This window comes from Pomacea canaliculata, linkage group LG11, assembly GCF_003073045.1.
Source record: "Pomacea canaliculata isolate SZHN2017 linkage group LG11, ASM307304v1, whole genome shotgun sequence".
Classification (NCBI taxonomy): domain Eukaryota; kingdom Metazoa; phylum Mollusca; class Gastropoda; order Architaenioglossa; family Ampullariidae; genus Pomacea; species Pomacea canaliculata.
Window position 1 is genome coordinate 1,458,395 of NC_037600.1, and position 277,675 is coordinate 1,736,069.

Here is a 277,675-nt window from a genome sequence, read left to right on the forward strand (position 1 = left end):
TGTTAGCAATACTTTTGTTTTTCACTTAAAATCCACTATTTACTATTTTTCTACTTCAACTTACTTCACGTGTCGTGGTAATTCGTCCTGCCAGGGAGAACTACTGTGGAGGATGTAATGCCGAGTCCATGATGCCAGCTGTAAACGCATCCTTGACTGTTAATGATTAATAGTATAATATAATAATATGTTAATGATGTCTGATGATCTTGTGATGTTTTGAAAGTCCGATAAATAAAACCATGTCTCGCTTGTTTGAAGGCGTCTGTTGAAGCTTAAGTTGAAAGTAATTCGTTTTAATTGACACATTAAAAATACTACATACCACAAAGAGATCAAAGCCTTTCATTTGTGTGTGAGTAATACTCTGTGCTGCTCATCCGTGAACCTTCAAAGGTTTATAAATCTCTTTGAAATCCATTGTTTAATCTTCGTGATTGACGAGAATACGAACTTTCAAACTTGTTGACCTTGCAGCCCTGAGACTAAACAAACAAAGAAAGTAAACCAACAACAGCTGTAGTCTGTGACTACCGGTCAGAAAAATATTGATGCACGGCAACTATGGGGCAGCAAGAGGGATTTAAAAACAATATTTCACATCATCTTTCTCCATCTAGACAACGCATTCTACAGTTATACAACTCTTTTCATAGCCAAACAATTCATTTCATCACGGACGTATTCGTGATTTCGTAACTACAGAATACATTCTATAGCTAAACAATTTATTGTGTTTCAAGAATTGTTGTGAAGGGTGATGTAACTATTCTCTAAATTCTCTGCATACTGGATGTATTACACGCGTTTTTATTTTATTTATTTTTTTATCATTCTGCACAGCCCCTCTGTAGGCGATTGCAGGAAGGAAAGCTGCAGAGTTGTGTAAAATGACAGGTTGATCTCAATATCACCTCAATATTGTGGCACTGGTACAACAACACCAGCTCACCGGACTACAACAAAATGCGCATGCGCGATTGCAGTGCCAGAGGTTGTCGCGTAACGCGATCGGGCGTTGTGGGACTCGCTCTCTCACAGACACACTCGCAATCACACAGACAAACCTCCGCGCGCCCGACGCGAGCAGCGAAGCCAGTCACTCCTCAGTGAAGACAAAACGCGCACACAAAGTGACAACACAAAACTAAAGTTTATGGGCGGTCGTATGGTGCAGTCGTTCTCAAAGTATTTCGGACCGCGGACCACTGTACTTAAGTAAAAAATATGGCGGACCACCAAGGCCTAAAATTCAGTCTGTACTATGAATTTCACATTTAAATTGCTGCCCTTGTTTCATTACAATTCAAAACTAAATGTACCTCTGTGACAGTAGTATAGTCATAAGTTGACATAAAACTACCTACCTCGTTATTTGTAATTAAAATGTTAATGCGAGGAATGCATCACTTTAAACATCACTTTGCTGACTTATGACGACTGTCAGCCGCGGACCACCTGACCTATGCCCACGGACCAACAGTGGACCGCGGACCACACTTTGAGAACCACTGGTATAGTGCGACCGCCAGCTCAAAGAAAAAAACAAACAAAAAACTAAAATTAAAAAAATATGGAAGAACGGAAAGAAAAAGAAACCAAAACCCCTTTCATACAGGTGGCCAGACAAAACAAATAGGGGGGAGCCCCACCATAACACGCACGCACAAAAAAAAAAAATTCAGACACACACACACCCAACAACTGTCACCACAGTTCAAAAGGTTATTCCGCCTCCCAGGCCACTGCCTGAGTCACCCGCCGTTGACAGCGACGGACTAATCACAGTGTCACACCCTCTGCTATTGTCAGGAACACAGTTCGTCCTCGCGACTCGGGTGTCGGTGCGTGGCCAACGGTCTGGTCACATGCAGGTGGTCAACGGCACTCCGTCCTCAGTTTGCTGACTGTTGATCCTTTGTGCGGTAACTTTTCACACCGATTGATCGAGTGTGTGATTGAGCCTGCAGAAAGTGATGTACATCAGCAACACACTCTACGGCCATGCATACAGAATCACAAGCGTCTCTTGTTCCGTTCCAACAACAGCGTCGTCAGCCCCGACAGACGCCAAACCTTATCTGCACAAAGAGAATTCCCTGACATTGTCTTAGACGCTGAGCGCATATCATAGCTACACAAACAAAAATCCCCCAAAATACACATTGAGCACATAAGTCTTCCCCCCCCCCCCCCACGCACACACACACACACGTCTATACACAAATCTCTCAGCCTCAGTCGCTCACGCACTTTGCGCACCGGCTGGCCAGCCACCCATGTCTTTAAAAATACCGTAAACTGATTCTCATCCACGCCTTTGCTTTTGGCGGTGTCTTGTTCATCCCTATTTCTTTTTCGTCGCTCTGCGGGCTCCGGTGTTTGACCCGTGACGACAATGACCTGCCGGCCGACATCTCATTGCACGCGCCGCTGGTACATCGCCGGTGGTCGTCTGCTCGACCATCTTAAGGTGTCAGCTTCTTTGGTTAAAGTTGTCCGAGTTCTCCTACTTCCCAGTGGCAACCCACGCCAACAGGTGACTACACCCCAAACCTAGTGATAATGGAATGGACAACCAATGAGTACATAACGGCTTTCACCTGCCGACTTTGTTGTGTAAAGTGAAGCTGTTTGTAGTCGCTCACTTTCCTTTGAAGGCAGCCGCTAACCCAGGGGTGGGCAATTAATTTTCCCAAGGGGCCGCATGACAAATTGGGATGGTTTTAGAGGGCCGGACTAATATAGTTAACTCAGTTTTACCCAATACTGTATATATAGTATATGTACTGGGGGACGGGCCAGCGGGCGGGCCGGTCAGAGACAGGAGGCGGGCAGGCCTTTCCGCCTTTGCCCAGGTCTGCTCTAACCACTCCATCACACATGTCAGTCTGTTATTATTTTTTATCTTTTTACTTTGTCTGTGTTGGAATGCTACAGACTGCCGATTTCTAACTCTGTTATACTTGATATAATACATTTTTAGCAAATTAACCTAGGCTGATTTAAAAAAAAAATGAAAACAAGTGCATTTTATATTTTGGCAGACGATGCCGATCCAAAGGCATCCACAGGCCGAACTGAAGCCCATCCCTGGTATAGAGTTGTAGACTAATGTAGTTTGCTTGGTGATGGAGAGACGGGAAGAGAAAGTTTCACTGTGTCGTGAACTAACTACGAAACAATTAAGTTCCTTTGACATCTCACTTCGGGCTTAGATGTTGTAGTGCCAGTGGCGGGCCCCATCCTCTCCATTCACACTGTGACCACACATCAGTAACATATCCACCTCTTTACTGTCGATTTCAACATGCTTGCAGGTCCCCCAAGTGGCACATTAATTCACAGACCTCAATGCACGAACGTTCTTTTAAACGGTTCATGCGCGATAAAACATTGTGTCCAGCGGCCCTCAGACACCTGGCCCGCTACCCCGATGACCCCGCCTACCTTAGGTCTGGAAATTGTATACTGCAGATGTAATGCGGGTGTTCCTTCTTCAAACCTTTCTGTAAGAGAAAAGAAAAAGAAGAAGGAAAACAATCCACTGACCAAGGCCGGGCTCCTTCACAACCTCTGGCCCGGGTACATCAGATACCCTGTCATCTCATCAAGCCTACGTCAGCACGTTTCCCCTCACCTCTCGGCATTTCGTCCTCCCGCGTGTTTTCCGCTGCCCGGCATTTTATTCACTTCCAGTAAACCTTTTCTGTGAGTACGGATCAATGACTGAACTAATGTCGGGGCCGATACGAACATCGCCAGTGAAAAGACAGTTAAAGGTGGGAAACATTGAAAGGACTTTTAATTGTGAAGTGCAACTTTGACAGAGAAAATTCACGAGATCCTTATGAAAATATTTATGACACTATCTTGCAATGACCGAAACTTTACAAGGACATTCACGGTCTATGAAGTACGGTTTGTGGGCAACAGCCCCGCAAGATGACGAAGGTGCCGGACCATTATTAGCACGATAATTTATACAGCGCCTCCCCTCACGTCCGCAAAGTTGGCTGAGCGGGAGATAAGGTAGGAATATTTTAATTTAAATGTTAAACACCGGTTTTCTATTTAAAATGGAATACTGTAGTGGCGTGGACGATCTGCCGTTGAAAGCATCACTACTCGACAAAGTCAGAGGAAAGGTTCCCCCCCCCAACCACCACCACCACCTCCTTTTTCGGCGTTCTTTGTCGGTGACGACACCATCATCCGCACGCATCCCGCTTTCGTTCCCAAAACATCTCGTTACCTTACCTCCTCTCACCCTTTACTCTCTCTCCAATCACATCTCTCTTTGTTTTTGTTTTAAACATCTAACTGACACGCATTCTGGAAACGTCCATCATTCACACCCTTTCGCTCTCGCAGGTGTTCAGTCCTGTAGTACGTGGTGTAGGTCTCTGACACATTCATGGCTGTTAGTATGTTAGTATGTCTGTACTTCTCTACTGACATGCTTGGTCTGTGTACCAATGTGCTTTATGCATTTTTGTAGTTGAATATCTTTTTGTTTGTAAATATCGCACTGAGCTTACTGTAACTTTGGGAAAATGTGCTTTGAAAATTATTTGTTGTTATTGTTATTGTTATTATTATTATTTACAGACCTTCAAACGCAGGGACTATAAACACTAAATTATAATAAAGAAAGATTTCACAAGCTGACCAACATGGTGTGACGAGTTGTCAGATTGCTACTGTCACAAACGGTGGGAAAGGTTACGAACAATTAAAACACTAAATTCGTGGTTATTTCGCGAAATTGATTCAGCCTATCTAACTGGATATAAATCAGTGCTTCCGGTATCATATCAATAGGGATATTGATACACGTACTCCATTACGATGATGGTCGGCCCCAGGCCCCGCGTGGTCCTAACGCCGCGTCTGGTAACACGTGACCCAAACCTGTACTCGTGCTCATGGTCCTCTCACTGTTTATCAACATTGCATTTTTTACAGTTAGCTCATCGTCACCTGTTGACCCCTGCGCCTCCGCACTTTGAGAAGCTGCTTCTCTATAAAGCTGGAGATCGTGACACCGGATTGTGTGAAAACTGAACTCGTGGGAAAACTGCACACGAGTTCAGGGGAGACTTTCTCATCAAGTGGTTTATTTAGCAGGAAAGTGCTTCGGCCTGATATCGATTTCTCACTATGAGGAAACTGGAACTTATTTGTCCAATGACGAGACCTGAACCCTCAACCTCTCACTGCAGTCGTGACACGCGAGTGTTCTGTACCCGCCTCTGATCGGGTACTCCACTCATGTCCGCTTAGTACACGCAACCGCTCAGAATGCCTCTCCTACATAAATACTCCACACGAGTTCAGGACAGACTATGTTTCGTCATCACGGCTGCTATGACGACGCCCAAGATAAAAAGGTCAACCACTCAAGGCAGAGTCGTTTAGTTATAAGACAAGAACTCTCTCTAAAGAAGGTTAGCTTTCTCGCACCATCAATAAATACTTATAATCGGGTGACAAAAATAATTTCAAACAAACAATTTAACAAAATTTCTTTTGCATGCAAAGTTACATGATTTCATTAAGCAAACTTCTGAGTCATTGCAATGTTATTTGTTAAATGACATTATTAATTAAAAGCTGATTGAACTAAGTTGCTTCCCCTGCATATTGCTTCCCCTCCTCCCGACTTCAAATTGCGCCGCAGTGTTTTTACCCAACTGAGCAGGAAACGTCTCTTCAGCATTTTTTTTTTAAAGACCGCGTACATGCCTAAATTACTGAACTTGATTAATTACTTTCAAACTCAGCTGACAGTTCACTGATAGGATATATATGTCGATCAAAATTTTCTATGGCAAACTGGCATAGTTATTTAAAAATAAAAGAAAAAAGAAAAAAAAAAAAAAGAAATGCACAGCTGTGTCGACTGTAATCAAGACTGTTATTTGCTTACTGTTCACCTCAGCTAGTAAGAGCAGCTGCCACAGTCAGGCAGTCAAACGATGATGCTAGGATGTACCGACCATGGTCAGCTATTAGTGAAGGAGGCCATGTGTAGTGTACTCACCAACCCTACTCACTAATTTTCCCCACTAAGTTCAGTTACTAAATCAACACCACTCGCTTATTGTAACCAAGGTGACCATGATGACAGTGCTATTGCTGATTCGAACAAGAGTTGTGGACTTGTGACGGGATGGCCGAAATCTTTAGATATATACAGGCGTCTTCTTTTCAGTTTTTATTACATTTTTTGTGTGGCACTCTACTTGACTCTAGTAATCTTTATTTTTGGTTTTGATTAAAAAACAAATACCGCGAATACAACTCACGCTTTATTCTTGGTTTTGAAAAAAAAAATACCACGAAAATGTCTGCGTATCCATTCAGCAACACTAGAAGATCCAGCGTCTGCATATCTCTTTAAAAGTTCGAGTCTTGATAAGAGATCCTCTTTTGCTACACCCTCATATATTTCAACCGCTCAGAATGCCTCTCCCAGAGGGTAACTCCACACGAGTTTACAAGAGACTATATGTCATCATCACGATTACATCATGGGTCAGTGGATTAACTGATGGGCACATAGCAATAGATAGAACAAGGCCTTACTCTGAAAAAAGGTGAGCTTATTTTGGTCCCACCTTAGCCGTGACACTCACATGTCATCATTACTTACTCAACTTAAGGTTGTTCTTTTATTTCTCTGTCAATCACATTGGAATATTCAAATAACGATTTGTCAGGTCTGATGTTAAGATTTTTGTCTTGATGATAGACGTTTGTTAACACTCGTCATAACTGTGTCATGTGATGGGGACTCTTTGCACGGTGGTGACAGGATGGCCGAAATCTTAGTGTCTCCACGTGTGATCCCTTTACTTCCGGACATGTCAAAATCACTGGACACGTATGACATATCAAATCTGTATTGTCATGTTGTGATGTCGTTAACATGCTGATTAGAATTCAGCGACTTCAAGAACAATGCTTGTTGTTCAATTACCGCTTTAAGACATGTTTTCTGACACAACTAGAATAGTTCAGGACCTGCAGAAGTTTAAGGGTTAACCCCCCGAAAATCGCAGTCTAAGTATGATGTGACATTTTTATTAAATAATTTTTTAATAATTACTAATAGATATTTCAAACACAGACCAAATAACATTTGCACGCTGTGTGAGATAAAACAAATACCTTGTATATTTTAAATGGCTTTACTTCGGCGTGCTTTAACTTAATTCTCACTCCATTAGTGTGTTGATTTAAATAACAAAAGTCTGTCAAATAAAACAGCTACAGCTGTTTAAATACTAATAAAAAATATAAAATGCTGAAATAGTACACCTCTGGTTTTCAACAGTTGAATACAAAATGCAGTTCATGAAATATTTTGAACCATTTATATTAGATGGTTGCAGCCTATGATGTGACTTTGTAACCAGCAGGATTCCAGGGGTTAACGCGTGAGCTGTCCATCCTCAAGATCCTGTCGTAAGGGTAGGGTAGGCTTGGTGCCGATACTTCATCCAGTTCTGACATCTGGAAAGAAGATGTGAAGTTACGGTCGCTAATACCACTCTTATATGATCTTGCTAAAAATTTAATTCTCTTTATAATAGAAATGAGATTGAACGACAGAATGGAAAAAGAAAGGTTATGGTAGGAAATCTAGAGACAAAATAGTTGACAACTATTTTTTAAAATGTTCCAATTTTATTTACTAGTGATTTCCTATAGCTCAGCTCTCAAATTTTTGACTAATATTAAAATAGCCACCTAAGTAAAAGTCGTTAAAGCAGTCAGTATGACTCTATGTAAAGCAAAAGTATTTTCTTTGTTTGAGAGCTAGTGATTAAAAAAAGATACCTATATTGCTGTTATATGGTCTGAACTGAGAAAAACTGTCTCTGCCTACATGTTCTTTTTAAAACGTTTCATTTCATCAGATATACACTATGCCAAACTTAAAAGTTACATTCTTACATAAAATACAAGTATTAGAAACTCTGTGCAACAAAGACGCAAGCAAAGCATCAGACCTCTTCACGACTCAGCTCCCAGCCAGCAGAAGCACCCATGTTGTCGTCTACCTGTGACACTTTGGTGGCGCCGATGATCACTGACGACACCACTGGCTTCTGCAGCAGCCACCGCAGCGCCACCTGGGCCACAGATTTGCCTGCAGAAAAATTTGTTTTTTTAAAGAGATTGTAAAGGCAAAATAAACCTGCTTAGAATCTCGTAAAGAGTAGTATGAGTTTGAATTTCGTTTATTTTCGTGTCTGTTAATGTGGAAAAAGTTGAATGTTTATAGGATGTTGTGTTTAATAATAGAAATTACACGGGACTCTTTCATCTCTTTCGTCGTCCGACGACAACTCGATTTTAGTGTGAGCTCATAAATGATATTGTTGGACATTGTTCATAGCCATCTTGATTGTTATTGCTTATATATATACATTACTAATCCAACCTAACGACACACCACCGATCACTTGAGTTCAAATCCTAACAATGACCGACACTTCTCCCTCGCCGACGTCACACACAAGTTCGTCTGCTAACCGTCCCGGGAAGAGCAGTGTCCCGGATGTCGGTAGACAGCATGTAATATATTTTTCAAAGGGAACACGTGGAGTACCTTTGGCAGTGGCGATTTTCTCTAAGACCTCCAGAATTTGCCAGTTTTTCTCCTCACTCGTCAGTGTCGAGTACCGGGTGGGCATCTGACCTCTGCCAGGCTGTCCTTGACCTGCTGGTTTTTGCTCGTGCTCAAGCATTCTTTTCAATCGGCCTTCTTCAGGAACTTGACCTTTTTTCATCTTTCCCGCCAAAAATCCTCTATTGCACAAAATAATTCAAGCTTTATGTAACCTGATTTTACACATGAGAAGTTTACGTTTACACATGTAAAACTTTTGCGTGTTTGGAAAGTCTGTTTGATATCAATATACTTATTTTTATTGTATTAAAAAATTGAGAGCAGGAGATAAAATGCTCCGGTCGAAAGCAAGTAGGGAGAATTAGGATTTTCATCAATTTTCGTTCAATGGAAATCAGATTAACCTGAATGTCTGGACACAGTTGAGAAAAGATAACAAAACCAATGAAAGCAAACAAAGCTATAAGAGAAGGAAAAAAAATGAAGAAAGCTTGAAACGACATAAAATAACGTCTTTCATCGGTGACGATTGTGACGATGCAGATAACATGAAAATGAAAAGAGACAGATAAAATATTTGGCAGAGCTCTGCCTGTACTCACCCTTTAAGCGGACTGAATGGCAACACACCAATGCCGTTCACCTTACACACCTGGAATGGTTCCAGCTCTGAGAATCTGCTGACCAGGTTGTATTGTTGCTGAGCATAACAAAACAGCTTCTTAATATCGAACCAATAGTTTTTAAAATAAATAATTGTAGACAGGATGCATAAAATAATATAATGCTTTTATCGTTATTAAACTTTCCTCTCTAATTACCTTTCGGTGCCCATTTCTTACCTGTAAGGATATGAAGGGGTTAAGTCCCAGCTTCTGGGATAGATCCGTTAATTTTTGTAACTGCCACCCAGAATAGTTGCTGACCCCAAGGTAGCGCACCTTGCCACACCTGACCAGGTCGTTGAGGGTTAGAAGTGTCTCCTCCAGGGGCACCGCGCCATCCCACGAGTGCAGCTGAGGTGTACATGAAATTGATAAGGATTTTGCTAATCTCCTCAGAACTATCATAGTGTCACTACGAATGCTTGTGCTAGGCTATTTACTCATTTCACTAACATTAGGATACTTCACATCATTGTTTATGACGACCTTTGCAAGAAGTAGTATCTGAAGGTCTTAAATTGTATTAATGTACACAAACAACCGGTAATACTATATAACATTTATTTAACTTTCTAATCAGTCTTCAAACAAAAGAGTTGATCGGTCCAACGGAAACACTGCCGGCTACCTGGTACAGGTCGACGTAATCAGTCTGAAGTCTCTTCAAACTGTCGTCGATGCTTTTCGAGATGTGTTTTCTGCTGACGCCGACGCCGTTGGGGTTGTCGGGCTCCATAGCTCCTCGCACCTTGGTGGCGATGACGAAACGGTCTCGCTCTTGGCTAATACCAATAATAATAATAATAATTTGTTGCAAAATTAATGAATGAATAACATAATATTAGTTATATAGCCACCCTATTATATCATAATAATATTTTTAGATTTTTAAGGCCGGAATTTACTTCTTTTTTGGTGCTTGCAGGTTTCAGCACGTGACCATTAAGTGAACTTTGAAATAAGTGGTTTTCTTCATCATGAATCATAAGAAATCAGAGTATGAGTCGCAGTGTGTGTGCGGATAGAGGTTATATGTGTATGTGCATGCATGTACACTTGCATGTTTATATGTGTGTATGCATGTTGCAACTTATCACGATGAGTTTGTAGATTGCATCTCACTGAGTAATAGAACAAAACATGTTTTTGACATCGCAGACCTGACTAAAGCCCAAAATCTGCCATGACTTTGCTTTTTTTTTTTAAAAAAAAACAAAACACTGCTCTCCCGCTATCTGAGAAGATGGCGATACTTACGAGCTCAGCCAGGTGCCGATAACTTGCTCAGATCCTCCTCTTGAGTACACGTTCGCCGTGTCGATAAAGTTGCCTCCCAATTCCACAAAACGCTTAATAACCTCATGAGACGCAGCTTCATCTAATTGTCCAGGTCTCTCAGCCTGAAATTTTATTCATCCAGTTATCTCCCTCCAACAGAGCCTTATATCTTTACATAAATTTTTTAAATAAAAAAAAATACCTAAGGTTTACAACAACCAAAAGATGTTTACACGAATTTTATATTATGATACCAGTGCATGTAGACACATACGTCAGCTACTTGTCTAGTGTTTACCAATATATGTTGTTTCACACGTCAAAATCCATATTTACACGTGGCCAATAATATTGACAGTAACATCGATGTACACTGTATTACATAATGAACATACCCCGCCGAAGGTCATGGCGCCCAGGCAGATGTTGGACACCCGCAGACCTGATTTGCCCAGAAAGTTGTATTGGTACTTAGTATCTTCCAGAATATTCGCCATTCTTGGAAGTTACTGTTCCTTCTGTGACGATTCTCAACCAAACTACACGAGGAGTTGAATCTGTGTGAAGAAAATGTTGCAGAAGCTGTTTATCTACAGGCCAGGTCGGCCAATATCGCATTATCATCGTGCAAAAGTAATTTCCTTGGGTTCGTGTCAGGTCGAACCTGCTTCTCGCAGTCAGGTCAAGTGCTTCAAGAAGATACTAGGAGATGAAAAGGTGACGATGTAGTCCATTTGTGTAAACTCTTAACTCGCACGGTCAGATACACCCACGGTTACTCCAGGACGGGTCAGACTTGTACGATATACGTTATCTCATAAAGAGATTAAGTAGTATTTTTTTGTCTTAAAAACAATTCTTGCAGTCTAAATCTGTGGGAGTTTGTTTTTTGTTTTTTTTTTCCAGATATGAATACGTGGTTAAAGTGTCTTAGCAGCTCTGCGATACATCTCAATTCATGAGTTCTTTCAAAGTCAACATTGAATAGCCATTAATTTTCGTACAACTGTAAATAACTCAGACAGGAGATAATGAATGCACATTCACTATCTTCCTTATTATTTTTTGTGGATGTACAGAAATGGTATATGAACATTATCGTTTTCAGCTTCAACATCATGTACTACCCACATAGACAACTGAAGTTACATTATGATTAAATTTGGAGGCATCGCAATGACATAAAAGACAATTCTTTGTTTTTAGTTGAAATATTTTCATTCCTTTAAATGTTTACCTTGGCTAGACATACATACATACCAACATTTGAAAAAAATCTGCCTGACTGAGAAAGACAGATAATTTCCCATCAGAATAACACATGGCACGCTGGTGTGATTTCAGAAATTATATTTATTATCCAACTATCTTCTGAACAATACAGGGAAAACGGAATCACATGCTCTTTCATTTAAGTCTGACGACCAAAATGTAAGAAAAAAATGCTTAAACTATTCAAGCTGCTAAAACGTGAAAAGGTCGTCTCAAGCTTTGCCTTTAGTTCTGCATGCATTTTCCCTCCATTTATTTTCCACTGCGAATACATAAGCAGGTGAATTCGCCGAGTGCCCGCACGAAATCATGGACACTCACGATGGCAAATCTCTCGCAAGTCAGAAAACTCCAGAGGTTGATAGAAGATACCCAGTGCCCCCTGTAGGGTCACACGTAGCCGGGTGGGTTCCAGGAGTTAGCCCGAGAAGCGTTGAGTCGCCTAATCATCTCATACGGGTAAGGCACTTCTGGCTTAGACACATCGTCCAGCTCCGACATCTGTTAAATTGGTGTCCCAAACAAGAAGTGGACTTAAATCACGACAGTAATGCAAGCTTATAGCAGTATAAATCCTTGTTTATATTATGCTATATTGTATACTTTTCTTATCGTGTAACTATCAACTAGGTCATCTGCTCACTCGTATTTTGTTTAACAAGAACGGAGTGACCGATCAGACTTGCGGCTGATGCTGCTTCAGATGAATATGATGATGATGATGTCTTCTATTTCCTCCATTTTAGTCAACTTGTATTTTGCTTCTTTCTCTGATTAACCTCATATGACCTATGCTACATGGATCTACTTTTATCAAAGTATTTTTTATGAACTGTCTGCTTAAATACTATATAAAGTATTTTGACTATTCTCTAGTTGTTTTCTTTAGAAATGACATGTTTCTTAAAGTTACAGCCAGATCACATTGGTGCGTATGGCAGGAGAGAATACCTCTTCATCCGTTAGCTTCCAGCCGTTAGCGGCGGCCATGTTGTCATCCAGCTGCTCCATCTTCGTGACGCCGATGATGACGGAGCTGACCACTGGCTTCTGCAGAAGCCAGCGCAGCGCCACCTGGGCCACAGACTTTCCTGAAAGTGTAAAGACAAGCTCTGTTTTGAGGATATGTTAAACTGAACACACTAAGTGGAAGTGGAGGAAGAAAAGATGCCAGAAGGATCATGGCTTCTAGAGTAGCATCCCCTGTCAAGCTGCTGGCACTACTCTCCTAACCATAGAAAGAGATATAATAATAGCTAGGGCCTTGGTGGTTTCAATGGACAGAGATCTTTTTAAAACTTGTCAACCAGACCACAATCATATTTACCTGTCTGAATTTTTTCTACGTCTTCTATGACAGGATTGATTGGGATTGACAATAATTTTACTGAATATTCTGGTAAATTCTGTTTCTAAACAACCTCTATGACACTTCGCTATATCAATACACTATATGTCATTGTGTTGAATTTATCTAAATATACAGTGAAAGCATAGGAAGATTGAAGTCCATTAAATAATATGGAAACCTTTGGACCCTGCCAATCTCTCCGAGGGTTGCTAGGACTCTCCAGTTCTGTTCGCTTGTCGAGGTTCAACCAGTTTGGCGAAGACTGTATGTTTATGGGATTGTCGGCAGTGCGCCCCAGTCGCCCCTCCACTGGCTTCTCGTAAAGCTTTACTTTACCGCTCAGAAACCCACTGAAAGTCACATCACACGCTATTGGTCGCTCAGAAACACATGAAAGTAACGCCATAAGCTATTGGTCAGCTCAGAAACCCACTGAAAGCACAGTATGCTTCCCTGCCATCGGGAGCCCTATCTTGTCACAAACACCCGTAAATTATGCTAATTCACAGAGCACCACACGCTATACTCCTGGACATTACTTCGAGACTACTAAGCACAACTATTTTACATTGTTTGTTTTTATCTGAAACATTTTTAAATTAAACATATTTTAATCATTGTCAGTCTACATTTTCGTACTCTATCTGACTCTTACAAATCTAAAATTAGCCTTTAACTTAAGCAGAAAAAAGGCAAATCTGAAGTGCAGAAAGAAACATGCATATTAAGTATGCTGATGATTTGGCTACCTTTGTACAAGGATGTTACTACATGTTATACCTGTATTACAAAGAAGATTTATGAGAGACTTTTAAACTCACCCTTTTAGAGGGCTCCATGGCAACACCCCAAGACCGTTCAGCTTGCACACCTGGAATGGCTCTATCTCCGAGAAGCGGCTGACCAGGTTGTATTGTTGCTGTAGGATAATAGAATATCATTACATAGTATAAGGGGATAATGTATCAACTGCCAGAATTACAGACTATAACCACGAACTGTTACCTAAAGAGTGAAATTAATTGTTGTTAAATTCTAGTTGTGTGCAATAATATTTCACTTCCAATAATGCTTTCTGTACATGATTAGAGTGGCGTAGACTACCCGAAAATGATTTCAGAAAAAAAGGGTCAAAGGCAATATTTGAGGACTGGAGCCCTCGGGTGTAAGACCTACCTGAAGAGCGATGAAGGAGTTGAGGCCCATGTACTTGGAGACTTCTACTACTTTCTGTAACTGCCAGCCTCCAAAGTTGCTGGCGCCCAGGTAGCGCACCTTCCCGCACCTGACCAGGTCGTTTAGGGTCAGCAAAGTTTCTTCCAACGGCACCGCATCATCCCAGTTGTGAAGCTGTTGTCAACAAAACCCATAATTGAGTTCTACATCATCAGGTCTAGCGCCATACTCAATGGTGTCAACCACGTGTCACAACATTCGGCGTACCTGGTAAAGGTCGACATAGTCTGTCTGCAGTCGTCGCAGGCTTTTGTCGATGCTGCTGGTGATGTGGCGACGGCTGCTGCCCACCAAGTTTGGGTTTTTGTCGTCCATCACCGCCCGCACCTTTGTCGCCACCACAAAATTCTCTCGTTCTTGCCTATTACACAAAAAGACTTATCGTGTTAGTTATTGGGCTAGTTACCTGGCTGGTCACCTGAATAATTACTTTATTTTCCAGGTGATTATCTGAGTAGCTCGTTAACACGCTGATTATATGTTAAGGAGGATTTGTTTGGGGGGGGGGGTGGGGTGTCTGTTTTATGAAGAGATGGATGTTAACCCTGTTTTATTGCGCGATTACATGTACTCCAAGATATAATTAAATAAGATTTTACTTTGCTAGCCAGGAGCCGACAACCGTCTCGGAAGCACCTTTGCCGTAGACATCCGCAGTGTCGATGAAGTTACCTCCCCACTGCACGTATCGGTCAATGATGGCGTAGGAGGCTTCCTCGGTTAAGTTCCCTTGACTGGCTGGCTGATAGGAACAAAGCGACGATGTGATGTAGAACCCTTTAATCAAAGAACCTCTCTTCAAAAATACAAAAATACGACCTGCCACTAACAACACTATCTCTGAAATAATTTTCTATTAGGTTTTATTTCTGAAAAAAAAATACATGTTTATTTATTCACTGACGTTTTTAGATTTTTATGTCTGAGAAAACAATTATGCACGTGGACCGTTATAGTCTATAGAGTAGCGATTGTTTTGATGACATTGTTTAATGGCAAAAAAGAAAGAGAAGTAACCCTGAAAACCTTTTTCACACAGAAACTGAAAAGTCTAGCCTGATGCCAGTTGTAACTGAACTGAATTTTTATGACGAGACCACCAGCATATGAGCACAAGTTCTTTAAATTAATTTTTTTTTAAAACCCAACAAAGTAAGCCGTGGTAAATGTAAACATTTTATTGGTAGCCCATCTGAACCACCTTATGTGATCTCTCCTTTCGCAGCTATGGATACTATGCAAACCTTGCTTCAGAACTTTGTTATTTTATTTTGTAGATGCTGTGCTCAGAGAAATCAAGCAGCAGACGTAGAGAGAGAGAGAGAGGATGCTGCACAGTTCCATCACATTAGGGATGAGATTTTTAAATGTAAATGCCAAGCACATATATTTTAATACATCTATTTGACACCTATATCAAACATTGAAACGTTCTTAGAAAGTCTTGAAGTAATGAAAAGACAAAGTGATCGACAATTAAAGCAGGACTTACAGTTTGTCCAAAAGTCATGGCCCCCAGACATATGTTCGAAACCTTCAGTCCCGACCTGCCGAGATAGTTGTAGTGGCATTTCTCTTGGTCGGGGATGATGTTCGCCATGGTCTTATTTCATGAGCTGAATGCTGACAGAGTACAACGGATAAAAAAGTAGATATCAAGACTGCCCCCTGCACTTTTGTAGAGAAGGGCAATGAGAGTTATCTACCGTTCCTCTCCTTTTTCATCATCTGAGCTTTCTGTATGCAAGTGCACGCCCTCGAACTCCTCAACTCGCGATAAGACGCATTATCTCGCGTCGTTACTGGTTAGGACATCTCTCGGACGCACTTGTAAAAGTTCACAAACGCCACGATCTAACTCAGGTCATGGACCTATATTGGTGACCACATTGTGCGATTGTCTGCCCGTAATCAGAACTGAATTTGTTATGCAAATAAGAAGAAATAAGCGTTACAACTTGACAAATAAATTAAACTATTACATCCATTCAATCGAGAATAAATAATAACAATAATTAGATAAGAAAGTTAAATATTCACGACCATGAGTCACAAGAGTGAGTACAAAAGTATAGGTCATCAAATCGCTCTCCCTAGTAGTGTCACCGCTATACACAGCCCTGATGAGAGAACAGGTTCGTGACAGGGAATTAAATAAACTGATCTAAAACTTGACAAGAAAAATAGTTATAATATTTAACTTCAACTGAATCTACTTTGGTATTTATTTGTTAAAGGCTTTAATGGATTTAGCAAGAAAACCATTGTGTCGGAGCCTGAGTAACGAGAAACGGAGCTTAACGTTAATTATGTAGATGTATAAAAGACTAATAAAAGTTATGATCTCAGAAGACCCGCGCATCAGTCACGTGACCTGTTCCAGAGGATTGTAATATGTCAACAACGAGGAGCAAGCTGTTTCAGCGAGTAAACACAAACAAGGATGCGGGTTCAGATGCTATTTGTGGCAGAACATAATGCTCCAATGGAAGCTTCAGTTCAGCATCTTAACGACTACAGTGGCCTTATCATCTTGGTCATGAAAATACTAGCCTTGTATGCAGGAAGCCCTGACTGGACTATCGCCATGACAGCGCACAAAAGTTGTGATGCAGGGGACTCCATTGTAGCGCCGTATCATTTATTAGGGTCAGGGGATGCAACAGCAGTCCTTAATTACAGTTCATGGAGGTCAGAGAAGATGGTTATATCTGACATGATACACTGGCGACATTGTTGAAAGTTTCAAGAGCTGAAAGTATTTTGACCTGCATCCGAGTGTGACAACGAGGCGATCTCAGCATCATGAAGAGAGCTGGAGTGAGAGGAAGTGAGATGCTGGCTGAGGCTGAAGTCAATCGCGGGCTCACATCACGTGACTCAGGGATGGACTCAGTATTTGAAGATAAACAATCTTTTATTTTGTTGACTGTTGTGCTGTTTTCTCCGGCAGAATCATGTCATTTCTCGTCACCTTCAACATTCTGTTGCCTGTCACTATTCTCTAATACTTCACACACTGAGGTAAGTGTCAGCGAAAACCAGATTTACACTGTATGATCAATTTCATTTTACAGGAAAGAACTTCATTATTTCCTAAAAGTTAATGATGTAGTCTCCGAATATTTGATGGATTATTGCTTGCACATATTTCAAAGTTCTATTTGCAATTTTTAACATAATCAGGCAAACATTTGATTGCATTTGACAAAGTTTTAAAGACGGCCTTATCAAGAATTAAAGTCGATCATATCAAGATTTCAAAGTGGGTAGTCTAAGTTTTAAATGAAGATCATTAACGGCCACGTGACGTTTTAAAGACGGTTACATAACAAACTCTGACAAGCAAAGGACCATAACCCGTAGTATCTTTCCGTAATATCCATAATATCTTGATAATATCGTTGTTAAGAAATCTCCTGGGAGCATGCGAATGCAGGTGGTACACTGTGTCTAGTGTGCGGTGGGCACACGACGAAAATTAAGCCATCTTCTTCCGTTTTTCTCTAATACTTTAATACAATAATAGAAGTTTTAATGCACACGATTTTGACACGTATAAAAAGAATGAAGTAATAAAAAATGAAATAATAACACAATAATGATCATGCTTTCATCAGAACAGGTGACATTAATTTAAATGATTGTTTTCCATTGTCACGGGACAATAAATACTCTCTTTTTATATGACCTTTGGATTGTGCGTCGAGCTACTGTCTCTGGATGAGTGTGAGATCACCTGTAGATGTGGTGGAATGGCTCAATTATTAAAATAAGAAAGCAACGCCTTTATGGTTACATAAGGTCAGTATAGTTCATGACCACAATACTGACATGACACAACGACGTTGGCAGCAGTCTGACACCTAACATGACTTTGGCTATAAAAATAAATGTGAGATACAATGAGGCTTTGTGAGGTTTACGAAGATATGGAAGTGCTTGAAGACGTGGCACTAGCCTGGGGTCGGGGAAGTAAATAGCCCAGTGGTTAGAGCACTGACGTCACAACCCCAAGGGTCACGTGTGGAAGGCGGAGCTACGCCCTCTCTTTCCGTCACCTTTGACCTTTCTCGCATGTAGGAAGTTCTGCTAGTCTGTAACTTTGTGACTAGCATTCTGTGATCAGTCTCAGATAAACTTAACCCTTTTTGGTCGGTTTTATTTTCTCTCTCAACATCCCGGATTTTCATGCGATGGAAGAGGTAGCCTGTATCCTGTGCAATCTCTGTGTTGGTTATGCGGGTAGATGTGGGTATATTTGAGTGTAACACGTATAGAGCTAAGTGTTGTATAGTCTGATTTCATTATGTTTGGGTGTGTGCAGTACAAGAAAGTTTGTTATGTTTACTATGAGGTACAGCAAACTTGCTGCTAGTTGAACATTTCCTTCTGTGATGATCTCTTCATTTCAACATGTCTAACAAAGTTTTGGCTCAGTGTCACGCCTTGGTCTAACACCGATCTCAGACAAGCTGAAGGAAGGAGATGATGTTTATCAGTCACGAGACCACGTGACCTCTATTCCCACTATACACACTCACAGCTAGCCCTCTATGTGCTGTACAAACGTCCATTGCATAGACGATTCAGGTAGAAAGAGTCAAGAACAGTCTATCTTAATAGACAATATCTCTCATTCTCTTTCTCTATCTCACACACACACACACTGGTCAGTTTATATCAGCTAATATATTAAAAACTAGTTTTCTGTGTCCCTCACTCATTCTTTCCTTCTTCCAGCCTTTTCAGCTACACATGAATATGTAATCAAGTAAATCAAAGCACATAAACACATGAAAATAAAAGGTAAAACGACATAGCACCATAAATAGTGCTACTAAATATGTGTGGCTTGCAAATAACAGGATCCCTGGTGTGACGTCACTGAAGACAACTGTCAACAATGTCTGGTCATCAGCCCTCTGCTTCACAACAGGTAAGACACAGAAGCGTTTGGCGAACCTCACCCCAGGCGTGTTTGAAGTCTTCGTCGTCGTCATCCTCCTCCTCATCCTCCTCCTCATCATCATCATCAAAAATAAGTCTCCTCTGATGATTTGTCATGCTGGTATGCATATTTAATATCATCCCCTGTCTATTATCATCTCAGTTATGTACATCGTGTTCAGTCTCATTATACTCTCCTGTCACTGTAATAACTATCACAGAAAAAGATCCCTAAGGGAAGAGGAGGAAAAAAACATTCTAGTGGTCGTGGCCGGGTGGAAGTTTACCTCCACTCCGTGACTGACCAACAGGCTGAATTACTTACTGACGCAGGTGAGTGTAATGTTTAAAGTCACTTTCTTTTTTCTTTTGACAAATATCTCAAAGTAGGATAGAAAGCAAACAAGAGTGAAATAGATAATATTCATAATCAGTCAATCCATTAGAATGGCAAAGAGCCTACAGATGATAATAATGAATTTTTATGTTCATGATAATAATGATAATGATGAGCATGGTGATCATGAGTACAGGAATCCATGTGTAAACACGATGAATTTTAATTAATTTTTTTTAGCGAACACACGTCCTCTTGAAGAGTTGAAGAAGAAGTCATCTGCTGACATAGAGTTTGATCCCAACCCCTCACCTGTACCAGGTGTGAAGGTTCTCAACATCCGCGGTGCTACTTCTCAGATCAAAGCAGCAGTTAGTCTCATCAACCAGAAGACTGGCTCAAAGGTTTGTTAGTTAGTTTGTTTGTTTTGAAACTATATTACTATATCGTGTAACAGAAAATAACGCAGGAGAAAATCAAAATGCCTAACTGGATAAACAGAATTGTAAACGAACCCTTTTCAACACTAAATAGCCGTAATTCATTCGTTTAAACATAAATAGTCTAAAATAAACGAAATTAATTAACATTTTATGTCATATATATTTTAACTTTACCAAAATGGTTTTGCCACAGACCCATTACCAGACCAGGCCCAGACATTCTGGCTACAGTGGGTGGAGGCCGCGTTCCCTGATCTCGACTCTCGCGCCTACTTCCTGCCTCCTGTCTACGTCAACCGCGTGCCCATGACTAGACAGGCAGCTGCTGGTCAGGAGGTTCTCGTGCTAGAGACAGGTCAGCCAGGTCAGTCAGGACAAACTGGTCATACAGGTATGATTCCATCAGCTGCTGCTTCCATTCCTCAGCCACCTCGCGTTCAGGACAGTGACCTCAGAGACGATGCGGCCATGCAAAGGTTGCTCTTGTGTCTCCAGAAACTGTGTGAAGACAACAAAGAAGTCATGGTTGGACTCACTCAGCTTCAGTTCGGCGAGTACCTGGGGGAACCTTGTTACGCTGCTGCAGCTGCACAGCTCCCCCTAGCGGCCAACCTCCCTTCTGTTCTTCCACGAAACTGGAAACAGGGCGACTTTGATGTGCTTCTCATTCACCGACATTTCGGTTTGGTCATCTGTGAGGTAAAGGCCTTTGGTGACAATATAAAGGCATTAAATATGACGAAAGACGATAAAGACAAAAATATTAGAAAGAAACTGAAAGAAGCCATGGCACAGCTGGACAAGGCGGAGGCCATGCTGTCCCACCTGGTGTCGGACGTCGCTAAGAATCTGCCAATCACAAAGACGATCGCTTTTCCGAACCTCACAGCTGACGAAGTTCAACAGGCTCTCTCCTGCGACACTCAGCTAACTCAGGTTTCAGTTCTCTTCTGTCCTCTTTACACACCTGCAGATGTCCTTTATCACGCTCCGAATTTTCGCTTCTATAAAATGAAATAAGTTTACTATCATTATACGAGAATTATATGATACCTTCTACATGTGCTGTTGCTTTGATGTGCAACAAAATACTGGAAAAGTAGGTGGGGTCAAAATATTGGTTCAAGTGGAGAGAGGTGGGGAGAAAACTGGTATTTAATAAGGGGATAACTCGAGACAGGAATGGTCTGACAAACTTATTGTTAGCAGCTAGTGACGCGATCAGAGAAGGCCATCATTCTGGAATAAGACAAATCCTCGAACTCTGGCCTGCTCTCTGTTATGTCCATTACCTGCCTACCTGACCCTGTGACCTTTCTTCTGGACATGTGAACCACCGAACTTAGTACTATTTATCGCACATCACACGGTAGGAAGGTTAGTATGTCCAGTGTCACACATCGAGATAAAGGACTACTTCCACCAAAGTAAACTGTATACTTCGAAGAGATCACAATGCGTCGCATTTAGTTCAAATCCTGTACTCGTGGATTCCACCTGCCCCCTACCTGCCAACTACCTCGGCGTTAATATTTTGAGTAAATTAAATTCCCTTCCGCAACTTTTATCTCTCCATCTTTAGATTAAGGTGAGCGTGGTGGAGGTGCCAGACAATGCCCCCTTCGTGAAGTAAACTCAATACTTCAAGACGTGTCCACTTGCTTCTGGTCCTGAGCACAGCTGGTGCGTGACCATCACTATAGAATGTTATAGTCAGCACAACAATATTTAATCAAAAGCTTTTAACTCGGCGGTTTAAGTAATAGTTAAATATTCGCTTGCAATGCCTGTTATTATTGTCTTTTCGACCTTGCATAAGTTCCGCTCTATTTTAAGACATACCTTTTTATCTTACCATGTTTACAGCATTTCTATCGGTTTTGAAAATATGCCAAACTAGCAATTTGCATTCTCCTCTACTGACTTTACTTATTTCATTTTTACGTATTTCTAGTAATGCTGTCGCAATTTTCTAATTACTTTCAGTTTACTGTGCATTACGTCTGGTAGTTGGAAACATAGACATATTCTGTCCATTTCTCCAAGGAATTTTTTTCTAAAATATTTTGTTTCTATAGGACCTGTGTCAATGTCTGGGAACAACAGACCCCGCAGACATCGCTGGTCTGTGTCTGTGCTCTGATCAGTTGTCTGACCCCAAGACCCCATATAACGTCAGTAGTCACGTGTTGAGGGAACTGGGACACTGGTGGCACCGACGTGTGGCTGGGGCTGGACCTGCTAGTCATACAGTGTCCTTTGACATTTACAAAAAGTTAATAGCCAGGTACGTAGTAATGTTGGTAAGTGTTAGCATGATCTGCAGTCATAATACTTTAACTTATAAATTGTCTTGCTAAATGCTTATTTACATTCTAAGGCCATTATGTGTCGTGTACGAAATCACTAGCAACATGCTTGTCAGTTCCGTCAACTACAACCTCAAAACTCTGATTACTTCCGTCGAGACCTAATGATAAGGTATGGTTCTGTAGTTCTGGCACTGTTTGAAGTTCAAATGGGACATTATCAACGCCGGGCGACTATCCTCCCATCAGACTGCGTACAGCTCTTTCGACCTCTTCTTGTAGAACTGGTAGGTCTGCAGGTTCACTGGTTCTAGTCTAATTATTTTGAAGGATGTTAGCGTCTATCTTTAGCTGAAAGCTGTACGGTCTTTGCAATATTCAGTCCATCGGCTGAGTACAGAATCACTTTCTGTGTTCATTGCTGCCTTCCATGACTGAGGTCTTAGTAAGGGTTCTTAGTAGCTGGTAGGCCTTTCTGTTGTCAAACCGAGCACTTTCTTCCTCTGTGGCTCAGTTCATCTCCTCTGCATTCATCTCTTTCTTGTATGTCAAGCGCCTTGAGTCCGGGGATGTTTATCAAAAGTTCTATGTAAATTTTATTACATGTTTACATAAATTATATTTTTATATTATTGCATTATGTTTAGAAGCTGCTTCGGGTTTTCTCCTCCTTTCTCTCTTCAAGGCTCTCCTGTGGTCACAAAGACCTAGGTCCTAGGAGGTCATTGTATGGTTCATGGTTGTTTCTTCCTCTCTAGAACTTCCTGGGCTGTTGACAGCAGCACTAGTTTCCAAAACGGGTGTTTACATCACAGTCCATCAAGTTCAGTGCGACGAATTTACTTCAAATGGGGCCTCGAAGACTTCTGCAGCATATGGGTCTTGAAAGGTCTTCCAAATCAAAACAAACTAAGGGGTTTATATATACTGTTATATAAAACTGTTATTCTTTTATCCATTTAGTTACAATACACAACATTAATACCCCTAAAGTGCTTTAATATCATGGACAAGTTTGCTATATTTGTGGGGAAGTGCCATTTGCCAACCAGAAGAAAAGTATCACTTCTCAAGTGAAGAAGGCATTTCGTCTTTACTTCGGATGCAAGATTGGCGACCAAGACATCCTTGAGGCCCACATGCATGCTGTGCTACATGTGTAACAGCTTTCACAGTGGCTGAATGGCAAGAGACCAACAATGCCGTTTGCAGTGCCCATGGTGTGGAGAGAGCCAAGCAACGACACAAATGACTGCAACTTCTGCTTTGTACCCTCTCTTTCTGGCGGGATAAAGAAGCAAAAGAAGTCGAGAGTAGTCTATACCATCATTCCGTCTGCACTGAGACTAGCTCCACATTGTGAGGGACTTCCTATTCTAGACCTTCCAACAGAGTATTCTTTTGATTCAGCTGATGAGGATGAGGGTGAGCCGACCTGTTATTCTCCTGGTCAGTCAACATGCAGTCATTCCGATTTTCAGTGTCGTGCATCATCAATCCCCACACATGATAACACAGAAAGAACTAAATGACCTGGTTCGTCATTTGTACTTATCCAAGAACAAGGCAGAATTGCTAGGTTCGAGACTCCAACAATGGAATCTACTAGAAGAAGATATAAACGTTGCTTCATGTCAAAGCGCCCCAAAGTTGGAGCCTTTCTTCAAAAAGAAAGGTATTTTGGTATTTTGTTCCAATAGTGAGGGCCTCATGAATGCCTTAAAAATCACTCAAGACCTTCGAGAATGGAGAATATTTGTAGACTCCTCCAAACTGAGTCTTAAGGCTGGGCTTTTGCACAATGGATACCGTCTTCCATGTCTTCCAGTAGCTTCTGCTGTCTACATGAGAGAGATGTAGGATAACTTACAGCAGCTACTGAATTCTATTGAGTATAACAAGTACAGCTGACACCTCTATAGTTATTTGAAGATGTTTGTCCTTTTAACGGGACTGCAGCAGGGATAAACAAAATACACGTGTTTCTTAAGTGAGTGAATAGCCGAGCAATGGAATTGTACTAACAGCGAAAAGAATGGACTTGCAGACAAAATGTAGCAATTGGAGAGAAGAATATCCAGCACCCAGTTCTGGTCGAGGCTCACAAAATCCTGCTACCACACCTTCACATCAAAATAGATTTGATGAAGAACTTTGTGAAAACCATGGACCGGACTTCGCCATCTTTCCGATACCTGCATGAAATATTCCCTCGAATCAGTGAGGCAAATATTAAAGAGTGAGGTTTTCTGGGTCCTCGACAACTCTTCAAAGATGACCGGTTCAACAATCTGCTGCAGGGTGATGAGAAACAAGCATGGACTGCTTTTTGCTTATAGTGTCTACACACTTTCTGTCAATCTCACGTACATCTATGATTGAACATCAAAAGACGTCACAGACTTGATGTCATTTAGTGTTTGTGTCACTTTCTGTGTACTTTCTGTCAATCTCACATCTGACTGAACATCATAAGACGTGATAGTCTTGACGTCATGTTTGTGTTTGTGTCACTGAACTGACGTCTGCTTTATTTCATAGCAGAACATGGGAAAGATGTCAGCCAACAATAAAACAAGTGCATTGTGGGGTATACCTACTACTCAGTTGGATCGACTCCAGAAAGTTCAAAACACAGCCGCCAGGATTGTCACCCGCGCAAAGTCGTCCACTGAGCACATCACCCCGATCCTACAGAGCCTTCATTGGCTCCCAGTGAACAAGCGCATTGATCACAAAGTACTTTCCATTGCTCAGTCCTGCATGTCTAAAACTGCTCCTGACTATTTGCAGGAGATAGTTCCCCCGTACCAGCCGTCACGTGGCCTGCACTCAGGCTCCCAGTCACACTTCTGTCTCCCTGCAGTGACAGACACCAACAAGAAGCGCACTGGAGCCAGGGCCTTCAAACACGCGGCACCTAAGCTGTGGAATGCTCTGCCATCATCACTCTCCACCATCACCTCACCAACCACGTTTAGCAAAAGACTGAAGACTCATCTGTTTCTTTCAAACCAGTCTTATACTACCAAGAAACACTTCTGTCTATATTTTTTACTTTCCTGGTGTTTTATATATTTGTTCACTTTATTTTTTTCTTCTTTTTTTCTGCGCAATGAGCATTCTTCGGAATGGATACCTGCGCATTATAAATCGACATCATCATCATCAACAATAAAATCAGCTTTTTAAGGTTTGGCTTCCGTGTTGCTAAAAACATCACCTGTTTTTGTTTTAAGTATTTTTTGTCCTCTCCTAGTTCACTAACTGCATGCCATTAACTCGTTGAATTGTGAACATATTTTGCCTAAAAAATCCTTATTATGTGGGTTGGAGTTATTGCGGAGTATTTAAGTTTTCAATCTATTGTATGTCGTCTGTCTACTTTAAAAATAAGTTTGGTCAGGAAGCAAAAAGTAGTAAAATAAAACACACGGTATCTTTAGTCTTAACATTCTTTTTTGATTTGCAAAATAAATAAATAAATAAATAATGGAAATTTATTTATAAAAGGCAATGCAACTAGCAATTAATGTTTACAACGCACCCTCTGCTGTACTTCTTATTCATTGTTTTTGCAAACATCTCAGTTGAATACTATTATTCATTGATGTGACTGTACCAGGTTCTGCTGTCCGGCGACAACAGTGACTGTGCCATGTACATGTCCTCCACGTGTGAGTGTCAAGACCCTGGGTCAGGCCGTGTGGTGGACAGGAGAGTGCTATACTGCTGTAATCACACTCTTCCCGGAGCAAGTTCACCTGCTGAACACGGCGCCGCCTAGACTCTTTGTCTCCGGACCGCCCGGTACAGGTAAAACTGTGGTGCTGCTGATGATGGGTAGAAAATGGCTGCTTGATGGCCACGACGTCCACATTGTGAGTACCTGGTGGGGGAGTCTTGCAGCGTGCATGATGCTGTATCACCTGTTGCTGCAGACAGTAAAGACACAACAGTCAGCAGGTGTATCACCTGGTCAGCCTCACCTCCTGCAGTATCATTCTTATAATGTCGGAAACGACGTCCCTAAGGCCGTCAACGACTTGTTACAGGCGGCAAATGGAGGGTCGTTGTACGTCATCGCTGATGAAGTGAAGTGAGTAGAACAGCGTGTGATGTGACACACAGGTACATGACTCGCTTTGATTTCAATTGCCACCATGTATTAAACAAGCGATAATTCCTAATGGTTGTGACACCTGATGGAGGTGTTATGATGGCTGTTACACAGATTATGTAGCAACACGCCTCATTATTTTGACTTCATTCACACAGCGTGACAAAACACACCGCATATTACTGTAAGACATTCTTAGACATTATTAATTGATGACGTTATGTTCGATACACAAACATAAACACTTATCAGTTACAGTAGACAGTGTAACACGCACAGACTTACAACTTAGATCAATGACGTTTTGGTAACACGTGTATGTCATTCTCTGCAACATGTCTGTGACAGGGGGGACTTCTTCAAGACTTTGTGTGACAAGCTGCTGCTTGAAGTTCCTCAACTCCATCTTTGGGCGGCGAGCTGTTACCATGGACACACATCCGCCGGCTGGCAATTAGAATATTTAACCAGACCTCTCCGCTCTCCGCCGGCCGTCGTCAGGGAAGTCGAGCAGGACGAGTGGATCACTGAACACCGTGCTGTCCTAACCTACAGTGAGCGAGGTGTGCCCGACCACACAGACGGCCCGCCAGTCAGACGAGTGTATCACCGAGGCCAGGGTCACTCAGATGGCAGGCCAGATAACTGTGTGACGTGCGGTCGTGAGGTGGCCAGCTTCCTACACAGTCTCCGTGTTGGTGTTACAGGTAGGTGTGTGTAGTGTAACGTCTGTTGACATGTGAACAGTTAACGGTGCGATAAATAACAAGCAGGTGAGAAACAGTCTTGTGAAGATGACAGTGCGTTAATCACGCGTGTCTGTCAGTTTACATTACGTCATGACGTTATTGCTTATGTCCATGTGTCTGTCAGTGTGTACGCTGTATCTCTGACATGTGACTTACAAAAGAAGCTAACGTTGAATGTTAACAGAGAATGTCACAACAACAGCCACGATCGCCACTTCCACCAGTGGCGGAATAACACCACCTACCTGCCTGCAGTGGAGAGACGTGCTGGTGTTGGACTGGTTTGGCGTTAAGGACGACTCGGCTATGGTGACTGCGATTAAAGAAGCGGATATTCCAGTGCAGGTGATGAGTGGTGATGACTCTGAGGACGTGGCCACGGCTCGCAGTAATGTTGTGTGGGTGGCGGGTGGAGAGTTTGTTTATGGTCTGGAAAGAAAAGTTGTCGTCTGTCTGGAAGGTGATTATAATGTCCGACTTCACTGCATGTCCCGGTGTACGTCACAACTGATGATTGTCTCCCGTTCATGACTCACTGCTAGTCATCTGACGTCATCACTTCATGACGTAATTATATTGCCTCACAACACGAGGTCCGCGTCTCTGTTTACACAACAGCTAGTGTCAACACCAACATCATGCACACTGGATCTTGTTTAATCAACCTCAGGGTTAGGTTAGAGGCTGGATCGAGTTGATGATGTCACACTGTGTAACCGTCTGAAATAAAATGTATTCATGAGTCCTGTCAATTGTCAATGTCTGTGTGTGAGTGCGCTCGCGCATGCGGGTGTGTCGATATACATTGCATTCCTATATAATAGGTAGATTTAAATTCCATGATCGTCATGAACCCAAGTGTAGCAGAGGAATGTTCGACAAGATCTTATTCGGAAGCACCAATTTAAATTTAAAATAAAGTGAGGTCTATAAATTCAGGTCTTTACCTTGCGTCGTCTTTCACGAAGCAGAAAAAATATTTTCTGGACATTTGTAGGAATAATTCGTGCAGTCAACTGCCAGCAAGCAGTTCCGTCCCTCCGTTTCTTCTTTGCGGGCGCGATAATGGTAGTCCCTTGTGGCGATTGCGTCTGCTATCTACGCCGTAAATGTTCGGGTGATTCATTTTTTATTGACAATCTTTGCTGAAATTAAGAAATTAAAAGATTATGTTACAGACATTGGTGGCGTCGTAGACACACACAGAGGCACTCATGCGTTCTTACGGTTCTTAACGTTCTTAATGGTTCTTGCGGTTCTTACGTTCTTCTCAATTTGTAATGTTGGTTGCCTGCAGGTGATGAACAGATAGTAGTATCAACTGACAAAGTATTAGGAGGATGAAGAAAATGCAGTTCAAACACATTTCGTTGCAGTCAGCAATGCCAACGCATTTTTTAAAATATAAACAAAGAAATATAAAGCATTGAAATTTCACTGACCATTTGAAGGAGATCCAACTACCATGATAATGTATCTTTACTCCTAATGTCTGTATGAGTATGTATGCCTGCCCTTGTGAGCAAAAGAAAAATTTATGTCTTCTGTCTCCTCGACAGACAATAAAGTCTGATTTGATTTGATTTGATTTGATTACTACAAATCACAACCAATTGCCTATAGGCTGTCCATATATATAATATCTGGGCCCAAGACATAAAGATTTAGAATACAAAAAGATCAACTTTCATTCACCCAGTTAAAAATCTGTCGAGTTCCTCACAGCCGCCTTGAATATATGTTGTCTAGAAGAAAATAAAAATAAACAGCTCACAGTAGTCTGGTATTGAACGCATTCTACACAGTCGCTTCACACCACAGTTATAAGAATCAGAAAAAAAACCAAATAGTCATCCCAGGCACGGCAGATTGATTAAAAATATAGCACATCAGGTAAGTTTCAAGCAGAATCCGCACAGTCGCTTCTCATGCACTTTCACTAATTCTCATGTCTGCCGGCTAGTTTTTGCTTTTCGTATCATCCTCGATCGTTAAAGCATCTCCTTCTTCCAAAAGCAAAAAACAGTGGCCCAAGCTTGGACCAAGCTTGGCCGAATCTTGCGTGAATTTGTTGGGTCGTCATAAATGTTCCTACTTAATAATTGGAGAAAAAATACGACCATTTTACATTAGCTACTTTCATTATCATGTACGTCGTGGTAAAACGCCCGTGACACAATCAATCAATCAATCGATCTATGCATATATAAATTAATTAAACCACAATTAAAGTGAAAACATAAATTTGTCAAAATCGATGGACGTTATGTAAATTAACTTCATTAAAAATAGGCAGCCGTTTGTAATTTGTGAACAGCTCTTTGCACAGCCGACTGCTGCCTATACTTTTAATGGACTGCTGATTGCCGATCGATATCGATCACCTTTTCGATCGCGATCGGTTCAGTACGGCGATTCTTATTTTTTTTAAATTCTCCTCTTTAGTGATCCTCACATGAAACTTTGCATAGTCTCACTCATACTACCCACGATCAATGATCCTTTTGTTTTTAATGTGCATCTGTGCGCGAGTCTTTGTCGCAGCTTTCATCCATGTCACCGTGACCTCGTTGACGGGGATCTCCTAATCGCTGTTTGGGAAAACCCTTTGCTGACACAACAAAGAAAGGCAGGGTTCTCAGACAAGGAACAAACTTCTCGTGGCCAAAGTCAATCTCTTTATTTAATTTAAAGAGTTTAAAGTTCGTTTACACGTAACAAGCATATTAAATATTGTGAAGAACTTAATTTTTGGGGGAAGAAAGGAAATTGGATTCGAAACTGTGGCAATGTTTAATTTTGAGGTGGCACTCCGTATCATGTGACAACAACCCAAAATGTCGACTTCATCATTTCTAAGTAGGCTAGATGATCTCCAGCAACGGCTTATGGCCGAAAACAGATCTTTAGAAGATGATCGACGAAATAGAAATGCCGAGACAGGCTCTCCAAGTCCTAGGCGACCTCGAATGCGTAAGTATTAGAACATGTGTAAGCGAATGAAGGCTTTAGTTGCAAAATTTGTGCTTCTTCGTTCTGTTTTAAGTCTTCTTGTCAAATTTGTTTTTATTTTACAGTCTCGATATAGACATGGGAGAAATTATTAGAATATAGCAGATGAAGGGTATGGATAAGAGTTTTATTTTTTAGTTTAGTGTAGATTGAGTTAACGTCTTTTAGTACAATCCATATTTTATGGAATACGCCCATTAGTAAAGAAATATGCACATTGTTGTAAAGATTGACATTCACACATCGATTTCAACTGGTCGGAAGGTTTGTTTCACACAGATTTGTGTATTTTCAATCATCCTTTGTGAGTGCAACAATCAAAGATTTTTATACTGCTAATTATATGGCATATATACAGTATGTGATGCTGGGTGGACAATTCTTAAAATTGCGTTGTCGGAGAAACGAATTCATCATGTATACTGTACTTAAGTTTTAAAATGAAATCAAAACAACGATAATAGAGAATAAAGACCATTAGAACCCTGGAAACAGCAATGTGTTGATAACTTCTAATATCTCCATACAATTTGATTGGTAATAATTCAATACTGTAAAGTATTTAAAAAAGTGAACAGGTGAACTGCAGAATTTTAGTTATTTTTGAGACATTTCTTATGTTTTTACTGTCATTGATGTGTTGCTTATGAATTCTGATTTTTCTTTCACCATCACTCACAAGAATGTTCAAAACCCAGAAAGACAATGTATAACTTTTAAGCAGTCTGTATTTTTCAATCACTGTCATTGTATTCATAGCCTCATAAAGTAACAGTATGATAAGATGATTATGTAAATATTCTTTATAAATCAGCACTTTTTATAAGATGTTTATTCAAAGGTCAGATAGGATGTATGAACTGTGATTGACTGCTTGAAAATTCACTTCAGTGGACAAAGTATATGTAATCAAGTATGAAATGATTGTTTGACAGAAAAGAAGTTACTTTTTTACATATAACTTTTCTCTAGTCCATATTTAGTCTATGAAGTGAAGCAATTACAAGTTATCATATTTTTTGCTAGTTTATATTTTTGTTTTTTTTTTATATTGACATCACACACACATATGTATGTCTTAATCTTGCTTGGTTTATTATGATGTGATGATTGTGTAAAGACCATCTGTGTGCAAGCTTTGATATAAAAGGTTTGGTCAATGTCAGTAATATGTGTGTGTGTGGAGGGTAGTGGGGGGTGGAGATGGTTAGGGGTGTGTTGATCCATTTATTTCATTTATTTAGAAGTTGGTAATGTGAGTGGTCTTACTTTCTAAACTAATAACAGCTAGGCATTATTTTTTTTTCTTTTGACCAACATCTTTTGTATTAGTTTAATATTATATATTTAAAATTTGTTTTATATATTTATCAGTCACAAGTAGTGCCAGTGAAGGATGTTTGCCCAATACATCCACACGATCCAGTTCTGCACCTTCATCAGGAAGACGTCGACCAGGCAACATCCAGTTTGATGGATTTGCTCGTTCACAGTCCAGAACACCACATGACAGGTCTGCTGGATTTTTTTTTTCTTTTGGGTTCGACCCTAATCTTCACATAGAGTGTATGTCATCACTTACAGTTCAGAGCAAAATTCAATATAAAGTGTAGAACATCCTGAGCACAGTAACCTTGATTACTTGGGGTGTTAATAATGTAATGCTAATAAGAAGTTTAATGTCTTTAACTTCTTTCCCATTTTTTTCGCCTTTTTTCTGTATTATGTTTTAATTGTTTATTCTAAAGAATGTTAATCATTATTACTAACAATTTTTAATGAGTCTAGCAATATTGATGCAAGGTTGAGTGCAACACATTAGCAATTATAACAATTGGCTTAGTTACTTTATCTCTTGTACATATTTATTTGTATTTTTTTCAGTTGCTTATTGTTTGCTCAGCATAAGTGATGTGTAGAGACTACTGTTGGTGTGAGACAAGACTATGTGTCTGTGTTGAGGCATGTGAAAGTTTGAACAATGATCAGTCTTCTTATGTAGCACCAAATCTTGACAATTTCACTACTTTTTCAAAAATATTTTAATGTTTCTTTTTTTGCAGTGCAGAAATAGATCAGAAAATTGAGGAAATTATGAAACAGTCAGGAATATTAACACTAAATGGACAGGTAAGTTAGCAGTTCAGAACTTAAAGTCTCAAATGTCAGAGAAAAACAGTCACTAAAAAGTCATGTAACTGAGGGTCCAGAATTTCACACTCAGTGATCAGTCTTAGCTACAGGTCATTTGATATATCAGCGATTTTTTCTATGAAAGCAATTACAACATATCTTTAATAATATAAATTACTAACAATTGTAAAAAATAAATCAAATGATGGAAGCCATTTGTTTAGAACTCTTAACTCAAGAGTATCAAGCATACATAAATAAGAGTTGGCTTGGTTGTGCAAGTGTACAGATGTACATTACCGTGCTCACGTCACATTGCTCTCAGATGCTAGCATCCTCTCAGCTTCCCATCCACAGCATGCCAAATCATTGCCGACACAATCGTCATAATTTTTTTCGTATTTATACTTTAAATTTTGTTTTCAGAAAATCCGTACAGATGTTACAGATATGGAATCCTTGGGAGAATTGGGTCATGGCACGTGCGGTCAGGTTGTGCGAATGCGGCATAAACCTTCAAGCTTGCTTATGGCAGTCAAGGTAGATGTGCTGTGCTTTTGGCAAACTGGGACACACAAGGACAACAACACCTTGATCCTTTGTTGGGCCTTCTCAAGTTACATGAATTGTCACGTAAATGATCAAACAGAAGTCAAATTTAACCACAATGTGGATTAAGTTAAAATAATTTAATCTTGCTATTGAATAGAGGCGTATAGTTAATACATATTAGTGACCTGTGGGTGAAGGTTATATTTTATAGCATACATTGCAGCAAATGCGTCGATCAGGAAACCGTGAAGAAAACAAGAGAATCATCATGGATCTTGATGTTGTCATCAAAAGTCACGACTGTCCCTACATTGTGCAGTGTGTTGGTACCTTCATAACTAAGGTAGGCAAGTCAACTAGTTTCTTTTTCAAAACAAAAGTCTCGTGCTATTGAAAAATGGATGACTTAACACAGTCATGAGATCATTTAGAAATTATTGAAAGTATGTGCCACTGTGTAAAATTTATTATAATAATAAAAAAAATTATTTATAAGGTGCCTATTAAACAGGTACTACGTGCACTCATTTAGTAATATATACCATTCAGAAAGCATTCAGGCATACCTAGACAAAACTGAATGAAGACACATTACAAGTAGCATTTTTTCAACAAAAAATGTTTTTAAGTGAGATTTAAAGACTGAAAAAGGACTGTCAGAAGAATAGAGAATTCATAAGCCAAATTTCATACCAGGAAAAGGAACAGACTCCATGAGAGCAATGCTTGCTTATGAATGCACCAATTCTTTCCCAGAGGAGTAGACAGTTCTTGAGTAGAAAATTTGCAAAATGTGTGTCCAGGTGTAAGCAGTAATCACTTATTCCTTACTGAAATTGTCATGCAAGTATGTCAGAATTGAGTTAATGCAAGAGGTGATGGTCATCATGGCTGCAGTGGACTGTGACATTATTTCAGAGTGAAGTCTGGATTTGCATGGAGCTAATGTCTACATGCCTGGACAAGCTGCTGAAACGTACCTGCCAACCCATACCTGAGAAAGTACTTGGGAAGATGGCAGTGTCTGTAAGTGTCTTGTGGTCAAAGTGATAATGGGCACTTAACTTTCTTTGCTTGGCTAATAATGAGACTCATTTGATAGACATTGCATGTTTACATTCAAATGAAAACAGATTAAACTTTCTAAGTCATAAAAAGTTCCCTTTCTCATCATTTTGATATAAAATATGGGAATACCTTGTTTTGGAATGAGTTTTTTAATTGTTGGATTCTTGATGATTTTGCCAACTTTGTAGGCAAAATTATACATCAGGTATAAGTCAGATTACCTTAAAAAGATTTAACTGCATAAATGTAGTAAATCAAATATGTTAATTATAAACCATATGTGAAAAATGTTGACCTGTCGTGTGTTCAAAATTGTATTTTGTTTAATTTGTAACATAAACACAAGAATGTGTTTTTCTTTTTTGATGACCTGGTATCAATGTTCCAAAGTTTTCAGGGTCTATTTGACTATGTTCCTAATAGCTTATTCCATTCTTTAGCTGGTTAGATGTGGCATTTTCACTTTTCTTTTTAATAACATGTGAAAGATTGTAAGATTTTTAATAGAAAAATTGTATGCACTCGATTAAAAAAGGAACAAAATGTACTTAAAAGTATGTAATTATAATTTGTTTTCTCAATCGTAACATTCCTTTTTCCATTTTGTTTCATAGGAATCTTTACATCAGCTACAAATTTAACCTCTATTGCTAAAGTTAACATTAATATTTTATTGCTAAATTGTTAAAGTCTCGTTTTATGATTATACCTTTTTAGTGGGACATCACACTGTCAGAATATTTTTGTTCCAGATTGTGAAAGCTCTCCATTATCTTAAAGAAAGACATGGTGTCATTCACAGAGGTTAGTCTAGTTTGCACCTTTTTGCTTTAGCAGTTTAATGCTAGTAAGTAAGCTTTGTTCTCTTGCAGTAATTGAAGCTACAAGATGACAGGTTTGGCAAGAAAAAAACTGTAAAATGTTTGGGAGATTTAGAGCATGCATATTGTTATATTTTTAATTTAATAAAATATTTATAATAACATTTTCTGAACATACATTATTCTCATGATATTAGGCTAATCTTAAAGTAGATGTAGAGATTTGTAATAAAAGAATCAGATGAAGACAAACATTTAGAGATTAATAAAAGAGTGAGATCCAGGAATACTGTGCATACTGTAATTCGTTAAAATGTGCACACAACTCTTATTAGTCTTTATTTGAGTCTTAGATAAGCTGCTTGTGTTTTGCAGTAGACATTACATCATTTCTAATTTTATTTCGGATGTCAGATGTGAAACCCTCCAACATGCTACTTGATGCTAAAGGAACGGTCAAATTGTGTGACTTTGGCATAAGTGGTCGTTTGGTGGACTCCAAAGCCAAGACACGCAGTGCTGGATGTGCCGCTTATATGGCGGTAAAAACCTTTCTTTCTGATACTTTTAACACGTCATTTATAGACTTTCCCAATTCAGGAAAAATACATTTTTTGACATGTGTATTCTACTTTAGTGGATTTGAAACTCCACCCCCTACCTCCACTCCATAAAAATCAAACTATCTTCTCCTTGAGAATTTACACCAGTGTTTGTCTGTTCATGCATATAAGCATACACAATGTCCAGTGTTTTACAATCTTTATCTTTGTGTACACATACACTAGTGATGTTATTTTTTGTTTACCTTATTTCTGTCATTCATTACTTCTCATCTGTTGCCTTGTTTCAGTAACTATTCACTAACCCACTTCCTCTATTGCTCCCTGTCTCTCCTCTCTTGTTATAATGGCCACTGAATTCATTGGCAAATGATGTCCTTTGCCCATACTTAAACAGCCAGAAAGAATCGACCCACCTGATCCAACCAGACCTGACTATGACATACGTGCTGATGTGTGGAGCCTTGGGATCTCACTGGTAAGCCACCATATTATCAGCCTATATATATATGTTTATTTAGCAATTTGTAGTGCAGTTTACAAATTGACACACTGAAGCACATTTTATTGGAGCATGTATTTAAGTTGCGTGGGATACTAAGTCATGAGACTCGAAAAGAGCAAAGAAAGCATTCCGAGCATTAGGCATGGCCGTACTCTCAACGCCTGAGATCGAGATTTTGGCTTTCGACCCCTTACTCCGATCGTCAATATTGGCCATGTTGTTGAGTCCCTGCCAAGCTACTCGGAGGTTATCTGTAGCAAACTGAGACTCGATTTTTGACTTGTGCTTCACCTTGACCCAAAGGATAGCATCACGGACCTCTCTTTGTACCAATTTTCTGTCGTGGGCAGAACCCGTGAAGAACACATGTTTCTTTTTGTTAAGCACTGCTTTTAGGCCCTTGGTCACCAAAGGTTTGTTGTTAGGATAAACATAAACTGCTTTGATGGAACGGTGCAATCTACACTTTTTTTTTACTCCTAACTGTGTGTTAAATGTCTGTATGAGTATATATGCCTGCCCTTGTGAGCGAAGACAAATTTCTGTCCTGGGTCTCCTCGACAGATAATAAAGTCTGTTTTGATTTTGATTTGATTTGATTTGATTTTTAATGCCACATGGCATCAATTTTACAGAGCTCACATCACTTGTTGAAGATCTATCATTAAAGTTATGTTTGGTATGTCCTGCCTCTATAATTTTATTTCTTTATGTTATCCCTAAACTATTTGCAGAAATATTTTGAGTGACAGTGAAATTAGGGTTGGTGCATGTGATAACACAACTACTCTATTTGAAAGTCTTTCCTCTCTACACCTATTGTTGTTCTGTGACAGTTAATAGAAATATGCCCCAGACTGTTTGCGTTTGCAGGTTGAGCTAGCCACAGGAGAGTTTCCATACAAGAACTGCCGCACGGACTTTGAGGTGCTGACTAAGGTCTTGCAAGAAGACCCTCCCCAACTCTCACGAGAGTTTTCAGCAGACCTACGATCATTTGTGAAAGATTGGTTTGTTCTAATAAATTATTTTGTTTAATGTTAGCTTGATATTATCTTAGATTGCATGGAACAAACCCATAGTCCAGCGGTTCTCAACCTTTTACATGTGGCGACCCCCCTGACGAACACCGGTACGTCCGCGACCCCCCTTAGCCGGCTAGGTCGGTGGAAGAGCGGGGGGGGGGGGGGGGGGGGGCAGCTTTAGCTAACCTCGAACGCCGCGTCGAGGAAATCAATGCAATTCAACAACGGAAGAGCAAAGTTCGTATCTGCAAGAAGTATAACTGTTAATGAAATTTTACTAAAGCTAATAAATATTATTTTATTGGACACTCACTTTGATTAATGAGAAGGTTGAGCCTGCTTGCTGTTGCATAGAGAAGCGAACCTGTGTGCGATGTTCGTACCCACTGCTATTCGCAGCTCAGCCTGCGTCCACACGATTTCTGTATTGAGACTTCAGTGCTGCCAATGCTGAAAATCCTTGCTCACACATATACGAAGTTGAAAATGGCAGCAGAACTTTCATTGCTTTCTCAGAAAGGAGAGGATATTCACCGTTGACGCTAATCCAGAATGTTGGCACTGGTGTTGTTTGGAAGACCATTTTCAGGGATTGGTCACTCGAAAGGTCGATGAGCTGCTCTTCTTCTTGCGTGGACAACCCGCTTGTGCTAGGATCAGCCAGAAATGGATTACGAATCCAATCGTATTTAGTCACATCAATTTCAGCGAAATAATGCTGAAACCTTTCTTGCAGTCCGTTTAGATGGGCAATAATTACATTCTTCACCTGATCAAGATTCAAGTTGTCAGCCTTGCACTTACACAAGCACGGAAACATATAAAAAATATTTTCTTGGCGTATCTTTTGCGTCCACAACGAAATTTTTCGGACGAAAGCATTCATCTTGTCAGTTGTTTGTAATATGGTGGTGTAATATAGGGGAGTCAGCGATGAGAGATTGGGGGAGAAAGAGGGCAAAAGGCGAGAGGAGGGAGATTGGAGGCTTAATTGTTGAGAGGGAGATTGTGTTTTGAGTTTTGGAAGTGAGAAGTCACTGCATGCCGAGACAGTGTACTTGAATAGGAAGAAGACATTTGGAGTTTGAGCCCCCGCACCACTCGGTTACACAATGTAAACTAATTCCACTAATACCAGTATAAGAAACTTTTTAAAAAAAATGACCACCTTCGCGACCCCCTTGTAGGCACGTCGCGACCCCCCAGGGGGTCGCGACCCACAGGTTGAGAACCGCTGCCATAGTCACTTACTCATTAGTAATAGTAATAAGCACATTTATATAATGCCTTTCTCCAGCATCAGCTGGACTTGAAGCACACCTTAGGGCAGGCATAAAATGTACCTTCCATACACAATGCACAGCAGAATATAAATAGAGTTGACTAAAAGACATAAATAAACCACATGCACTAGTTATATTATTAAGTAATATTAATATTATTATTATTATTGTTGTGAACATTTACATGTCCTTGTGCTTTCACAAAGTTCAAATGATTGCTTTTAGGCTGTCCAGTCATGTATTGTTAAAGAGCCCAGGACTTAATGCAAGACATCATTACATATTTTATGCAGAGCTAGCAGATTCACTGGCACTCTAAAACTGAAGAACCGTATCAGAGGTGTCAAGCAAACCCTTAGCTAATCTATTGAGTAACGTCATTGAACATACATCAACATAACAGAAATTTAGCATCACCGCATGCTCACCCATATATCTTACAACAGCTATACCATTTTGCAACACATACAGTATGATCTTAAGATTGACTCATTCAAAACAAAATTTGTGTGAAAAATGTTGATTTAGTAACAGATGGATTAAAACTACACTTATCTATTCCCATGTGTCGCATCAAGATACCAATAATGGGTCAGATCCTTGGCCTGGGAAGCCCATAGCCATCTGAAATTATCATTAATCAGGACAGTCTAAATTTCAGTCTGAATGTTCTCCAGATATAAGGGTTCTTAAACACCCAGTATCACAGGGGTTAAAAAAGAGTGGCCACAGCACAGGCAAGCATTCTTTAAGTGGCTGTCTGCGTAGAGTAGATCACCATTACACCAAGTACTCTGTACTGCATGGACATATGAAGAGGTTTGTCTCTGGGGGCTGGACAAAAAAACAGGCAGCAGTGGAATGAGGACCCTTGATGAAGGTCCACTGTGGAAGGCCATGACTCAGATCAGGCAGTACATGATAGGGAACAACTTGGTGATTTATCATCTCTTGTATGAGAAGTGTTTGACAGCTTCTCTCCATTTGTGTGAAGAAGGGGAAGTTAAAAAGTACAGTGGAACCTCAGTTAACGAACTTAATCCGTTCTGGAAAGCTGTTCGTTATCCGAAATGTTCATTTTCCGAAACAATTTTTTCCATAAGAAATAAAGGAAATAGATTTAATTGGTTCCCAGCCCCTGTTGACTCGCTAATATTTGAAAGTTACAGGCTATAGAGGTATTTGTTTTAATGAGAACAGTTATAATGCAATATAAACGGAGTTAAATAAACATAAAAACATTAACGAAAGCATTTAAACATCAGAAAACTTGCCGTTTTGACGGCGTGGTTGGAAGCAGGTGTGGGGAGGAAGGGGTGGAATTACTGTTGGATTCCCCCTCCATGAGCACACGTGACATTATAAAATCGGGGGTGACTTCCCTTTTCTATAGCTTTGAGGTTAAAGAAAAAAACTTGTCCAGTGTCTGTTCCTTCTGTCTTTTTTGTAAAACTCTTCGGTAATACGACATCACATATCCGACAGACGCATGCCACCTTCATACTTTGAAATCATTTCTTTTTTCAATTCATTTGTTGGCCGCTTCCTTGTCATTACCTCACTACTATTAATTGCTCTTAATCTTCTTTGGAGCCATGATTGAGGATTATCTTATTAAATAAAGCACAAAAATCACTAAATAAGAAGGATGCGCATAGATAAGGAACGACTGATCGTAACTGTGTCTCGAGCGCGAATGATGGTCGGTCGGTCGGTTGCTGGTCAGTCACGCGTGGTTCACGTGGCTGTTCGTTATCCGAAATTTTGTACGCTATCCGAGACAAACTTTTAATGAAATTTTTGTTCGTTATCCGAAACATTTGCTATCCGAGGCGTTCGCTAACCGAGGTTCCACTGTAGTAGGGATGAGGTAGATTGTATTAATACCTAGATAGCCACAGCATCTTCTCCCCACATAAATCTGTAACCTTGGTCACTGCTTCAAAGAATATAGTTCCACCTATACATTGTTCCATTTTCTCTAAAATCCTTGTTAAATTATATATAAAAAACTCAGTTGTGGGAAAATGAATGCTTAAGTCACGTGACTTTTAACAGAAGTGAATGTGTAAAAATCTATAACTGAACATACAGTGTATCTAGCAGTTCCTTTTCATGCTATGATTTTCACTCACAGCAGGATATCTATTAGTGCACAATATTATAGGCATTTACATTCAACTAATTAACAAAGTTAGATATTAGCAAAATAAAAATCATTACCTTGTTTGGAAGGTTTCATCTGCAGATTCAGTGTTCACACCGACACATCCATCAGTTTAGATGTTTACTTCTTGAATGCTTGAAAACTACAAACTTTTGCACACTTAGTGAATGCATTACTTAGAGTGGCTTCATTCACCTTTTCACAGCTGATCACTTAACTCAAACACTAATGTACACCTACTTTAATCCGTTTGTTACTTCAGTCTTCTTAACATTATCAGGATGTGCATGCCTGAGAGACATGGTGAGGTATATTTAGTGACTTCATGTTGCTGCATGTGCTCTACTCCAGTGTTGACAACTGGTGCTATAAAACTGGCTATAAAATCAAAGAATGTTGTTGTTCATCCTGTTTTTGTCTGGCAGTTTGCGTAAGTTTATTATTTATCCTTTCCTATTTATTGTGTCATCACTGTGGTGTCTTGTGATTGCCACAAGCAGTTTAGGTGTAACAGGTAACAGGTTAATAAAAATATGGAGAAACATACCTGGTGCTCTGCCCTATATCACAATACTAGTCCAATTTTATTGTGTTTCAAAGGTCATCTATGTAGATTTAACAGTTGTTTGTTGACAATATACAACTAAATAATTTGTTTTCTAATCAACTATTTTTATACATTATTCTCAGATAATTTGACTGGTTTTTTTTCTCGTACAGTTTAACAAAAGATTACAAGAGGAGGCCTAAATACAAGAGACTTTTGGTAAGTGCATAAATTGGTAATCGTTTAGATTATTCACTTGTACTCAGTACTTATGACCATTTTTGTTCAGAATTAACCAAGGGATGTACAATTATGATTCTTGGACCTCCCATCGCCGGAAGACTAACTGGCAGATCTGCATTCACTTGCACTAAAATTTTCATCTCTTTTCTCAGTTTACCAAGGTAAAATGACAGATCTTATAATCTAGATCCTGAAGGAGCAGTTAACTTGAAGTGGTTCACTGTATTCAAGGCATGGCATATCAAAGGCAGAGATTGTGCCTTTTCCTTCCAATGTCTACTTTTTTGACAAACTAGGTATGCATTATAGTTTAGTGGGCAAAGAGAGTTTCTAGTCACTGGCCAAAGTGAGCATCAAATGAAGAATCTTTTGCTCCAAAGTTGAGGACAGTGATTGTGAGGCTAGGAAGCCTCCTTTTTGACACTACCATGAAGCAGTTGTTCACATGAGTACACAAACAAATAAAATGTCTACAGTCATGTGGCAGTATTTTGTTCTCACAAGTGCGCAGTCATACAACAGTATATTTAAAAAAATACTGACTCATGATGCCATGTTTTTGCAGGAGCATGGATTCATCCGGCGTTCAGAGGCAGAGCAGGTGGACATGGCAGCGTGGTTTGCAGATGTATCAAGCCTCATGGAGGTTTCACGCTTTACGTGACAACTTGTAACATGCTTGGCATGTGAGCAGTTTTTATTGCTTAGATTTTTGATTAAGGTGAATGCTTAAGTCCAGAACTCAAGTTTTCAGAAACTCCTGTCAACCTTTCAACCCATTCAGTGCAGTAATGTACTCGGGATTTGTTCTTGTTGATTACAAGGAGTGTTAAGGGACATGCAGTAGTTGTCTGGTAAGGCTAGCTTTCCAAGTATTAGTTTTTTTCTTAATATAAGTTAGCTAGTCATTTTGTGTTCATGTTGTAACACCTGGTAACATATTAGGGACATGTCTGTTTCTAGCTAGACAAAGGGGTTCATACATTTCTGAAATAAGAAAAATATGGTGACAGATCAGTTTGCAAATTCAATGACATTACTTGAGTGATCAGAATGGGAACAGCTGTTCTCTTGACAAGCTGACTGACCGGCCGCTAGAAGGAATGACGTTACAAGAGCTAAAATGACCTGATGTGGTGGACTTTAAAATTGCTGCAACTTTTCCTGTCCATCCTATGAAGCCTACCTTAAAAAGTCTAGTACCATTATTCATGATAGTCTTCATATGGGTGTGGATGCCTTTCTTTAGAGCTGATTATAGAGCTGTCACATATTATAAGTAACAAGAGTCATATTCTGTAATTTGTCTATTTGCAGTCCCAAGGCCAAGAGGTGGTAGAATGGTATGTTACATGTTTCTCTCCTTCTGCTGTATGCCTGGGACATTTGCACAAAGCAAAGAGCTCAGGGTCCAAGAATCACAACTCTCTACAAGCAGTAGACAACAGCAGAGCCCTTATCTTGGAAACTGTTTTAGAAAGGTTCACTTGCATGCAAAACTCGACATTTGTAAAATCATCCCATCTTTATTTTTATTGGGTTTTTCCACACACACACACACACACAATAAAGATGGAAGGCTAGAAATTGTTGTGGTCACAGCATATGCCAATTTTGAAGGTTTATATGTAAAATTTTGTGAACATGTGATCTTCATGGCCTTGAAACTTTTGTGGCTTACAAGTATATTAATATGCTCAGGATTCAGCCGGACCCTACCACCATAGTCTGTCATGAATTTGTAGGAGACTAATTTATTTGTAGTTTTTGAATGACATTTGGTGGGACAGTGGTTGAATTTTATGTGCCTGGAGCACACAGCATGCTTTATTTTGACAATTTTATTTATTTATTCATCTTTATTAACTGCTTTGTTTTTGATAGAAAAAATTCTTAATGATAATAAATTACAATTCTGCTGGTTCCCACTATGTTATTTTGAAGAAATAAAACCTGGCTTTGTTTTAAGAAAAAAAAAGGTTCAGTTAAGTCTATACACTAGGATTGATTCGTTTTTCAAACACTGTCATCTTTAGATATCATTGGTTGTTTTTTAATGCATGCTGATGTTTTTTGAGTTTTAGCTTTACAAAAGTGAATGCAATTGTAGTCAAGGTGGAAAAAAATTATGTGAGTTGTCTGACAGATGATACTTAATGCAGATTGCCATTTTTGGATGAAAGAGCTTGACCATTATGTACAGACAACACATGATTGCATTTTGTTTTGCTCTGCATGTTTGTGAGAGAGGAATTTACACTAAATGCTTGTGTGTGAATGCATAGTATGTACAAACTTCTGTACATCTTGTGGAAGGCATTGGGATACACTTTTTAAGTTTGGTAGATATTACAAAAAATAACATGAAACCATGTCAAAAACTGTAAAAAGAAAAATGTCATGATGCTTTACTATCTCTGTTTTATTCTCTCTCTTTGTTATTGCTGTCATTACCATTCCTTTGATTAGTTTCATTTATTCATCCCTTGACTGGTACCAGTTGATGAACATTACTGGTCATCAGATGGAACAACTAGATAGACATAGCAGTTGACAAAGCTTGCCAGTTGGGCAAGTTTTCCTGGGCAGTGGTGAGCATATCCTGCATGGAATGACCACCCCTGTACATCCACAAGCCAGTTCTCTTTTTCTTCACATTTGAGAACAAGTGACAGGAGGCTATTCTAGATCACATATAGGGAGTGCAAAACCAATGACTTTGTACAGATTAGGGTCATCAGATTCTTAGGAAAGCAGAAACCACTTCTTGCCATAGTCAAGTAGCTGAAGCTGATCAGCATGACACTATTTTACACTTTTTCCCTGATTCTCAATATCTGTATGGCTGGCAAGAAGATGGCACTAGAGGTTTGGAGCAGATACAGTTGACATGACGTGCTTTACAGCATGTAGTTGTCTAGCAAAAAAACAGCAGAAGAAATTCATTGTCAGTGGATGTGCCCATCGTTTCACTGTTGGTTGTCCACAAATACCTTCTTGTTTGTCTATAATATTCTGTAGTCATTCCTGCAAGCATGGTTTGAATTGTTAATACTGATGCTGTTCAAGTGTGTGCTTTACTGTCCAGCTTTGGGCTGTTACTGTTTCAGATATTTATACACAACATTTATGTGACTTGTAAATGGCTATCAAAGGTCTTCATGATAACAAATGTGAATGATAAAAAAAAATTGAACTTGGACAAAATGTAAGGTGTATTGGATCAAGCAAAGTAAGTTAACTTACTGACAGCAGTGCACAGAACAGACAGCTCTAGCCCAGGACAGTTGGAAGGAGTTTGATCTCTAGGGTTATTGGTTTGAGGATGATAATGACAATAACAATGATGTTGTCAAGAGGTGAGAAAGTGGCTTGTAGCATTACATCATACTGACAAGTGGGAACCTTGATGCAGAATTATTTTGGTTATATGTGAGTTTATTCTTGTTGTGGAGTGAAGCAATCACATTGTGAATAGGATTTTGTTGAAGGAAGAACCAGAAATGAGTGATCCTAAATTTGGAGATGTATGTTACAGGTATAATATTCTTCTTACATAATTTGAGAATCTTTAAAATAAAATCTTATTCTAGTGAGTGGTGTGGTGGAGCTGAAAGGCAGGGTGGGGGAATGAATATTGTGTGCATGATGTGTGAACAGGTGAATACCTAGTAAGTAGTATATGTGTTCCAATGATTAGGGTAAGAGTATTTTAGCCAGGTGGATGTTGGGGACATGGGTGCCTCTCTTCAGGCTTTTGTATAAGATTTCAAAGTAGCCATAGACTATTTTCACATAAATCTGTATTTTAAAAATCATGTCATGGGCAGGTTTAAAGCTGGACAGAATGCAAACATTTTCATTTGAAGCAACATGTACCCATTTGGAGGATGGCCTGCACATCAGGGTTGACGAAGTGTTGTTTAAAATAGTAACCTTAGGAGCAGTTCAGAACCACTCAAATCTTCTCCACTGCTTCTGAAGTCATAAAGTTTATGTCCCATTTTCAAAGACTCTTGAGACTAGCACAGACAAGAAGCATTTTTATTGAAGACTAAGCCTGAAAATATTTAATTGTATAAAGGAATTAAAGGTTAAGACGTGTTCAATACTGGAAATAACCTTAACCAACACAGGAAAAACTTGAGGCCAAAATCTCAGAAAATTTAGAGTTGGCTTTAAATAATGTCAACAAGAACACAACATATTTTAAACAAAACTTAAACTTTGATCTCAGGAGAATTTTTTTTCAGAAAATAATTATAAACTCCCAGGATCAGTTTGGCTTTTTTTTTTTTTTTAAGTTCATGTGATATTGATTCTATTTATTTGACTTGCTCTTTTTCTTCTTAAAGTGTACAAATGACTTTTTTTTTGCCTTGCATGCTACTCAGTGTTTAATGAAGCATATTTTCATGCATTGTATTGACTTTACAGTGGTGCGTGCCGGTGCTGAATGCTGTCTAATCTGTTCTGGGATAATGACTGCCTTTCCCCCTTTTTTTTAAAAAGAGGTTTATTTTCTGTTGTTAACAAGAATTCATGTGTTACTGATTTTTGGAGGCTATTTTTCAGGTCATATATTTCTCATCCTTTTCTAATACCTATTTAGCTTATATTTTACCTTTGTATGTGCTTCCTTACAACCTTCTTTAAGGTGGTTTTTGACATTTCAACACCGATCCATATGATATAACTCTTGCCATGAGTTTGCCTGTGATGGTTGCAAATTCAGACTCAAATGTTGAAAAATTGTTCTAAACCAATAAAAGTAAGACACAACATTGACAAATTTTTGGCAGGGAGGGATTGTCCCTGTGATGAATGTGCTTTCAGAACAGGTTTTTTAATTTGCAGGAGATGGTTGGGAACTAGTGGTTGAGGGTTTCAGGAGAGAGAGCAGGAAATTTGACAAGAATGTTTTTAAAAACAAAATTTCATGTTTTGTTTAGGACAACATTTAGAACCACAAAGATTTAGAAGCAGTCTCTTACCACTTTGCATTTCTCAGCATTGCTCCTACAGCCTAAAGCATCATCCTTGTGATTGCAAAATGTATGGTAAAAATATTCTCCAAGATGCAGTAATATCTTCAAAAAAAAAATCAAAGGTTTTTCTTATCATTTTTTTAAACAATAGATTTGTTGTACTATCTGCTTTGTCATGCTTCCTTAGCGAATCAGGTTTTCTGGTAAAGCTTTCACATGAAAATCTTTCCGTTGTTCTTTTGAACTGCTGGAAAGGAAGCGAAACTGCTTTGGTTAGAATTAATTATGAATATGATTAAGAGTATGTTTCAGAATTTTCTGATATTTGTCTTAGTGCACAAGGCTGTCAGCAGAAAAAGCTGGTCTGACAATGTTGTCCTGACTCATAGTATGCTTATGTACTTGTGTGTGTGTTTCTGTAGACATGTGTGTGAGAGACCAAGATGTGGGAGTGGAAGGATATGCAGGAACAAATAAAAGTCAGTATACTCGGCAGGAATGACATTATCATTAACTAAATACTGCTTGAAAGTGTCAACATTAGAGGAAAGGTAGTGCTCAGTTTTGACCACATGTGCCATTTAAGAAAATTGTAAGTCTGTTTTATAATCCCTATTTTATAAAATAGTATTCGTTGGTTGGAAGCAGATGAACTTTTAAGGTTTCATTATTAGCAGTTTAGCATGCAGTCTCCCTGCTTAATGATTTCCTAAGAGTATACATAAGAAGGAAAAGAAATCGGTGTTTATTCCTAAAAACTCTTCACATGTGCATTAGATACATTCAGCAATACAATTATTCAGCTTGTTTGGGAAATTGTTAGACGAGTTCTTGCAGTGCTTCTCTGTCACAGTTGTTTCTAATCTGGTGTGTGAAAATGAATTTAGAGAAAATCTATTAAAAGAAATGAAGAGTGAAAGCAAGATCAATTGTTTAGTGCAAATGGATTTATTTGTATAAGCTCATGAATTAAAACATTTTGGAGACAGAGAAAATCTATTCAAAGTTGAATACTGATAGCCATTTCTTCTGTAGTGTGTGTGTGCTATGTAAACTTTGGTTCAGTTTCTCTTCATGATGGTATCTTTTCCATTATTAACAACTGTACATTTGAAAATATAAATGCACATAAAAATGTAATAAAACATCAACATACGGTGTGTGTGGTTTCTTTTAATGATTATGTTTTCTTTTATGTCAAAATATTAGAAGTTTGCCAAAAGCAGTGTGCAAACTATTTCCTTCCATTTCGCATGGTAATGAATAAAGAAAATCACAATGAGCTCAAAAGGCATGGTAAAGGATGATGCAAACAACTACTATAGCTTTAATTTCTCTATCTTTCACTGGTAGCCTTATAATTGGGTGTAGGGGGGATCGAGGTTAAGATGCAGCTGATGGTGTGAAGCTACAGTGATCCACCCTTGATCCAGTGTTTCAGAGCATGTGTGAATTGTGGCTGGTCAAATGGCTAGACAGCGACTCTGCTTTATGTGTTTCTGGACCCCAGTCTGATTTAGGTCATTAATTTTTTCTGTTTTAAGATACTACTTGGGATGCTTAATTTTTTTTTTCTCCTGGCTCATGGTCAGTGTCGTAGTGTAGCACAGAAAGGACAGGGTGGGCTGGAATAGTGTAAATAGTCCTTAACAGTCCACTGTAAATGTAAGAGTGATGGAAAATAACACAGAAAGCTACAGAAAAGCGTGGGGAGCTTGAAAATGTCAGAGCTAGTACTAGTACACCAAAAATAATAACGGCATATATGTTCACATACATGCACATTCTTATATTTACATACATCCATGCACAGGGGGAGTGGGGAGGAATGAAAAGGTTTGCATTGGTTGTTTGAATTAAACATCAATTTGAAAACATGATTATGTAAAAAAACTTCCTAACCTATTAACAATTTTAAATGTATGTCACTAACTGCCAAACACAGACTCAGTCTTTGAATCGATTTCCATCTATTTGCGCCACGTGTACTCTTACAGTGTATGAACAGATGTCATTTGTACCGATGTGGTGCAAGTTTGAATGAGTCGACAAAAAGCTGCTACAGGGTCACGTGACGTCGGAAGTCTCATAATGACATGATCTACAATTTATATATTTCCTACCAGACTGATCTTGTAGCAAAGCTGCTGACCAGAATGCTGTGTGGTGACATTCATTTTAACTACAACTTTTGGTAAACAATGTATATTTATCTAACAAGAATAGTTTACACACTCCGACTTTCAGCCCTCAATGTCTGAGTCTTTGTGAGAGAAAATTGGCTGTAATTAAAGCTTGCACGATATGAGTAGTTGTAAGATAAATACTCCTTGAGAAGAACTGCAGTCTCATCTGTCCATCAATGACACTACAGTTTAATTCCTTATAAAAATTTATTGTTATTGTGTCTGAGTACATTCACTCGCCCCGGAGACAGCTAGATACGCAGCCTTGACCTAGAAGGCCTGATAAAAGGCGATGTGCAGGACATGCACCCTTCAGACTTCAGTCCAACTGCATTTGTCGTGTATCGCAGCAGAAGTTATAAAGTCAAGGCATCGGGAAAGTCACCTCTTTGTTAAGGTTGGTTTGCATGATTTATTTTCTCGGCTGCACCACATAGCCCGAATTATGACTCGTTAGTCGAGTTACAGAGTTTATTGTCGTTTTGGTACTTTTATAGTTTAGTATGAAACAATATGAATAGGTGCCTTCGATGTATTAATTTCGATTCTTTTTTAGGATATGTACCCTCGGGAATAATAAGGTCATTTGAAAGGACGCTTTGCTGATAACAGCACTCGGCTTTGTAACCTATATATATATACTGTAGACATCACTAGGGTGACGTGACCTGTACTGTGGTCTGCTGTTGTAAGTTGTATGCTTTGCTCACACCCAGGGCCGCCCAGGATGTACACGATCTCTCCGGGCCCCTTGTAATCGTAAATTATTTTCCCTGTGTATAATAGCATGCTTACAATTCAGTTGTCAACATCTACATGTCATTCAGTAAGGTAATATATAGACTACAAACATTAGGACAAGTGTACTAAGATCTACATCACTACTTGAACATACAGAGTTGTTTACACACGAGTGGTTAGTAAATGAGGAAAATTCTAAAAAAATTAGATTAAAGGATAAAAGTTGTAGTCCCCACTCCATAGAAAAAAAATCCCCAGAGTGTGGAACGTTACAGTACCTTTCTTTATAATAAAAAAAGGGGGGAGGATCCATGCAGTGCAGTGAACAAGGCCATGCCAAGGGACTGGCTATCATTTGCCTGTGTGTCACATCTCCTCATAAAATTTCTTAAATATTGTCTGGGTCTTGAAGCTGTTCAACTCTGGTACATATTTAAAGTTAGTCGGCAGGGAGTTCCAATGCTCAGCAACTCTCAGTGAGTATGTAATGTTTGGGTTGATTAGTCTTTTTATATACCTCAATGATATTACTGATGACAGATTATTAGACTGTCAGAGTTTGGGAAAAACCTGTTTAATGTTACAACAATGATGCAAGCAATGTAGTGTATCTAAATTGCCATGAAACCATGCCCTCACAGTGCAAAATCACCTGTTAGGTGGAAGCACTTTAAAAGACAAAACTATATCTGCATATAAATTTAATGCAGGTAAGGTGTATCAAAATTTTACATAAATATATCTTATAGAATTATTAGAATATGGTTGCTGTAACAGTTGTCAGGGACAACATATTGGGTTTTGTACATCTGTGCTCTGCTGTAAGCATTAATTAGCTTCCACTGATGTGGCTTGTTCTTACAATTTACCTTCATCTTGTGATTGCCTGCATTTGTATTATGAAAGACAACTTGAAAAATAAAAATATAGCCCTTCTGTCTCACAAAGCATGCACATACACACAGATATGAGAAAGGAAAGAAATACTTATTTCTGATAGCTTTCTGATCTCACTGTAAGCATCTTTTTTTAAACACAAATATTCATCATCTTTTTTATTTTGTCTTTAGTACTGAATTTGTATAAAAGCTGTACTTGGTGGTGATATTAAAACAAATCTGATAATGAAAAAAAATATTGCAGTCATAACCATTAACCAAGTTAAATGAACTCATGCTTTTTATTCTGAATCTTTTTAGTAAATAAAAACAAGTGTGACATCACCAAAATGGCAAGCATTCCTGAAACATCCAAATGTCAGTACAACTTTCTGGGCAAGTCAGGTCTTCGGGTGTCCAACATCTGCCTGGGTGCCATGACGTTTGGAGAATCCATTGTGAGTGATTATAGACTGATATTTTAAATTGTTCAACCTTTCTTCCATTTTTCTTGCTATCTGTATATTTCTCTTTCTTTTTTTATCATTAAATCAGGGATGGGAGTTCTCCGTCCGGGGGACGGATTTCCGTCCTGAGAAAAAATCTCAGGACGGAACTGGGACGGAAAGTAAAATTCAAAATTTTCACTGATTACGAAGGACCAGGGACTATGAATAAAAAAGCGAAAATTTCTCGTATCGTGAACGATACCATACGCTAGTGGTAATAGGCAGAGGCGGCGTTAGGACCACGCGGGGCCTGGAGCCGACCATCCGCGCGTAATGGAGTACGTGTATCAACATCCCTATTGATATGATGCCGGAAGCACTGATTTATATCCAGTTAGATAGGTTGGATTAATTTCGCGAAATAACGCACGAATTTAGTGTTTTAATTGTTTGTAACCTTTCCCACCGTCTGTGACAGTACCGGTTTTTTCTTAAAGCGAAATATGGTGACGACAACTTAATAAACTGCTTGTTATTATTGTCGGGTTTAACGTGAAGACATGGGTTCAATAATTTGCTTCATTAGGACTTAGAAGCGTTTTCTGATCATCAATTTTTTTGTCACAACTTGTTTAACACAGCTAGCAATAAGTCATAAAGTAAGGTGACCAGACGTTTCGGGAGCGAAAGCGGGACACGTGCCGAAGATGGTGTCGTCAACGACAAAAAAACGTCGAAAAAAGTGAGGGTTAGGGGCGTATCAGCGTACGGTATTCAGAGTTTTAAAGACAACCGGGACATTTGATGGACTTTCAGAAAGCCAGAAAGCGGGACATTGGGCGTCCCGCCCGATATTCAGGCGGGACACGAGGTCAAAAGCGGGACTGTCCCGCCAAATGCGGGACGTCTGGTCACCTTACATAAAGATGACCTCGGGTAAGGTGACCAGACGTTTCGGGAGCGAAAGCGGGACGCGTGCCGATGATGGTGTCGTCACCGACAAAGAACGCCGATAAATAGGGTGGGGGGGGGGGAATCTTTCCTCTGACTTTACCGAGTAGTGATGCTTTCAACGGCAGATCTGTCCACGCCACTACAATATTAAAATAGAAAACCGGTATTTAAAATTTAAATATAAATATTCCTGCCTTATCTCCCGCTCAGCCAACTTTGCGGACGTGCAGGTGAGGCGCTGTATAAATTATCGTGCCAATAATGGTCCGGCACCTTCGTCATCTTGCGGGGCTGTTGCTCCCAAACCGTACTTCATAGACCGTGAATCTCCTTGTAAAGTTTCAGTCATTGCAAGATTGTGTCATACATTTTTTCACAAGGATTTCGTGAATTTTCGCTGTCAAAGTTGCACTTCACAATTAAAAGTCCTTTCAGTGTTTCCACCTTTATCTGTCTTTTCACTGGCGATGTTCGTATCGTCACCGACATAAGTTTAGTCACTGATCCGTACTCAAAGAAAACGATTACTGGAAGCGAATAAAATGCCGGGCAGCGGAAACCTTTAATATTATGGATGACATTGTTGAAAAAGACAGAACCAACCTTACACCTAAAAATGTTGAAGCCATTGGGTTTATTAAGTATGATTTAAGGGCCAGAGGACTGAGAGCCATACAGATGGTCCCCAGTGACCAAATGATAAAAAATGTGATTTCTGCACATGCATCATATACAGTGCATTTGGAAAGAGAGGCTAATCATGCTAAAAAAACAAAAAAAAAACAAAAACAACAGGACACTGTTTGCCAGTATGCTGTCCAAAAAAGGAAGTTGGAGGACTGCATCAGCTTCCAGCCGACTAAGAAGCAGCAGTTACATCATCCAGCAACTGAGCCATCAACACAGACAGCTAAGAGACCAACAGAAACCACACAGCCTGCCAACATAATAACTGGACAAATTGACATTTTGACAAATACCCCGAAATGCCTGCTCCCAGAATGTCAGGGAGACCAATGCAAACATCAATCACTGGATTTTTAAAAAAAATAAGAAGTGTTAGGTTTTGGTGGGTATTGGATTTTTTACTTGTTTTTATTTGCCTTATCAAAATTAAATGTAGATAAGACAAAAGAGATAGGCATAGACTTTAGGAAAATAAAATTTTGTTTTATTGTGTACCTCTTGAGACAGTTAACTCCTTCAGGTACGTAGGCTTTGTTTTTGATTGCAGGCTAAAATGGGATGTAAACATGATCAGCATGTGTACCTTCAATAGCTGAATAGTTTTTCAGTCAGCACAGCAACATTGAACTGTTTTTATCAGTCATTCATTGAAAGTCTTTCACTTTTTTCCTTCATATGCTGGTTTTACAGTTTTCTGTCCATGATATAAACAGTTTGAACCATACTGTCCATATTTTTCTAAGATAATTGGTGTTAAGCACAGAAATTTGGATTCCTTTTTATGATCAGCAAATTGTCAGAAAAGTTTACAGCATTTTGTCCATACCAGAACATGTCCTAGCAGGAGAATTTGTTATATTGAGTTCAGGCAGGCAAACATACTATGCCTATATGCAAAAGCAATAGGGACTTGAAATGGTTTACAACCTCTGCAGTCCACATGCTCAACCATAGATTATAGATTGTCAGTTGTATGTGTGCATGGGTGTGTGATATAGGTGTACCTTAAGAATGTTTTATATATAAGAATGCACGTTCTTATAATGCACCACTCGCCTAATATTGTAACTAGCAGTTTTTTTAAACTTTTGTAACAGAACACACTTCCCAAGTTATAATTGCCCATTAGGGTTAATAAAGTTGGACATTTGTCATTGTTAACTACTAAAGACATTGTATGACATATGTGTGTTATGTATGTGAAAAACGTGAAACGCGTATGCAACCATGTGTCATATAACGTTATATGCATATGCTCTAGTACTACATGGCTCTTGAAAAATCTTCAGTCCCAGGAAAATTTCTGGCTCCCACCCATGTTAAATGTATAATTTCCTTTTCCTAGATTATTTCTCCATCAGTACCATTGTATATTCCAGTACCTTCTTGCTAGTCCAGTAGCAGTTTCTAAAACCTTTGAAATAGTGGTTGGGTTAAGAATTAGTTAAAGCTGTTGTAGCATCTATGATGGCAGTTGAATTGCTGTGAGTTGTTACAGTTTTTCTCAGAAGTGAAACTTTAAACAAGGGAAGCAAATAGCCTGGTGCTTAAAGCAAGCACATGAATGTGCCTACACCAGCAGGTTTGACACCCTGTATGATGCAGCATACTTCCCTCAGTAGACCCAGCTGTGGAGTGGGTACCTTTCAGTAGATAACTGGGGAAAGTAAGGCAGCCAGAGGAGACAGGCACCACTTTCGCTAAAGTTGACCCCTAGATAAGGTGACCAGACGTCCCGCATTTGGCGGGACAGTCCCGCTTTTGACCTCGTGTCCCGCCTGAATATCGGGCGGAACGCCCAATGTCCCGCTTTCTGGCTTTCTGGAAGTCCATCAAATGTCCCGGTTGTCTTTAAAAATCTGAATACCGTACGCTGATATGCCCCCCACACACACACACACACTTTTTTCGGCGTTTTTTGTCGGTGACGACACCATCTTCGGCACGTGTCCCGCTTTCGCTCCCGAAACGTCTGGTCACCTTACCCCTAGATGAAACAGGGTTCTAACAACTCACTTTCCTACAACTGTAAGCTATGGCTAGAGTGCTTCTGCCTTCTCTCCAGAAATTGTAACAGATAAGAACAATTTGTGGCTTTGTATTTTTATTTCTTAGTATACTGGCCATGTGATTAAAGCATTCTCAAATTCTCTTCACAGTTTGGCTTTCCAGGACAAAAGGAAGAGGAAGCATCATTTGAAATCATCAATCGTTTTGTGGACTGGGGAGGTAACTTCATTGACACTGCAAATATCTATGGTCGAGGTGCATCAGAGAGAATTGTTGGCAAATGGCTCTCAAGGTGAGGTTTTCATATTTTGTTTTTATTGGGAGTTTGTTTTATAATAGACTCTTCATCCATAAAAAACCATAATTGCATTTCATCTAATGACAAAGATTTTCATAATTCAGTGAGACTGTCATTAATAATTGATTGATTGATAACCATTATATAATTTATGTAAATATTGATGTTAAAAACCATTTTTCTTTTTATTATTTGAAATTTTATTGAACAAAACATTGTGTTTAAGTAGAAGAATAATCCTTTTTTGTCATCAGTCAAGAAAGAGAGCGCTTTGTAATAGCCACCAAGGTTCGATTTCAAATGGACTTGAACAATCCTAATGCTGTCGGTCTGAGTCGAAGGCACATTACAAGGAGTATTGATGAAAGTCTGGAGCGGCTGCAGACAAATTATGTTGACCTGTATCAGGTGAGCAATGTTTGGAATGTGAGCTGACCCATATTATACTGACTGCTCACCAAACATTTTGCTGGCTGCTGGTTTCAATTTTGTTTCCCGCTCCACTGCTATTTTTTGACATAGCAGCCATTCAGATGATAGATATAATTACTGTTTGGCTACTTGTGCATTGGTAGGTGCATAAAAATTTTAGTAGCAACAACATAACGTATCCCACATTTATTTCTGTGCTGTTGTGCTGATTGGCAGCGAGTAAACAGACTCAAGGTGCCTAATAAGGAGGTAGTAATTGGGGCTTTCCCATAAAGGGTGAATAATGAAAAAAGTGTGTGCATGAGAGTGAGCAAGCAAGCATCATATTGAGTCTAAGTAAGCTTGCAGGATGTTTGTTGTTTATGTGTTAATGCAGCAGTAGATGTTATTGCACAATAGTGTGAATGTTATTTAGGAGTTTGCTCAGTAATGAGGAAATGTGAAGCAATAATTGTTATGAAATGAACAAGAACCCTGAAGGCTGTTTGTGATGCAGACCCATGGCTGGGACGATGCTGTTCCACTTGAGGAGACACTTCTGACGCTTAATGATTTGGTTAGGTGTGGCAAGGTGCGATACCTGGGTGCCAGCAATGTCTCAGGCTGGCAGCTGCAACAGATTGTGGATTTGTCCAAGGAGCTGGGATTGAATGCCTATATTTCTCTTCAGGTTCATGGAATTATTTTTCTTCCCCAACCCCATTAATCTGAAATTAATGACATATGCCATTGAAATGTCTGACTCATCTGTTGACATGTGTGAATACTTCTTGATCTTAAAATTAATTGATAAAGGTTATGATAACAACTTACAGCACCAACATAAAGTGATCAGAATTTTTTCAGAGTTTGCAAACACAATGAATAGTCATAAAAAGCTATCCTTGAGGCTTTGGTGTTGAAATATTTGTTGCAAGTGAAAAATGCCAGAACTTTAACATTCTTAATTGTCCTGATGTTACATTCTAGCAGTACAATGTGATTCACCCTAAATGGTGTATATAATACTGATAAGCATATGATTTATATTACGCTTACAACGGACATGCTCTCTGCTCCTTCGTGAGCTTAATTATGCCCCATATAAATCTAATCAATATGGATGGAAGTAGGTTCGATTAATGTTTGATATGGTTGTCATTTACAGCAACAGTACAGTCTGGTCAGCCGAGATTCCGAACTCGAACCATTTCAGGTCTGCAAGCTGAAGGGTCTGGGAGTGTTGCCTTGGAGTCCATTGAAAGGGTTAGTGTGAATGAGTGATTGTACATTGAATGGGATCCTAAAACATGCGCAAATAAGTTATGGCAAATGCATATGTTACATAATCAGGAAGTACTATCCTGCAGAGGTGGAATAAAATGTAACATGAGATGAGGGTCTGCATCCTCCTTATTGTATCAAAATACAAGATTGCCTGTCTTGTTCCTCAGAGGATTTTTGACCGGGAAGGTGCTTAAGGGTAAGAAGCCCCAGGAGGGACGGCTGGGCTGGTCAGCAGACAAATCATTAAGTCTACAGTCATCACCATCTTGGGAAAAACTTGATGATCCACACAACTGGAAGGTTTTGGAGGCTGTGGAGAACATTGCTAAGGCAAAAGGTATGCTTGCATGGATTTAGACATTTGTTAGGACAGGTGATAACTTTTTTGTAAAAGAAAATAAATCATTGCACTTGCTGACCTTTGATGTCATTAGAATTGTTTTCATCCCCTTCTGACCCTGTTGAAGACAATAAATGTATTAGTGTATTAAAAACATCTTTTTCCATAGGAAAATCCATGGCACAGGTGTCACTTCGGTGGCTGCTGCAGAAGCCTATAGTATCCTCTGTGATCATTGGGGCAACCAAGACGTCGCAACTTGATGATAATATGGGTGCATCTAATGGCTGGGAACTAACAACAGAAGAGGTATTGAGCCTGGTTATTATATACTGTCAATATGCTTGAAATTTACATTAAAAAAAGTTTGATGTGGTTTATTTTTAATGCATTAGCAGTGTTTTGTAATTGTCATTTTTCTGCTGAATTTTTACTTGCATGTCCATAACATTATTCAATGATACTTTAATTAAAGGGTTATAATTTGCCATAAGTTTGTAAGCAAAAAGAGAGACATTCTACTGGCATAGAAAGGTTTTTGGGTTTGACAACAGAGGCGTACTGTTAATCATGACATACTTTCTTGTTGCAGATGTCAGCACTAGATGCAGTATCTAAGCCAAATATGCCATATCCTTATGAAATGATTTGGAGATCTAATGAGCAAAGACAAAATCCATGGAACCCTACAGGTTACATCAGATAAAAGTCATTATATGCTATGCACAAGATGATTCAAGGCCTTAGCTTCAAATTCTTGGAGGTTTTACAATTTCACAGTGGCAATTCGTTATTAATGAGAGGTTAAGTAAGCAGGACATGCTTTTTCCCATTTAGCCCTTGCCTTTTATGGGGGAAGAAAAAGCTAAGTAATTTAATTCTAAACAAGTAGTAATAAACATAAGATATCAAAAGAGTAGAAGGTGAATATGTACAAAAGTAGTAGTTAAAACAGATATTTACAAAGGTCCTGTTGGGAAGTATGTCTAATGTTTTTTTGGTTTAGGAATCTCTGTTGGAGGAGGCTTCATCAAATTTTCCTACCTGTATTTTAGTAATTGGGGTCGAGAGCAGTTCACGGAGTTCAGTTGCTTGAGAGGGAGAGGGAGGCTACTTCACACCATGTTCCTTGAGTGTTTCATTCTTGATTTGAAATGGTCTATTCCAGAAACTGAACAATTAAGTTTTAAGAAGTTTGTTTTGATGTGATATCAAGGACAATAATAGTGTTTTATAAGCATGTATTCTTATGCTAATTATACAACTGATTAAGTGTGACAACTGAATTTTGTTAATTCTTTTAACAAACTTATTTTCAACAATCAGAGAATGAAGATACAAAAAAAACCCCAAGTGAATTAATTAAATATTATGAAGAAAGACAGTGTGTTTGAATATAATGGAAAAAGAAAATATATTAACTGTGATTCTGAAGACTTGCAAAGCTTTATAGTTGAGTATCATTTGTGGGCAAGTAATAAACCATAATCGTGATGGTGTAAAACAGCTGCAATGTTATATTTTTTGTAATGCTTGTTCTCACTACTTCTTGCTTTGAAAATTTTTTTCTAGCATTTAATTTTTACCTTTATATATCTTCAGAAAGTATTACCTATATAAACATAAAGCATAATCACACTGAAATACATGCATACATCATGGATACACTCTGGATCTTACACCTGCTTACATGAGTGGAGGAGTTTGCTGTAATATACTTGTTGACTGTGTCAAACAGCTAAAAAGTTCTTTGTAAAGCTTTGCTGTAGCTTCACTTGCAGTATACCAAGTAAAAAACAAGCGCAACAGTAGATCTCTACAACACACAAACATCAAAACAGTGAAGGCAAGAACCTGTTGTGTAAATGCATTTGTATGAATTAATAGCAATAAATAAATGTGATTTATGTAGCACATAATCACTCTGATCAATGAACATACTCTCACTGTTAAGTAGGAGACATGGACAGAAGAGAATTAACAACTATGCAGACAGGGCCGCCGAGAACCAGCACAGGCCCTGGGGCAGACAACCTACTCTGGGCCCCTCGTAATTATAATAGTAAATTATTTTCCCAGCGTATAATATATTTACAATTGGTAATATCCACATTTCATTCAGTAATGTAACATAGACTGCAAACATTAGGACAAAAGCACTATGAATTAATTAAAGTCAAACTATAACTAAAATCAAATTTAAAGAAACTCCTTAAAATTATTCAAAGAAACATTTGTTGCTACGCGCGCGCAGACGTTTGCTTGGGAGTGGCTTGGCAGTGTGTAAACCAAGGCTACGACATTTTCACAAGCCTGGCATAATCTTGTGTATTTGCAGGGACACACATATTTCATTTATCTCTGGTACTAGCCGTACAGAAACACAATGGAGTGAGGAACTCATTTACGCTCGCGTAAGAAGGGCCACCAGTGAACAGCCGACGCACACATGCACACAACCGAGACTTTTGATTGGCTATCTTCTGCATTTGGGTGTCGTCTGCTCGCTCTGTAGATTCCGTAAGTGTTCCTCAAATACTGTTTATACGATAACACAGGAAAAGAAATCGCTGTTAACGAGGAAACAAGTTTTATATTTTCTTGGCAGTTGTGAAAAATGCATTAATTTACCACTAGGAGAGAGAACTAAGCATTTAAGAGCTACGATTCGCTTACTATACGTCGGTGCTGACATAACAACTTCATGTCGACAGCAGCAGCATAGAGCTCGAAGTCAAGTAAGTTTTAGCATTAAGTAATAACCATCTCGATTCAGAAAAAAATTTACAGAATGAATATGTTTAATTTTAATGAAATATATCCAATGTAAGATCTGAGAACTAAATCTATTATTAGTAGTACAATCATCATCATGTCATCACTGTGGTCGTCATGCATTTATCATCACACTCTACATGTTATTTTTATCATCAAAAGATATACTGTACATCTATTAGTGTGTAAACTCAGCTAACCAACGAAAGGGAAAAGGATTGAAAATCTCTCTGATATGAAGAAAACATAAAAGGAAAAAAACTAAGTAATGCAAATGTCAACTAATAGTTGACGGTCAAAGCAAACCCGAGGTAACCTGGCCTTTTTTCTAGTTTGCATGACACGTCCTTATATACACGAGTGTGTGTGTGCGCACCATATGTAAATGATTGACAATTTTTGATGCATTTTTATTGTATTTGGCCTAAGAGCATATAAGCACTTCATATTAATTTTCAACTCTTATAGACAACATTGTGAGGATCAGTGGTGCTTTTTCTAACAATAAAAAGCACATGACTCGTGTAAAATCATTTTAAAAAGTGTTCAACCGAAGAGAAAATAATATTATATAAGTCCTTTGACAAAAGTCAAAACAAACAACTGTCCAACAGGGGTAAGGACTTAACCAACTTGTGACAAGTAGACATCATCACGACTGAAGTCAAACAGTCCACCTCAGGAGCAGATCGACCGTCTGTTCGTAGCTTTTCATCTGTGCACATTGTGCAGGCGTGTTGCCCTCGGTGGACAGAGCGTTGACATCAGCTCCACGATGTAGTAGTAGAGCTGCAGTGTCCGTATTCCCGTGGTTGCAGGCGTAATGCAGAGGTGTTAGGTCAAAATATGCTGCAGCATTGATGTCAGATCCGTGGTTTATCAGTAAAGCTGCAACCTCTGTATTTCCCTCTCTGCAAGCCCAGTGTAGAGGTGTTTCGCCCAAAATACATTTGATCAAGACATCAGCTCCACTATCTAGCAGAAAAGCTGTAATTTTGGTCTTTCTAAATGCGCAGACAATGTGCAGAGGTGTGTAGCCAAAGTGAGATTTATCGTTGACATTAGCCCCACGGTTTATAAGCAAAGCAGCAGTATCTATCTTTCCTTTTAGGCAGGCACCGTGTAGAGGTGTGTAACCCTCTGCGGATTTAACGTTGACATTAACCCCATGGTCCAACAGCAATGCAGCCATGTCTGTCTTTCCTGCTAGACATGCAAAGTGAAGAGAGGTTGTGCCATCTGAAGATGTGGCCATGATGTCAGCTCCGCGGTCTAGCAGGAGAGCTGCAATTTCTGTCTTTCCCTCAATACAAGCACAGTGCAGAGGAGTGCAGTCACCTTCGAACTTTGCATTGATATCAGCTCCATGATTTAAGAGCAGAGTCGCAAGGTCTGTCTCCTTCGCTTTGCAGGCAAAATGAAGAGGTGTTTCACCATTTATAGCTTTGGCCATAACATCAGCTCCACGGTCTAGCAGCAAAACAGCAGTGTCAGTTTTCCCACCTTTGCAGGCCATTATTAGAGGTGTACTGCCGTTTGTTGTTTTGTAATTGATGTCAGCTCCACGGTCTATTAGCAAAGCTGCAGTGTCTGTGTTTCCTAATAGACAGGCAGAGTGGAGAGGTGTTAGCCCATATGCAGAGATGGCATTGATATCAGCTCCATGATCCAAAAGAAAAGTAGCCGTGTGTGTCTTACCACCAAAACATGCCCAGTGCAGAGGAGTGTGGTCATTGAATATACCGGCATTGTCGTCATCTCTACTGTCGGGAAGTCCTACAGTCTCTGTTCTTCCCTCTTCACTGGCACCTTGCGTTAGTACCTGTCCGTTGACATCAGCTCCACGAAGAAGCATAACATTTGCAACCTCTGTGTGTCCCTCTCTACAGGCGTAGTGTAGAGGAGCTAGACCACACGACGATTTTGCATTTACTTCAGCCCCACGGTCTAACAAAAGATTTGCAGTCTCTATCTTTCCACTTGCACAGGCACAGTGCAAAGGTGTTTGGTCTTCGATGGATTTGGCATTAACGCTTGCTCCACAATCCAACAGTTCTCTTGCAATGGCTGTTCTACCACTGATGCAAGCATAGTGTAGAGGTGTTAGCCCATCTGTGCATTTTGCATGGACATCAGCTCCATTGAGAAGCATAAGATTTGCAGCCTCCGTCTGTCCCTCTCTACAGGCATAGTGTAGAGGTGTTAGACCATACGACGATCTTGCATTGACTTCAGCCCCACGGTCTAGCAGAAGATGTGCAGTCTCTATCTTGCCATCTGCACAGGCAAAATGCAGAGGTGTTTTGTCGTCAGTGGATTTGTCATTGACACCAGCTCCACAGTCCAACAAGAGTTTTACAGTGTTCTCCTCACAGGCATAGTGTATTGGTGCTAGACCAGATAAAGATTTGGCGCTTAAGTCAGCTCCTCGATCGAGAAGGAATCCTACAGTGGCTGTTCTATCGTTTATGCAGGCATAGTGCAGAGGTGTTAGCCCATCTGTGCATTTGGCATGGACATCAGCTCCATTGAGAAGCATAAGATTTGCAGCCTCCGTCTGTCCCTCTCTACAGGCATAGTGTAGAGGTGTTAGACCATACGACGATCTTGCATTGACTTCAGCCCCACGGTCTAGCAGAAGATGTGCAGTCTCTATCTTGCCATCTGCACAGGCAAAATGCAGAGGTGTTTTGTCGTCAGTGGATTTGTCATTGACACCAGCTCCACAGTCCAACAAGAGTTTTACAGTGTTCTCCTCACAGGCATAGTGTATTGGTGCTTGACCAGATAAAGATTTGGCGCTTAAGTCAGCTCCTCGATCGAGAAGGAATCCTACAGTGGCTGTTCTATCGTTCATGCAAGCATAGTGCAGAGGTGTTTTGCCTTTGATGCATTTGGCATTGATATCAGCTCTACGGTCAAGAAGGAGTCCTACAATGTCTGTTGTTCCTTTAACGCAAGCATAGTGCAGAGGTGTTAAGCCATCTGTGCATGTTCCCTCTATATCAGCTCCAGAATTTATGAGCAGATTTGCCGTTTCTATCTTTCCTTTTTCGCAGGCATAGTGCAGAGGTGTTTTGTCTTTGATGTATTTGGCGTTGACGTCAGCTCCGCGCTCCAGCAAGAGTTTTATAGTGTCTGTATTTTTGTATAGACAGGCAGAGTGTAGTGGCATAAGGCCATCTGTGCATTCGGCATTGACATCGGCTCCACTGTTTAGCAGGAGAGCTACTGTCTCCGTGTTTCCATTTTCGCACGCAGAGTGCAGGGGCGTTAGGCCACCTGAACATTTGGCATTGACGTCAGCTCCACCGTTTATCAGCAGATTAGCAGATTCTGTCTTTCCGTTTTTGCAGACGTAGAGGAGAGGAGTTTTTTCCTTAACAGATATGGCGTTGACATCAGCTCCATGCTCTAGAAGGAGAGCTACAGTCTCCTCATTTGTATGCTTACAAGCATCGTGAAGAGGTGTTTTGCTGTAGACAGAGCTGGCATTTATATCAGCCCCACGGTCAAGCAGGAGAGCTACGGTCTTCGTGTTTCCATATTCACCACACGCATGGTGAAGAGGCGTTTTGTTGTAGACAGAGTTGGCATTTATATCAGCCCCGTGGTCTAACAGGACAGCTGCAGTGTCTGTGTATCCATACTGGCAGATATGGTGTAGAGGCGTTTCTTGACTTTCACACGTGACATTCACGTCAGCTCCAAACTTCATCAGCAGAGCTACAGTGTCCGGCAAGCAGGCATAATGCAGCGCTGTTTCGCCACAGCTGGCTTTGGCATTTACATCAACTTCATGGTCTAACAACAACGAAATGATGTTTGTATTTCTCACTTGAGGGGAAATATTGTTGGGAGATGGATTATCATTTAGGAATTCTGTGCTGTCGTCTTCGCTGTCTGGTGACATGGCAAGGCATTGGTAGTATTCAGACTGGCAGACTCGATGAAGCGCCGTGTCATTGGAGTCGTTGGTCACGTGAACATCAGCGCCATGTTGAATCAACAGACTCGCAATGTCGTCACGGATTGCTAAGCAGGCTTTGAGTAGAGCAGTAGATCCCCAAGTGTCCACAGTATTCACATCGGCGCCCAGCTCTAGGAGGAGACTCACGAGGTCGATGTGGCCTCCCACACAAGCAGCATGCAGCAGAGTTTGATTCTGACTATCTCTCTCCTCTATGCTCACACCGCAACATAGAAGATCTTTTACAGCCGCGATGTCGCCATTTTCACAAGCTATATGTATGTTACTGTTTCCTGTGGCACACCTGCTTTGACCTGTGAAGAGGTAGAAGGAGAAAGGCTGAGTTAAAAATATTGAGTCATGAGATGACCAGGTTAATTTCATTATTGAGAATAAATATTTTGCCGGAACCAGGAGAATTATTACAAAACTTCTTGCAGACTTGTACTCGCGAACATTGATACAGTCTATCGTATAGAGAGACACAACAATAATAAACAAAATTCATCACCAGTCTACCTGCGGATGAAGTAGTCATTTCGTTTTCCCTGCAGACAGTGTTAACACAGCCAACATGCTCGATACTCGAAAGAAAATTAAATGGGAGTTGGTCAGGTGCACATGATCACCAATCTTGATGATGTAGTCGAACAAAGTCTCACATAAACGGAACAACGATAACACGGTGATGAGCACGAATCGTCCCATGTGACGACTTACACAGTCGCTATCTCAGCCTGTCTCCAACAAAGAAAAAAAAACCCAGTAAAAGTGGGAGATAGAAGAACGATAAAAAGCAAAATTAATCACAAAACTAATAAAGAAAGAAGCTAGATCCAGAGTTATGGTTCTTCTGATGTTTATCTTTATTTACAAGAGATTTATTTGCGTATGGTAAGCATTTATTGGTATCACTGTCAGTTTTTAATTTATTCCACCTGGAGACACATATATTAGAGAGAAAAGTTTGAAAAAGGAAAGCAACGAAATGCAACTAAAATTCATAGCAACTTTTCAAAAATCATTATTTTAAATTGGAACAGTCATTTGTATATTTTGTATATCTCATTGCCACCAGGCTTTGCATGCAGGAAGCCCCGATTGCACTATCACCACTGATGAGGTGTACTGATTCTTGTAAAATAGTTCTTGTGAGGAGGGGCAGAAAGGTTATTGCTAAAGGTCACCTTGTAAATAGTGTAAATTTTGTTTAGTAAATTCATTGACTGCAGGTAAGGTTGTCATTCACACCTGAACTGAGATTGAATGGAAGCGAAGTAGATAGGGGCGCGTGTCTCAGATTTAAACTAGACCAAGAGCAATGTGGTCGTGGCTGTACAGTGTGTTTTACAGACATCATTCTCTAACATTTCTCTCTGCTCATGTAATATGACACGCTAAATTATATTAAAGGTGTCTCACCGACATGAAACTGCAGAATGTGCAACAATTTATAAACCTACCTCTTAATCCAAGTCGACATTGTTCTTACAGAGACTATTAATCTATGCATGTGAGTAAAAAGTGAGGCAGAGAATTTATATGCCTTGTACATGCAAGTGTCCATTTTTGTGTCTGGGTATCCATTTTAGTTATATGTCAAGGGATATGCATTAAGGCCTCTGAAATTAAGATTTAGGATTTAGATTATTGCTCTCATTTCGTGGTTTACATCACACGGTCACGTGGCTTCCCCACCTAGCGTCTCTGCTCTACTTATGCCATGAACATACACTTCTGCCTGTGATTGAATGACTAAAACGACATAGATATTTGAACCGTGAATCGTTACAACGACATTGATGCAAATGGTTTTCTATTATGTGTCAAACTAGTCTCCGAAAAGCTGGGCAGTTCAACATTTTTTCATCTTATGGTTCCAGACGTCTTATGCTGTTGTATATTTGTCAACACCGGTATCCTACATATGATGTGGATTAAAATCTCATCTACATACATTTTCTCGTCTTTTCACAAATTAGTTGTTTATATAAATTTTTAATATATAACAACGCCGAATTTACTTTCACATTCTACCAAAGTTCCTGACCTAATTGTTCCACGAGTGACATCGTTCCCTTAATTATTTTATCTTGAAAACAAAGGCACTGGCACATAGGTGTTGATCATCAAGGCTTTTGTCACCTGTCCACTTCCGAATCAGATCGACCATCTCTTTATAACCATTCTTCTCGGCACAGTCCTCAGGTTTGTTGCCGTCGGTAGACCGAGCATTAATGTCAGCTCCACGGTCCAGCAGTAAAGCTGCAGTGTCTTTCTCCCCTTTGCTGCAGGCAACGTGAAGAGGTGTCAGTCCATTCATGGATTTAGAATTTATATCACTTCCATGGTCTAGCAGTAAAGCCACGGTGTCTGTCTTACCCTCCCCGCAGGCACGATGCAGAGGTGTGAAGCCATCAGCACAGTTTGCGTTGATGTCAGCTCCTCGATCTAGCAGCAGACCTGCAATCCCTGTATTTCCATGTTCACAAGCCCAATGCAAAGGTGTTCTGCCCCGATTGCATCTAGCGTTGATATCAGCTCCACGATATAGCAGCATCGCTGAAGCATCTGTATTTTCAGACTTGCAAGCCCAGTGCAAAGGTGTTGTGCCATCAGTGCATCTTGCGTTGATGTCAGCTCCTCGGTCTAGCAGCAGACCTGCAATCCCTGTATTTCCATTTCCGCAAGCCCAGTGCAAAGGTGTTCTGCCCCGATTGCATCTAGCGTTGATATCAGCTCCATGGTCTAGCAGTAGTGTTGTAGTTATTTTCTTTTTAGAGTTGCAAGCGCAGTGTAGAGGTGTGATGCCTTCAGTGCATTTAGTGTTGATGTCAGCACCACTTTTTAGTAGCAGAGCTGCGGTGTCGGTATTTCCATGTTCGCAAGCCCAGTGTAAAGGTATTCTGCCAGAAATGGATTTAGCGTTGATATCAGCTCCATGGTCTAACAGCAGGGCTGTAATATTTTTCTTTTTAGAGTTGCAAGCCCAGTGCAGAGGCGATGAGCCATCAGTGCATTTTGCGTTGATGTCAGCACCACTGATTAATAGCAGTGCCGCAGTGTCAGTATTTCCATTTCCGCAAGCCCAGTGCAAAGGTGTTTTGCCCAAATTGCATCTAGCGTTGATATCAGCTCCATGGTCTAACAGCAGGGCTGTAATATTTTTCTTTTTAGACCTACAAGCCAAGTGCAGGGGGGTTATGCCATCAGCGTCTTTTGAATTGATGTCAGCACCACTGTTTAGCAGCAGAGTTGCAGTGTCAGTATTTCCATTTTTGCAAGCACAGTGCAAAGATGTTCTGCCAGAAATGGATTTAGCGTTGATATCAGCTCCACGCTCTAATAACAAAGATACAGTTTCTCTTGTCTTAACAGAACATGCTGCGTGTAGAGCTGTGTTGCCGTTGATGTCGCTACGGTTGATGTCCGCTCCATGACCTAGTAGAACGGAGACGCACTGGCTGCTGCCTTGACCGCAGGCTACGTGAAGTGGAGTGCGGCCCGCAACATCAGTCACGTGAACATCGGCGCCATGCTTTATCATGCTGGTCAAGAAGTGCACGCTACCTGTACTGCACATGAGATGAAGAGCAGTTAATCCATCCTCGTTCACGGCGTTCACATCAGCGCCCATATCTAGGAGAAGACTCACAAGGTCAGTGTGACCAGCTTGACAAACCTCGTCAACGGCCTCTGCAACAACATGCAGCACCGTGTTGTCTCTGTCGTCTACCTGGTTCAACTGTGTGTCAGACAGCAGTCTTAGTGCTAGGTACACCTGCTTGCTTATAACCTCCAAGTATAACGACTCTCCTTTCTTTTTTGTGATCAATGCTGATGGTGGTATAGGAAAAGATGGATTTCCTAGGTAAGTCAATTCTGTGAGACTTGTAACCTGATTATACAACTGCTTAGTCTGCTCCGAGAAAAGAAGTGTTTTATTGGGAAAAGGGAGGCTAAAGGTTAAGATCTGACTGCTTTTTCTTGACCGAAAAGTCTCAATTGACTGTAAAATTTTACGACTTTCACCGTCAGAAACTTTTGGCGACTTAGTTCTCTCTGCTAGAGCCCAGACAAAGGCAGACTGTAGATGGTTTGGCGGGGTCTTGCCATCTTTTATGCTGATGTCCAGACACCAATTTATTAGCCAGTCACAACCCGTCCACGCTGACCAGTACAAGAGAGACAGACCGTGCACAGTGTCCACTGCCTGTACTAACTGTATCTCTCCGCTCCTCCTGGCGCTGTTGTGCCTCTCCAGTTTCTCCAAAAACAACTCACTTTGAAGAGACAAGTACTGAGATATCTCTATCAGATTTCCCTCTGAAATGTCTGAAAGAATTCTTTCCATTAGATGCTCACTGTTCTTGGAGTTTAAGGGGGTGATAAGAAAAAATTCAAAGGGTTTAACCAAAACACGGGCATATTTAATAAGAAAGTCTATGTCGCATATCTTCAGTAGAACTGGCAGAAGATGTGATCGACCCAAAGCCAGACCAGCGGCATCGTACAAGACACGACAGAAAAAAGTGCTACAGTCCTCAGACAGAATGAAATTTTTCAGAAAACAGGCGGCTCTCTCTAGAGTGTAAGCTGAAAATTCTACGAAGCCGAGTTCTCTTAAGGCCGTGCGAGTGTTCTGCTGGTTACCATAGAAGTCGCTGAGCCCCATCATCGTCAGACACAACAAGGCCGCCACGGTCTCTCCGTGTGTCGGATCCATCAACATGCGGTGCAGCAGTGTGACGTACGACTCGGCAGGGCAGGTAAACACATCGCTTGGGTCGTCAAGAGACGAGTTGTGTAACCTTTGCACAAGCCGCGCACAGCACCACGGGAAGGTGGCGCCGCTGATGTCGTCCTTCAACACTCGCTCCACAAGCGCGTGTTTCTCCTGCTGTGTCATGCTGAGGTCCGAGAGAAAGTGGTGCAGCATTTCTTTCCTCTCATCCTCCGCCATCTCCTTGAGACTCACTGTGCAAGTGTCTTTCAGCAGGAAACTGTGGCTGCCTTCCTCCATTGCCTGCAGTTCCAGCAGCACGTGAGGGTAACACGTGACCACTACCAGACAGTGCCTGACGTCTGTACACGTCATGAGCCTGGGAAGCAGCGCTCGCCACACCTTGTACTCCTCCATGTCCACACCAACCTCACCAAGGGTTCCGTCCATCAACAAGATGCGTTGTCTCCCTTCGTCTAGGTGCTTCCTTAACTTCCGAGTGCTGCAGACGATGTGGGTAGTAAAGCGGGTGCTGAAATGACGTAAGAGCTCGTGGCCAAGAAACGTTTTTCCAGATTTAGGGCCACCGACGATGACCACTCTTCCGTGTCGCTCCAAGGCCGCGACTGCTGACTGCAGCTTTGGACGAACTAAGAACAAAATTAATAAGCCTTGAAGGTTGATCGTACTAAATCGCCATGATAACTATCAATTATGTCAGACTAATAATAATACAGTTGTAAATAGATATTCCTTATAAGATAGGATTGCAAGGAATTAAAGTGACCGCGCAGAAGTGTAGAATGATTTAAACTTTTATAAAAATACGTATCCTCAAAATACAGTGAAAACTTGGCACTAGAACACCATCCGTTCTGGAAGACTTGACGAAATCAAATAAGATCTTGCGCCGAGCACTTTTTTGTATCAGAAATGTCAATATATTTAGTTGGTTTCAGCACCCACTAAGAGCTAACTACATTATATAATTCATAGAATTTTACAGTACATAGTATGCAAAAGAATGTGTTTGTTTCCTGCTTTATGTACTTTTATTTATCTTCACCAATTATTACTTCTCCATCTATTTAATTATTTGAGTCGCTTGTTTTGTTAACACATTTAATCCTTCCGCTACATTAGCTGTAAGGTCTCTTTTAGTTTTAGAATAATCAGTATTATCGACTGAACAATGCATATAAAAGCTCGTTATTTAATATTGTTGCAAATTATTATTGTATCGTGATGGACAAATAAAACTATTTGAAAATCTAATAAAAATTAATATATTACTATAGCAGAGATTCCACAAGAATGGCGAAACGAAAGAAGAAAATGTGAAAAGTAGAGATAGAATAATTTCTTCTGTGTGCACGAATTGAACATGTGCCAGCAGAAGGAAATGTCTCTAATACTAACTGAGGTATTCCTGATGAAACTGCGAAAAGAGGATAAATAAGCCCACTTTGTGTACTATAAACATGATAAGGTACTCTTACTGCAAGGTAAAGGTCATCCCCTGACCTTTTCAGGTCATTAGGGGTGAGGTGCTAGAGACCTCACCTTTCTCGGGGTCAGCTTTACGTGGGGTCGGTGTCCATCTCCTGTCCCTCGCTGCCTTACCTTCCTCAATCCTCTAAGGAGTCAGGTACTCATTCCCGCTTACTGACACCTGTGCACAGACTATCGTTTACTGAGACACTGAAACAGTTCACCAGCCTACCTGTGAGTGTAGAAGGCATTTCGCTTTTGTTCCAGAAAGAGTTTTCCGTGTTAGCCAGCAGAAAAGAATAACATGAAGTTTAACATTAAGTGTGACTTGGTCAGGTACTTTTAACTTGTAAGAAGGATAACGTACATCGAACAAAGTACAACATAACAGTGATAGCGAGTAGAAGGTATCCTTGGGGCCCTTGTGACCAGATGATATCTCTGCATTCTAAAAAAAGAAACAGCAGATTAGGTAGAGACTGATTACAGAGCTATATCTTACCGAACAATTACCTGCCAGAAGGAAGGAGGGAAAATGGAGAAAGAAAACTGTGTCTGCCTTGCAGAAAAACAGCTTGCAAATCTACCTGTATGTGAGGTGGACATTTCCTTGACGACAGTGTCGCCAAAGGCCGCCATGTTGTGTGACACAAGTACAACAGATGCGAGAAGACGGTCAGTTGCTCACGGAGTTTGGTGTACAGAAAACACATTGACCGAAATCAGCAAATGTATTTTTACAATAGCTGCATAAGATGCCTTCTGCTACTGCTTCTTTGGTCCTGATTAGAGTGAGAGAGCGCAGGGAAGAAAATGAAACTGAAATAACCATCATGCTTGTGTGCTTGACTAGTTGTGACCCTTTGTTTCTCGCGCACCGATGCAAAAGTCGATGCGGTTCACGAACAGTAATGCGATGGATTGACATTTCTGCACACAGTCCCTGCCCTTGATTTCTTGCATGCATTCACGTATCTTGTAGTCATTGTCATATTTAGTGTATTTGTAGACATGGGGAGTGCAGTAGTAAATGCTTGCAATCGTATTCTTGAGGCGTTAGAGCTACGACCTTCCTGTCAGTGCCCAGAATCACAATTTCTACCAAAAGCAATATACAGATCATCATGTGGGAATCGGTTGAGAGACATGAAAATCTCCAGCAGTTTCTGACTAGGGCTAAAATTATTGACCACGTAGTCACAGCCAGAAAAGATTTGAATAAGACGGTATCTTGGACACGTTGACAGAGAGCATTAGTGAAAATAACCGGCATTAAGTGCTCAGAGATCAGTCCGTCGAGAGCAACGGAGTTGGATGAAGCCAACGAGGTGACACTTCTGCTTGAGAACAAGTGCGAATCTCGGCTAGGGCAAAGTGGCCCCGATGATCATTGTCACCCTCGACAGACACATTCGGTAGTACCACGGAGAACCAGTCGCCACAGTTATGTATGCTGGGTGTGTATAGAGAAACATCGAAGGTCATGTTACACCATGTCAACAACAGGTAAAACTTTGAGAGAAATATCCCATCCCAGCATTCTGTCACTTGTAAGGCAAGATGTGGCATTTCTCTCTGTTTATTCGAAAATTGGTTGGATGGTGGCTGTGTTATTTTTCAGTGCATCCTGGGGTTGCATGCCGTGTATGAATGCAATAAAAGTTTAGCTATAAACAACGTGCTCGGAATTCCTCGGGCACTTGTCAGCAGTTCATCGTGTGTAAAGCTAACAACACATCGCAGGCAGCTCTTCTGGGGAGAAGGTCGACATGTCTTGGACCTTCTTTCAACACCGAGACTTTCATTTGAGATCGAGACTTGAGCGGGAAGGGCTGATTCGAGAGGAAGCTGAAATTCTTGACGCAAGGGGCGGCTGTTGTCGTTAGGAGTCCATGGACAAAGCGACCAGAACTTGGGTTACCTGTGAGAGATATAAAATTCTATGACTAGACCGGCAGGAGAAGCCGTCATGGTTAGGGATGAACCTGCCAATACGATGAGAAGCATATGCTTCTCTCCTGTCGTGTGTAGTGCACGTATGTGTCCTGTCCTGACGTTCCTTGTTTGTCCCTCAAAATGGACTTTATTGATATAATTCAATAAATGTATGCTGTTATGAAAGAAAGTTTATAGATTTACTGAAATATGTGCTTGCCTTGGCGGGCCTAATAATATTATTTCACGGGTGAATCTTAACGAGTTTCAAGGAGGTGTTACTGTACGCGGGGGGAAAAGATGGCAGCTCTTGTCTTCACATCGTCTCCTGTGAGTCTAAAGCTGTCAGAGTACGCCAGTTGCCTGATTACGGATAACTTCCTGCTAAATGTATGAAACAGTCTTTAAAAGATAGCCGGGAGAAACAGATGTACTGTCTACAGAAGAGATGTCAAAGTGGATCACACTAAGTTCTTGAATAAGATTTTATGGGCCTGGGCTAGGTCTGATCGTCCAGACATCAATTACACAACTTGACGTTTCTGATGGAGGAAAGGACTGAACCTCAGTGTTCTTAAAAAAAAGAAAACAAATCCAAAAACAATCACTGATGTATTCACAGGTATCCACTAAGTTTGTTTGACGTTCAGATTTGGTTTGTACCTTTGTGTAAAGTGTTGTAGCTCGCTACACACAGACTGAAAGATCAGCCGTATCAAATACTGAATATATCTTTACATTATCTGACACTTGTACTAACAAGAGGATCTATGTCGTTTTCCAATGAATATTTGAATTCTCTTTGATAGTAAGTAAATAATGTGTGGACGGCTGTAGCGTTCTATATCTCAGCTATATTAAAAATGTACATCAGTATTGTGGCAGAGTTTGGAAATGCCCACTACATCAATTAAAATAACTTTATCTTTATGTCTGTCTTGATCTCAATCGCTCCACATCAACAGTAAATCGGCGGTATCTTTGTGACCATTCTTCTGGGCAAGGTCTGCTGGTGTTTCGCCGTTGGTGGTCCGAGAGTCGAAGTCAGCTCCGCGGTCCAGCAGCAGTGCGGCAGTGTGTGTTTTCCCCTCACTGGATGCAGAATGCAGAGGTGATTCACCATGAGTAGATGTGACATTAATATCGGCTCCAAGGTCTATCAACAGTGCGGCAGTCTCTGTTTTTCCAGCTCTACAGGCAGAGTGCAAAGGTGTAAAACCAGTTTTGGATCTGGCATTACAATCAGCTCCACGATCTCCAAGCAAAGCTGCTGTGTCTGTCTTTCCCTCTGTGCAGGCACAGTGCAAAGGTGTAAACCCATTAACAGAGCTCACATTAATATCAGCTCCACTGTCTAGTAGCAGAGCTGTGGTGTCTGTCTTTCCCTCTCTGCAAGCACAGTGCAGAGGTGTAAACCCACTGGTAGATTTTGCATTGACTTTGGCACCCCGGCGAAGGAGTAGAGCTACGGTGTCTGTCCTTCCCACTCTGCATGATGAATGCAGAGGAGTAAAGCCATTTAATGATCGAAAATTAAGATCAGCTCCACGGTCTAGAAGCAGAACTGTTGTGTTTGTATTTCCCTCACTACAGGAAGAATGCAGGGGTGTAAAACCATTTGTGGATGTCAAATTGATATCAGCTCCAAAGTCAAGGAGCAAAGCTGCTGTGTACGTCCTCCCCTTGCTGCAGGCAGAGTGCAGAGGCGTGAAGCCATCTGTGGACACGACATTGACCTCAGCTCCACGGCAAAGCAGAAGAGCTGCACTGCAGGACATTCCCTCACTGCAGGCACAATGCAGGGGTGTGAACCCCTTTGTGGATTTGGTTTTGAGATCAGCTCCACGGTCTAGCAGCAGAGCTGCAGTGTCAGTCTTTCCCGCCCTGCAAGCAGAGTGCAAAGGTGTAAAGCCATTCGTGGATTTGGCATTGAGGTCAGCTCCACGGTCTAGCAGTAGAGCTGCAGTGTCTGTCCTGCCCTCAGTGCAGGCACAGTGTAGAGGTGTGAATCCATTCATGTATGTAACGTTGACACCTGATCCACGATCCAGCAGCAGGGCTACAGTGTCCGTGTTGCCCGCTCTGCAAGCCGAATGGAGAGGAGTGAAGCCTTTTGTTGATATGGCATTGAGATGAGCACCGCGGTCAAGCACCAAAGTGACAGTGTCTATGTTTTGCCCTCTGCATGCAGAATGTAGAGGTGTAAACCCCTCTGAAGATTTCACATTGAGATCAGCCCCACGGCTTAGCAGCAGAGCTGCGGTGTCTGTCTTTCCCTTGCTGCAGGCAGAGTGCAGAGGTGTAAAACCATATGTGGACTTCGTGTGGACATCAGCTCCAAGGTCTAGCAGGCGAACTACAATGTCTACCTTTCCAGCTCTGCAGGCCGAGTGGAGAGGAGTGAATCCATTGGTGGATTTGGCATTTAGCTTACATCCACGGTCTAGCAGAAAATCCGCTGTCTCCTTCTTTCCGTCGCTGCAGGCAAGGTGCAGAGGTGTGAACCCATTAGAGCATTGAGCATTAAGGTCAGCTCCGCGGTCTAGCAGGAGAGTTGCAATGTCTGTCTGTCCAGCCCTGCAGGCAGAATGTAAAGGTGTAAGGCCGTCTGTGGATTTGGAATCGACATCAGCCCCACGGTGTATCAGTAAGGCTGCCGTCTCCCTTTTTCCAAAATAGCAGGCGTAGTCAAGAAGTGTATAGCCATTTGTGTCTTTCACACTGATGTCAGCTCCATGATCCAGGAGAACGGAGACGCACTGTTTATTTCCCTGACTGCAGGCTCTGTGAATTGCCGTCATGCTTGAGCTGTCAAACATGTTAACATTAGCGCCATGTTGGATCAAAAGTCTTACAGTATCTTCACGGCCTGTCCCACAGGCGACATGTAGAGCACTAGACCCAGATTTATCCACAAAGTTCACATCAGCACCCAGTTCTAGGAGAAAACTCACAAGCTCGTTGTGACCTTCTTGACAAGCTGCATGCAGTGGAACTCGGTTTTCACTGTCTCTGTCGTCCACACTCACACCACAACAGAGAAGAACTTTTACAGTAACCATATCGCCATCTTGACAAGCTTTGTGTATGTGCTTACCTTTTCGACAATACTTTCGTGTTTTCACCCCACCTGTGTTGCGTCTCTGTGCCACCTGAGGCGGCGTGAGGTTGATGTTGTTCCTGGTGGTGAGCAACGCTCCACTTCTCACGACGAGCTCAACTACATCTGCGTCACCGGCTGCTGCAGCAACGTGCAATAACGTGTTGCCTTCGTCATCAACTTGGCTCACGTGTGTCTCACACAGCAGTCTTAATGCTTGGTACACCTGCTTGCTACGAAACTCCAGGTGAAGCGATTCGCCTTTTCTGTCCATGATCATTGCAGATGACGGTATAGGTAAAGATGGATCCCGTAAGTAAAACAGACTACTGCAAGATGTAATCTGATCATAAATCGACTCAGACAATGTAGAGAGAAAAAGTGTTTTATCTGGAAACGGAAGGAATATTTTTGAGACCTGGCGATCAAACTCTGACTGAAATTTGTTAACTAACTGCAGCAGTTTTAAACTTTGCATATTACTGGTTTTGAAACACATTGTTCTGTATGCAAAAGCCCAAACAAAAGCAGACTGTAGAAGGCTAGAAGGGGCTTTCCCGTTCTTGATGCTAAAGTCCAGACACCAGTTTACTAGCCAGTCACAGCCTGTCCACACTGACCAGTACAACAGAGACAAGCCATGAGGTGGGTCCGCTGCCTGTAGTATTTCTGTCTCTCCGCTGTTTCTGCTGCGACTGTAGTTCTCCAAGTTTTCCAAGAAAATCTCACTTTGAAGCGACAAGTATTGAGACATCTCTACCACCTTTCCTTTTGCAATGTCTGTGAGGATTCTTTCCATTAGATACGTGATAGTTGTAACGTTAAGAGATATCGTCATCCGCATTTCAGATGGTTCCGTCAAAGCACGGACATACTTGAGAAGAAAGTCCATGTCACATATCTTCAGTAGAACTGGCAGAAGACGTGAACGGCCCATCGCCAGACCAGCGGCATCGTACAGCACACGAGAGTAGAACTTTGTGTAGTCTTCAGAGAAGATGAAGTTATTGAGATAGGTGGAATAGCTATTTAGACAGTAGGCTGAACATTCTCGGAAGCCGAGTTCTCTTAATGCAGTGTGAGTGTTGTGCTGGTTACCATAGAAGTCGCTGAGCCCCATCATCGTCAGACACAACAAGGCCGCCACGGTCTCTCCGTGTGTCGGATCCATCAACATGCGGTGCAGCAGTGTGACGTACGACTCGGCAGGGCAGGTAAACACATCGCTGGGGTCGTCAAGAGACGAGTTGTGTAACCTTTGCACAAGCCGCGCACAGCACCACGGGAAGGTGGCGCCGCTGATGTCGTCCTTCAACACTCGCTCCACAAGCGCGTGTTTCTCCTGCTGTGTCATGGTGAGGTCCGAGAGAAAGTGCTGCAGCATTTCTTTCCTCTCATCCTCCGCCATCTCCTTGAGACTCACTGTGCAAGTGTCTTTCAGCAGGAAACTGTGGCTGCCTTCCTCCATTGCCTGCAGTTCCAGCAGCACGTGAGGGTAACACGTGACCACTACCAGACAGTGCCTGACGTCTGTACACGTCATGAGCCTGGGAAGCAGCGCTCGCCACACCTTGTACTCCTCCATGTCCACACCGACTTCACCAAGGGTTCCGTCCATCAACAAGATGCGTTGTCCACCTTTCTCTGCCCATGGAAGGTGCTTCCTTAAACTTCGAGCATTACAGATGAGGTGTGGGGAAAAGCATAGGCGGAAGTGATGTAACAGAGCTTGAGAAAGAAATGTTTTTCCTGATTTTGGACCCCCAACGATGACCACTCTTCCGTGCCGTTCTAAAGCTGATACTGCTGACTGCAGCTCTCGACGTACTAAAGACAAATTATATTAGTTAGAGTATTAATTTAAGTGTAAGCTTCACACGATAAATTAAAAAAAAGTAATTTAATTCCCTGCAGAATACTGAAATGTAAAACAGAAAAAACACAATTAAGGTTGGAACTGGCATTTTTCCAGCTTGACTACATACAAGGTTAGTTTCCCACAGCACGATAATAACGCGTGTGTTCAGGTAACCGCCATGCAGTGACATAGAGAGCGATTGATAGAAGAAAGGAGAAAGGCTTCAGACCAAGGGAGTGAATCAAGAGCGCGCGAGCGAGATAAAGAGAAAAACTTTGTGTACAACTGATTTATAAGAGGAGGACAGTAAAGTGTCTCACTCGCGCAATGTTACACAGATTCAAGAAGGAATACTACCTTATGTCAAGTATTTTGCCGTGACAGTGTGGGAGGTTCTAAAAAGTTCATTCTTCTCATTTAATATGTATTTGTATATTGTTGTTGGATAAACAACATATGACATTAAAAAAACCGAATAATTCAAGGCACTAGAATTTGGTTACCTTTAAGTGTAGTCCCCATGTCGTCGACGTCGCAAAGGTGCACCGATTGTAATAGCTATGATTGCATTCAGGACCCGGGTGTACAAACTAATTTTAGACGCGGAATATATGAGTTACAAGACCCAGGAAGATTAAATGTTTGGGGTGACAAGAGAGACATGGTGTCGGGGTATGCTATGTCTGTGCCCGCGTACTTGTTGACTTTGGCGCTGTGTGTCGTCGAGCCAAGTATTGCCTTCACCTCTTCTCCTTTCATGTGGAAAACTAATGTTTTCTTTGACGAAAGAGTTGTTTGGTGAACTGTGTACACATGGTTAACACCTTGCATGGGTGCAAGTGTGTAACTTGTTATTGTAGACATGGTGCATCCGCTGTATCGCCACGCTTCATTTCTCTCTCATTTTGTTGTTTACCTTTCGTCTCTTCAGTGTCACATGTCCCTTAAATGTCAAGTGGCCGAGTGCACGAGAATTCTTAAATTTGTTAAATCTTTCATTAGTCTACCTGAAAGCTTCAAAACTGACATAAAAGTCAGCCCTGAGGTGCACATCGAGCCTCTAGCTGCGAACTAAAGAGGTAACATAAAGGTTCGCAGCCAGCTACAGAGGTCATAGCCAAGAGATACAAATAAAGTTAGGGGTTTTCCTTCCTATAGGTATAGGGTATTAAATTTAAGGGGTTATCTTGACATGGCCATTCACACATGTCCACACACACTGCATTGTTATTAAAAGATATTCTCTATTATGATTATTTCAATGCTTTTTACTTTTCTACAAAATATAGCTACAATAAAAATAGAATATAAGAATATATAAAAATAGAATATGAAACATCAAAGTAGAGTCTGGCTTTTAGGGACTCCGCCTTCTTCCATATCCACAAGTAAAAGAAACGTCCCACAAGGAATAGGAACAGTTCATGCGTTTTACAAGTTCACATTGCACCATCAAATCTACATAGTAGCTGACACAGAATTTCACATAGTTTGACACTAAAGATACAAGGAGGGAGTGCTAAGTTTCACACTTAATGATGATATGATACTTCTATTATGCATGGCTCAACTGATCATCTGCTCCCGGCTGGATGTTCTTCTCGTCTGTAACAACCTCGTCAACCTCTGCAAAGCTCTCGTGAATGTTTCTCTAATGTTGTTACTTAAATATGAAGTGGCAAACTGTGGCGTGAAAACTAAGGAAGTCCCAATGTGCGTGCTTTGTGCTAGCAATTATACCTGTTCATTACCTGAACTAGCCGATAGTTCATTGCATAAAATAATAGGAAAAGTAACGCGTGAAATATGAAAAGTCTTTACCAAATAAACTACAATGCTTTTTAAGATAAAACAAAATGAAACTGTTTCTGAAAAAGATAAATAAATGTGTTCTCACTAAAGATTTCTCCCACGAGCAATACTGCTTGCTGGGAACACAGAAAAAAGATGTGGAGTAAATGAATCATTGCACGGTGTAGAAGGCACTCCCAAAAAGTGACTCTTGTTTGTCCTATTTGATTTTTTTATTTGATGAACCTACATTTAATAAATGACACAATTAAGGTAATGTGCATAGGTATTCATGGGTAAAACATCCTATGAATTTATATGCATATAGGCACATATATTTTCACTAGCTCAAAATAATAGTACATTTTGTAAAGGTTTTGATATATATATGAGGATCATTATATACTCCAGAAAGTGTTTGGATCCACAAAATGCATCAGGTACAACACTTCATGTCAAAATTTTTCTTAAACTTGTGATGCAGATCAAAAAGACGTCTTTTCCCACAACAAATATAGGTATCAATGATCAACTTATGAGTGTGTCTAATTGTAAGGTAGCGGGAAGCTGGCGCAGGTGTTAACCAAAGCTGTTTTCATTACTTGTTATCAATCAGTAATGCTTGTACAATTTAACGGTTCATGACTTAAGTGTCTTTTCATCAGAGTTGTTTCGTTTTTTACTGACCCTTTAAATTTTTTCTGCTGTTGAAGGTACCGAAGACAAAAGCTCTTAAATATAAAGGCAAAACTCTTTTAATAGTTTTCATTTGGGACATCGTTCGTCGAGAAAGTTCTTTGCTGACTTTAATTTCCTGCCCGATGTCACTGTTAACTACCTTGTCATTAGTGTCTACTTCTGTAGTCTGACTTGATTTTTATTACTTGACTTTATGTGTTGATCCTTGAGCTTACATCACCAAGGTTAGACCATTGCAACAACAAACGCACCGTCTTAGTGTAGCCACGCATCTGTGCGAGGTCTGCTGGTGTGTTGCCATGTTCATTCTTAGCATTGATGTCAGCCCCGTGCTCTAGCAGCAGACTAACAATCTCCGTTATCCCATAATGAGAGGCAAGGTGCAGAGGTGTCTCACAATAAGTGTTCATAATATTTGGGTTAGCTCCATGCTGTAGCAGCAGAGCGACAGTCTCTGCCGATTGACTGCGGACGGCCAACATGAGAGGTGTCTCGCCATAATACTCCAAAGCATTGATGTCAGCTCCACGGTCTAGTAGCAAACCTGCGATGTCTGTCTTCCCATCCTGGCAGGCATTATGCAGAGGTGACCTTCTAAGATATGAAGTACAATTGATATCTGCCCCATAATCCAGAAGAACGGACACACACTGAGTATTGCCTTCACTACAGGCCACGTGAAGAGGCGAGTCACGGTGATGATCAACACCATGTTTGATAAAGAGAATCACGATGTCTTCAAGGCCGTTTTCACAAGCCAGTTGGATGGCATTGTAATCAATGAGTTTGTCGGTGCCCACCTCTAGGAGAAGACTCACAAGGTCGGTGTGCCCTCCCTGACAAGCTGCAAGCAGTGTAGTTCGATCATCGCTGTCTCTGGCATCCACACTCACACCACAACAGAGAAGAACTTTGACTGTCACAATGTCGCCGTCCTCACAAGCTTTGAGTATTGTCTTTTGATCATTGCCAATTCCCATAACAGTCTTACCTCTATTGCGTCCCTGTGCCACCTGATACGGCGTGAGGTTGTTGTTGTTCCTGACGGTGAGAGACGCTCCACTTCTCACAACGACCTCGACCACATCCTTTTCACCGGCTTCTGCAGCAACGTGCAGCAATGTGTTACCTTCACTGTCTATCTGGCTCACCTGTGTGTCTGTTAGCAGTCTTAGAGCCAGGTACACCTGCTTGTTCCCAAACTCCAGGCGACACGCATCATCTTTTCTGTCAATTAACAATGTAGATGGCGGTATAGGTAAAGACGGATCACCGAGGTAAGTTAGTTCGGTGCAAGATGTAACCAGTGAATATACTGCTTCAGACCTTGCTGGTAAACGTAGTGTTTTTACAGGAACAGGCAGAGTAGTTGATGAAACATCTAAGAAATCGTTTGATTTCAGATTATCAAATGTGCAAGTAATTTTACACTTTGGATCTTCGGGACATTTATTTCTGTGCGCCAAAGCCCAAAGAAAGACAGACTGTAGAAGGCCTGGCGGAATCTTTCCATCTTTGATGCTGATGTCCACACACAAGTCTATTAGCCAGTCACAGCCGGTCCACACTGACCAGTACAACAAAGACAAACCATGCACGCTGTCTACTGCTTGTTCTAACTGTATTTCTCCGTTATTCCTGGTGCGATTGTACTTCTCAAGAGCTTCTAAGAACAACTCACTTTGGAGAGACAAGTACTGAGAAATCTCAAACAGCTTTCCCTTCGTGATATCTGTTAGGATTCTTTCCATCAGATGCACGTTGTTCTTGGAATTTACAGTAATTGTAAGAAATAGGTTAGACGGTTCAGTAAAGACACGGACATACTTGTTAAGAAAGTCCATGTCACATACTTTCAGTAGAACTGGTAAGCGATGTGAACGACCCAAAGCCAGACCAGCGGCATCGTACAAGACACGGGAGTAAAATGTCCTGTAGTCTTCAGACAAAATAAAGTTCTTCAGAAAACTGGCGGTTTTCTCTAGACAATCTGCTGATAAGATTCTAAAACCGAGTTCACTGAGTGTGCGCTGTGCGTTTATCTGATTGTCATAGAAGTCGCTGAGCCCCATCATCGTCAGACACAACAAGGCCGCCACGGTCTCTCCGTGTGTTGGATCCATCAACATGCGGTGCAGCAGTGTGACGTACGACTCGGCAGGGCAGGTAAACACATCGCTTGGGTCGTCAAGAGACGAGTTGTGTAACCTTTGCACAAGCCGCGCACAGCACCACGGGAAGGTGGCGCCGCTGATGTCGTCCTTCAACACTCGCTCCACAAGCGCGTGCTTCTCCTGCTGTGTCATGGGGAGGTCCGAGACAAAGTGGTGCAGCATTTCTTTCCTCTCATCCTCCGCCATCTCCTTGAGACTCACTGTGCAAGTGTCTTGCAGCAGGAAACTGTGGCTGCCTTCCTCCATTGCCTGTAGTTCCAGCAGCACGTGAGGGTAACACGTGACCACTACCAGACAGTGCCTGACGTCTGTACACGTCATGAGCCTGGGAAGCAGCGCTCGCCACACCTTGTACTCCTCCATGTCCACACCAACCTCACCAAGGGTTCCATCCATCAACAAGATGCGTGGTCTCTGCTCGTTTAGGTGCTTCCTTAACTCCTGAGTGCTGCAGATGATGTGGGTAGTAAAGCGGGGGTGGAAGTGATATAAGAGCTCGTGGGCAAGAAAGGTTTTTCCTGACTTAGGGCCACCGACGATGACCACTCTCCCATGCTGCTCCAAGGCCGTCACTGCTGGGTGCAGGTCACGACGCACTAGTAACAAATGTTAATAGGTTAGAAGACAAGAAAAGTCGTATTCATTACAAGTTATTAATAGTTACTGCCTTAGGACCATAATTTGCTTCGAAACTTTGGAAATGAACATTTGCTTCAGATGTCTGATTTGAGTCATAAGGTCGCTCTAGTGTACACATGTACCTCTCCGTTCAAAAGCAGCAAATAAACTTGTAATGCATACACTATCAGTATTATTGCTTGTAATATAGCTGTTAATACAGATCTTGAAATAAGTATTGCTGCTTTTGCATATCCATTGATGTGAGGGACAGAAAGGGAAAGAAAAAAGTGAGTGAAAGGTAATGCGTGTGCGTGTTGATGTGTTTGTGTGTGTGTGTAAGATAGAGCAAGAGAAAACAATTCTACTGTCATTAGTCGACTTCAGGAAAGAACGATAGCGATGCATTCATCTTTATGTTCGAGAACTATTCAACCGTGACCGCTACATAGTTAGGTCTCATCCTTGTGTGAAGCGGTTTGTAAGGGTTGGGAGCCTCTGACACAGTCTGTATTGACCATTATGGTATTTATGTCACGTTGAATAGCCATAAAGTTGTCTAAGATGCATGAGAAAATAGCTACACACATTATCCAACAGATTACTTGCCTACCTGGAGCAGAAGTCGAGAATGAGTTTCCATTAAATGCAGTGTCGGTGAAGAACGCCATGATGGTTTGAACTGAAATGCTGGGTGTGACTACATTCTAAGCCCGCTGTAGTTAGAAGCTATTTTTAGACGCCGTCCACGGGTGAAAAAAAGTGCATGCTACACCCGCTTGACAAAGCAGTTCGGGTGAACGAATGAGACATCTCTCTGTGCTGCGCTTCGGAGGAGACACTGTGTAGGCTGTAGACTGTGTCTACGGTTTTAGCTTTCTAGTGCGGATTAAACATTGAACTCTTAAATCTTTAATCAGCCAGCGAACTTGTCCTCTCGCTCTTCATATTCGTCCGTGCGATTTGTTTGCTGCGGTGCTTGTGTTCCTTTGTTATAAGGTTTACTGTCGGTATGTGTACAGCGCATTCAGCTCACCTGCACTACTTACTGTCATCAGAGGTTTCAGTAGAAAAAAAACCTTGCGGCTGCTAGCTGCAGATCACGTCGCACTAATTAACCAGTTTGACTTGTCAGCCAGCAGAAAAGAAAAACAGGAAGTGTAACATTAAATGGCACTTGGTCAGGTTCTTGTACAGGTAATCAGGATAGCGTACATCGAACAAAGTACGAAATGAAAGTGATAGCCACAGCATGCTGATGAGTAGAAAGTGTCCTTGGGGCCTGTGTGACCAGATGATATCTTCTGAAAAAAGAGACAGCAGATATTGAGATACAGATTCATTACTGGCCTAGATATCACAGGCTGATCACGTGTCACAAGAAAGAAGGAAAGCAAAGAAATCAGAAAAGCTCTTTGGACTAATGAGTGCATAACGGACGTGTTCATAACCCTCCTCGACCTCAGATATTTTCTCAAGAAGTGGGCTTGTTCTTGGAATGATTGATTTTAGTAAGTGATTTAATAAAGAAAGTGTTTCGACCTAACAACGACTTTCCACTAATGTGGAAAAGCTGTCAGGAGGAAACCAGGAAACCCAGATAAAACACCAAACAGTGAGTGTTTTAAACGTGAACCTCATCCCGAGAGAAATAAACGAGAATTACAGTGAGGTCAAAGTTCAGTCTAAATTCACGAGTGATAATCAGTCACCGGTAAGAAGACATATCAGACGCTTTCGTCACATTTATTTTAGGAGACTCAGTATTTCTACTCAGCTTCTGATAAGATGCAGCAGATGTGGAGATATCTGGTCTACCGGAGGTAAGCAAGAAGAGAGAAGCTGCCGCTGGTGTTTGCAAGTATTTGTGTGCATGTGATTCTTCCAAGAAACTTAACCATTTTATCGTTGACCTAAAGGTACACATTGAACGAACATTATGATAAAGACAATAAGAACATACTAATCTGACTGTAGGGAGTTATGGTAGGTCTCGTGTTGTCTCGTCTATGAATGATGTCTTTTGTGTGACATCTGTGAAAAAGTTGACAGGACACCACATTAGTGAGTGGTCATTGTTTGCAGTATACTTTCCTAGGGTGTGCCTTGTGTACTCACATTCACCCCATGTATGACTCTTTACACACATGCCGTAAATAACAACAACATAAACTCGTGTCATTATTAATCACAGCTCAGTGGAAATACAAGTATACAAGTAATTTTATATTCACGGAGTTCATAATAATAGATTAACACGCGCAGGTTATTGTGAATTGATATGTGCATACACTATGTCAGCGACATGGAAAAGTAAATCAGAATTTCATTTAGAAAAATAGCCAACACGCGCAAGCACGCACACACACATGAGAGAGAGAGAGAGTGTGTGTGTGAGAGAGAGAGAGTGGAAGGAACCGTAGTACCCGAAGAAACCCTCCGGCGGTCAACCCTGTAAACATGTGTTTCAGATCCACAGAGAGAGAGAGGTATGTCGGAGAGAATAATTTTTTACTTAAATTATTTCTGATGTTTCGGGAAAGACACTTCAGTGGCAACGTACTTTTTTAAAAAAAGCATTTGGACCAGTTTGTGTTTTATCTAACAATCGTTTGATCACTTCATACACGTATTTGTCTTGTTTCTGACTGGAGTCTTGATGTCATCCTCACGACTGACATTGCTGCAGCTAGTGCCATTCAGCATGCTGACTATGTCTATGTGACCATTTCTCTGAGCACAGTCCGCAGGCGTGTCACCCTTGGTGGACCGAGCATTGATGTCAGCTCCACGGTTTTGGAGTATAGTTACTATATTTTTCTGTCCTTGTTGACAGGCGAAGTGCAGAGCTGTTTGTCCTTCTGAAGACTTGGCGTTGATATCAGCTTCGTGGTCTAACAGTAGAACTGTGATGTCTTCATAGCCATGCTTGCAGGCGTAGTGCAAAGGTGTTTGACCCTCTGTGGTTGTTGCGTTGGCAACAGCGCCATGGTCTATTAATAGCTCTGCAACGGTTCCCTGGCCATTTTCACAGGCAATGTGCAGAGGTGTTTTGCCCTCGACAGTCGTCGTTTTTACATCCGGCCTTGTTTTAATTAAGCGATTAATTAAAACTTCATTGCCTTGTACACAGGCAGTGTGAAGAGGTGTAAAACCAATGTTGTCTTTCGCGTTTATGTTTGAACCCTTTGATATAAGTATTTCAGCTACAGCGAGTCTGTTATCTATACAGGCCAGGTGCAGGGCAATTTCCCCATTATTGGTCGTTTCAGTCACAAGAGCTTTGTCATGTGAGACCAGGCTTTGCACGATGTTCATATGGTTACACCTACATGCCCAGTGGAGGGCGGTGTACCCAAATGTATCCTTGACCTTTGGGTCAGCGCCGTGCTTTGTCAACCAAATGGCATCATCATTCTTGCCCTCTCTACACGCAATGTGTAGAGGAGTGTAACCTTCAGCATCCTTAGCGTTGATGTCAGCCCCAAGCTCCAACAAACAGTCAAGAGCATCTTTGTCACCATCTTTGAGAAGATAGTGGACAAGAGAGCTGCCGTTCGCATCTTTGGCGTTGATGTCGGCTCCTGTTCTGACAAGTACTTCTGCTGTCCTCTTCCAGTTCTCTTGGGCGTTACCGCGATCTTGAACGACGGCCAGAAGAGGGGTCCTTCCATCGTCATCAACAGCATCTAGACGAGCGCCTCGGGCAGTCAGTAGCTCGACGATGTTGACATCGCCTTGAACAGCAGCTTTGTGGAGTGGAGTTACTCCGTTCCTAAGCCCTACACTCAGGTCAGAGCCGGAGTCTATCAACATCTCAACAAGCTCAGTGTGACCAAAGGAACAAGCCAAGAACAAGGATGTCTTTCCGTGGTTATCTCTCTTTTCAATGTCGCTTCCATGCGCCAGGAGAAGGGACGCGCACTTCTTGTTGCCATGACGACAGGCTGCGTGAAGAGGCGTGCGGCCAGCGGTGTCAGTCACGTGAACATCACCGCCATGTTTGATCAAGAGACTCGCGATGTCTTTGCGACCTTTGTCACAAGCCACGTGCAGGGCAGTGGACCTGTTTCTGTCTACAGCGTGCACATTGACCCCCAGTTCTAAGAGAAGACTCACAATGTCAGTGTGACCCCCCAGACAAGCTGCATGCAGTGGAGTGCCATCTTTGTCACCTTTGTCCTCCACACCCGCACCGCAACAAAGAAGACGTTTGACAGTGACAATGTCACCAGTCTCACACGCTTTGTGCATGCCACTGCTTTCTCTGAAACATCTGTTCAGTTTCTCACCTGTATTTGGCCTCTGTGCCACCTGAGGTGGCGTGAGGTTGATGTTGTTTCTGGCGGTGAGTGATGCTCCACTTCTTACGACGATGTCAACCACATCTTCGTCACCGGCCTCTGCAGCGACATGCAGTAGTGTGTTACCTTTGCTGTCAACCTGACTCACTAGTGTGTCCGACAGTAGTCTTAGAGCCAGATATACCTGCTTGCTGCCAAATTTAAGGTGAAGTGATTCGCCTTTCCTGTCCATAGTCAGTGTAGATGGCGGAATAAGTAAAGATTGATCACCCAGGTAAAACAAATTAGTGCAAGATGTGACCTCATCGTACACTACTTTAAACTGTTCAGAGAGAAGACTTTTGTCAGGAAAAGGCAATTTGATATCTGCAACTTTATTGTCACATTCCAGCTGAAACAACATTACTGCCTGTATGAGTCTGCAATCATCTCTCGGGGTGGTTTTCTGGCATTTTCTTCTCTGTGCAAGCGCCCAGACAAAGGCAGACTCCAACAGACTTGGTCGGACCATCCCTTCCTTGATGCTGATGTCCAGACACCAGTTTACTAGCCAATCACAGCCCGTCCATGCTGACCAGTACAACAGAGGTAACTTATGTACTGTGTCCACCGATTTTACTAATTGTCTTATTCCAGTTTTCTTAGAGCGACTGTACTCTTCAAGTTTACACAAGAACTCTTTGCTTTGAAGTGATAAGTACTGAGTAACTTCTAGCAGCCTACTTCCGGCAGTGCTTGACAGGATTCTTTCCATCAGATGCACAATATGTGGAGAGTTCATGGAGATGGTGACAAATGATTCATGATGTTCCTCACCGACACCAACATACATTGCAAGGAACTTCATGTCGCATATCTTGATTAATGCGGGCAGGTAATGCGATCGACCAAAAGCCAAACCGACAGCATCGTACAGAACGCGAGAGGAAAATGTTGAGCAGTCATCGGACAAGAAGGTATTCTTGAGAAAGCTGGCATTTTTCTCAAGAAGATGTGATGACAAACCTCGAAAGCCGAGATCTTTGAGTGCCTTTTCCGTCCTTTGCTGATTGTGAAGGAAGCCACTGAGCCCCATCATCGTCAGACACAACAAGGCCGCCACGGTCTCCCCGTGTGTCGGATCCATCAACATGCGGTGCAGCAGTGTGACGTACGACTCGGCAGGGCAGGTAAACACATCGCTGGGGTCGTCAAGAGACGAGTTGTGTAACCTTTGCACAAGCCGCGCACAGCACCACGGGAAGGTGGCGCCGCTGATGTCGTCCTTCAACACTCGCTCCACAAGCGCGTGCTTTTCGTGTTGCATCATGTCGACGCCAGAAAGAAAGTCGTACAGCATTTCTTTCCTCTCATCCTCCGCCATCTCCTTGAGACTCACTGTGCAAGTGTCTTGCAGCAGGAAACTGTGGCTGCCTTTCTCTAGAGCCTGCAGCTCCAGCAGCACGTGAGGGTAACACGTGACTACTACCAGACATTGTCCTGTGTCTGTCAGCTCCATCAGTTTGGGAAGCACCGTTCGCCAGGCCTTGTATTCTTCCATGTTGACACAAGTCTCCCCAAGTATCCCGTCCATCAACAAAATGCATTTTCTGCCTTCCTGTAAATGTTCCTGCAATCTCCAGGTGTTGCAAAGTGTGTGCTCATCAAATTCTGAGCGGAAATGACGTAATAGGGCGTGGCCAAGAAATGTCTTGCCTGACTTTGGACCGCCAACGATGACCACTCGACCGTGATATTGCAAGGCCTCGACTGCTGACTGTCGGTCACGACGCACTAGCAAATCAGAAAAATTATGAATCGTAATAAGAAATGAAAGTAATACAGGCAGTCATAGTTAATTAGAAATAAAAAATATCTATAGCTTGTTAAAAGAAAATGTCCACAATGGCGTTCAAAAATAAGTAAAATTATTATATTTATTTAAATTATATTGAAACTGACGCTATACATTAGAGTTCATGGTTTCTTCTATATACAAGTAAGTTTCTTTCTTTCCAAAATATCATTTCTTTTTAATCCATGGAGGAACTATTGTACAGTATTCTTTATTGTCAGCAATTTATAATGAATATCTTAAAAATGTTCAGATTCTGCACATTTCTACAGTTGTTAAATTAAAGACAAATATTGCATTAACTTAATTTTAGAATTATTTACTGATTTCACAATAACAAGAAGGCTGAACTTGAGTTAGCAACATGGAGCAATATTTTCAGACAAGACTCCAACAGAAATTGTGTATAAAACATTGTGCAAATTTATTTCATTTTTTTGTAAATACATTATTTTGTAGACTTGTAAACCTTAAAATACCAATACATTAAATGAGGAAGATAATCAAGTTTAAATTCCATTTCTTTCATGAAGAAACATTTTTAAATATAGAATTAGTTTTGAGTACAGGGAGTCTGTCTTTTGCAACTTCAGGAAAACCTTAAAAATTATACTGTAAATCATTCTTGTACAATTCTAATTTAAATCAGAAACATTGTAGTAGTTTGTGTTTGCTATAAAAGATAGCTTGGAGCCAACTTTTCTTAAGACCATGCTGGCGGATGCTGACATTCAAAGCTTTGAGATAACTTTTAAAATATTAGGAAAAATTTCAGGCCAAAGCCAGATCTTGCAGACTTCCATATTTCAGAACCTTCAGTGACTGTTTGAATTATTTTCCACCAAATAAGTTATTTACAAAGTCTATTGGTAGCGATAATCTGTCGAACATTTTTATCAATCAAAAATATCTCTGAAAGATTTACTACAAAAGTGTTTCTCTGGTTGTTAATCTTAGGTATGTACATTACCCCTAACTCCGTGGTAGTAAACTTGTAATAAAAGGCTTTTTATTTATTTATTGGCCTTTGTGAATACTATATAACGTGTTAATTTTCATCAGAATGGTGTTTTACACACAGTTTTGCAAACATGAAGGGAATTACTAATAACGGAAATAATAACGGAAATTCCCGCAAATCAAACTGTAATTTTCTTTATAAAATATTTTGATTGATCGCTTTTCGAGTTTTAGTAGCCCTATGGTCAGATGGTAGAGGAGTTTCGTTAGTGTCTATTCTGTACGTGGTAAATGTCTTCATCGGAATGCAGTCCATAACAAAATCCAATCAGCACCTACATGCACATTCCCTGTGATTAGGGGATATTGCGAGCTCCGTGTGTGAAATGGAAATAGTTAACGGCTATGTCCAGCCTTGTCCACTGTGCTTAAAAATTGTACTGTTACTCAAAATAGAAACAAGTTGCAAGCCTACCTGGGAAAGAAGTCAACATTTCCGTCAAGTTAGAGTCAGCAAAGACTGCCATGTTACCTGACACATCGCCTGTGACTAGAATCCACGTCAGCTGATGTTGGAAGCGATACAGAGAACGACGGCAGAAAACAAAACCGAAAGTAAAGCCTGCGATCATCGTATCCGGAGCATGTTGTTGTTGTCGATGGGCAGGGAGAGAGCTCAGGTCACGATCAGGTCAGATCTCAGTTAGGTCACGTGTGCTAGGATACCTGATGCCGACTCCTTCATAAATCGATTATTTCTTTATTTCTGTATTGAGTGGTCACGTGTAAACACTCGCGGACTTTGTCATTAGTGGGAACAAAAACAAGGGATTACAATCGACTTGACCCGGAATTTTGTCATCGGTTCAATATTTCAACGAGAAATGTATTCAGACTAATGCACGTTAATTGCTAAGAAAGAAAGAAAATCTGTTGAACGAGGACACAAAGTGAAAACTTTGACTAAGACACTGTGGAGCCAACCTTGTGTTTGTACTTTGAAAGTCTGTATACACTGTTTATACTGTCTATATGCACTGTTTAAATAAATCGTTGCTTCAAACACTAAACATTGCAAGCCACCATTGTTTGTTTTTCAGGAACAACAGTACCAACATTCACCAAATTTCTTCAACCTGGCCGACTGCGATAAAAGTGCGCTCCTGTATTGTTTTCACTTGCCCCTGACGAAGAGTGTAACGACTTATGGAAATGTTCCCACCCACGAAAAACTATTTAAGCACCATCTGGCGTCTACTCCTACTTACAGGCAGACAAAGCGGAGATATCTTCCATTCGTCATTAGATGAAAGAATCAAGCACTGTAGCCATGAGATCGGTTGTTTTGTTTTTCACCTGCATTCAGGTGATCTCAATGACCCTGGGTTTGTCTTCTGACCCCAGAATAAGTCAACACTTTGACTACGAGACCTACACGGCCAAGAGACTCCGCCAGCTTGCACACCAGATCCTTCCCACAGGTTCATTCTTGTCTTAATACCTTAATTTGTGTTTCTTGGTAGATGTTTGCATTTATTTAATCTTTGGAATAAATAAAATCGAAAATCTTGTTTTCTCTAAATCGTGAAATATTCTATTGATACATGTGCCAGTCATAATACATCCTTTTCTCTGTTGTCCACCCCCCTGTCTTCCTCCTTAACATCACTTTAGTTCCTGCTGTTTATTTACCCGTATACCTTTTTTTAGTGTGTTGTTTACAAAAATCAAATTTCACTGAAAGAAGCTATGACATACGAACTAAAATTTTGTTGTTATTGTTTAGGAAACATTTTGCAGCTGGCCACCTCTCTTGGAGAGACAGAGCTGGTGACGTACTTGAATAAAACTGGGCTGGCGACGTCTGTTAGTGAAATCAGTAAGTTTACAAATAATTTACTCAGTTATGAAATTTAAAGTCTTCTTTCATATTTTCTTTTATTTTAGTTGGGTCCTATCAAATAAAACTTGCAACAACAACAAAAAAAAATCCATTGGAGATAAACTTTTACTCAGTGGCAGAGTTAGTCATGTGATACTAGTGTGTCTGACACAATTGCTCTATACAAACCTGTCTCCCCCAATAATCAAATCAAATAACCATTCACCTTTGATGTCACTTACCATGAACTTACGAACGTCATCCTTGTCAAAACTCATCCATCATGTGAGAACTATTTGCTGGGTGTCTTTGTTACCTACGACCCCGTCAGCCCCCCTCACGCTCTTCGGACCCAGCAACGCAGCCTTAGCCGCAGTGTCACCGGCCGTGCGCACCCAGCTGGACCACAACCCGGCGGCGGCCTTCGCCATCTTCTCTTACCACATCGCAGATGACGAGGTCTTGTCGTCAGACTTCGTCAACGAGCAGCTTCTCAAAACAAAGCTCGGCCTCGACATCCGTATCAACGTCTACCCGTTAACTAACGTAAGCAGCGCATGCGCACTCGACCATGACAGTCAATTTACGCCATAAGTAAAGGCATCGTTTACAGGAATTATTTGATGTTTATGAATGATAAACCTATATTTCTCCATGACTAGTGAAGATTTACTCATGAAAATGTGGTTAACGCATGACAGTTCCTCTTTCTCTGCAAGTACATGCCTTCAACCAAAGCCGTTATCTGTTTGATCTTCTGTCATTTCTTTCCTGCCTACCTGAAACCTTTTTACTTTTTTGTGGTTCATATAACCAACATCTTAAATTTACTGTCAGATACGTGTGAGGGAAGGGTTAGCGGTTTTCTGGGGGGGGGGGGAAGAAGTCTTTTCTTCTGGCATTGCTTTAAGTACATGTACCATCATCATTAATTTCGTCTTGTCAATGACTGTACTGTTCATAGGCTTTGTTGTTGTTGTTATTAACTTTATATAGCGAATTTCCCAACGTGAGGCCAAGGGGAAAGGGCAGTAGGTAATGAGACACAACCAGATTATCACACACACAGAGTAAAGACTGCAAAGAAGACAAAGAAAAGCGCAGAGATAAGAGTAAGGTGGAAGACTCAGTGTAGAGTGATTACAGTAGGTATTTCCAAAAGAGATAAGTTTTAAGTCCAGACAGGACCCCATGTAGTGTCCGGAGAGACAGATGTCTTCATTCCAAATACTGGAGAAAGAGAATGAGCGACGTCTGAACCCATTGAGTCTGATACATTAAGAAAGCCTGAGGGACAGAGCGAACTGACCTATAGTCTATGTAGGGCGACACAAACTCAGACTGAAACGATGCCGTGAACACTATGATAGCCTTTCTAGATCATGATAATATTATTAATGATGAGGACGATGAGGACGATACAATAAACTTAACACCATATTGCGGTGTTATGGGCAGGCTCACACACACACACACACGTGCATGGACGCACGCAACATAATACGCAACATTGTTGTCTATAGAATGCCTTGTGGCATGAAAGATACGCAGCAAGAAGCTGCTCCAGTGAGCGCAATTCATTTTAAAAACTTGTATCCATGCTGCAAATTTCCCAGGTCTTAAATGCTAAGATAAGATTAATTTTATTGCTCTTTTTTTTCAGGTCATTTCGTATTCTTTGCTTGTTTTTGGCCGCAGTAATGAGGTGGAAGGTCATTCACTGTCCACAAACCTACTCATGCTTTTACTGGCTAGATATTGTAAATGAATTACAACTACAAGGTAGCGCGAGTCAAGTCCATTAAGTAAAAAAAAAAATCGTAGGAGAAAGATAGAAAGAATGACAGTTTCAAGTATTTCAATGATTTAACTGGTCAGGCAACAACCGCGTCTGGAAGACCAATACAGGTGGTGGACAACGTGGCTACAAATGGCGTCCTGCATGAGTTATCAGCCCTGATGCTACCACCAGGTGGCACTATATCCCAGGTACTGGCGGAAGTTCCAGACTTGAGTATCCTGCTTAGTGCTATCAAAGCTGCAGGAATGTCAGATATGCTTTCAGGTAATTCATGATTAGCGAACAAGCATGAATACCAGACACCTTGTCGGTTTAATAATAATTTAAATAATTAATAATTATTATAATTATTGTAGTCAAACTGACTGTTGTAGCTATTGCGGCAGTCAAACAGTCTGTTTTAGAGTCAATAAACTGCTACGAAGTACTGTAATCATTTAGTAATCCACATGGAAATTAGAAACAGTTGATCATGAGCTAGCAATATGCAGCTGAGTGCATATGTATACAAGATGAATACAGATCACATCAACATAGTAATTTCCACATCAACAAAAACTCAACAATACGTTTCACAACAAAGAAAATTACATAAAATTACTATTTAAAATATTTTTATACAATAAACGAAATGTGCATTTGCATACGTAACAATTTCCTAATTAGAAACACTGAACAGTTATTAATTCTCTAAATTCCACATTTAACTATATGAGTTAATATAATTAGCGCCATATTGTACTACTAATATTGATCATAAACAAGCTTTCGAATTTTCTGCTTAATAAAAATATAAAAGGGCATCCTAGAGTAACTTCTGAAAATGGACCTGAAATAGTAACTATAACATTTTCTCCAATGTTAACACAGCCTTTGAACCGTACACGCTGTTCGCGCCAACCAATCAAGCGTTCCAGGCACTACCTGCAGGCGAGTGGAGCCAACTTTTGAGGAACACTACACGTCTTCAAGGTATGATGACAAGAGCACTGTCTCACAAGTTCCTTTTGCTTTGTTTTTTTTTTAACTGGTAATCTGATAGGCACGTAAGCTAGAGGTTACTGTACATTATTGCTCAGGACAAAAACCATGCGCTAGTTTGGTATTTAAGTAGAGCTCCCAAAACAGTGGAAAGTTTGGCAAAGCAGCTTGGACCAACCGCACTTAATTTCAAATCTTTCGTCCGCAGAGGTCCTTGGCTACCACGTTGCCAGGGGAACCACATACAGTGCCGGAATAGGGCCGCAGATGACGATTCCTGTGCTAAGTGGTTCTCTTGCTGTCGTCAAGGAAGGTAACATTGTCCACCAGTCTTGACTGCAGTCTCTTCTTTTTAAACTGTAAATTGTGTCTCTATATATTTGCTTATGTTTTTTGGTCTGTGTGTGTATGTGTGTGCGCGCGCGTGCTTTTTTATTTAATTCTATATTTGTTTTCTTTCTATAAAGTGGAAAAACACGCCATTAAAGTATTTATTTTTGTTTTCCTCATCTTTGTCCATCAGCTTTGTTTCGTACTTCAATATTAAGCTTTCTTACGAAAGGTGATAACATAAATAAATAAATGCGAACCATTACACACGTGATTGAAACGGCAGAGCTGGATACTAGCGTGTTTATCTTGTCAGTGTGTTCATTCTCTATCCACAGGCTCCATGGTGACTGTGAACAACACTGCCAGAGTTACCTTCTCAGATCTGAGTGCCACCAACGGGGTCGTCCACCTCATCGACTCTGTGTTGTTTCTCACCGGGTAGCTGCGCGCTTGTGTACAACAACAGCATACAGCTCTTAACACTGACTTCAGAAAGGTGTCAAACAACGGAATGACGGAAGAACGGAAATAAAAAAGCAAACGCAGTTCACTATAAAACTGAAAAAAATCATGTTATAATTTTACACTCATCATGTTAACCATAAATTACGCCAACCCTGTGTATATTAAACCACGTACATCAAGTCGTTGGCTCGATAGTTTGATAAGGATTATTCTAGAACAACCTCAAGATATTATCGCTAAATACGCGAAACAAATTAAAATAACTATTTTAAAATACGATAAAACGCTATCATACGTTTGATATTCAAGGAAGAAAACTTGATAAATTTAGCGAAATGAGGCACATATTGGTAAATTTTATGAAAAGATTCAACCAACTGGTTCTACAAAGCTAAAGAACAAATAGGACTTGTTAAACAAAAGCAAGGCCAAGAGAAGATTTACAAAACTAAAAGCCTTTCTCAGCAAGGCACTTTGGTGACTTTAAGAACATCTGCACCAACAGTTTGTCATATTGGTGGCTTTGTAGACTGCGATACAGGTGGGCATTTCCCTGACGACATCAGCGGTCGCTGATGGCAATGTTCCCATACCTTGCGAAGTACAGGGTTATTTATGTGTCTATATACACCTGGCGTCTCTAATATATAAGTACAGCCCGTAGTCAAAAGACAAGATAATCATTGGGGAAATGGCGTCGACTGCTGTGATCCTCACGTGCATTCACGTAGTTTCTTGGACCCTTAGTACGTCAGCCTCCTCCAGCCTACAATTCGACCACGAGGCCTTCACGGTCAGAAGACTCCGACAACTAACACAGCAGATACCCACAGGTTCACTTCATTGCTTTGATCTTTGCAGATTGTATGTCGACTCGTTTTGATAGTTTCGATTTGGGGAACAAAAGGGATGCATCCATTTTGTTTTCCACAGTCAGTGAAAAGCTCTCTTGACATAGGTTTTACTTGGATTATTTTCGTTTTTCTCTTTTCTTCCTTCACTCCCTATGTGTGCATGACAGAGTGGATACACGAGTAGCCGCATATGTTGTTTAATGTTGTAACAAAAATGGTCGACTTTCACTAAAACATAATAAAGAGTACAAATAGTGCTTTTATCTGTCAGAAAACATTCTGCAGCTGGCTACTTCTCTTGGAGAGACAGAGTTGGTGACATACTTGAATAGAACTGGTCTGGCAACGTCTGTCAGTGATAGCGGTAAGTTTTTCTACCCAGTTCATCAATCAACAAAACAGTAACATTTCAAATGTCCTCTTTTATATTAATTTTGTCGTGGTGGGTGGATTAAGCCGGATAAGAGGAGAATTTCGTATGATAAAACTGCTCCAATATCTTTTCTCTACAAACTAATCTGGTTGTGTTCTGCGCTGTTCGACAAATTTTTACTAAAATCTTCCTTTTGGATTTTTCAATAATAGTGTCCGGATATTTTGTGGATTTGTCAATAGCGCTATTGGCAGGATATTTTGAGTCAACCACCACAGATGATTTAGCGATAAAAACCAACAAACATTTCAGCTAACTCCTCAAACCACAACACACTTTAGCTGCACCTTTACCAAGGAATTTACCTTGGAAACTGATTTGATGAAGTGGCAACCTGTTATGGGGTTTTCTCTGTATTAGCTTTGGTAACTGTGTTCGGACCAACCAATGCCGCCTTCGACACAGCGTCGGTGGCCGTCCGCAGCATGTTGGTCCACAGTCCGGCCACAGCGCACGCCATCATGGCGTACCACATTGTGGACGGTCGCTTCCAGTCGTCAGACTTCGTCAACGAGCAGCTGCTCAAAACAAAGCTCGGCCTCAACGTCCGCATCAACGTCTACCCGTCCACCAACGTAAGCTGCACATGCGCACTTGATGCTATCAGCGTGTCAATGCAAACTGAGGGGTAATGAGCAGCGGTAATGAGTAGCGATGATGATGGGGATGATGATAATTATTATTATCATCGTGTATAGCGTAGTATATCACATTTATTATGCAAGTTTGTTCGCAGCGCATATAACACCATATGATCCAAAAACAAGAAATGATTTCTAGTCAGGGAAACATTAAACTCTACATTCGATTACAAAGATCCTGACAAATAAGGCAAAGCAGAAACAGATGTCAATTAATATTCAAACAATAATAGTAAATTTCTGGGTGACTGCTTAGTTTTAATTGAATTCTAAGGATTTAACGAAGTTAAGTCTCTTGACTATATATATATACACACACACATCAACTACTTGTTCCGTTGCGTGCGCCTCTTTCTGCCTCATTCCATTTTGGCAAGACCATATCCCACAGGCAAAGCTGCAATCTTTTCTTTCCAAGGGGTCATAAATGGGATTTAATTAAGAGTTTCAATGGATTACACGCTATGATGGAGTCTCAGCAAGATTCAGCTACGGATCTTTGCTGGGAGAGTTTGACTATTTGCCAGTCGAGCAAACGGATAGAAATGAACTGATTTCTACTGAATAACTTTCCAGGTCATCACAGCATCTGGAAGGCCAATACAAGTGGCAGATAAGGCGGCTACAAATGGAATTTTGCATGAGCTGTCAGCCGTGATGTTACCACCAGGTGGCGCTATACCCAAGGTACTCTCAGAAGTTCCGGACTTGAGCATCCTGCTCAGTGTCGTCAAAGCTGCTGGAATGACAGACCAGCTCTCTGGTAACTCATGAGTAACAAGTATTTATGTTGTATATACTGCTATAGTAAAGTCACTACTGTAAGCACAAATCAAATCAAGTATGCACCTTTGCTGATATTAGAGAGAGGGCATTAAACAATACACATAGAAAATGTTCATTACTGTGAACGTGCGTAACATCATTGAGCTGAAGACTAGTTACAGAAAAGCTCATTCAATGTTGTCAACAAAAAGTCAAGGTTTTTGTACATGTATAAGACAGCATGCATTGTAGCTGTATAAGAAATGTGTAGACTGGAAATCTAAGTCTTATTAACATATTTATTAATCTCTAATACAGCCGTGGGGCCGTTCACCTTGTTTGCGCCAACCAACCATGCGTTCCATTCTTTACCTGCTGGCGAGCTGAGCCAGCTTTTTAAGAACACCACACGTCTTCGAGGTACGATGATAAAGGCATATGAGAGCTATCAGACTTTCTATTAAAATACTATAGACTTAGAACTGTTGATAATATTCCAGAGGCATAGTATTATCGTTCATTTGGCAATCACTAACTGTCGCTTGGAGAATTTTGAGTAAAATTGGTTTTGACAATAGCAACCTTCCTTAACCGCTTCCGTTAAAACGATGAGGACTTTAAAGATGCTAAAGTTGACTGGGGGTGTAATAATATAAAGTTAATAATTTCTGGAAACCATGTAGTTATGCAGGTGACGGACATAGTTGTCGTGCGTGAATGATAAAATTTCGATGAGTGATATTCTGTGTTTCCTCTGCGTCAAGTTTACAGGCAATGTAGTACAGAAGACGCACCGTGGATACAGCAAAATTCCAGAGATGAAAGGGGAAGACCATGAAGTATACCAATGACATATCTTTTATAGAGCAGCAACTAAACACACATACACACAATATGTTTTGCGACGCATTGCATTGACATAATATTCAGACAGGCAGAATATCTTATTTTAGACAGCCTTGATTATTTTAAAATCTTCTCCACAGAGGTTCTTAGCCACCACATTGCCAAGGGAACCACTTACAGTGCCGGACTGCAGCCACAAATGACGATTCCTGTGCTGAACGGAGCTTTGAGTCTTGTCAATGAAGGTAATTGAGGTTATTTTTACTTACATCCATTTCAAGATTGCTGACTAAATATATTTTGATAAAAAGTGTCATTAACAGTTGCTAAAACTAAATCAACCATCATACATTGAATCCGCCTATTTCCCGTTATGTCTGCAGGGTCTATGGTGAACATAAACAATGCCTCCAGCATCATCTTCGCAGACCTGAACGCCAGTAACGGAGTTATTCACCTTATCGACTCTGTACTGTTTCTTACCCAGTAGCCATGAATGGTGCTCTTGGGAACTAGGAAACATCAGATGATGTTAACGCCAATTACATGATGACTACTGAGTGGAAAACATCGTGAAAAAGACCAGACAATCGCAATAAATGAGAAAACATTCATAGTATTATTTCGATCTCATTCAATTAACAAATACTTTATGATCATACATATATCATCGTCATCAAACTGAATTATATTTGCATTAATTTCATCAAAACATAAAATCTATACACTTTGTTCCTTGGAATATTCTTAATCCACATTAAACGAAAACACATTCATGTCACTCGGATAAGATGATGATGATTATTATTAGTGGTAATACTTTTCGTCTTAGTGTTAACCTTTGTTTTTGTATCAGTTACATAAGACTTTCTTGTTATCAAACTTACCCCTTCGCTATCAATGAATTTGGCTACAATATTTTGTAATAAAGTTCAAAGTAAATGTTATCGACACAGAAAGGGCGTCTCGGTATGATGAGGCTGCTAATGCTGAACATGGTAGGAGGTCGTACAAAGGTCGTAGTGAGTTCAACATGGATACTGTATTTGCCCCTTGATCCTGACCGTTTGCCGATCAGGGTTCGAGTCAGACCAGAGATCCTCGTATTTCGTCGAACGAGTCCAGTCCAGCAAAGTCTAACTCCTGTAAGGGAAGAGTAGTGTTCGGTACGGCGAGGAAACCGTTGTCAGCAGCAGGTGCGCCGTATGCCAGCATGACACCTGCGCGTAAGGAGAGATCACTATACTCACTGTCGCTAGCCCCTGGGTCTTGTGCTCTTAGCGACGCTGCGCTAGAACTGCGAGACACGTCAGTGACGTCACTTCCAGAGTACGGGTTGCTGACGTTGGACGGCGGTTTCCGCCGTCTGGGTTTCTTTGGTGCGCGCTTGCCGCTAGCGGTCTCGGCAGGTCTCGGAGTGGTGTCTTTGGGAGATGTCGAAGACCTTGGCACCAAATTCATTGGAGCAGACAGCTCTTGACCTAAGGGGAGGGACGGCTGGTAGGTTGCGTGTACAATGTTAAGCGAATCTGGAATGATCAATGTTTTGGGTCTTACAGGAACGCTGTACGACGGCCGAAGGTGGCCATTTTTGGAACCAGCTTCAAAACTTTCTTGTGTTAAATCTGTCGTCTTATTACTTTTGTGAAGACCTATCTGTTTTGGACCATGTTTTAAATCAGGACTGTCTGAAGTATTAAGGTCGGTCTCATCCTGGGAAATCTCTGTTTTAGACAATGGTGTGATGATAGCAACAGTTGGTAAGTTAGCCCTCGTGGCGTCAAAGGCAGGGTTGGTAACTCCATCGTCGTCGTCATAGTCAAACGCTTCGGTCTTCCTCAGCCTTTGTCGTCTTGCGCGGTCTAGCGCTGAAAAGCTGGGCATCTTAGCCTTTCTTTGCAGCTCCGAGTTGGGATCCAATCGTCCTTTGACAAGGTCTGATTCTCTTTTATTGTCCCTGTTCTCCGAAAGATGACGGGGTTCACAACCTCGCTGCAGAGTGTCCACATCAGTGCTCTCCCCTGAATCTATATAAAACACAGGATGACAGGAATCGGAACCGTAAATGTCTTCCCCTGCCATCTGGGTGGTGTGGTGCTCGGCCCATCGTGTCAGCGTAACGTCATTTGTGTCCGAGCAGCACAGCAACTTTTTCAGCCAGCTGCACGGAGTAGTTGATGTTTCGTCGGATAAATTGTACGCCTTCCTCCGACCTCGGCTCCTGCGACGCATAGCGCGTCGCCAGCACACGGCCATGAACAGCACAAACAGCACAACTATGACGAAGCCGATCACGCCTACAGTCACGTAGATAGGCATTTTGTCGTACACCATCGTCTTATTGGGCTGCATGGTGGATGCGATCACCAAGAAATCTGACGGCGATAACGTTTGGCTGTCGACTGAAGCAATGATGCCTTCGGCGAATAACATTCTGTCTGCTGCAGTAGCGGTAGTGACATTTTGCACAGAACGAGCTCGGCGGTCCAAAAATGTCTTGACCTCCTTAGTTGTGTCGTTGGTAGCAAAGGCTTCTGGGCTCTCGGTGATCGAGGAGGGTGCCGTGGTGCAGATTTCAGTTGTACAAACTATAAAAAAATTGTTTAAGTCATTGTAAAATGCCATGCACAAACTCTTGAAAAGTTGAAAAACAAAATGTGAATTACAGAAACATCCAATAATGGCAACTTTTCATATAGCAAATCAGTTTTTTAAGCTTAAAGATCTTATGGAAAACTAAAAAGTATAAACATAAGCAAACTTAGAAATATTCAGTAAACTGACGAAAATACAACAATAATGGATATAATATCGTAAAAAAATAACGGCACGATCAGATAAAGGAAATCAACTTCTTGCCCAAGGTTTCACTCATGAGTTACTTTCCCAGTTCCGATATAATGTCTATAACCGTTCTTTGATTAACCGCGTGTTTGTCTCGGGGTATTTATGTGTGACCACTGACCTTTATGTATATTTATACACAAACAAGATATGCATCCGTGATGTGACTATGTGTGTATCTCTCCGCTCAGGCGCTCACGAACTCACCTACGCAGTGGTTGACGTGGTTCAGGGGCAGAGAAGCGTTGCGATAGTAGCCTTCGGCACACTGTTCGCAGTGCTTGCCCTTGGTGTTGTGCATGCATCCTTCGCAGATGCCTCGTCCGTACCCAGGATCATAGACACAGCTGAGAGCGTGCTCGTTACATTCACATCCTGAAACCATAGACATTATACCGTTATACCATCACATGTATTTATACACATGTTTAGTACGCTCGCAGTCTGTAGTCATCAGCATGTGGTGTGTCATCTCTGATAACTTCCAGCAACAGATTTATACCTAAGAGAACGAATAAGAATGTAAGAATATTAAAGAAACGAATGTGCATTGCTGACAATTATAAAACTCATTACATTTTTCAAGAATAAAACAGTTACATGAAATCTTTAAATAGAAAGCATATATATCGTGTGTTAACTACAGTTGAACATTTCTTTTTGACAAAGTCACACAACAAAAAACTCTTTATTCTTCTTACCTAGAGGTTATTTTGTGGTCTTTAGAGTTTAACATACATCAAAAAGAGAACAAACTGTCTCTTCGATAAAATCTTTGTTGTACCTGTCCTGTGTGCGTGTGTATGCGTGCCATCTTCCCTCCTACTTATATACAACGTTCCATACTACATATTATATGTACTACTATGCAGTAATTACTTTTGTATTATTCTCCGATCTGTTTGTGAATAGTAATATGGCGCTTGCACAGAGTCATCTAATGTAGATGCATATTTTTAAAAAGTATGAAAAGAATCAATGTTTTACTTTTGCACTCATTAGCACTGCCGCTGTCAAAGGGAGTGTAGCGGCCTCTTTGCCAAGGTCTGTCGTTGTAGAGCGGTAAACACATCTCACAGTGTCGACCTGCCGTGTTGTGCTGACATAAACACACCTGACGGTGCGAGCTGTCCAAACTGCACATGTTTCCATGCAGGTTACAGAAACATCTAAAAGATAAACAAAATATTTGTTTTGTTAATATACTCCCTCAGGCTGGCGCAGACCTCGCAATGACGGTTACTGTAATTATCTCTTGACCATTACATACGTAAACAAAAAAACCAATTCAAATTTGCGTGTGTGTGTGTGTGGATGTATGAGCACACCCAGACTGGGGGGAGGTGGGTGGGTGATTTTTGCAGTTATTAGAATGCAACTGTGTCTTTATTATCTTCTCACCTTGCCCTGACACGAATGTCAGAAATGGCGTAGTAATACATGTCGAAGCTGTTGCTGCCATCGCTTGCTGTCTCCAGCAGACGAAACCGAAGGTCAGTGAACCTCAGGAACTCTATCAGACCCGCAGTCTCAATCTTGTCATAATATTCTTTCACGCTGCGCTGTATTTACGAAACAAAACGTCGTATTAGAAAGACAAACAAAACTTCAATATTGTTTATTTTTGTAAATTCTTCATCATTCAGACTCTTTAATTCTTTATAGGAACTTATCCAACTCTTAAATTTAAGATACGCATTTGAAGCCGATTCCTTCTAACAACCAAGAAATCGTTAAGCCGTATAAGATGGGTACAATGTCAAGATTTTCTTAGAACACTATCGACCCGAAGCAACTTTTTTTTTTTTTTATTCTTTTACTTTTCTCTTTAAGGATTTACAGTAGCTATCCTCGTAACAAAATGTTCAGTGCCTCGACTTAATCATCGATCATTGTCATGGTAACCCTCATTTTCGTCATTCGACTCTACGTGCCTCAATCTCTATATATGTGTCTTTTATATTTTTTTGTGAAGAGACAGCTCAGACTTGGATTTAAAGCCAATAAAACTCTTCCCTTTGATACTACCAGTCTACCACCAATCCTTTTTGCTACGATCACAACAATATAAAAGTTTGTAAACATGTTTGACAAGCAATGTCTTACATTTGCAGGATAATTTGGCAGGACCGATAACCGGTCTTCCAGTGAAGGAAAGATAACTTGTCCACCTGGTTTCGGATTTGTTGTTGGTTCTACATGACTATTGTCACAGATAACCGCTGTTGGGGTGTCGGGTTTGACTGCCACGCTAAATTCCTCGTTCTGAAACTTCCGGCAGTCTCGGGCGTAATACTGAAGCGGAGACCACGTGACCCCGTCATCTACAGACTGAAAGGACAAACACTCACATACACATATACACGTGCGTCAGACCTAGACTAAGCCTGCTTTACAATTTTTTAAATCTGCATTTAACGGTGACAATAGGCTTTCAAGGGTGAAAGTGGTGAAGAGACTATATAGTTGTATAACGAGATCTTTAATGAAATCTTTTCGGTTACGTCCCCTTCTGATTACAACCCAACAAGGTTATGCTATATACAGATCATTTATTATTATCATCATCATTATTATCATAATTATCATTATAATCATCATTATCTACAACTCTCTTTATTATTATTTTAAAATCAGAACATCTGTCTTTTAAATCTATTACTTACCTTTTCGATCACCATGACTTCCGGTCTGCCGGAGTTAAACGTTATAGTGATGCCCCCTTCCAGTGTGTACAGCCTGCCGAACGAGAGTCTGACGTCTGCGTTTAACGTGCTGCCTGTCATTGCCATGGTGACGGACTGCCACCACGTACCGTTAACGTCGCCGTCAACCATGTCGCTTGGAATGTGACCGGACTCCGTGGAGTTGTTGCACGTGAGCGAAATGTTCTGTTCGGTGAACAATAAATTAATCTGAACAGTCAGGATTAGATTAAAGCTGTATATCATTTTTCACGTGCATGTACAATTCTTTTCTTCGCTGGTATAATTTTCAGCAGTTTCTGTAGTCAGTCTTAACAAAGATAAATATTACAACGTGTTTTAAAAATAGTTTAAGAATGGCACCATTTGTGCTTCTGCTAAGATTTTGTGTGGTAACTGTCACAGGAAAAGAATAAACGTTAAGCTGTAACGGGCCAGCATATTAAATAAATGAACAAATAAAAGACACAAACTATGAGAAATATATTTTAAACTCTTTGATTTATACAGAACACAATCGCATTACAGTATGTATAAAATATATAAAACATAACTTATTTTTTTATTAAAGTGTTTACAACAAATTTATGCTTTAGAGTCAGTAAGGATGTTTATACACAATTAGAAACAGAACAGAAAACATATTGCCATGGATTGTAAGTGAAAACAGGAGCTGTTGACTCTTTAACTATTATACAATTATCACCTCGGTTTTAAAAAAAAAAGAATTAAGAAGGCATTCAGAAGGAAGTTGTTAGCCCTTTAACGTAGATATCTGACACATTCAGCTCAATTCGTATAAAAAAAAAAAAAACAGAAATGCGTCGGCAGAATAAACTAATTGAAAAAAGAAAAACGAAACTATGACTGAAGGAAGAAAGTAATAATGCACATGCACTACACTCAACCACTTGACGTAGTTTGTGTTTGTGTCTTTCCTTCTCGCCTCCATTTCCTCCCCCGTCCACAGAACCACCGCAGCTGGTCGACAATAAAGAACGACAGCTGCACTGGGAATTGAAAACTATTGACGCGACTTTAGGAAGGGCAGCAGCTCTGTGCAAGGCGAGTGTGTTATCTCAATCTGCATTAATACTCTTCGTAGATGTTTCGAGGAAGGTGGAGGGTGAGGTCATGGAAAGGGTAGAAACTTGACTTCAGTGACTTTTGAGAAAAATAAAATTTTTGATCCAAAACAACTGCAGGTATAACGTCTTGCTCATTATTGTAAGCTGCTTCAAAGTGTATAAATATTTTTTAAGTGTTGATTATTTTTCTCTCATTTCTTTTTCCCCTGCTGACTCCCCTGTGTGTGTGTTTATGCTTTTGAGTGTGTCTCTTTTGTATGTGGGTCTATTCTGTGTGTCTTTATATATGTGTAAGAGTATTGTTTTACTTTCAACACTGACTAGCAAATGTTGGGATCAGGCCATACCTTTTCGCCCAGTCGTTTGTAGTGAGACTCTGGATTTCCACAAGTGACATCTTCCGGTAGGACGCTGAGGGAAAAGTTGACGGTGGCGATGAGTTCTTGCATCACCGGTTGACATGCTACCGGCTCACCAGTTGCCTTGTAACAATCATCATAGACACAAGCTCCGTCCCGGAAAATGATGAGAGCGACCGTCATATATACGGCGTGCCATTGCTGCCTAAGAGACATTGTCGCGTCTCTCAAGCCGACGTTCACAAAATCGCAGAAAAAGTATAGGCGGAATGGTCACTATTTCGCTGCAGTATTGAGGAGTGATAATAGTTTCATAAACACATCATGCCACAAAAATATTTCCTGTCCAAAGAGGTGTTCTCTTACTTATCTCTGTCACTGACACTTACATTTAGATGAAGCCGTACACTTGTAAGAAGATCGTGGTATTTTGTTTGGTAAATAAACTGGACATTTGATCCATAGTTATGTCCGTAGTCAGTGGCGCACTTACACGAGACACAATAGTCGTCTTGTTGCCGCATTTTCTAATATCGAGATCTCTATAGTGAGTCAGGCGGCCTTCTCGGCGTGCCGGTCGATACCCGCGATGTTTGAGGTAAATAACACCTGTTTGACACACGCGCGACAGCCACGCAGCTGCTCCACTGGCGCGTTTGTGGCAATAAGCACATGTCTGACTGTTTTTGTGACAATATGGTTATGACGAGAAATTGTGACATGGTCACAGGTCAACGGTGTCTGCAACCGAGATGGCAAAGCTCATATATAGTTACTGAATACAAGAGTCAAAGCAATCATGACCCATCTATATAGCTTTTATTGCGTCTATAGTGAGGGGTCAGACCCTGATGGAGAAGGCCCTATCAACTGATTCATTTTTCATTTCTCCAACGGCCTCATAGAGATTAGAACTAAGCTAACAAGACTGCTTAACTTTGTTTAATAAAGCTTGTTTGTATATGTTTAGTACTTCTCTCTCTCGATCTCACACTATAAATCTATTATTATAATTAAGTAAAAAGAGAGTGATGCAAATTTTGTTATATATAGTTTTAATTTAACGGATTAAGTATATCTGCACATCGCGCAGACGAGCGCTGTACTTCTATTGATCGGTTCACTGCGTAGGACGAGAGGGTGGGTATGCTATCGTAATTCAACCGCAGAAGCATACGTCATTCGAACATGTGCTAGTGCGTGATGACTGCATAAATAACACGACATCTGTTACATGAGTCTATCCAGCGATCTCGGAGATGGTCTGTTTTGAGGTCTTGCTCTACTGCGAGAACCAAAGCAAAACAAAAAAAAACTATGATGCAGCAAAGACCTATTAGCACAACTGCAGAATTTAGATGATTAACACTTTCTCCAGTGTGACAATTATTTGACATTTCGTAGAGTACATTTTTACAAAGTATTTGCTAGCTTATTGTGTATGTCTACGCTACTGAAGTTGATATCAAGTTTTCCCGAAAGCGAAAGTCCTCGGCAGGGGAGGCTATTCTCAGGCTTCTGCTAAGGGAAGCCATCCTCAAGCAATTGGCTGCTGCGAGAGAATCACGACCCTGACGAGTAAAGACCTATCAATGCAGTCATTCACAAAGGCTTCAAAATGCTTTCAGATGCTCGTATGTTCTCCTTTTATTATTCTGTTATTCTGTGTGGTTAGAAAGCGGACTTTTGCTTGTTGTACCGCTGAAAGTAAAACTGAAAATAAATTGAACCTCCGACGACTTTTAAGGTTTTTAATTAAGCTATATTTATCGGAGAAATACAGTTGCTTACAATTTTAATTCTACGGTTACTGTATATTTTCTGAGACAGACTCAGAATTGTGTACTTGTACTTACTCGAAACTTTCGAGTACCTTCTTTTGCATTCAGTTGTTTGCTAAAGGACATTTTGTTTACTATTAGATATAACAATGGTAATGTATGGTCAAATTTAAAATCACGATAACACTTGTGCGTAATAGGCAAGTAATATGATACATTATCATATGGTGAGATACTTCATTATAAATCGTAGATGCATTATGATGTCACAGATGCCTGATAACAGTAAGGGAACATTCAAAATTGTTGTGTATGCAGCATGCACATATTGGAATGAAAACCTTTATTCCCAAATTATAGGCTAAGCAAACCTAGCTAAGTTGAGCTATTGACATTAGCAAGTGGCAGGTTATGTTTCATCAAACTTTACAGTTATTCAAGTCGCAGAACAAAGAAGTATTAGAATATTTTGTGCATAAATATATATATAAATATAACATCCAGAATGTACCTGCAATAGAAGAAAAAAAGGTAAAAAAAACAAAAAAGAAACGCACCAAAATTAAAATTTGCATAGGGAATATTCTGATGTTTACAGTTGCAGCTGAAGAACACAACCACCTGCTTTTCTCACTTTAATTTAGGAAAAGCAAAACATACTTATTGCTTATTTCTCACCAGATTTCCCAGTCATTCTTTCAGAGGTATATAAGAGAAATAAAGACACAGACACCAAGACTAGAAAAGGCTTTGAAGAAGAAAAGGTTTTTTGGTGAAAGCGGCTTTGTTCTTCTGGTAAGTACAGCATCAGCTGGTCTTTAAGAAAACAGAGAGAGGAAAACAAGCAAAATAGGAAGGTTGCTAGAGAAAGAAAATTGATTGGTTGGTTAATTTCACTGAATTGATTTCATTTTCATAGTTTGCCCTTTATTTTTGATTTTTTTAAAAATACATCAGGTTATATTTTACCTCATTATTTAATTTTTTATTTCCCTGTTTTTTTTTACTGTGTGGTGTTATTTCAGTTATTATTTAGTCATTTATTGCTGGTATATTTTCAGTCTGGCATACCTGTACTGTGTAGAGTTAATTTACTATTGCTTGTTATATGCCAGAGAGGATAGTCATTCTTGTTATCTAGAGATAGTTCAAAAAGTGCAATATAATAAATTGTATTTCATTCAAGCTTATATTGAATTCTTTTAGTGGTCATCTTTCAGACACTATGTGATGATAATTGACAGTAATAAAAGGGCTTGAACTTGTAGGCTTAAAGTAATTGATTGTTTTGCCATTTTCTTAAGTATAATTGAACATCATTATTGTAAACTAGTTCCTACACCCAACTATTGTGTGTACAAAGGTTGTTCCAATTACTACATTTTGCCTGGGTACATGGCAAGTCAAGCGACGAAAATGGAAGATTGAGTTGATAAAGTCACTAGAAGAGAAGACACAGTCTCCTCCTGTAGAACTTCCACTAAGGTATATTCATTGTTTGACGCCTTATGTTTTGGTAGCAACAAAGAAAATAAAGACAACAATTGTAGAGCATTTTAAAAGAGTTGTCTATCTTTATTCTATAGCCATATGAAAGTTTCACCTGTTGTGCATTGATTTTTAAATATCAAAGATTTATTCTATAACTTTCATTGTAATGTAAATGGTTTTTGAAAATGTTATTATAGCTATGACTAACCCCCGTATGCACACTTTTTTTAATTTTTTGGCTAGAATTTTTTTTCTGCTTATGTAATTTCAGCTTAATCTGTGCAATGTTTAGCTGCTTTTCTCCCAATCTTGTTAATTATCTTTTCACAATGCAAACATTCAGAGCATCTCATAATGAATTTTTTTATTTATCGTGTTTGTTTATGATTGTTAATGTTATTATTTTAATAAGCCTTGAAGAAATCTCAGAAATGGAGTACCGTCCAGTCATAGTGCGTGGAGAGTTTGACCATTCAAGGGAGATGAAGATTGGGCCTCGAAGTAACTTGCTGAAGGAAGGAGGGGGTTTGCTGACAACAGGAACTGGTGGAGGTTTCCACATTATCACGCCATTCAAGCTGGCTGATAGAGAGTAAAATTCTTAGCTCCTTAATTTGTCTTAATTTACCTAACGTACGTAGACAGTCATTAAAGCTGTGATAAACTTCAAGAAACTGAAAAATTACATTTATCTAACCAAGGTCATTTATTCCTTATGTATATTTCCATAGCTTTGATGGGATGAAAAAATTAGGACTGCTGTGCATCAAAATTTTGTTTTCAATAACACAGAATTAATTGTAACTGAGGGGTGAGGGATATTTTTCTAACAGGGAGCAATTGTTTGGTTTTAGTCAGAGTCCATAACAACAGGTAATCATTTATGTTTTAATACTGCACAGCACAGGTTTAATTCTTTATAGTCAAAATGATTTAAAAATGTTTGCATGGTTAACTCTTTGTGTGTGTGTGAGAGCATGTGCATGCATGTGTACATACTTGTATGTGCACATGTTTTTAAACACAATGGTACATGTATTCATGCAGACATGTATATAAAATTTACTTTCATTAATTTCTTCTGTAAATTCATGTTAATTATTGTACTGAAAATTAACTTGTCTGGCATAATTTCTAAAAACCCACACACTTTTAGTATTTGTAACATTTGTATTTTCCACTTTTCCTGAAACAGACAAACAATTTTAGTTAACAGAGGATGGGTACGTGGTGATCATGCTGATCCAAGGACAAGACGAGAAGGTCAGGTGTGTACAGCATGTAGGTGCCTAGTATTTACCTACATTGTTCACTTGCATTATACCTAATAAACATAAATATTAGAAACATGTCCATCCAGTTAATTTTGTCTACCTAAGATTTATTTTCTAGTATCTGATTTTATCACTTGCTTTTATAATCTGTTATAAGGGACATAAAAATGTAAAACTTATCATGTTAGGCAATTACTTTTTATACATTTCTCCACCGGAAAGAACAATGTGACATTATTAACTTATTTAAAAAGAATGTACAATAAAGATCAGTCATAACAGCATGTTTATTGAAGGATAATATGTTAATGTATGTCATGTTCATAGCCTGGTATTGGAGGTGCAGGGAGCCTGGCCACATGCTGGGATTTCATGCTATACAAACATCTTTATGATGATGATGAATGATGATAATGATGATGATAACAAAGATGCTCACTTGTGCAATTTTTCCATAATTTATAATTTAAATGAGAAAAAAAAATCTGAAAAATATAATTTTTGAAAGTATGAGTTTTGGGCAGCAGCATTTTTTTTTTAATTTCTGTTTTGTTTAACTCTAGATCCTAGTTTTCTTTCTTGGCATGGCTATTTCTAATATGTAGTTGCATGTCTGCTTTGCAACCAAGCAGCCCAACAGAGTTGCCAAGAGACTGTTGTTTGAATGTATCAAAATTTATGCAATTATTGTTTTTAAAAACTATAGGCAAATTTTTCTGAAATCATACAAAACTGACTTTGAACCTTGCAAAAAAACAAAAGAAAAGAATTTTGTGTTTATTGTGAATGTGACATAACATCCGACACACCAGGTGTATGACATTTTTTGCCATGAGAATCCTGAAAACATGCAGTCAAAGAGAAGGCTGTAGTAGAAATGTTCCCTCATGATCTTTCTGTATTTTATGCAAAATTTGCAAAAATATAAAAAAAAAATGTATAAAAGAACCAGAGATTTTTTTCTTGTTTATTTATCTCTTGGACTTTTATTTCCATTTAAAATATGGATTTTGACTTGGTATACAAAAAATGGCACCCTACAACATTGTTTCCTTCTGGAAGGAGCGAGTATATGTGTTATGATTTTTATTATTAATTGGAGTTGTTGCATAAATTATGTTTCAGGTGCAAGGGGAGGTAGAGATTGGTGGTATTGTGCGCTTAGAAGAAAAGGTACCTGCAGTTATATTATTTTGTAGAGGAGGTCTTGCAGTGGTAAAAGTTTGTGTACGTTCATGAATGCGTATAGGCATGCGTGTGTGTGCAATATGTGTATGTGCGTGAATGTGTGCTGGAGTGTGAGAAGGAGAATGAGAGAAACAAAGATAAACACAATTAGTATTCTTCCATCTTTGCCAATCTCGTGGTGCAACAGTTAACACCTGTCACCAGTTCCATTAAGGTCTAAATTAGATTTCATCTCGGCAGGCTGTTCTTGCATGTGGCATATGTCTACAGGGCTGACTTCTTTGCTGTGATATAGTCTTAGTTGCGGGCTTGCCGTAAACATGAATTCCTCCCCTTTCCCTTCTCTTGTTTTAGTACATAAGTGGTGGCCAGTGTTTAAAAAGCCATCATTAGTCTTCAGCTTTGATATTTCTTTCTAAATAGATTCCTAATCTATGGCTGAAATATTCTTATACATATATAGTTTAAAATTAGTGAGGAACTCCATTTCAAGCTGTGTGCATTGTATAGCTCTGTTTTAATAAATGATTTTAACAGAAGTGTATTAACATGCATTTTTTTATCTTAGCGGTATCCAATGACACCTAAAGGAAACTTCAGAGAGACAGGTTACTGGCTGTACAGGGATTTGGAAAAGATGGCCAAAACAGCAGGCACAGAACCCATCTTTATTGATCAGGATTTGCGTAAGTGCTTTACTTAATAATAATAATAATAATGAATAATATGATTGCTAGTTGGCATTATCATTTTCCTGTATGATGTAAGGTGTGTTTAACAGGTATTTGCCGATCATTTGGTTTCACACATAAAAAGCATATCTATCTCCAGAGATTCTTTTCATTTTTCCTATGTTAACAGCAGGCAAATTTTGCCTTTTAGACATTGATGGTGGTTGTGCTCATGCCTTTTGTGTTTGATTTATAAAGGAGTTTCATTAATTGCTACATTAATCATGGTTAGTTTACTGACACATCAGTGACATATCAGCATGCTATAGTTGATTTAAGCCATGATGATATGTTATCATGTTGAATTCTGAATATAAATTAAAATTAATCATAGTCACAAATAGAAATAGGAGAACTGATAGCATCATGATATGCTTAAAAGCACAGGGAGTCTATGTTGTGTCAATTGTGTGTTAAACATTTTTCCTTTGTTATAGGTACTAGTATACCTGGAGGACCATTGGGGGGACAGACTCGAATCAGTCTGAGAAATGAGCATTTTTCCTACATCATCACATGGTCAGTCATACATTTATGATGAGCAGAAAGTTTTTGAAATGTGTGATGTCAGGATGTATGTAGTGGGACTAATATATCTTACTTGCAAAAAGTTGTAAACAAGCTGTAAAAACAATAACAACAAAAGTCCGAGTACAGATGCACTTGAGTACCTAATGGTTCCAAGTGTAAGTTTAATGGTGTAAAACACTGTCAAACAGTCCAAAAACTATTGCCATGGAGGATTTCTCCTATAGGACAGATTTAGCTCTTGAGCAAATTTTTGTCCCTTGTTATCTACTTATTACTGAAGGTGACCTCAAGCTGCAAGTTTTTTTTCTCGTAGGAGTCACTTCTTAGGCTGTTGCTACGAAATCATATTCGAGTGATAAGATTACTGCTTAAGACAGTCTTACAAAGGTTACTCAATAGTTTTATTGTCCATTTCTATAGGTAGACTAAAGGATTTAACTGCTGATATTGCTTAATGAATCATTTTTCTCTGGCTGGCTTTCTTGGCATTGTTTATTCAGTTCTTCCTGGCAGTAAAAGGTCTGTGCCAAAGGGGCACAAACTCTTGTGTGTTGTGGTGGAAACGGATGTCAAGCTTTGCATACATAGAGATATAAATCCAAACACAATTGTTGCAAAATGTTTTTCAAGAGAGTATAATAAAAAGTTCATCTTCTGGGTGTAAGTCTCTTTGAAGGTGGATTAAGAAGTAAAACGTTCATATATCATTTTGTAAAAATAATTTGTACAATCAACTTTTTTGTCTCCTTTTCCACAGGTATACTTTGTCCTTGATAACATTTGTAATGTGGTACCGCCGGTACATACGACCACCGCCACCTAGTACTGCATTTGACTACATTAGAAAATCCTTGAAATGATGGAATTGAGAAAATGTGCTGTTCTGCGTCGAGTTATGGATGTGTATAGGTGCAGGTGGATTGCTGTCTGTCTGCCAAGACCAATGCATAACCTCTTGTGAAGCACTCCGCTGTTAGTCTTGATGAGCCTAAACAAAGAATGTAATTAAACTGGAAGCTTTATAATAGGATGCCTCGTTTTAGTAGTTAAATGGAAAAAATTGTCTGCCAGCAGTCCAGTTATACAAGTTTGTGGAGTCATAGTGCACACCTGTGCACACACACACACTCCCCACTACCACCACCAAATTCTTGAGTGATTAAACTGCAGCAGTGAATACTAATACCTTATAACTATAGAAAGGACACTAAAGAAAACTAAAAGAATGTAAAAACAGTTGAAATTGCTGTGCGATTGTGGTAATTCATGCAATATAAAATAACTTTTGAAAACTGCGGACTTTGTGTTGGTTAATTGTGTGTTATTTATGAGAAAGTGGTGAATTGTGACAAAGCATTCATATTCCCAAAGACAAGGATTTCAGTGTCAGGAAAGTATTAATTAAAGCAGTAAATCTTGTTTGTAATGTTTATAATCATACAAGAAGTCAGCGTTAAGTAATTGTATGTTCAAGAAGCCAGATGGTTTTAATCCTCATTATTACAGCCATGCTCTCAAGCATATTTTGTTTAATGATATATAACTAAATACTGCCCATTGAATTTCTACATAACATAATATAAGTGAGTGTTTTTATGAGATTCTAGGTTTGCTATTATAGTGACTTGCAAATAAAACAGGTAAGTACTGGCAAAAGGACAACAGGTTGAATAGAAAACTTGTTTCCAAAGACAATATTTGTTGACACATGCAATGATACGGCTTGTCGCTAGCTGGCAAATTCGGTCCACTTACCAATTCACTATCATAATCTGCTTGTGTGAGGTATCAACATGCAGAAAATCAGGATATACCTTAATGGTGTCAAACTCTTTTTTTTTTTTTTTGCAGAGACTGAAAATATAGTGAACAGTAAAAACAAGTTCCTCTGTTGACTTCACGGTTTTATTTTTAGAAGTTTTCTTTGATACTTTCTTTTTTAACTTAAACATGCATTTAATTGTAAATGATATTTGTGCTTATTTAAACAAGCAGCAGGTGAAGACTACAGTACATAGGTGCTGTTCACAGAAGAAACCTGAAATTCATGTTCTGATTTGGTTTAATTATAAAGGGTACATAACTATTACATTTAGCATGCTTACTTCAAGACCAGTCACCAGCTTTTTGTCACAGAATTAAGCTGATTTGACAGCTTTTGTGGTCATCATTATCAAGAATAATTTCATTTTCCATGTTTCAAATAGGACTTAAATTAGGCTCTAAAACTTCCTTTTCTTAAAGATGAACAGCCGCCCTTAAGGCTCTAAAACTTCCTTTTCTTAAAGATGAACAGCCGCCCTTAAGCCTTCTGATTAAAAAAGTTGGGAGGAGCAAAATAAGTGCAATTTTGTCAATTTCACTTGTTCTTGTCGCTGCACATTTCAGATGCAACAGAACACAGCCCAAATACTTGATTAATCTCAGTCAACTCTCGTCGTCTTCTTGTTCCCAATCACCCCCAGTGGAGCCTAGGCCGAACTCCACCTGGAAACCTTTAGTTTAGATCAAAGGCCGGGTTCAGCTGACCTTTTGGATTAGATGACAGCCGTCTTCGAGGCGAGTAGTGTACTTTTCGTTTAGCCTTTTAAAACATCTCCACACATTTTTAAGCTATAAAACACAATTACGATAACAGCAACTGTGAATATTTTGTTCTTTATCCAAAGATAGGTAATAAAAAGGCCTTTTTTCTGAACTAAATAACAAACACTTTGCGGTAACGAAGGTAACCGACGTTGTACTAGAGTTACTTCCCTCGAACTTCCGCATTGCGATCATGACGTCGATGTCAACACAGACGTTAGCAGGCAGTTCGAGTCGTCTGCTAGAGGTGGTGGGCGATGCAGTCGCTATAGGAGTAATGGAACGTAAAGATGGGACGACTTTCTTTCAAAACATATGATTACATTATGGGATGTCTGTCGAGCAAAGTTGGACCAGGTAGGCTTCACATAACACATCGATAAACCCTTGTCTAAAGGATTTATGGAAGTTCATGCTTTGAGTACTTTACTAGTCAAAAAGAAACCTTCGATTTAGATGCACTACTGTACCGTATCGTTTTGTATACTAAAGATATTTAGTGACGAACGGTCATGTTGTACTGAATTAATTGTACTTTGGGGAGATCCGATCGAGCAATCTCGATATATTAAACTGGATGAAGTGAAACTGAATTTTATCTCAAGGAAGGAATTAATCAAGTGGTTCTTAACTAGGCCATCAGAGTTCTTGCATAGACAGGAAAAAAGTTTCACATGGTGGCTAAATTTTTTCCCCCCAGATGCAGAAACCAATCCAGATTCAGTTCCAAATGAAAATGAGTCAAGTGTTATGCAATCATGTGCTGGAAGAAATACTCCACAGATGGAAAAGGACCATAACATTATTCGAGGGGATATTACACGGAAATACGAGGCCCGAAAAGCACGTGAAGAGACACTTCGAAAAAAACAGCTGAGAATTACATCTGCTGCAGAGGTATGTTTTTGTATTAATTTCTTCATGGCAAAGAATATGTGTAATGTAAGTGGATCAATGCGTTCACTTGAATTTGATATCTTATTCTTGTTTTATGATACACTGCATGCACACACACACATATTGTCTCTCTCTCTCACACACACACACATGCATACATAATAATTTAACTTGATTAAGAAAAGTTGCACTGATGTAGCTCCCATTACGTTACTCTGTGAAACAAAAACTATACAAGTGTAATTTTGTGCATTGTTTCTGCCTTTATTTACTTTTGCCTCTATCCTCATCTCTTCCTTTTTTTTAGTATGTGTATGCATGTATGTGTGTTCGAGAGACAGAATGTTCTCAGTCTTTACCAGCTGTTTTGCTTCGTTAAACTCAATGATCATATTTCAGCTGAATTTACAGTCATGTCTGAACATGCTATGCTGGTCTGTTTATAATGCTTGGTACTTATAGCTAGTCAGAAAAACAGGACATTGTTGTACAAGCTCATCAATTTAAGTAATGTTTGTTTTGAATTAGATATGGCTTGTTAATTACAGTGCAGAGCTATTTTAATGCACGAGCTATAAATATTGTTCATTATTTAACAATATAAGTCATTGAAACATTTCTACAATAGCAATCCTTTAAATTAAATTTGTATTTGCCATTACAAAAAATGATATTATGTAAAATATGATTTAAGATCCTTGTGTGAAATAAAAATTCATGCGTTGATAAAAGTTTGGAATGATGGGGGTTCAAAGACGACGTCCATGATTGTAGGAATGTAGGCGAGTAGTGAATTCTTCTGCGTACGTCACCTGTGTGTGGTCTCACGGGAACCACCTCCTTACCAACCATAAACTTTGCCGAACGGAAAGGGTCACATTTCAGCCGGATTTATCCTGCGCATGCATAAGCAGCCTTGAGATAGTGTTCAAGGGGTGAAGCACGACCATAGCCTGTGTCTGTACTCGAGTTCAGAGGCTACCATGGAAAGGGTGGGATTACATGCAATAAACTTTTTCTGGCGCCCGATTGTATTTCAATCAACTGAATGGCTCCTGTTATTTTGTTGGGGGGTGGTGGTGGTGGTGGTGGTGGTTTTTATTTTTGGGAGGGGGAGGGAGTTTGCGTGGCAGTGACGTCACACGTCAAGGACGGGTAAGCTGAAACAAATTGAGCGGTGAGCTGTTTGGCAAAAATTAAGACACGCCTTAGAAACAGGTTTAGTAAACATTCTGAATAGAAGCATGAAAAATCCGAAGCGTGACCGTTGATTTATGACGTGAGATTATCATTGGTTTTATTTTCTTAACTAACCGAGGTACCCCTTGTTAATTTCTGCAGCATGGCTGTCATGCGTTTTGCTACCCGCGCTATCTAAAATTAAGACTTCGGCGAGAGCAGGCAGCTGTAAATAAGCGACTTTTTCAGACAGAGAACATGCTTTGATTGATTCGAGTCGCTCTTCATACCGAAACTAAACTCGTTCAGTTCGTGGAATTCACACACTAGCTTGGCCACCCGCTTATGCTCAACCCCCCTCTTCCGGTTTGCGCACGGCACTGAGAAAACTGCTGCTAATCGCTGATTGGATGTTGCGTATGGCATCAGTCTAAAGTCTAAACGAAAGACCGTTCCTCCATCTGTTATTTTATTATTAACTTTAAATTAATCTATCACTTCATCTGAGTTATTGAGTGGTTGGCGCCGCAAGTGTAGCGAAATAGTGAAACACTTTTACTTCATAATATTTGTGCCCTGAGTTGATGCTGGCAGCTCATGTTTGGTATGAAGGGTTTGAAGTAAAGGGGAGATAAACATTGTGGTGATGATGTCCTCTTTCTTTCATGAAGAGTCAGCGCCACAGACTTCTATGAGTAAATCTGTGGTCAGCGCGGAACAAACTCCAGTGGAGAGAGAAAGGAAACTCGTGGGGAGGCCAGCTTTTTTTTTTTCTCTCTCTCTCTTTTACAGACAGGTCAGGTCAGGTCAGTCCCTTAATTGCCGATCCGGGCGTAGGGGGGACCGGCCGGCAGTAGCAACCGACAGAATTTTCCATTCGGTCCTTTCTTTTACAGACACAAGCCCTCAAATTAAGAGTTGTTGAAATTTGCTCTAAATAGAAGATATTTTAGTCGCAGGTTATATCTACAACGGATAAAATAAACACTCAATAATTTGATTCAGAGCATCAAACATGAACCAAACATGGTCCACAAACATGTGTTGATGCTAATACACCGCTGTATGGACTTACACTACAAGGACCTGTTCGACCACGGATCGACGTATATCTCTTCTGGACTTGTAGAAGAATTGTTCCCGTGTTAACTTCTATTACGAAGCCTAAGCACAAATTTGCCTCCGGCATAACTGGCAATATCAAGAAGAAGAGCAGACGATGCGAACTCTCAAGTATGTTGTGTTTTCAGTTTACTGGCTCCAAATCGTGGGGTGAGGAGGTCGAGGACTTTTATCAAAAAAGAAAGACAGAAAAACTAACTTAATAACACACTTATTGCAAGTTTAGTTTTAAAGAATTGTTATTGCCAAGACCTAACAGACCACAATTTTGCGAGACGGTCATCAAACAGGCAGCAGTTCAGAGACATAATTATACGTCCGTGGTTCGACTGTATGTGCTTGTTAGTGCGATGTATGCACGGTCGGTGCCAAAGAGAAATAGAACCGGAGGAAGGGCGGGGACTCATTGCCGGCTTACCTATAGTTCACCACAAAAGTACTTATACAAATAAATAAGGATATAAGATTTGGTGAATAGTCCCTTGTAGATAAACTTACAATGTGCCATTTGTTCCTTGCACTTACTGTTAGAGGTTTTCCAGTGCGTCCTTTAAATGACTGACATCCCGTGTACTTGAGTGACAGCTCGTTCACTTTGGGTCCTCTTGTAATCGCTCTGTTGTCAAGTTTCTTATCTTTAAAGGTCTTTGTCATCACATTGTAATATAATCTTGTAATCGCTCTGTTGTCAAGTTTCCTGTCTTTAAAGGTCTTCGTCACCACCTTTTCGTTGTTCGAAAATATACTTTAAGCATTGAAAACATATAGCATGTATATAGATCATTAAACATTGGCGGGTTTTATTCCTTTCTGGTGCTAACTCCGGCTGAACAGCATTACTAGTCTGTTTATTTATTTGTGTGTATTAGTCGCAAAGTATGACCATCAGGAATCATTGTCAAAAGACAGGGTGTGTCAATCCACCAGTACTTCTACAGCGAACTGTAAGACCCTGTGTGTGTGGCTTTGTGTTGTAGTCCTGAGAGAAATGTTACCCAGTTCAGCGAGTTTTATAATAAGTAAGTGGAACTGGTGGAACGATGAATTGGAGTCACTGCTGACAATGGCAGACTGTGGTGAATAATGGACTCCATACTTCACGGCAAATGGAGCAGACCTACTGTGACATTTCAGTTAGGAATTGGCCTTTGTATTCTTCGAAGCCTTTCATCTGTACAACTCAAGCGAAAAGTATTGTGTTGTACAATTGATGCATTGAAGTAGAACTACAAAAGAAGCGAAACTTCTTACAGCCTACGGATGCTAAGCTAAGTGGTTCACTGTTTCTAGGACACAGCATGTAGAAGTGCAGACCACTATTTACCGTGCCTGATAAATCGGGCATCCAATATCTTGTTTTATTTGATAATTGGTTGACTGATTAATAAATCAGAAGAATATGTCTTTTTTCAAATACTATCCTGTTTGACGATAGTTTAAGGTTTTGAGAGTGGAAAGAAGAAGGAATAGAATACTTGGACGTGTCTTTCTGGGTCGGAGCATGCCCAAGACGACTCTCGCTGTCTGCATCAAAAGGGTGAACACGTGACGAGGTCGCGTCCCCAGCATTATATTTCAGTTTACATTTGTTTCATTATTGATTGTTCGTCGATTTTGGTGAGGCTTTGTACCCTCGTGAGTGTGGTAGATCTTTTGGTTCGAGTTCTGGGATCAGCGGCTGGGAAATTGCGACCGCTGCCTGCTACCTATCGGCTGGGACTCTTTGTGTAACTTTTATGGCCATGAGGCTGGTCTGAAATAGAAAGGACTGGAGACTGAATGGAATTCTAAATGCGGAATTTATATCAGGTGAGCAGCAAGCGCTGACAGGACCTGGCAGATGGCGCACCTTCGGTTGTAATCTTTCGGACGGGTTTTGGACAAGCTATTTTTAATAAGGGTGTATGTAGATGAGATAGTCTTATTTGTAAAGGATATTATTCACATATTTTAACAGGGCGACGAAAGGGCCCGACACTTCAAGGGGTACTGGCAAATTAAGTAAAGAAATGCAGGAGTTAACATGAACCCGCACATCTGAGACATTAGAGGCGAAAGAAAATATCCCAGACTCTCTGCCTCAGATCACAGAGGTGGATGAAAACACCGGGAAGGGTAAACAGTCAAACAATGAATTGGGGTCACAAATGCCAATGAAAGACTATAAGAAATAATTTACTAGCTCCTTCACTAGAAGACTATTGGAAATAATTCATTAGTTCCTCGACTAGACTCTTGTCTATTTCTTAATAGAAAAATCCTTTAGCGTGTCATTATGAACAGCTATTTTGTGTGTGTGTGTGGGGGGGACCCTTTCATCAGCCCCGACCAAGCGAAACACTTATCTTGTGGTGTCGTGATACATGGCAGCAAGTACAAGTGCCCCAAGGCCTAAGCTTTGGTTAACTGCGTCTAGGGTTCGGCATGCCATGAAAGTTTGTTAAGTAAGAGCTTTGTTATTTTCAAAATAAAAATAGCATGAATAGGGTGTGTGACCGTGCGTCCCCGAAGCTGGCGTGATAGAGGAGATAACGACAATATTGATGACTGTACCGAGGCAAAGGGAGCCCTAAAAAAAGTGTTGATAGATTGGTGTGATTAGCTTGTCCCGTAATTTTTGCCGCAGTTTAAATCAGGAATCTACATGAGGTGAATAGCTGTTACTGTGTGTGTGTGGAGTGGGGTAGGGGATTGGTGTTTTACACCGAGCCAGCAACTAAGACTATATCACGGCAAGGCAGCCAGCTGTATAAACAGATGCCACAAACAGAGAAAGAACAGACGAGAGCTGAACCGAGGACAGCCAACTCTCGATCACTGTATTGGTGACAGGCAATAACTGTTGCGCCACCGGTCTGCCGTGTGTGTGGAGGAACATGGATTGTGGAATGCGAATAGGAAAGAGTAACAAAAAAAAAAAAAAAAAAAGCAGTACTATGGAGCCTTTGAAACCCAAATAAGAAACAACACGATTTCTTTTTTATTTGAAGTGAAAGAGATCTCTGCGAGCTTCCTGCGGGGTATGTTCTCTCATTCACCTGACAAAAAAAAAGTTAAGACAGCGAAGTGTAAGTCGTGAAATAAAGATATGAAATATAAAAACCATGGTATCAATGGGTGGGAGGGGTTCTTTGTTTTTTCTCAGAAACTGCCACTGGGTAGGAAACAAAATACTTGAAATGCAAGTAAGGACTTGTAAGAATGTTGACAGTACAATTACAGTATACTCCCACCCCTTTAAAATATCACAGGAGAAATTTCACAAAATTGAGGATAAACTACAAGAAAAAGGAGAAAGAAAAAACCCACAGACTCATTGATAGCGATAGAAAAAGGTGGTTGAAAAAAAAAACGAGAGAAAGTTTCACAACTGAGTCAACGCTTTCAATACGAGTCTTTATGCTACCAATGAAAAACTTCGCGGTCTGGTGGATTCGATGTCAGCTTGGATCGACTGAAAGCAACACTAGTGTTTATGATCCCGGTATTAAAAAGATTATACAGCGGGTAAAAATCTTTCGCAAAAGTATTGACACATGTTGTCTTTTGTCTGTTATTGGTTACCAATGGCCACGTATTGTGACGAGTAATCATAAGCCGGAAGTTTGGACTCCCCCATCCCCTAAACAACATGATATCATACAAAAAAAGAAGCCTGATTGAGTTACAAGTGTCATCTACAGTCAATCAGTGATTTGTGGAGAGAAATCAAACCGCTACGACCAACATTCGCGGTGAAAGGAGCATTTTTAAAACCAAAACAAACCAACTAACCAATGAACGGTCAGTTTACTCGCTGTTCAATCATGCACGACCATATCTTAATTACATCTGCTTCTGCAAATCTCATCGCCGTCAAAGTTTGCACTGCTTCTATTCACGAGAGGCCAACTGCTTCTACAAAACCGATCGCCACCAAAGTGTTTTCCTGTTCTCAACCGGACGAATAAGGACGAACGTTTAATCACATCTAGCAAAGTTAATTGTCTACCTGACCGTCACACACAAATTTCGCCATACTTGCTCAAACGTTCGTCCAATATTTACCTGTCACTGCCACACAACAGACTCCAACCATTCTGCTATTAGAACGCCTGGACAGAAACTGATTACGTGTTATAACTCATCCACTCCAAAAAACAACAACAACAAAAAAAAACAGACAAAAACAAAATAATTAACAACCACCCATCAAAAAAAAAAAAAAAAAAAAAAAAACCCAAAACATTTAGTGCAGACTAATAGGCATGTGACGCAAGGCTGACAGCTTTATGCAGCTGTAAATACTGAGAATTTAGAGTGATGTTACGGCCACCAAACTGTGATCGAATTCTTTTTAGGACGAAATGAACTATAGATAAATTAAGAGAGAGACTTAAAGTACTTTGTTAACCGTAGAAGCGGTTTGACAACCATAGTCGAACCTCTCAGCTGATCGAGTTAAAGTCTGTTTTTGTCCCTGTTGTAAAAAGACTGCCATTAACTTTTGTTATCTTCATGCTGGGACACTGATTTATCGCTTTATTTATTTATTTTTTCCGCTTCGTGATTAATGCGTTAGATATCGGAGTATTGATTATCGATCAGAATGAAATAAAGATTTTTCTGGTGTCAGCTCCGGTCTTTCACTTAGTTACTCTCTCATTCCCCCAGCTCGGCTAACAAGCCAAACTGGAAAATAAAAGGTGACCGTTCTGCTGATTTCAGGATTTATCACACCGCATCATGGAGGAACGAGACAGGCTGTCACTAAGGTCACATACAGTGTCACGCGCCACGTCACGAACAGGGTCTCCGTCTCAGCAGAAGAGTAGGCGATTTTTGTTTTGTTTTGATTTTTTCTCTCTCTCTTTTCTGTTGAAAGAAACCTATCTAAAAATGTGAAGTGTTTTGAGCTCAGTGTGATTTGTGAATGACAGATCACTCTCACCCCGTTTCTTCGCCTTTTTCTTGTTCTCTTTAAGCCTTATTTCGGTTAGTTTGTTGGGGCCGGGTGGACAGTCAGCTAAAATATTTATAAACTAGATGCTTAATAATAATTAATTGCTTTAAGTTCTACATTTGTGCATCTTTTGTGCGAAAAAGGCACCAAGTATGGCAGTATTTTGCTTCTAAACACGCATCCACACACACAGGGGGGAGGGGGAGAGCAGTGATCCTTAATTACTCCTTACCATACCATATCCTGATATTTCCTTTGTCTCTTGTTGGGGGTGGGGGTGGTGTTTGCACCTTTCTTTTCGTGACCGTATCCTGTTACTGTTATTATTGATAACCATGCTGTTTGAAATTGCAGAGCATGTGACATTCTCAACAATTTCTGCAACTACTATCTCAACAGCCGACTCAGACAAAAGTGCTATCAAGAAAACACCAACAAAATAACAGACTGGCACACATGAGTAATGTGTGGTTATCTGTATATACTTGCTTTATAAGTTGTGAAACACATTCCACCTACATTTCAACAATCTATATGCTGGACACCTGTGATAACGTAGAATTATACTTCATATTATGTTCATCCATTTTCTGCTTAAGATGCTCGCATACTTTTTCATGATCTGCTTTTCATACCTGCTGACTTGTCTTAGCAAGATATGCAAAAACTGTGGGACAAGATATTGAATTTATGTAGATATTAGTATACATTTAGTATAGTGGTTACATCAAACTATAGTGTACATTTTGGAAGTGCAATAAAAATAACACATGTGAAGGAGTGCGGTGTTGTCATTAAATCTATGGGATTGAAAGGTAAGATCACTGAAAAAATTCCCTTGACAAAAATATTTGCATAAAAGTATTTCTTTATTAACATTTGAGGCTAATTTATGGAGTATCTTGAACTTTTAGCTACAAAACACGTTATAATTCTGGTAATTATGGTTGGTTGAACACTTGTACTAGATAGCAACACCTGAAGTTCTAAAGTGAATTTATTCAAATTGTTTTAGAATTTTCTTAAAGCATAATAAAAGCAATGGAAAACAAAAAGCTTTCGTGCAAACAGTTTCCGAATTATGGGGTTCTAAAGAAAGGTACTGTTATGAAGACCCCAGAAATCATAAAGATCGGTGAAGTTCAGACAAGACCTACAATCAAATGATATACATAATTATGTTAATGCTTGATTGTCTACTACCTGCAGATGCACCTTACAAAGTGCCACGTTATTCTTATGAAACATGATCTAACAGCACGTCTCAAAAAAGAAAACAAAACAAATTGTACCAGAACAAATAAGAGACTGAAGATGATAATAATAATATCAATAATAATAAATCTTTATTTACAGAGTGCCTTATCTCAACAACAAAGATAGATGCAAGGCGCTTGCATAATGAAGTTGCACTAACACACTATTATCAGTAGGCATCAAATCCATCTTACAAATTCATTCACTATCATTCAAATTATAACTAGTCCCTGCGTCTCTCTCACACACACACAGAGGTAAAGGAACTAGAGAAAATCAATGACAGTCAGCCCTGTAAACAGGTTTCACATCCAGAGAGAGGTTCATCCAAGTCGAAATGCAAACCCGCAACACCCAAACCAAACCGTCATGGTAAGCCCCTGCGCCACCAACCGCCCGGTGCAGAAGGGTGTGCTCTCAGCATTATACAGTATACCCGTCATTCTATTTGCCATTCTTTAGTTTAACTACCAAAAATGTTACATCATGGCTACAATGACCACTGTCTGAAATGAAAACTGGTCAGTGATAAACATCACTTTGATTGGAGGGTTTATGACGACTAGTGTTATCCTGGCTGTACACGTTAAAATCACAGTAAGACCTGCTGAGTCAAGCTGGTTATCCCTCACAGTCAGCTAATGCTTGTTGGAGTCATTGGTGCACTTGATGACATTACATGAACACTGAAGGCTGCCAGAAGTCATAAGAAAACCAGTCTCACTATTCTGTACAAATATCACGTGAGAGCAAGAGTTACCACAGCTGCACCTGATGCTACCAGAGCGCCTCCTGGTGTAAATGAGCAGTGTTGAGCCTGATCAGTCTGACCCTGTCACAGATGAATCATTTGTGCATTGTAGTTTGCAGTCAGTCAATAGGCTTTTGCTAAATAGGGTCCTTACTACATGGAAAGAAAAAAAATTCTCTAACATTTCCTTTTTTTTGGGGGGGAGTACAGTCCCTTTTTCTCTACCTAAAAAAAAAAAAATTGCGTTAAGTCAAATATTTGTACAAGCATTATAACTTGAACTTCAGTTCTTTTTCCTTACACCCTCCCATCCATCTCCTAAATTTCTTGGCTCCTGATTCTTATTATCACCATCTCAATCAACAGAACTTAAAAGCACAAATAGCTCTAGCCTTATAACAATTAATACTCTACCATTAGATTATGTTAGATAAAAATCTGAACTTTTGTCAAACCAAGTCATTAAAATACTGTCTACAAGAAATATTTATATTCAGTATTCACTTGGACATTGAAGGATCTGTTACAGGTTTGATTTCTTCACTAGTTAGGTACATTAGGAATGATCCTATACAAAACTGATTTTTTGAAAACCTCAAATGTACAAACAAATTCTACAGCTAGCTGTCTCACATTCTTCACAGTACATTTAAAGACAGGTAACAAATGAGACACAAAGTGCTTACATCCAAAGTCTTCACACACTGTCCATTCACTACATCCCAGATTTTCACAGTGTCATCATCACTGCTGGATGCCAGGTATGTTCCATCTGGGGAGAAGGCAAGGGCTTGTACCCAACCCTTATGACCCTGGCAAATATGCAGTTGTCTCCCTGTCTTTGGATTCCACATCCGTATTGTCTTGTCCCATGATCCAGAAGCCTAGGGATTTTATATAAATAAGAAATAATTTGTCTCTTTAAAAATCCACTGGTAATAAAAATACTGCTTAATTAAATATAGTTTCACCACAGAATATTATATCCCATAAAAATATATTGAATTTATAGCCTTACTAGATTAATAGGAAACAATACATAAAACTAACAGATTATTTAAAGTCAGCTGATAGTAAGGAAAGGATAATCCTCTGAAAATAAAAACTCAGTGAAAGCATAAAAAAGTGCTTCCCTTTATGTGTCAAATACAAGCACAAAAAAAGAAAAAAGCACACCAATATGATCTTGCCACTAAAGAAACAATTCACTAATAATGATGCATGTTGAGACTAATAGAAAATGCTCAGTATGATAAAAAGCACAAACAAAACTGAAAAACTTTGTATAACAAGCAGTCCACAAATAAAAGCAAAAGATTTAGGATCAAACAAAGAATCGAGATGAAAGAAATAAACCCAGCCTGTACCAGCATGCCGTCTTTGGAGACTGTCACACCGTGTATGTTCCCTGTGTGTCCTGAAAGGATGCGAACATCAGGGTAAGTACTACACTCCTTCAGAGCCCAGACTCGGACTGTGAAGTCCCAGGACCCTGTCACCTGATTCGGAAAAATAGTAATAAAACTGTACGCTTAATATGTCACCGTATACCAACTCGACTTGTCCTGCTGATCCTTACAACACTTTGATAATAAATGCTGCTCTTTCTGCTTCATAGTCACCAAACATCACAGCTCAAAGATAATATAGATGGCAGTGCAAACTTCCTTAAAGATTATAATTGCTATTTTGCAGATTCTTTTTTGCTTATTTTTTATATTTTTTACTATTAAGAGAAATCTGACAGCATGAAGAAAAAGAATCAGGACAATATCAAAATCCAAAATAATCACATTAGTCATAATTCTTATCAGGTAAGCATCTATATTTAAACTTTATAAAGGTAAGTATAAACTGTGTTGATTTGCTGCATAGGTTAGTAAGTCAGTGGGTAAACCATAGGAGCGTTCTCCTCACTGAATTTTTCAGTCATTAGTATTACAAAATTAATGAGATTATGTCTCTTCTTAGAAATACACAAATATTCTTCTACAAATTAGGAATAATTATTCTCAATAGCACACAATAATATGATAACCAAAGAAAACGAAGTTTATTTCAACAATGTAAAACTTGATATTCTTATGAAGAAAAAAGGAACCAGCCCAACACTTACAACAAATTCTCTATCAGGTGAAAATGCAATAGACTGTACAAGACTTGCGTGTCCAGCCAACACTTTCAGTGCACAACCCTTCTGTGAGTGAAAATTAAAATAAATAAAAGCAATGAGAAGTCATGCTAGCATAAAAAAAATCATGATTTGTGACTTTCAAATAATGTTTTGTTATGCACAAATTGAAAATAGCCTTAAATGGCAATGTGAAAATTTGACTTCTTGCTCTAGCAAACATGAGAGATATAAACGTACAGGTTGTGTAAAGGAAACATTCATACTGGAGTGATCTGAAGTATTTGATTATGTAAAAAATAAACAAACAGAAAAAGATCTTGAAATAATTTTTTAAAATAAATCAATAAATACACATTCTCTGTATGTCAACAACATATAAATATGCTTATACAGGAACCAGTTTAATGCTAAACATGCCTCCACATCCCAGATAATAGCTGTTCTGTCCCATGATCCTGAGGAAAGTAAAGATGAGTCATTTGAGAATACCACTGTCTCCACACTCTTGCTGTGCCCTGAAATGTTTTAAAACCTTTTGTAATTTTTACTCTGTACTATGTCATGTTTCATATAAATACTTGGCATTTTTCAAAAACGCCATAACAAATTAGTTAAAATCATACTAACTGCTGTTGATTATATTAACACCCCAGTCATGGTGCTCACCTAGAGTTGATCCTGCTATGGCAAAAATGTATAATAATAAAAATCAGTTACAGAAATGTCCTGATTTTTTTTTTTTTTTAATGTATGAATCTGTGAACACAAATAAATATAAGTACTCAGTGTTGAAAAAGATTCACAAACCTGTAAGAACATGGTAACATTCTGCTGATGCAGTTCTCCAAACTCTCGCAGTCTTGTCAAAGGCTCCGCTAGCAATGTATCGACTGTTTGGGGAAACAGCAACACTTTTGATTGCACCTAAGACAGAAGCCAGGAATAACAAAAGAGTTAATGAAATCATTAAATTTCAAATGACTTATATAAGAAAAAAGGAAAGGATTTATTTAGTGAGTTAATCTCTTTGACAAGTTTGCACTAAAATACAAATAAGCCCTTTGCACATTTGTAATTCTAATGGTGAACACCCAAACGCATATGTCCATCTCATCAGTCACTTTTAAACATGCACAGCAAATGGCAAAAAGAAAAATAAATAAAATTTATTTCTGTTTCTATCCAGCTAATCAATTCTCCATATATTCAAATATGCACAGATTATATTTAGATTGAAGAGACAGATTTTAATGATGATGAAGAGGATTTTAAAGACAATACTAAAATCCTTTTTTATTGCAATGATCGACATCTTAAAAAATTCTATTTCAGTCAAACATTGACAAGTCCACACAGTAGAAATCAAATAAAATAACACTTGATATTTTATTCAAACCTTCATGTCCCTTAAGTTTGCAAATGAACTGTGCAGTGTTGGTGTTAAAAATGCGGATCCGCTGGTCATCAGAGCCTGTCACAAGCATTTGAAAGTCCTGTGAGAAAGCTACACAGTTCACCTGCAGACAAATGTGAATAAATGAACATACATAAAGGATGGCCCCAACTATTTGGGAGCAGGGAGGTAAGAGAAACAAAATAAATCTAAATGGTATGGAGATAGTCAAGTTATTTAGAGAATTCATGATCTTAAACAGTAGTAAACATAAGGTAAATAAATAATAAAGTAACATCTGAAATATGTGAATACAATAATATATCAACAAAGGTTGTACATACAACATAAAATCGGGTCAAAATAATTTAGGAAAAATACAATTATGGTATTCTGTACTTAATAAAGTACACCTTCCCTCCAGGCATTACCCACCCTGCAACCCCCTCCTCCCCCCTAAAAAAAAGCCAAGAGGGATATATATATTGCTGTACATACAACACTGAATAGTTACACTGAATAGAACATAGAGCCCTAAAAAAATGTTTTATATCTATGTAAATACTCACCTCATCTTTATGGCCACCAAACCTCTTGAGATCCAGCCTGGTGAAATCTTGAAGCCCACTAAACATAGTGCTTGGATATTTGTCAGATACTGAAGCCTGATATCATGCACATAAGGAACAATGGATAAAACATACCTCGATAGATATTTGAACTGATATATTCTATGATATTTATATTCGCATACACACAAAATCACCCACTCACTCACACACACAATACTGGAGGTGATACAAAACCATTACATTCAAACATGCCAGTCAATATGGAAACAGAAATAAGCCAGAAATGACAATCATCTGAACTTTAAATTATTACAGGTAAACAGTTGAACAAAAAAAAAGTATGTACTTTTATTTCAAAATACTTTTGCTTTTGTTCTAATATCAAGTACTGTATGATCTAACTTGCAAGTGCCTGACAGAACAATTAGCTTATTGCAAATGTGTTTGTGTTTGGGACAAAGTGACAGAATGTGCACTTCACTTTCTTCATTATTCAGGCAGAAAGGAGTCTTCAATAATTGCAGCTTCTGAGCTAAAAAGAATAAAATGTGATACCAAGGGAGATATACCTATTCTGAACCTAAAGAAAGATTTTGAGATCGCAAGTTCTAAATAATCAATAGCCTTTCATACCAGCACACTTCATTGGGCAGACCAAACTGGTACAACACTGCCTACAAAGCAGCTTCCTGAGGTACAGTTTAGATTTTAGAGTGATGCTTTTTACTCCTTTTTTCACTCAGTCGAATAGACTAAACAATAGTAGTTTTCTTAGCTTACTTCTATGGTGTATGTAGATGTTTTTTAATGCCTCTTAGGACGGTCAATGACCTAACAGCTCATTATTTCTTTCTCTTTCTCACACACACACCCTTTCTTTCTTCTATAGACACAATTTGTGTAGATCCATTTCATCGTAACTTTTATTCTGCTGGGGTTTTTTTTTTTTGTTACTTATTTATGTTTTTTATTTTTTTTTTTTTTGCTATCTCAACATGGACCTATCGAAGGCCTACTCAGTACAGTTATAAAATAAAATATTCTATCCGTCCACTCCCTTTGGCACAAACACACTCTTCTCCGCTGGACACAATGATTTCAGTAAGCAAAAAGGTACTCTTACCTCATAACCTTGGCATTTTCTGTTCTCACCTGCTCTCTTACCTGCAAGGCTGCGATCGAGTATTGTGCGAGGCTGTGCATATAAAAGTACTGGCTATTGTGTTGGGCCGAGTTTGAGTACGCGGATCAAAGCTGCACCTGACGTCTGTGAAGTACGAGGGATTACTGTTCATTATATCAGCGCTCTGCGGGACCCGAAGCACACGTTCTCATTCCATTCTCACCCAAACAAAAACTTTTGGCACAGGGAATGCACCGCTCCTAACCTTTCCAGTCAATTATTGTCACACAACACACAGCCTCGCATACAGAAGCAGGTATCCGTGAAATGTCCCCGTATCAAGTTGTCGACAAACGTGTCAATGTTGGGTGGATTACACATGCGAAGTGCGGGCACCCGCAAAATATATCGTTGTGTTACACAAACAGTTCTGTGCGAAAATATTCGATGAGACAGAGTCTGACACCCGGGGTTGTTGTCAGGGGAAAGCTTGTGCCCGCATGAATGCGATTCTGTTGCTTGACACCGGGTATAAAAGGTCGCGGCACCCTTGGACTGTGTCAACACATCTCGATCGATCACACGTCGTCAAGGCCCGTTGCTATGGTATACAGATGGTGCAAGCTAACAAGATGGAGGTGGAGATTCGAGAATGAAGCAAACTTCGAATAGAAACTCATTTCAACAGATAAACGCGGATTATTATTATAATAAAGATTTATACAGCGCATAAGCACTTCACGAAGATGTATGTAGAAAGAAACATGGAAAGCAGAAACAAATAATAAAAGAACATAGAAATTACAATGAGGAATGAGGGAACAAATGTTAAGGTGGGAGTGTCATAAATCAGTATAGAGACAGGCGGACTGTTAACTGACTATAATGACAGCTATATAGGCAGCTATATGTATACATGTTGATTGGTGTAAGGAGTATAATGCTTGTGAAACAAGTAGGTTTTTTTCTGCGCCTTAACGGATTCCATGGTGGGTAGACCATGGAGATGGAAGGGAAATGAGTTCCACTGTTTTGAACACAGAAAACGAAGGAGTGATCTCACATGTCGACATGGTCGCGCCTTATTAAATATTAAGGTATGAATAGATCATAACGGTAATAGACGACAAGAAAATGTCAATATATATAGATAAGGTCTAAGGCCAAGTTCTGCCATTTATATCTTTACGCTAATTCTTCGTATTATAAAGCAGTGCTGTCATCATTTTCCTTGTTGCCATGCTTTGTTTTTGTAATATAGCTCTGCTTTATTAGTAAGCTTAAATATCCACAATGGTCACACCACATTTAGTTCTACCCCAATACTTTCCCAAGAGAAAATGAATTTAAATGAATTGGGCAGTTACATCCATAGTCCACAAATGAAAATAGAAGGTTGTAACACTGACTTGATAGGTGGACTGCTATCTGTCTGCAAAGACCAACACTTAGCCTCTTGCGAAGTTCTCTGCTGACAGTCTCAACGAACCTAAACAATGAATGTGGCTAAACCGGAAGCTTTGTATACACCTGCCCTGGTTTAGTAGTTAACTGAAAAAAATCCTCTGCAAGCAGTCAAGTAATACAATAAGTTCTTGGTTGGAACTTTCTGTACTGTCATAAGAACAAAGGCAGGTCTGTGACAAAACATTGCCATTTTTATTCAGCCACTATTACTGACTTGGTACAATAGAAGATGAGCTTCAGAACAAACTCAAGTGCACTTTCAAAATACATACACCCACAAAAGGGAAACACATGCATGCGCACGCACACACAAACACCACTTTAACCCTTTTCCATGTGTCTGTGAGAGGAAAACTTCCAACAAACTGAACAATATATCACCAACAAACTTTAAATATCTTGTCACAGACTTCGGGGAAAAGGAGGTGGTAGAATGCGAGAGGGAGAGATTTCTGACAATGATATGGCAGCGGTCTAAAATGCTAACAAAAACCTCCAAAGAGCTATGATAGTTCTGCAGCAGACATGCAGGTACTAGACAAAACACCACTGGGTAATAACATTCAATCACAAAAGAAAATAATAACTTTTGAATGAGGTAGAGAAAATTTTGCTACATGCAAATCATCCTAACCTGTAACAATCTCATCTTTCTCAAGCTGCCTTCATATTAACATTTTCTTCAAAGAAAAAAGAAAAAAATCAGACAATGGGAGGCAACTCAGTTATTTTAAAATGCGACAGACAATTTGAAAAAGAAAGTTTGTTAAAAACACAAAGAACATCCAGTAAAAGACCAGCTTTTATTAAAACCTGAAACATATTAGGTACTTTTTTGCATTTGATTCTATGGCTGAGCCTGAGAAAGACAACATCTTTACAATTTAAATGGAAGCAAAAATAAATTGAAATGTTGACTTTGTCTGGTCAAATAATTACAAAGCGAAGGCCAAGAACTGAGAGATGACCATTATCAACAAGTTGATTGAATGCCTAAAAAATTTAAAATCTTTCTCTCTCTTCAACTTTCTAGTGTCATAGAATAAATAGTGCTTACTGTCTCTAGACAATGCCAGATCTTTTGTGAGATTATGAGATTGCTGATTTCAAAATGCAGGCATATCCAACTTATCCATAAAGTGCACTAGTTATATCTTATTTTATAGTAAACAAAGCAAGCCTCATCCTTAGTTTATTTAGCCACCACAGATATTGTGGAAACTTCCATAGAACACCCAAAAGAAAAGCCATATCCTAGCAAACTAAACATTCTTCAAAATGTTTAATAATTAAAAAACCTGCTAAAAGACCAGCTAAGCATATAAATACAAAACTCCAGGTGAAAGAATATTAAAAATAACAGAGCCAGAGCAGACAAAGCTCTCGCCATTCATGACTCTGTCAAAAAGTTAACAACAATTGAGCTAGTTACAATGTCCAAGAATTTATAGCAGTAGTGCTTGAGAAGTAAATCAAGCATAATCAATTTAGATTGTCAGGCTTTCCACACTAACAAGGATCCATCACTAAACACTCTGAATAAAGGTTAAGGTCTACTATCAGCCCTACAGGTGGTGAGCTGTATGCAGTTCTCTGGAAAGTGGTGCCCAAACATCATAAACTTCCTTTCTGGGAATATGTCAACGTAAGGTAAAAACAATCTTTGCTTCAGATCCAAGATAGTTAAAAAAAGACAATATAATGAATAGCGGTTACAGCTGTTACAATGATTAGCTTTTACAAAAGCAAGCTGGAGCTAACCTAAACCTGAGAAAAGATTTACAACATTTGAAATAATGTTAAGACAGGTAACTTAAATTATTTTTTAATCTTTAAATAAACCTGTAAAACAGCGACAATACAAATAACACTTAAGTACTAATATGAAGTATATAAAGATAACTTTTTGCCACAGTACAGTGTAGGGCCATTAAGCCATGGTGACTGGGATCCAAACTGCCTAACCGCAGCTTAGTGGTCCATGGCATAACTATTTTTTGATAATAAATAAATTACAATAAATAATGAAAAAATGGTTTTTGATCACAATCCTTTCTCTTAACTTTGTAGCATTGTAAAGTGTGAACCGGTTACAATGGTGGCCTCCATAACTCTGACATTCAGCGTGAATTTCATTGCAAGTTATTTTATTGCTTATTGATAAATAAAAGACTAATCTTCTACAAATACCTGTTTGAAGTTATGAGCCAGCATTTAAATATTTAATCCGTGATCGTGCAAAGCATGTCAATCGCGGACATTTGAAATGCCAAAATGACAGCTGTCAACACCTGTCTCAAGTGTTTGAGAGGCCATGTCCAGGTTCATACCATCTATAGTGTCAAAAAATTGAGATCCAAGCATTTTGCATGGCTTAAACAAATTCACGGATTACTGGAGCGCAGCTTAATGGCCCTACACTGAATTTCAGCACAGATCTGGACTAGGAACTTTTCCAACTATGTGAACTGCTTTAGCTAAAACCTGCTCAAGACCCACGGACCACCATACATAAGAGACATATTTCTGAAGCAGTTGTTAACAAACAGCATTTTTGGAAACAATGAATTAAATATTTTTAAAAGCAAGCACTTTAATGAGGTAAAATGTGTCTTTACTTATACCAGTAATTTCGAGGTGTTCAAAGCAATTAAAAGACAACCCTGTATGCTTAATTTAACAAACAAACAAAAAGGCCGAAAGTACTGGCTCAACAATAAGGCAACACAACAATCGATGCTTTTGGAGGAAATAAAATTTCCACAGTGGTTAATGCTATAAAGGTAAAAGATCAAAACAATCTTATGTTCTGCCAACATTACAACACGAACAACAAAAGATGCAAATACCACGCTCTGCCTCTTATCCACTAATAGCAAATATATCCCTGCTCTCCTTGTATTTTAAAAAAAGAATCAAACAAACAAAAACCAATGAGGTGAAAGAATGCAACCGGAGCCTGGGAAAAGATAAAGACAAACAGATATATATATATACGCTGCAATGTTGTAATACAAGGTAACGGGATTGAAGACCATAGATGAAACATAGGACTATGCCAACATCATAATGCTTTGTCACCACCACACAAAGTTCACATTGTTATTAAAACAGACAAAAATACTACAGTGAATCTCACATCCAATGAAATTCAATGACCAACTCTTATTGTACAGGACATTTATATGTGTGTGTATTTACAGATGTCTGGGAGTTACAGCATGCATGTGCATACAGAAGGTAAATGACATCATAACTCTGGCTTTTCTGCCCTAACAACATCTAACCCCGAGGTAGAGAGATAATGGCAGTTATCTCGCCACTATTCAAGCTCTCCTGTCCAAGACATCAAGCAGCTGCCTGTGTTAAATTAGCCATGTCTGAAACGTCATCCTCATCAGCTGTTTTATTCTAGAAGAAAAAGGTGAACATCTCCAGGTGAAAAGAATAACACATTTAGTTGTGTCTCTTCAGATCTATTAACAGAACCTAATTTTAAGGAGGAAAAAATCCATATCAAGCAAACTTTTGTTTGTCCTGAGTTATAACAAAATTACATGTTATCTGAGTCTCGTGATGAAGGCAAAATGATTTTTCTTATGCTGCCTCTTTGTGAGAAGCGTGTTTTTAGCTGCTAGAATCATCTTGCTTCAGCTAAGAAAATTTTAAAAAATGTCTGAAGAGAGGTAGGTACAGCTGAGAATACACAGCCTGCTGCAATGTGACTCCCTCATTTAACAAAATGTAACAAAACTTTCAGGTGAACATCACTTCAACCAAAAACAGCTTCCTACCAACTCTGTAACCGTCCTTCCTGCCACTTGCTGCTGTATCATACTTCTCATTACACTGTTACATTATAACCTCTCTTCTATTCTTGTGAATACCAAGCTCTTCCTGTTATCAACAATTAGTCTCAGATATAACTTTTTTGCTATAGCTATCTTTAAGATAACTACTTCAACAATAATAAAAAAAAATACAACCCACATTTTAAATTAACGTTTTCTCCAAATTTTCTTCATGCAAGGAACTCAGGGAGGTGGGGGATGGTGATGGTGGTATGACTTTAGACACAGATTGGCACCTATATACGAAAATATCCAAGTCTGTGAGCTTTACTAAAGTCGAGTACTTTAAAATGGTTGAATCTCTCAAATTCTTATAGGATGTTAATTTTCATTAACATTCATTAACTGCATTACAGAACAGTGTCTTCCAAAACAGCTGCAAAATACTAATAAACACTTATTGAAATCAACTTTCTTTTTATGTTGTCACTTATCAATCTTCTTGAAGTATGCATAGAAATTTATCTGCAATTTTTTATTTCAATCTGTTACATCCCTAAATTTTCAATGATGGTGTCTATCAAAACATCACCGATACTAACGTCCGTCTTTCTTTGTTTCTATAAGTGATCAGTAGTGTAATAATGCAACACAAGAGCTAATGCAGCATATTGTGCCTTTCAAAATATCATTATTATAAAACTGAACATATGTTGAATAATCCCCCCTCCACACATATAAGAAACCATGCAAGTAAAAGACAGATAACTCACAGGTGAATTATTTTCTGGCAATAGCCTTTTCTTTAGTTCTTTTTGGCAATATTTTTTCTTTTAATTAAGTACATGTACTCATTACATAACAATAAATGGTAAACTCTAAAACTGTCTAAAATACTTCCATGTTAAATTTAATATATAAAATGAATCACAGTCATGAAAGCATCCGTGGAAGTAAAATTACAAAGATTTTCCAAGATCTTACAAAATGCTCTGTCCTTAAGCATAAATTCTTTGATGAGGTTCTTACAAGGAGCTTACAACTACCCCTGAGCACAAAATTTTTAGCAACTTTAACGGTTAAAATCAGATCAGCAAGAAGTTATCTGCTTTAAAAGCATTTAGTGAAGTAGGCCTTATTTTTGTGAAAGACATTACACACAACAAACTGGCTCAGTATTTCTCTTAAATAGCATACAATATCAAAATACAAGTAGGGTATCCCGCTAACATGACTGCTGGTTAAATAAAAATCAATATTTCCTTGTCTGATCAGTGTTAAGTACATAGCAAATTAAAAGGTCAACCCTTCCACTTGAATCGATATTAATTTCATGTTAATCTTTTGTTTTATGTCTTTATTCATTTATTATGTAACAAAAAGGGTGAGAAAATACTGTCACTATTTTGAGCTGATTTCTTGTATTGATTTGTAATAGATGTATAAAAACACGAAATGCTGTGGTGGTAATGACTGCTGAAAGTTACGTAATAAAAATACACTTACAAGAAGAAAACAATTTAAAAAGTAGACATAACTATCATTTTAGTAGATTAAACTACTGTTCTGTGGAAGAGAGTAGTTTGAAATGACCTTTTCTGCAACATTTGTGACAGGAGAGCTGTTAGTCACAAGTAATAAATTACCACCTTCTGAGGAAGAAATGTTTCTGCAAATGTGATTCTCCAAATTGTGTTCCCTTGGCTGATCATACGTGATCCACCACCATGACATGACTCTTAAGTCGTACAGAGCAGTTTCGTAAAAGAGGCCTAGAAAGGTGATTAGGGTCAACTTTGTGCCATCGGTCTTGCACACCTCAAACCTTCAAACTGAATTTTAGGACTAGGAGAACAACTTTAGCATCAAATGAAATCCCCAAACCTGTACATTTTAAAAATACAAAATGTGCAAAATCTCTCATTCTGTGGTGGTGGGTCACAGATTACCAACACATCTGGCAAGAGTTGCTAAACAATTTAAACCCTACAGCAGTTTTGATGCCACTCCAAGATGTTTACTTCATTAGAATATCTGGAAATAAGAATTTGTCTAGACAATTTTCTTAAGATTACTTAACAGCTACAGCTGTAGTGGCAGTCATAACAAGATCGATTCTCAAATTTACTGACATCTTTTTACATGCTCCTGTAGTGTTCACTTTTTCTGAATTTGATGCTGTTTCCAATTTCCAAAGTTTTTTTTATTCAAAATCCTCCAAACTATCGTTTTTGAAGGACTACTTCACTACGCCATAATTTCCAGTGGTCAGGAGGTGAAGAGGTTGATCACTGTGGTCTTGTCTATCAAACACTATCATCAACAATGTACAAGGAATTAAAGGCATGTACCTTCCTCTAAATTATTCTCTTTCTTTGCTTCCTGGTTTGTGTGATTATCTGAGTTAAGGCCCATTATTAAGCTGCACAGAAGTCCATAGCGTTAGGGGCCTTTCTGACCAACCACTGCTAGTGCTGCAAATGCACGTGTCTTAAAAAAAAAAAGCAGATTATTACTTGAGTACACAGTGTGTATAAACATGATGATCTTTAACATAGTTTATGGAAAAAAATGATGAATTACAGCATACTTTTCTTTATATAAAATGACAAAATCAGCAACCTTAAAACTGGATCAAGAAATATAATATCATTGATCTTGCAAAAACCATTGGCCTCTGGTATATTGTTCACATTTTGTTTTAGTGAGTTTCCTTCCTTTTTTTCTCATACACAGGTTGTGAATGGAAGGCCAGGCATGATGCTAACAAGGTTTGACCATGCGCAAGACTGTAACAGCAATGAGAACATTTTCTTTTCACATCACAGACAAAACTTGCTGTCACAGACCTGAATACTGGGAAAACCTTGTGCACTCTACTAGCTATTTCCATGGCTTGTAACTGTACCCACACCATAGTTCAGATCCAGAAGTGACTTGACTTTATGCGCATACTGCTGCATTAAGGACTGATATACTGGCACACAGTCTGTTTTTTCAAACTAGGAGAGGTTTCTTTTTCTTTTTTTCTTTGCCTGCATTATCTGCTCAAGTGCACAGAAGAGTTTGCTTATCTTGGAGTTATCCTCCAGTGGTAAATGCAGAATAATAGCAAACCTCAAAAGTGCTCTAAAGGTCTGTCACTCTAATGTTCTCACCTACTACGATTTCAAGATTTCATCCTGCAAATGAATGTAATAACTTAAGCACATTCTCACAAAGCAAAATATTTCCCTGTAGGATTCCAAACAAAAAAAAAAAAAAATCCCTGAAATGCTAATGATACCTCACAACAGCTCCTGTCACAGTTCAATGGAAGATAAAAATCATGAACCACTTTGGTGAACTTCATGTGTTCCACCAGAACGGTCTCTGAGGTCTGTAATGCACAGTGGAGGCATCCTTTTTTGTAGAAAAGCAGTAATCTGTGGTGAGGCTTTGTTCCCTCCCCCTTCACACCAAAAGTGCTCATTTTTAATTGAGCAGATACCGAAAAGGATACAAGCTGAAAGAATAAAAATTATTTTTTGACAGTAAAGTGTACCCGTACTCTGAACACAACTGAATTGCATTAGCACAAAGGCAGAAGCTGAAGTCATAAGCTAACCGTCAATAGTCCCTTGTGACTTCTGGCCACTGAGTCCTGCAATATGTACACTGCCCATCATGATAAATATCTACCAGGATGTCTTTTTTTTAAAGGTGTATTTTGTGCAGGGTTTGTCTTTCATTGTCACCCTCTTAAATTTTTAGGATAAAGTTAAATGGATGCCTCCTTCATCAAACTTCATCAGCTGCTGTCTCCACATCAACAACCTTGAAGCAATCACACAGACACTGGATGGTGTTTCCTGCTTAGCCACCTTGAAAAAAGATAACTCTCAATAAGGTCATGCAATCACAAAGTTAATCTTGCGCTGATTTTCATCTGCATGAGAGTGATAACTGAAAACTGCAGGATCTTGCTTTTGATGATAGGGCATGTCCACAGCAAGCAGTCCTGCTTGTTCTCAAATGTTGTGGACTTTCGAAAAAAAATGACTTCCTGGGCTTTTTTTTACAGTTGGCTACAGACTGGGCAAATTTGCAGCAAATGGTTTTGGGGTTTTTTTTCCTTTCACATTCCCTGAGTTTTTTCCTTTTAATTTTTTTACAGATTGAGGTTGAGGTCAAATTTGGAGGTACAGCTTTTCTGTTTCAGGCTGAAATAGGTGATGACGAGTTGGGAGTGACATCTCCGCTGACTGCTCCCATGCTAGACATCCCCCTTTTTGTGGGACCTGCAACATGCAGTTCGCAAAGAGCCAAAAACTGTTAGAACTCAACACTGAAAAGAAAAACTGCTTTGCAAATACAATGAGCCAGAGAAAAAAATCAAGCAGCAACAATAAAGATATTCTGAATTAAAAAAAAACCCACATTTTTATTAGTAAAAGAACAATAAGGGACTCTAAACAATCTTCAGTCTTCTCTATATTCTACTATTAGGGGTACTACTAGGATAGCAGAAATGTTATTTTGGATGCCTGTCTGCTGATACTGTATATATCAAGTTGACAATAGTCTTGAAGTAGGGCTGAAATACAGAAATACAGTGACAAGGAAAATGTACACACAATTAGTTTTCAAAAGATTCCAAGCCTTACTGGTATGTGTGTGTATGAACCACAGAGCCCCAGTGAGTAAGATTCCAATGGCAAAAGCTGCAAATGCAATGCCAACAACAGTTCCGGAGTCCAGGCCTTCAATGACAACACTCTGCTGTGATTGATGACTTGATTGACCCTGACCTTCCGGACCCCTTCCTGCTGTGCTGCTTCTGCTGCTAGTGATGCTGAAAGGTTTTGAGGTCTGGTCTGAATCTAGAGGAATAAGAAAACATGTTTGATAAGTCGAAATGCATATTTCACTCATATACATTAATCATTCTTCATGTAAACATCAAACTGGTGACTGGAATGTTTATTTAACCTAATAAGTCACCATCAATGTTTGTAGACAAGGGTTAGTCTGCTTGTAAAGACAGCACAGACAGAACAATGGGATGCTACTACTGCCCAGTAACATAAAGACTGTTCACCCTGTTTGACCACTTGTTCCATGTAGAAATTTGCAGTGCTTCAGCTAACAAGTTATAAAAGTAAGAAATAAACAGAGAAAATAATCATGTCCCAGTAAGTTTAAAATGTGTGTTTAAAATTGATATCATCATCTAAAATCTTTAACTATCTGGTATAGTCCATTCATTTCATTTGTCCTTTGATACCAGTTGATGAACAGTTACACTGAACAGGCAGGTCATCAGGGAGAACAACTGGATATATGAAGCAGCTAACAAGGCTTGCCACTTAGGCCTGTCTTAAGCGGTAGTCAGCAGGGCTCCGGTGCATAGGCGGTCTTAACTTTTCGTCTTAAGATGCCTTGCTTAACTCGCTTTTCGTCTTGGCTAAGTTCGCGGTCTCAAGCCTGTTGCATGAGCGATCTCAGCCCCTTGCTTAGCTGAGAAACGGGTCAGGTCAGCCCGGCGGTCGAGGTCAGCGATATAAATAAATTCGTCCGGAGCGGCCTTGCCAACCGTATATTCCACAATGAAAACTGCGCTACAGCGATGGTGCTGAGCCGCGAAATTCGTCTGCATACCATGGTTGAAACGAAGGAGAGATGTGCGACAGCGAAAAATTAGTCTTAATCGAGGAGGTTACCAGGGAGAAGAAGAGGCTTTACCAGAAAAAGAAAAAGATGAAATAAGAAAGAAATGAAACAATTTAAAATCTTCCACAATTTCATCTCGCAGTCGTCAAAACATCCACAACGGGCGGGGCAACCACAGAAACACCAGTGATAAACGGAGAAAGTGATAAATATTTTAGATGATTGCAGACAACTGATGGACGGCATAAACATCGAAGGTTAGTCATTTTGTTTACCTGTGTAAGACTTAGTTTTTCACGTCTGTGTCATCTGCAGAAAAAGCTCTAGATACCGAGAGAATGCAAATGCAAAGCCGATAGTCAGCACACAACAGCCGGTTTAGAAATAAATATTTCCATCCGAAATACAGTTATTTAAAATGACTAGGTACATTTCTCATTTAGTTTTTGTGACAGGTGGTGATCATTTACACTGGTTCCTCAAGAAGTCTTTTATGATAGGGAGAGTAATAAATAATATTGACATATGTAGGAGGTGCAATATAGTACACTCCAGTTCAATCTTCTAATTCAACAATGGAAATGCTTTTGTTAGAAGTATATGCAGATTTATTATTTTCATGCATAACAAACAACAATGAATTGAACATTTCAGATGATGATGTTTTCAAATGGGAAATTTTAAAAATGTACTTTATATCACAGATATTCCTGATGGTATTTTTGAACAAAACATGAAATATTAAGGAAAAGCCACCAAGGTTTTTGTACTTTAGAGAGGGCAGCTACATATAATTTTCCACAGCTGGCTTAAAATTATAAATTGTTTAATTCAAGTGCCAAACACAGATTATGACATAATTTGGGAGATGTACACAGCAGGTTTGTCTTTACATCCACAGTCAGTTTGGACATTTAACAAGTTTTAACTACAAGTCTAATGCATGTTACAGTACCAGTGTTCTACAGTTTAGATTCCAGTAGACACTCAGCTTCTGAATGACATGGATGTGCAGTGTCTACATTCTTAAACAGTTGCAAATAAGATGTTATGAAGTTCTGAAATGGCTACACCTGAGTCCAGTGAAAAGTGCTAAATATTAAGTCTAAAGAGAGAAACATGTCCTTCACAATCCTACTAGCAGCATGTAGTAAATATCAACATAACTGCTTTTTACTAGTTACTTGGCATCACAAAGAATAACAAGCAACACAATAATCTATTTATATAGAAACTTTACACAGAAGAGTAATTCAAGCAATACCTTTACATAACCTAATGCGTTGGTAAGTACTCAGTGCTCCCAAGTAGAAGTGTCATGAATCAATTGTTCTAAGAAACATTTCTTTCGTGCAGCATCAAGACCACACAGAGAGCCACACAGCAATATTCAAAGCCATCAAAGCGGCTTAGGCTTAGACAGCTGCACATTTCTGAAAAAAATCTTTTTGACTCTCAGATAAAACACACCAGAATTCCATCCGTCAACTGGTCACCCAAAGAAAGCAAAATACCTGATGATACAAAAGAATGCACAACAAAGATAAGAGAACAAAAAACTTTGTAGCTCCTGGACAGTGAACTTGAATCTTGTTAAAAAAGAATTGCAATTCATGGAAATCAAAATAAATCTGGCACAGGCTGAGGTAACAAATACTAGACAGAAAAATAGATGGAAAATGAATTGGTAATGCCAGCTGCTGAAAGTGTTCACCAACTGATTGGGGTGGATGTTGCTATTCAGCCAAAGTCAAATTGAATAATAATGTGACCATTCAGTTAGAAATTATGACAGCACAATGGAACACATGATGATTTTTGCTGCTTTGGCAGGGATGTATCTGAAGTCACACAATATATTCTGAAGCATATGATATTAAAGGGGAGGAGTTCTTTTCCTTGTTTGCATTTTAAAAAAAAGGGAAACTAAGCCAGTCCCTCAGCGGGTAGCCACTGTCTCCCATATTCATCCCATGTCAATGCCGTCAGCCACTACAACTTGCATTGTGCTTGTAGCATAAAATTGTAATGCAACCATCACCTGCAAAAGACATAGGAAATATTATTGACCTCAATGATTTATGTATTTTAGTATTCACATCTAAACAAAACTGTCCATTTTTAGTTAAAAAGGACGATGTGAACATTAACCTATTATGATTATCAATCTCTTGAGCACATGTTTACAACTTGAGACATACTGCAATGAACTGCCTGTCAAATTGATAAACATGTATTAAATCAAACTATATAAGAGATTCTGGTGCTCTGCTACTTTATTCTGTGTTGTTTTACTTAAATACAATGCCCATCAATTTTTTAAATAATGTTTACATACTCTAAAACAAACACTTGGAGCACAGTGGATGGGCCAGAATTGTGCGTCTGCTCATATGACCCAAGTATAGCAAACTGAATTTTTTTGGATTATTGCTGTCACCAGAGTGAAAGTAGAAAATTTTCATTACTTTTATTGCAAAATTCAAGTTTTTTCCTTTCCAAATATATATAAGTTTTGTGTCTCGTGTTTACCTGAGAGCATCAAATAAACAACAAACATCACCCACTGTCGTCAACACCGTCTTCAGTTCTACGCCATTGTTTTATTATGTAATTATATTTTTGAAGTCATTCTAACATTATTAACTATTTTTAACGTAATGCTGTCAATTACACTTATTAATTATATATTTATATAGTGGCGGTGACTATAGTCTTACCTGCAACAAAGGCGGAGTAGAGCCTTTTCGTTGAAAATGATGGTCGTAATCATTTTCCACTGTTATGTTCGCTCGACAAAATCGAAAACGATGAAACAAATCGACGTCATACATTTCAAATGGACTTGATGGATCGCTGAAGTAGTGAAAAATATGTATCTTGTCAATGGGCAAATCAGTAAACAACACCATCAAGCGCCACTGTTACTACGAAAGCCGCCGTACGGTCATGCGTAAGCAGCGTGTCGCGGCTAAGCAAGGAGTTAAGCCTGGGGGGGACCAGTCTCAAATTTTAAGACAAAGACCGCTTGCTTAGCGAGTTGAGATCGCCCATGCACCGCGCTTAGCAGGCGTCTTAGGTTAAGACAGCGTGCTTGGCTTAACTGCGGTCTTAACTCGAGTTAAGACCGCCTATGCACCGGAGCCCAGGTCCACCTTGATGCTGACCTATTTCAAAATGCCCTGAATGATGGTCTTAGGGAGATTTGCCAGGTCATATGGCTGAACCAGACAAGCTTGCCCTACAGAAGGGGTTCCTGGTGACTCACCACTCTGGTTTTTCGTTCCATGTAGAAGATTCTGAGAAGCCTACCAAGACACTTGGTCTCAAATGGCTGTTTTCCTCTAAAATTTTGCTCTTGTGAGTGAAGATTTCCATCTACGTACACTAATATCATCTGTCATTTTACTGGTAAAGTATTGCAGCTCCCTATTTATGCCTGCTATCAATTCAATGTTGCCTGACAATTTTAGGCTGCAGATGGATGGACCTCTTACTGATGGAAATGGAGGTGTGACAGCTATGAAGAGTTTCTGGAAGGATGTTCCTAAAAAAGCTCTTGAACCATACAGGAGATAGAGGGCCTCCTTGATGAATGCCCACTGTTAGTTATCCAGTAGTACAGCACTCAGTGAGCTACAACCCTTCTTACCAGGCTCTGTCAAATGCCTTTTCAAAATCAATGAAGTTGTGAAAATAATAACTGCATACACCAAACCTGAGTAGAAGAACAAAAATATATATACCAGTAGGACCACCAACAATTAAATACCTGGCATGAGCTGTATATCACTGGCAGTGATCTCCAAAGGCCCTACAGTGTAGACACCACAGGTCTTAGTGTCCAGCCGTGGGAAAACATTAGGCAGTACCCCGGAGTTACATCTATCAGCTGGCTCAGGAGGACACTAAAAGAAAAATCATTTACCTTACAGTTACAGTCTTAACACATGACAGATGCATAATCCAAACAGCAGTGCTGGGTGCATCACCCAACAATAAATTCATATTACTTCAAAAGCCTTCCTAATGAACTTCACTTTCAAAAAATGATGACAGCTATAATGTGGCTATTTATAACAAAAACACACTTTTGTTTATTCATGTCACCTTTTGCTCAGCAGATCCAGTCTCTTCATGACAAGTAGACAGCTGACAGTGGAGGTAGGAGCCATGACTCAAAATCCTGTTAATCACCAGTCCAGATGGACTGTACTGGACTTGCTTAAAGTATTTATCTGGTTTAAACCAGTCCAAATTGGGTGAGCGCAAACAGCCATTGTGGACAAGGTCTATCTGATCTGGGTCTGACCTGAAGGGGTTCGACCATCTAGACACCCAGCAACTGTCCAGCAGCACATGCAACTGCCAATCTGCAAGAGATGACAACATGTTTTTTTTCTGGATTGGAATATGAAAGATGGTCATATGCAGCAAGAATTACTGACGGATGTACTTCCTACTGTGGCAGAACTTAAACATCTACATCACAATGGACAGATCTCTCAAGTATTGTTAGCTCACACAACAAGACTGCAGTTTCTTAAAGCCATAACTCGACTAACACAGTCTCCATTTCATACACTTGTCTCTTACCCACATTAAAAGATAAGACTCTTTCCCTTCTTTTCAGCAACAACCTTAGTGACCCACATCGTTACAATATTTCATCAAACTGTCAAAAACCGTAGATGCTATTGCAATACTTCAAAGTACATGAAACTAAAAACAATAAAAATACAGTACTTCTTTCACATGTGCTTCTATATAATTCTCCCATGGGCTATAAATGTCTTAAAAAAAAGAAGACTGAAACCATACATAATATAAAAAAAAAAAATCGTTAAAATTCTGTGAAAAGGTTAGAAAAGTTAAAAAGAATGTTAGGTAAATTTTGTTCATCCCCAAATGTTTAATAATACAATACGGTTGCACCTTCATACCACAGCCAGCAACTCACCTTGCTGCAGCATTCACACCTGACATGATGTGTGATGTCTTTTATTCCCTCCCCCACTCCTCCACATTCGCAAAAAGTTAAAGACAGAGAGGAAATAAATCCTGCATTTTAAAGCTGAATCAGAAAGATGCTTGGTCTTTCTCAAATATAATTCCTTTGTGTGAAGTGTGCAAAACAGCTATTATGTTCCACATGCTTTTTGACAGTTTGGTATGACAAAATCATAAAAAAATACAGTGATACCTCGGTTCTCGAACGCCTTGACTTTCGACCAAATCGGTATTCGACCAGGAAATTCGAGAAAATTTTGTCTTGGAATCCGAACAAATATTTGGAACTCGAACATCCGAACGTCCGAGATGAGCCGAGTTGAGCCGAATGGCGTTCATTCTGCCCAGCGCGCCTTGCTTGCGTCATCAGTGTGAGTGCAGAGAGAGAGAGAGTCACGTTTTTGTGGAGAGAGTCATGAAATGTGTGCAAAATGGGCAGAAATCGCAAATTTTGTTGAACAACATCACCCTGATAAAGTGGTAGCAAATAGAGCAGTTAACATTTTTAATGACAATGTTATGTCCACTTTCCGCAAAATTTTGCAAAGGAGAAAAAAACAGCAAACAATTGACAAATTCTTCCGTAAAGAAATCAGACAAGCAACTGCAGAGCAAAGATTCTGATTCTCCTCAGCAAAAGATACAGAGAACAGAAACACCCGAAAGAGCAGTTACCCTCTGTTTTTATTGAAGAGGACTCCCTTCAAAAACAATACCATCCCCCTTCCCTCCTCCCTCCACATTCATTCCCTCCTGCCATAAAGTTTGGTACAGTACCAGTAAATGAAACACAATTTTACTGTACTGTACAGTACATTTTTTTTTTGTTTGTTTTAATAAATACACTTTTATTTCTTATTTCTTGTTGAGACTCATGTTTTTCTACATATTATATACAAATTAGGCCAGTAAATAGGCATTTTCTGGGGCTTGGAACGAATTAATCCAGTTTCCATTATTTCCTATGGGTTTCATTGCTTCCGTTCTCGAACAATTTGGTTCTCGACCGTCCTCCCGGAACGAATTATGTTTGAGAACCGAGGTATCACTGTACTACTATTTCTTGAGCCTCCTTGTGATGGATAATCTTTATCTCTATTAGGAAGATCACAATGCACATACAGTCGAATCTCCCTACTATGCCACCCCACTACTATGCCACTCTCGGTATTATGCCACTTTTGCTCGGTCCCGACTATAAATTCAATGTAAAAAAAATTTACTATGCACCCCTACTTCGCTACTATGCCACTTTTTGTGATTGTTAAAAGGCACAAGTTGTGAAATTCCACGCAGTGCTCGATTACTATACTGTATGGTAGTGTGGGACATCGCAGTTAGGTGGGATGGAACATAGCACGCACACAGGGAGAGTGGAGGCTGGCAATGTGGGGGGGGGGTCGCTGGCCGGGTGACAGCCACGTGACAGAGGGAAGTGTGAGGAGTCGACTAGCGACAGGATGCAGGTGCGCGGATGTGGTTGGAGGGGTGGAGGATGAAGAGGTGAGGGGAGAATAGAGGAGACAGCTAGCGAAGCCGACGATTCTTGAGAGCTTTGGACCAGACTTGGGCAAAGGCTCCTGTCTCTGACCGGGCCCGCCCGCCAGTACATATACTATACATACAATATTGGTAAAACTGAGTTAACTAAATTAGTCCGGCCTCTAAAACCATCCCAATTTCTCATGTGGCCCTGGGAAATTAATTGCCCACCCCTGCTTTGGACTGACGGGTAACTTGAGCAAATAAAGCCTTTTTTACGAACCCTCTCTACTATGCCACTCTCGCTACTATGCCACTTTTGCTCGGTCCCGGTAGGTGGCATAGTAGGGAGATTTGACTGTACCACATTTCCACCATGGTCCTACTTCAAAAATATGCCTTGAAAATCAACTGATATGTAAGAATTTTCTAAATGAACACAAACTACTGCCTCAAGGTTTCAACAGTTAATTTCAGCTAAATTTCATCATATAGAGTTATAGACTCAATTGAATTATATTTTTGTGACAAAGATATTGTGTTAATTTTTTTGTTTATTTAAATAGCCAAAATGTGGCAACCTGAATAGACATTTTGCTGAAAGGTGGTAATCATACAAAGCTGCCTATCACACTCTGGGGAGCAGATGTGAGAATTTTTTTATTGTTCCTACTTGTCCCTTTAAAAAAATTTTTTTTGTAATACATGTTAAATATAAAAAAAATTAAAAAACAACATGTCTGGTACATTATGTTGATTTTTCACTTTACACCCTGCAACAAAAATAGTGCAAATCTGTAGCATACAACATTGCAAGATAAATATTATCAATGACCATGTACACAGCGGAAAGCACATACCAGCTGGAGCACTGCTGATTATGTAGACACCCTTAAAAGAACTGACTGTCAGAGGAAAAGATGAGACTTTCTGCACTAGGAAGGGGTCTGTGTACACGCTGATTCCACAGCCACTAGTCTGGCCTGAAGATCTGGTACTCTGCTCCTGACCGACAACAAAGGAGTCACAAAGAGTAATCATGAAGGTTCCAGAGCCAGTCACAACGATCAACATTTATTTCACAACGATAAAGAAAACAATCGAGAGCTTAAAAAAAAAAAGCAGAATCAAACATAAATTTGGCTAAAGGCTAAGTCAATGTTCCTGTTGAATTAATAATGTTGACCCTTGACACAAAGATGTGTTGTGAATCTTTTTTCTCTGAAAACTTTTTTTTATAGTTTTTATATTGGTTTCTAAGACTGACATAAGCTATTACTGATGACTGAAGCTAATGTAGTAGTTTTATGTGCATGTTCATCAGGATTTATCATAACAGCTGACATTTGGCACAAAAAAAAAAGGTTTTGATATCTTTCCAAAAGACAGCTGTTAATTCCCATCATTTTAAGATCCATATCATGTAAATAAAACGATGTTATCTGCTGCCCAACCAAAAATCCCTAAACTGACCAACCCATAATGAACTTGGTGGTTTCCCATAAATAAATATGCACAAACACATACCTCTGCCCCAGCGGTAACTGAAGCTCGTGGCACTCTACACTGGACGTCTATCTCCACCTTGTGAGCCGTGAAGTCCTCATCATCGATGTATGTTGTGACTGAGCCTTCGCCGTTAGCATCTGACCAGCCTGAGCCAGATGTGGCCTGCAAATCAAAGTACCCACTTCCCAGCTCCTCTTCAAGCAGGGCACCAACAACACCTGATGCGTGAATAACAATCTGCAAATAAAGATAAAAATGTTATGCTTCAAGTAAACAATTCATCACTATGCAGCAGCTAAGCATCCAGAATGCTGATCTCACATTTATTTACTTTTATTTGCTGGTCTACAAATCTTAATGCAAAAAAGCACAAGAGAGTGACATAAAATAAAGATCAAATTTTCTAATACCCAGTATAGCAGTAGGTAACATAATAATAACAATAAAGTGCACTTGTACAATGCCTATAACATGGAAACAAAAACCAATATGTACTAACCTGTACAACTGATTAAAAGGTACATGTTTCCCCTACACATTTTTATGCATTAAAATATTATATACAGTCAGGTTTTATCCCTACAGCATCAATACATGCATACCAGATATGCATCAAGATGACTGATTTAAACAAATGAAAGATTACTTTTAAATTATAATGATGTGATATTTAGTTCTTTCTGGCCCTTGCAAAAGTTTTTGTGCCGATAATTTGTTTATCCTCAAGCTAAAATGCTTTTCTATGCTATTAACTCACTGAAGCCATAATTCGACAAGCCCAAGATGCAGTACTTACAGCATTTGAATACACATCGATGTCATCCACTGTAATCTTGCTGGTCCTGCATTTGTCCAGATCTGTGCGAAGGATGACATCTGTCCGGTTCTTGGTAGCTCGGCAACTGCCGTCCAGCAATGACAACTGTTCCACCGACAAGTCTAGTTCCTGAAACAAAGAGGTGATAATGCAGTTTTACAGGCAACTGATCCTGAAACAGAAATGAAATAATGCACAAATGAAGGCAGCATCAGAGGTAGATGTCACAAGCTTTGACTGTTTAGCACCTTGACCTGCATCTTATATTTTCCCAATGAAACTACCATGGCTGAACAACAAGATGCATTTTGTCATGAAAACACTAGCATGCAAATACGTTTATGAGTGATAATGACCTAGCTTTTATGGGAGTCATTTCAGAAAAAGCTCCCTTAGTATCATTAAGATGAAAACAGATGAAGAAGCAAATTATAGGATTTGGGTTACATGCTTATCTGAATTTATACTTCTTCCTTTTACCCCATTTAAACAGTGTCACTCAGGCACATAACATATGGTTGGTAAACTGAACAGAAGTCCCTCTGTTGCTCTCATCTTATCCTTTCTCAACTTTAAAAATCATGCCTCCCATCAATACTGCAGAGAACTGAGACATCCATTTGTAACCTCTTTAGAAAGATTTCAACTTCAGATGTGACATAAAAACTGACAAACACCAAAGCCAGACCAAACATCAATGCAAAAAAAATCTGAATACATATTAGATAAAGCAAAACCTCTTATGGGTCACATTAATAGGTCCATTAAAATGCATATTAAAGTCAGTAATATAAACTTTATTGCTAATTTCAGCAGCAAATGTTATGTATCTAAACAGTACACATATGAGAGACTAGAAGCAGACTGAAGCCCCCTACTTCCCTCTATCCCTCCCTCAAAAAAAGAAGACTGTGATCATGCTGTAATCTTAACTCAAAGGAGTTGTTTCATACATCGTTGTTACGAAAACCTGTGCGAGAGCTAACGTCACTGAAAAGGCAGTCTTACAATGCTAGTCAATATGTATTTCTCCATTTCTATAAGTAGACTAAAGGATGTGACTGCGGCTATTACTTGAGGATTTATTTTTATGAAGCTACCTTTCTTGGTATTGCTTAGTTGGTTGTTTTATAATTTTCTAGATCTAGTCACTGCCTGGCATGTCGGAAATCAGAGATTTCACGTCAACCTTTGTTGCAATAATCACTTGAACTTTATGCACATGCAACACTTATCTCTGCGTTTAGATTCCTTATAGATCTTTTCACGTGTAGTTTTGACATAAAAACTGGATTTTTGGCAAGATTTGTGATGATAGTGTCCAGTTTTGTGTAGTAGCCCACTTCATGACAACCACGTTTTCTTGAGTTTTTTTTTTTTTAAATAGACGATTTACTTGAAGTCCTTAACAAAAATAAGAAGACGAAGAAAGAAAAACAAGCTTGAAGCAATCCAGTTAAGAAAATTCCGATTCTACTAATATTTATGAAAACAAAAGCTGCAGTTTGTTATATTTTAACAATTATTTTTTGAAAATGATAAAAATTTTTGCCCAGAGAGAAAGACCTCTGCTGAAGGGGCACCGTGCTGGCAATTTCATTTGCTTTCAAAGCAACTTCTCTGCTACAGCAGTTTTGTCTGTCATTAGCGGCTGAAGCTGTGGTTAGCAGACAACCTTCAAAGAATTTCCTCATTCTTTTTCTTTAGTAAGTGGAACTTCCTCAATGTATGTGCCACGTGTTGTCTGACACTGTCTTCTTTTCTCTCGAAACAAACCAGTGGTTAGCACAGCAACCCTCCTATGATATCGCCACTTAGTAAATTATCTCCCTTCCCCATCACCAGATGTGCTTATTCAATTGTTACTGTAAATATACTAGAAGTTCAAAAACTGTCATCATAATCACTAAAACCTTTATGACCGGGAGAGAGAAGTGTCCATGTATATCACTTTTGCATTTAGTGATAGTTATGTGTGATTTTGTACAGTAACTTCTATGATATTGGTGGCAATGAAAGGAACTATGGCAGGCAGATCTTACAGACAACAAATAAAACCAGCGAAACAGCAGTTATAAAAACAGATTATATGGCTATATTCTGATGCCATATGAAAAAAAATCTCCATAAAACATATACAGGTCTGAACAATTATGGAATATTGGGAAGTAACCCTGGAAATTGTCTCTTAGCTGTCTGAGCATTGTAGTAATTATAATGGTAAATATTCTAGGGTCCTTAGAAAACTAAAACTGCTGTTTCTCTGGTGTAGACATGGCTGTTCTATAAGCACACTGCAACAATACTTCACAACAATGAATACTATTAGCTATCAATAAATCACTATGCTTTCATCTTCATACATGGGGTTTAATTTCAGTTCTTAAAAATATCACAGGTCCTCAAAGTTTTCCTCTAGAAAGGAACCAATATAATGTATAGGAACTAAAGGATTCCTCAATTTACAGGTTCTACTGTCAAAACACTGGAGGTAAATTCTTTCCTTTTTTTTCTGGGTTCTAAGCCAAAATCAAATATATGATTCCCCTGTTCACCTCTTATTGCAGTACAACTCTTTGCCATAACAAAAATATGAAACCAATGAAGTCTCTGCATGAGCAAATGTCAGCTTGTCACCACAAGGTGACAGACAATTTTATCCCCAGGATACAAGAAATGGCAAAAATATATGACCAAAATGTCACACAATAATGTAAGATGGTGAGAGTGATGGATGGTGCAATAATGAGGGTGGGCCAGATGGGGATGATATAATTGTGAGATTGAGCGAGATCTAAATGGGGTAACAAGTTGCAGGCTTAAATCAGGTAATAGGACTGTAGATGGCAGATGAAAAGTGCCATTCAAATCTCCCGAAAGAAAGAAAATTATGCAGACATGTTAATTTATACATATAAGTGAGATGAAGCAGCCACAAAATAAGAAAATGTTGGACCCCTTTTCCTCCACTCCTGTTACGACACACACACCAAGCAGGCGAAGCCTAGAAAGCCGGCTATGCTAGGGAAGGTGATGATGGGTGGGTTGTACCCTTGCCTGAGTCAGGAGGGTCGGCAAAGTGACCTCCATGACATTGTTGTCGCAGCGGGTCTTGATGATGTTCTTGAGCTCTTCCCTCATGTCTGTGGAGTGACGATTCGGTGAATTTCCCTCCTTCGTGGGTAGCCCTCCATGGTTCTGGCCACTTTGCAAATGGTTTGTGTTGGTTTTTGAGGCTGTAAATAGAGATGAAAGCCCCTCAGCAAAACTGTCATACAATACGTTTAGATGATGTAAACATGCCTCAAACTTGCCACACATTTAAGTAACTGGTATTTTCTGCATAGACTAGAACTTCTGGAAGCCATCATTTCACAAAAATATAAAGAAACACACCAGATTAGATAAAAGTGATGTTATGGTGTTTGTAAAAATTTGTAAAAATAAACCACCCCACTCCATCCTCACCATCCCAAAAAATCTCTATTAAGTAGTAAACAGTTGAAGTCATGGCAAATCTACAGGATATAAATGAAATAGCTGGATTTTTTTTCAAAACAATCAAAAGTAAATTCTAGCACATGGAAAAAATTATCATTACCATAAGCTACATAAAACTGAGAAATCCGTAACTTACAATCTGAAGGCAGAAGAAGATGCACCACATTGGCACTGCTGACAAGCGTGTAAGCTTGTACATAAGCAATGTAGTAGTCCACCCAACGAATGAGGTCTACACCCGAAGCCACCATTTCCTCTCGGCGCAGAGCAACGGTATGCATGCGAATCCCTCGCAGATCAACATCAGCATCCGTCTGTAAACAGTATTTTTTTGTTAAATGTAAAGAACAGACTGAACAGTATTTTATGGACCTTGTAGCAAGAAGAAAATCAAAATTCAAGTATATCCTGCCTTGTAATATCATGCACAAGAAATCTAGTTTTGAAATATGAATGAAGCAGGGTAAAAACAAATCCATAAATACAATGCATATGCTATTACCCCAAGACATCCTTAAACCTTGTAGAAGGATTAACTCTTCTCTGCTTACACTGACTGCTTCAGTGTTTGTTTTTTGTCAAAATGTATCACAACCGGTTATCAGGATATTCAGTTGTTACTAACCTATTCAGCTATTATCAAGCTGAACTATTATGCTTTTTAGCTTTATCAAGCTATTCAACTATTATTACACTTTTCAACTGTATCAAGCTATTCATACCCATCCACCCCTTAAAGAAATAAAGTGTGGCCATGAGGTTTTTATTGCTGTTGTTGTTCTTATTATTATCAATAGTATTAAGATACGTCAATCTTAAATACAAAAGCCACATAAATACAAATCAGACCATATATTTTTTAAGAGTGTAACATTAAAATAAAAAGCACAGTATCCTTTCTGTAACATTAATAATTAATGGCAGAAACATTTCTGGTTGTAACATGCATTTAAGAGCTTTAAATCGGGGGCATTTGCAAATCTTTTCAACTCTCTGCACTCACCACTACATCAATCCATCCCTGGACACGATGGCTACGCAGTATCCACTTAACATTGTGTGGGGATCGCAGCACAAGGTAAAAGTCATGTTCCACCTTCTTGCCATCTGCTGGCATGATATCCAACTCTACTTGTCGGTCAGGAGACATCACTACATTCTGAGGAATGTCCTCCAGTTCAATAATGTACACAGGCCTGTTAAATGTAAGCAAAAATGTCAATCAATATCTTCAAGTGTTGCAATACATGTTGACAAGCTTCTCGTTCGTGCACACAGGGTGCATGCATATAAACACTCAGCAATCAGATTCACTTTTAGATTTATTATAATATATGAATATACAACTAATTTGAACACTTGGATAAAATTCAGGGAAACAGAACAGAAGGATGACAAAACCTCAAAAGGCCTTTTACTCTGCAAGGCTTACCTCTCGAGAACACTATGCATCCCAGATGGCACGCATCCTTTTACGTTCTTCTGTCTTTCCATATCCGCAATGAAGGCAAAAGGACTGGGCATCATGGCGTTTAATAGGCACTCAGAGCTTGTTCCTTCTGCTGAGAAGGATAAAGTTTGTTAATAGACAAGCTACTTTCTAACATCACAACTGGCAAACTTTGAAGCAAAACATCTTGTTGGACAACATTTCATAAGCCCCAAGTGGGTAATTCTATCATTGATTTTTCTGTTTGCACTGCAATTTAAAAGATTCTGTTTGTCACAATCTTTCTTTCAACATCATTTAATTTTGTTACTTTAACTTTAGTTGTCTATCATTTCTGGTTGCCGGTATCATTTATTTAGCCGAAGATAAGTTTTGCCTCTGTAAACCTGTCGTCTGTACAGGTTTGTTTCTATTAGTTTTATCAGAATCTCTCCTTCAGCTTCATTCAAGTTTCTAGTTTAATTTGGTTATAGATCATTCATGGTTGTCTTTATCTTTTATTTAGTTGTACCTACTGTCTGGCATACAGCTTCCATGTATTCTTAGCTGTTACAGTCAGTTTATTTCCTAAAGGACATTACCATCTCTCAGCTCTCAGAATTACCACTATGTATCCAGCCCATCTTTCTCCCAAAGCTTCTGTTCGGCAAAGTCAATCTGACAAGCACCTGGTCTTCCTTACCAGACACATCTTCATGGTGATCTTTAATGGGAAAATCCTATACTCCTTTCCCAGTTTTAAAGATATCAGACAACGCACTGATCTATAGTTATGATACCTAAATCCTGTCAAAGGTATCTGACCACCCAAACCATAGTACAGGGTTCTGTTAAAGGCTAGCCAGTCAAATTTGAGACTAAAGCTGCTAACAAGCATGTTTAAGTTTGTAACAAAACTGCAATGTGAATTTTAAATTAAGATACATTTTACAGAAAAAGCACACATAGATAAACCTAACTTTCAACCACTGATGTCACTGAAGGCCACATGGAAGAGCTTTGAGTATATGCAAATGTTTCCAGTCAGCTAGGGACCTTGCACAAAATAAGGTTGACCACTTCTCAAAACCCAGTGAGAACTTCAATATTCAAAGCTTTAAACCACATACGAGGATCAGAGCCTTTCAGTTCCATTTTGGTCATCATTATCCCATAATGAATAAAACTCACTAATTTGAAAATTGCCTGAAAATGGGACACCTTCCAAAAATTTAAAAGGGAAGAATCCATGCTAGCAACCTTATCTCTACACAGTGTATGATATTTACACTACTCTTCAAAACAGTAATATAGAACTTTCTCATCTTAATCAAACAAAAAATTTTAAAAATTAATTTATAAGCGCTATGTTTGAATTTGAAAACAATAGCATTAACTGGGCCAACAATATTATTTATTATGTGCTTAAAGGCAGTTTAAAAGCAGCACAAGAAAGGAAAATACATGAAAATATAAGGTGACACTACAACAAAGACAAGTCTGTCCATAGTCAAGGTCTGCAGTGTCACACAATCTGTGCTGTTGACAAGATAGCAGCAACTGTGGGAGTGCTCGGTCAATATGGGCTGACCATCACATTAGTGGGATGGTTAAGCCTGTCAAGCCGGCTGAGCTCCAGGTTTCAGACTGGATATTCCTGTTTTGTGGAGAACCATGCCTTTGAACTCTGCCAGTGAACTGACAGAAACGGATTTAACTCTTCCTGACTTTAATCTATCACCAGGTTTGCCTGCATCACTTCTTTATGGTCAAAAGAGACAGCAGACACACTCTATAGTCAGCTGACTAAATAAACTCTACTTTGGGCAGGTGTAGAAGAAACTAAATTAACTGATGAACTGAGTATTGTTCAGCGATTTGTACTGGGTATGAAGTATTTTCTGAATGAAAAAGAATTAATGTCCTCTCTTAGAAGCTTCGGAAACCGCCACGAGACTAGTTTGTCAAAGAGGGACCAAAGGAACAAGAAAAACTCTCTCAAATGCTGCCTGTGACCACCCCTCCTCATTCAGCCCCCCACTGAAAACAAAAATCTCGGGGAGAGGCCTCAGCCTTACAACGTGCTGTTTCTTCCTGCTCACCAAACCAGCGGCGACCACCAACTCTCACAAACATGTGCCTCGCGCACCGGAGACCAATTCACAGCCAATCAGTCAACCACTTTGTAAACCAAGCCTCCTTTGATATCTGAAACTTGAAAGAACTGTTTTGGTTAATCGTCCGTTCCAGTGGGGCAGACCGGAAGATGGCTGTCAGCACCCACAGGCGTACACCAGAACGTGGCTCACAGTAACAGTCTTGTTTGGCATGCAGGTCACATCACTAGGTATGCACGTGCGGGGCAAAAGATATGAGTGTGTTTGACTGCACCCATGTGTGAGAGAGAGCATGGTGGTGAGAATCTCTACCTAAAAAAATTAGAAACGTAAAAGAAATACACTTGGTTTGGGGGTTTTGAAGTACAAACTGTTGGCCAGACTGTTTTGTTGGTCAAAGGTCAGAAATAATAGTATGCAACGGGTTTAATCACTGAACTTCCATAGCCTAAAAAGTAATACACAAAGATTTTTCGCGTAGAACATGGCGGGAGGGGACGTGGGAAGGAGAACTTAAAAAAACATTTTGCCCTAATGGTGCTTGCACGGGGCTGTTCTTAATTAGCCGGTTACATTCATAGAATGTTTTCCCGGTGGTCTGGGGAATATCGAAGGCCAACCGGAACTAAATGAAACACAAAATGAAATACAAGACTGGTGAGGAACTCGCCTGCTGTGACCCCTACCTCATTCCACATACCTATAACTGTTCATCTAACGACAAATCTACGCCGGGTGATCTATTGCAGCCCCTCCCTTGGCAGGTCTTGGAGCCTTCCACCCTCCCCAAGCCACCCTTCTCATTAGTCCCTGTAGCTGACCTACTTGGCAAGAGGTAAGTCGTGTTTGGCATGTCCTTGTCTGATGGCAACTGTGCCTGTTTGCCCACTATATACTCTGCAATACCATTATCTGGTAAGCACTTGCCAAAGGTCTTACTGGGCGATGTGTCTGACTCAAAGGTCGATCAAACTGTAGAGAAGACTACACACTATCAACACGCTTCTTTCACAAGTGAAATATTTTTTGGGGGGAAATCCACTGAAAGCAAACGTGCGTCCTTGACAGGCCTGACCTCCTGACCTTAGCCCAGGAAAGGTCACAATGGAGAAGGCGGTCAGCGCCTGCGTCACTCCCCCAACACTAACCCCGACAACGGCCAGGGGGCCCGCTGCATAACAAGTTTCTAAAACTTAAAAACTTCTACAGGAAACAATTTTAATCGTTTTATCAACTCGTTTACATGCGTTGCATGCCCCGTTTAGTAATGATTTTTAAAGTGTTTTTCTCGTCTGAATTCAAAACAGCTGGGATCTGTTCTAAAACAGTTTTTGACAGCGACGACAGCGGTTATCACATCTGCCCTCAGGAAAGATCTCGAGGTGCATGTTTACATATAAACAAAAGACTCCATCATGAAATGAAGCGAAGACAGTGGTTGTGGTTACAACAAACCGATCTCTCCAGAATTACTTTAGAGATCGCAATGAGTACTGAAGAGAAAACTACTCAGTTTGCGATGTTTACAAATATAAACTACAGTTGGAGTTGCTGTTTACTAGGATGCGGTCGAGTCGTCTCATCGTGATCATCTCTAGGTAGTGGTCGACGTGGACTGTTTGGAGGCGATCCGCTGACGGACTTCATATCCCACCTATTCATTCTGCACGCCACACCCACCGCGCATGCAAAGCTCTTTATTATACTTGTCTTGAATTTGACAAATAAACAAAACATTAGTAGTTGTCTTGCACCATTTGTAATGTTTGTCTTTCTTTTTTTTTTAAATTGGAATATTTGTTGCTGATGGAAGTGGAAGTCCAGCTTACAAGACTTTAATATTTAAAACAATTTTAATAAGAAAAGTTTTAAGGTTTGTTGTGATTTGAAAGTTTCCATAAAACTGTTTTAGCTTTAAGGCCAAACACAAAATGTGTTGTGCAGTTGGCCCCAGACACCACCTCACCAAGGTAAACACACACACACACGTACGAGTGTTTTCTACATGCAGTGACTGCACACCACGGATCACTACCTACGTGTACATCCCTGGCTACAGTCGGCCACGTCAGCAGTCATGCATGACCAACCTCTAAGCTTGGTAAGCCAGAATGTACGCAAGATAAACCTGAGTTTACGCCTAATAAACCTCGGTTTCCTCTGTACATAAAGGTGAGCTTTCGGGCGATGGCGGACTCTCAAGGCCAAGACCGGCGCACAAATATTTGCAGGTTTGTTCGCAAGCAGCCCCACAACCACTTGCACATGGCGGAAGCTGCCGCTAACCGGAAGAGGGCGGGGCGCGACGCCCAGTATGGCGGGGTCACGTGGTATAACGCAGTTTTCCTAATCAGTTGCCATTCACGTCTTGTTAAGCTGCCTGCACTGTGTTGGAGAGGGGCAATGAGTGGAAAACACACCAGAAAATACCGTTTGTGATGAGAGGATGCGATCAAGTGTAAAAGACCGGGTTTCGCACCTTTGAACCATCACGTGGCTCCAGGCTCCTACGGCTACGTGAAAGCCACGTACAGCTAAATATACACGGTTAACGGGCGAAGACTGCAATGCGTTGAAGGATAAAGTTTCAATATATATCGGGAGAAAGAGAGATTGTATAGCCCGGAGAAGTAGCCAACGCCTTCAGTATGAACGGGGTTTGCACCTGCACTTGCATCCGGATGAAGATGCCGCACTTACCTACCCGACCAGAACGTGTCGTCCATTCACTGCTCGCCTGGGGCCTGGCCACCAGATGGATTTTCAGGGGGTGGTAAATGACGGTGGAGCGTGAGGGTTGGTCTACCTCTACCCCTCCTGCCTGCTGTCCCTTGTCACAGTGAACAACTTACACCTCACTGCCGTTGCGGCCATAAAAAACCTATTCATATTTTGATAAAGGCGTTTTATTGGTGTGCGTTATCAAGAGCCTGTTTGTGAAAAATGTCAATGCTTCTAAAAGATAGAAAAAAACAACAACCATCGAGCAGTGTTTACTCTACAGGGTCATGCCAATACTCAAGTAAGCTCAAAAGAAAGAGGGAGTCAAACCAATGAGTATCGGTGGGTCCTGAAAATTCACAAGTGTTTACGAAGGTCGCCGCTGCTGTATCCCAGAGACCATTGTGGAACAAAAGCCCTCGACAGTGACATACTTCACGCTTGACTCGTCATTACGCCTCATTAACCGAGGCTGCAGTGTAACACTGTGCACAACATGGGGCACACGACCTCCTCCCAGCACTCCCACCCGGCCCATCCTCGTGTACGTGGCAATGCAGTCTGGGTGGAGCGAAAAGACTTGGGTGAATGGGTAAAAAAACAAACGTTGCCAAGGGTTTCTCAAACTGGACTTTATAGTCTGAAACTTTAGCTTTACTGTTGCAGGATCTTCCGTGGCACGGATGGCGACATAAAGAAGGTATATGACCCATGATTAGGGGTGGGGAGGGATTTCTGGGGAAATCTGTTTTGCCAAAAAAAGGGATGGCGAGAAGAGTGTTTGGCGAGCTGAGACTGTTGACCGAATGTGTGACGGACAGTTTTATGAATATATTGATAAAAACCTCTCTAAAGCTCACACACATTGCCATTTTGGGATTTATTAACGATGACAATCTACACGCCCTCGCTTCCAGCCCAATATTATGTTAATACAAAGGATGTTCTTGGATTAAGACCAAGTCCTTGCGTGTTATGCGTTTGTCCCAGGTCGGGGTCAAGGAGTGAGGCGGGGAGTATGTGTGCCTGCAGGCCAGCAACATCCCGTGCACAGAAACAGTCGCGAACAACGGATTTAACAGCCATCAGATCTTGGCCAGCCATGCAATAAAGATCGGCAACCTGTGGGCCTTCAACCTTCCCCTTAATGAGCCTCAAAACATCCACTAAGGAGACCTCCCGCTTCTCCTCCGACCTTTCCCGACAGGCACCCTGATGGAAGTTGAAGAAAAGAGACAGGCTTCCTGTTCGAGGAGAGGGTAGGAGTGTTAAAAAAAAGTTTCTTCCCCAACCCTTTCAGAAGATACCCTCGAAGAAAGAGAAGCAAGAAATGAACGGAGATGTTAAAATGAACATGGAAGCAGGTAGGCGTGGCTGCGAGCGAGAAACATGTCAAAAATAAAATGTTTTCAATAAGCATTGGGCTCATCGCCTGAAGGGCCAGCGCTAGTTATCACATTTTTGTACCACATTGCTAGTTGTCAGCCTGATGTACTTTTTCTTCTTCCTCCTCCTCCTCCTTCCCACAAAAAGTATGGTGCGCACTTGGTGATATCTTGTAAAAGAGCAGAGCAGGGCCTGGGTGTCATCTACGAACATCGTCAGATCATCGTTTCCACGCACAAATATTTTAAACTTGCACGTGCTGAAACTTGTGGTTAAAATATCGGGGATGAATGAAAATCAGTTTATGTGTTGTTACATTTTAAATGAATTCTTCACGTCTGAACTGGGTGAGAGCTAGGTCAACATAACTGTCAAAATTACAAAAACAAACATGTTACAGAAGAACATAAAATGAGTTGTAAGAACTGGTGGACGAGCCTGCCAAGGTGTTTTTTGTCTGCCACACGGAGGTCACATTTTACAAATGCTTCGTGCATGTCGGGCAAAGAACTGTCAGGAATTGTGCCAGCAAATGTCAGTGGTTTGTGCTTCAAATATTTGTTTGAAGATTCTTGGAAACTTAAGGCCAGCTTAGTAACCTAATGAAAACAATATGTTCGACCGAGTGTGTCAAGTTTGGTTTTGGTTTGTTTGTCACTTTGACGCGTCAGGTCATGTCATTAGCTCAACACATCTTTGCCCAAGAAACCTTCGACAAAGCTTTGTACCACAGCTTGGAGTTTTGAACACACACACGCGCACACAGAGGCAGGGTGGCTGGATGTGCTGCCACCATGCTCGTACCTTGCCCCACGAAGAACAGCAGCCGGTCGCCATCCACCTCACTGTAGGACGTCACGGCGCCGAAGTGCGTGCGCACCCACTTCAGGAAGTTGTGTTCGTCCGACGGACTGGGCATGGCCTTGTGACGTTTCCGCATCAGCACGCGCGTTCGCCGCTTCTTGAACCTTACTGTCGAGTGGCGCGGAATCTGCAAACCAAATGTACACAAAGGTCAAAGTTCAGCAACTCGCCAAGGCGTCAATGAGTTCTTTTTTCTTTTACATTAAACATCTTTTTTTTTCTTTTGTAGACATCATCATAATCTGTGACGGTACCAATGAGACAGAAAGGAATAATCAAGGAAAGAAGTAAAGTTAGGGGAAAGAGGGGAGGCGAGCGGGTCACGTGGCAGTTACACTCAAAACCCGTGCATCCCCTTTCCAAATATGAGCTGTCGTGTGTGGAGAAGGGATGTTAACAGTACAAGAGTTTCACTACTTTACTACACTAAAGACGTGTATATCTATATAAAGCTTGAATTAAAGAGATAGCTCAAAAATTGACAAGAATACCAAAAGCTGAAAAAATATATTAGTGACAGAAATCAATTCAGAGCAAATCACCATCAAAAAGGTTAAATGAACAAAATATGAAAAAAAAAATGCAAAACAATATTTAGGAACTGTAAGCTACAGAACGGAATCGTATTCACAAAATGATTGTTCCAATTCTTAGAAACTTTTCTGGTAAACCAGTAGATATGAAAGATAAAGGGGTTTTTAATCCTGAAGCAAACGTGTGCTGGCCGACACGTCGACATTTGAAAGTGACAGGTTTAATAATAATAAAATTTAGGTCATTGAATAACCACTTTCCAGTGAATAAAGGTAGGCAAACAGATATCCCTAGAAATGAAAGGTTCTGTAGACTCTGCAACACCAAGGACATAGGGGATGAATTCCACTATCTTTTTAATTGTAACAAATTTGATACCCAGCGAAAAAAATACTTACCAAGCTACTATACTCGTAACCCAAATGCTTACAAATTCCAAGCTTTATTAGCCTCAAAAAATAAAAAGACCCTTAGTAGACTATCTCAATTTGTAAAGATATTACTAAGAACAGTAAATTAGTTAAATTGATAAAACGTGTGTGTATGGGATATATTGTACACAGGGATGGATGGGAGTGCATTACCCCTGTGATAAAGAAATAGTAAAGAATACAGAACACCTGTGAAAGAGAGTGAGGGAGAACAAGAGAGTGGTTATCCTATGTTCTGATATGTCCAGATGCTTTAACCTACTCGATTACAATATCCAAGTTTACACGAAATGATTGGAAAAAGGAAAGAATGAGTGGATGATTTTGAATATATGTAAATGAGAGACACCCTATATTTAATGATAAGAATGTGAATGTATATGCATTGATACTTCCTAATTTCTCAATACCCCCTGGAGGGCGACAGAATAAAAGAATCTTGAATCTTGATCTTGAATCTTGTTTACCTGTACATATCAAACGGAATGTAAGATGCCCTTCATGTGACCGGGGCACAGGACACGACCTCAACTATGTAACTACACTAATCCCTGACATCCCCGCCCTCCCTCTCTCTCTCCCACAGATGTTTCATCCTGGCCTGCACCAACTCTCACCGCATTAGAGCAACAACAACCTCCCCCCAAAAAAACCTGAGCAAACGATGTCATACTTCATTAACCTCTCTTTGCTCTCCTTTCCTGTGCACCGAACACAAACATGACAAAGTCTTCACACTTAATTGGAGCCAATGAGGTGGGAGAGGAAAACACTATTCCGCGCTCCCCCACCCCATCCACCCCATCAACAACTAAAAGTGCACGTCTGTAGGGAGATGGGGGGAGAGGAAAGGATGTGAAGACGAGGAAGAATAGAGGGTTACATTAACTGGTTGTGACGTCACTACACGAGCTCCGTGCACACGCCCTTCTTCCCTTCCGCTCGGAGCCAGGGTGGTCACGTGATGACCCTGCGTGTGTGTGTGTGAGAGAGAGTGAGACAGTGGGAGATGTTTACGAGAGACAGAGACGTGCCCAGGCTCGGCCGCTGGAAGCTGACAACTGACTCTTAACTCGTTTACTGTGCCGCACGTGCACGCTCCATCTCTCTCTCTCACCCACGTGATCTCCCGCACGGGCTCTCCGGTCACGCCTTGCACTGCCAAGGGCGCTGGAGCTGCAGGCAAGGGGTCAAGGTCAATCACCAGACAGCTGCAACTGCCGTCACACCTGTAACTCACTTTGGCCGTCACAGTCGATAATTATTCTGTGTACCACACCACGTGAGTCCGCCGTGCGCAACCTGCTAACACACCCTAACCCTAACCCTAACCCATCCCTGAGGGACGCAGCCAGGTTTGTCACCTTGACCGGCTTCACACGAAGTCTTGACCGGAACAGGATATGAAAAGCAGACACGCATCACCGCACTTTTCATTCACACGATCATCAATATATTCGTCGAAACAGGGACAACAAACACGGCTGTATATACAATCGCTGATACATAATTATACCCTCCTCTTTCTTCGTCTGTGTGCGAATGTAACATTTTACGACCCGTTGCGTGTGAGAGAGAGAGAAAGAAATGACGCATACACATCAGTGTATCCAGCTGTGCACATTTCGATATGTGCCAACGTATCCCCCGACTGTCCGCGCAAATCAATGCAAATAATAATAATTTAAACAAAGAACAGCAGTCGTCATGAAGGCAGACCGACGCCTGTTGCCTCCCTCGTGCCCAGCACTCGACGACAACCCCGCTACACCTGACGTCGCTCAGTCTCTCGTGCACTGGAAGGAGGGAGAGGAGGAGAGGGGCCAGCCACACCCCTCGCTCGCGGGTCGCTATCTTCACATCCTCCCAGACTGCGATCGGGACCTGAGAGTGAAAGTCGGTCACTTGTGTTGCTGCAAAAAGATACCCTTTTGTCCATTGTTTTTTTTTTCCTCCCTTCTCCTCCTCCCCTACCCCCAACCCAACTGCAGGGATCGTTGGTAACAACACCGCTTTGTTGTTGTGGGATGTGGAGGTGAGACCAACATATTTTTTTCCATGCTCCCGAAAAGACCGACTTTTAGTACAGCCTTGGCGATTGTATCTGGTAAATAATGGAGGGAGGCTGTAGAAAAAAAGACCGGGAGGGTCGCTTGCCGTTGACACTAGCAGGGCATGCTGGGTAAGGTGGCAACAGTGAGTGGTCCAAGGAATCGATGGATTCCTCGATCTGTTTCTGAAGAAAACACGAACCGATCTGGCGAGAGGGTCGGTGCAGCAATACTTTCTGTCACAACCACAGGCAGAGACTAACACCCACCCTCCTGCGTGCAGAGAGGTCGAGGTCATGAGGTCAACCCCCTTATTGAAATCATCATGAGAGCAAAGTTCAAACACGTAAAGGCTACTGATAGCAGCCTGAACATCAATATAATTACCTTCTCTCATGTTCATATCGGGGGAACAAACAAGTGTAAGTGCAGTGAAAACACATGAACACAAACAGGTCTTAGACAAACAGACTGACGGCCTCAACCCCCCGAGTGTATGTATCCTGTCATTGGGAGTAACCATGGCGACAAGTCATCCAAATTCTTGATGTATATATACAATATTAACAAACAGGTAATTATTACAAACTGGAAAAAACTGACTAACTAGACTGCTATCCCTCAACCTCCACTCCCACACCTACTCTACCCCTCCTGTCCCCTTCTAACCCACTCCCCAACACCCCCGCAGTGCGAAATCGCCTTGAGGTGGAAGCACTTCCCATTTCAAACCACATCTACGACAGCTCCATCTAATGTTGGATTCAGGCTCTTACAAGGGCAACTGTTGGTGTGGGTGGCTGGCTGGAATTAGAACAATACACCCGGCGTGTTTACCAATACACTTACATAGGACTTCCGGGTACTTCAGAGGTTTGACCCTTCAGATGTACGGCTTCTACAAGCTGGGGTGCGTCTTCAACCATCATGTGTGGGGGTGTGTTGTGGGTGGGAGGGCGAGAGAAAGGGGTGCATGTGAGGTGGAAAATAAACACACCCGATGCTGAAGTCGTTTATCGCCGTGTTGTCATGTTTACCGTAAACAACAAAAGATCAAAGTGCTGAGGGATCGCATTCAAGGACATGGGCAAACTTAACTCCTGATTCATGGCACCAAACACATTCAGTGGCAAAACAAACCGGCATAGCGGGAATTCCACTCCTCTCCCCCTAGACAAAAAAGTGGCGGTGCATGTGCTTTGATCAAAGGGGAAGTGAGAAATCTACAACTAAAACGAAAAACATAAAAAATAATCTCAATCGACACTCAACCTTATTTATTCTGACGAAAAGATATCACTCAAACATTGATTTATTTTTATTCAATAACAATGATAAAAAAACGAATGGCACCATGATGATTGTGATATTCAGTTTCTTTTGTATAGCCTCTGCTATTCATACATGATCACTCGATGACAAACAATGTGAAATAGTTTTGAGCCATTTTATCATTCCAGTTTATTATTCCTGTTCAAAACAGTATATTTTTGTTGAACTTAATAATCATCTTCGCCATATTTACCTATGTTGGAGAAAGTTATCAGAAGGGAAGATTTCGATAAAATACCAGCTGATAAAATAATTTGGGTGGGCCTACCTACTCTCGAGTCGATGAATATGAGGGTATGGCCGCTACCTCCTGCTTGCCGATCTACCCCCAGTTCGGGTCGGCTAACGGGTACACGGGGTCCATCAGTGTCATACCCACTGGAATAACTTGAGTTCAAGTCAGGGTTAAGCACTTAAGGAAAGTACCCCCGCAGTAAATGTTGGCAGGACGGCGGTGCTTTTAATGTTTCAATAACTGCCACCACCAGGTAAAGAATGTCGATTATGCAGAAACTCAACACCACAGAATCTGACGGTTTGGACTGCAGTGAAAGAAAGAAAGATCAAAGGAGGAGAATAAACTCCAGACGTTTGGAGGTTGTTTTTTTTTCCCCATGCTAAACCAGGCATACTGGCATATTAATGTGCCTCGGTCATGTTTAAAGAGGCTCTGTCTTCATTCATATATGACAACTAAAGAAGACAGGAAAAATAAATACGAAGGGGGCAGTGATACCTACTGGAAGTGTCTGTGGGTTATCTTCGAGTGGGTACTTCTGACGAAACAGGGGAGGGTGTTGTTCATTTTCCTAGTCCTTGCAGACTATGAGTATAGTACGGTTCGCTGAGTGAGAACAGTATGAAAAAGGGGTTGATTGGGTGGAGAAAAGAAATGTTTAGCGCCGAGCCAACAGCGTTAATCAAATAAAAACAGCCAAGCATCGAAAAAAAAAAACCAACAGCTTGGCCAAGACGAGATGTGAACCCAAGTCACCCAACCCTCGCCATATCAGTAACTGAAACTTGACTGTTACCCCACAAGACAAAGAAGTAAAAACAAAAGAATTTTCATTAAAACATCTCATCACCGACTAGTTCCCATCTAAAGAGAACGGCAAATGTCACAACACGTTTTTGTTGTAGTTGCCGCGTTTCTCAGGAAAAAATAAGAGACCGAGGGTTCATCTTGTTTTGCTTTCGATGAAAACAAATAAGACCAATCACACAGCCGGAGTAGGCACTGTGCTATATATATATAGCCAACACAACTTATCTGAGCAGCCAAGTCGCCGGCTGCAGTTTAGGGGGAAAGGGGGAAAGTACCGGGGAATGTCAAGACAGAGAAGGAAAAACATGGATGACGGACGTTGACAGGACACAGGGAGGAGTGGCGAGCCGTCCAGATTTGAGGCCATTTCTGTGAAGCTTGCTAGTCACGCCGTTGCCAAGCAACCGCAGAGTTTAGCGCCTCCCGCGCAGCGTGCGTCTGATGGAGACGCCAGGTGGCAGCACCGCCACTGCTGTGCACGCATGCGCGATGGCGAAGCGAGCCCGGACGCGTGTTTACCAGTAGACAAATACAGCTTTCCGACATCTGCAAAACCCTGAGTATTTACAGTAACATGTTCAACTGGAAGTAAAATTTATCTTTCCGAGCATAAGAAGCTCCGCTTACTTCTGAATTTAATCGCATTTTATTCGCGAAACACTTTTTGCTCATGTCAGTTAGGTTAATAATTGTTGTGGTTTTAAGGGATATTTTCAAAAAAAAAGGTCGACATTTCTGACTACTTCGTGACTATTAATTTTTTGAAGGAGTTAGGGGGTGAGGGGCAGGAACAGCGGGAATGCTGTCAGTAGAAGTACCCGTCAGCCCTCGCCGTTGTGCTGAGCGCTGCCAAGAAGCGTCGTGTCAACACAATTACCAGGATATCTATGGTTCCGCTCTCGACAGGAATCAGTGCTTCAGCCTCACTTACTGGCGGAACCCTTCAGCAGGCCAAAAAATAATGGCTGAACAGATTCGCAAAAATAGAGCTTCTAATGTACGGATAATTTATATTGGCGCAGAGAGAGAGAGACCACGACAATGATATTCGATAGCAAAGGTTGCTTACTCACAATTTAATTATTTACAAGATGATAATAAGTTATTTTGTACAGTGCAATATTTCAGCTTAAGGCTGAACATGATCACTAAATAGTCCCGAAGATGTTCAAGGAAGAACAATGCAAAAACTTCTGCGTTTCGGCAGTAAAAGGTGATCCAACAAAGGTTAGTGACATCAGGAAAATATTGAGAATATTAAGAAACATTATCATAATAAACAGAAAAAAGGCTGATCGTCACTTTAGTGTATTTATTGACTGTAACTTAAGATGGTTGCCGAAGCGAGTGCAGTTAGCAACCGAGGACATCCAACCACATCGCAGGTCAACAAAAGTCATAAACAATCCCGCTACAAAATAAAAGATGAGAGCAAAGGCAGCAGAAGCACAATGTAAACATGAAGATGCAATACTCCTATCCACATCGAAACATGACCAACTCTCAGGAACAAAATGAGAATAGCCGGTCCAATCAGACTGTTAGGTCAAAGGACATGAGATCAGGAAGGGATTCGTTCCTCCTGCAAGTGCGGGTCCTACTGCATGGGAGAGAGAGAAGCGCGTGCACGAGCCACAGTCACGTGACTGCTGTTGCAGCAGAAGTGACAGGGTGGGGTCGATGTATTGTGTGCATCTCTCTCCTGGGCGGAATCAAAGCACTCATTCAGAAAATCTGTAACGATTCCTGTGCGACTCGTCTCATTCAACCAATCGTTTGTTTGAGCATCGCCCTCGTCACACACACGTTCAGCAGTACGAACCTCGTTTTGCAACGATGTTGGTCTATTGGGCAGCCTTGTACCCAGACTTCCTACTGTGTCACTTGCCTATTATTTCAGATCTGCGGCTCATTATTTGTGGCAAAGAAGCGGCAAGCGTCTGTATCCACCTGGCTGTTCTACCGGCCGTATGACAAAGACCATCGGCGGTCACATACTGAAGCGATCACAATCCAAACTCGTGACTAATATAACAAATATCAAATCACATTTATTCTGTATAGATATGACCACTTCTCGTAAGGGAAGAATGCATGGAAAGCTCACGGAAGCGCATGCATCAGTTTATAAACAGAACAGAGGCAGAATAATTTATTGACAGTTTAAACATACATGCAGCACATAAACTATAAACAAACATCAGCTGGGTAGTTGTCGAGAATGTCCAAAGCTAAAATACAGAGAAAAGAGCGCTGCACTTATAACCTCGACCCAGATGGCGGAGAAAGTTCTCGTCAACAGTAAACACGAAGGGATGGAGAAAGGACGAGGGGTGAACTGTTTGCACTAATTGCTGGACAGTAGAACGAACCGCTGACGCTGGGTATAAAATATCGGGTACAAAGGCGCTGTCCTGCCAATAGTTCAACAAGTCAACCCCGTCGGGACATAAAATACGATCGTGGAAATCGATCTCACCCACTGTCGCCTTGTACCTGTGGACCATTAAACGGCGAAGACGGGGAGTAGGTCAAATCCCAGAACTCGCTGCCACACTTACCTGACAGGTATGCTACACATGATCAGGACCTCTGCCCCCTGTACCCCTCCACACACACAAAAGAATGACAATAAAAGGGACCAGCAGAGTGTTGCACAAGAAAATTCTCACACAAGACCTTTTATTACCTACCTCAGCGTTGACCCACCTGTGAATTTACATTTCAAACTAATCAACAATTACTTGTCAACTACCTCCAAATTTAACTTCAACCTCTGAATACCTCGGTTCACCTCTGGATATACAATCCTTATACCCCAGCATTTACTTTACACGTACCCACCCTTCCATGAGCATTTATATTAACCACTATTTTACCTTCACTGTACCCCACAATGTACCCTCCATCGGCTTCACTGTTTACCAGATCATTCACTGTGCTCGCTGTCTGAAAGGGGTGGACGACAGACCTTTACCCAGAGAGAAAGTGTGGGATGGAGGACGAGTGTTTACGACAGCAGTCATCTGTTTCACTGCCCTGATGATGAATTCCAGGACTGACTGATGACCACAACTAGCGACAGATGATCGCCTTGCCCACAGCCCACCCTCCCAAACTAACAACAGGTTATCTTCTCTTTCTACTGGCTTCCAACAACCACAAATAAAGGTAGTCTCAGTGTATCCTATCTCTAATCAGGAAAACTGAATTTTAACCTTCTTCCTTTACATGTTTATTGTTTATTTCATAATAATCTGTTTCCCTTTTACCGTGTAGAAATTCAAGTTTTTTATCTTACTGAAAAAGATTACATCGTGCACAGACTAGAGTTGACAACAAACTCCTCGGCTTCAGTTTTTCCCAGAGAAATAAAATCAAAGTTCGACAAATTTCTCGCCAGTCCACAAAATAAGCAAGAACGCATGCGCACGCGCACACAAATATCAATTAAATCACAATGTGTGCCACAGAGCATCAAGGAAGATGCGCGACAAATCCAGAGATTACTACCAGAGGGAATTCGATACTTGTCTAACGCAAGCCCCTTCCCTGACAAACACATTATCTCCCATCATAATCCCTCCTCCCTGCGCTCCCCGCCACGCTGTATTAGCCCAGCAAATGCAGGCATCCCCTGCATTCATCATGGCGCCTGAGACCACGTGATCCACATTCCACACAGGCTTAACCGGACAAAGTTTCTTTCAAAGAAGCGACATCTCACACGAGTGGGTGAAGCTTGCATACACCTGCTGCCCACACCGTGTCAAGACACTTGTTTCCAGAACAACAACAAAAACAAGGAAACACTGAGTAGTTTACAGTATGACTTGGACATGCCGGCACTGGAACCTCCAAACACCCGGTACCCCGAACAGATTCCCACCTGTTATCAATCGGTGCTCAGCGGCCATGACAGGATCGCAAAGAGTCGCTTGGTGCACTGTGGGAGGAGGAGATGAGTCATCAGGTGAAATTAAATCTTGTCTGCGGACGTGGCTTCCTCCCTATTCCTCCTTCCTCCGACTTTAATGGCGAGTCTGAGTGATACTGTGAACAGGCCATTTAACTGAGGATATTGAGAGATGTGAACGGGGGGAAGTCCAGGGTAGCATCAAGGGTTAACAGAGCCTAGTAGTCATTATCTTTGACGAAAATATGATATGTGATTTGGGTTTTAATAACTACTCTTTGAAACACCCATGGAAAAATGATGGAAAAAGGTTGGTGACCCCTGCAACATAGGGTGGAGGTGGGTTGAAGATGGAAGATTGTGTGTTGTTGTTAGGAATAATGCTCAAGGAAGATGACTGTTGTTTATTGCACGTTTAAAGGATTCAATGAATGAAACAAGAAAGGTTTGGACTGGAACGCCCGCCCCCAGCACAGATTGAAGAATTATCAATTTGTAACTAACTACATCCAGTCACAAAGAACAAAACAAAAAAGCACTCGGGTGAGATAATTTCCGTGCACCGGGAAGAGGAGCGCACACATTATCTGCTAAGCCAGGCATCCATCAATTTCGCAGTCGCCATCCTTCACCGGTCGCACCACTCACCGCCAGGCGTGGGACCGCGGTGATCTCTGCAGCCAGGTGCCTGACAGTCCAGGAACACCTTTTTCATCTAACGCCGGAACCATCCTCTCCTGGCTGGTCGCTTTGAAAAACAAATGATGGGAGGAGGAGGGAGGAAGCCAGGTAGAGAGGGTGGAGAAAGGAAGACCACTCTCCCCGGCGCTGCCTGCCTGTCTGATTACAGGTCTGACAGTTTTATTGGACGCTGCCCCAGCTCGGCAAAGGCCACGGGCACCTGACCCCGAGGGGAGATTAAAACACTTTCTCCACCCGTGTCTGATTCTTTTTTCCTCTCTTCATCATCATCACGCCCGGAGCTCATCCATTTTTAGCACATCTTGCACTTCAAGAACCCTCATTCGCACCTCACTCTTCCCACCCACCTCCACCCCGCAAACGCACACTTACACATTAAATAAAAAGCAGGAGCATGCATTTAAAGGGGGAAACTGAAAACACATGGGCCTCCAACATGGCCGACCTCAGGGTGGGTGTACAAGGCGACGAAAGTAATTACTGTAGAAGTATCAGACCCTCATAATATGCGATGAAATGGAATATTGGAAACATATATATTCTACTTGCAGTCTACACCGACCTCTGCCCAAAATTACTTCCCCACCTCCCACAATCCTTTGCATTCTCCCGCCGAACCTTTCACCGCTTACCTACTGACTCCCGACGAAAAGTAAGTAAAACATCATGACGATTAGCAGACCGGACCTGACCTTCGCCCTGACCTTTGGTCTTCATGCGGACTAACATCAAGATTGTTGCTGTATAATGTCGCGGGGAGGTCCTATACTATAGGGTGATACAGCTTGCTATAGTATATAGCTTTATGGCCTGTAGTAGAGAATCTTCCCTGCCTCACTTACCCCGGGTACAATTCGTGGTGATTGCAAGCGTAGAAAGTTTGTAAAGGGTGGGGAAGCAATGCATTGTCACGTTGTCATTACAAAATGTCTCCTTGTTTTATTACGATCCCATTACTCCCCCGTCTGTTTTAATCACTTTAGCAATTAGTTGCTAATTATTTATTGTTGCACTCGCTGAGCGCTTGGCGAGGAAGGTCACCGAGTGCATCTAACGATGACGGACATAAAGCAGATCTGTTTGCCTGCCCGACAAAACGTCTGTCAAACTCATTAAAAGCACTCAGAGCCCCTCTTTTTCTTACCAAAAAAAAAATAATAAATAAAATAACAATCATCCACATTTCTTTAAAAACTATAATAAACTGTTTGCATAAAGATACGAAAGTTTCTGTATATGCTCGCAAAGCAGATGGTACACTCGCCGCTCCTCGATAAAACTCTCCAAAAGTGGTTAAAACAAAGACAACCATTCCGGGTGTTTGCTACCTGTGGCAACAATAATTCAACTTCTCATGCACAGCTTTTTATCTTACGACCAGTACTATGTTTCATTATTACATAAAACTTCAGCCGTTGGATATTGTGGGACTTCCGGTCTACTCTGGAAGATAAGTTGAGCGTTCACTTCTAGCAGCTGTGGGGGAAGGGAGCGCTTTTATCTATCAGCAGCATATATCGTCTAAAAACTAAAGAAAACAGCAGTTATTGTGAAAATGTTAGAAGCGCTGGCAGGTTTGAACCATGTCGACTACTGTGGTCGTGCTACTACAGCGGCGAGCCAACATGAACTGCGGTCGACTCGGTGCGCAGGCAGCAAGATGGCCGCCGCCAACACTGGATGTTGATGGACGAGTCGTTGTGCGGTCTTACAAAGCCAGCCTTTGAAGGTGGGTGGGCTATTTCGCCAGCAGTCGCTTCCACTCGGCAGAACTGTCGCCTGCCATCAACGTCAGCCCACCTCTGTTCCTTTTTCGCACAAACAAGAGAGGCGGGCGAAAAGCAGAAAGCAGTCAAGATGGAATGACAGGTGGCGACACAAAGGGAGGTAAGCGGTATGTGGCAATCAGACGAATGTGGGAAAGTGAAGTAGAAAACGAACAGGAAGAGAAAAAAAATGAGGAAGTCAGGGTTGGGATAGAACATCAGAAAAGGAGCACGTACAAGCGTGTAGAAGAACTCTGTGTGTGTTTGCAGACCGAAAAAAGCTGCCAAGATTTTTTTTTAACCTGACAAATATCTTGGAATATTTGACAACGGTTGACGACCGACACATAACACCTTTGCCAAATATGGTGCCACAATATCTGGCCGCTAAAAAAACTAATTATTATTAAGGGGTGAAAGAAAATGAGGGAAAGGACTATTTGCAAAAAGCGGTATTTTGTTACTGAAGTGTGGCTACACTGTACTCAGAAGCCCCTAGCTAATGGAGAGAAGACGGTGGAAAACTCAAAAGAAATTCTTTGCCTAATCTCCTTCTTCTTAAGAACCCCCGCCCACTCGGCACGTTAACCGGAGAGGAACGAGAAAAACAAACAGTGGTTCTCGCAGACAAAAAGCGATCTGCCAGTTCCTTCTACCCCGCACCCAGCTTCCGGAACACAACCCCGCAACGGTCCGTGAAGGAGTCTCCACCACGATCTCAAACACCAACTCGAAGGAAGATGTGCACTTGCTGCTCCTGGTTGATCATGAGGTTGGGTAAGGGTACAACGATGGGGAGGTGGGGAGGAAAAGGTTCCGCAACCAGGATCGGCGTCAGAGCGTGAAGATCACAGAGTCAGCTTCATCGATGTCCACCTGTTGGGTATCGACTACAAACCCTTGGAAGTGTTTACACAGACCTACCCTCTGTCACATCTTCAGCTGTGAGCCCCACAACAAAATTTTGGTTGACAATTAAAGCCGCGAAACAACAACCCCAGGCTTGGTTATCATGCAACGACATTTTTCCTTTCGTGTCATAGGCTTTGTCAAGGTTGTCTTCACCCACCCGAGCCCAAGCCAACCTCCAAGAAACCTCGACCCCAAACCTACTTATTCTTATCCCAAACCCTGAAAATTTCATCCGAAGTGATCTCGTCGGTGATGGAAGATCGCTGCTATGCATGTGTGTGAGAGAGAGAGAGGGAAGGAAAGATAAAACCTGCCAACAACCAATTCGCTCCCCATTTCACGCACCATAATGCTATGCGAGGTCTGGGGTCCCGCCAGTTGTTTACGAAATGACTGACAGCCATTCACCATCGTCAGCCCATGCAAGACTGGCACTCACAGACCTTGTTATCCCTCTGTTATCCTTTATTATACCCCTCACTTTAGCAGCCAGGCCCGTTTTTCTCTTACCAGGGTGGTTTAGCAGCTATGGCAACCCACTTCTTCATTCGTTTCTTTCTTAAACACAGACAAGACATCTGATAAAGAAATTAATTTCAAGACTTAAAAAAAAACCAACTATAAATTACAGTCTCTTGCTCAAAGTTCATTTTAATATTGCTACACACAGTTTCCCAGCCTCATTCGTGGTTATTTTGAAACTCCTTCGCCATGGCTTCGTGAAATAATTTGCACCGTTAATGTAATTTACGCCGAGAGAAGCGAGAAAGATATTCAGTGCTCGGGGGAGACTATTTCAGCTCCAGAACCTTCCAAGCATATCAGAGGTAGTGTGATAATTACCGCTTGCCAGGAAGCTGTATGAAATGTGTGGCTAGAGGACAACCCAGTGGGCTGTCGGGTTATGCAAAATAACCGCTAAGTGTCTCGCTTGAGTGTTGCAGACGTCGCTGCTTTACCCTCCGCCTACAATCATTTCATCTAATTCAAAGTTCCTAAGGCCACCTGTTCGCTTGCAGATCAAGTTCTAGCTGTGTCATCAAAACGGTTTAAGATAATGTCTCCAAAATGATCAGCAATGTTTATACACTTCCTTTACAAACAAAAAAACTCCTTCAGGTAAAATGTGTAACATCTTCGTCTCAAGCATGTCCCATACCTCGACATCCACCCACCCCTCTTAGAACTGAGGTTCAAGACCGTCAGCAACAGCATGTAGCGCCAACCATTTAAGATAAACAATTAGAAAAATCTGATTTTTTTTTCTTAATTGTTCTGAAACATTATAGCCGAGATTTGCATCATACTAGGAGTTGAAATGAAAAAACCCACCGCCTGCAGAGCAGTAAGCTGTAAGATGACATCAAGATTTCCAGCGTTCACAACCAGTTACACAACCATGTTTACAAAAATCGACAAAACATCGTTTGTCAGATCCTCATCCAATTTTCCAGTGAAACTCCATTTGTCGATGGAAAGGCATCCAGGCATATGTCTGATATGTTGCTCTCAAGGATGTGAATGCTCTCCGAGATACAGGTGTCACCTAACCGCCCACCCGGATAACATAACCCATCCGACACTTCCGTGATGTCAAAAGTGTGCTCGTTAAGTTACCACAGGAAGCGAGATGCCACAAGGGCGAACAGCAGCTAAAGACTAGTCAGCAGTCCAGCATGGCTGCTCCTGTCACAGAAGCTCTGATATATTCTGGTCACAAGAGTACAGCCTACCCTTCTTCAGTTACTGTAACCCACCCCAACCTTTCAGCACCAGTGCCAAAACTGCCAGAGATCCTCCAAACAACTACAGTCTGTCAATGTTTCACTATAAAAGTGAGTAAACAATCCGTAATTTCGTGTCATGTTACCCATCTGTCCTCCTGGTACTAATTACACAGTAAATAAGTACATAAATAAATACACAAAGGCAGATCGGTGAAATCAAATACTAAAAGTAATTCAAGAGGCTCATCTCGGCAAGTAGCAATAATAAATCTTTAGTTATAGAGCACCTAACCCACCAACAAAGGCGGGCTCGAGGCGCATACATACATCAAGTCGCACGAGAACAGCGGACATGAAATGCGTTTTACAAATTCAGTCACTGTCATTTAAATCATAACTACTGAGAAGGAGAGGATGGAGAAAACTAGAGTACTAGAGTCATCCCTCTAAATATATGTCGCTTTCACAGAGAGAGATAAACATGTCGGAGCCGAGATGCGAACCCATGACACCCGATTCTCCCTGCCGTCATTTAATCACGCGTCCTACGGAGTGGAGTCGTTGGAGAGAGAAGTGTTAATGACTTACTTTTCTCGGGGTTGGCTTTAGGTGAGGGCGGTACCCACTTCCTCTCCATCTCTGTTTTACCTTCTCCAACCATCTAAATCAGGAGTCACCCATCCACGCAACACGGGTATCGAACCAGCACGTCTCTCAGTTCAGATGCCATCGCTCTAACCACTCGGCCACCCGCTTAAAGTACCGACATGCAAGACTTGGCATCTTACGAAGCTGTGGCATCTCCTTCCTAAAACAACTTAAAACTTAAAACACAATCTCAAACCCAAAGTTTTTTTTTTGTTTTTTTTTTATCCTGTCGAGGTTACATGATTGTTTTTTACACCCCAACCGCCCTACCGTTTCTTTGGCTGATAAGATTATCTCTTGAAAGAGACGAAACAGTGAAAGGCGGAAAACTGAAAAAAAAGTGAAGATAGAGAAAGAGTGGAGGGGAAAAAATGTTAGGCTGCCACTGGTATTCACATAAACGGGTGGTTCCCATATCTGCCTGTGGGTCAAACAAAACTCTTCAAGCAAGCATTCTTTTATCTACACCAAGTCCATTACTTAATTTCATAGTCAGCATCTGCATGGCTGACCCAGGAACTTTTTATAAAGTATCGTTATCATTGTCAGTGATACGTGCGACAGATATATGTATATACGGGTGTGCGCCTGGTCCTGCCATCATTTCAGTTTATTTTCTCGACTGATTCCGCTGTTGGTGGAGTAACAGTACCTGTCACTTGCACCGCCAGGAACATCATCACTACTATCGCTGTCTTTATTATCATAACGAGAACGGTCAACAACCATCGCATCCCACGCACCCACCACCTCCCTTCGCTCCCACAGTTGCTCCCAAAGATTGTCTAAACCTATAGAGCAACAGACGGCAAGTCGCCATGGCAACCTGGCACGTGCTTGCTAGTCAAGAATTACCAATACGCCTGGGAGGGTGAGTTGTAAGCCGGTGGTATCCACCGTGGGGTGGAGGAGGAGGATACCACAGCTGGGTGTGTCATACTGACACTCCCCGTGTCACAGCCAGTGACTGCAGTTTCGACATGGGCTGCAAGCGCAGTGATTGTTTACTCGTATTGTATTTATTTATTTTTATTTGGAACTTCAGTATCCCAATGTCGCAAACACTACTTCTCTCTCTTTCTTCAACACTTGCAGGTGCGTGTTCTGTGGGTTTCGGAAATGGCCATAATTCAAACTTTGAAAATAATTATACTGTAAGAAAAGCCAGATTTCACTCTTTGAACGTTTCCATACTTTTGAGAACAGCCACACTTTCCTCTCTGAGAATAGTAAAACTAACCAAACTGTATAACTGTCAGATATTTGACACTTTCAAGACCTACATCTTTATCTAACATTTCCCACCTGGCCTCTCTCTCTCTGAGCGCGCACCCTCACCTCTAAACACACACACACTTGTGGAGCAATAGTGATGATGATGCCAACTGTTTATATAGGTCTCCTCCCCACCACCCACGATAAATACGAATGGTTATTACAATTTCTCAAACAGCTACATATTCATATAAACTCTGTTAAGTGGTGCCCTAAACTGGGATGTAACACCAAGGAGTTCAAGCATTTTATACTTAAAAAAAATCGGTCGCCTTGTCGAAGCTCGCGTAATCCGCACAATTTGCAGGAAACTTTGAAACCCTCAGAGACCTTACAAAAGAAAAACCCTGGCTCTAATCCACCCACAACAGCCCTGCTAATTAGCGCTATTACCCCAGTAGACACGCACCCTAGCTTACCAACTTGAACTTCTAATAGGCTCTTGGACCACGTCACGTGATGCATGATGTCAGGAAAGTTGGCTCACGGGACCAACCACGTCCAGTTTCGTCTGGGCACATAATATAGTTCCACTACCCACCGTTCATCGAGTTCTAGCTGTCCACCCATCTTTTCAACTCAAATTGTTTTCGATAAATTTAAGCTGAAAAGACAAAGTGTTCGCCATTCTACAAATCGTTGTCTTTTGTGCAGATGTACCTGCATCTTCCCTCAATCACTTGGCTCACTACTACAAAGAGCTTTGGAAACGACCAATGGGTAGAAAGAGAGCTACCCCAAGTGAACACGTACCCTAACTTAGCGAGTGTCCACACTGTTGATATGGGCTCCTCCACACGTGCGGATTGCAGGCAATGCTTTAGCGGACGTATCCCTTTGTATAAAAGCTACGAATGGTAAGCAAATGATATTGAGTTCGGGCTTTTCTTATTAAAATCGTCATAAAAAAACCTTTTGATGCCAGAAGGCCACCGAACAAATGAGAATAAAGAATTGATGATCGCACGTCACTATGCCATCGATATGGCAGCTAACTGAATGCCATACACAACAACAAAACATCATTTATCCAGGAAATGGACAGTACACAACCTGATAAAAACTAGAGTTGCAAATATGCTACTTAGAAACATCTCGCTATCAAAGCTCCACCAAAAAAACCATTAAAAAATTTAATAAACAACATCAGAAGCCTTTAAGTCCCATAATGCATTTCTTGCCACCCACCCATCTTTTGCAGAAGCGTTTTATGAAATCGTCTTGATCGATTTTGCATCAACACTTAGGGAGGAGGGGTTATGCAGCGAACAGGCTTTCAGGGAGTTATTATCGGAATGAAAAGTTGGAATTAAATTTTGGCGGCGGAGATTGTGTTGCCAATCTGACTGGTTTGTGTGCGCGCGCGCTTGTGTGCGTGTGTGTGTGTGTGTGCACGCGTGGACATGCAAAATATCGGGATGGGCTGGAATGTAATAAACTGAATTAATGAAATGGCCCTGAAGCTCATTTAATGGCAACAGAAACGGCACAACAGAAATGAATGGATATAAACAACTCTGACAGATGAATATGCACAAAAACATTTAATAATATATATATATCGGTTTAGTAGCTACCTTAACCGAACATCAGTCTACATAAACTATAAACACTAAGAAAAAAGTAAGGAAACAGTTGTCAACTGTATAAATTCAAAATTACGAGCCCCCAACACTTAGCAGATGTCACTGACTGCAGTACCTGGCGCCGTAGTAATGAAGCGAGAGGGTTTCCCACAGGCAAAACGAGGAAATCAAGGAAAATCGTCTTGTTTACATAGTAACAATTCGATCCTCAGACTCCGTGGACACTACTTCATGTTTCTTTACCCCAGGAAATCTTTATCACCGCTTTTAACCATGGCTCCAGGGGTAAAACAACATCTGTGGGGTCTGGACACCGCTGAATAATTTTGGAAAGAAGACGCTTGTCCTCGAGTTTCTGGTGCTGCCCCCAGGATTTCCCTTAACCTTACTTTATAACTGCGGCCCTAGTGTCTACCTGTTGACTACTACTTGCCAAGAAGACAAAGAGGAGAAGGATGCTAGGGGATTGAACATGTCAAAGGAAGGAGAGAGTGGGAGTACAAGACTCGCCGTATTTCTCATGTCAGCCATGGCGCCATGCCGCCCACGTTCTCAATCCTTCTCTCTTTTTCATCCCAAACCCTCGCAGTCCCGCGGTATGCCACTCGCCCTCAAGTGATGCAGCTTCCTCCACCTTAACCCTCACCCTCACCCTCCAAGCTCCTCCAGCAACCGTCCTGCACCATCCCACTGCTAGCAACCGCCTATCTTTGAACTCTGGGTCGATCACGATCTCCGGCCCTGCTCCGCTCTCGACAAATACTCTTAACAGTAACATCGGTGCCTGCAATCCTAAAATATCGACATCTCCTACCCCCCATCATGCCCTCCCATCATGCACTCCACCCCACTCTTCTCTACCGACAAGAATCAAATGAATCAGGATGCACTCTTCCTTAAATTCAATCTGAATCGAGTGGAATGTTCTCCCTTTGACCTTTCCGTCCGTGCATATCCGCCTCGGTTCCTCAACTTGAACGCTGCGAAGTTGTTTTCAGCCGCGGTGTGTGTGAACACAAGGCGAAGACAACTGCACACAAGGTGGCGTCCCGCGCGGCGGCGGCGAGCGAGGTGGTGGGCGGAGGGCGAGGTCGCCTACAACAGCCTATATTTGCCACTTGAAAGAAGAAAGGATGAATGAATGACGAACCAAGACTTCCAAGCTTTCAGGCGCAGGTGACAATGACTCATCAGGCCAGCAATTCTGCGCTGTGTGTACCCCCTGCCTTAAAAGTGCGGCGGGATTCAATGTCGCTTTTCTTACATCCGCCAATGTTTGTATGCACCGAGAATTACAGTCGTTAACCAGGTGCTTACCTCCCTACCTGTGACGTCACAGTATCTACCTGCTGTGACAGTGACGTTAGAGCATTGATCCGGCCAGAGCACGACCTCCGTTTCTTACCTGATGTTTTGGTTTTGTTCTGTTTTGTTTTTTTTCGTTTCTTTTTTGTTTTGTTCTGTTTTGGGTTTTTTTGTTTGTTTTTTGTTGTTTTGTTGTTTGTTTGTTGTTGGTTTTTTTTTTTTGGGGGGGGGGGGGCGTTCCACAAATCTGTCAACCGACTTAGGGTATACCTGGCGAATTCAGTTGTCTTCCCCGCCCTCCTAAATGCAGAGGGTCAGGGTTCACAGAAATAAGCGACTAATGGCCGGCCCCGTGAGGGTTTTTATTGTCATCATTACCTGTAGGACGATTGTCGGTGGTCACACCCCGGTCACCTCTCGGCTGCTCACCGTCAGCCCATTGTCAGCTCAATCCTTCACCTCACAGCTACCATATTGTTAACCGAATCTTTCACCGCACAGCTGCCCAACCATCCACAGACTATCAACCTAAACATGTTAGCTTCTCACTAGCTCTACTAGAACACAGACCCCATCGCACGAGGCACATACCACGCGCAGCAAGCGATGCCAGTCTAACAATGGCACGTGCGTCTGTTCCATGCGACACGCGCCAAACAGGTTGGGTGCTATCATAAACGCATCTTTGCATAGGTCACAGTGTTCATACTGATAATGCAGGCAGAACAAAACAATATCAATATTTCTTTTACCCCGATTCTCTTTCAATGCAGAGAAGATAAATGTTTTGGTGTATATATATGCATCAGAAATAAAATGACAGAAAGATTTACTCCAGATGTATACAGTTTACTGGGGGAGGAAGGCTGCAGCACACCTGATGATTTCTATGATTTTGATAAGTTGAATTCATGGAAAAGAAAGCTGGGAGAGGGATGGTTAATATTAACACCTGTGTCGTCTACATCCACCAAGGGCTGCAGTCACACCTTGAGTATCAATTCGCGGCCATGACAGCACTGGCTTGATACCTACAGAACGCTCTTGAGCAAGACTTTCTCGCGAAAGTTTAACGAACTTGAAGAGCCCCAAGAGCGAGGGAGGGAGCCAGCTGCAACATGCAGCAGTTCAATCAAGTGCACGTCCGACACAAGCTTTCAAGCCTGGCCCCTGCTCCTACATGCAAGGTGTGGCTGTGTGTGCGTGTGTGTGTGTGTTGAGGTTTCAGTGGAATGGTTCATAATCTCGCACAGTCTCGTCCTTTTCCCACGCTCCATCCCTTCCCATTCACAAAGATTTCCAAAGACAAAGATGCAAAACAAACAAACGCCTGCCAGTTGTTTCCCACCTGTGTCTGTCTTGAGCTACAGACAAAATGTTCCGACGACAACTGTGATAGTGGTGGCGCTGGCGGCAGTGGTTGTTTTGTTATGTGATAATGAATGTGGTTGTAAGTTTTTACACGAAAAGACACTCGCATTGTCTCAGATGACGCACTCCATTAGTCAAGCTGCTCTCTTCTTGCGTGGACAACTTGTGCTAGATCAGCCAGAAAGGATTACGAATCCAATCGTATTTAGCGCTGAAAGCGTTTTGTTTTACAGCCTTCTTACACCGACGAAACATATTCATGAATTTGCTCTCAGCGATGAGAGATTGGAGGCGCATTGGAAGTGGAAGTTGCATGCCGAGCACCACTCGGTTACACAATGTAAACTAATTCCACTAATACCAGTATAAGAAACTTTTTTTAAAAAATGACCACCTTCGCGACCCCCTTGTAGGCACGTCGCGACCCCCCAGGGGGTCGCGACCCACAGGTTGAGAACCGCTGCTTTAGCCAGAAGGTGAACTTCCTTCTCTGCGACCAAACTGAAGTATTTTATCAATATTTAATTTTCGCTGATGTTCCCGCAAGTCCAATTCCGTTAGTCACCGTTACCTGCTTTATATTAAGTGGCCAAGTTAATGTCAGCAATACACTCAGGCCTGCCTTTCAACGCTAAAAACAAATACCAACCCATCCTTTTAATCACAAAAATCGTTAATATCCTTACATCCCCCACATCCAGCACGCTCGCTTTTTCTTTTCTTTTAGCTTGAATGCACTCAAAATACAAATTATTAGTTTACTTTAGTCCTTGAGAAGCGCAGGGCCGCGGAGACGATTATTACGAGAAGCAAATTTCGGTTTTGATTGGTCCGCCCCTTGTCCATACTCTCCTCCAGTTCCAGAGACCGGCATACTTCCTTGTCCTGGTGAGCCACTAAGTCGTGGCGAAAAGTCTGGTGTTCCAAACTGCGCACAAATCAATAGACTGGAGAAAGGAGAGATGCTCCGCGTTCACAAAGAAGCTGCAAGGTCTTTAATTGTCCGTTACACACAGCGGATCAATGAACAAAGCACCGGCAGGCAGCGCCAGGAGCCAAGGTCTTCCCAGCATCCCTTTGTCCCGTGCACAAACTTTCATAACGGTTTTTCCTTGCAAGGACATTTTTGTTTTTTATATTGTCGCTGCTCTTTTTGAATAAACAAATTGAAACTATTTTGTACGGCTACATCCAGTGTCTCTGGAACACTCCACAGGAGGTTAGTATGGAGAAGACGTGGACCGTCCTCCAAGAACTAAATATATAATAATTAATAAAATTGTAAAGCGCATACTCACACTCCAAAGATAGCATGCTCTTAAGAACAAGAACGAAACATGGACAGCATACGAAGGACAGGAAAACAACATGTAAACTATAACAGAACAAACAACCGTACTAAACAAAGAATAAAATCAAATACAGAAAACACAAAGAGAAACCAAATAACAAGAACAAGAACTGAGAGTAACATATAGTTATATATACAACTGACTCCTGCTGCCCCCAGCTACAATAAAATGCCTGATTTTGCTTTGCTGTTGTTTTGAGAAAGGTTATGGCGGCAAAAGAAACAAGTTACGAGTCCCCATAACAACTACACTGTCGGAGGCTCGTCTCTACTTAGACAACAGGCACCAAGGTGGATACTCCAGGTATGTCTCTAAACTGTCGGAGCAAAACTGCTCACATTTTCCAACTGCCATAAACAGACATCGGCAACCTCACGGAACAAAAGCGCACGCAAGCGACCTATAAACACGACCTTTTGTGGGTCAGTAAACTAAACTACCTTTGCAGATGACCTCTCAGGGGTCAGTAAGCGACATATAAATATGATCTTTCGCGGGTCAATAAACGACCTGCAAACATGACCTGGGTTCTCGTGTTTAACCTGTTGGACGGGAACAGTTCTGTGCTTGAACCTCTAGTCGACACACTTTTCTGTCTCCTATCTCTCCTGCCCTGCTTGCTGACAACAACGGGCCCTAAATCCTTTCACCGCTGTTTACGAAGGGGATGATGGGGGAAAAGTGGGTTGTAAATGTCTTCAAAGGACCGGACACGTATCTCCAACATGTCCGGTAAATGTTTACATGAAAGTCATGTGGAAATCTGTTACAATCGACAATTGTCCAGTCGTTAGCGGACCTTTCGAGTCATTCTTTTCTTTTCTGTCTTTTCTAACCCCAACCCTGTCTTTTTCTTTGCTTATTGTAGACAGAAATGTTTCAAATTTGATAGTAAGAGCTCATTACTTGTCTGTAACTGTTGTATTATTTTTTTAATGGATAAGAAAAATGCGCTAATCGGCGCTGCAAGAAAAATATTTGATCAAAGATCCATAAAATGTATTTTAAAGGTATACAATAGTCATATACAATCAAATCAAAAACAGTGCCAATGCATTTAAGAAATCTTATAGTTAATTATTATTTATTGAAACGAATTTTGGAATTTCAAATCTTTATAACGGTCCATGAGTGGAACCTCACCCTCCCGCGAATACATGCTTTCCGGCTTTCCCTGGGATAGACCAAGAATCACCCTGGATAGTTTGTACTGTTTGTGTTTACAATATGTTTACAAAATGTATTAAATACAACAACATGTACGACTTGTCCCCGCTGTCTCATCAAAATGACTCTTTAGCGTTCGTTGAGAAAGAAACCAGTTCTGATGTTTTGAGCTTGAAACACGTTTTGAGGTTTAAGTAAAACATGTTCACAAGATTTACTGGTTCTTTGTGTGTGAAACAGGTTTTGAGCGCGAACAGGTTGTGGGATTTACATCCAACAGGTGGCTCTGCACATGACAGGTGTAAATAAGAGTAGACAACTGGGCCTCGAGGTCACGTAAACACACCCCCTCCCCACCCTGTGGGATCGATTTGTGATTTTCAAATGTAACACAATACCCATTGCCATGGATACAGGTGTCAAGGATACAGGCGTCACACCTGGTGCCTCAGTCACGTCACTACCGAGATTTAACTGACAGTCACGTGCTGCCGGTACGTTCCACGCATGGGATGCCAAACAAAAATAATCTGCCCTCCTCACCTGTAAGCTGTTATTAAGTCTATTTCCATCTTTGTTACCTACTTTCAGTGTTGATGCAGGTTTAAACCCTCAACATGACCTTTCACTCACTGGCAGCGCCAGACTGGAATCGGGATGCAAAAAAAAAAAAAAAAAAATGAAGGTCTATGAGCTTTCACCTTTAACAACAAGAAGGCGAGAAATACACGAGTATTACTACATCCCTTGAACCTGATGACCGTTGTTAAATTGGGAGCCACACACATTTTATTCGGATATTTTTATGATATTCCAGTTTACTTCCTGTAAATTTCTATATACTAGTCCAGGTCGTCTTTTAACGGTGCACCTTGCAACGAACTTTATTCTCACTTTTATTTCTTTTACTTGTAACTAGACCCCTTTCCCATGTTCAAATTGCCCACTGGGACAAATAAAGCTGATCGTTGTCCTCATTGTCAGGATATTTCCATTTTCAGTCCTTCTGTTTCATTCTCTGATAAGAATTACTACAAGATCTGAACTCCACCATAATTAGTGATGCCTCGGGGGAAAAACAGACCCAATGAGTGCAAAGGTCCTCGTCAGTAGAGTTTTTATCACACAGACATGCACACTCACACACCTGACCTTCCTACAGGACATTTGACCATCTAACGGAGGAAAACGCGCCAGGGGTGAACACTGTTCGCATCACACTCTCGCCATATGGACTCTGTCACTGCCGAGCTCATGTACCCGTGCTTCCCCCCATCTCGCTACTGCGACACCCGACGAAGTGCAGCACTCACGGGTGGGGTGGGGTGGTGGGACACTGCCCTCCCATCGGACCCTTTTATCAGGTGTGTGATGACATCAAGCTGGCGGCTCCACTACTGAAGCGTTATCATCCCCCCACACCACCACCACCACACCCGCTCCCAACCGTCAGAGGGGAGGCAGGGGTGGGGAGCTGCGGCAGTGGGATGTCTTGTTGCGATAGCAGTGTTTGTTGTGGTAAAAGGGGTTCGAAACCCCGCTTGCCGTGCTGAGCGAGCGATGAGCCCCAGATGTGGCCGATATGCCGTCAACATGTTTATTTCATCTCGGGTTTTCTCCTCCGACACTCAGGCTCCGCAGTTTGCTGGAGGCACAGGTTCAGGCTAGTACGTGCGTGCCAAAGCACTTTCCGCCATTTTCCCCTCGATTTTTCACCATAAACAGTACCAACTCTTTACACTGCCTCTCTCCAACCCCTCGAAGGAAAAGGGAGGTAGTCTTCAGTGACCAAACCTCTTTTTTCTCTCATCCATGACGAGCAGTTTGTAATCTGAACACACGTCCTTCATACGGTTCTATAGTAATTTCATCACTTCACCTAACGACCTAAAAAAATGTTAAGGGAACGACCTGTGCTTTTTTCTTTAAAATAAAAAACTCTACAACTAATACTAAAATATATAACCGTCATTTCCGCTATGTCCACGTTACTACTTCTTACATTAATCTCTGCTTATATCAAGAAAAAAATGTAAAAAATAAACAAGATTCCACCCTCCTCCCTAAAAAGCAAGAAATCGAAGTGTGACCAGAAAACAAGATTTCAATGTTCTCCGTCAGTTATGCAAAATAGCCTTCTCTACCTGCTCGAAAGACAGTTTTAATTGTTGTTTCGTTTCCCTTAATTATTAATCGACCATTCCTGAAATTCACTGGCCTGCTCACAGCACATGGCAGCCCAACGAACAGTATATACAACAGGGTTTAGTCTTTCCAAGACCAAGTTTTTTCTTTCAGCCTTTCGCGGATTTGTGATCGATAATCAACTTGATGAAGCCTTATGTTAATATGTGGTGCGACTTTCCGAAAATTAAAAAAAAGGCACTTCATTCGTATAGATTTTGGAAAACCTATGAACAAATTAAAAAAAAATCATCGCAGCTATTTATCGAAGAAAATAAAATCACCCATACAATGCGACAGTTTCCTTATCGGCAACTTTCCCCATCTGTCCTAGTTATGTTGGGGAATTGGGTTTTTTAAATCATGGTTTGGGTTTTATTTTCCTTTCTTCCTTTGCAATACTGATACTGTAAGCTCTTTTCTACGGCGAATAAAACATTTTTTATTATTATTGGGTGAGTAGGAGTACGATCGTGGGAGGACATTTTTAAAAGTTTCATTGTGCATTCTATAAATAACACGGAACATAGTTCTCATATTTACCTACAAAGACACCGACATCCCTGACGGCTCTCACTTTCCTTTGCCCTCTCACCCCCCCTCCTCCCCCACAACAATCCTCCCTCTCACCCCCCCCTCCAAACAATCTCCCTCTCCTCCCCCACAACAATCCTCCCTCTCCCCCTCCATGGTGTTGGCGCCGCGATCCAGCGACCAGACCTCGTAGTGCAGGCGGGTCGCCGCCATTGTGTGCGGTCTCTTCAAAGAGTCCGCGTGAAGTGGGCGTGGCCCGCGGCGGTACCAGACGTCAGAACTGACGTGACCTTACGGACCCTGGGAGGAGAGGGAAAAAAAACAACCTATACACAACGGTCGTACCTCACTTCTTACCCACTCTCACAAACAACAGACGAGGCCTGGGAAACTAGGTTTTTGAGTCAATTTTTTTTCTTTTCTTCCTCGGTCCTAATTCGGTCGAGTGAAGAACAGGTAAACTAAACCGATGGACTTGATAAAAAATACGGTGGAGGGTGAATCAGGTTTGACGGGTGTGTACAAGAAAAATAGCTTCAGTACACCGCGATTGTACTTTGCACGACCAACATTTTAAAAAATTTCTCGGAAGGGCAAAGCCCATTTCTCTACGGGAGTGAGCTAAACCAATTTCTTTTCACCCACACACAAGGGTGAAAGGTCAAATCATTTTACTGCTGCTGGTCAATATTGCTTAGCAGAATATAACATTTAAATGAGAAAAGGTACCTGGACGGTGGTATGTTGGTGAAAGACTGACAGGGGAGGTCTGAACACAAGTTACCCTTGTTCACAGACCACAAAGCCCTGCGCTGAACATGATAACATGTAGAGCTCTGTGTGTAAAGGGAGGGAGGGCGTGAAAGAGAGAAAAAAAAATAGTGGCATATAAACTCTGCATCAGCTCAAGGGCAACGAACACACGAGAAGATGCAGGGCTTTGTGTGTGAATGAGAACGAGAAAAAAAAGGAAGAAAGGTGGCATAAGCAAACTCTGTATCATGCCCACCCCACACACCTTCTTGACTGCTCGTTTCGGGTGATAAAGCACAGCCTTTCTCATCCTGAAAGATCACCATTCTACTAAACAGTTTGAGTCCCCATGCAAACTCAGTGGGTTTTTTTGTTTGCTTTTTTTTGAAGGGGGGGGGGGGTTGTTGGATTTTTTTCTTTGCGGGAGGAACACAAATCCTCAGTGCTGTCGGCACAAAAGTCAGTTAATACCCAAAGCGGAAATCACAAGCCCTCCTCATAATGGAGCCGCTAGTCACTTGAAAGGTTTGACTGGCCTGTTTCGTGCGTAAATTTTTTATTTTATATACTGCATACACATAAATATGTTACTAAGATAAAAGACAGGAGATGACCAGACAGACTGCTCAGATACGACATAGCAAGATGTGGATGCTGCAAACAGGAAGTGTGTAAAAGAATCCTACTAAAGGATTCTTCCAGCTTATCAAACCATGCACACCAGAACTCTAATACAATAGCTCCAAGCATCACAGAACAAGTGGCCTTTCTACCCACCACACGTACAAGGAAACTCATGAAAACAAATCAAGTGGGGCACTGAACCATCAAACAGAATTGTCCAATATTAAATAAACACCTAGTACTTTATCCTCAGGAAGACAAAACGAGAGAGAAGAGGAAGGAACACATCAAAGGATCTCCTGTCTTCAAGCAGAAGGGGTGCTCATTGCTGCCAAGTTTGTAGTAACCAGGGATGGCAGAGACCCCTTCTTCCTGCGTTTGTGAGAGCCGGAAGCCGGCCTCCTCCCGCTCCACAAACCCCTCGAAGTGACGGTTATGAGTGACGTCCAGCTCCGCAGCAGACGCCAGCCAAGCTCCGACTTCCTGATGAGCAGGAGCGCTCCTTTCAGGAGTCGAGAGGCCGAAAGAGGACGGGTGAGTGAGAGTATGTTAATATTAATGAAAACTGAAGTTCGCTTTCCTTAGCTCACAGGCAAGAGCCATCAAAAAATTCCATTCCAGCAGAATCCTCGAAGGTGTACTTGGGCGCGTGCGTGCACTTCTTTCTCCTTCCGCAACACGCACAGTGTGAGAGAAAGAGAAAGTCACATCCTGACTGCTTATTGATCTTCTCTCAAAGACTAAGACGGGGGAAAAAATGAAATGCCTAGGGGCTGACAAACATCGGCAATTGAACTACACTTGTAAAATAAAAATGTAAATATCCTTTTTAATTAAAAGTAAGAACTGATTATTATGAGCCCTCATAAACGGACTGCTATTGTTATGTGAAAAAAATGGTAAACCTATAATCGACGGTGGGATAACAAATTTTATCCTAGCCAAACATTTGACCACATGTCAGGTTAAAAACAAAAAAATGTTTACTTAGCCTAGCACGTGGCTCAACTCTTGTATTCAGGCCCTCAGGGTAGGCCTGAGAAAATATTTTTATCAGCTGCTAGGTCACTGGAGGAACTCCACTTCATCCAATATAAAGTAAACATGGTGGAGATAGCGACTGATTTAGCTCAACAAAAGTAAAATGAATTTTGCTTAATCTAACGAATCAACAGATATGATGGAGAGAACTGTTGACCACATGATTTTTATTCAATTCTCATAATTGCCGAAGCCATAAAAAAGAAACTAAGCATTGCAACTAACATGGTGGCCTATGAATAAATTGATATTTTTGTCTTCGGGCAAAACGAATTAATTCGATTTTTCGCAGCTTCTTGCAATTTTTTTTTTTCTCCAACATTTTTGGTTTCTGCTTTACGTTCTTGACCTCACCCTCTGGCTAAATAACGCATGCGCAATGTCCACTTCCGCCCCCCTTTTCCGGAAATTGCAGTTTTGCTGGTCGGTTAGGTAACTTTTCAATGGTTTACAAATAGAGAATTTGTATGTCCGGCTAGCTTCACCAGCTAGTTCATTACTTAAGGTAATTCAATCGGACTAATATATAAATGTTAACCTCCAAGAATACTCGACCTGATCTGCTGAACCCGACTATAAATAGTAGCAACACTTTCTTACATTCTAACACTGTTTCTCTCACACACATTCTCTCCCTCCATTTTATAGCGCACTAAAAGTTGAACATGGACTACTTGCTATTGCTTTTTTCCGATCTCATAAATCTCAGATATGACACCATTCATTCATTAGTTGCTAATGTCTCCTTGCTACCGAGATGGCTCTACGCCGTACGGTGACTGAGCTCGTGACCTCGCCCTCTCCTCTCGACCTCGCTTGACCTCTTGTTACCCCTAGTTCCCGTTTCTCGAACCTGTTCTTAAAGAGTCGTTTCCTCTTGAAAATCCCAACGATTTACAACTCTACGCAGCGTTTTGCAGTCGTTGAGAATCGAACAATGGAACACATCTGATTATTTACTGAGAGCTGAACAATGGAGCCTGTCTAGTTATTTATGAAGAGGCTAACAAATGAACCTGTCTGGTGATATATTACTGTCCTCTATTGTTGGTGACTGAAATAATGAGCAGTTGGCTTCAAATTGGGACATTGTGTCGCCATTTTTTTGCGAATCACGCCAGAGTCCAAGTATACCTATAGGTGCTACTACAAGACTCAGTTGCAGCCTTCCTTAGTCACACAATCAGCACTGGTTGAGTCAAACCATTAACTATTTACAAGTGTTGCATCAAGTGACTATGATCATTGATAAATAGTGACCTAACTCTAACCCTGGCCCACTCAATCCAACACAAAAATGAATATTGATTCCCAATTCTAGTTTTGTTTTCTTGAAGGATGTTCACATTTCTTCACCTGAATTCTAACTTAAATCTGATGTCGTTGGTAATTACCTCCAAGAAAAGCGCCTGGATCACATTATAAGGAGTGATAGCAACAATAATTACCATACTTTGCTGAGATTGCGGGAACTAAGATCTTCATATTTCTTGTGTAAATGAAGGCAATCAGAACAATACATGTCAGGTATCTCAATTTTCACTCAGCGATTGAAAACTGATTTATCTTGTAATGAGCCATTTGAAAACTATTTTAAATTCAGGTAAACATTTTAATCTGTTTTCAAGGCAGCAACTTGTGGATCATATGAAAATAAAAATATATATTTTAAATTTTATATATAATTTTAGTTATTAGGGATTTTTGGCATCCCACGACAGTTTTTATAATAGGGTAACATTTTACCCCTATAAAGCCAATCTGACATTGAAAACACACACACAAATATGACCTAATATAATCAAAACAGGGGATCTTCAACCATTGTCTAAGCAGAAACCGTTAAGATGGCATTATTAGCGCCGATCCAAAATATACAATTTTGCAAATATGTAACATGTTTATCACATGTAAATGCAACCTTTTCCTAGCAGCAAGTCTTTCGGGCAATGAAAGGCCAGGGTGTGCACAGCAGGCATCCTGCTTAGCTGCTATGGATTTACTGCCGCAAGTTTTACTGTTGCATCATTGGCTTGCCACATTGCTGTTCACATTTGTACCCTGATATTTGCACCCCCACCACCCCTATACCCACCTCTAAAAACCCATATTTAAAAAAGTAAAGCTTCAATGCAAAGCATTTTAATGCATGTGCTGTAATTTCCGTTGTAGGCTGTCTTGGTGACATTCATCTGGTGCTGTTCCCCACACTAGGCCAATGTGTAATTATCTCCACACACAAATTCTGAAAGCAAAAGTACTGCATTTCTGCAGCAGAAGGCACAGCTGTAACTACTTATAACCATCCAATCCAAAAATAGGGTCTTTTTTGGGCTTTCAGAGAAAAAGCACACAACATCAAGACAGGTAAATATGAAAGTTCACAAAATGTTTTGTGCCCAAGAGCTAGATATTTACAATGTATAAAATGTGAATGAAACAAAAAATGCAACTTTCATTGTAACCCTTGACAATAGCAGTTCTTTATGAAATGTCATTTGTTTTCTTTTTTTTAACTATTTCATAAGTGAACTTTCCTTCTAGTGTCCTGTGTGGTAAGAATACAGACATTTCTTTTACTATAATACTAATCCTTCTGAAAAGCAGGGAATAACAGTAAGCAGCCTACTTTTACTAATGACTACACATTTTTAGTGTCTTGGCTTTAATCAAAACTCAGTTCACAAACAGCACAATTTATGATAATTTCAAAAATACATGTTTAAAATCAAAAGGTTTTTTCCCTAATATTTCTGAAGAGAAGCATTATTGATAATGTTGCAGTTATTGAGCTTCAAAACACATTCAACTTCGATGGCATGTTACATGGTATTCAATAGCAGCTATCATGGCAAGGTAAAAATCACTTCATTCAGCAGCTAGTTGTCTTCTTTTTTCTGTCTGTCCCTTCATTACCTCTCTTTGTTTTTTTATTTGCATTACTGTGTATGTTTATAGTGCTACTCTTTTCTTAAAGCACACCAATCTCACTAGCAAGCAAGAAACGTGCTACCTTAACTGCTCTTCTTTTTTTTCTTCTTCTTATTATTATCACATTTTTTTTTATATTATATACTTGCTTCTCTTGCCTATCACTACATATATTTCTGTGCCCAGACTGGGAGGTAATTAAAAAGAACAGGGGGTGGGAAGCAATATGCATAAATTAAGGCTCTTTATCCAACATCTCAAGTGTGCTCTTGACTGAATTGTGTTATTGCAAGTCAACACTGTCATCCACTTGAGTGAGTTAGTTGAGTTTTATGCTGTGCCAGTGTGATGCACTTGACTAAAATATTTTTTCAAAAAAGCAATGACCGATAAGAGAAACGTTTTTTTTCTTGTAGAACACAGAGCCCACTGCCAAGCAGGACATGAGCAACCTTAACTGCTTTTATTTTTGTTATTATTATTGTTGTATTTTTGTATTGTATAGGTGCTTCTTTTGACCATCAATACATATATTTCTGATGCCCAGACTGGAAGGTAATTAAAAAGAATAGGCAGGTAGAAAGCAATATGCATAAATTAAGGCTCTTTATCCACCATCCTAGGTGTGCTCTTAGCTGAATTATGTTATAACAAGTTCACACTATGATCCATTTGTCTAAATAAAAGAAGCAGTATTACTGGCAAGAGAAACTTAACAAAGGAGAACACAACTGCCTGTTTGTCCATAGTTAATGCTATTTCTTGATCAAGAAAGGCTCACAATAATCACACATACAAAACGTCACACAGGAAGTCATAATGGTATATAATTAAAATTTCTCACTGAAACATAATGCCACTGGCACATGTGCCAATTGTAACAAACCAAAACAAATTGCCTGGACTCACAAAGAAATGCTGTCTGGTATGCGGCTGGAATTTCATGGACGTTTCTATTTGCCAGTTGACTGGGTGCTGGGAGTTGAGGATGAACGCCACCTGCCGCTCATGAAGCTGCAGGTCCTTAATGTCTTTGGTGGAGGAGACTGTAGGAGGGAACAAAAAAAATGCAACAGCAAATGTCCTGATCTGACAGCATGGACAATGTGAAAGTAGCAAGAGATGGGTACAGCTGAGCCTAAGTATTTAACACCAAAGAGCTCAGTTATCTTTGTGCAAACACAGAGCTAAACTTTTTCAACAATCTTTTCCCTTTAGTCCTCACAAACATATATCTTAGTTGATGATGAGCATTTGTTCAAAACAGTTTTCTCCAGCATCTGAAGACAGGTGTTAAGCAGGCTGAGAAAACCTGCAATGAAATGCACCTGCCTTCAGGGAGATATAGCTGCTGGAGGCAATACAGATGAGAAATTTTCAACTAAGCTGCTGGATGATTCACAGAGAGCACTGATCCAATTTTTTTCATACGGCATTAGTAAACAAAGAAACATAATCTGATCATCACTAACTACACTCTTTTATTAATCAACGTCTGATGAAGATTAATGTCAGATACTTAAAATTAGTTTCTAAGTTTTGATTCCATTCAACCTTTAAAATTTGTGTACAAGATTTCATCCTCAAAACAAGTTTTTAACACAAAAATATGTCTGTGTGACATTTAAAAATGCTCTTATACATAGGTATGCATACAGAGCAAATGATAATGTTCTTTACCCCCTGAGGATGACCTTAAACGGTTTCAATACATCATAAAAGAACATGAACACTTAAGCAGCTTCAATAGCTTGCATGAGTCATAGTAGAATGCATTACCAATATAAAAATATAAGCAAATAAAAATGCTTTCTCTGGACATTTATGACGGTACATATGACTCATATAAACCTGCAGCTGGTGGTATGTCACAGCAAGAATTTTAAAAACTATTATTGGTAAATACTTCAGATGCTTTTATAAATCATAAGAATGTTAGGTGTGTTTGAGAGGAAAAAAAACTTTCAGAACTTTTCTACTAACACATATAAAGTGCTCATTCTTTTAGTACACCTACTCAAAAAAAAAAATCCAATGGAGGAACCATTTCATGAGACTTGCATGCGAATTTTACAAAGTATTCAAATTTGTTGAAATCTAAATAAGTGAGAGACTTCACCCTCATGAAACCTTTATCTTTTTGCCCAACATCTTTTTATATTCCTTATCTACACACAACTTACTTGAGTCTTGCAAGTCTTGGAAGTTCTTGGGCTCAATCTTCAGAACCACATTACGTCTTGACTTCCCACTGCCATGATCTCTGAGTTTGAGGCTGATAACATGAACATGCTGGTGGGAGCGAGATGAGCTGTTGGAGTAGCAGCCCCGGCCAGGCCGATAGTCTCTGATGTATGCCACTACATAATGTGGATTGTTGCTTTGTGAAATTTCACAGGTCCTTTGTGCCTGTTCTTCTGTAAAACAAAAAAAAATCATCCTGTGATAAGCAAATGATGTGTAGAAATGGGAAGAAAAAACACTTCCATCTGAATTATAACACATCAACGCAACAATAAACATTTCATTCACATGGGTGCATCTTTTCTCTGCTCCCTTAAAAATTGGAGCTGAAAAGTGCAGGGGCATGGAAAGGTGCGGATAGTGTGTGTGTAGGGGGCTGCATGTGCACAACGGTGCTGGCTGTTTTCATGCTCCTGCATCTTATCAAAACAAGCATAAAAAATGTCAGCAACCTAGGAAGGATTACATTTACACTACTGAACAGCATATTTGTTAAGTGTTCATGTTCAAGATGTAAATCATTTCAAACAATTACCCTGAGTTCTAGTAGTATTATGTGATCTGGATTATCACAGTTATTGCACCCATCTGTAACATTTACCTGCTACACAAGTCTCTACAAATATCAATACCAGCCTGTGCTAGTAGGCAATTGTTGTTCTGTTTGACATGTGTTTTAGGTCAGCTGATCAGAAATGTTGAGAAATTGGGATGGATAAGTGTACTTTCTACTATGTTGAAATGGCACTTTTTTTTTGGGGGGGGGTCATTCAAAAGTGAACAAATTTAATTTTATATTCCTTTGGTAATGCTTGACTGTGCCTGTCAGGAGGTGAGTCAGAAATAATTTACATTGGTGCCTATATCTGAGTATTCTGTGTCCTTACTTTTTTTTAATAAAGAGTAAATGAATGTTTCATGCTTCAGTGCATTTATGGAACATGTTTGCACCACTGACTTCAAGAGCTTTACTAAGGTAAGTAGGTCTAGAACTTCTGGTAGGGCTAGCCATGTCAGACTATTTCAAAGAAAGGAGGTCACAGAAAATGTGATCCCCTAGTCAGCTAGGAATAAAGCTTAGGTCTTTACAATCCTGTTAGGTTATTTTTTTAAACCGCAATAAAAATATAGTTCTTATTCCTTACATATGCTACAGATTTCACGAATCTTCTTTGACATTTCTACCTTTATATGTCAATGCAAAAGTACTGCCATGTGTGTTATGTCTTTCTAGCTAAACAACAGACATTAATAAACATTTGATTCCTTGTTGTCCAAGAGTCATACTCTAGAAGTAGAGTCTTAAATAAATCATCCCTTGCTAAGCATACACTTTGTGGCCTGCTTAATTCCATAACACCAACTTCTAACCCCACTACCTCCAAGGCAAAACTATGGGTCATTGCTTTCTGGAACAAAATAACTATAATCTGTGAACCTGGAACCTATGGGTCTTGGGAACGCCTTTCCGTTTCCCTAGATAAAATTCTTTGTTTCCCAAATCAGCAATACACCTGTGACGGCGAGGACACTCTCCTCACCCATTCCCTTTGCACGAGAGACTTTGGGGGTATATCCTGTGTACCCGAGTTCAGGTGAAACGGCTACAGGGCAGGACAGAGGTGCGAACTAGTTCCGCTAAGAAGCACTGGCCTTGAGCAGCTTGTGCAAACTGTTTTTGCGAACTTCTCGCCTGTGTGCTTCCTGGCTCCTACAAGGGGTGCGCGTGCCTTCAAGCACACTTGAGACGCGCAGAGTCCCAGACGCTTAGCCACAATGCTTCCCTGACGCAATATTTTAAATGTTTACAAAAGCAAATAAAATGGGTGTCCTACTTGCCAACCTAAAGACTTGCCACCCCAGATATTTGAATGTCAGGACGTGGATGAGCATGCGTGCATGTTTGTGTGCACATCTGGAGAAACATATACGGGTGGGAAACAAGTGGTACATGTGTGTGTGCTGGCGTGATAATAGAATGTGTATTATTCCTTCGGCACTTCCTGATGTGTTATTTTAAATATTTTTACAAGTCCAATAAACTGAGAATGCTACCTATGATATGTGTGTTTTCAAGGGTTTATGTGAAAAAAGTGAGTTTATAGAGGATGCACATGGTCTTTTTTTTGGTGAGAGAAGATTGTGTATGTGTATGGAAGGGGAGTGGGGATGAATTATTTGCATATGCATGAGAGATAGAGGGAGAGAGAAAGATCATATGTGTGGGAAAGGGACAGAAAACTACAAGTACGTGTGAGGTTGAAAGTCAATGCAAAGTCTTCACAATAATAATGTTGTGACAGAGTGGATATCATTCTTTCTTCCATTTCCTTCATACACAATATTTTACAAATGCCATTAAAAATGAAATGTGGGTTTTAATGCCAACCCAAAGATCTGCTGTTCTCAATATCAGAAGGGCATACCTATAAGCTTGCAAGGGTGCATGTTTGTGTATGCGTGTAAGAGGTTTAAAAAGAAAGAGTAAAAGAAAGGGGAGTGGGTGGTGGACACATAAGTGCATGAGACGGTGGGAAAGGCATGATTCTGTGTATGTAAACAAAGCTTAATTATTCTTTCTGTAATATAAACAAAAGAGCTAAATTATTCGTATGTCTTCTGAATAGATGAGCAAATATAATGTTAACAGCTACCGATACAATCAAGTGCTGCTACCATACATTAACAAATTTAAAATAAGCCACAACCCCAACATACAAAGACATGTCACAAAAGATTATGTTAGACCAACCTCAAATGGATTTATTTCTACATTTTTTCTAGAAAATGCTTACATGTACAATTACCTATTGCTTAAGTTAAAGCCACATGGCATGAGTTTTACAAGAGAATGTTCTTCTACACAGGATATACATTATATACACCATCCTTTCTGATTTCATGGTACATAAATAAAAATTTTAAATTCTGAACTCTCTGCAGCTATTAAATAATTAAAACAGTGTAATTGTACTTTTCAATACTTCTATTGCTTTTCCTCAGTATCTTTCGCACTTTTCTGTCTCTGAAAGTTTTGGAAAAATTTCTCCTGTGAGCTCAATTAATGTGCCCACCACTCACCCAAACTAGTTCAGCTCTTCCTGCTTGATATCATGTTTTCTGACCTCTACTAGATGAACCCTTCCCCCTACCCCAACTGTTTTCTGTTCCCGCTCCTTCAATACCTCACTGGGCCCTGTCTACCCTAGAGGAATTGTTCACCCTAATGCTCCCTCCATGATAACTGAAACCCCCTCCAAATTTTTTTTCTGTTCTCTGGCTTAAGGCACCACCAACAGAGAATGGTCAAAACTAGTGTGAATCAAGTATCTTTTATTACTTGAAGAAAAGCGGTTAAATACATGCCCCAGTGACTCATATATCCTTTGCTGAAACCTGAAAGCAGAATTGTTTAGGTACCTATACTGTAATTAAAGTGGTGCAAACCATTGGTCTCTCCTGAGTATCCCCCCCCCCAAAAAAAAAAAACTCTCCTTTCAGGTGTCAGGCTTTTTGCTGATAGAAGGGGGTAATGTTGCTGGATACATCCCTGCTCTCAGGTAACTGCCCTATATTTTCACCTACCCTTACATGCATGTGTAGTGTTAGCTGTATGGTTGACTATTGGTTCATTGTACTCTTTCCTGCACTGAGCAATGAACTCACCCTACATGCACTCTACAAATTCAATTATTATTATTAGGGGGAAATAGCATCATGAATTAAACTTTAATTTTTAAAAATGGAATTGGGAGCAAAATGGTGGTGCCTACTACAACATCAAGCTTTCAATAGGCTGCTTGAAACTGGCACTTCCACTGATCTCAGTATCCCCTTCTCCCTACTGTAAAGCTTTGCACCATGGCAAGAAATTATACCCTTACTGCCTCTAGGATCTATTATAAGACAAGTAAAGAAGACCTGTATGTAAAACGTTCTGACTAAATTAAAATGGCGCAAAAAAAGGTCTTGAGGAAGCTTTCTATTTCTGGCTGCTGCAGTAGCAAAGTGTAAATATTCTGGAATGTGTGAGGGCAGGGGCACAGTAGGGCAGGCAGGGCTTCAAACATTGTGAGAGGTAGGTCAAAGGAGCCAAAAAGCAAAGGAGGGAGAGAGCATGGAGAAAGGACTGATTGACTGGTGTTCCCAACACATTTCAGGCCTGCAAGCTCATACAAGACAGAGTAGAGAGTTTTCGTTCTGGCAGCTTACTTCTTTCCATTATTTAGTGACCTGTCAAATCGCATATTTGTATTTAATCTCATTCAGTTATTAAGTGCTCTCTCTCTACTTAAGAGCTGAAAGTCAATAACACAGACCAATACCTCCTGGAGAATGTGTGCTGGATATAATTTTGCTGTGAAGTTATTTTAATTTACTTGGAATGATTCAACCTCTTATGTCTCAGCTCTGTTAATGCACAATCAAATAGCATGGTAACAAAGATGCTGACCTCTTTCAAAATGGTGTCAGCAAGTCCATGCCCTATCATAATCTTATCCTGTTTAGTGGTTTTATGTCACGTTACAGGGATACCAGTTCTGCAGTTGTACAATTGCCACCCTGCCTTTGAAACTTTTTTCTGTTGACAAACAAAAGTGCTTTCCTGTCTGTAGCAGAATATACTTAATGCAAAAGAAAAAAAGACTTTATAATATATGTTTGAAAAAAAAATAGAAAAACCAAAACCTTTCTCCCATTAGTCATTCTTCGCTGTGCATGCTTAGGAAAAAGGTGTTTCTGTGTGTGCTTGTAAAATCACGTAAAGTGTCAAATCTGCTAATGAGGTCTGAAAACAAAAAAATATTTGGAGGTCTCATCATGTATTTGGTAATAAACCAGGCATATGAATGCTGATACTCTATCGTTATCAACTATCGGTAACATAATTTTACACACACAAACACAGGGTACTAGTAAAATAATGATTAGAGCAACTTACTGGCTTCAGTGATCAAGATTATTAGAGTATTAACACAGACACATTAGGGTTGTTTTTTTTTCCTATTAATAGTAATTAAAATCCCAATACACTAATAATCTTAGTGTCTGAAAGTCCTTTGAAATTTATGGACAGGAAACACTGTAGGTCGACAAAAAGTGAAAACTTGACAGTTTCATTGCCTTTAAGCTGACATAATATTATAGTGTCTTTGTTTGGTAAGTTACACTCAGCAGTTACAGTAGTTGTTAAGTGCTGAAGTCAGCAGGGGATCGTACAGACTGACTAGAGTAGACTGTATGACTTTCATGTGACTATCATTGTTTTACCACAATGAATAAAAGCAAAACTCAAAAGTTACTCAGCACTTCAGCTTATTCCTAAGCATTATTTGTATTTACCACTACTTACTCTGTTCTTCAACAACCTATAGAACACCACATAAAATATATAGAAAAATCTTTGTTACTAATGTTACCAACTCCTTAAAAAAAAATTACTAAAAAGTGTCTAGTAAAGCTAAATTTAAATTTACTCAAAGTCAGACTCAAGTTCTGAAAGTTTTCTCAAAAAAATAATATAATTTAGGTCAGATTCAGAAAGCAGCAATCAATATGCAAAACCAAATAGGTTTTCATTCATAGAAGTATACAATTCTTTAGGAATTTAAATGAATAAAAAAAGGGACAAGAGACTGCTCCATTTTCACAGGCAACATTAACAAATCTTGTAGTTCAAAAAAAGCTAAGGTGGGAGAACAAAGAAATCCATACTTTGACATACATCAACTTGAAGACAGTAGTTCAGTGTAAATTGCCCACAGCATTAAAAAATAAGTTCAGCATCCTAACAGTTGACCCTTAAATGACCATCGCCAACTTTAACCTAACAAAAAAAAAAACAAGCCGCTACAGAGAACATCAGCTATAGAAAAGCAGTAAAAGAGAGCTGGATCAAACTGGTAACATGGAAAACAATACAGCAGAGGAAAGATAAAAGACCAGTGGCACAGCACAAAGCCTCCACACCTAAAAGAGAAGTTGGTGAAAGAATATTCCCAGAAAGACAAAGAAGTGAAGAGGAGTGCTAGAAAAGGTAAAAGAAAGTTTGTAGAAAACCTAGCTATAAGAGCAGAAGAAGCTGCAGGAAGACAACACATGAAGGTGGTTTATAAGATCACAAAAAGACTAACAGGAAGTAGAAGTGGCAGTCAAGACCTACCTTTAAAAACATCATCACTGAAAAGAGTAAGAAAGTAGAGATATGGAAAGCACTTTGAGCAGCTGATCAACTGACCAAGCCTTCCAATGCTAGCCAATATCCCAGAAAGTGAAGAAGACATAACACTAGGCCCTATCACCATGACTAAAGTAAAGGAAGCCATCCAAAAACAACAACAAAAAATAGCAAAGTGCCAGAGCATGATGGGATTTGCTCTAAAAAGGTAAAGTTGAAAGTAAAAGAAATACCAAAACTCCTTTGCAAGATCTTCAGGAAAATATGGGATACCGAAGAAACAGCAGATAAATGGAAAAAAAAAGCATTATCTTCAAACTGCCAATAAAAGGTGACTTAGGGCACTGCAACAACTGGCGAGACATCACCCTGTTATCACAAACAAGCAAATCTTCAGTAGAATCATTTTTGAGGAGGCTCACCACTGTTCTTGATGACATCAGGCAAGAACAAGCAGACTTTAAAAAAGGAAGGTCATGCAATGATCAAATCTTCTCCTTAAAAGAGAGTATAGAACAAAGCACAGAATGGAACAGCGCTCTATGCTGTATTCTTAGACTCTGAGAAACCATTTGACACCATAAACAATGAGTCACTATGGAAAATCATGCATCACTGTGAACTACCACAGAAAATAGTAAATGTAATAAAAGGACAATATACATACTTTCACTGCCAGGTGGTTTGTAGCAACAGTAAGCTAATGCACAACTTCAACCTTACCACTGGTGATCCTCTCAATATTCCTATTCATACTGGCCATGGACTGATTCATGAAAAAAACAACAGAAGACAAGAAAAGAAGAATCTATTGGACACACATCTGTATTGAAAGACTTAGATTATGCTGCTGATATTGTAATGTTATCCAGCCAACACAAAGATGCACAGAAAAATATCAAGAATCTGACCAAAACTGCATCAAAAGTAGGACTTAAGGTAAACACATGCGAAACAAAAGAAATGAGACAGATTGCATGTCAACAGAACCCATCACAACTAATAACAAAGGAGTAAAGAGTCCAAGAATTTACATACCTTGGCAGTCTAGTAACAACATATGGAGCTACAGAAAAGGATGTGAAGACTTAAAGCAAATCAAGCCTTTTCCATGCTAAAAGAAATTTGGAAGTCCAAAGCTATATGAAGGAATACAAAATTACGAATCTTCAGAAGCAATGTCTTTTTGGTCTTACTGTATGGAAGTGAATGCTGGAAGATATCAGCAACAATCAGGCAGAAACTAGAGATCTTTCAAACCAAAAAGATCTTCAATATATTCTGGCCTAACATAATTACTACTGAAAAAATCCTTACAAAAGCCAACAGCGCAAATATGACAAACATAATCCCAAAAAGAAAATGGAAATAACTAGGGCATGTGTGCAGAATAAAACCAGAGGCATCACCCAAAATAGCTATTCATTGGACAGCTGATGGCAAAAGGAAGCGTGGTTGGCCAAAAGAAACATGACGAAGGCCAATAGTGAGAGAACTAAAGGATCAGAAACTGTCCTGGAACAGCATGGCTAAACTTGCTGCAGAAAAAAAAAATAAAGGTCTCTAGTGGACATCTTATGTACCACCTTAGGTCAAAAAAAAAAGGACTAAGCAAGTGAAAAGTTCAACTTAACAATATTTATCTGAAATTATTAACATGACCCATTCTACATTTTTTTTCTTGCCACCAGTTTAGCACCACTATCTGAAAAGCATTAACATTAACATGATCCTTCCTACAAGACATTCTCTAATCTTTTCACATCGTCTGCAATGCCCAATAATGCATGTGAAACATATACGCCTTTTGTTAAATAAGAGATGTCTGAGAGTTTCAGAAGCCACCACCACTTTTTACCTTATGCTGCTTAGCGCATTTTCATCGCTCAGCATGGATACAATCAGTTTAGATGATGTGTTTTATGTAGCTATCATAGGTTTTAAAACACAATCAATTTTTCTTCAACAATTTGTTTTCTATTTCTGACAAAAATACAATGCCAAATAAGCTTTTCTTCGGCCTTTCAGTTTCTTGGGCTGTTCTTTTTTCTCTGTTTTTGTTTTATTCTTTCTTCTGCTTTAGCTGGTCATTCTTTTAAAAAAATCCATGAGCAATCATTTAGCTCACAATGTTTTGCTGTACATATTTAATCGTTTCTGTTAAAAAAAACTATACTCATGTCTTGGATTTAAAATAACCTGTAAACGATTTTGTTTTGTCATTGTGAGAATAATGAATAAAAAATATGAGTGTGTGTTTGACTGAATAAGAAAGGTAGGGGAGGGAGTAGAGTGATACAAAAGATACACAAAATATGTCATTTTCAACACTTAACAACACTTCTTGAACACACACACACACAGAGCAGAACTGGAAAAAACAGTGCAAAAACAGTACACCACTGCAGAAGTCTTCAAACATCAAAAACTCTTCACTAGATCTTTTTCCTGTTTCCTTCTAATCATCATGGTAAACCACTTCTGAATGTTGCTCAGCTGACTGAGCAGATGAAGCAGAAAAAAAAACTTGCACAGTTTATTTTTTAATAAAATGTTATCTTAGCTGTGCACTTTAAATGATCCTGGTCCCTGAACTCAGGAACTGCTGTTCCTTCAAATAAACTGCCATAAAAAGCAAAATAATCTTCCACAATAATGTTCAAAATTAATGTAATTTTACAGGAAAGTGCAATAGTATCTCACAGTATGCCTTTATGAAATGATAGAACTTAAACCTACTATGCGCAATGATTAGCAAGGACTCTTCATCTTTATATCTAGAGGCTCATTTTCCTGCACTTTATTGAAAAAACACTTGGTATCAGGTGTTGCACTAACACTGGTTCATAAACAGGCAAAAATATATGATTGTTGTTATTATTTTATAAAAATCTACCATCAGCTTCCTCTTCAACTCAAACTGAAGACTGAACAAACTAACCACTTTTCTTACATTTTCATTTTAAATCTGAAGATTCTAGCTTTGTAATTTTCATAACAATCAACACTGAAATTAACGTCAGCCTCGCTTTTGTACTGCACAGACATATAATCTCTATGAAAGAAAGACTTTAAAAAAATATAATAAAACAAAAGCAACTATATAGAATTCCTATATGATTTCTGAATGAAGCAGACCCAAATAAATTATAACATAACTTAATGCAAAATTAGCTGGTTTTATGCAGCTTAACTGATGTGCAAAACTGGGACATGCAGTTATGAATTTATTATTTACTTTAGAGCTGCCAGGCATCATCCAACCAAGTGTTAAAGTGATTTTCTTAAGATGTGTAAGCAAGTGGGGATTTATATTCCTTTCTCTCCAAATATGCAACAAATATATCACCTAAACTAAATTTTCAGCTGGCTATTTGCGCAGAAGGCAACGAAATCCAGAATTAATAATAATAAAAAGTGACCCTTAAAACACAAAACAATAACATAAGTCTGTTTGCCGTAAGCAAAACAGCAACAGTATTTGAATACATTTTATTTAAAACTCCTTTTGCCTCCATTTTCGCCAGATTATCTGAAACCTAAGATACATTACCAGGTGATAACTTTTGGTAAATCTCTCTGCAAACATAGGCAGTGTGGCTCTGGACTGAGCAGATGTAAGGTTGGGAAGGGGGATGTCTGTTTTATCCCAGATTGCACTTTTACCTCACTAGTTCACTGGGTGACATTTAAAGAGACATTACTCTGATATGAATAGATAGGCCAGAAGCCCTTCTGTTTGAACTAAATAATATCTTATCTACAGACCCTGCTATTACTGTTAGCTTTGGAGATAGATTTTAAGCAGCTGTAAATATTGTGAAATTTTTCAAACATAAACAAACACATAGAGATGTTCACATAGTGATTGTCAATTTTCACTAAACTGGTCAAAAATAATCAGTTAATTTTTTTTAATACTCATTCCCTCACATTTCAGCACTAACCACCATGAACAACCACTGGCAATGATCATAAATGATAAGTCACTTTTTTTAATTATTTTTTTCCTCAAATTACTCAGCATTAACCAAAATGAATAATGCTGACTGATAGAATGTAAATATTTCCACATTTTAGTAAAATAAAAAAGCAACTAAAATCAGGTGGCAGGGGGTGCAAATATTCAAATAATTAAATTTCAAATTGGAAAAAAATACTTCACCTTTATTCTTGAGTTTTAACTGGTTACAACAACTAAAAAATCCTATTCTCACACTCTGTCAGCTCTTCTCTGTTAATTTAAACTAGGTAGCTTTATTAATTAAACTCCTAATATAAGTGTAAAATCATTTTGGTTTAAAAGAAAAATAACTGAAATATCATAAAGCATACACTGTTACATTAACAGTATACTACATAACACTTTAGTGTGTGTGTGTGTGCAAGCATGTGTATGTATATAATAATCATTAAATTTTATGCAGAATCATTACTATTTATTAATTTCTAACTTTGACTCAATCCAGATACATTTAACTATTAACACGCAAAAGCAAAATCAGACACACCAAATAAAAATAATGTCTCACTTACCGGCTCTGTTGTTTCCAGGACATAAAATCCACAGAAAAAGCACAAGTAGCGAGTGTCTTAACATACTGACAGACCCAACAGGACACAACTCAGGATGATAAACGTTTCATGCGAGAAGCTGTCCGACATAGTCTGTTTTTGTTGACCTGTCAATGACAGAAAAACACAGCATTTTATGGCCGACTTTCACGATCCATTAAAACAAACATAGGATGGTGCTGGGTTTGACACCTGTGGAAAAGTGCTTATGGCTTTCAAGTGACATAAAATATTAATGTTTAATCAAGAAAAACAAGATTTGGATTCAGAGAAGGGGAGAATTTGCGGTGAGGGAAAGAGGGGGGTGTGGTAACTGCCATGGGGGTCACTGGACAAGTTATATTTACTTTGTCAAGTAGTTTAAACTTTCTTACTTTTTTCCTGACACAAAACGTAAAATAATGATCCCCCTCGTGAAAACAGTTACACGAAAATAACTCCGATTACAAAGAAATATACTCAAAGTCAAAGCGAAACCAATGTTTACAGAAGACGATTGTCAACAACCCAACGATATCGTGCGTTCAGGATTAATATTCCACTGGTACCTTTACAGACAGCGCATTCTTCTGCCAACCTACTTGTTTTCCACTCTCCAAGTGTCACATTCCCCCGACCCCTGGCCTGTAGCTTCCCCCACCACACATACACAGGGAAAGGCCCGCATTCCACGCTCGCTGTTCAAGATGGCGCGAGGTGACCGACCAGGCCAAAGACCTGACCCCCAAACACATCGGCTATCTCTTCCACAGGCTGGCAGCGGTTGAAATAAGCCCTCGTCAACTCCCAGCCACACATTTGAAACCCAAAACACTGCGATCGGTCAATCACACGAAACATATACAGTGACTGAAGGTATACTTACTAATCGACCCTTGCTACAGCCAAGTACAATGAAGGTTTTGGAGCCAACACCACCGACACCACACTACACCACCCGCACTAAAAGTTCAGCGTATCTGGAAAGCAAGGAAAAACAAGTCTCCCCGCTCGCAGTTCCTTCGCAAATACTCCACGTGCGATGAAGGCGGGGAAGAGAGCGAGGGGGTTAGTCTGGTTGTGTTTTGGAGATATTAGTCACACGAGAAGTGATAATTCAACTGTGCGCGCTGGCCCTGCATGTGCACGGGCGCGCACGACACACACAACACCACACACGAGCGGCTATAAGCGGGTCACAGATCTCACAGGCCTCAAAACACTGCTCTCAGCTCTCTCTCTCTCCGCGATCTCTTGTTGTCATTTACATCCAGCTTTATTAACCCCATTCCATATATGGCGCTGTGACGTCACGACCTTGGGGAGCAGTGCCATCTATTGACGAGCAGTCAAGCGAGCGAATGTCTGTTGAAAAGAAATGCAATTTGTTCGCCGAGTTCGCGTCCGCACCGTGAAAGTGAAAGCGGGACAAAAAGGCGAAGCCAGTGCTCGAACGTGCCCATACACTCCCCTACCCCCTCCTACCCGGGGTCAGCCACTGTCAACGGTTTCTCCACCCCACCCCACACCTCCACCCGTGCCGCCGCCTACTCAAAGAAACGTGTGAGGGAAGTGACCTGGATGGTGTTTTCGCGCCTTGTAGTGCCACGGTTCCTCCCGAAACCAGGTGGGCTCCGGACGCTGGTGGCTTGCACCCGCCAGCTACAGCACGCGGAAGAAGGGAGTGCAACTCGCAACACGTGTCGGGAGGGAAAGAACCGATCGTTTGATGTTAAAACAAACTTCATCACCACGCCGCATAAGAAAAGTTTTAAACCTGAAGCGTGGAGTACAGAGCAAGATATGATCGGCAGGCAGATGTGTAACGGTCGGCCGTGTTTAACGGCGCGCAATAACATATAAAGAGAAGTGAAATGACAGGTTTATACGCAGATGAGCGCTTCGTGGAATAAGCACTGAACGGTAGCAGCGCAGATTTAATATGAGATGGAGGAAGTGGCGCACTCATACTGACATTTAGAACCACTGCGGTTCGCATCCCGTGGTATGGAGTATGGCATTAAATTTTTCTTGTATATTTTCGTTTTATTTCAGTGTGGGTATGTGTCCTGTCTACTATTTATCGCCCACTCAAAACCCTGACATTGAAAAGAACTTATAGTTATCAGTCACAACGAGTATCACTTCCACAAAACATGCAACTGTACTTTTTGTTCACGAGGTCCATCTGTGAGCACGAGACCGTGAACAACATCCGGAGTCGGTTGATCTTCACATAAAGTAGACAGACTGGTAGGGGCAATTTAAGGACTACTTCCAGAAAGTTCGCCCGTAGAACCAGCCATAAAATGTCAAAACATATAAGTGAAGCCCTGTCGTGTGTTGCTTTACGACACACTTAATGTGTCGAAATGTGAGTCGCGAGGCTGGAGCTGTGCTCCTTCCTTTACAGACCCCCTGCCCACCATCGCCCCCTGTTTCCGTTTCGTGTCGTTTGTCTTCAGACTTGTTGTGGCATTTAAACAGCTTTCACCAGGGCCACCGACCGGCTGGACTACCACCCAAGGCGGACCGCACCTCTTACCCTCACCACACACACACACAAACACACAAACACCCGCATTCAAAGCTACTACTTGCTGCACACATTAATAGATTGTAACATCACTACCACCACCAACCCACACACACCCATCTCTCTCTCTTTGCCAAAGGCCTACGGATGCCATCCAAAGTAAATTTCACAATTTTCCCCAAAGATTTGGTCGACTAGGAGTGGCATCTCAAAAAACAAAACTTGACAGTTGATTAGCTGAGGTGGGTATTGTATTCATATTAAACAGCTGTTTAATTAAAGTCAGCGCCGTTTCCGCGATTTTTTTTCGATGGCGTGTGATATGAGAAGAAATGAATGAAGAATATGAAGTGAACACGAGAAGAAATCGATGTTGTAGTGAGATGTTTGTCAGTCTGCTGTGTGATGTTTTCTACACAACACTGAGTATTAACACGTGGACATTGTACTGTGAGGTAAGACATGTTTCTCTGTGTAATGTGATGTTTTTCTTCACAATGCTGGAAAGTTCTTCTGGAGCTGTTTGGACTTGACATTGTCCTCCCGAGGTAAAATGAGGGATGCAGTATTATATAACAATCTTCATCGCACATTTAAGCATATTTTTCACAAAATAAACGAGTTTCATTGAGCCAGCCTTATCAAAGGTGCACCGTGCATACACCGTAGCGCCTCCTAGCGATGATAAGGTGTTAACAGGAAGGATAACTCACGACCTTACTCCTCAAGACGTAATCATTCGTCCGGCACGTATCACGTAGCAGTCACGTGCATACAAGTCAACATCAGAATGTCGGGTGGAAAAATGCAGTGCGATAGTTATCTTTCTCCGGATGACGAGAAAGGGGGAGAACAGTTCCTGGAATATATCTCTGTTATTTTATTTTTTTCTTCTCCATGTATGTAAAGGTGAAAGATCATCTAGTAAATACGTTGATGTATTTTGTTGCCAGACTTTTAAACCTTTGCGAATATCGCCTCTGACTCATGTATACTTACTTGTGTTGACAACAACCTCACCTTTTCAACAGTCGCCATAGCAACCAGTCCAATTTAGAAAGTAGTTTGCTTCTCATAAGTTTGTTTCAAGATTTCATTTTTTTTTACTTTAACATTCATCCACAAATACTGTTCACTTAGATTGTCTTTATTTTCTTTATTAGTGTTTAAAGATGTCAAAAATAGATAGCCAAGATTGGGGTTGTAAACGGTGTGGTTTACCGTGTCTAGAGCAAAACATGTAGAAGGGGGAGCCCCCCTTCTCTCTCTGCTGCATTTACCTTGTCCTATCTACTGGACAGATACTAGAGGGGCAGGGAGACTTTACTGCCCTGAGCAGGCATCAAACTGACCAGATTCTGTTGTACTAGTCTGGAACCGATTCCAGGACGAATATATTTGTCCGCTTAGAAAAGACAATTTGCATTGGACAAACTAACCACGGAGCAAGCCAACCACCAGTGCTCACCATCCACCCAACTACGTGTGACTGGCGCCCAGTGTCGCCAAAGCTTTTATTGAACTGGTGAAGCAACAACAACTTCTGGCACGCTACATTTGACCCTAATTAACCTCAGTTATTCTAAAACCTCTTGGGATTAAAAAAAAAAAGGTGGCATGTCGGCAAGACAATAAAATCCTTCTGCACGTCCATGGGCCTGGACCTGAGGAGAGTAGAATCCAGAACCATTCAAAGTCATCGAACAAGAAGGGCGCCAGGGATGTCACCAAAAATACGGAATATTATCGGAGATGCTGGATATCACCAGAGATCATGAAGATACGAAGATGGGAATGTAAAATTTTCATGGAATACCTGCAGTTCATGTACTGAAGACCATCACTACACTTGCTGAATGAGATTTCTGCTAGTTATGTCTGCCATGACTGTAGAATCCACAACAGGATGGATGAAAAAGAGAGATAATCCATGCATAACGAATTAACAAAGTTTGTCATACCTGTCCGCAGCATATGCACAGGTGTGCGATTCATTTCTCATCCCTTTCCTTCTTTTTCCTACTATCTCTTCTCCTAAATCCTATCTCATTCCTCCATCACATCCATCTCAACCCTACCTAAGAATTCTCGGCCTTGTGAGGACGCAGTGGTCTCCCCCATATCTAAGACCTGTCGGCCTTGGGGGAGAGAGGGAGGAGGGTAAGAACTCGGTGGTAAAGTTGCCTGGCAACGAGCTCTCTTCATATTTTTTATCTGAGAACTGGTAAAGGTCAAGCCTTTGCACTCGTTCCCTCCGCCTTTCTCGCGATTCTTTAGATGGCCACTCATTCACGTCTTTCCGCTCTTTCTTTCATGGCCGGAGCGCTCCACGACAATGAAGGAGGTGGTGTCTCTACAATATTTTTATAGCTCTTTCGGGTGTTGACACTCGCTGTTGACTTGTTGCCTCGCTGGGTGATGTGATGACATGGTGATTTTGTGAACTGAAAGTCGTTTAAGTGAGAGAAATTCGATTAAACACATGTACACACACAAAAAAATGAAGAAAAAGAATCGGGGTAAAGGGAAGGAAGGAAGAAAAGAGAACGAGAGTTAGAAAGACAGAGTTGTATAGCGTTTGATCGAAGACCACCATTTAGTCTTGCTCACCAACTAGTCTTCCTACCTATCCCTTTAATCTCTCTTCCCATTCTCGATTTCCTGTTCATCCTTGAACAAGTGTCCCTGCTACCTCTTTGACAATGCCAGATGCAGTTTCCGACCTCTCCATCATTGTGTATTTTAGTTCTTCCTTTTGTATCCCTTCCCATCCACTCTTCTTCACCCGCTTGACTTCCTCTCCACCAACTTTTCTTTCTGTCCATCGAATTTTTCTTTCTTGTCCACTCACTCGTCTTCCAGTTTGAATTTACAAAATGCTGCTACTTGCAAGTCTCAGAAGTACCAACCTCGCCTACTTTTTTCCCCCAACCCTTCCTCTAGCCATGTAGAACATCCATTACAAATAATAAATAATGGAGATTACAAACAAAATGGACTTGGCAGCCACCTCAGTCCAAACAGCACTAAGCACGGGCTGTATGTTTTCATGGAGACCTTGTCTCTAATGGAATTAGTTATCTTGGCTGCCATTCATTTGATTACTCTGTCATGGCATTGCGAGGCGAGGTGCAGCTGTTCCACGAGCGGTGGGCAGCCTTTTTGTAATTCACTTCCAGGAACTCAAGGAAGGTTCTCGATGAAAGAACCCTCCCGAAATTTTACATCTTGGGACAGACTGTGGATACACGTTTTCCATTATTTAATTACAGTTTGAAATCTTTTCACAACGATTTCAAGACAAAAGAAGGACCCAACAATGCTAAATGAATTCATCAGTTCCTGTCCACAGAACCACATTGTAAGGACATTGGAGCACGCTGACGTAAGCTGCGGTTTATTTAGGGAGGAATTTAATTTCCCTTGTGAGCGACGAAGAAAAATATTTTTTGAATCTTTTTTAAGTTTCCGTTGACGAAGTGAGTCACGGTTACATTATTGATAGGTTTTTATAGATGCTCGATCGGCTGTGAAGACAAGCTTGCTCCAAGCTTCTCCGACAAGTGAATGACATGAAGGAGGGGGGACTGAGTACTCTTTGGCTCTCTGGCTCTCTCCTAGAGTTTTTATTACTGTTAATGGACATTTGGGTTTTGTCTGCAGAGTGCTGAGTGCAGAGAAGTCGCGATTCCTCTCTGTTTTCAAGACCCTGCAGCTAAACAGCTTTCAAAGGCTAACTTTTTTTTCCCTCTGGGGCTTTAAAGGTTCTAAAATATGCAGTCATCTGATGTAAATGTCGCTGGAGCCGACACACTAATGTATTCGCCCTTGATTGTGTGGAGTATGATGAAGGGTGAGCTTCATTCTTTTGTTCCCGCAGCCAACATAGTTACATTCCACGAGCAAACAGCTATTCAGTTAATGTGTCTTTTAGGGTTTATTACTGGAATTTAAAAACATTCTGCACACCTCTATTTCCACAGAGGTGAAAACTTCCTCTGTTATTAAGTATTAACTGACGCATATGTATGAGCCATTGAGGCTTCTTTCCGGACACAAAGTGGTCTGTAAAGGCCACATTATCAGCATGCTCTCCGGGCATTTTATGACTCTGGTAACAGAAATACAAAAAAATATTCATGAACCAAAGAACAGAGATGAAGTTTTGGGTCTGTCGGTGGAATGTGTTTCTGTGATGATTCAAACACTCCAGAGTTATTTTTAGTGTTTAGTTGAGAGACCAACCTGTGTACAAATTCAATTTTAAATGAAATGATTGTACACGATGGTACAGCTTCCCATAGTCTGAATGGAAATTTCTGCTCCGTTCACAACATGCAAATTCTTCTTGCTTGAGATTGGGACGGATGAAAATTTCATTGGCGTAGATGAGAAAAAATTTGATTTGATGATTAGGCAGTTTCTTTAGCATACACACAACATATTGTCTTTCCTTGGCTGCGGTCTTCGAGGAGGTCATTAGATGGAATTTTGGCCGACCCACGTGTCTTTTTTTCAAAAAGAAAAAAAACCCTATTATGATCCAACTTTTGTATCAGATTAATGGCGAAGTGATGTTTTGATATCTTTACAGCCACGTTGACTTTAATTTCATTTTTAGTCGGGTTAGCCTTTAAAGATGGGTTTGTCACGAGAGAACAAGAGCAGTAGGTCGCAGGTCAGGTCTCCATAAAACATTCCCAAACAGGTTAGTTAACCCCAGGTATCCTGGTGGAATGGGAGATTGAATGATACTTATTAATCGAGTGGCATGTTGCACTGACTACGATTTTATAGGAAATCAGATTCGCGCTTCTAACAGTGTGGGTCGTTAAGCAGGTGACAACTTTGCGACTTGAATGCTCTTTAGTAATTATAGGCGGACGCGGGTCAAAGGAGGTCAGGTAAGTTAATCTCAGGTAAGGAAGGGATTCCAGAAGCTGTGTAACTGTAATTGTCAAGATTCGTGATTGCTTGTATTTATGTATAGATAGGGGAGCGACGAGTCGTGATAGTGTCTGACCAATCCCATGCCACCGATAGTCTAAACCGGCAATTTAACATTGTGATGGACCCACAATCGCTGCTTCTCCACCAAACTCTTGGAGCATCCACCTCAGAGCGGGAGAGACTTTGATTAAATTCAACTCTCCGTTTATCAAGTGTTAAGTCCGCTATCATCAGTCTACCAGCACCAGACAAGAGACTTGCCAAGAGGTGTGCAGCCCCGCTCCTAAGACAGAGTGTCGAGAAGAATGACCTTTAACCCTGCAAGACGTCCTTCTACTTTTGGCAGCGGGATAGTTACTCTGGTCACAGAGCTAGGCGCTGGTTGTACTCTGTGGCAACCCCAGGCCTGATAGGGAGGGTACACACTAGTGTAAGGAGATGGTACTCGTGAGTGAGCGCTCGTCCCAACTCCTTACAGAGCAGGTCACGTGTCTGGGTGCAAAGGACAGTTGTTCCAGACAACGACGACCAACGGTCAATGGTCCACCATCGTTTCTGCGTCTTCACGTAAGGGTCCTCAGTGCAGCAAGGACAATGGCGTAGCATAAACAAAGGAATTTTTATTTAGCAAGGGACAATTATTCCACACAACGAAGGGCGATTGTGTGCCATACCACCAGGGAGCATTCTATTCCACGCACCGAAGACAACTCAGACGACCTGAGTCGCGTATGGATGCGAAATGTGTAGAGAGAGTGAGTGAATGTATGAGTGAACGAGTGTATGATTTGTGGTTGCTTAGGGTTCTTTTGACTCACGGGATATGTGGATTACGAAGACAGGAAGGTAAATATTATTAATAAATATTTAGCCAGGATATAAATTTACTTACATCTTCTCTTGCATTGTTGATGCTAGTAATTTGTGTAACCTCTCGACATTAATTGTTTTCAATAATTAACTTGTTTTCACTAAATTGCATCATGTTCATTTATTGGTGATGTGCGCTGGGGACTCGATTCGCTGTGAAATGATTAATTAGCAATTTAGTGAAAGGACATTGCTCACAGGTATTTGTCGGAGTGGATGATAGAGTAGTCGAGGGTGTAGTTAAGGTTTATCTACGATTCTCCACTCATCACACGTACCTAATTCCCCTTAGGCTTGCGACAGAGTTCTTGATAAAAGGTTGCTGAATGGTCAACACAGTGGATGAATGGAGGGACAGAGTGAAGAGGTCACAAAGTCCCATCGGACATCTCTTTCGGTGCTCTGGGGTCAGCGAGGTCATTGTGTCTGAGGGGACGCTTGCTTCATCCAGAAGCTCACCAGGAAAACAGCTTTAATGACCAGGATGAACGGAACTTGTCATAACAATGGCAGTAGGTTTACTTCCAAGCACCGACTCGTTGAAGCCACAGCCCAGCCATCTTATTACTTTGGCCATCTTCCTTAGTTTGGGAATGAAAGAACCAAAGCAGTTCGGGAAACAGAAAGCTTGCAACGTGAATAATTTATGAAAAATATGAAAATATGGCGCCTTGTTAATAACCTCAAGCAGAACTAGCCAGGACTTATCCATTAGTTTAAGATTAGTTTTTTTTACTGCAAAGGTCTTGAGAAAATTTCATTTGCCCTCAGACGAAACACAATCTTATACCACCACTTAATTGCATGGTGCAGACGACATGCTGAAAAAATTAGTTTGAAGAAGAAGCTGTGTTGTTGGTTTGAACTTTTTGTTCTCTGCCATTGGTCATGAGGAAATGCAGAATACAATACCTTTTCTACAAGTTTTGATTTTCTCATATTTCACTTGAATCAGGGAAGTGACAGTCTGATATTTTTATTTTGCTAAAAACATGTCACGTAAAAGCTATCGATTTCCATCCCGCGAAATATTTATCGTTTTTTTCATCTTAATCATCATCGTAGGTCAGAATCAGTGTGTACCTACATGCCCCTGACTGCCTCTCACCTTCATTATTTTGTCTATTTTTGTGATCCATTCTTTTATCTCTCCTGTCTTCCTTCAACTGTCTTCCAAGACTGTCCATCCAGTCCAGCATTTATTGGCTGTTATTCACACATGAGGTATGTATAAAAAACCGGACGTTGCACATCATCCAAGAAGCTGAACAAGTGTTTTTATTGCATTGTTTGTTTGTCACGATAAACGTCCTGGCAGCAAGGCCGAGAATACGTAGAATGTTATGACAAGGACAGTATCAATAGTGTGTTGATCCTCGTGGACAACAAACAAAACACTGCCATAAACAAATACACAACCACATCGCAGGGTCTTCAACGGACATCTACAGCGTCACACCGCCACGAAAACAATTTTTTAAAGTCACCTTAGAAATAATGATAAAGATGAACTAAAATCACTGTGTGTTCACAAACAACAAACACGAAAGGCTCCGATTGGACCTTCAACTGTTCTTACCCTCGCCAGCAAGACCCAACATGAAGGAAAGGACACCAGGCTGTGGACAACCAGAGAGAGATGGTCACATGGCACGAGAGAAGCTTGCAGGGGACAAGAGACATATCGGTTGTAATTAACTTGTTACAGGCTAAAGTGTTAATGCTATAATGAGATTAGGAGGCGATACGACCTCCTGAGGTGTACGGCGAGCAGACGCAGGCTTTCACTGGGATGGCGAGGGCAGGAGACAGATGAATGCAGGCCTCTTTAAAGAACTACCCGAAACAAACAGGAATAGCAACTCACACTTACTGGCAAGCTAGTATAACACAGAACTTGTGTGTCACAAAAAGTGACAAGTAATTTTTAAATTAATTTTTAAATTAAAGAAAGCAATTCAAACTGCTAACGTCAGAGAAAGCTGTGAGCAAGTAAGTCTCGCCCAATCGACGAGTGGAAGGGGTTGGGTGAGAGGTTACAGCACTCGTGTCCGAACCGAGAGGAACTCTGGTTCGAAACCTGTGCTGCGCAACAAATCTACCCCAGTCAATCTACCTGTCTGGGGTACCTGACTCCTTAGAGGGGTGGAGAAGGTAAGGTAGTGAGGGAGAGGAGATGGGAACTGCCCTCAGGTAAAGCTGGCCTAACGACCTAAATAAAAAAGTTAGGTGGCGACCTTCACCTTACTGTAACCAATCAGCGTCACGGGAATCGTTTTGCTGTATTTATCTCAACCAAAACTGAGGATTTTGACGATCAAAGGTTTGTATATGGTGAACGGAACTGTTGAATTCTTATCATTTACCTAATAAACGCACTTGTCTGGAAAATCGTGCATTCGGGTTAGCCTGTAAGACTCTCAAAGACACACATCAAAGTCTCAGAAATGTGGGAGGGGGTCGGTAGGGAAGGTTGGGGGAACTGGAGCCAGCCGCAACATAAAAGCAGTTTAAAGTAGCAAAAAGCTGACGGAGATGAAGTGGATAATATAACAACTTCTACAGTTGTAAGCAGCAAGCAATCTTCCACCTAATGCTGAAGGAGGACCAAAACAATTAACCCTCCTCTCTACTCCTCTGTTCCTGCTCCATCCTATCTGGAGCATACCCGCTGCACACCAGCTTGTGTTACATCCCCCGCTGCTTGTTGCATTGTTGACCGCAAGGTGCAGGTGAGCTGTTTTTGTTTATTTGTTGTTTTTTTGTTGTAAGCGAGTTTCAAAATAGCACACAGCCATTCCACCACGATCCCCCCACCGACCACTTCAAACACACTCCATCCAGCCTCATCTTGATGTTCAGTGTTCACACTCGGGTGTTCGGCGCCAGGAACAACGGTGACTAGAGATGCTTGGGGCCGCGATAGTACCGAGTGTTGTCGAGAACCAGACACCGACGTGAGGAGCCTTTGTGTTACCATGGAAGCGATACCGCAGACACGTCACAGACCCTTGCCATAGCTCATTCTCTCATAACAGCACTCTTAGAAACCCCTTATGGTCTGCTGCTCACATCACAGTCAGTTCTTGTGAAAAATAGATAGAAATGGTGATATGATAACTAAACATGGAAAGACCAGTCAGATCTTTTAATGGATCAGAGGTTGCTCTAAGGAAAAGAAGATACTCAACATAATCTTTCTTTGAATGTTTCTTTTGTATTATATTTCAGTTCTTCCTGTCTGCATTAGAACAGTTTACAAAAAACACATAGTTAACATTTAAAAGGTTGGGGGACACAGGTAATATTTATTCCAACGCAATGCATAAACTTAACTTTTCCAGACTTGTTGAACAGGTGTACTCGACCAACAACTATATTAAAATCAAAAGGTCAAAACAAATTGTCGATAACATTCAGAAAATATTTTTTACTGAAAATAAAAGTCGGGTTACCAGGTTACTTGGCTATCCTATCACAAAGAGATGTATCACCAAAGTTTGGCATTGCTAATAATAACAATAATAACAATAATAATAATATAAAAATGTAAAATTTATAAAACGCATACTCACACTCCTCAGGAGTATGCTCTTAGCTCTTATGATTTTTAAATGATGAGACTGCTTTATGTTTATTAATAAGTGTAAATAATACACAGGGTTCATAATAAGTATGTTATTTTTCATTTCAAAGAAACTGTGTATTGTAAGATAAAATAATAAGGCGTATATCCCAGAGGGCACTATTTTATTTTTTTTTCTTTATTTTTCATCTTTTTGTGACTGTATTTTTCACCTTTCTATGTATACGATGATGGCGGTGTTTTTGTCTGTGTGCTTAACAATACGAAAGTCGAATGATGGATGGGACTTTCCACGCATCAACACAGAATGGTAATTCCAGATCATATTTTCACACTAAGTACTTCCAAGACAGATGGGGAACACAAATCACGGTAATTCGAAGACCCCATGACACATCTCCTAACCCAAATTATTAGACAGTTTTTTTTTCAGGACTGAATATAATGTGGATGGAATGTGGGATGCTGCGAATTATCCCCCTTCAAATAAATTCTTTCACTCCTGCTTTTCGATAAGTTTTTTTCTGTTTTGGAATGTATGTGGGCGAGGGTTTAAAGGAGTTGAAGGGGGGAGAATGAGGGAGGAGAGGGCGTCAGCTGGTGCCAATCAGACCGCGGACGATGGATGTGACTGTGTGACGTCAGTACATCGATCAAAATCCCAGAGTTGAAAGAACAGAAGGATGTAGGATAGTCGTATCACTTTACACACGCATCAGCAAGTTTCTTACTTCACTGATGGATGAGACAGACGGTAGAAAGAAAAATAAAATTAAGAGTGAGAGAAGAAAAATGGAAGAGACATAATTATGAAAACAACAAAGCGAGAACTTTTGACCTTTGAAATGTATTTGGTAAACAATTGCCTTTCATAAAGGAACGTGTAATAAAAAGCAACCTAAAATAAATGTTAGTCTATTCTGACAACTTTCAGATACAATTAGAAACATAGATAATGAAAGTATACAGCGCTAGATACAATGTGAATCAGATGACAACCATAAAAATTATTCAGAAGATACCAGACGACTGATCCTATTTTAAAATGTTCTCGACAAGTCATTTTTGGCTATTAATTAGTAAGTTTTGTCCTAATTTTAAATGTTAAAATTTCTATCAAGAGACAGAATGTGTTTTGGATTGCAGATATTACTCCTAGCTACTGATTCGTGAAGCTGATGCAAATTGAAGATGATTTTAAAATATTTTTTATTTAGAAGAAGGGAATCATATTGAAGGGAAAGAGGGAGTTCTGTGCTGCTGTCTGATGGAATAAACTGCGTCCAATCCTGTGATTTTTGTAAGCTAAGAGCGATGTGTCGTTTATTTATTTATTTCTTTGTCTAATTGTTGAGAATTCTGTCCCTTCGCATAACAGGGTGAGGCAGAGCGACTCTCTTTGATCTTGTAGTCATGCTTCGATTTTGATAAAAGTGTTGAACGTTTATGTTAACATGAGGTTGAGGAGGGGGACTATGGGCGCCAGCATGCGTGCATTCAACACCGATTTCAAGCAGGTGAACATTGGTTTGACACCAACGGCAACTTGCCAACATCAACACCTAAGTACGGCCTGCCAACACAACAAGCCAATGTAAACATGTCAACTTTAACACCGGTGCCAGCCTTTTGACACCAGGGGCAACATTCCAATACAAATACACCAAGATGACACGTCCACCCATCAGACACCTCACCATGACAACAACGGACACCATCGTCAAATCAACACACCGAGGTCAACATGTCAACATCAGTGCACCATGTCACCACTTGTCAACACGCCAAAATAAACAAAACGCCTTTCTCATATTCAGATAAACATCCGCCAAGGGCAGATAACTCGTTAGCTTACATCGCAGTGCATCCACATCATGGTTGGCTGCAACATCGCACAAGGAGGACGTGTCCGGGGAAGAACATCAGGCCGACCACAATTTTCTCAGCATGTGTCCACCTGCCGTGTCTGGTTAATTTTTCGTTCATTAGAACAGATATGGGAAGATTCTGTGCAGAGAATACAGACGGCAAACACAATTATCCGCCAACACAAGTCAAGCATAAAATGAAGAGCACAGACTAGCAGGCTAACAGAACAGACAATATCTAGTTTGACACAATAATGTGTAGTGGATTACTGACTATTTTTTAAAAGGAAAAAAGTGGATTGACATAAATTTGTAAACTGAATGTCACTGAAGTCTGTAGCCAGTGTGAGAATATCAGGCTAATGAAGAGTTGCCCAATGTTTTTATCTCTTTCCTAAATCCAGATGAGAACTGCTTTATACACTCGTAAGGAGGTCCTCTTAATGCTTGAGACAAGAACGAGACATAAACAAAATACGAAGGACGGAAGGATGAACATCAGTACTGATGGCTAATAAAAGATAAATAGAGAAAAAACCAAAGAGGAATCGGATAACAGAAACTGGTGATATCGTGATTCTGGAGAGGAAGACAAGCACAGAAGTAACCAACAGACGAAAAAAGAGGGAAGGGGGTTTATTTACAAGCCAATTTTTGTCGACCTTGGAGACAGCCTTCCTCAAACAAAAAACAAAATACAAAACATCTTTACTAGTTTTTTCAGGAAATGTTTGTGCTAATGTTACTATTACATAATGCATCAGACATTACATGATACCTCAAGTATGACATTAAATATAAACATAAGTTAAAAAAACCAGAAAGACCAGGCGCTCCGGAACTGGAGCCAGCAGCATGAGAACCTTCACTCACAAACCTGTCCCTAAGTATAATTTTTAATCATGTTCATGTGAATGTCATATTGCCAACAGCGTTCATATTTGATAACACATCTCTTGTTAAAGTGCTCAGTGAAAAATATTTGTAAACAGAGAAGACAAAAACACAGTCCGGTGTATTTTATGACGAAGCCGCACGAGAAATATTATATTAATGTTTTTTCTCTTGATCGCAGAAGGATTTGTCGAGAAAACAGGAAGTGACAACAGGGTAGTATTTCTAAAAATAGCCTCGTCTACACGAGCTGAAGTGGCAGAGGAAAGATGCAATCCTCGGCAAAACAACACAGACCAGGACACAATGTGGACTGAATGGACCCTCGACACTGAGATGGAGTTAGTTTGGACTCATTTACATCGATAAATATACATTAATTTTGTATAATGTTCCACAATGTTTTAAATGGTAAAAAAGTCATTAACAGCAGTCAGTTGTAAGTATAAAATAATACAATTCTGGAAATTCTCATCTATCAATAAAAAATTTACAGAAGTGTATCTTTGACAAACGCACGTTTATATTTTATTAGCAAAATGCACCCAGAAAACTTAAATAAATTCGCCCACTTAGTAACAGAGATGAGTATTAACATTAATGAGAAGTAGACTGCGATGACCATGATTGCTTCTCATTAAGGTTTAATTGATGTGGAGAAGATTTACTTACCTGTCTGACGACCTTTTTGAAAATGTTTTAACTTCAGTCGAAGTTTTTCAGTTCAAATTTATAGGGCTGTGTTCCAAAATCAGCAGTTTTATTTTCTTGACAAAAAATCGCTTTGAATACAATCTGAAAAAGTTTGTTCGTACAGAGTAATTTTCTTCTGGTTTCCTGGTATCAGGTGAGAATGCCGATGTTTGAGGACTTATATCTTGAAAACTAAGCATTATTATATGCTCACATTTTTGGAAATATTATTTATAAATAAACTCCACCCGATCAAAAAAAAAAAATGTTGCACTCGTGTTGTCCTTTAAGGTCCTTAAGAACACTTTTGATAACAGCTATTTTCAGAACTGATACCCAATAATTTTGCAATCATTATTACCACTTACGTATTCGGTGATGTTCAAAATTCGAGGAAGCCCAGATACTGCTGCTTTCTAAATATTTTAACAAGCAGCAGGAAATTCTTTAATAGCAGTGATTCCTTAACCCTCTGTCTTTCAAAAACGAGACAAGCTACAGATTTTGTGGAAAGTGAATCTGGTTTTGAGGAAATCGTTGTCTTGGAATTAACTGTTTCTCGGGGTCCCGTGTTCATAAAGCAGACCTTTCTGTCTCCAGAAGAGATTAAGCCCGCCTTTGGGGGAGGCTTCAATCTGTTACTGTTGCTTTAAGATGAGATTAAGGCGCTCACAATGTTTCTCCGACTCGATTTATGTTTCCGTTTGTAAAGGCTTAGAGGGGTAGGAGGACCCTGGGGAACGGGGGGACTGCAAGTGAGTGAGTGCATGAAAAACACACCCACACACACACTAACATGAATATAGCCTTGTATTAAGTAGTGTATATGAAGCTAAATGATCTCACAAGCTGGAGATTACAGAGGCGATGAGCGTGGTTCACTGTATCTTATTATCCCGAAATTATTTTGTTTTCTGTCGGCTGCTAATATTTGCACTGGTATATATCGGAAAAAGCGCGAGCTGAGCCCAATAAACAAGTATTCTCCTTGTCACAGGGCTGTAAAAGGAAAATCCAGACTCCTCTCCTTCCGTTGTTTATACCTCCCTTGAGAAATAAACTTTTTGTTGCTGCACAGTGGCTGCTTGGTGGAGGGAGAAAGTTTTACAGACCAAATCTGACCGGGCTTCGAAACATCTACCTTTGACACGGGTTAACCACTAGCCTCTTGACAATGTGACTAACCCTAACCCTGATTTATACATTCCGATTAATCAAACTTTATATCCACACTATTATCATAACTTTCATCGTCATCATCATGATCAACATTGTCGTCGTCGTCGTCGTCACCAACATTATTCTTCCTTTCTTTCTCATTTTTTTCCTCGCGTCTTTCAGCTGCTTTCAGCAAATTTCTTTGCTTTTTTCTAGATCTTCGTAGCCTTGAATTTATTATTTTTTTTAATTTCTTCATTCTCTTCTCGAGTGTCTTTTTTCATGTTTCTTGTCACAAACAAACACATAACGATGAAATATCAACCAGATCCAGGCGAAAATTGTTCATTCCGGAGAAAATGAACACCCTGAAGTCTCTTACACGTGACATCAACAACGGAAAAATGTTGTGAAATATCCAACAAAAACACTAGAATGCAAACAGATACCAGACAAGATTTTTTCCCCCGGCTAGAGCCTTGCATTTATAAGTTTCTTATGCAATAAAAGATTGATGTATTGGGTCGTCGGAAAAAGTCATCATTCCTTTGTACAGAAGTAGATGGCGCTAGTTCACTTTGGGAAGAACTCGAGTCGTTTGCATCTATGTTACTGTTGGCAGCTTACATTTCCAGCTTCAATATAAAATAAACATTGAGCGATTTGATTGTTTTGGAGATTTTACAAGAAGATGGATGTCCAAACTGTGGACTTTCACCATATTTCACTGTTTTACTTCCGCTGATTCCATCTCAAGGACGCTCCTCAGTTATCGAGGCTCATCGAGGTTGATGACGTCATAATAAAGGTGTTGGTCGAGTGGAATCCACGTGACATGGCACGAGAGATTGCAGAAACAGTAAACATTCGTCATTCAACCGTTTCCGACCACCTGAATAAGCTTGGATACCGCATTAAAGACCAGCCTCTGCAAAATTATCTTGAGCAGAGTGGGTTTAATTTGTTAAACATAATGAAGTAGCTCTGGAATATTCTGAGATTTACCTGTTTTTATGCTCCAGGTATTAACCTATGAAAAATTGCGACTCTCACATGGGCTTTAGAACAGGGTCAAGGCTTCGTGACTTTAAGGTGAGAAATGTCAGTTGGGTAAGTGAGTAATGTCTCGATTTATTTGAATCTCTACGGTTTCTAATAACTTGTGAAGTAAGAGTTTGGATCAACTTGCGTGTTAATAACTAAAAAAAAAAAAATAATAATAATAAAACGAATTTTTGTAAGAAAGCAATATACCGGATGTTTTTTGTACTAATTTTCTAGCAACTTCCAGTTTAATTTTAACGTTTGACTGGAATGGCCTTTTAAAGCCGCCATAATGCCTACCACCTTAGAGTAGAAAAAAAAACATGGTTTGGCTTCATTTTCTTGGAGGCTGAATGTGGCTGAAGGAAACTGGTTGAACCCGCCGTGCACATGCTCTAGACACAGTGAGCCACTCACATTTCACTGCTGGGACCTGTCTGCTGCAGGATGAACCAAGCCTATTTCAGTGGTGTCACATCTGTCGTCAGTGAGAGAGTACATTCTCGATGCTGCGGAGGAAAGCCCGAAGGCCTGCAAGACTTGGATCACCACTTTAAACAGTGTAACGGTAGCCGTGGCAACGGTTAACCTTCTGCGACTTGGAAAAGAAAAAAGTCGATAATTATAAGTCGATGGCTGGTTGGTTTAGTAGGAAAGTGCTCAGACATTGAGGCGATTTCGTACATTGGAGGAAAAGGATAATGGAGCGTGGAGGAAATCGAAGTATCCGAAAAAAAAAAACCTGATGGCCAGCCATGCGAATAAATACAGTGTCCCAAGACGAGTTTTGATCCGAAGACCTTTACACTACAATGGTGACAAGCGGTTGTAAGCACTACACTACATAAGTCTGTTCCTGTCTACAATGGATTTGGTATATCTGTCTGTCAAAGAAACAAAGCGGATTTTGAACAATAATCAAGTAAAATAAACGCAGGAGCGAACACAAGCATACACATATACACACAAACACAGACACGCATGCATGCATACATACATAACACGCACACACGAACAAACAAAACCAACAAACAAAAGAGAAAAATGTCTTACATGGTTGAAAGAGTGTCGACTTTTTATTTCACAAATGTTCAAATGTGCGAGGGAGGACTAACTGGTTTTATTTGTCCTTAGCAAGTGTTGATGTTTTAAAAATCCTTTCTCTTCACTTCTAGCGGCGATATAACCTTACACCTGCGCAGTCAGGTAGCGAGGCAGTCGATCTTTAAAGGACTAATGGGGTGAAATAAGTTTTTCTAATGATTAAGTGCAAGTTTGGTCAAGATATTAATTGAATAAATGAGTCACTTCTACTCTCGGTATACACACCTACAACCATCGCCATACAGGGCAAGGTCCACATCAGGGTTGTACATGGGTACCTTCACTGAAAACCTCAAGCAATGGGGGCGCTGTGAGCAATAGAATGTTAATTATGAGTAGTGTCTGTGTGTGTTTGTGTGTGTGTGTGTGTTTTCATTCCTGACTTTACGATTTTTCTTTTTTTTCTGTTCATTATCAGTGTTTGTAGGCAAGAATTTTGATAAAAAATAGTGCATTCACTCAGGGGAAATAGTATCTGTCAGTGAGTTTCACACAACTATGACCTAGAATTTGCATCCCACTAGTTCTTTAATCCACACAGACTTAAGAGATTCTCGATTTCAAATAAAAATAAAAATTGAGCACTGCACAGCATGTTGAAACAAAACACAAGTCTTGGAATATTTTATTATTCTGACCTGCTAAGTTTGTTTTTTTTTCAAATGTTTGTCTTTAATGTTTTCCTGAAAACTTTACATTTTTCTCAAAAGAACAAGGTCGCTAAAATGCTTTCTGATCCTTGTGAGATATGTAAAGAGGCAGTTAGAGATGTTTTTAAGGAATCGATAACCTGAACTGCACCTTCCATGAGGTCAGTCCACACGTTCAATAGCCTGCAATGAACGTTCAGTATCGATTTCATTCCACCCACACCCACTCCCCACACACCCTCCAGCACACCACTGTGACCACCACCCTGTACCCTAGTCTCTGATGGCGTCGGCAGCAGCCTAATCCGCTTTCCCAAAGCTTTGATTTTGAAATTAGCATCTCTGCGTTGCCTAGCGACCAGTGATAACCTCTTGCAGACGTACAGGTTCAGGTCAGTGCCAGCACAGGCACGCTACACGAAGACAAGTCCACAGGTGCACGAACACATTGGCTGCAGGGGGACTTAAGTTATTCAACCCATCTTTCCTTTCTCTTCCTCGCTTGCATTAATTAGCAACTTCGTTACCAGAAGACACTGCCAGGGATTCACCCTGTCTGTCTTTTTTATCACTATTTCGCTCGCACACACAGTGTATCTACCGAGCGCATGCACTGTCTTACACCCACACCCCAAATCATCTAGCCACCTACCCGCACAAACTCTCACACACTTTCGAATGACTTGTTATGTTTGTGCTTATACATAAATAATTGTCTACTGGCTGGATGCATACCTGTGTACATGCGCTGAGGCATGCTTGTACCTTGTTGTATCCCCTGTGAAACCGAGACAGAATCCTGAATTATTAAAAGTATTGAATCGTCTTGTGTCTCACACTTTCTCACATTTCCTCAAACACACAAGCACTCTCCTTCTCTCCCTCTCTCAAACACACGTACGTACAGGTGTGTACATTCAAACCCACTCTCTTACAAAGTCTCTAGAATATACTCCTTCACCCTTACACACATCATATATACATCTTATCAACCCGACATGGTGGCCAGAGCTTGTTGATCACGTGGCTTTTCCCACCACAACGGCTTTTTGCAGTCTCCTGCTGTCAAGATGGCCGACCTTGTTTACAGCCCGGTGGCACGATACAGGAACTCAGTCTACCTTAGTCTTAGACTGAGATAAGCCTGTCTTGACCTCATACTGCAGTAGACTAGTCTATCTCGACTTAGCTGTAATAAGTTAGTGTGTTAGTGCAGTGGGTTAGTCTATCTTGACTTAGTGCTGTAATTAGCGTATCTTGACCTCATACACCAGTAACTTAGTCTATCTTGACTTAGCGCTGTCTCAACTTATTTCTGTGCAAACTTAGTCTATCTTGACTTACTGCTGTAATAATGTAAACCATTTTCACATTACATCCACGTAATTTTAATCGTCAAGGAACATTTATCTTCAATTTTAAAGCCGCAAACATGTTTCTAACACTACCCGTAAATAAGTTGCAACACAAATTTCAACTTTTTAAATTTCCCGAAATAGCTCTTCAACATATATTTCATACGTGTCCTAGAAAAAAAAAATGGGTTATCACTTTAATTACAGGTAACCGCAAGCTGCATGTTCTGGGGTGATGATAACATCGACTGCTACCCGATCAAACGTGCGAGTGGTTGAGTGTAACGTACCCCGGGTGTAAGATGACGGGTGAGAGGCAGCCAGTGTGTGAAATGGTGAACTCAGGACATAAATATTCCGGTGGCAAGCTGCTAAGTAGACGGGTTAAAATGTTTCTCTATTTTAAAGTGCTTGAAATATTTAGCAGTAGGGCAAGTAGGAGCGGATGATGATTAAGCTAGGGTGATAGAGGGCTTAAGAGCTCCACTAAAAACCAACTTTTGTTTTCAGGAAACATGAAAGCATTTTGCTTCTTCGCAGTATGAAGTACAAAAAAACAAAAAAACAAACAAAAAGAAAAAAAAAACCAACCGCGTAATGTGTCACATAAACAATCATGCTGTTGTCGAGAAAGCTTGGGCGGACAGCAGGTATTAAGGACGAAGAAGGACTAACTGTTTTATGTCCATGAAGATGCTGGAGACATGGAAATTTGAGAAAGATCTGTGAGGAAAAGAGGGAAGGAAAATGGAAAAATAACAGCCATGTTAACGGGTTTTACGTGAAAGCACCGCTACTCGCCGGTACTGTTACATTCCATCCTGTTAAAGCGCATGCTGGGTAGGCTGTGATGGCAGGGATGCTGGTAAAGGGACATGGATGTGGATGAGGAATTGGACGTGAGAGATAAATACTTCAGGTTTCATGCAGCAGAAGCAAAGCTTGACTGCTTGAATTCTCGGATTTTATGGTCATGTTAATCAAGACTGTGACTCAGAGACCATCACGGGGGATGTCACTCCCTTCCTACCTGATATGGAAGGCCGAGTGATACTGTTAATCCCCAGACACTACCCCTCGACCCTCCTCCATCCCCTCCGACCTTTGAGTGGGTGAGCACTGACTCCATGGCGCAGTTAAGTTTCAGAACCCCGTCGCTCTTTTCACGATAACGGGGAGCAAGTAATGTTTGCTGTACCCTCGGCAAGAAGTAAGATCAACACTTCTCTCTGAGATACAATCGACTTCGATTCCACGACTGCGGCTTAATCTTCAGGCTTTCTTGGCGAGGCTGGGGTGAGCCTCCGGTTGAGCGGAAGCTGTGTGACTAACCTAGTGTGCGCTTAATTGAGCAGATAATGTAAGTTTTCACGGCCTCGGTGCAGTGACTTGGCGAGTATAAAGACGAGCTGGGTAAGTGTTGTCAGGCCGCAGTCCCTCTGCACCCGAACTGTAGAACTGGGTCAGCTCCATCCGGGCACTTTGGACATTTCAAGTGAGAGAGAGACTATTGATCACGTGATAGCATGGGTCGCTAGTCTTCATGCTGCACGCGCGTGCTTGTGTGTTTGTGTTTATTTATTTGTCTGTGGGAAAGTGTTTTGTGTGCTAAATACACTAGTTTAATTTCCACCATCTCACGAGTTTCAAAACGAAGCTCTGCTATTAGTCTTCCATACACAAAAACACAACCAGATGCTCCGCAGAGGAAGAGGCTGGAGGCTGCTGTGAATCAGTTCGGTCACTGAATCGCATGCGCAGGAACTTATTTACTTCCGGAGGAACTAAGGCGAAACTAAGCATATGATGGGATGAAGACACCAGACAGAGGACTGACCTTACTACACAACATTTCATCACACACGATTACGGGAAATACAGAAAATAAATAAGTCCACATCCTGGATGATTTTATAAGCAATGGACAACATACAGTAAATATTCGTCATGTGGCACAGTAATTCCGGTTGTGTACCCGCAGAATGGAAGACAGCCATGACACAAAACAGCCAATCACTGGGTTCTCAAGTCATGCATTAGAAGAACTGTACAATGTTCTAATGGAATACACTGTCGTCTTTATTAACATTTCATGATGACATCGACCCACATATTGCATCAGGCATGCGAGGATGGGATCTTAAAGGCTCCATCCTCGTAAACAGAATTTTGTAGAAGGGAGAATTCGGTTTAGCAAGAAACAGTTAAAAGTCCTGGCTCTATTTTTATTTTTCTTCACTTCTTCGTCTTATTTTTTCATGCACACACACATATACAAACACACACACACACACACATAAACAGATACATAATTTCGCCAATTCACACACACACATGGAATCTCTTGTCAAGCTACAAGAAGCCCTCGACACACCCTCCCACTTCTCCCTCCCAGTTGTTTTCTCTCGCTCGTGTCTCAGCTTTGAAAAGACATGGAAGACATTGTTGGGAGGAAAATGCTGGAAATAGAAAGTTACATTTTTGCGGACTGGCGGGCAGGCACTCAAGGCGCTGGCTGTCCCTGTTCCACCGCAACTTTACAAGAAGCTTTGGTGGCCTGGTGCTGAGCTTCCTGGAAATAGTTTCGTGCATTAGGAAGCATCGATTCAAACACAGCGGCCTCGCTCACGGATGCGGTTAACACCCTGTTATCGGCTCCGCAGCAGGGAGAAGGGGATGGAGGAGCCGCTTAACACCTCGCCGATAAGACGAATTAACTCCCTTTGCGCGTTCTTCTCCTCCTCCTCCTCCTCCTCCTCCACCACCACCATCCTCCCATCGACTGGGTCCCCGGAGGCTCATATTGGTCCTGATCGAAGCAGCTGAGAGAAGTGGGTCACAGCTGACTTTCTGGCAGCAGACAGAAGCAATCCTAAATACTGAGAGAGGAGAGAGAGAGATAGGGGGAGGGTAGGACTGACAATGACAGTGTCCATGATGATGACACTGACAATAACAGCGGCAACATCAAACTCTTGCTTTAAAAGCTAAACTACTAGAAAGCTGCAATAACCAAAATACTTGTATACGGGAAAATTATAAACTAGCTTCCAAGGAATGTCGGACATTTATTCTTTCAGTGGATGGTTAGTCACGTGTGTTTGAAAGAGAGAGAGAATAACACTGACAAAAACAATAACAATAAGAAAGACAATTATTTATCAGAGACAAATGACAATGACAAAACAAGGGGTTAATTCTTTAGAGAGCAAACTAGCAAAACAAAGGCGTTTTTCATTTTTTTATTATCATTAGTCACCTATGAGTTCAACGTGCTTTGGTTGTGACCACGCGCTGTTATTATTATTATTTACAAAAGAAAGAGGGAAATATTGAAACAGACAAAAGCAAAGAAATTCTAATTAAAAGGATCCTAGGATAAACAAAGCAATGTTTTTGGTTTATTACCCCTCGTCAAGAAACGAGAAAAATATGGTAAACATCTTTTCGTCTGCTGTGTGGAGTGCGTGGTCATCCACGACTACTACTTCTGTACGACCAGCAACATTGTGTGGTACTAAGGTATGTGGAGGGGGACACATGACAGAGGGGGCTGTCTTCACCACACGAGATCACCTGAAGGACTCACGGACGAACAGGAAAGAAAAAAGAAATGAAAACTTTGGCATGGGGCCAACGCCAGGGTCTGTTTATGAAGCCAGGGATGGAAAGGAGGTCACACGCCGAAAGTAGGTGACCCATTTCCTCGTTTCGCCTCATCGATCGCACATCACAGGGGGCGCTGCATGAACAACAAGGGCAGCATCCCAGAGGGGCAGATCATTGCCCGGTCCCCGCCGCCACCTTCTGACCAACATCTGATGTCCTCAGTGCCATTATTAGTGTTATTTTGGGAGAAAGGGGGAGAGAATGAGATGGCAGGGGGCTGAGCATCCTTGGGGTTTGTTTGGTTTGTGACTGCGCATGGTGGGGGAGGCATTTCCACGGTGAGTGTGACAGAAGGGAGAAACCCTAACCGCTATTTGCAAGAGAACTAACCCTGTCGCAAAACAAACTGAAGAGGTCACGTGAAGGTACTGCAATACCTGTTTTGTTGATCGTGGTATTGAGGGGGAGACCACTCCTTGTCCTTGTTTTAGATAAGTAAACTGACAGGAACATTAGTCCACCCAGCCTTTCATCTTTGTCTGTCTTATTGCTGGAGTAGGCGGCATCAAGACAAACCGAAAAAATGTCTTTTTGCATTTGAAGCAGATGAAATTTGAGCCCCTGGGTTATACAGAAGTGTTGTGTGTCTTCCATAGTGTGGGGAAGAAAGGTGTTTGTAAGTGGGACAAAGAATGAATGCTCTTCAACCAGGACTTCTTGCACTAAATGCAGTTTGCACAAGACTTCTGTAATAATAAAGTTGCTTTCTATGACTTCTTTCCCCATCACTAAGGTAGTCTTCAAGAGCTTTACAAGTGTGGACACACCATTCATCGGCGCACACAGAAGACGACTGTCACGGAGGTCGCATCAACAGAACATCAGAGCCAGGGGCAAGACTGTAAACCTAGTCGGGAAGAATTCTTATCTATGATGAAGCTGGAGGGGTTATACTCATGGAGCATGTTTGCCCAGTCTGTTTCGAGTAGACTGGTTACCCAATGGTTGAGGATTCCTGGCCTCAAGAGTAGGTCTGCTTAAATCCCTTTGTCAGTCGTTGTTTCATCTTTAACTTTGTCTCACATGGGGTAAATATAGCAGAGATCGTCGTTGATTTAACTATACTCGAAATAATATTTTTTCTGGATCGAACAAATGAAGTCGACAGATATAGTGGTACAGACCTGTCTGATACTACTTAACTAAATACCTTCAGCGATGTCCAAATTCGAATTAACAATCATGGTATGAAACCAAGTAAATAGTTATTAGGCACATACTTTCTTCTGACAAGAGAGTTCGTGACATTTACAAACAAAAACAAAAAACAAACAAACAAAACAAAGCAAAGAAAACAAAAACAAAAACAAAAATCATGAGACCCCAACATTTCTGTCATCGACTCAGTCGCCATATATTCTTGGCATAGTCGAGGACAGTCAGGATGCCTTGGCCATTCCTTGCCCATCATCCTTGCCCCAACATCAACTTTCTCCGTCAAGACATCATCATCTCATGCCCACTACCAGAGCTTCTCGCTTCAAATGCCGCTAACTGATGTCACAAAACTGATTCTTAGTTCCGAATACTAAAGACTGTAAATACAAAGATAGATCATGACTTCCAGTTCCGGAAGTTTCGCGACGCCAGCACCCCCTAGCGGAAATTAGGTGGTTGGGTTCAAAAATGACAACGCCGAGTGAGAAGTCTGGACAAGGGAGCGAACATTGCAGAATTCCACACTTGGTTGTCTGGAAATATCTTCCCACCCACCCCAACCCGATTATCCAAGATACAGCTGGGGTGAGTATTGACCCGACATTGAAACTTAAGCCACGAAAGTATGATGATGATGATGATGATGAAAAAGATGTTAATACTTCGATTGTATGCGCACCTGGCCAAACAGATACATGAACAGCAAGGCAAGACGGATGGGAGATGAAAAAGAAATCTCCTACAAAAATGATAAATGTAATTCTTCATAAATAACAAATAATAAAAGACCATTTTAAAAAGTTCCTGCATGCAAGCGCGAGCACGTGTACACACAGATGTACTAGCTTCCTAAATTTAAAAAAAACAATCAAAATGGTGCCCTTACCACATGTTTACAACCCAGTGGTTGTATCTCTTGCAGTCACACGAGCCCCTGCCATACACGTGAACTTTGTGACCTCGCTGCTGACGTACAACAAAATGAGAAAATTTCCAGAAACGAGCCCTGGTCTAAAGACCCTTTTCCATAGCCATCTGGACTTCTTTTCTCTGCCTCTTCACCCCTACCAATTATCATTCCACCGCCCTACGCACTCCTGAGAATGCAATCTACCCTTGATAAAGGAAACTGTAAGAAATGTCCGCTTGAATGCGTCTACTGCTGCAAGAGGTTTAAAAAAAATTATTTTAACTTGGATATGTCCTATACCACACTATTATATGTCCTTCTTATCATCTTCGGAGGACAGTGGGGAATCTGTTTATATTTGTGTGTGTGGACTCGTGCGCGTTATCAAAGCTCGTCAGTGCGTGCGCTTGACAAGAAAACCAAAGCCAGCTTCCCAAGTACCCCCCAGTCTCGCGAAGAAAAGACTTGTGACCACCCCACTCATGTGCAGATGTATCCAGTACGCGGTCCAGTCCCACAAAAACACAGAAAAGCCGCAGCTGCGCCCCCTACCCCCGAAAAAGGGGGAGGTAACTTGATGGACTGGGTGCCACCCACGTATCGACCCGCCTCAATGGAGAAGTTGGGAAGGTGGGGAGGTTGGGGGCCAGTTCCAACGACGAGCATCGCTTAGAAGATTGGGAACTGGCTGAAAAGGTTGTGGGGGAGGGTGAGAGAGAGGGAGGAGAATTAAAAAAATGAATTGGTTAGAAATGGTGTGGGGTGACTGCCTGCCACCCGTACATCTATCAATAAAGTATGAAATGTTATAATTATATAATTTGTATAGATTTAGGCTGGGAGGGAAAAAATCCGAGTTAAGTAAATATTATCTCGTTTTATCATCAAGAGATCCTCGGTAGATAATTCTTTTAGGCCCATCATTTCTTCCAGCCAGTTCGTTGACAGCAGGTCCCGGAAGCAGCTTCAGAAGAGCAGGACGTGTGCGCGTGACAAAGCGTCGCGATCGATGTGTGTAGTGTGGCACAATAAACAGGGCCACCCGACTGATGGGGTGGGTGGATGGCGCTGAGAGAGTATCGTAATGAAGCGAGGGGCTTGCGGGGGGTTGGGAGACTTGGAGGGGTGGGGTGGTGGACGGGGGAACGGTATCAATCATAGCACAGGCTTCCCGCCGGCAGAAAAAAAAGAATGTTATCCTCCCAAAGACTTGAAGCTGTCCTTAGCGTATGCCTGATGAAAAGGAGGAGGGCGCAGGAGGACGGTTGCTGGAGGACAGGAAAGGAGAGAGAGCTGGGGGCAAGATGTTGCAATAAGGGTCTGATGGCTTATTAACCATCCTATGTCGCCATCCATCGAGAAATATGTATCTACAACGTGCTTTAGGCATGCATACCTTGTGTACTAACAAACAATATGATCAACTGCTGTCATCAGATGTTATCAGGAAAAAGGAGGAATGGGGGTCATTTAACAGTCGATGATGCCTAACAAAAAATTATAATCGCTTGCTTGTGGTATGATGTCACTATGTTTGAAGGTTGGTGTGTATGTGACTTTGAGTTTAAGACAGAAAGAAGTATAAAAACAGAGTGAATACCCTTCTCCCCTACCAACGCTTACAGAGTGAGAGGAGAGGTTCTACAATGCATGCGTGCGATCAACATCAACTGACAATATCAATGTCATAATAACCAATGCAGAAAGTCAATAAATGAGTCACATTCGCTTTTTAATAAGGCCTTATTTATTTCAAAACATTTTTCTCAGCGCTGACACAGGTCTCGTATGTTATTCTTACTGTATCCTCTGTGAGGACAAACAATTCTAAAATATTCTTAGTATAAACCGCGCGTGGAATGCAGACACAGCTTTTCTTCTACTCCTTGAATCCTTTAATTTTCTTACCTTCCCTCCTTTCTTTCCTGTCTTCCCCACCCACTCCTAGCGAGTGACGGAAATAAACTACAGGGGGTAGTCATGGCCAGAGATACACCTGTAACAACTTGGGTGGGAGGGTGGGTTGAGGGGCGACAATGTTCGTAGCGGAATGGTTAAAGCCTTTGAAGGTGAATTATATTCAGCCTAACAACATGGCGGAGGCTGCAAGCGGCTGAGGTTGTCAGGGGAAAAGACTCGCACAACAAAGGGAGACAACTGTTTGTCGTGCGGACGCCGGTAGTGTCGTGCAGATCAAAGCCGTCCTCCATTCCGCTAAGCCAGACAGAATTATAGTTAATGGTTTGAAACTGGTGAACCGTTTGTTCGTGGCTACTTGACTGTGACACAGGCTTAGCAAAGTGCACGGACAGCCGCTCGCATCTACATCAAAGACTTCCACAAGATGGTGAGTAGGATAGGTAACTCCGAGAGAACGAACTCCACCACCCACCCCTGGCGGAAAGTGCAGAGGTCAGGGGACAAGAAGAGACAGACGACGCTGAGGACAAAGCCTGGAATGGGCTGGAAACACCCCGGGTAGGTATGAACTATTAGCATTACTGTGTCTCCTAACAGGTGGAGGGAAGGGGAGACGATTTAACGTGGTGGTTATTACTCTGTAGTTCACGTGATCTCAGGTTCATACTCGCCAGATTATCTCCCCATTGCCCTGTCCTTCAGCAAATTTGTCATCGAAAGACATACTTGCCTTCAACATAGTCACGGTGAGCCACTTACAGTTCGGTTCCTCACAAGACCAGAAGAAGATTTACCTATATGCAAAGGGAGTTAACTTGAAGGCCTAGGGACTGAGTTCAATTTATGAGACCAGTATGATCCCACAGAGATGTATTTCTTGATTGGAGGGATAAACCCCTTTCCCGTCCTCTTCATTTGTGTGATTGGACAGTGGAGAGCTGAGCAAAGTGTTGTAACTGTCTCTTCTCTACAAACACAAAAGACCAGACGTGGATGCGTGAAATCAGGACAAAAACTCTGTTTCAAAATTAGTTTTTCACTTTTTTTGTGGTAAGCGAAACGGAGAAGGTGTTTCCTGAGAAGCAGGCGAAGCTGGGTTTAAAAAAATAGACAAAGACAAAAGAAAGAAGAATGATGAAAAACGACCATCGTCTCTTGTTCAGCTCAGCTACACCACAAGATGACTCAAGCAGAAGCCAGTTCACTACCTCGGGTAAATCACTACAACGATGATTAGACCGGTGGACTTTTTTTCCCCCTTGGACCTAACTGCTGACATCAGCTTTCAGAGCTGTGATGAATTCGGAAAATGCAGCGTGGGAAACAAACGGAAACAAAACAGAATGTTAAAAAAAAGTGCTAACCGGGTAAACTGTGAGAAAACCTCTCTTTGGCCTTTTTCCTTTGTGTCTGTCGGAACCAGTGTCCTCGCCATGTGTTTCCCTGAGTGCATGTACACTCATGTAGACAACAAGTTGCAAAAATTAAACTTGTTATTTAACATCTTGTATTTTTTACAGGAAAGTGGATCTTTGATGTTTATTCTGCAATGGACAAAGGGTGTATCACTCCGCGGCTGGCGCCTGTCGCTCACAGAAGCCTCATGACGTCGAAACCCGAGGCAGAGAAAGTAGGTCGTTTCCTTGCTATAAATAGATTCAATCCCAGCAGCCATGTTACAGCTTCCAGTCCAAACTGAACCCAAATCAATAGAATGGAAGTTAATTTCTGCTGACCAAAGGTTCATTTAGTCAAAAGTAAGGCACCACAGTCTCAAAATATCGACGGCGGAGGCTGGGGTAGGTACATGGAAGGTCATCTGTCATTAAAGTGTTTCCATGGCGACGTTAACGTTGATAAGTTGCTTTGCTTGCTTTAAAATTGCTTTTTTTGTTTTTGGGAAACTTGAGGTTTGTTTGGCTGTTAGCACTTTGAGATATCTAAGATTAACACACATACACACACGTATGCATACATATGCATAGAGGAACACGCGCGTGTTGACACACAATGTACACACAGAGGAAAGGTACTCTCCTTCACACACAGGCGACCTGCATCACACACTAATTTTACTAGCACACACAAACACACACACGAACACACGCAGACATGAACGCACGCAAGCATGATCATCTGCCCTCTGTACTAAGGTCACGTGACATGATGCCACAGCTTTTAGATGAAAGAGAGAACAAGAATGGAGGGTGTTAAAGCGGGGACAGGTATCATCACCCGCCAGCCAGACACGTCATAAAGTGCTGTGAGTCAGGCACAGAAATTACCTGTCTCTGAGAAACGAACTGCAGTCGGATCGCACGGTCTGTCAAATGCCACGGAAACACGGACGGAAGTAAGTTCAGGATGCTCGCGCAGTTTTTGGCGTACACCACCACCGCCACGACCACCATAGAGGTCATTAACTGTGACATACACTACCACAACGACCATGCGTCCCTACTGTGACCACAAAAATAATCTTTTGTTTAAATAAAATAAAAAATTGGGGCACACAAAACGAAAAAAAGGAAAGGAAAACAAAAATCGCGTTTGTTTTCTTCCCAACCTGTCATTGTTGTGTCTTTACATCATAAAATAATGTTGTAACATCTGTATGCTTAATTAGTCTTTATCATCAATTTTTCTTTCCGTCCGTTCTTCTGTATGACTTGCTCGGTCTCTTTCAATATCTTCATCTCTCCTTCTATCCTCGCCCCTTACTATGGAGATGAAGTCAGAATTCCTTGCTGAGACAGATGTGCGGGTACCTGTCCTTGACACTGCCGCACTCCCCACAGGCAGACAAAAGAAACACAAAGACATTCACTTGCTACTTGTCTTCAGACCTGCTCCTTGTTCTCATACTCAACCTTATTCCGGGAGCATGTCTTGGCGGCGGGATAATGGAGCTGACAACTATGGCGGTCTAGGAGAGTAATCAGCCTACCAACAGTTCCTTGACAGCTTCAATTCCACAGATATGACTTCTGTGAACATGCGTCTTCCACAGCGTTCAAGAAGGTCAACAAGCTTCTGAACAATCTGTTGGAATGGTAGAACTATTCCTCCGTAGACGAAGAAGCCAGATGCCAGAAATGTGCATGGCTAGCACAGTTATCACTCCCGTCACATCTCGCGGGTACGACACAGGGTTCCCATGGGTACTCAGGTATTCTTGTGTCACAGGGAACATCTGTTGACATGTAGGAAAGGATAAGAAGGATAACCGTTTCAATGAAACATGTAACTGAAGTTTACACAGACATGACCGCTGAAGTCTGTACAGTCATCACCCTCCAGGGTCTCAACATTTTTCACAAGTTGGTTCTGAGAGCCATCTAAAGGTTCCACGGTGTTCCATCAGTTTTCAAATACAAATCATAGCCTGATGCATGCGTGCTCACGTGTGGTTTCCACGAACGATGGTCCCCCCAGGGAAGGGTAGCCTCTAAGTTCATTTACAGTTTAACATATTGAAAAGCTACGACTGTGCCTCTGAGCCAAGATCATCAGTTGCACCTTGATATAGACAGATAACAAGCAGGGACCATGTAACAAGGCTAATAACTCTACTGAGACACAATGCAGTTAGCCTAATAACAAAGGAAACTCAAGGTGAACTACTTTTCTCATGAAACTATCAAGGTGGAAGAGGAAGGGAGGTGAGAGTCGGGAGGTAGAGAGAGAACTACGACGATTCACAACCTCTGCCCTCGTTGTTGCTCTCCAGCGCAGCTCCAGCTTGTGATTTATCTCTCGGCTGCAATCAGGAGGACATACAAGTTTACAAAACGGTCCTTCTTCCCAACCTTGATCCTTCCGTCAGCAGACTATTAATGTTTTTCATCTTGTGCTTCCTTCTTAAACCCCTGCTACACTCTCTTTCTCTCTCGCCCTACCACAACCCTGAAAACGAATAAACGAGTTGCTGGTCTATCTCAGTAAGCTACATTACACCATCGATGGTTTAGCTGAGAAACTACCCTGCAATCATGTCGGATACATGTCAGAAAAATCTCTGCAATCATCCGTGATACATGTGGGAGGATTGCAACAACCGGTGGTACACCTGGGAAGCTGGTCTTCAGAGGTCAATGGTACTCCTCAGACATTTGTCTTACCATTACACCTTGAAGCACATTCTCTGCAACCATAAAAGTAGTTTGGCCTCTCGCTGTCCACAATGGCGACTAATGTGACAGTTTTATGACATCCACACAAGACCAAGTCTCCTGTTTGTCATCCATCTGTCTGGCCGGAGTCACCATCTGTGTTTACAGGACCTCCACCAGAAGCCAACCCACAGTCAGGTCTGTTCGCACTCATTGTGGTATCAAGTTTATGTCTATTAGAGCTCACCTTTGCTGCTTCGTGTTTCTAGCAATTATCTCTCAACTCCTCTTTGTTACATCTGAACTGAATGTGCACTCAGCTGTTATGTAATACATTTCTTTCTATCCATTCGCACTCAGCTGTTCTCTGTTAACATATTTAACTTCTTTGCACTCACCTGCTGTGTGTCGTATTTACACCTACTTGCTCTCCAAAATATCAGCAGCTGATCGTTATTAAACAAACAAACAAACGCCCACGCTTGTAAAAGCAGAGATATTTGTTTGTGTCACTCATACGCAGTTCAGTTTTTTTTTTTTTTGATGGGGATCACGCAGAGGTCGGATATAAACAGCAACTCGCTGGCTTCTAACGGCACCGATGCCAGTTGAGGGTCACACGCATGCGCAGTCTGCAAGGAATGCTAACCATGTGATCCTTGATATTTTTTCTTCCTTTTTTTTTCTTTGTCGTCGTCGTACTCTGAAGGCGTCGTTGTGTTTCTCTGGATGGTGCAAGGGGAGATCGATGCAGTGGACGGTCGAGTCCAGAGCCGGGTCCATGTTTTCTGATTATTGTGCATCCAACGGCGTGGACTAAATGAACCCAAACCTCATTTCTGCAGGTAGCTGTTCTACAGCTATGTCCTTCACTCACGAAAGAGATAAAAAGTGAAACCTGATGATTAACCGGTGCCATTACTCCTTGATTGGTTCTCGCTTGTGTTTGCAGCAATGATTTTCTGAAATGTCTTTGGCTTCTGTCCTTCTTTCTCTCAGTTACGCTAAACCTCTCTCTCTCACACACTTTTCCACTTTCTTTATCCATCTTTTGTTTGTCTTTTTTGTTCTCTCACAGTTGTTTTCTGTCTGGAATTCATGTCTTTACACTACAAGACCTAAATTGTCGCCGCTATCATACAATTGTATCTGAAAATGTCATAACAGCATCTAGTTTTACAATAATAATAATTCAGTATTTTGAAAACAAATGAATATGTGATTTTAGTAAAGGTTCCTTCGCCTGACAGGCTGTCAGCGCCACCTGCATTCGCAGACCCGATCAAAGGGCAACAGTGGAGCAACACTGCCGATTATTTCCATGGAAGGGAAGATAAACATCACAGTGTTTGCTCTCTGTCTCTCTTATTTATTCTTTAGGTGCATTGTTAACCAAAGTGGAAGCTAACATTTCATCTACGTTGGAAATTTTCCCACCATCAACGGATTCTAACAGGTAAAATAAATATTGAAATAAAAATGATCCGTCGTAAAACATAACCAGACTTTGGTTAGGATCTCAGAAACGAGGTCGATTTGCAAAGTGCTCAACTGAAACCACACACACACATCTCAACACTGCAACAACAACAACAACAACAACAACAACAACAACAACAACAACAACAACGTTCTGCTTTATAGATAAAGTTGGTTCTGACCTAATTTATTATTTTATCAATATCTTAGTACTAGCTAGGGAGCCTGACTTGAACTGATTTGTGCGGCTAATTATTTTAACTGTAATTTTATTCTCAACTTTCGATTTATTGCTTCACTGGAATCAAGTTAGCTCATGCGCGGTGTCAGTGCAGCGAAATGGTTAAAGTCTTGTGCTCCTGATGACCTTCCCTAATTTGACAGGTTGACAGCTCATGTTCAGCAACGGATGCTCGGTGGCTTCGAGTGACGGGAGAGATAATTGCGAAGGTTACCAGCCGCCAGATCACTCTCTCCCTTCCCTCTGATTTTTTCCTTTTCTCTCTCACTCACACACCGGTATATTGAGGGCACACTAAGAGCTGCTCAGTCCTGCTTTACGTGGAAGACAATGCAGTCCATAAGTTTTACAAAGCCAGCGGAGCAAGGTAGACATACAACCGAAAAGACCAGACGATGAAGGCTTCATTAAAAACTTTGAAACATTTAGTTTGGACTGCACCAATTGTTTCTAGAACTGCTATAAAGCTACAGTGAACATGTTTGCAAAGTCAGACATTTATCCGTTACCTGGTGTTGAAGATTTAATGACTGGCATTGGCCATAGATGTCCAGAAGATAGAGAGCGGCTTATAGCTTATGATCACTCAGCAAAGCTCGACGGGACTATTGCAACTCTGAAAGGAAAGCCCTTGCTGCTATATTATGTGTTTACAAATTCAAGAACTATCTTTATGGTCGTCCCTTCTTGCGATACACTGATCAACAACCTCTCATGTCCTTGTTCGATCAACACAAACCTGTCCCAGTGGACGTTTTCCCCAATAATCCAGCGGTGGGCCACGATGCTATCTGGTCACACCCTCACCACCAGCTACACACCAGAGTCAGCCATGAAACACGAGGATGCGTGGAGCCGGTTGCCATTAACCCATCACCTCCTACAATGAGGCAGAAGAGGACATGTTCTTGATGGACCATCTGTCCACAATTCAATTACCGCTGTTGACATTCACAGACTGATCGAGATGAAATATATTTTCCAGTCAAGAATTATACTTTATCTGGTTGACCATCTGGATGTTCCTGGACCTTTCATGGGTCACATGATCCCTGTAACTGTTACTCTTAAGTGGACTGATGTAAACATAAAGAATCTCGCACATCGTTGTTTTCCGCTCCCCTCCAGACATTTCTCTCGCGTTGATGTCGCTCTCATACAGGTAACTGTTCACACACCTAGCTGAGTTTTCGCTCTCCTACAAGCATATAATTCTACCAAGTGACCACTTTGTCCAAATTTGTCGCATATATGACTAGTAAGTTTTCATTAAACATCAATCGGTAGCATTTGTCAACGTGTATAATAAAACATGAAAATGCACACTAACCTAATATATTCTATGATGAAAACGTCGACAACAGAAATATTTCTGTCAAGATCAGACAAACGGTAAGAATTTACATTCCTTTCAAACCCCTATACAACAGCCACTCCACACACATCACCACATTTTATTTATAAGTTTATACAAACGATTACTTTACTAATTATTATATTAAAATATTTTATTTGACAACAGTTTTAAATAGGAAACACTTTGAAAATGTGACTAACCTGTTTAAATAGTCGTTTCTTGGAGCCATGTGTTTACATCAATTATTACTGAGATTCTCGAACAGCTCTATTGTTTATTATTCCTCTTTTATATAAACTACAGTAATTTGCTAATAAATATCATGATACACTACGCCATACCACAGGCATCCACAAGGTAGAAACTCAGTTTGGTGAATTAATGGGAGTTACTGCTCCTGATTGGTAAGACGCCGCACGCGCCTCATTAAATCAGACCCGCACATCATTTCATCCTGGCATTTACTCCTCGCCCCCAACATGCACCACAGATGAACACTGAACATTCACTGAAAGTCTCCACAGCCACAAAAACTTTGCCAACAACAGATTGTATTGCCAAGACCTGTCCTACCTGCCCTCCCACCTACCCTCCCACGCGCAATACATCCACACTGTACTACGTCCATGAGCAATTATTTCACGAATAATTGGATTTTTAGGCTAAAACATGTTATCATTTCTTTAATTTCATGACCATATTTTTATTTTGTTTTTACCGTTTTTGTGGTCTTGGCAAAGTTTGAGAGATTAGTGGAAAAGGGTTATTTTGAAAGCTAATATCTTGTACTGAACTCCGCCCCCGTTATTTAAGAAAAAATATAATCTTTCACTCTAGCAGATCTTTAACCAGGTTAACAAAGTTTAACAAGAAAGCAGATACATTTATATTAACAATTTTTAGCTTGATACATAAGTGTAAACAGAGACTACATGTAATATATATTCATATATACATTAATATTCAAGTATTGAAGGCAGAGGACATTAGTCAAGTGCTTTATAATCAGCTCGAGGGCCGTAGTAATGTTGGAGGAAAGGAGGCGGGAGGTTGTGAGAAGAAGTAGGTGAAGAAGGTGGGTGTTGTCAGGACCATCCCCGGAATGCCAAAAAGCTGAAGGGAGGGAATGGTATCAACCTACTCACACAACCATCCTCCATGACTAGGAAAGGAATGATACTGCAGTCGCCCGGCATCCAGGGAAATGGTCGAAATGAAGTGAGTACCGCACACAAGGTCACGTGATCACGTGGTCTCGAGATTCCTGCCTCAGCCTCTCTCTCGCTCTACCCACACCCCCCTTCCTCACACTATTCCCACCACTGCCCCAATTCCGCCCCCCCCCCACCTGCTCCCCCCTTGGCCACGAACTACCATCCTCTGTACCCTCGCCTCTCAGCTGACAAGGGCACCGAAATAGATGCTCCCAGAACCACAGCTGGAATGCGGAGGGGGAAAAATGTCGCAGTGACGACATTGATCTATAAATAGCACAACTTGTTGTTCCTGCGAGGGCACGAGCGTGCTCCTCCCTTGACGTGCGGTCCTACAAGTCTACACGTGCCACCTCCCGTTGTGTGTACATGCGTATGTCTGTGTGTACGTGTATGCTTCTGTGTGTGTGCCTGTGCGTGTTAGTGTACGTGTATGCGTGTGTGTGCCCGTGCGTGTTAGTGTACGTGTATGCGTGCGTGTGTGTGTGTGTGCCCGTGCGTGCGTGAGTGTGCACGAATGCCTGCACACACATAAATACACAGGTAAAGATTCATGCTCAAATTCATGTTCAAAAGCGTAGACTGACACACCTATTCATAAAAATATAACACACAAATAAATAAAGTCATGTGTACATACTTACACACATATTTACACGTGTATACATCCATGAACACAATCGTACACATCGGCATATTACATACACATTCGCAAACATATCTTCAAACATACCTAAAACATGTGTGATTGCTCCCGGATATGGTACTTACATAAATAAAATAATACATTCATGTAAACAAACATCTGAATAAATGTCAGTAGCATCAACACACTCACAAAACATGCACACGTGCATTATTCTACACGTAGAGAAAACACATTCATACATCAAGCGAACATGAATGAAAACATACAAAAGACATACACATACACGTATACATAATGCAAACACTTTAGAACGAGTATACAGACATAAAAACAGATACGTGCACGGACGAACAAACATGTACGCATACATGCATAGACTTGTGCGTTCGTGTACGTGCATTCATACAATCAAAGACATACAAACGCTCAAGACACGCGGTTCTCCTGGCATCCTACTGTCCCCAGCAGCTTTCCTCCTGGCATCCTCCACCCCACAACCAGCCTTTGCTCTCCCTACATACTGGGATCGTCTCTAGTCCTAATGACACAGTGTGTGTGTGCACGTGCGTGCGTTCATGCAATTTGGAATGATCTTTCATCACTTTTACACCTTTATGCCCATTCATGCATGTAATCGTGTGTGTGAGTGAGTGAGTACGACTTCTACTCAACAGGAGAACTGCCTGGAGACAAAACAAAAGTTTACAAAATCGATGAAAAAATATAGAAAAGCAGAACCAAAATTTTTTATAAGAGAAAGGAAATAAAAAAAAATTAGAAAGACCACCAACTGCTTCAGTACAAATATTAAATTATAGACAGAAAATTTGTTTGTACAAAAACTTTCAAGGAAAACAAAAATCATCGGCGCTTCGCCATTTTGAAGACTGTAAACTTTGACCCAGGTTGTTGAAGTGCAATCTTGATGTTATCACTACACCTTCCCCTTCTCCTACATCCCCTCGTCCACTCCCGTAGGAAAGGCAGAGTTCGTGAGTGATGTGTACATTAAAGGCAGTGAGCATTTACTCACATTAAACATTGTGAGGCCACGCCCACATTAAAGATAAAGTGGAACCTGCTCCATCCCAACACTTCATCTTAACTGTGGCCAAAGAGGACAGCGAAGGTGGGCCTGGGATCGGTGGGAGGAAAGTGGTAGCTCGGCCATCTTGCTCTTGCTCCCTCAAGCTGCTCCCCTTCCGGTGCCTACGTCAGCAGCGACGCCATTTTTACCAAGTGTTGGGTTAGTTTATTCTGCGCGAGGGCAGTAGAAGTCGCAATTTTTGTTTTGCCTCTTTGAACCTGCGTGGGTTCATACCTGATGAATGCAGGAGCAAATAAAAAAAAATAAGTTCAGGAATTCCCTTTGCATCCGGAATCCAGCTCCGTTCTCGCTGTCAGATATCTGTTTCTAGTACAGCAAACAGAGCAAAACATCAAAAGAAAAGAAATCTGTAAAGAAATGTGTGTGTGTTAGAGAGAGAACAAACAGGACGATGAATGTGTTTGTGGGAGCTAATAACAGTACATGTGTATATGTGTATGTGTGTGGGTGGGTGAACCTTGCTTGACATCATGCAGAGATGTTGTTACTCCTGTAGCTATTACAATCCTGGGCAGGACGACAAATATTATGGCACAGCATGAAATATTCAGTCAGCAACGAGAGAAGAAACACGCGAGGGCCAGAATTCCGTCTACATTAACTTCCAGCTCAACTTTCACCCCAAACCACAACAAGTGATAGGATTTCTTACGACGATGTGACCGCCATTCCATGTCTCCAGCGGGTAGGTGGCGCCAACAAGGGGAGGCCATTCCGTACACTCCTCAAATCAACCAATCAGAAAGTCTCGCGAGTAGCAAGGAGCAAATAAGTGACCGCATGAAATAGTTTAACGAGCTTTACGCCGAGACGAACATTATTTGGCGGTAAACCATCACACGTATGTGAACGAACTCTGGTCTGCCATGCCCGGATGTTACTTCAAAGGAGATGCCGCAATGACTAAACAATGTAAAGACAGTTTCGCGGGGATTTATCACTGCTGTGGGCGCCATCTTCCTGCAGCCTGGCGCCCTCTAGCGGCTGACAACAACGCACATCAGGAGCTGAACGTGTGTCGACACCTGCACTGAAATAGCCATCAGGGTGCTCATACCCGCCTTATCGCCGACACCTCGCAAACTATTTTTAAAAGCAAATCTCACAAAAATAAAATAAAAAAAAACATTTTTCGCATCGTCTCCTCTCGCACCCAAGCTTCCTGGGTTCCAGTCCCGAGTCTCAACCAAATATCCGCCCCCAGGAAACTTTCCTCCCCAACATGTCCTTCCTTCCGTCTTCATTGTTAGCAGCCACTAAAAGTCGCAGTTAATAGTTCGTGGATTATGTACTTGTACTGTGAAAACAACAACAAGTATTTCAGACAGAATGAAGTCGAGCAGCCTGCAGTCTTGCGGCCAGCCGCCGGCTCAAAGTTTTATCTTCCAACGATGCATGTTGTGATTCTGTTTCAGTGCTAGACAAATCAACAGTTTGTCTGATTCCGATCACATTTTGCGAACTTATTTATTTTGTGGACGTGAAGGTAGTGGGTTAAGTGCAGCTAGGGCAGTCTGCTCCGGAAAATGTTTACTTTGATGTTTATTTTACCGATTATAAAATGTGACAGGTGGCTTTCGATTAACCTGAATCAGTCATCTCTACAGAAATGTGTCATACAGATGAGTATTAAATCCTCCTGGACACTTTATGACAGAACTCATCTGTGGCCATATCGTCGGTAAGTTCCGTGTTCACATAGTGAAACCATCTTTTCCATGTTAATACATCTTCTAATGGTGAGCACTTCAAGGCCCAGTGTCAAGCCAAGACCGAGGGCCGTAAATCTGAGCCACTTTGATTATCTCCCTCTAACATTTGCTCTCCTCATTGTCGAATAAAAAATGTCAGCTCTACGACTCGGGCTGTAAAACAGCAAATCTTCCGACGTCTTCAACAGATACAAGGACTGGAAAGATAGCCGCTTGCATATCTAGGAAAGACTCCACATGGCACCAGACATTAACCCTTTCCTTGCTGCTTGGTGTTACTGGTGGTGAAGGACAATCAAAGAGAGACAACCACGATAAAAAATACCGTGTGTTTGCCGAGCTCGTTACTCTGCAATAAATGGCGGTCAAAACAGCAAAAAAATGGCATCTTGACAAAAGTTTAGACCGCGGGACGCTGCCAGGGAACTTTCCCTCAAGGGAGGTAAGCGGAGAATCTAGTCCGTCACTTGTCTGCCCCGTTTGGTAATAAATGGCGACCAGAAAATCCTGACCCCAGTTTCATAGCTCAAGGGAGTGAAACGGATTCTAATCCCTCAGTGGAGTCGTTTCAATCTGAAAGGGCGGAGAACCTAACCGGCGAAAATAAAAGAACCTTCGAAACTAATGGTTTCCCATCCAGTTAACAACTTTCAATCTCTGGAAAGGGAAAGGGGGAAAAAAATGAAACATCGGACGGGGGAAAAAAAAAGGAAAAAAAAAAAGAACTTGTGTGACTATTTGTATAATGAGGAAACAACGAGATGATGAGTGGTGTGTGTGTACGAGAGGAAGAGCAGAGAAAGGATTGATTGAGAAATAGTCTCTCTCTTTAAAACTGTCAGCTACTCTTTGTAAAGCACGGACAACCTGGCTTTGGCCAATGATCCTTCGTTATTCTAACTACTTGTTATAATGAAAAAAAAGGAAATGAACCTCTTTCACGTGCTTTGTTCACTTCTAGGGGGAGTGGTGAAGCATCCATCATGCCAGCAATCAACTCCCATGTTTCAAGTCATTTGATTATTGTTGGGATGAGCACTGAAAGTTCGGCAAATGTTGCCGCCGCCGCTGGGGATCGGGTTGTAGACATCGTCGTCAACGACTAGCTCAGACAAAGGACCTCCCTTCTTTTTCTTTTCTCTAAATTTCAATCTCATCATTCATTTCCTTGTTTTTACAGATGCAGAAATTCTGAGAGGATCTTTAGCTGTCTTAGAAGAACTAACATAAAATACCTTGAACTACAAAAATATTTCTCAAAGATTAATGCTAGCCTTAAAAAGTCACTCGTCAAATGATATCTCAACAATGAAATACCTCCTTGATTTAAAGTAAAGTTTTTTTTTAGCAGAAATGTAGGTTAAGTGTCATTTTATGATTGGATAAGGTTTAAGTGTCCTGAGTAAAAAAATATTACCTTACTTAATCTTCGCACAGGATCCTAATAGCAGATGGTGAATGGAATGGCAAGGAGGTTATTGTCCTCCCTGTGTCCTACTTAGTTTACTACCAGCCTTGGAGACCTGTGGGCAAGTTCAGTATGTCAGTCAGGCATCTACTGTTAATAAAGATGTCATCGCGGCGACAAACGCGAGTCTGTTGCCTGTAAATGCAAACCTGGGAGTGTTCCAGCTTTGACAATGGCTTCCTTGCTTATAGTTCTGCACCAAGGCATTATCTCCGATGAAGGAACTTGTGATTATTACTGAAGTCCGCGAGATGGCAGGGCATGAAATGGCCCGCTGGGCCCGTCTGTTGGTGGAGGGCGCCACCGTCTCTATCAGTCCATATCAAGGTGTGAACTTGATCCACTTCCAGGTGACCGTGATGACATGTCAGATGTTCATGGTCGGTTAACAGCCAGAGATGCCCTCAATGAAAAAAAAAGATAATAAAGGCAATAAAGATTTTATTTCTTCGCACACGGCGCCCTTTGGCAGTCAGGAAGTTCTTGCTTTCTTCTGTGCTTCATGCTCTCACTTGCTGTACTCTTAACTTTCTGTACTCAGTGTTCTGACATCCTCTGCTACTTTGTCCGTTCTTATTTCTCTGAGGTATTTATTTGTGTATTCCTCCATCTATTTCATTTCCGGATTCATTTCTTCTAGCTTTGGTGGTGTCTGTATAAGTGGCATCAGATATTAAAGTCGATGTCGTTGTCGATTGCAGATGGCTGGCGGTCTCTTTCTTCTCCTTGTGAAGACTGTAGCTTCATGCGATGAAGTCAGCATCAGTTTACCCGAGAACTGTCAGGCTGAACTGATCAACAATAACATTTCAACGATCACAACAAATATTTCCGACAAAACCATAGACATGTGAACGATGAACAGGTGTTTACAAGTGGCAGCTGTCAAATTTAGTTATGGACTAGGGTATATTACATGTGAATCATATCAACTAATCATTTCTTGCAGCCGATGCATGTTCACCTCTCGATCTTGACAGAAAACTGTATCTTAATGTAAGAAATAACTGGTTTGAAAACATCTTTTCATCACCAACACTACCACAGCTCCTACACAAATTCTCGCAAATTTTCGTGCCAAACTTGTTCTCAGCAGGAGTAAAGGAGAAACATATGTTAGTGGTATTTGCGACATTCCTGCTATACCTGGATGCTATTGAGCTGATAATCTGTTGTCACCTGCAGGTAAAACTCTTTCTTTATACCTCTTCCCGCTCCACCCGAACCCTCCTCTCCTCCTTCTCCCTTCCTCCCGTGCGTACCTTTCTCGAACTCGAATGCCCAGTTTTTATTTTTGTTTGATGTTTTTTGCAACAGGTGAAGGTCGCTGATCTCATGATGTAGAAATGCCATGGCAGCACCCTCCAGAGAATATCAACACCACAAAAATAGCTCCCGGGGCGGGGAGGGTTTCTTTTCTTATTTTCTTTTGTCTTTCTTCTCCCTCTTCTCGCTGGCAACACTGGCACGATGGACAGCATTGTCTGCAGCTGACAACAAAGCAAAGATCTGGCTATAACATGCGAAAGGTTGGCGGAGATTTTTGTTTTAGCAGTTTTTTTGATTGTTAATATCCCTTGGGAGAATAAGGTTTCTCGGCTGGCTGTATTTTAAGGTGAAATAAATCCCTTTCCCATTCATAGACTAGCAAAAACACGAGGGTGATGTTGTTACTAATAATAATCGTAGTCAAAGACTAAATAAAACTTTAACTAAACTTTTCTTTTTATCATTTTTCTTTTCTCTGTATATATATATATCACACACACACGAACGTAAGCACGCATGCGCGTACACACACACACACCTCTAAACATTCTAAAAAAGACATTTTTTTTATTTGTTTACATGGACCTGTTGGCTGATATAAAGCTGCACGTTTCCTCACTGATCTTCCAATTGGATTTTTAAATGAGCTGTGGACAGGTCACATGACAAGTCCTAGTCATCGAGTTTGTGCCGTGCGCTGTGAACCATCTGCCCGATGTTTAAAAGTAGGTTTAAACAAATACACACGTTAACCCAACATCAATTTTGTTTCTCAAGTGTTGTATACAAAAAATGTTTACCTGAACTCTCACATCCATCAGATTCGCTACTGCGCATGCTTTACATGTCAACACTCGATGGAATTCTCGTTGTAATACATTTTTTTATCAAATTTTTACTTAATTTAATTCTAACTCTAAACTGTTTTGTAGATAACAAAAGGCTTATCTAACTCTCAAACTCGATGAGGATCAAGCAGATCGGCTACTGCGCATGCCCAACCGGAAGCGGCGTGGCATGGAGCCAAGCACTTGACCTACTTCGACTTTCTAAACAGGGCGTCAGAGGCAAGATGCTGCAGACAAGCATCCACCTGCATCGCTTGGATCTCTCCTCCCCTCGCTGTTTACTAGGACCACTCCTCGCCCCATGACGTATACCCAGCAGGCCTTGCGACCAGCACCAGGGCACGTGCACCGAGGGCGTAGCCCACTTCTGCTGTTTACCGCCATTTACCTCGCGGGTGCGCGCGCACATGGCCCCCCGGAGAGAGCGTGCTGGGTGTTGCGCACAGACGTGGGTGGTCCGTTATCTCGATGATCAGAACTCTGTTCACCGGAAGTGAACGGTTCTCGGCAAGCCTTGCTCAGGACCCTGGTTGTGGTCCTCCTCGGCGACGACGCTGTTGTTCTCCTCCCATTTTTCTCCAGATGCGCGCGCACACAGCGAGGTCACACGGTGTGCTGACTGTCGAGGCTGTTACAAAAGTCTTATGAAAGTTTTGTACATGATTTTGACAGTCACGTGTCTTCTCCTTTTTTGCTTACATACTTGTTCTTAGTGTTCGAAGTAAGCTACACGTTGACTCAAACTGACTCCAAGACGGAAATGACGTCATAAACGCTCACCGATGAACTGTTATCTACTTAGGTGAGCAACAGCGAAGATTTCCGTAGTCGATCCCCTACCTCCTCTTAAGAAAATCGCCAAGCAGGTGAAAAGTAAAACTTTCCGCTCGTTTCTCGAGGGAACCTTGCACATCACGTGACATTTGACGTTTTGTTGGTGCTGGTCAGATCTGTCAAATTTCACGAAACTGCATCCTACCTCGTCTTCTATAAAATCTACATTTCTTCCTTCGCGAGGGGCGAAACTGGAGTACATTTATTTTTGTCTGTTTTGATGAAGCGGAAGTACTCGCATGTGTACTCTGAGGGGGAGGATCGTCTTGGCCTGCTTTACAGACTCGCCTCCTGCAAACCTACGCCATCAGCTGCAGCAATAACACTCAAAGCGTCGACATCAAGGAGCTTTCATCGTCAGTCGTCAACAGAAAGCTATCTGGAACGGGAATAAATAAGGAAGTTGGAGGTGGACGAAAGAAATAAGAGACAGGTTTCATTCCCGTGAAGGTTGCTTCTGAAGATGGCGGATGTGGATGTGGTGGGGGCAGGGTGAGGGAGTGGTGGTGGTGGTGTGTGTGGGGGGTTGTAAGTTATTTATAGCCCTAATGGGGGACCAGGCTGGGTAGGTTTTCAGCGACAGAGCCTCGGTGCTTCGGTGTGAACGAACACTGCTCACCCCTGCGAGCCACAAACCAAGTTCTGACAGGCTTCTCAGCAGCTCACAACCACGTTGTTTGATGTTGTAATTACCGGCGCCACAGTCGTGAGACTCCCACCTCTGTCTGTCGCCACTTACCCCACCCCCCTCTTCCTTTGCCGGTCTGTCTTCGGTCGTACAGTTGTTTTTTTTGTGCTGTTCTCTCTCCTAAAAAAAGAGAAAAAAAAACCATCCCCTATCCATGAAGTCCTCAAGCGCGTGACAAAGGTCTACCCACACGGTGTCTACACTTGGTGAGCTCTGCACGGTGTGAACCGACGAAGCCTCGAGAGACTGCAGTCTGCAGGAAGCAGCTTTAACTCATGATGATGTCAGGTATTAGCGGCACCTTTCGCACGGGTGCTAAAAGCCCGGTGTTGTGGGTGGGGGAGGGGCAAAGGGAGTAAAAACGAGACAGATCCCTCCTCCCCATCCACCCGAGACCCATTTTCTTGTGGTTGGGTAGATGGGGAAGGTGGGCAGCTACCCGACAATGGAGGTTTAAAGGTTGATCACGTGCAAAGTGCAATAATGTGAATAGTTGGAATAATGTGAACAAGAGTTGTGTTTCAAAGCTGTTCTCACCTGGACACAATGACCTTCAACCTCCACGTTACCTCCGGTATGTAACCACTGAACATCTTCTGGACTTCGGGGCATTTTTCCCCCTCAGACTCGAACAAGACACCAAACCAGCGACATACCGAGAGAACTCAGAATCTTCATTTTGTAAGACTACAAAAGGATGGCAGTTTGTGTCCATTACAATCTATTGCCTATGGGAAAAAAGGATAAAAAAAAAAAATAATAAAATGTGGAAAGGCGTCTTTAACATTTCCAACTGTTGACAAAGCTTGCAAAGAATTTTGTTACTGCACCAAAGGAGAAAAAATCCAAACAAACAAAAGAAACTCCACAGCATAGATATAAACATTCACTTAAGATAGACATCTAGCAATATTTATAGAAATGTAGTTTGAGGAAGAAGTACATACATCCCACTGTGTGTAAAATAACAACTATTTGAGTCATGTCTTAGAATACCGCCACCTACTCACCACATGTTGTTGTTTAGCATGTGAACAGTATCTCACCCGTTCAGACCTACAACTGGTCCTCAGGGAAGAAAGACTGTCCTTATTTTAATGGCTCCGACGCAGGAGAGGAGTTTTGCTTAATATATTTATATTCAATTCTGTGTTTTGAAATACGTTTATGTTATAAATGTTGATTGATGTTGTTTGCAAATGTTTAATGGATCATAAAATAAAAGTTTGAAACTAAAACAATATATTTTACGCCCGGCAAAACAAAAGTAATTCTAACCATAGCTACACAGCTGACTACATTTGTTGAAGGTTTTTTAAAAGAAAAAAATATGGTAGGATGTTGTTTTTTATTTCTTTAATATTGCAAAAAAAGGAGATGACAGTGAGATGCAATAAAGGTGTCCAGAAAAGCTTTTTTCAGACGCAGACAAAGAGAAGAGGGAAAAGTGGGTACTGATCATTGAGATAGCTAGGAATGCCAAAGACAAAGCTTCTCTTTGACACCCAGTGATTCCCGCGGACAGATGTTCATTCTTGTCTTCCAGCATTCTGTTCTTCACGTGTATCTCACTGGATGTCCGTAGGACTGAAATCCCGCCATGTGTGTGTGTGGAGGTGTTAGGGGTGGGTAGTGGAAGGGAAAAAAAAAAATGGCGAGGCGGGGGTAGAGGGGTACGAGCTGCCGCCGTCGGCGCTAAATCAAATTAAAAACGTAAAGCCGTCGCTTCGGATGCTATCTGCCTCCTCGCTGCTGACACTTCAAAGGCTGCGGCCTGAGTGAGAAAATGCTGCTTAAAGGCCCTCTTGCTTGTTTATGAGCAAAACGATTGGCTGACCCCGTGACCCCGCGCCTCAGACGAACAAGCGCAACTGTAGACGGCGATCACAGGAGCCGACAGCCAGCACCGCACGTGCAGCGCGGGAGGAAGAGCCAGGGGACACTTGTTGTAGCCTTGGAGTAGCACTTGTGATGACCTTTCCAGCACTTGGTGTCTAGTGTTACACCTGAACTTGCTACATCCGGTGTAACAACCGTTTCTGGTTGTATTCTTTGTCATCACTCGTTATGTCCGTCAGGATTGCACGTGTGTTATGCTTGTTAGCCATACACTTGTTACACTTGTTACCCTGTCACTTGGGGATACGGTACATCCGTTATGCCATGTCACTTGTTACTATATATTTTTTTATACTTCATCACTGGTTACATCAGGACGTGAGTAGGTGGATTAATGTCTGCCGAGACCAACACTTCGCCACTTGCAAAGTTCTCTGACAGTCTCGGTGAGCTTAAACCATGAATGTGGCTAAACCGGAAGCTTTGTGCACACCAGCCTCGTTGTCACTTGGCTTCTCGTTCAGTTCCTTCTTTGTCTAATAATCTTATTAGAGCTTTCTTTCTTACATTTTGGTAATTAGATATTCTTATATAACATTTACAGTAGGGGCACCACAACCAATCCAGCTATAAAGTATTTTCTTGTTGACCTACCTTAGTTACTCTTTGCTTTATAGATAGATAAATGTGGCCAAGAAGAGAGATAATGAAGTTTTGAAGTAGGTGTTGTGTATTTCCAGACTGACTTTTAAGTCCGTGATAAACATGAGAGATTTGAGGTCTTCGTTGGCAATGTGAAGGGCAAGGTTTCCAGAAATTCTAAAATAATCCCCACGGTGTGTTGTTTCCAGCTATACTGTCCAATACATGATGACATACAGACATCAAATAAAGTGCACGATGACACTCTAAGTACATGTATTCATTATGTAGACTGTTTTCAAAATTGTTGAGCCGTTTTTATGCATATATGTATAATATTTATTTTGTAGCTTATGTTGAAAATTATTTCGCCATTTCTCTTTGTATTGTTACCAGAAAGAATAAATTTATGGCCTAACTGGAATGGAGTTCTTCAAATTAAAGTTCCATTGAGTTTTTTGCCGGAGGTATATGAAGCCGTTCTTCTAAAAATTATCAAAGACTTCTGATTTTTTTGGAAAGCTTCTAAGGAATCTTTACAGTTCTGTGTATGACAAGGTAAAAAATACTATGAAAAATGTTCCACAATCATTCATCTGGGACAGGATAGTCTTCAACTATGCGAGAACTGGGAAACACCTGCAAGACGGGTATATCATGTCTCTACAGTAGAAGTATGCAGCGAGTCTTCTCACCCGACTAATGCAAAGAGAAAAGACAGAGAAGAACACAAACCAGTTATTTACCCGTGACACACACGGTGGTAACTGTAACGAGACCAACACAAAGACATAGACACAACAACAATCACTCACATACAAAATACTATATACCCTGTAAACCCTGTTAGACTGTTTGAAGAGGGAGGCTACATTTTTCTGGAGGCCAACGTTTGAGAGGGCGGTCTCTGTCTTCTTCTTTCCTCCCTGCCTTACCTTCAACCCTCTATGGAGTCAAGTATTATATACATTTTTTTCGCATCAAAATGTTTAAATATGTTTGTAAAAATGTTTTTACACTGGGAGCACGTATCTGTAGAAATAAAGCAAAAGAAAACATGACTTATTGTGACACCTCGCTCTTCTACTTTATCAGCCCTCGTGATGTTTGCCCACCCGTCACATCGCCAGCTTTCAAGTGCTTTACCCAGTTCACAACATAATGGCGAGTGAGATCAATGTCTGAGGCTGAGGTGTTAAATTTGCTTTTAAGGTTCAAAGGCTTGATAGGTCAAGTGTCCGTCACAGGAAATGTCGAGAGTACACAATGTGAACGACCGTGAAACGAATGAACAGCGAGGGTCACAACGTGTTACAGTAAAATGTTCAGATAAACCTTGGTGTTCAATACTGGCAAGATTTAAGCTCGAAAGTCAATATAATATTATTTAACGGTACCTCCACCAAGTTTTGTTTTTGCCGGCAGAGGGCGTTGATATCTGTTTCTCACGTGACCATGAGCGATGAGTAAAGATCAGGCGAGTCAGCTGGGCTGTGTTCACCTTTTGTGGTGAAAACACTGTTTTATTAATTCAAATAAGAAACATTTATAGCAAGTTTAAGAAAAAGTGAATGTGATATCGTTTGATTGTGATACTGTGTAAAGATGGTAGTTTGGGAGTGGCATGGTGAATACGACAATATACAAACATGAGGGTGTGAATGTGAACATGTTCAGATGTGAGACTGTATGATGCGTGTGGGAGTTGTAACAACCACCAGTACAAAGTCGTATAACAGCAGTGTGGTCTTACAAAGCTAGTGTCTTATCCACTAGTTCCACAGGTTAAATAATTTTGCACGCAAGTCTTTATTGTACACTGCAGGTGAGTCGGCTTCAGGTGTGCGACCAGTAAGTCTGGCGGCTAAGTTGGGCATTGATGTTGCAGAGCCAGGTCCAGCATCTGTCGGGTACCGTGGGAGGTGTCCTCGCTCACAAAATAGGAAGTTTCGTCCAACAATAGGTTTTTCTAAAAAATAAAAAAGGTAAATAAGTCAATGAATAGTCAAAGGCATACTTCCTTTATTTATCATACTTTATTTAAACCTTAAAACGCCCTTAAAATTTAACACCTGGGAAAAAAAATGAAATTAAGCTGAAACATTGTTGCTGGCAAAATTAGACTGTTATCACAATTTTGTTGCAAGTATTATAAATTTAATGATTTATTAATTTTGCGAGTTCTAGGGGAAGCAAACGTAGATTGATCTGTCCTCACTAAAGGCCGTAGCCGACGTCTGTGACATTCTGCAACAGGGTGTCTTGCTGTCTTTCCAAAACTAAGGGGAGAACTATGATATTTAAAATTTATAATTAACAGAAAAGAATTTTTCAAAAGGATTTTTGAGAATTAATAGTTTGTTACGGATTTCATCCATTTATTAAATAATTCAGAAATGGAATAGAAAATGTAAAAAAGCACTTAGGGGACATATCTGACTTACTTCTTCTGGTTGTCTCTGTCCACAAACACCGAGGCATCCTCAGAGCCAAAAAAGTAATGCGAGTCTCCCAGATTGAAGTTGTATTTCGGACATGCGCAGTAGGTCGGCGACACTAAATGGAGGCTGGTCTCCGTGTCGTTGCCACCTGCAAAATTGTAGGAAGAAAGGCCGATTTTACTTATGCAAGGGAAGCTATCCATCCTGCTACTAACTTCTACACTTAGACAAGACTCTCTCCCTTTGTTGGTCAGGTTATTGTTTCGGGAGAACGATACCTACTCTGTCTGATGCTTTCATGGACAGTTGCATTCATATCCACCCATCCTCGAAAATCCGCCACAGAGCTGTGGGAAATCTTGTAAGCTGAAACGATTTCATAAAGTTGCTTTAGAGTCAGGTGACTCAGAACATTATTTTCTTTATAATGTCTCTAAACATATCTTATAAACTATTACAGTTGTATCAGCCGAAAGTAATTATAAATAAAAAGTAAATCATTTCAAGAGAATGGTGTGTTTGGGTCTAGACCTTTTTCTGTAGCAGTCATTTTCCGTTAAATGCATCAAAAACGGTAGAATGAAAAAAAAAAAAAAGGAAAGACAAGCATATTTATTTTCCCCTCATTGAGCATCATGTCTCCTGTAACACTTAAAGAGCGATTACATGAACAAGAAAGCCGAGCATGTAGTGATGTCGACGATGAACACACAAACTTTTGATTAAGAAATCATTCGACATACCATAACGGGTTTGACACACAATGTCTGTGAGAAGGTTGACGTTGTGGGTCGTCAGATCGTGAACATGACACGACGGACATTTGCCTGTTAGGACACAAAACAAAACTAATGTTGACCTACTAGACAAAGAAAAAAACATACATCCATAGATGTAACTAAGATAATTTGCGAAATGTAGGAGATCTTCGTCATTTTACGTGATCTTTACGTGACCATTACGTGATTTTTACATGATTCTGCAATGTCACTGCAGCATACCTGAGAAGCAGCGGCACGGGCCCTGGTTGCTCGTTTGGCTGCTGGAGCAGTAGACAGCTAGATTGACTTCGGAGCTGACGGGGTCATATTGTTGGACACAGGTAGGTGCTGTCAGCACACCACAAACACTTCCAATTAAACAGCATCAACAGCGAACTCAGTATTTCAACGAGCAATGAAGTTCCAGCAAAGCAAAGGACGCGAGGATAAACACAAATAAGCGTTTATTAATTAAAATTTAAACTACTTCACCAACAGCTATATATTTTGTCGTTAGAAGTGTGGTTTGCTTTATTTCCAAAGATGGAGTACATCATCTCATTTATTGGGATTCGATTCCAGATTGAAAGGAACTTGTTTGTCCAAAGTTTGAAGTCTACATTGGTGGAGCAGCCTGACCTGGTTCATCATGGGCTCTGATTGTGACCTTTGCGGGGTTGCGCCTGTACACAGTGAACATATCTCTGGCGCGGAAGGACACACAGGTGCTTCGGTTGTGCTGTATCTGTACAAGATAAAGACAAGTACTCAGGGTTACTGGGTGTAAACATCTTGTTACATCTGTGTGAATGTCCGTGTCACCAGCTACAATTGTTCCTCTGGGTTTATAGCAAGATAAAGATGTTAAAGATGTCACTTACATTTTTCTTCTTCCCGTTTCCTCTGTTTCATCTCTAGTAATCTTTTCATTTACATACCTCAAATATTGGGGTGAGAAGTTTCGTTCAACACTTACCTGGTCAAAGGTAATCGACACTGTAGAGGTTGCTTCGTGAAAGACAAGTTGCCTGAGATCCAGCCTTTCCCTCCTGTTGATAATCTGTAAAAACCAGAAAAAATACAGCAAATAACATACAAGTAAAATAAGTACACACAATCTGGTAATCGCGATTCAAACAACTGGTGCACCAGGTATACAACTTGACTTGACTTACAAAAATACGAGAACGAGTCACTTAAAGGGAATAAATACAGAATGTACATGAACATACATCCTCTAAATCGTCCTTATAGGGTTCGAATCCACTCAGCATTTCTATGTCCAGGATGGTCCGGTCCGAGCCTGGCCGTCTACGGTACCTGTCAGGTGAAACAAATGTTGAGCTCAGAGTGCGGCATGATGCGACATCAAACAGGATGATCCCATTACAGGTAGAGAAGCGTTTTTAATAATAATAATAGCTCAGTGACGAGCTGACATCATAATGCAAAAGTAGTGAAGAATGACAAAAATAAATAAACAAACGAGGAAAACAATTCGCTGAGAGCTTACTAACAAACGGCAAATATAAAGTATCATAGAAAGAAAATTAAATAATAAGAGGTCTGGCCGTGATCGATGCCCCTGGAAGCCAAGTTTACGGACCTGTGGGTGCTTTGCAGATGACTGGCAGTGTTTATCTCGAAAGCTGGCCTCCAGGAATGGATATGGCGCTTTATTGCTAACGAACTTTATTATTGTTATTACATAGGTCAAAAACGATGATTATTGATAGTAAGTCATGCACGAGGTGAGGATATTTCTGACACAGGTGTCTGGAAGTTGAGTCTCACCTGAGACACACCTGCAGACAGATGGACACCCGACTCACTGGAATAGACCGCCGGGTGCGTGGGGGCCTTCTCTCTGCCGTGTCGCAGTCCATACCACAGTAGTCACACACTGCACTCCTAAACACACACACACACGAACACACAGTTATGTCAGTTGTCACAAGATGCATAGTGTTATATAGAAATAAATCGCATCACACATCAAACAACAAGTAATACAGTTACGTGTTACCTGGCGTACACAAAGGTAATTACCTTACAACGGGTTCCACTTGTTTTATCATGCTGCCACAAATCCAACCATAATCGGTTTTAATTCTATTTGCACCTTAATTAATTGAGAAAAATCCAGCTTCTAACCATGTGTCTGAAGTCGGGTAGATCCTAGCAGGGTGACGTGTCACTGTCAGGTTGTACAAGCACTCCGCGTTGGCCTCCACAGGGACGTTGTACTCAAGGTGCACCTGCATCTGCCCCAAGCCGGTACCCCGGGTAGTCACCTGCAGGGTCTTTCCTACGGGCACCTTCCAAGGTAAAATATTCAAGATTCTGTATTCTTTTATCTTGTGATGTACTGAGATGTTCGACATTTAGTCTTCCACGTTACATAAAATGTAAAGCCACTATAATTCTATCTAAAATGTTCAATATATATATATATGCAACCACAGCGTAAAAACACAGGACAGCACAACTTGTATCACGTGACATCCCTATATCACCACAAGGCAGACAACGATGTAACCAGATGTCATATGCAGAAAAAGAACAGTGTGCCCCGAGACGAGATCCGAACCGAGGACAGCGAATCTTAACTGTAAAATCTAGACTGACCGAACCAAGTGAAGACAGACGGACGGACGGACTGACAGACAGACAAGTGAATGAAAAAAAAAAGAGACGAATGCATAAAGACTTACGTTCGACAAAGACTTGGGCAAGATGGCGTTCTGGTCTGTGAAGGCGAAGGACCGGGTGTAGTTCTGATGTGGAGTTGTTATTTGACACTGAAGGTTGACCTCTTGATAGCCTTGTTTGGCCAGACTGTAGTTAGACAGGGCCTGGATTGCGACAGCAGTGTCCTGCAACGACAATCATGAAACAATTTAAAATCAATCAATAGCTGATCTATGTTGTAAGGAAAGTGGAAGCAACTTCCAATGATTTATTAACGACTTCAACCAAGTGCTAAAGCTCCACTTCAACCTGAGCTCCCAGCCAAATCTCCACCAAATTACCCAAGAAATATCATTCAAATTATCCACTCAATCACCAAATTACCCAGTCAATCGCCACCAAATTACCAACCAGAGCTCCAATAAAGGCGCCGCGACTGTTCCTTTTGCGGATCAGCCAGCCAGCGATGGCGTCCAGGTCAAGGGTCGTCCTGAAGAAGCTGTCCTCAAACATGTCTGTCTGGTCGTTCTCTGCCTGCCTCCGCTCCTCTGCCAGCTTGGAGAAGACGAGGAGGCTGTAAGCTGTGGCCTCGATGGAGGAGGCCTTGGAGCCACTGTGATACCAGAACGGCCTTTGTGGCTGCTGGTCATCGGTGATGACAGCCCAGTACTGCAGGCCTGGCAACAGGTTTCAGTGAGAACAAGTTCGGGCTCTTACAAAAACTAATTTAAAGTGCAATTTCTCAGAATCTTTTTTTGGCTTTTAAGACATCTGACAAGCCAAACTAAAAAAAAAAAAAAATAAATATTTACTGCTTGGCTTTCTCAGACTACAAAGACAAGTGTCAAAACATACATGATAGTCAGATCGTAGAAACAATGAGACCAGATCGTAGTCCAACCACAAAAACAAAACACCCTGACAAGGCTGCACATAGAGTTACCGTCTCTTGTCGTGCGAGATAACCGATGCAGCCGAGAGATCGCTTCCTGAGTTGTCTCCCCTGACGGATCCCATAAAATGAACGCGTAGGCGGTCTTGGCCATGACGAGGGGGTGCTGATATCTGCAATGTTTTGCTCCAACATCTCCTGTAGGTAAGTGATCAGGTTCACCTGACCCTCCTGTTACATAAATACGTCTGACTGGATTGAGGTTCATAGGTCATCGTCACAAAGAGGAAGAATGAGTGATTCTGTGTCGTTACAACAAAACTTATTGCGCTGCTCATTGTTTGATTTTGTTTATCTTCTGACATGGGAAATTTGTTAGTCCTTTTTCATCAGGAAATAGGTTTAGATAACCAATCACATCGTTAACAGCACTACTCACATTCCGTGGTCGCCCACATTCCAACATCGCAATGGCCACTTCAGCCGACAGCATGATGTCGTACTCTAGAGAGGCCTGCAGAAACAAATATTTTAGATACTAGCGCCTGTACTTGTACATGCTTCACAAGCCCTTGTTGTCAGAAGTTGGCAACACACACAGAATGACAAAACAACAGGACCACGATGGACCACATAGCTACATATAGCTAATGACCAGTCCTCACCCGCGCCAGTCGCCGGTCCCTCTCCTGAAGGCTGCCGTTGGAGTTGACCTGTTGCTGGAGCCACTCAAAGCCCCTGTCGATGAGGATGGTGGTCGATGAAGGTGAATTCCTCCGCGTGGCAGAGGGTCTTCAGCACTAAGGCCGTCAGCCTGCACACCACGCAAAGGACTTCTGACTACCACGTGTTTCATCACTCAATCCATTCTCCATCACCAGCTCCTGAAGCTTCGGAGGTGTAAGACAGATGATCTGGTCTACATCGCAGACAGGGGACCTCCTGACTGTTGGTTGTCGTCGGCGTAGTTTTGAAAACGGTTGGCTGCTATTATTTTGTTTATTTATCTTTCTCAGTACCCTAGTCCTAATTATGATGTCGATAATGAAATTTGTAGCTAAGGTGCCGGGGTTAGGTTCACTATACATATTATGTTTTGGGTTCTGTACAACCTGGCAGAGGGACATTACTCTCAAGGATGAAAATGACGAGCGACGTCATGGTGTGTTGCTTAGCAACGTATTGTCGACAGGACCAACCTCTGAATGAAGACGGTGTACATACCAAGTTGCCGGTGGGGATTCTTTAGTTAGCCCGAAGCTTCCGTCTGTCTTTCGGTAGCCAGGAGTTGAGCCACACCTGTAACAGACAGGTGTGTAACACTGTGATTTGTAAGTGTGACGTGTCAGATCAGAGTTGGCCACACCTGTAACATATCCCACGGCTCTGTGTTGTGCAGACATGCTTGTGTGCTAACATTGTGTAACAGATGTGTGCTTACACTGGGATGTGTAACTGTGATATTTCAGATTACATCATCTTCATTATAAAAGTTTCGTGTACAGAAAAAATACAAAATTATTTGGTGACAGAAAAAATACCTGTTTTTGATGTCATTGAAATAATCGTTCATTATTTTAAAATAGTATTTATTAAAATATTTTTAATAATTGAAATGATCATTGCGTTGTCAAAGAGACAAGACATTCAGCACACAAGCACACCTACACATGTTTTCTGTCAATCCTGAAATAAATTCCAGGTGAAACATTTGTAAAGAGGGAGGAGTGTCATGCCGAGGCTTACGGAGGTTACATACACACGTGACCTCATCCTACTTACGATACGTCACGTGGTCCTTTCCTTTCCGCCGTATGACGTCAGACAGGAGGGTGGCGCGCTGCAGGTACAGCAAGGCCTGCACAGTGGGCGCCAGGTTCCCGACAGCCTCCTCGGCATCCAGCATGTTGTTCTCGAACAGGTCATTGCCTTCCAGGACAGCGTGGCTGATGACATCGCCCATCAGGTCACCTGCACCAAGCATCACCGTACATGTATCCGGGATACGAAAACGGGTGTTTGTTCCAGAAATACAAGTCCATGAGTGGACAGCTATAAAATTTGATATAAATGCACACTGAAACCAAAATATTATCTCATCCAAACGAACATTATTTCAGTGAGTTCAGACAGTTCACTGTCTACTTGAAGGCCGTTCTTAACCGGACAAATGTGGACAAGATGTTGACCGAGTTCGGCAAATGTTCACACGACTAAATATAACAACTTTGCCACACGTGCTCAAATGCGTGTCCACCTTAAGGTCCAGATTTGACCCGTGAATCGGAATAAGTGTCTGTACCTACCACAGGCCGATATCTGGCATTTTTCAGATCCATGGACAATCTCCTGTGGCATATACAGGTCGATGAAAGTCATCTGCTTTTTGGTTGTCGTGAAGATTTCACCTGAGTGAGGAACAAACAGTTTGGTTGGAGAGTGTCGTAATAGGAGTGAAGAGGGAATACAGAGAATAAAATAATAATTTTAAAAAAGCAAACAAAAGACAAGACCGGATTTTTTCCGGCTAAGAAGACAGGATAGAATAATGATATTATGACACATAGTTTTGTGTTGAACACACACACACACACACACGATGTTAACAAAAATACCAACAAATACAGCAAAATCTGAAATAAAACTACTATAACACACAGAAAGGAGAGGAAGATGACAGTTAATCTTACTTCTGACTGTAGCAGTAGACGTCCTCTGAATGGTGCCCGTGTTGTTGGGGGAGTGGTGCACCGAGTGCTTGCCGGAAGGATCTAAGGGAAAAGTGATGGACTTTCGCACCCGCCGACCCTCGGCCTGCACATGCATGCATCATCAAGTGCTTGACAAGTGTCAAGTTCTGGGAAATTAAGAATCCGTCTGAACAAGAAATATTCTGATTAAAGATTCTGTCATTCTCTGAGGGGTAGACTACCGGTCATACGTACACACCTCCTCCTGCTCAAATACTCACCGAGACGAACAGAGTCTTCTCGACGATGTCCCGCTCCTTTCCGTTACGGGACATTAAGTCAACAGTCAGACGGGACGTGCCGGCTTCAAGGGGGATCATTCTCATGGTTTCGCCGTGTATCTGCTTCGGTTGGAGTTCCGCTTCGTAGGTAAAGACAGTGCTTCCCCCTTCTCCTTCTGTGAAACACAAACTCTTGTCGCCTCGAACGGTGACAGTGACCTGTGTGAACCCAACATTAGTCGGTGAGTGTCTACAGGAAAGGCAAGGGAAGGGGAAGATAACCTGAACATGTTTATGTTGATTGGAATGATGTAAGGGTGGGTTAGTCAGCAGGCACCGTGACACACCCGTAAAACGCTTACGTTTATCGCGAAGGTCTTGTAGTTGTAGATGCCGATGTGGACCACCACCTCCTCCAGGCGCACGGCCTTGTAAGGAAGGCGAACCTGGGCGAAGAACGGCTTGAAGACCTCCATGTGCAACGGGGTGGACATGCACACCCCACCATGCTGCCCCACGCCCACAGCCGTGAACGCCCACGTGGTTATGGAATCAGGCATTTGGATGCTCTGGACAGCCGCCCCTGAGCTGCACGAAGACACATTGCATCATGCAGTTCTCCTCCACGGTACTTTCACATCCTGTTACACCCACCAGCTGACTGTCGTCTAAATAATTTGTGTGTGCTCACCTGGGTAAAGTCAGCTCCGTGAACAACCAGGATTCCGGAAAATATTTTCGCACTTTTTCCAGCGGAACGGTTTCCTCCGGTGGATTTCTCGACTCCGAGGAACCTGGAATCGGATCCAAGGCAGACAACTGAGTTATTTGCATCCCAACAGTAGCCTTATAAACGTTGAAAATTTTACTACTGACATGTGTTGTCAAACCTCGGTGTCAGAATGTACTTTGTTTCGATGACGAATATTCGAGTTATAGCAGCTGCATTTCTAGTACACCCGACAAACGAGTTTCTACTCAAGTCCGACCTAACTGAACCACTCACAGTGCGATTAATCTTCCACTAACTTTAAAAACAAACAAACAAATCGGTGGATTTGACTTCATATTGCTGTTTTTTTGTTTTTGCTTTTATTTATTGGTCCTCGTTTTACAGGACTGTTTGCCTTTTACTTTTAGTCTACGACTTTCACATTTCCTGTCGACTGCCATTCTTTTCTTCATGAGGACATGATGATGATGATGATGATGATGATGATGATGATGATGATGAAGTTATTGAAAACTCATGGCTCTGTCAAAATATTATGCATATGACAAATAAGTCAATGCCAGGGTTGTTGAAGACGACGTCCTGTTCTTAGTTCGAGATGTTGGTGAGTCGTGCAGTTATTTGTTAAAATATTAAAACATGTGACCATCTGGCCAAGATGTAAGATCCAATCTTGTACAAGCGAAGAAACTGTCATGGCAGTGGTTCAAGAAGACTAACCGAAGAAAGTTGAAATCAGTAGATGAAGAATTAAGGGTCAAAGTAAACAGTAAACAGTCCAGCACAATGTTCAGAACACCATCAACATGTAAGGGTTAAGACAATGGCAATAAATGACAGCAAATCAAAGAATAAAAATAAATCAGCGGAGATTTAGTCAATAAATACGATGAACAGAAGACCTTACTTTGAATCCTGTTTACCTCCTACAGGCTAAATAATAAGCAACAATACTTACTGCCAATACCAGGAGCTCCGTTTCTTAGTACTCGCGTGTCCCAGAGGGCACAGGCCGTACCAAATATGATCTTTCTGTCAGAATTAGGTTCTTTACTCCTGAAAACTGACCACAAAATCAGCTACATAACTCGGTGGGGACGGGGAAGTGAACAAAGGAACTTTCTTACAAACACCAGTTCATAAGGTTTTGAGTCCGCCACAGGATTGCAACTCCTTCCTTCTCTCTCATTTATTCGTTACTCTCTCCTTCTCTCTCCAGTTCATAATCAGCTGACCACAGACGTACAGATAAGAGATAAAATCCATTCTTCATCAGACTTGAATTACTGAAATTTAAAACGATTGTGGCTTGCTGAGATTACACAATGTTTGAGTAAAAACTACAGTTACCTCAAAAACCTGTATCCAGTTGGCTCCATCTCCGACGCCATGTCCCATGTCTCGTTCCTCAAGCTTTGAGATCACCTGCAACGAGACTTTTCTAAATGAGTATTAATCGCTCTACTGTCCAGAGAATGTTGATATCCACAACTTGATAGACGACTACAAACTCAAGCAGGACACGTGGCATGTTTATAAATTGAGATTTGTCCTAATCTTTCTTTTTGTATCCACTAACAGGCATACTACAGCATAGTCATGTACAAGTACAGTACAGAGAAGAAGGACGTTAGTATTTTACACCAAGTCAGCAACTAAGGCAGTCAGCTCTGTAAACAGATACCACATGCAGAGAAAGAACAGCGTGACGAGACGAGAATTGAACCCAGGACATCCAGCCCTCACTGTATTGGTGACAGGCGTTGCGCCACCGGTCAACGCTGTACAATACAGAGTACAGTACACAGTACAGCATGCAGTACAATATATAGTCTAGGATGCAATACAGTACAGAGTACGGTATACAGGATATGACAGCAAAAGAAAGAATGAAAATATGGAATAAACCACACAAACAAGATAAGACAATATAAGGTCTTGCAAAAACTTCCTTTTTTACTGGGTTAGTGAAACGAATAAATGTTTTATGACAACAGTTGTGTGCACCCACATACCCACCCTTTCCCTCGACAGGGTGCGCCGGTCACTCAGGTAATACACAGCTGTGTCCACGGCCAACAGCCCCACCCGCATGTTGGGGCCGCCGTTGATGTGGAACTCGGTGTTGTCCTTTGGCTGTTTTGGGATCTGGACCCCGAAACCCATGAAAGGTAGGCTGAGGGAAATCTGTGAACGACAGTGAACGAGTGAGCAGCCGATAACTGCTGTGTGAACATTGAATTGATAGTTGCTAGTACAAAAAACATGTATACTTACTTCAACATTATTATCTTCTCATTGCTTCAATGTGATTTGTCTCTATGTCTACATATCACAAGTGTACACTCAGTGTATACAGTACACACATCACTGACGTTATCTAATGAACGTTACTGACGACGACATTATGAATGCTGAGAGCTAATTAGGAATTATTGTCAGAAGACAAGAAGAATGGAAGGTAGAGGAAAAATATACTGACATCTTCCCAGCAGGATTTACTCGACTGGAACATCAGTGAGTCGGACACGGGGTCGGGACCATAGAAGTCGTCGTAGTAGTAGTAGGCCAACACACGGGCCGACGGCGCGGCTTTACGGAGGAGCTGTGGGGTCAGGTGCAGCGTCTGGCTGCCGGAGGTCGTGCGAGGCAGTGAGGTGTTGTAAATAAGCTGACCGCGGGAGAACATCTGGCACAATCAGTCAATCAATCAATCAATGAGTCAATCTCAAAGAGAAGATGATGTGGAAGGTCCTTGTAAAGTTGTGACGTCATTCGATGAGCAGTTGGATTGAGACAGAGAGATAATGCTATGAACAGTTCACTGAAGTGACACTATGTCATGAACAGTCAGTTCACAGGTGACAGGTGACACTATGCTATGATGTGTGTCGATGTGTGTCGTGTTGTGAGTAGTTCACAGAAGTGACGTTGCGGGATGAACACGATCACAGAGATCACTTTGTGTGATGAAAGGTTACCAGAGATGGTGCTAATGATAAAAAACTCACAGACATGCCAATATCTCAAGCATATTTCACAGAGACTACTGGACAAGTCGCTATTTGTTTGTCATCTTACCAAAACTGTAATCATGTCTGTGACCTCCCCCTGCTCCATGGGAGTGAAGCTAATGATAATATCGTCATTCTCCTGCAAAATAAACCCCTTTTAGTCACATATCTAACAATATTTCTGTGGTCTTTGCTATACAACTTTTAATGCCATCTATAATATACAATAGTTAATGTCACTAATACTATACAACAAACAACATACGCACAATTATAATGATGTACACTCATACACTTTATATATATATATGTGTGTGACAATTGACTATCGAAAATATTTTACTTTTGCATATACTATACAATATTTAATACTACGAGTATTATGCAATACAATAAAATCTTGATATATCTAATATATGCAATAGATACAACACGGACAGTATAGCGACAGTAAACATTGTATAGTATTATCGACATTAGATATATAATATTATATAATATGGTGCAATATTTACTGCTGCCAATACTATACAATGTTTAGTGTCTGTGATATTATAAATAATTACTGTCATTTATACTATACAATATTTACTAATGATAACTATAATTACTGTCGCCAATATTTTTGCTAACATAAATATTTACTGTCAACTTTACTACACAATTCTTAATATCACTAATATTATAAACATTTAGTTCACACACGTGTACATTTGAAGATTAAAAAGGATAATGTACTTTACGAAGGTTGAGGTACTGGCCGCTCTGGGAAGCGAACTTCAACACTTCGAAAGTCGCCATAGCGTAGTCCAGCACTCTTGGGTCAAGTGTACTTATCTGATAAAGAACAACAAATAAACAATGGCAAACCGAAACTGGAATCAAAACCCCACTGTTATGATGATCGAGAAATAGCAATAGGCAGAGAAAACAAATAACGGATATATAGATTGGCAGAGATACCAATTCACAGCAGAGATCAAGCCTAAGGTATCTTAAAGCTTCTTTGATTTTTGTTTTTTTTTTGAAATTTAGACGACTGCAAACTGAATAATTAGCTTCTGCTAAGGCTAAATTCTTTGGGGTCCCAGGGACCCCTTCTTCAAATTTTTAAGGGGTCCCTGTTCTTTGCCCAAATTTGAAGGGGATCCCATTGACGAAAATTGAAGGGGTCCTCCGAACTTTTAATGCGTACTGTACGCAAGTTTTTGCGTAAGCAGAAGCCATGCCTGAATGATGACAAATAATTTACCCCAAAAGCCATAACAACTATTTCTGATGATTCACTAAAAATATTATGATTGTAATGAATTCGAGAATGTGAAACATGGGTTTTGGGGTCACACCTTGCGTCTGTAAATGTTTGCACGCGGGTGGGCACGTGCATGCGATTGATACATACGACATATACAAAATTATAATGATGTACATTCATATACTATACATATGTGTGTGTGACAATATTGGACATTCCTACACATCACATTTGTGAACACACTGGACATACCTCAACTTTTATTGCTTTTGCTCTTTGTGGTACTTCAATACGTTCCGTGAAACGTCCTCTAGAGTCCAGGGGAGCGTGCTTAGAGTACACTGAAACCAAGGAAACCAATTAAATCTGACAGTCAGCGATGTTTAAATATCCATCTTCCCCTCAATTTTCAACAGGGAAAGATTAAAAGCATTAAATCAATGCAGTTCCACACTAAGCTTAATAAATGCGAATATTAAGCCTACCTGACTGTAATCACGACCATGGGTAATTTGTTAATTGCTAATTAAATACCACGAAGAATTTAGGCAACGATTTACAGAGGGGAGACATTGTCTAAGGGCGGTAACTCGTGCACGTCATCTCTCACCTGAAAGATACTCTCCGTTGTCTCCCTTGACCTCGATGCTAGCATACACTGCCACCTGTGTCGCTGGCGACCCGTTGGCTGCAGTCACGTCCGCCTAGCAATAGGGGAATCATCATCATCATCATCATCATCGTCATCGTCGTCGTCGTCGTCGCATTCGTTGTCGTCGAAGAAAGAACACTACTAATGTCTCAAACAATGTACTACAAAATTTTCACATACGCTTACCACTAGCAAATAGGGAAACCCCGGTCTGAACACATTTTTTGAGTTGTTGAAGCTGATTTTGTAGAAGGGATTGGCGAAGACAGTTCCCATGTCCACAGCTGTGAAGTTCTCACCAGTTCCGTCCTCTGTAACCGTGGCCTTGACCCACAGCCGATAGCCGTTAGGGAACCAGATGCTGGCGTTCTGTTTGTCAGCCAGAGGGACGTTGATCTCCTTCTGGCCACTGGCATCCAGCTTAGGTCACATGACACAAACATGCATTGAACATTTCAGCGAATTCTATTTAGAAGTTACAGGTAAACGATATTTCTAACAGGTCACGTGACACATGTATATTTTTCTTCAGTTACCTACAGAGGCTGCAAATGAAAGTTGTACGAAAAGGAAAATGTCAAATGTCAAAAATGTGGTAGATGTCTCACCCGACCAGTGAGAACTCCAGGGAAGTAGACGATGTCATGAGTGCGCAGAACTCCCAGTTTGATCTCATAGGATCCCTGCACCGCCCTCTGGTATGAGTGTCTGTTGGAGGAAAAAAGAAGTTTAAAATAAAAAGAAAAGTAAAAGAAAATTAGAAGACTGTGCAGCGATTTTTCATTCATTTGATCACATAGTGGCTCGCAAATGTTTGTTCTGTGACCGCCATTATTATCAACAATATTTAATATATCATCAACCAGGGTCATCAACGACACTGCCAACAGCAAGGCCACCAACAATGATGTTGTAAAAACCAAGAACAGTTACTGTTTAGTGATTTGAAAAATAATCTCCACCTTGGTTGAGCACGCATTCTCTCCTGAATCTCGTCAATATAAACCATAGTCATCAATACCAACAGATAAACTGAAGTAGGTTAGTTATGTTTACAAGTTTATCCATCAGTTTTTCGCCCCACCCACGTTACCCATCTCTCATTTTTCCAGTGCAAAATGGAAACCATTCAAACATTTAATGAACGTGCGACCTGAACCCAACTTACTTAGCAGCCACCCGGAGTTTCATCCAGTAGGTGCGGGGTGCGATGACCTTGTTGTCCACGCTAACCTCCACCTTGAAAGTTGGCAAAACTGTACAGAAGGTCAGCATGGGGTCAATGTTATCCTCACTCATGTCTTTTTTTATGATCTCCCATAAAACTTTAGGCCTTCAGACATGGTATTGTGTGGAGAAAACAGATGCTAATGAAAGAACATTTAATGAAATCACGTAAGGATAGTAGAAAAAGAACATTTTAATGCAATTTTGTTTGAGTGCAATTGATTTATGAAATTTTACGTTTGCGATTTTAAGTGAAAGTAAGAGCTGCGATATGCACCCACAAGTGAATATTGCAGTGCTTTTGATAAATGAAGAACGAAAAATGAAACACAAAAGATACCCATGCTGGAAGGAAAGAAAAGAGACAGTTATTTCAGGTGGGATACTCACCATATTCTTCCACTTTGAATTCAACTTCATCCCTTGTAAGAATCTGGAAGATGAGACCAGCGAAAATAGTTTTGACTTTTTTTATTTTTGAAAGTAACTGTCATCCCAGCAATGGGAAAATACACAATGCTTAATTTACCGGAAAACTAGAATTATTTCCTGTAAACTAAAAGTGACATCTATTAGATATAGAAGAGCATAGAGCATAGAGCATGTGCTACATGTACTCAGTGTGTGTTTCAAACTCTGCCATGTCGCCAACACTTAGCCAATGTTGTTACCACGAACACGAGGAAGTCGCCATCATCATCCGTCAACAAAATTTACAATATTCTACAACTAGCAGAGTATCTAAGAATGGGAATTTTACTAATTGTTAGATTTTTTTCCCATTTTAACAATACAGTCAGTTGTCTGCATTCATTCCTCCAAAACACAGCCAGCAAACGCAGGACTGTAAGTTTGTGACAAAATACAAATGTAAAGCTCATTAAGACAGTTTATCTTCATACGATGCAATTTTACAATCCTCATCGATCACAAGTATCCTCACTGATCACCATTATTATCACTTATTGATCATCGTCGTTATCTGGTAAACATAGTAACATCCGGGAACCTTACTTGATTGCCGAAGGAAGCTATAATTCTCCAGGTACCCGGGATGGCGTCGCTGGGTAGAGTGAAGTTCTTTCCAATGAAAGCATCGCGTGCGCTAAACTGGCGCTGGTCAAGGATGATGTGGTCTTGGTTCTTACGGATCAAGGGACATAATTCACAATAAAATAGGGCAGATAATATGTCCGTGCTCAGAGAGCACAGATATTAGTGCTTTAGGAATATTTTTTTCGCAAATTAAATAAAACTTTTTTGATATAGTTTCTGAAATAAATAATTTTGTAAATAAATATTTTCCAAAAAAATCGTTCATCGAATAAAATTTTTATGCCAATAAAATGATTTAAAAGTTGTGTCAAATTGTAATCACAAAAAAGTAACAAGCAAATCTTCAAATCAACATAAATGAAATTTCAATTTGCAAAAACCAAAACTTAAAAGTGATAAATAATTGTCCTATGTTTGTATAAATATACGTTTTGGTGGAATGTAAATAACTAGTACATGGGAGCACAACACACCTACACATACACAGCCATACATGCTCACGTATATATATTCCGACATACACACCTTTACATCCACATACGCTCACATGTATACATATTCCCATGCAAAGTCACTCACATACTAACATACTCACATACACACATGCACACCTGCTCACATATTCACTTACTTGAATAGTCACATAAACATATGGTCATATGAATACTGACATACACGTGCGCACATAGACACACACTCATACACGCGTTCACATTATATACAAATACAAAGTCAAACATATACATGCATGTTCACATACATTTAATCACACACACAGACACAGAGAAGACATGTTACCTGAACTTTTACTGTCACTGGCCAGTTAGAAAACTGTTGGTTGTCATCCAAAGCTATGATTCTGTACTTCACTAAAATTAAATAATTGAAAATCCTGTCAATACAGACAATATGGACTATTACTCTGACTATTGCCAGTCTTGAATGAATGTTAGATAATATTGAAATTCTCTCTTAAACCTTGATTATGGTCATTTATGCAGTGTTTAACACATTAACACATCTCTTTTAATATACTAACCCAAAAATCAGACATTTGCTTCAAAGCGAATATAATATTTGTGTGTGTGTGAGTGAGAGAGAGAGACACAGAGAGAGAGAGACAGAGAGATGTTAAAGTGCATCTGTGTTCACTGAGTTATTTGTGTGCATATTGGCTGGTATTGTTACAGATTACTATATGTATAGATAGGTTTCATCAACTCCTCCTCCAGTCTCGCAACTAACGGTCTTCATAAACATGGATTTCACTCTGCTAGTCTCTTGGCTTTTGCATTGAGCATACATTGTGACAATCAGGAAGCAAGAAAGACATTGTCCACCTGTTTGCCTGGGCGTGTAGATAGGTTTGTCTGTCTGTATCATGATGTAACCGGATTTCAAGTCCATGTCCACATCCATGGACCTAGAGACCGCCCGGTAGCGAGCTTCCAGATGGAGTCGTCTTTCCGACAGCTCCATCATCCGCGCCCACGAAACCTCCACCGTCCACGTCTTCACGCCATCTGCAGGAAGCATGTCATCGATGAGAGCATCGAGCAGAGCGAGTGGTTCAACAGCATCACGACAGAAAACAGAATCATGCATTACAACTTCATACCAGATAATAAATTAAAGGCACTAAAACACAATGTTGGACAAAGGACGTGTAGAGGTGGACTGCTGTCTGTCTGCCAAGACCAACGCTTAGCCTCTTAGGAGAAGAAGTAATAATAATAAATACTACAGTGAACTTATATAGCGCCATATCCTGGTCTTATGGACAGGATCATACACTTTTGTAGAAAAAAGACACACAGACAGACATACTCGGACTCACGCAAAATAAAATAGAATGGCAAGTGAGATGAAAGATATGTAGCCATCTAGCGTGCACAATTCATTACAAAACTGTAATCTAGGCTGCAATTTTCCTTTCCACACATTAATTGGAAACAGACGCAGGTCTAGGAAGCAGACTATTGATCAACGTCCCCGTCTTGGTCCCCTAGGGTTGAAGGTAGACAGAGTAGGTAGCCCGGACCTGCTCCTATAGCCAACTACGGTTCGTGACTGAGTCACATGACTTCTTCAATGTGTGTTTACAAACAGCAATATACATTATAGATAGACAGCACACCTACGAAACTCTGTTCACTCCGGATGACGGTTAAAGATCAGGCGAAGGGGGTTAGGTCGAGACAAGAGGCCTCTGTCCAGAAAGTCACAACGCACGTGTTTGAGGCCTTCAGCCAATGGGCGGCGAGCAGGCAGCGAGCCAGGGCTGCCGGGGATTCCCCTAAAATTAAACTCACTGAGGGGCTGCCTCCCAGCTCGCAATCAGGAACATTCGTGAACATTACATACAATGCACACTCACGAGAGAGAATATTTTGTATTGTTTTTACTGTTTGTTTGTAACTAGTTCTGGATAGTGGATAGTTCTGTGATATAGAGTGGAAAGTTCTATGTGACGTAGAGTGGAAAGTTCTGTGTGACGTAGTGTGGAAAGTCTTACCTGACGTAAACATCAGCGTCTTGGAGTGCAGGATGGTGGTGGAGGCATTGAGGGTGAGATGCACTCTTTCCAGCTGACCCACGTTGGAGGCGCTGATGGCAAAGGTCAGCTTTCGCGTCGTAGCGCGCGTTTCGAGGCGCAGTCACGACAAAGGTGGGATACCTGGCAACAATGTCATAAAGTACACAATAACCTAGTGTGACAGTACTGGTGCCATCATGGTGTCTTACTGCCATCACCACGACATCAGACTAGGCTTTCACTAGATGTTTCTCCTCATCCTCATTACTTATCTGCATATTTATGATAATGATAAAACATCTGAATAGTCTTCAAAACAATGTTAGAGTTAATAATGGATGTAATGAGTTCCACCTGCCTGTCATCTTCTTGGGAGGAAAGTCCTTGGACAAGAGCAATGAGGATGACGACGAGAAACAACATTCTTCACGTCATCTGATCTGAACAGACAATAACCACATCCTCATCAAGTTTGTTATCAACGAATTTGCGATGACACATGGATCTCGAACCCGACAGTGACCAGAGTTTCAGACGGCGGGTTGACAGAGTACTAGTAACACTATGGTTTGCAAACGAGGAGTGTTCTTACGAAAGTTCGTTTATAATTATAAGAATTAAACCATTAATTATACACAAATTTTAAGAAAGTTTACACTATTTACAAAATGGCTAAAAAGATGGCTAACATCTCAAGACAGAAATATCGCACGAATTGCATACAGAAATAGCTAATTTTATTCTTAACAACAGCAACCACCACCACCATCTGAGAATGGTCGAAGGAATCATCAAAGAGAAGGATACCCAATGAGCACACTTTTAACTTATCTAACCTTGCTTAATGTTTGTTGTGTTGTTTATCCAATCCCTACAATGGCTTTTCCTAAATTTCGCACAACAAATACCAGTCACATCAGGAACTGAGCCTGTTTAAAAAGCTCAGGGTGAGGACAGTGGGGTGGGAGGGACTTCTGTGGAGGTACGTCACCTGACCACAATCAACAAACAATGGTTCTTTCTTGTTGCTACGTGCGACTTTGGAAGCACGTGACTTGATCACAAACAATGCCTTAAATTAACAACTAACAAACAAGGACTCTTGTTATTATGTCTCTGTAGAAGCACGTTACTTGACCAATGTTAACTGTCGTCACGTGACCAAAACTACTGGCACTGGTAACGAGTGGCCGCCGTGTGTTGGCCGAAACACGTTGACCTCTTGACCTCTTCTGTCATGTGCTCGATGTTCCCACGATTCACGTGTTGCCGTCACCTGACTATGACGCCTGTCGCTGCATCACTTCCGGAGGTGTGGAGGCGACAAGCTGTGACTCATTTATTTACGAATTCAAAGCCTCACATCTTGAGTGACTGAGGCTCACTTCGTCCCTTGTTAATTAATTAATCTGATTTGTGAATGTTCTCAGCGAATTAGTCTGACGGTTGTGTTCACATGTTAAGTACATACGTAACACACCATCACTTGAAACACACATGTGGAAAACAGTCATTGTTCGTGTACTCGTGTTGAACCGGAAATTGACCATACAATCCGGAAGTGAACAATTAAACATCTCAACATATTTTGATTAATGATATTTTTGTATAGACGATAGAGAAACGATGAAAGTTGTGCTTACGAGATGCAAATACAGCATGAAAGTCATCCTCCCCACCTGTGATCTCACGCTTACCTATGAATAATTATTCCCAAGCAGTTAATGAAATGAAACCAAATGAAATGATTTCAATCAACATGCAATTAAAGATTTAAATATACTTCTAGAACACCATCGATACATTAGGTAAACAAATCTGCACACACCAACTGCTTTGCCTTGGAGAATAAAAATAAGGTTTCAAGTAGTCAAAATGTTAGTTTTGCGGATGAAAATGAAAAAAAATATATATAACTTTTTATGGAGGAGGGTGAAAAATAAATAAAATGTCTTTCAAACTTACCTTCAAACAGATGAATACAAGAAAAAATTAATATATTAAATTAGTAAGTCCGAAGGGTTGTTGAATGTCCGTATCACCAAGATGTTACCCTACTTTCTGAATCCACTCAGCAGCAGCAGCAGCAGACGATCGCTTGGAATAAAATCAACTGTGATAAACTCGGGTACAGGTCAGGGCTTACCCTTGGTAGTCCAGCACCAAAATCAGACAGAAATGTTTGTTAAAGACTGGAACTGTCCACTCCGAAGCATCAAGCCTCGTTTATCCTTCTGGACACATGGAGTCAGAAACAGTCGGCGGCAAAGAACCTGGTTACAGCCGCCCACATCTTGCTGCCATGTGAGAACTTTTCCAGAAACACGAGGTGCGCGTGGTGGTGGAGCAGTCTGTGTTGATACACAAACTATTTGTGTACCATGTTTATATACTGTGTTATCTGGCGAGATTTGGAGAGCGCTCCTTTAGTCCTGCAGGGGTTGCAGTGGCTTCAGCAGTGAGGTCGGTGCTGCCTCCTGGTGTGTGTGCGTTTCCCTGGTGTGTATGTGTTTGTAGATGTTGTGAGTGCCTCACACATTGTGTAGATATCATCAGTGGAGGAACCAAGCTCAGTGTTATCAAACAAATTCCACTGTATCGCCTGCATCTGCAGTTTCCTTGCTAAAATTTTCTTGTCTTACACTCTGACCAACTTACACGTCTAAAGTGTGTGTATGTGTGTGTGTGAGAGAGAGACAGTTGTGTAAAAGAAATGTAGAAGAAATCTTTGAAAGGATAATCTTCTTTTTCATTATTATTGCTGTAACACAAAACTCATTCTTGAGCTGCTTTATCTTCATTTCCGACAACATAAAGACAATAAACAATTGCTTCTGGACACAACTTCTCGAAAATAAACACAGAAGTTGTGCGCGTGCACATTCACACACACAAGCACCAAACTGTACAAGGTGTTGTTCTATCAGAAACTTTATGATACATTGACCTTTATTTCGATAATAACATGTAACATAGTCTTCAACTCCTGCAGGATTATATTTTCTGCCCCTTGTGACCTCCCTGGCCCAGTATCTCCATGTTCTGCAAGCAGAACACTGATAGTGGGAGGGTGAGATGGCTGTTAGTGCGATGCTCAACCATCCCCAGTCTGGCACTGCGATGACACCTCTCCACCTCCCCCAGAATGAAATGTTCATGCTTTGGGCAAAGGGGAAGCTAATTTTACTTTGGTGATGAGGGAGAAAGACCATGATATCACTCTTGGACTAATTACTTAATGCACGAGGACACTAGTCCTAATTACCTCCGAGACTTGTACTCGGAGGACAGTGTACCTCGTAACTCGCCTTATGGGACTCTACTGCGATCTTCTTCCTCCTGTCTGCTCACTGCTCACATCTGATTATCTCATCCTCCCCGTCTTCCACGTCGGTCTGCTGGGGGTGGAGTGGGGGTTAAGCTTGATTACCTCCCTTGCTTATCACATGTTGTGTGGGTGCAACATGTTTTCTAAGAACCTGCTGTTAGCTCAGCATCCCAGAGCCTCTGCCCGTTGGCAGGACGTGACGCCCGCCAGATGTTGCGGTGAAGGCTGTTGGTTGCTGCTGACACGCATGGCCGGGCGGCATATGTCGTGGACGAAGCCAATATAATTCTGTGAGGAATAATAATTATGGCAAGAGCTGATATTATTAAGATGGAGGCGAAAGAGAAAGAGAGAAAAAAAAGAGAGAAAGAACGATGAGCAGTGCCAATACAGATTTCACCAAGGTCGATAATAAAGTCACTGATTAAAGCCTAAGATAAATTAATGTAGAATATAAGTGTCACGTGCACTCTACAGCGCCTTTCAGACGAGACAATTAATAAAATCAAAACACAGACAACAGTTTAAACTTAAGAAATATAATATAATTTAAAAATCAAAATAAAAGAAGAAAACAAAAAAATAAATAAACACAATACAAAACGATTCCTAATTTTCCAACCCCACAATTCGTACACACGTTTCTTCCAACAGTTTCAAAAGTATTCAATCCTCTCGTCCAGTTTCTCTCAAAGTCT

At 40.8% G+C, this 277,675-nt stretch overlaps 16 protein-coding genes across 28 annotated transcripts; 7 read left to right on the plus strand and 9 right to left on the minus strand.

Moving 5' to 3' along the window:
* Positions 1-7,180: 7,180 nt before the first annotated feature.
* On the minus strand, positions 7,181-11,223 carry LOC112575843 (uncharacterized oxidoreductase YajO-like). Its single transcript, XM_025257902.1, has 8 exons — positions 10,983-11,223; positions 10,567-10,709; positions 9,938-10,091; positions 9,487-9,660; positions 9,247-9,344; positions 8,624-8,823; positions 8,022-8,161; positions 7,181-7,521 (listed from the first exon to the last, which is right to left on the minus strand). Exons 1-8 carry the CDS (start codon positions 11,082-11,084, stop codon positions 7,402-7,404), a joined length of 1,131 nt encoding a protein of 376 aa, XP_025113687.1. The 5' UTR covers positions 11,085-11,223; the 3' UTR covers positions 7,181-7,401.
* A 682-nt stretch (positions 11,224-11,905) lies between these two features.
* Positions 11,906-16,333, minus strand: LOC112575844 (uncharacterized oxidoreductase YajO-like). 3 transcript variants are annotated; one of them, XM_025257905.1, is made up of 8 exons: positions 15,939-16,333; positions 15,046-15,188; positions 14,654-14,807; positions 14,387-14,560; positions 14,032-14,129; positions 13,427-13,560; positions 12,811-12,971; positions 11,906-12,360 (listed from the first exon to the last, which is right to left on the minus strand). In XM_025257905.1, exons 1-8 carry the CDS (start codon positions 16,044-16,046, stop codon positions 12,250-12,252), a joined length of 1,083 nt encoding a protein of 360 aa, XP_025113690.1. In that variant the 5' UTR covers positions 16,047-16,333; the 3' UTR covers positions 11,906-12,249. The 3 variants fall into 3 exon arrangements, with proteins under 3 accessions (XP_025113690.1, XP_025113688.1, XP_025113689.1); XM_025257903.1 differs by having other exon boundaries at positions 11,908-12,360; positions 12,811-12,950; positions 13,389-13,560; positions 15,046-15,223; positions 15,939-16,076; XM_025257904.1 differs by having other exon boundaries at positions 11,909-12,360; positions 12,811-12,950; positions 13,389-13,560; positions 15,939-16,214.
* Positions 16,334-16,507: 174 nt separating this feature from the next.
* LOC112575842 lies at positions 16,508-28,096 on the plus strand. 2 transcript variants are annotated; one of them, XM_025257900.1, is made up of 9 exons: positions 16,508-17,470; positions 19,315-19,385; positions 19,618-19,729; positions 19,974-20,138; positions 20,370-21,112; positions 22,255-22,463; positions 26,111-26,584; positions 26,954-27,312; positions 27,539-28,096. In XM_025257900.1, the coding sequence occupies exons 2-9, from the start codon at positions 19,353-19,355 to the stop codon at positions 27,883-27,885; spliced, it is 2,442 nt and encodes an 813-aa protein (XP_025113685.1). In that variant the 5' UTR covers positions 16,508-17,470; positions 19,315-19,352; the 3' UTR covers positions 27,886-28,096. The 2 variants fall into 2 exon arrangements, with proteins under 2 accessions (XP_025113685.1, XP_025113686.1); XM_025257901.1 differs by lacking the exons at positions 16,508-17,470; positions 19,315-19,385; positions 19,618-19,729 and having other exon boundaries at positions 20,000-20,137.
* A 2,050-nt stretch (positions 28,097-30,146) lies between these two features.
* LOC112575282 (dual specificity mitogen-activated protein kinase kinase 7-like) lies at positions 30,147-47,419 on the plus strand. The gene is made up of 13 exons (XM_025257013.1): positions 30,147-30,327; positions 31,741-31,879; positions 32,430-32,496; positions 32,926-33,039; positions 33,275-33,394; positions 33,970-34,077; positions 34,872-34,923; positions 35,355-35,482; positions 35,901-35,981; positions 36,882-37,018; positions 41,204-41,249; positions 41,839-41,959; positions 42,591-47,419. Exons 1-12 carry the CDS (start codon positions 30,192-30,194, stop codon positions 41,935-41,937), a joined length of 1,227 nt encoding a protein of 408 aa, XP_025112798.1. The 5' UTR covers positions 30,147-30,191; the 3' UTR covers positions 41,938-41,959; positions 42,591-47,419.
* Positions 47,420-48,691: 1,272 nt separating this feature from the next.
* Positions 48,692-58,008, plus strand: LOC112576031 (uncharacterized oxidoreductase YajO-like). The gene is made up of 9 exons (XM_025258246.1): positions 48,692-48,844; positions 50,388-50,524; positions 54,316-54,458; positions 54,719-54,872; positions 55,393-55,566; positions 56,044-56,141; positions 56,330-56,499; positions 56,672-56,811; positions 57,095-58,008. The coding sequence occupies exons 2-9, from the start codon at positions 50,417-50,419 to the stop codon at positions 57,206-57,208; spliced, it is 1,101 nt and encodes a 366-aa protein (XP_025114031.1). The 5' UTR covers positions 48,692-48,844; positions 50,388-50,416; the 3' UTR covers positions 57,209-58,008.
* Positions 58,009-58,225: 217 nt separating this feature from the next.
* Positions 58,226-69,821, minus strand: LOC112575635. Its single transcript, XM_025257611.1, has 4 exons — positions 69,694-69,821; positions 65,335-68,620; positions 63,767-63,831; positions 58,226-63,561 (listed from the first exon to the last, which is right to left on the minus strand). The coding sequence occupies exons 1-4, from the start codon at positions 69,710-69,712 to the stop codon at positions 59,942-59,944; spliced, it is 6,990 nt and encodes a 2,329-aa protein (XP_025113396.1). The 5' UTR covers positions 69,713-69,821; the 3' UTR covers positions 58,226-59,941.
* Positions 69,822-72,340: 2,519 nt separating this feature from the next.
* LOC112575636 (ankyrin-1-like) lies at positions 72,341-75,483 on the minus strand. Its single transcript, XM_025257612.1, has one exon. The coding sequence runs from the start codon at positions 75,431-75,433 to the stop codon at positions 72,341-72,343; it is 3,093 nt and encodes a 1,030-aa protein (XP_025113397.1). The 5' UTR covers positions 75,434-75,483.
* A 2,671-nt stretch (positions 75,484-78,154) lies between these two features.
* LOC112575637 lies at positions 78,155-89,817 on the minus strand. Its single transcript, XM_025257613.1, has 4 exons — positions 89,210-89,817; positions 84,255-87,713; positions 82,250-82,336; positions 78,155-81,614 (listed from the first exon to the last, which is right to left on the minus strand). The coding sequence occupies exons 1-4, from the start codon at positions 89,364-89,366 to the stop codon at positions 79,036-79,038; spliced, it is 6,282 nt and encodes a 2,093-aa protein (XP_025113398.1). The 5' UTR covers positions 89,367-89,817; the 3' UTR covers positions 78,155-79,035.
* Positions 89,818-89,921: 104 nt separating this feature from the next.
* Positions 89,922-94,375, plus strand: LOC112575971 (transforming growth factor-beta-induced protein ig-h3-like). The gene is made up of 7 exons (XM_025258162.1): positions 89,922-90,215; positions 90,521-90,613; positions 90,948-91,162; positions 92,495-92,681; positions 93,288-93,389; positions 93,607-93,711; positions 94,067-94,375. Exons 1-7 carry the CDS (start codon positions 90,041-90,043, stop codon positions 94,171-94,173), a joined length of 984 nt encoding a protein of 327 aa, XP_025113947.1. The 5' UTR covers positions 89,922-90,040; the 3' UTR covers positions 94,174-94,375.
* A 137-nt stretch (positions 94,376-94,512) lies between these two features.
* On the plus strand, positions 94,513-98,349 carry LOC112575972 (transforming growth factor-beta-induced protein ig-h3-like). Its single transcript, XM_025258163.1, has 7 exons — positions 94,513-95,029; positions 95,322-95,414; positions 95,844-96,058; positions 96,701-96,887; positions 97,208-97,309; positions 97,876-97,980; positions 98,119-98,349. The coding sequence occupies exons 1-7, from the start codon at positions 94,888-94,890 to the stop codon at positions 98,223-98,225; spliced, it is 951 nt and encodes a 316-aa protein (XP_025113948.1). The 5' UTR covers positions 94,513-94,887; the 3' UTR covers positions 98,226-98,349.
* Positions 98,350-98,785: 436 nt separating this feature from the next.
* LOC112575966 lies at positions 98,786-105,620 on the minus strand. 2 transcript variants are annotated; one of them, XM_025258144.1, is made up of 7 exons: positions 104,720-105,620; positions 103,246-103,470; positions 102,686-102,910; positions 101,981-102,141; positions 101,567-101,748; positions 100,787-100,954; positions 98,786-100,323 (listed from the first exon to the last, which is right to left on the minus strand). In XM_025258144.1, exons 1-7 carry the CDS (start codon positions 104,945-104,947, stop codon positions 98,822-98,824), a joined length of 2,691 nt encoding a protein of 896 aa, XP_025113929.1. In that variant the 5' UTR covers positions 104,948-105,620; the 3' UTR covers positions 98,786-98,821. The 2 variants fall into 2 exon arrangements, with proteins under 2 accessions (XP_025113929.1, XP_025113930.1); XM_025258145.1 differs by lacking the exon at positions 104,720-105,620 and adding an exon at positions 104,193-104,314.
* Positions 105,621-106,147: 527 nt separating this feature from the next.
* On the plus strand, positions 106,148-113,019 carry LOC112575975 (surfeit locus protein 1-like). 2 transcript variants are annotated; one of them, XM_025258165.1, is made up of 9 exons: positions 106,148-106,365; positions 107,194-107,307; positions 107,876-107,997; positions 108,416-108,595; positions 109,199-109,271; positions 110,403-110,450; positions 111,034-111,151; positions 111,634-111,715; positions 112,485-113,019. In XM_025258165.1, exons 1-9 carry the CDS (start codon positions 106,324-106,326, stop codon positions 112,585-112,587), a joined length of 882 nt encoding a protein of 293 aa, XP_025113950.1. In that variant the 5' UTR covers positions 106,148-106,323; the 3' UTR covers positions 112,588-113,019. The 2 variants fall into 2 exon arrangements, with proteins under 2 accessions (XP_025113950.1, XP_025113951.1); XM_025258166.1 differs by having other exon boundaries at positions 106,231-106,365; positions 107,203-107,307.
* A 1,466-nt stretch (positions 113,020-114,485) lies between these two features.
* Positions 114,486-123,230, plus strand: LOC112575979. The gene is made up of 4 exons (XM_025258171.1): positions 114,486-114,670; positions 115,014-115,210; positions 122,219-122,321; positions 122,808-123,230. The coding sequence occupies exons 1-4, from the start codon at positions 114,604-114,606 to the stop codon at positions 122,894-122,896; spliced, it is 456 nt and encodes a 151-aa protein (XP_025113956.1). The 5' UTR covers positions 114,486-114,603; the 3' UTR covers positions 122,897-123,230.
* A 544-nt stretch (positions 123,231-123,774) lies between these two features.
* LOC112575970 (WD repeat-containing protein 38-like) lies at positions 123,775-130,476 on the minus strand. 4 transcript variants are annotated; one of them, XM_025258158.1, is made up of 9 exons: positions 129,713-130,356; positions 128,558-128,653; positions 127,992-128,112; positions 127,403-127,519; positions 127,013-127,110; positions 126,578-126,658; positions 125,829-125,960; positions 125,148-125,345; positions 123,775-124,542 (listed from the first exon to the last, which is right to left on the minus strand). In XM_025258158.1, exons 1-9 carry the CDS (start codon positions 129,761-129,763, stop codon positions 124,450-124,452), a joined length of 987 nt encoding a protein of 328 aa, XP_025113943.1. In that variant the 5' UTR covers positions 129,764-130,356; the 3' UTR covers positions 123,775-124,449. The 4 variants fall into 4 exon arrangements, with proteins under 4 accessions (XP_025113943.1, XP_025113944.1, XP_025113945.1 ...); XM_025258159.1 differs by having other exon boundaries at positions 129,725-130,355; XM_025258160.1 differs by having other exon boundaries at positions 129,684-130,347.
* Positions 130,477-131,321: 845 nt separating this feature from the next.
* On the minus strand, positions 131,322-207,070 carry LOC112575967 (transforming growth factor beta receptor type 3-like). Of its 5 annotated transcripts, none has more exons than XM_025258147.1 (16): positions 206,482-207,070; positions 205,578-205,723; positions 194,803-195,036; positions 193,529-193,665; positions 161,370-161,556; positions 154,345-154,474; positions 153,916-154,108; positions 153,049-153,226; positions 152,463-152,647; positions 149,391-149,540; positions 148,613-148,831; positions 147,946-148,090; positions 144,704-144,966; positions 144,366-144,501; positions 139,588-139,803; positions 131,322-139,221 (listed from the first exon to the last, which is right to left on the minus strand). In XM_025258147.1, exons 2-16 carry the CDS (start codon positions 205,639-205,641, stop codon positions 139,139-139,141), a joined length of 2,520 nt encoding a protein of 839 aa, XP_025113932.1. In that variant the 5' UTR covers positions 205,642-205,723; positions 206,482-207,070; the 3' UTR covers positions 131,322-139,138. The 5 variants fall into 5 exon arrangements, with proteins under 5 accessions (XP_025113932.1, XP_025113935.1, XP_025113936.1 ...); XM_025258150.1 differs by having other exon boundaries at positions 154,345-154,471; positions 206,482-207,069; XM_025258151.1 differs by having other exon boundaries at positions 152,469-152,647; positions 206,482-207,069.
* Positions 207,071-255,860: 48,790 nt separating this feature from the next.
* On the minus strand, positions 255,861-276,019 carry LOC112575638 (complement C3-like). Its single transcript, XM_025257614.1, is given in 42 exon segments — positions 255,861-256,009; positions 256,144-256,227; positions 256,605-256,688; positions 256,863-256,970; positions 257,262-257,367; positions 257,599-257,682; positions 257,855-257,942; positions 258,417-258,533; positions 258,777-258,940; positions 259,337-259,498; positions 259,725-259,990; positions 260,257-260,421; positions 260,596-260,719; positions 260,871-260,955; positions 260,957-261,019; positions 261,430-261,504; positions 261,993-262,176; positions 262,512-262,613; positions 262,896-263,019; positions 263,177-263,395; positions 263,539-263,764; positions 263,868-263,970; positions 264,868-264,903; positions 264,906-264,972; positions 265,260-265,334; positions 265,929-266,096; positions 266,392-266,598; positions 266,991-267,062; positions 267,662-267,760; positions 268,431-268,519; positions 268,789-268,882; positions 269,017-269,250; positions 269,439-269,538; positions 269,999-270,086; positions 270,448-270,490; positions 271,072-271,200; positions 271,912-271,982; positions 272,454-272,723; positions 273,629-273,734; positions 273,736-273,790; positions 274,008-274,089; positions 275,615-276,019. Coding segments are annotated over 41 exon segments (4,950 nt in total). The 5' UTR covers positions 274,073-274,089; positions 275,615-276,019.
* Between the last annotated feature and the right edge of the window lie 1,656 nt (positions 276,020-277,675).

What these genes read in the sequence shown, in the direction of transcription:
- LOC112575843 (XM_025257902.1), bottom strand. Translation starts at nt 11,084, where the DNA reads ATGGCGAATATTCTGGAAGATACTAAGTACCAATACAACTTTCTGGGC. An exon ending in ATCGGCACCTGGCTGAGCTC is followed by an intron (nt 10,092 to 10,566) that starts GTAAGTATCGCC and finishes TATTGGTATTAG; the next exon opens with CCAAGAGCGAGACCGTTTCG. An exon ending in GGGAGCTGAGTCGTGAAGAG is followed by an intron (nt 7,522 to 8,021) that starts GTCTGATGCTTT and finishes TCTTCTTTCCAG; the next exon opens with ATGTCAGAACTGGATGAAGT.
- LOC112575844 (XM_025257905.1), bottom strand. Translation starts at nt 16,046, where the DNA reads ATGGCGAACATCATCCCCGACCAAGAGAAATGCCACTACAACTATCTC. An exon ending in CCATGACTTTTGGACAAACT is followed by an intron (nt 15,189 to 15,938) that starts GTAAGTCCTGCT and finishes TGTTCCTATCAG; the next exon opens with CCAGCCAGTCAAGGGAACTT. An exon ending in CCATGGAGCCCTCTAAAAGG is followed by an intron (nt 13,561 to 14,031) that starts GTGAGTTTAAAA and finishes TGTGACTTTCAG; the next exon opens with TGGGTTTCTGAGCGGTAAAG.
- LOC112575842 (XM_025257900.1), top strand. Translation starts at nt 19,353, where the DNA reads ATGTCTGGTCATCAGCCCTCTGCTTCACAACAG. An exon ending in GTCATCGCTGATGAAGTGAA is followed by an intron (nt 26,585 to 26,953) that starts GTGAGTAGAACA and finishes TGTCTGTGACAG; the next exon opens with GGGGGACTTCTTCAAGACTT. An exon ending in TCTCCGTGTTGGTGTTACAG is followed by an intron (nt 27,313 to 27,538) that starts GTAGGTGTGTGT and finishes GAATGTTAACAG; the next exon opens with AGAATGTCACAACAACAGCC.
- LOC112575282 (XM_025257013.1), top strand. Translation starts at nt 30,192, where the DNA reads ATGTCGACTTCATCATTTCTAAGTAGGCTAGATGATCTCCAGCAACGG. An exon ending in TTGGTACCTTCATAACTAAG is followed by an intron (nt 33,395 to 33,969) that starts GTAGGCAAGTCA and finishes ACATTATTTCAG; the next exon opens with AGTGAAGTCTGGATTTGCAT. An exon ending in TTGGGAAGATGGCAGTGTCT is followed by an intron (nt 34,078 to 34,871) that starts GTAAGTGTCTTG and finishes TTTTTGTTCCAG; the next exon opens with ATTGTGAAAGCTCTCCATTA.
- LOC112576031 (XM_025258246.1), top strand. Translation starts at nt 50,417, where the DNA reads ATGGCAAGCATTCCTGAAACATCCAAATGTCAGTACAACTTTCTGGGC. An exon ending in GTTGGCAAATGGCTCTCAAG is followed by an intron (nt 54,459 to 54,718) that starts GTGAGGTTTTCA and finishes TTTTGTCATCAG; the next exon opens with TCAAGAAAGAGAGCGCTTTG. An exon ending in ATTATGTTGACCTGTATCAG is followed by an intron (nt 54,873 to 55,392) that starts GTGAGCAATGTT and finishes TTTGTGATGCAG; the next exon opens with ACCCATGGCTGGGACGATGC.
- LOC112575635 (XM_025257611.1), bottom strand. An exon ending in GCCTTTGTTTTCAAGATAAA is followed by an intron (nt 63,832 to 65,334) that starts ATAATTAAGGGA and finishes TTTTCTTTCGAG; the next exon opens with TATCGAGCATGTTGGCTGTG. An exon ending in AATGACTACTTCATCCGCAG is followed by an intron (nt 63,562 to 63,766) that starts GTAGACTGGTGA and finishes ACCTCTTCACAG; the next exon opens with GTCAAAGCAGGTGTGCCACA.
- LOC112575636 (XM_025257612.1), bottom strand. Translation starts at nt 75,433, where the DNA reads ATGGGCCGTTCACGTCTTCTGCCAGTTCTACTGAAGATATGTGACATG.
- LOC112575637 (XM_025257613.1), bottom strand. Translation starts at nt 89,366, where the DNA reads ATGATCGCAGGCTTTACTTTCGGTTTTGTTTTCTGCCGTCGTTCTCTG. An exon ending in AATGTTGACTTCTTTCCCAG is followed by an intron (nt 87,714 to 89,209) that starts GTAGGCTTGCAA and finishes CTGATTTGCTAG; the next exon opens with TGCGTCGTGACCGACAGTCA. An exon ending in ATTCTCGACTTCTGCTCCAG is followed by an intron (nt 81,615 to 82,249) that starts GTAGGCAAGTAA and finishes ATTTGTTACTAG; the next exon opens with TGCGTCGTGACCTGCACCCA.
- LOC112575971 (XM_025258162.1), top strand. Translation starts at nt 90,041, where the DNA reads ATGAAAGAATCAAGCACTGTAGCCATGAGATCGGTTGTTTTGTTTTTC. An exon ending in GACGTCTGTTAGTGAAATCA is followed by an intron (nt 90,614 to 90,947) that starts GTAAGTTTACAA and finishes CGACCCCGTCAG; the next exon opens with CCCCCCTCACGCTCTTCGGA. An exon ending in AATGTCAGATATGCTTTCAG is followed by an intron (nt 92,682 to 93,287) that starts GTAATTCATGAT and finishes ATGTTAACACAG; the next exon opens with CCTTTGAACCGTACACGCTG.
- LOC112575972 (XM_025258163.1), top strand. Translation starts at nt 94,888, where the DNA reads ATGGCGTCGACTGCTGTGATCCTCACGTGCATTCACGTAGTTTCTTGG. An exon ending in AACACAGCAGATACCCACAG is followed by an intron (nt 95,030 to 95,321) that starts GTTCACTTCATT and finishes TTTATCTGTCAG; the next exon opens with AAAACATTCTGCAGCTGGCT. An exon ending in AACGTCTGTCAGTGATAGCG is followed by an intron (nt 95,415 to 95,843) that starts GTAAGTTTTTCT and finishes TCTCTGTATTAG; the next exon opens with CTTTGGTAACTGTGTTCGGA.
- LOC112575966 (XM_025258144.1), bottom strand. Translation starts at nt 104,947, where the DNA reads ATGTCTCTTAGGCAGCAATGGCACGCCGTATATATGACGGTCGCTCTC. An exon ending in AAGTCATGGTGATCGAAAAG is followed by an intron (nt 102,911 to 103,245) that starts GTAAGTAATAGA and finishes TTGTCCTTTCAG; the next exon opens with TCTGTAGATGACGGGGTCAC. An exon ending in TGCCAAATTATCCTGCAAAT is followed by an intron (nt 102,142 to 102,685) that starts GTAAGACATTGC and finishes TCGTAAATACAG; the next exon opens with CGCAGCGTGAAAGAATATTA.
- LOC112575975 (XM_025258165.1), top strand. Translation starts at nt 106,324, where the DNA reads ATGCAGTCATTCACAAAGGCTTCAAAATGCTTTCAGATGCTC. An exon ending in AAAGCGGCTTTGTTCTTCTG is followed by an intron (nt 107,308 to 107,875) that starts GTAAGTACAGCA and finishes GTGTGTACAAAG; the next exon opens with GTTGTTCCAATTACTACATT. An exon ending in TTCAAGCTGGCTGATAGAGA is followed by an intron (nt 108,596 to 109,198) that starts GTAAAATTCTTA and finishes TTCCTGAAACAG; the next exon opens with ACAAACAATTTTAGTTAACA.
- LOC112575979 (XM_025258171.1), top strand. Translation starts at nt 114,604, where the DNA reads ATGGGACGACTTTCTTTCAAAACATATGATTACATTATGGGATGTCTG. An exon ending in GTCGAGCAAAGTTGGACCAG is followed by an intron (nt 114,671 to 115,013) that starts GTAGGCTTCACA and finishes TTTTCCCCCCAG; the next exon opens with ATGCAGAAACCAATCCAGAT. An exon ending in GTCTCCGTCTCAGCAGAAGA is followed by an intron (nt 122,322 to 122,807) that starts GTAGGCGATTTT and finishes TTGAAATTGCAG; the next exon opens with AGCATGTGACATTCTCAACA.
- LOC112575970 (XM_025258158.1), bottom strand. Translation starts at nt 129,763, where the DNA reads ATGCACAGCCTCGCACAATACTCGATCGCAGCCTTGCAGGTAAGAGAG. An exon ending in TTGGTGGCCATAAAGATGAG is followed by an intron (nt 128,113 to 128,557) that starts GTGAGTATTTAC and finishes ATTTGTCTGCAG; the next exon opens with GTGAACTGTGTAGCTTTCTC. An exon ending in CTATTATCTGGGATGTGGAG is followed by an intron (nt 126,659 to 127,012) that starts GCATGTTTAGCA and finishes TTTCACTCACAG; the next exon opens with AAGGGTTGTGCACTGAAAGT.
- LOC112575967 (XM_025258147.1), bottom strand. Translation starts at nt 205,641, where the DNA reads ATGTTAAGACACTCGCTACTTGTGCTTTTTCTGTGGATTTTATGTCCT. An exon ending in TCCTGGAAACAACAGAGCCG is followed by an intron (nt 195,037 to 205,577) that starts GTAAGTGAGACA and finishes TTTGTTTTACAG; the next exon opens with AAGAACAGGCACAAAGGACC. An exon ending in CTGGATCTGCTGAGCAAAAG is followed by an intron (nt 144,502 to 144,703) that starts GTGACATGAATA and finishes TTTTTCTTTTAG; the next exon opens with TGTCCTCCTGAGCCAGCTGA.